The sequence below is a fragment of the Balaenoptera musculus genome, chromosome 11 (assembly GCF_009873245.2).
Source record: "Balaenoptera musculus isolate JJ_BM4_2016_0621 chromosome 11, mBalMus1.pri.v3, whole genome shotgun sequence".
Lineage (NCBI taxonomy): Eukaryota > Metazoa > Chordata > Mammalia > Artiodactyla > Balaenopteridae > Balaenoptera > Balaenoptera musculus.
The window spans coordinates 65,083,503-65,367,473 of NC_045795.1; the positions used below are offsets into that span (position 1 = coordinate 65,083,503).

General features: G+C 45.6%; 9 protein-coding genes, 1 long non-coding RNA gene, 1 other non-coding gene and 3 pseudogenes across 33 annotated transcripts; 7 read left to right on the plus strand and 7 right to left on the minus strand.

Annotated features, from left to right (window-relative positions):
* Positions 1-593: 593 nt before the first annotated feature.
* Positions 594-26,326, plus strand: IHO1 (interactor of HORMAD1 1). Its single transcript, XM_036868106.1, has 7 exons — positions 594-649; positions 3,523-3,697; positions 4,737-4,900; positions 17,800-17,848; positions 18,040-18,127; positions 24,700-24,803; positions 25,148-26,326. Exons 1-7 carry the CDS (start codon positions 594-596, stop codon positions 26,291-26,293), a joined length of 1,782 nt encoding a protein of 593 aa, XP_036724001.1. The 3' UTR covers positions 26,294-26,326.
* LOC118903256 lies at positions 21,496-22,163 on the plus strand (annotated as a pseudogene).
* Positions 26,327-30,548: 4,222 nt separating the features above from the next.
* Positions 30,549-38,030, minus strand: C11H3orf62 (chromosome 11 C3orf62 homolog). 2 transcript variants are annotated; one of them, XM_036868107.1, is made up of 4 exons: positions 36,700-38,030; positions 35,756-35,847; positions 34,503-34,764; positions 30,549-31,069 (listed from the first exon to the last, which is right to left on the minus strand). In XM_036868107.1, the coding sequence occupies exons 1-4, from the start codon at positions 37,386-37,388 to the stop codon at positions 30,988-30,990; spliced, it is 1,125 nt and encodes a 374-aa protein (XP_036724002.1). In that variant the 5' UTR covers positions 37,389-38,030; the 3' UTR covers positions 30,549-30,987. The 2 variants fall into 2 exon arrangements, with proteins under 2 accessions (XP_036724002.1, XP_036724003.1); XM_036868108.1 differs by lacking the exon at positions 30,549-31,069 and having other exon boundaries at positions 32,425-34,764.
* A 138-nt stretch (positions 38,031-38,168) lies between these two features.
* Positions 38,169-83,984, minus strand: USP4 (ubiquitin specific peptidase 4). Of its 5 annotated transcripts, XM_036868101.1 has the most exons (22): positions 83,740-83,984; positions 81,753-81,880; positions 78,236-78,366; positions 76,693-76,819; positions 75,920-76,065; positions 75,728-75,789; positions 61,642-61,782; positions 60,695-60,812; positions 58,662-58,835; positions 56,598-56,756; positions 55,503-55,727; positions 54,654-54,737; positions 53,117-53,211; positions 50,516-50,707; positions 49,797-49,885; positions 45,514-45,741; positions 43,770-43,840; positions 43,398-43,516; positions 42,919-43,068; positions 41,796-41,899; positions 39,162-39,250; positions 38,169-38,757 (listed from the first exon to the last, which is right to left on the minus strand). In XM_036868101.1, exons 1-22 carry the CDS (start codon positions 83,925-83,927, stop codon positions 38,599-38,601), a joined length of 2,979 nt encoding a protein of 992 aa, XP_036723996.1. In that variant the 5' UTR covers positions 83,928-83,984; the 3' UTR covers positions 38,169-38,598. The 5 variants fall into 5 exon arrangements, 4 of the variants coding, with proteins under 4 accessions (XP_036723996.1, XP_036723997.1, XP_036723999.1 ...); XM_036868102.1 differs by lacking the exon at positions 61,642-61,782 and having other exon boundaries at positions 38,455-38,757; positions 83,740-83,892; XM_036868104.1 differs by lacking the exon at positions 50,516-50,707 and having other exon boundaries at positions 38,455-38,757; positions 83,740-83,892.
* Positions 83,260-84,227, plus strand: LOC118903257. The gene is made up of 3 exons (XR_005021758.1): positions 83,260-83,365; positions 83,492-83,571; positions 84,100-84,227. It is a non-coding gene; the product is annotated as an uncharacterized LOC118903257 (long non-coding RNA).
* A 9,122-nt stretch (positions 84,228-93,349) lies between these two features.
* Positions 93,350-94,587, minus strand: GPX1 (glutathione peroxidase 1). Its single transcript, XM_036870517.1, has 2 exons — positions 94,192-94,587; positions 93,350-93,914 (listed from the first exon to the last, which is right to left on the minus strand). The coding sequence occupies exons 1-2, from the start codon at positions 94,546-94,548 to the stop codon at positions 93,555-93,557; spliced, it is 717 nt and encodes a 238-aa protein (XP_036726412.1). The 5' UTR covers positions 94,549-94,587; the 3' UTR covers positions 93,350-93,554.
* A 1,039-nt stretch (positions 94,588-95,626) lies between these two features.
* On the minus strand, positions 95,627-153,564 carry RHOA (ras homolog family member A). Of its 3 annotated transcripts, XM_036867839.1 has the most exons (8): positions 153,297-153,497; positions 148,760-148,838; positions 147,789-147,839; positions 108,232-108,316; positions 106,534-106,691; positions 102,162-102,282; positions 98,126-98,256; positions 95,627-96,889 (listed from the first exon to the last, which is right to left on the minus strand). In XM_036867839.1, exons 5-8 carry the CDS (start codon positions 106,687-106,689, stop codon positions 96,716-96,718), a joined length of 582 nt encoding a protein of 193 aa, XP_036723734.1. In that variant the 5' UTR covers positions 106,690-106,691; positions 108,232-108,316; positions 147,789-147,839; positions 148,760-148,838; positions 153,297-153,497; the 3' UTR covers positions 95,627-96,715. The 3 variants fall into 3 exon arrangements, with proteins under 3 accessions (XP_036723734.1, XP_036723733.1, XP_036723732.1); XM_036867838.1 differs by lacking the exon at positions 147,789-147,839; XM_036867837.1 differs by lacking the exons at positions 108,232-108,316; positions 147,789-147,839 and having other exon boundaries at positions 95,629-96,889; positions 153,297-153,564.
* LOC118903119 lies at positions 107,364-108,179 on the plus strand (annotated as a pseudogene).
* A 131-nt stretch (positions 153,565-153,695) lies between the features above and the next one.
* TCTA (T cell leukemia translocation altered) lies at positions 153,696-161,731 on the plus strand. 8 transcript variants are annotated; one of them, XR_005021864.1, is made up of 5 exons: positions 153,702-154,120; positions 154,425-154,527; positions 155,975-156,054; positions 157,632-157,685; positions 161,610-161,731. XR_005021864.1 is itself a non-coding variant. In XM_036869225.1 (4 exons), the coding sequence occupies exons 1-3, from the start codon at positions 153,898-153,900 to the stop codon at positions 156,015-156,017; spliced, it is 321 nt and encodes a 106-aa protein (XP_036725120.1). In that variant the 5' UTR covers positions 153,696-153,897; the 3' UTR covers positions 156,018-156,054; positions 156,488-157,293. The 8 variants fall into 8 exon arrangements, 7 of the variants coding, with proteins under 7 accessions (XP_036725120.1, XP_036725116.1, XP_036725115.1 ...); XM_036869225.1 differs by lacking the exons at positions 157,632-157,685; positions 161,610-161,731 and adding an exon at positions 156,488-157,293 and having other exon boundaries at positions 153,696-154,120; positions 154,473-154,527; XM_036869221.1 differs by lacking the exon at positions 157,632-157,685.
* Positions 157,587-163,411, minus strand: AMT (aminomethyltransferase). Of its 3 annotated transcripts, none has more exons than XM_036869214.1 (9): positions 162,909-163,411; positions 162,639-162,806; positions 162,013-162,093; positions 160,373-160,504; positions 159,880-159,958; positions 159,440-159,585; positions 159,175-159,355; positions 158,630-158,785; positions 157,587-158,527 (listed from the first exon to the last, which is right to left on the minus strand). In XM_036869214.1, exons 1-9 carry the CDS (start codon positions 163,203-163,205, stop codon positions 158,349-158,351), a joined length of 1,419 nt encoding a protein of 472 aa, XP_036725109.1. In that variant the 5' UTR covers positions 163,206-163,411; the 3' UTR covers positions 157,587-158,348. The 3 variants fall into 3 exon arrangements, with proteins under 3 accessions (XP_036725109.1, XP_036725107.1, XP_036725108.1); XM_036869212.1 differs by lacking the exon at positions 159,880-159,958 and adding an exon at positions 159,790-159,835 and having other exon boundaries at positions 158,321-158,527; XM_036869213.1 differs by lacking the exon at positions 160,373-160,504 and having other exon boundaries at positions 158,321-158,527.
* Positions 163,412-163,504: 93 nt separating this feature from the next.
* Positions 163,505-167,898, minus strand: NICN1 (nicolin 1). Of its 2 annotated transcripts, none has more exons than XM_036869216.1 (6): positions 167,711-167,898; positions 166,213-166,389; positions 165,851-165,964; positions 165,331-165,402; positions 164,911-165,015; positions 163,505-164,836 (listed from the first exon to the last, which is right to left on the minus strand). In XM_036869216.1, exons 1-6 carry the CDS (start codon positions 167,840-167,842, stop codon positions 164,795-164,797), a joined length of 642 nt encoding a protein of 213 aa, XP_036725111.1. In that variant the 5' UTR covers positions 167,843-167,898; the 3' UTR covers positions 163,505-164,794. The 2 variants fall into 2 exon arrangements, with proteins under 2 accessions (XP_036725111.1, XP_036725112.1); XM_036869217.1 differs by having other exon boundaries at positions 166,213-166,329; positions 167,711-167,894.
* Positions 167,899-175,116: 7,218 nt separating this feature from the next.
* Positions 175,117-176,079, plus strand: LOC118904367 (annotated as a pseudogene).
* Positions 176,080-186,223: 10,144 nt separating this feature from the next.
* TRNAG-CCC lies at positions 186,224-186,296 on the minus strand. Its single transcript has one exon. It is a non-coding gene; the product is annotated as a tRNA-Gly (tRNA).
* A 6,035-nt stretch (positions 186,297-192,331) lies between these two features.
* DAG1 (dystroglycan 1) lies at positions 192,332-254,799 on the plus strand. Of its 6 annotated transcripts, none has more exons than XM_036868247.1 (4): positions 192,332-192,498; positions 198,715-198,911; positions 236,755-237,151; positions 249,972-254,799. In XM_036868247.1, the coding sequence occupies exons 3-4, from the start codon at positions 236,867-236,869 to the stop codon at positions 252,372-252,374; spliced, it is 2,688 nt and encodes an 895-aa protein (XP_036724142.1). In that variant the 5' UTR covers positions 192,332-192,498; positions 198,715-198,911; positions 236,755-236,866; the 3' UTR covers positions 252,375-254,799. The 6 variants fall into 6 exon arrangements, with proteins under 6 accessions (XP_036724142.1, XP_036724138.1, XP_036724143.1 ...); XM_036868248.1 differs by lacking the exon at positions 192,332-192,498 and adding an exon at positions 192,508-192,672; XM_036868243.1 differs by lacking the exon at positions 198,715-198,911 and having other exon boundaries at positions 192,333-192,498.
* The last annotated feature ends 29,172 nt before the right edge of the window (positions 254,800-283,971 follow it).

The following is a 283,971-nucleotide window of genomic DNA, read 5'->3' on the forward strand; positions in this document are numbered from 1 at the left end:
ATCATAATGAACTGTATTACACAGTATGTTGGATTGGCAGTGAGCAGAGTAGGACACTGCTTGTAAGAGGTGTGGGAAGGCACTTTTGCCCAAAGCACTCACTCTTCAACTAGCTTCTTACTGCCCAAATTCCACAGCTCTCTTGGCATTCCAATATCCTATGGACTGAGAAGAATAAGTCTTCTTGGGAAATGTTATAGATTAAGTCATTCATTGTATAGGCAATGAAAGAGGTGTTTATTGGTCTTTTGCTAAAAGCAGATTATTAGTAGGGTGGCAGAACAAGAAACAAGAGAGCAAAGGACGGAAGGCAAATTTACTGTTTCACAGGTGGCTGGGCTCTTTCTGGTATTAAGGAGGGGAATTTGTATGCAATTTAACTGCAAAAAAACTCCAAAACAAACAAACCACAAAACCTATTTCTGGCACATAGGTTATGGGAATTTTCACCAGTTGGATGCGAATATAACTGCTGAGATGTCCTCGTCTACATATAATAGTCACCAGTAAAGTAATCTTTGGAAAAAATTATAGTATATTAACCTTTTAAATTAATGTTCCTCTCTTCTTTTTAAAAGGAATAATTGTAAGACATGAATTTTAATATCTGGAATATCAAAGAGATGCTCAGTATTCCCTCAGGCTCTGGGTAAGTTTTCTGGTTATATACTCTGATACTTAAGAGGATCTTATAGTTGCATTGATTTCATAGAAACAGGCTCCCCTTCCTATTAGTTTATAGTAATAGGGTTACCCGATATAGCTTCTTCCCTTTCTCTTCCCCTCTCTTGTCACCACTGCACCCTCCCATATTTGTCTTTTTCCTTTTGCCTATTTTCTGATTATAAAAGCAGTATCAATGGCTATGTGTGTTAACTGAGTAATGACTGTCCAGCACTGGACCTAGGGACTATGAGAGTTAGACATGGTCCAGCATCTGGAAACTCTCACCTCATTTGGAGCAATTGCTATTGAAACAGCAAGGATCAAACTCAAGACAATGTTCAGATAAGTGTTCAATTGTGTAGTACAATTTGTAGGCACCATGAAATCAAGAACCACTCCATCTGTTGACAGGGCTCATTGAGATACTGCCTGCTCTACTACTCCACTGAGGTACTTAGATTGGTGTCCACTAGCCATATAGTAGGCCTGCCATTGCTAACTTGGTGGGCGTACCCCAGAAGTAGTATATATTAAGGGATTTCCAATTGTTTTGGTATGCTTTTATCATTGGATAGTTTCTTTTCTTCCTAACACCTTCCTAAAGACAGCAAAAAACCTAAAACGTTGTTGTTGTTATTTTTCTTAAAAAGAAAAAAAGAGCTTACAGTTGATACAGAGTAGGGGAAAAAAAACCTATGCTTAATTCCAGATCATAGCTTTAAGATGTAAATCCTACAGGACTTCTGTAGGCTTACAGAGCTGTTTCTTTTCCAGCCCAGCTAATTATTCTCTTTGACCTAAGAGGGGAGTCACAGAGAGCTATTTAGCTATTTTGAGCAGTGATTATGCAAACCATATTATATGTGTGCAGCCTATTACCTTAGCTAATCTTAGAAAATGATTCTATGAGTCAAAATAATTTCTCTGTTCTGAACAAGTAGGGTTTCTTTTTGCCTTGTATTAATAAATAATGATAGCTTTAGCTTAGAATATGTACTTATAGGCTATCTATTTTAAATCTAACATTTGGAAAAGGAATGATCTGCATGTGTGTGTTTTAATGAAAAGCACGTTTTCTTGGGTTACACAACAGCATTAAGTAACACAAATTGTTACTGAGTTGTCTTTCAAGTAAAAACTTGAAGACTCTATGTTTTACTTGTCTGTCCACTTCTGTGCTGTCTCTGTAGCAGGCTTAGTACACTGTGTTCAAGTGTGATTGTATCATTATCAATATCATTATCCCCTTCATATGTGAGATTTAGACTGGCATAGGTATCCATGGGAAGCAAGTTGGAAGTCCACAGCTGGAAGTATTTAGAACAAGCAAGGATAAGACACTAAAAGTATGAAAGGGAATAACACAATGTTTAATGGATCTTTCTGTGTGCAAACCTGAGTTGATCATATTCTTCAGTCTGGATGAGGCCTATTTTAGTCTGCTTGGGCTGCCATAACAGAGTCCAATAAACTGGATGGCTTAAACAACAGAAATTTATTTTCTCACGGTTCTGAAGATTGAAAGTCCTAGAACCCTATGCCAGCATGATTGGTTTTGGGTGAGGACTCCCTTCTTGGCTTGCAGACAGCTGCCTTTTTCTGTGTCCTCACATGGTGGAGAGAGAAGGAATGAGGGCAAGCTCTTTGGTCCTTTCTTAAAAGGACACTAGGGGCTTCCCTGGTGGTGCAGTGGTTGAGAGTCCGCCTGCCAATGCAGGGGACACGGGTTCGGGCCCTGGTCTGGGAGGATCCCACGTGCCGCGGAGCAACTGGGCCTGTGAGCCACAGCTACTGAGCCTGCGCGTCTGGAGCCTGTGCTCTGCAACAAGAGAGGCTGCGATGGTGAGAGGCCTGCGCACCGCGATGAGGAGTGGCCCCCGCTTGCCGCAACTAGGGAAAGCCCTCGTGCAGAGACGAAGACCCAACACAGCCAAAGATAAATAAATAAATAAATAAGTAAATAAATTTTAAAAACTAACCTCCCCATTCCCCCTCCCCACCCCCACCCTCTTTTTTTTTTTTTTTAAAAAGGGCACTAATCGCATCATGAGGGTCCCACTCTCCTCACCTCATCAAACCCTAATTACCTTCTAAAGGCCCCATTTCCAAAAACCGTCAAAATAGAGCTTAGGGCTTCAACACACGAACTTTGGGAGGACACAAACATTCAGTCCATATCTAGGTCTATCTTGTGTTTGTTGTATTATAGCTCCTTCTCTCCCTCCAATCCTGCTCCTTTCCTTCCCTATAGACAACAAAGTCTAGGAGAGTTAATATGTATCCTTCCAATTAACCTTCTACATACTCAGTTACATACTTGTTTGGTGTGTGTGATGTAGCCTTATAAATTACATTAATGTATGAGAGAGTTCATTAAATTTTTACTTTTTCTACACTCAAAAATTATATTTTTGAGACTTATCCATATGGTTATATGTAAATCTAGCTTATTGCTTCTGACTACTGCATGTTATATGCATAAGCCATATTTTATTTTTAATCTATTCCCTTAGTGATGAACAAATTCAACCTTTTAAAAGATAATGTTCTCTTAATCCCTAAAGATTTTGTGAACTTTGATCTCCAAAATGGTGTTATAGTCCATAATGTTATAGTACAAGGAATAATGGTGTTAGTCCTTAATGTGTGAAATTCCATCTGATGGTTCCCAGGTTGTTGTAATCGAAATGTCTGGCATTCAAAATTTCCTTGTTTCTTTACAGGTAGTACTGGCAGTGTGCAGGGAACTAGGAGGTCAAAAAAAGCTAGCATTCTGCCCAGAATATTCTAAAATAGTTTTGAATTATGGTTTCATTTGCCCACTTGATATACTTGTATTTTCTTGCTTAATTTCAGGGCCACTAAGTCATCTAACTGGAATAATAATCAGACTGATTACTCTAGTCTCAGTGATTCCCAGTTCCTTTTTGGATCCCAGTTCTGTCCAGAAAGTTCAGAGACCCCGTCAACACCCTTGGACTTTGGTGTCCACCTGAGACATCCAAAACAGTCACAACAGAATTCTCTGGATGTAAGTCTGAATTCCAGAATTTCTCTGCACATGTTTCACAGTCATTATGGACATAAACTGTAAAGAAGACTTATTCTGCTGGGTTATATTTTAGAGTTGTACATCTCTAAGGATTACTGTCCTAAATAGATTTGTGCTTGGCTGGTGACTCATTTGACTTGGTAGTGTGAAATGGAAAACATGTTTATATTTGCATTTTCTTCCATTACTAAAACAATATATTAGAATAGTGCCAGTACTTTGACTACTGCTAGGGAGTGCCAAATATTGCATGACATTTAACTCCTTGAAGAAGGAGATGAGGATATTGAGGCCTAAGTTGATGAATAAGGGCCAGAATGAGGAACAGAATCTCTTGATTTTTTGAGACCAGCCTATCTTCTTTTGTGAGTCAGAAATATTTTTATATATTTACTTATTTTGATGTAGAACCAGATTTAACTTTATACACAGACTTAACTGCATCATATAGGGACTTAATGAATAAGATTAGGTCGATACTTTAAGTTAGTAAGGTATGATCTGAGATAAATATTTTAGTACAAAAATTGGTACCCAGTGATATGAAGGAGTAAATGTACTGCCTGAATGTTCCAGAGTAAGTTTTGCCTCAGAATGCAGGAAATGGCTCACCGTATGCCTGCATCACATGTCAAATTTATCAACAAGTCTAGTTCATCATCAACTGAGCAACAGCAATTTGAGTTAAACTTATTAATATAAAAACTTTAACACATCATCTCAAGACAGCATAATTTTCTGTTGCTGCCTTTAAATTTATGCAATTGATTTTAAGCCATTTTAGCTGACATTTTAAATACCTCTGGTCTGGTAAGGCAGAAATTATATTAGTAAAAAGAGTTGCTTTGTTTTAATATAATTTTCTGGTACATATGAAATAAAAAGGAAATACTACATGCTATATTGTATTTTATGGTTTGCACTTAAGTGTGACTCTGCTTTGTATAGATAATAGTGCATGTTATAAATATTTTTATGTGTGAAATGCTATGATTTTTTTTTTTTTTCCACTGAACAGAGTGAACCTAGTATTTTCACAAAGTACCAAACAAAACCCCAGCTGTTTGGAAGAGATACAAAAGATGGAAGCTTATTTCCTCTTCCTTTGTCAGTTGGAAAATCAAAAGGCCTCTTGGAACAGTTTGAGGAGAAAAAGAAAAGTGCAAAAGACAAATGTGACAGGTACACAAACCTTTCAAGTGGATGAGACAGCTCCTCTCTTCTGAGCGAAACAGAAGATGGAATGTCAGTAGTCGAAAAATTCAGTTTCAGCATGAGAGCATTCTTGCCTTTATAGCTCATCTAATAATTACTCTTTATTTGCTTTCTTGTCAGTGTGACTTATGGCTGCCACAGTTTTGGTCTCTCTGAATATTAAGCTAAAGAACTTCTCAGAGAAATGCAATATTCAAGTAATGTTATATTTATTCTGCCTAAAATTCTGCCCTTTAATTTTTTTTTTTCCAGATCATCAGAATTAGGAAATTAGTTAACATTTGTTTTAGGGTCAAGAATATAGCACATGAATTCTTAAGTCATAGTTCAGGCTGATTTTCTCACTTTGAAATGGTATTTTTAAAGATATACCCTAAATTTTATACATATTCTTATTCACTACATATATATGTGTGTGTATATATATAAGCAAATATTAGGGCTACTATATTAATTTGCAAATGAATAAGTGGCAGTCACTGAGGAAATTAACTTGTTCATTTCTTGGTAGTAAGTTATTAACAGGACATCTTTAGGTATCATAGAAATCATAACACCCAAGCAGAAATATACTTTATTATTTCTGTAACAGTAAAGATGTATCACTTAGCATCACCACTAGTACTTTCATGTCGAAAGAGCCAGAATTTCTTTAAAAATTCTAGATTAGGAATTCTTTAAAATTAGGAATTCTTTAAAAGATTAAGTATCTTTTCCACTGTATATTTACATTCCTTTAGTGAGCAAAGCAAAATGCTCTATACGAAGTGTTTGATTCTGCTGATAAATAAACATTTCCCAGATGCTGACAGACTTCTTTCCCCTAGGAATCTAGGCTCTAGGACTCATAACGATTGTAGAGTACTGCAGATGAGCAGGCTCCTCTCATCTTACTGCTTCAGATAAATTAGTCTTAATTTTTTTGTTCTCTGGGCTTTTGGATTACATTTTGTTTGATCAAGATTTCTGTAGCTAAGGCACTTCCCTGGTGGTCCAGTGGCTAAGACTCCATGCTCCCAATGCAGGGGGCCCGGGTTTGATCCCTGGTAGGGGAACTAGATCCCACATGCCGCAACTTAAAAAAAAAGATCCGGCATACTGCAACTAAGACCCAGTGCAGCCAAACAAATAAACAAACAAACAAATAAGATTTCTGTAGCTAAAAAAAACTTTTTTTGAAACATTAAGTCCTTCTTGATATTTCCTTCCTCCCTCCCTCCCTCCCTCCCTTCCTTTCTTTATTTCATTTTTCATTTCCTTCTTTTTTTTGTAGTGACATGAGTTTCCTTTTTTTTTGGCCATGTGGCTTGTGGGATCTTAGTTCCCAGACCAGGGATTGAACCCAGGCCCTCGGCAGTGAGAGCATGGAGTCCTAACCACTGGACCGCCAGGGAATTCTCAGAAATGAGTTTCTGTTAATGTTTATTTACAAGATGGCTGGCAAAAAATAAATAGTATTTATATAGAGAGAACAGATGATAAGGACACTGAAGAATCACTTCTCTATTTAAAAAATTTCAAGCTTACGATATTGATTTAAATGCTAAGCAAAAAATCATAATTTTAATAAATTCTGGCAAAAACAAACCCCAAGATTTTAGATTCCTTGTTTTCTGTCAATAAGTGCTTATCAGAAATGTGGTGAGGAATGAGAAATTTTTAAATGAGAAAGAGAAAGCATACCACTGTAAATTTGGAAGGAGGAAAATGATAAGGCATGGTACAGAGTTCAAACATAAAGAGATGCTACAAATCAATAAGACATGGATTTACATATTGTGTTTTGAAAGTACATGTTTTCCCAAATGTATAGAAAGGGCATATGAGGTTAAGATATCTCAAAAGAAGCCTTAATCATTCAGATTGCATTTGTTATGACTCAAATAAAAACCCACCTCAAACTAGCCTGGACAAAAAGGAGGATATATTAGCTCTCTTAACCAATCTGGGAAGGACAGGGAATGAAATGAAATCAGAATCTGTCTCTTTTCTGTGCTTCTCTCTCCATCTATACTTCATTCTCTCCTACTAGAGACCAGCTTCCTGTTAACACAGAAAAAGAGACTCTCACCCCTTAGTTACAATTTGAAAATCCTAGTGAAAGCTTCTGATGGGCTTGTTTATTAGGTTGTGGGGGGGTGAGGGGAGGGGGCTGTGACTGGAAGTCCTCACCAGAATCACTTTGTGGATGCAGAAAGAAGCAATTCCCCATTAGAGCTGGATGCTGGGCACACCAGACAATGGATATCCATTACCCAGATTCTTATTTTTTAATCAGTCATATTTGAGAAAACAGATCAGTCTCATAACCAATGAATAACCTAAGGACCACAAATAGATTATAAAACGAACCATGGGGACTTCCCTGGTGGCGCAGTGGTTAAGAATCCACCTGCCAATGCAGGGGACACGGATTCGAGCCCTGGTCCGGGAAGATCCCACATGCCACGGAGCAACTAAGCCCGTGCGCTGCAACTACTGAGCCTGTGCTCTAGAGCCCATGAGTCACAACTACTGAGCCTGTGTGCCACAACTACTGAAGCCCACATGCCTAGAGCCTGTGCTCCGCAACAAGAGAAGCCACTGCAATGAGAAACCCACGCACCGCAGGGAAGAGTAGCCCCCACTCACTGCAACTAGAGAAAGCCTGCACGCAGCAACAAACACCCAACACAACCAAAAATAAATAAATAAAATAAATAAATTTTTTTTAAAAAAAGAAAACATATGGATGGCAAATAAATACATGAAAAGTTTCTCAACACCATTAGCCATTTTGGAAATAAAAATTGAAATCATAATGAGATATTACTGCTTATCTGTTAGCGTGGCTAAAATTAAAACAAACAAAAACTGACAATACCAAGTGCCGAGCAAGGATATAGACCAAATGGAAATCTTGCTGGTGGAAATGCAAAATGATACAGCCCCTTTGGAAAAGTTGGACAGTTTCTTATAAAATTAAACATAATTTACTATATGCCTCTGTAGTTCTACTCCTAGGTATTTATCCTAGATAAATGAAAATTTATGTTTACACAGAAGCCTATGCAATAACGTTTATAGTAGCCTTGCTCATAATCACCAAAAACTGGGCACAACCCAAATGTCCTTCGATGTATGAATGGATAAACAAACCATGGTATGTCCATACAATGGAACACTACTCAGCAATGAAAAGGAATAAACTATTGCTATACAACAACATGGTTGAATCTCAAGAGCACTATGCTAAGCGAAAGAAATCACAAAGGTTACATACTCTATGATTCCAGTTAAATGACATTCTGAGAAAAGCAAAACTATAGGGATGGGTATCAGATCAGTGATTACCAAGGGTTATGGGTGTGGGCTGGACTTTACCACAAAGAGACAGCATGAAGGATTTTTTTTGGATACTGTCTTATATCCTGGTTGTGATGGTGGTTACATGAATCCTAATTTTGTGTTAAAACTCATAGAACTGTGTACACACACACACACACACATACAAATTAATTTCATATGTTAATTTAAATTTTTTAAAGTGTTAAAAGTTATTAAAAGATATTGGGTGGTTCATTTTATTAGTTAAGATTATGTTCAGCTGCATTGATGTATATACACTCATTCTCATTATAATAATAGAAGTTTTTTAAAGATGTTTATTTTTCTTTAATGCAAGAATCATCCTGAAGTGTGTGGTCCAGGGCTAGAATGATGGCTCCATGGACCTCAAGGATCTGGCTCCTTCCAGCAGTGTTGTCTGCCATCCCTAAAGTATGACTGCCCCCTGCCCCTGCCATCCTCACAGTGCTTGGAGGCTGCTGGAATTCCAGCTGTTACATCAGAGTTCCAGACAGCTGATGGATGAGCGAAGGAAGAAGGGTATCTTCCCGTCCCTTTAGGATTCTTTTTTTTTTTCTTGGCCACGCCATGTAGCTTGCAGGATCTCAGTTCCCCGACCAGGGATTGAACCCAGGCCCACGGCAGTGAAAGCACAGAGTCCTAACCACTGGACTGACAGGGAATTCCCTAGGATTCTTCTTAGAAGTTGCATGCAACACTTTTGCTTATATCTCACAGTGGCTAAAATTTACTCACATGGCCACACCTAGATGCAAGGGAGTCAGGGAATGTCATCTATCTGGGTGGCAGTGCATGGCGGGTGAGGATCAGGAATCTAATTTCCAAGGAAGAAAATGAGGCCAATTTAAGTTTCTGCCACAGTCGTACAATTGCCAACAACTACCTGCCATGGACAACTTCCCAAACAAAGTCTCAAAATTAGTCCGGGGCAGATTCTGCTGCCCACTAACCCCTGCCCAGAGTGCACTAGACCCTTCCCTGCATTGTAGTCAGTGTAGTCCTGGACACTTTTCTTTCTTTCTTTTTTTTTTTATGTGGTCCCTTTTTAAGATCTTTATTGAATTTGTTACAAAATTGCTTCTGTTTTATGTTTTTGGGGTTTTTTTTGGTGATTGTTTTATTGTTTTTTGGCTGCGAGGCATGTGGGATCTTAGCTCCCTGACCAGGGATCGAACCTGCACCCCCTGCACTGGAAGGCGAAGTCTTAACCACTGGATCACCAGGGAAGTCCCGAGTCCTGGACACTTTTATCAGTCCCATGGCGCTCCATCTTTCTACTACTATTGCCACAGCAACCAGAAAAGAGAGCTCACAGTCTTTTTCTCCTGACTCCCAGTCTGGCAAGGCATGTGTGAGGGGAGAGCCCAGGGTTCAGGAAAAGCTCAGAAAGCAAGCCTCTGGCACCCTCAGCCTCAAGAGAAGGAAAGAGACTCTGCTCCTCCCCAAGATCCCTAACCTGAGGAACTCCTCAAACAGGAAAGAGGGTCAGATGCAGAACAAACTAAAATAAAGAATCTAGACTTTTCACTCTAAGTATAAATTTGTAGATTCTGTAGTAGAGGTTTCATCGAATGCTTTGGGAGTCCTGAGGACAGGCTTCCAGCTCTGACTGGGGGCGTCAGGAAAGACTCCATCCAAGGGAGCACATCTAAACTGAGTGGGAGTTTTGGGCAGAGATCTTGGGTCTGTCAGATTTTCAAGTCTGCCTCTGAATCAGCTTACTCTGTGAACCACCACTAACACTGTTTTATGTAACTCTGCTCTATTTCTGAGTATTTTCTTTCTTTCTTTTTAAATTTATTTATTTTATTCATTTATTATTTTTGGCTGCGTTGGGTCTTTGTTGCTGCGTGCGGGCTTTCTCTAGTTGCGGCGAGCAGGGGCTACTCTTCGTTGCGGTGCACGGGCTTCTCATTGCAGTGGCTTCTCTTGTTGTGCAGCATGGGCTCTAGGCGCACGGGCTTCAGTAGTTGTGGCTCGCGGGCTCTAGAGTGCAGGCTCAATAGTTGTGGCGCACGAGCTTAGTTGCTCTGCTGCATGTGGGATCTTCCCGGACCAGGGTTTGAACCCATGTCCCCTGCATTGGCCTGCGGATTCTTAACCACTGCACCACCAGGGAAGCCCTATTTTTGTGTATTTTCAAAAATAAAAATGGGATTGTTTCCTATGGACTATTTTGCAATCTGTTTTTTAAATTTAATAATATTAAATGATTATATTTCTGTTTCATCTACAAAATCATTTCTGTGGTTGCACTGTATTCTATTATATGGACCATTTGGGGGTTATGTTTTAAATGTTTAATACAGCATGAGACATGCCAAGAACACACAATGAGATAATGATAATCTTTTCAACAAATGATGTTGGGAAAACTGGGTCCTTATGCAAAAGAATGAAAAAGGACCCTTATCTTATACCATACACAAAAGTCAACTCAAAATGGATTAAAGACTTAAACATGAGACTTGAAACCGTAGAACACCTAGAAGAAAACATAGGGAAAAAGCTTCTTGATGTTGGTCCTGGCAATGATGTCTTGGATGTGACACCAAAAGCACAGGCAACAAAAGGAAAAATAGACAAGTGGGATTACATCAAACTACAGGCGTCCCTCAGTATCCAAAGGAGATTGGTTCCAGGAGACCCTACACATACCAAAATCCACTGATGCTCAAGTCCCATAGTCAGCCCTCTATATCTTCAGGTTTTGAATCCACAAACTCAACCAACTGCAGATGGAAATTTCTGTCCATGGTTGCATGAATCTGCACATGCAAAACCCTCGAACACAGAGGGCCAACTATATTTATTGAAAAAAATCTGCATGTAAGTGGACCCATGAATATCAAACCTATGTTGTTTAAGGGTCAACTGTAAAAAGTTTCTGCACAGCAAACGAAACAAAGAAAATGAAAAGGCAGACTTTCCTGGTGGCACAGTGATTAAGAATCTGCCTGCCAATGCAGGGGACTCGGGTTTGATCCCTGGTCTGGGAAGATCCCACATGCTGCAGAGCAACTAAGCCCGTGTGCCACAACTACTGAGCCCGCACTCTAGAGCACACAAGCCACAACTACTGAGCCCACGTGCCACAACTACTGAAGCCCACACACCTAGAGCCCGTGCTCTGCAACAAGAGAAGCCACCACAATGAGAAGCCCATGCACCTCAACGAAGAGTAGCCCTGGCTCACCGCAACTAGAGAAAGCCCACGTGCAGCAATGAAGACCCGATGCAGCCAAAAGAAAAAAACAAAATGAAAAGGCAACCCATGGGATAGAAAATATTTGCAAACCATATATCTGATAAAGGGTTAATATAAAACATATAAGGAACACCTACAACCCAATAGCAAAAACAAACAAACAAACAAAAACAAACAAAATATCCTGATTAAAAGACAAGCAAAAGAATTGAATAGATAGTTCTCCAAAGAAGACATACTAATGGCCATCAGGTATATGAAAAGTGCTCAACTTTGCTAATTATCAGGGAAATGCTTATCAAAACCACAATTAGATATCATCTCACACCTGTCAGAATAGCTATCATTAAAAAAATTAATAACAAATGCTGGCAAGTATATGGAGAAAAGGAACTCTTGTACACTGTTGGTGGGAGTGGAAATTGGTACAGCCACTTTATTTTTTCTAATTTAAAAGAAAAAAAATTTTTTTGGCCATACTGCGTGGCTTACAGGACCTCAGTTCCCTGACCAGGGATCAAACCTGCGTCCTCGGCAGTGAAAGCGCAGAGTCCTAACCACTGGACTGCCAGGGAATTCCCTGGTGCCGCCACTTTAGAAAACAGTATGGAGGTTCCACAAAAAATTATAAATAGAACTACCATATGATCCAGCAATTCCACTTCTAAGTATATACTCAAAGGAATTGAAATCAGGATCTTGAAGAGATATCTGCACTCTCATGTTCATTGCAGCATTATTTACAATAGCCAAGACATGGAAATAACCTAAATATCTATCAATGGATGAATGGAAAAGAAAATGTGGTATGTACATACAATGAAATATTCTTCAGCCTTAAAAAAGAAGGAAATCCTTCCAGTTGTGACAACATGAATGAACCTGGAGGACATTATGCTAAATGAAATAAGCCAGACATAGAAGGACAAATACTAACTATATGCTACCACTTATATGAGGAGTGTAAAATAATCAAACTCATAGGAGCAGAGAGTAGAATGGTGGTTTTTGGTTGGGGAGTTGTGGGGGAAACAGGCAGAATTAGTCAAAGGGTACAAAGTTTCAGTTTATACAAGATGAATAAATCCTAGAGACCTGTACAGCATAGTGCCTATACTTGACAATGCTCTGTTGTATACTTTAAAATTTGGTAAGAGGGTAGATCTTTTTAAAGTGTTCTTATCCCTACTACTAATAAATAAAGAGGGTGGAAGGAAACTTTTGGAGGTGATGGATATATTTATGGCATAGATTGTGGAGATGGTTTCACAGTTGTATACTTATCTCCAAACTTGTATACATTAAATATGTACAGCTTTTTGTGTGTTAATCCATACCTCAATAAAGTAATTAAAAAAAAAAAACCCAGCTTGAGTACTGACCACTCAGAACAGATGATGACTACAAGCAACTGGCAAAGCTATATCCTTGTACAAGACTGGAAGTTCTTTTTGTTCAAAATTTCTAAAGCATTGCTCCATTGCCTTATAGCTTTCTGTGTGCTTTTAAGAGGTCTGCTGCCATTCTGATTCCTGATCCTGTGTATGTCACTTGCTTTTTTATTTCTGGAAATTTTTAGGATCTTCTCACTATCCTTAGAGTTTGGAAATTTTACAGCAATGTGGTTTGATATGGCTCGTCATAGCCCTGGGCATTGGGGAATTACTTTTGACCTATAACTTGTGTCTTTCGGTTTTGGGAATTTTTCTTTTATTATATCTTTGAAAACCTCCTTTTCACTCTTCTTTTTTCCTGGATCTCCAATTTTGGGCATGCATTGAATCTCCTGCATTGATCCTCTAATTTTTTTTTTTTTCTACCTACTTATTTTTCATCTCTTTATCTTTTGTTCTATTTTCCATCATATTTCCATACTGTATCTTCTAGTTATTCAATTTGTTTAATTTCTGCTATTTTTAATTTATAAGTTCCCTTTCTTAGTCTCTGCTTTTATACTTTAATAGCATTCTGTTCTCATCCTTAATTCATTAATTTTATTTCATTTTAATATTTTTATTGTTTTCAGGTAATGTCTTAATCTTATTCATAAAACCATAAGGTTTGTAGATTTCCAAATGATTCTATCAAATTCTTCTTTTAAAGTCAGTCTTTTGGACAATCCTGCAGCCTGTGGAATGAAAGCCACATTCACAGAAAGACAGACAAAATGAAAAGGCAGAGGACTATGTACCAGATGAAGGAACAAGATAAAACTCCAGAAAAACAACGAAATGAAGTGGAGATAGGCAACCTTCCAGAAAAAGAATTCAGAATAATGATAGTGAAGATGATCCAGGACCTCAGGAAAAGAATGGAGGCAAGGATCGAGAAGATGCAAGAAACGTTTAACAAAGATCTAGAAGAATTAAAGAACAAACACCTAGAAGAATTAAAGAACAAACAAACAGAGATGAACAATACAATAACTGAAATGAAAAATACACTAGAAGGAATCAATAGCAGAATAACTGAGGCAGAAGAATGGATAAGTGACCTGGAAGACAGAATGGGTGGAATTCACTGCCATGAAACAGAATAAAGAAAAAAGAATGAAAAGAAATGAAGACAGCCTAAAAGACCTCTGGGACAACATTAAGTGCACCAACATTCGCATTATAGGGGTCCCAGCAGGAGAAAAGAGAGAGAAAGGACCCGAGAAAATATTTGAAGAGATTATGGTCAAAAACTTCCCTAACATGGGAAAGGAAATAGCCACCCAAGTCCAGGAAGCGCAGAGAGTCCCAGGCAGGATAAACCCAAGGAGAAACATGCTAAGACACATAGTAATCAAACTGACAAAAATTAAAGACAAAGAAAAATTATTAAAAGCAGCAAGGGAAAAAATGACAAATAACATACAAGGGAACTTCCATAAGGTTAACAGCTGATTTCTCAGCAGAAACTCTACAAGCCGGAAGGGAGTGGCATGATATATTTAAAATGATGAAAGGGAAGAAACTACAACCAAGATTACTCTACCTGGCAAGGATCTCATTCAGATTCGATGGAGAAATCAAAAGCTTTACAGACGAGCAAAAGCTAAGAGAATTCAGCACCACCAAACCAGCTCTACAACAAATACTAAAGGAATTTCTCTAAGTGGGAAACACAAGAGAATAAAAGGACCTACAAAAACAAACCCAAAACAATTAAGAAAATGGTAATAGGAACATACATATCGATAATTACCCTAAACGTGAATGGATTAAATGCTCCAACCAAAAGACACAGGCTTGCTGAATGGATACAAAAACAAGACCCATATATATGCTGTCTACAAGAGACCCACTTCAGACCTAGGGACACATTCAGACTGAAAGCGAGGGGATGGAAAAAGATATTCCATGCAAATGGAAATCAAAAGAAAGCTGGAGTAGCAATACTCATATCAGATAAAATAGACTTTAAAATAAAGAATGTTACAAGAGACAAGGAAGGACACTACATAATGATCTAGGGATCAATCCAAGAAGAAGATATGACAATTATAAATATATATGCACCCAACATAGGAGCACCTCAATACATAAGGCAACTGCTAACAGCTATAAAAGAGGAAATTGACAGTAACACAATAATAGTGGGGCACTTTAACACCTCACTTACACCAATGGACAGGTCATCCAGACAGAAAATTAATAAGGAAACACAAGCTTTAAATGACACAATACCAGATAGATTTAATTGATATTTATAGGACATTCCATCCCAAAACAGCAGATTACACTTTCCTCTCAAGTGCACATGGAACATTCTCCAGAATAGATCACATCTTGGGTCACAAATCAAGCCTCAGTAAATTTAAGAAAATTGAAATCATATCAAGCATCTTTTCTGACCACAACGCTATGAGCTTAGAAATAAATTACAGGGAAAAAAACGTAAAAAACACAAACACATGGAGGCTAAACAATACATTACTAAATAACCAAGAGATCACTGAAAAAAATCAAAGAGGAAATCAAAAAATACCTAGAGACAAATGACAACGAAAACACGACGATCCAAAACCTATGGGATGCAGCAAAAGCAGTTCTAAGAGGGAAGTTTACAGCAATACAATCCTACCTCAAGAAACAAGAGGGACTTCCCTGGTAGCACAGTGGTTAAGAATCCACCTGCCAATGCAGGGGACACGGGTTCCAGCCCTGGTCCAGGAAGATCCCACATGCCGTGGAGCAACTAAGCCTGTGCACCACAATTACTGAGCCTGCGCTCTAGAGCCTGCAAGCCACAACTACTGAGCCTGCGTGCCACAGCTACTGAAGCCCGTGCACCTAGAGCCCATGCTCAACAACAAGAGAAGCCACTGCAATGAGAAGCCCGTGTACCACAACGAAGAGTAGCCCCCGTCTGCCACAACTAGAGAAAGCCTGCGCACAGCAACGAAGACCGAACACAGCCTAAAATAAATAAATAAATAAATAAATTTTTAAAAGGAAACAAGAAAAATCTCAAATAAACAATCTAACCTTATACCTAAAGGAACTAGAGAAAGAAGAACAAACAAAACCCAAAGTTAGCAGAAGGAAAGAAATTATAAAGATCAGAGCAGAAATAAATGAAATAGAAACAAAGAAAACAATAACAAAGACTCAATAAAACTAAAAGCTGGTTCTTTGAGAAGATAAACAAAATTGATAAACGTTTAGCCAGACTCATCAAAAAAAAGAGGGAGAGGACTCAAATCAATAAAATCAGAAATAAAAAAAGGAGAAGTTACAATGGACACCACAGAAATACAAAGCATCATAAGAGACTACTACAAGCAACTCTCTGCCAATAAAATGGACAACCTGGAAGAAATGGACAAATTCTTAGAAAGGTATAACCTTCCAAGACTGAACCAGGAAGAAGCAGAAAATATGAACAGACCAATCACAAGTAATGAAATTGAAACTGTGATTAAAAATCTTCCAACAAACAAAAGTTCAGGACCAGATGGCTTCACGGGTGAATTCTATCAAACATTTAGAAAAGAGCTAACACCCATCCTCCTCAAACTCTTCCAAAACATTGCAGAGGAAGGAACACTCCCAAACTCATTCTATGAGGCCACCTTCACCCTGATACCAAAACCAGACAAAGACACTACAAAAAAAGAAAATTACAGACGAATATCACTGATGAATATAGATGCAAAAATCCTCAACAAAATACTAGCAAACAGAATCCAACAACACATTAAAAGGATCATACACCATGATCAAGTGGGATTTATCCCAGGGATGCAAGGATTCTTCAATATATGCAAATCAATCAATGTAATATGCCATATTAACAAATTGAAGAATAAAAACCATATGATCATCTCAATAGATGCAGAAAAAGCTTTTGACAAAATTCAACACCCATTTATGACAAAAACTCTCCAGAAAGTGGGCATAGAGGGAACCTACCTCAACATAATAAAGGCCATATATGACAAACCCACAGCAAACATCATTCTCAATGGTGAAAAACTGAAAGCATTTCCTCTAAGATCAGGAACAAGACAAGGATGTCCACTCTCACCACTACTATTCAACATAGTTTTGGAAGTCCTAGCCACGGCAATCAGAGAACAAAAAGAAATAACAAGAATACAAATTGGAAAAGAAGTAAAACTGTCACTCTTTGCAGATGACATGATACTATACATAGATAAAAAAAAATTAAAAAAATAAAGTCAGTCTTTTGGAGCATCCATAAGACTTTGGTATGAAGAGTTGTCCTATTGGGGTTCAAAAATTGATATTTGCATTTGTATAGATTAAAGAAACAAAAATCTGTAAAAATTTTTAATGACGACCCTTGTCTGATTTTTTTCAAAAGAGGGATATTTATTTGAGGAATAATTGTGAAAATTTCTTTTTCATTAGAAATTAATATTGTTCCCAGAACTGTCTCTATATTATCTCATTCTTACTGTCAAAATAATAGTCATTAGACTAAGATGTATCCAGGAATTTTGGGCTATCAGAAAGAAGTCACTATCCTCTGAAGCCATGTTGGCCATAAAAATGAAAGCTGGTCTGTTCTACTGTAGTAACCACTTGAATTGCTAAAATGCAACCTCATTTAAGATCCATGTAGAGTAAATTTTAAAAAACAAAAATGTGTTTTGCTTTGGAAATGATCAGGAAAAGTCAGTGTTCTCCTTTTTTCCACCTGGGCACTAAGGTTTCTCAGAGTTGAGTCTTCAACTCTGATCAAGCACCGTTTTGATGCTGCACTAGGTAGAGTCCAGCCATGTTCATGGAATCAATTCTGTTACATACTGTTTCAATATTTCACAAAGATTTACTTTCTTTTTTCTCTCCTATTTTAGTGAGACTCTATACAATTTCATTTCCCATATCAAAGAAAGCATTAACAGGGTAAGTATGCCACATTTCAAGGCATTAGAACATCTTGCATTTTAAGAATTTAATAATTATATTGTATTGACTTCTGTTCGTGTAGAATAGCAATATTTTAACTACCCTTTTTTATCATTAAATGACAGCTCACCAAGTTAATAAAATAAGGCAACAGTCTGTGAATTATTTCCTAATTTTGGGTTTCTTAGTTACAGACATCTGTGGAAAAATCTGAGGAACATCTCAGTTCCAGAAGCCAATCTATTTGGGATTCTTTGGAAACTGTGGCCAAGACATGTGAGTGTCTAGAGTTTGAGGTTATCAGCAGGGGGCACTGGTGAGCAGTGAATGTGAACTTTCTGACCCTAGCCAGATTTCTGCCAGTGGTGAGGTTCCATACAGTGTTTCAGATGAGAGAATGGGCACATAAGATTAGCCCTGAAGAGGTGTGGAGCTGAACTATGTAGTGGGTTCCACCTCTATATGGGAATGCCCTGGTCCCTCTATGCCTTTTCTGAAGCACCAATCCTCCACCCAGTAACCCTGCTGCCTCAGGGCAGACAGTTCTACCAGGTTTCTCATCTCACTGCCTGAAGTGAATCAAGGGCATCCCTGGTTCTCAAATGAATTGCTGGCTGTGTTGTCTATAAAGGCTCCCTTGCTCCCTTAGGACTTAGAAATAAAGACAGTGCTCCTTTAGGAGTTAGAAATACTCTAGTCACCTACTGTTCTTCTTGCTGCCTTCATTTCAATGAGAGCTGTTTTGTAGTGAATCACAGCATCTTTCTCAATTTCAGTTACAGTCTGTGGTTTGTAAAGTCCTCTGCTCTGCCAATTAGTGATTTACATTTAGGTGAAACCATGGTTCAGGCCCTTATTTAACCATTACACAGGTCTCCTTAGGTGAACACTTCCCTGGAACCAACAGCTTCTCAGCTAAACAGCAAGATGATGACTGCATCTGCACTTGTTTGCATTTGTCTGTGTGTTTATTTTTTATTTTAAACAAATTGAAGTCAACTTATTCAAATGCCATGGGATGGATTGCTCATGATTTACAAAAATTAATGCCTTTGTGTAACTTAGAAATTAATCCCCATCTGTCTACAAAGAAGCACTGTACTGTCTGCTGGCTTCCAACCTGAATATCCCACACACAGGGCAACTGTGCATCTGCTTGGAAACCAGTTCTGGAAGCGTAGGACTGTTACCCTCACAAGAAGAAGCAAGACAAAGAGCAGAAGGAAAAGGGATGCTTTCTTTGTTTCACATGATAAAATAACTCGTTTTAAGTGTGCAAGGAAAGCACTCTCTTTACTTGTTATGTTTAAAACTGGGTGAAGTACAAAAAGGAGAATTGCAGCAAATGTGTGGCATTTAAGGCCCAGAATAGGGAATGGAAGTGCTCAAGGCCCCAACACAGGATGAAGGCAGAGAGAGGAGTAGAACTGAGTCTGGCTTATAGTAGGCATGGAGATCCTGATCCTTCACCCCTGACGGTTTCTTAACTTTCAGAGCTTAAGACTCAAGAGAGCCACATTGATAAGGCAAACAGTAACAAACACTGTGGCACTACATTAATTAAAAGCCAGGTTGTTCTTAAAAATAGGCACAAGGAGCCTGTCCAGAATCATTCCCTTTCTTGGTAGGTAGTGATCAGGAGCAGGAAGTTAGTCATTGAGAGAGGAACCAGGCAAATCCCCTGTCATATAGCTAGGCCCAGTCCAGCTAGCCTAGAGCACTGAACTTGCCAGTCAGTGCATTCTGCAGGCTTTCAGTATGCACTCACTGTGCTTGTAAGGGAAGGGGGAAGATACTATGTGAAAGCACTGTCTTGGGTTATTATGTAATTTATACCTTCACAGAATGAGGTCATGAAATCTTTCCCCAGTCACATTCTGCCTGTACAACGAGAAGGATCACTCAAGGCCATCTAATCTAACTCCTCTTCTTCTTCAGCTGAGGACACCAAGGACCAGAGTAATAGAATAAATTACCAAGGGCATCCACATCTCACTTTATCTTGGGTTTAGGTGGGGTAATTAGTAGAAAGCAGTACTTTCACCTAATACGTATAAGTTCTATTGAAAAATATGGTCATTAGGAGAATAAAAAGGAGGGGCCACTATCAAAATCAGAGAATGACTCTTTTGGAAAATAGATAACTCCATACGTCAAAATTAATTCCATATGAATCAATATATTGTGTGGTGATTAAATCATTAAAAGAACTGTAAGAAGCATGAGCAACATTTTTATAATTTTAGAGTGAGAAATGCCTTTCTGAGCAAGGCACATATAATTGTTGAGAAGAATGAGGTCCATCTATATGAACCATGTTGGAATGGAAATATTTATTAATTGTTAAATGAAAACAGCAAGGTGCTGCTTATGTGCACATAGTTTGCTCCAGGACACATCTTGTGGAGGAGTGAGATCAGTCAGTGAAAATTGGGAAGGGTATCCTGAGAAAAAGGGGGACTGAGCAAACTCCTCTTGTACATAGAGGCTTCCAGACCCTTTCTCAGGCGGCTTTCATTAGCACAGCAGGGAGAGCAAAACTAGAGTTAAAGGAAAATCACTGGCCATCAGTGGAAAAGCATCAGAATATGACCTCATCTCAATGGAGCCCTTGTCAAATCACTAAAATAGAAATAAACAAAATCATCTTCAAGGACAGAGACAAGGTGGCGGCGAGTAGGAGGACCTTGAGCTCACCTCCTCTCACGAGCACACCAGAATCACAACTAACTGCTGAACAACCATCGATAAAAAAAGACTGGAATCTACCAAAAAAAGATATTCTACATCCAAAGACATAAAGAAGAAACCACGAGACGGTAGGAGTGGCGCACTCACAATATAATCAAATCCCATACCACCCGGGTGGGCGACCCACAAACTGGAGAGTAATTATATCACAGAAGTTCTCTCACAGGAGTGAGAGCTCCGAGCCCCGCGCCAGGCTCCCCAGCCTAGGGATCTGGCATGGGGAGGAAGAGCCCCCAGAGCATTTGGCTTCGAAGGGCAGCAGGGCTTGATTGCAGGAGCGCCACACGACTGGGGAAAACAGAGACTCCACGCTTGGAGGGTGTGCACAAGGTCCTGCACGCACCGGGTCCCCAGGCAAAAGCAGTGACTCCACAGAAGTCGGGGCCAGACCTACCTGCTGGTCTTGTAGGGTCTCCTGGGGAGGCGGGGGGCGGGGGTGGCTATGGCTTTCTCTGGGGTCATAAAAGCTGGTGGTGGACATAGCAGCGACGTGAACTCTGTCTGGAGGCAGACATTTTGCGGCCATGGCACCGAGACCTGGCCCCACCCAACAGCCTGTAAGCTCCAGTGCTGGGACGCCTCAGGCCAAACAAAATCATCTTTTTTCTAAAAAATATTAATTAATTAATTTATTTCGGCTGCACCAGGTCTTAGCTGTGGCAGGCCGCATCTTTAGTTGTGGCACGCAGGCTCTTAGTTGTGGCATGCATGCGGGAACTAGTTCCCTGTCCAGGGATCGAAACTGGGCCCCCTGCATTGGGAGTGCAGAGTCCTACCCACTGGACCACCAGGGAAGTCCCTAAACAAAATCATCTTCACAAGAAAATAGAGATATTGGCAGTGCGCTCGGCGGTCCCTCAGATCTGTCTCTTACTTCAACAGTGTTCGGATGGAACAGATGCAGGGATGCCCCTTGCTCCAAACTCTGACCACCCCCCATCCTTTTTTCCAGTCACAACCTTCACAATCAGCCACTCAGCTATCCTCGGCCACCGGGACCAGCCAACACCATTTTTTGAGCTTAACTCCTTATTACCGATCAACCATGAGCTCCCGGATTCGTCAGAATTATTCCACCAAGGTGGAGGCTACCGTCAACTGCCTGGTCAACATGCATCTGCAGGCCTCTTACACCTACCTCTCTCTGGTAGTGATGATGTGGCTCTGGAGGGCATGGGTCACTTTTTCTGTGAATTGGCTGAGGAGAATCGTGAGGGCGCCGAGTGTCTCTTGAAAATGCAAAACCAGCACAGCGGCCGAAGCTATCTCAAGATGAGTGGGGTAAAACCCAGGACGCTATGGAAGCCGCCGTGCTCAGGGAGAAGAACCTGAACCAGGTCCTTGTGGACCTGCACGCCCTGGGTTCTGCCCGCACAGACCCCCACCTCTGTGACTTCCGGGAGAGCTGCTTCCTGGAGGAGCAGGTGAAGCTCATCAAGAAGATGGCGACCACCTGACTAATCTCCCCAGGCTGGCTGGTCCCCAGGCTGGGCTGGGCCAATATCTCTTCGAAAGGCTTACCCTCAAGCACGACTAGGAGCCTCTGAAGCCCAGTGGCCTTTGAGGAGCCCTTCCGGTGTCAGAGCTTCTGCCTGAAGCCCCTCTCTGCAGCCACTACGCAGCTTTTTAACCACCCTGGACCCCTCCCAAGCCTTGGACCAAATGGAAACAATAAAGCTTTTTGCAGAAAAAAAAAAAAGAAAGGAAGGGAGGGAGGGAGAAAAAACTAGAGATATTGTCCAGAATATGGAAGTGGATTTTAAAAGGCATTTTTACTAAAAAGCTAAAAATCTGTTTATAGACAAAGCAGAAATGAAATAAGTCTCCTTCTAGAGAAGACACACACACACACACACACACACACACACGCACACGCGCACACACACACACAGGATCTATAACCTAAACGTGGATATGCACATGTATTGATACAAAATTCCAGAAACTGCTCATAACGTTAAATCCAGGAAGCGGGACCAAGGTCTGCATGGGAGAGATTCGATCATTTTTCATTGTATGCCTGTTTATACTGTTATAGTTTTGTTTTGTTTTTGGCTGCGCCATGCAGCATGCAGGATCTTAGATCCCCCACCAGGAATCAAATCTGTGCCCCCTGCATTGAGAGCGCAGAGTCTTAACCACTGGACTGCCAGGGAAGTCCCTATACTGTTATAGTTGTTTTTTTTTTTAATTAATTAATTTATTTATTTATTTATTTTGGCTGTGTTGGGTCTTCGTTTCTGTGCGAGGGCTTTCTCCAGTTGTGGCAAGTGGGGGCCACTCTTCATTGCGGTGCGCGGGCCTCTCACTGTCGCGGCCTCTCCCGTTGCGGAGCACAGGCTCCAGACGCGCAGGCTCAGTTGTGGCTCACGGGCCTAGCCGCTGCGCGGCATGTGGGATCTTCCCGGACCGGGGCACGAACCCGTGTCCCCTGCATTGGCAGGCAGATTCCTAACCACTGCGCCACCAGGGAAGCCCTGTTATAGTTTTTAAAAGAAAAAAATTCAATAGACTTTGGAAGTAATAGCTCAATACAAAAGCTCTTTAAAGGAGAAGACCCTGAACATATGTTTCCCAAGGACAAAGAAAGAATATGTGGGACCACAGACTGATGCTTACTGAGTACTGAATCTAGAATTGAAAACTTTGCTTGCCTTCCTCATTTTCTGTTCCTAAGAAACATTGATATTTAGGAACTCAACTAGGGTAGGATAATTACATTTGCTTTCTACTACAAATATCAACATGGATGTCTGGAAAAATATTTCACTAATTGAGTTTAGGGGCAGAAATCCAGTATTTGAAATATAAGTAAACAGCCTTTTTCTAATTGGTTGACACATGGAATTTAACTTGTGTTGAGTAATAGAAAATTCGCTTTCTAAAAAAATTCTTACATTTTTTATTGTGGTAAAATACACATAACATAAAATTTACCAGTTTTTACTTTTTTTCCCCCAAGACCACACTGGCTTGTCTATTCCTAGTCATCACAGGCTCTTTCTTGCCTCAGAAATTTTGCACTTGCTGTTTCCTCTAGCTGAATAACCTTTCCCTAATCTTTGCAGGGCTAGCTGCTCCTTATCTTTCTGGTTTCACCTTACATGACTCTATCTCTGATGACCTTATCTAAAGTAGGTGCCCCCACCCTCTTATTTTTATTATATTTCCTATCAGAGCACTTATCACCATTTTCATTTATTAATGTGCATGTTTGTTTACTTGTTATTTTTTTCTTCTTCAAGACTGCAAAGTTCATGTAAGTAGTTTTGTTCAAGATTGTTTCCATACACCTAGCACAGTGTCTGATAATAAACTTTCAGATAAAACTGTAAATCTCCAATTAATATGTTCAAACACATTGGGGAGTCTTTCTGTTTCACTTTTTCATTAGAGATGTCCTGCCTGGAGCTCAGCCTCCAGCTCCAGATTGGGCAGGCTATGCTTTATGTCCTCTTCTTAGGACTTCACCATCATTCTGAGGATCCTTTTTTTTTTTTTTTCTCCCATTCCTGAGGGATGGAAGCAGGAGTACTGTGAACCAAGGGAACAGCATGTACAAAAGCCAATGGTGGAAGAGAGATTGCTTAGGCAGAGCTCAGAGATGCAGAGGATAGTAAGTTAAAGGGAAGTGAGCCTGGGTCTTGTTAGCCAATTTATTGAAAGATTTGGACTTCATCCAGTGGCCTGTGGGGTACCATTGAAAGTTCCAGTGACCGTTTCAGAGGAGGCATGATCATATCTACATTCTAGAAAGATCACTCTGATGACAGGGCCAAGAAGGCTGGCCAAAGAGGACGTTGGTGCCATGATCTGGGCAGCAGGTTTCAGAGTCCCCAGCAGGTGCTAAGGTTGAGTCTGCTTTGGCCAGGATGTTCTCAGGGAGGGAGGGAAGAAGAGACAGTGGAGGAACCACCCTGTTCTTGCTTTCTCTCCTCACCAGGGCTGATCTGGATGGTTAGAGTTCTGGGTGTTGGCAGAGCAGGCTCTGGTAGCCCGTGCCGGGTTCCAGCTTCTCCCTCTCCACGACTGTGGCCTGGGCAGGGTGGGGCATACCATAGTCTTCATGTGGTAAATTGTCATTGTTTTGTATTTAGTGCAAGAGACCACGAAGGCCCAGAGTGATCTGGTGTTGGAAACAGTGCGGGACAAATGCAACATGGAACAGGCCATCCTTGAGTTGCAAAAGAGATTTGAAGGTGTAAGTGTAGACCCTGACCCCTTTCCTCAAGTGTGTTTCTGGCTTTGTTACTAAGACCTAGAGAGACACCTTTAAAATTGCAAATTTCAGCCAAGAACAGAGGCCACCACAGGCCCCTTGGTAACAGGCCAGGGTAGAGGCCAGCTTCCTTTCCCAAGGTTCTCTGGCATGATGTGGACCCTAGGGACCCTGCTCCAGAGCGTAGCCATGTATCCCCTGTATAGTACCCAGCAAGGGACAAGGTTTTGATCTGCTGGCCCATCCTTTGTTTTGTTCACACGTTATATTGTGCATTCTGAGTTGCACTGTCCGTAACTCCCTTCTTTCTCACTGCCTTTCTTTAGAGACAAGCAGAGTTTATAGAAATGAAGTCCAACCTGAAGCACCTTGAAGTTTTAGTTGCTCAGCAGAGTAAGGACTTGCAGCAGCTGTGTGAGCAGCTAGGCCAGCTGAATATGCCCAGTGTCCTAGCAGAGCTAAATCAATTGATCTCTGTCCCTCGGATACCCAGACATGTGAAGGACAGTGCTTCTCAGACTTCACCACCTCTGGCCCAGAGCCTCAGTTTCACCATGCAGGAGAAATATGCCTCTGAGGAACCAGTTATGTGGCAGGCCCAGGCCCTCCCTACTGCATGCAATCTTAGTGTGGGCTCCTTGAGGCCTGGGGAGTCTGGCGTCTGGGGTGAGGGAGCAAAGAGTAGTGCTCTCCAAGAAGAGGCTGTGCCGCTGGCAGTTGGAACTGGCAAAAGAAACAGGCAAATCAAGGACAAGGCAGTGCAGACTAACTGCCAGAATTGTGCTATTACTAAAACAGGCTCTGAGAACCATGGCTCTGGCGTCCTGGGCCACAAGATTCCTGAAGACAGGGACCTGGTTTCCCAAGGAGCTTCGCGGCTTATATCCCTGGATTTAAACAACTTTGCAACCAGCATTAAGAACAACTGCCAAAAATGTCAAGCCAAAGGCATGTTTTCGTGTAACCCTTGTGAACAAAGGTTGGTGACTAAACAGAAAGGCAGAACTGTAGAAAGAGGGGGGAAAGACAAGAAGCAGCATCCCAGGAAAGCCCCCAGAAGGAGGCTTCTAGCCAGGAAGCAAGAACAAACCCCAAGCAAAACCTGTGCTTCCAATTCTAAATATCCTCACCCTCCAGTTTCCATCCCACAAAGGCCCCTGCTGGGGCGGCAGGAACCCCTTGCTCAGCCCCTGCATCTTCAGGGTCCCAGGAGCCCCACAAAACCAGTCTGCTCTGCTCTGAGAGGAACAGTCATGCCTAGTAAGACAGCAAGGGCAGTGCAAGGGAATCTCTTGCAGTACAGTGGGCATGCTTCCCAAGACAACAGCCTGCTTTCTCACAGTTCCCAGGGGGACCAACAGATGAGCTGGTTCAGTGACCTCAACGTCGGAAAAGAGCCCCCTCAGTGCAAGGAGCCAGGGAAGAATATGCTCTATGACCTGGGTTTTGATAGCAGTGATGATGGCTTCTGACCAGCCCATAGTGACTTCAGCTGATGGCTTATTGGTCTCTTTGGGCTGGCTAACAGCAGAAAGTTCCCAAAGGCCTGCCTGGAACCCTCAGGGTCAGAGGCTATGCTTTGGAGTGGGTGGTGGTCAGTGCAGGGCTGGGGAGCAGATCCAGCATTCTGGGTACCAGGTGCTGCCCATGACAGAGCACAGGGAGGAATACACCCTTATTTATGGGAATGAAATGTGTGCAGAGGTGGTGATGAGAGCTGGGGCAGCAGCCTGGGTGTGGGGCATAAAGAGGAGGGTGTTGTGTTTGGTAGAAGGAGGGCTGCCTTCCATATGGAATATCCAGTAGCAGAAGGGCTCTCACAAAACTGCTGGTGTGGCAGCATGTCTCTCAAACACAACATTTTTGGTCTTCAAACATTTCCTTCACATGACCAATATCTTTCTGGGCCTCAGGATTTTTGTTTAAAAATTATTATTTGTATCCAGTTCTGCTGCAAGAGCATCTGCATTTTTTGGTCAGTGGACGTATTATAGGGCACACACTAAGTCAGACTTCCTGTGAACAGAGAAATATAAAGCCACCAAGGAAAGAGAGGTGACATGCGCCAAACAAATGCTGGGAACCACACTCTTCACAGGCACACAGTTCCATTTTTCTTTCTAGCTGTTTTCCCCTGTCCTGTTTTCAACCTCTTTTTTTTTTTTTTTTCTTTTTCTTTTTTTTTTTTTATTTATTTTTTTTTTATAGATCACATTATATGTTTTTTTTTTTTTTTTTTTTTTTTTTTAGTGTGTTAGCTTCTGCTTTATAACAAAGTTAATCAGTTATACATATACAATATGTTCCCATATCTCTTCCCTCTTGCATCTCCCTCCCTCCCACCCTCCCCATCCCACCCCTCTAGGTGGTCACAAAGCACCGAGCTGATCTCCCTGTGCTATGCGGCTGCTTCCCACTAGCTATCTATTTTACATTTGGTAGTGTATATATGTCCATGACACTCTCTCACCCTGTCACATCTCACCCCACCCCCTCCCCATATCCTCAAGTCCATTCTCTAGTAGGTCTGTGTCTTTATTCCCGTCTTGCCACTAGGTTCTTCATGGCTTTTTTTTTTCCCTTAGATTCCGTATATATGTGTTAGCATACTGTATTTGTTTTTCTCTTTCTGACTTATTTCACTCTGTATGACAGACTCTATCAACCACTCTTTTAAAGCTAATGAGAGCGGCTGTGGGCCCTGTATCATTTCTGGAGAGCAGTGCGCTTATATGAGACTTTGGCTTTCCAATTATATCTTGTTGAAGTTTTTGAATTTTTGCAATATATATGTATTTCTTTTGTAATACAAAAAAATCAAAAAATAAAGATAAAACTTTTAAGGTGCGTACCATCTTTTTATTCCTTACGCTTCTCATAAGATGATTTTGAATAAACCACACCCTACTCAAACTGATTTTTTTTTTATGATAGTAAAAATCCTCATGGATGGACAGCTTCCAGAATTTGCCTATTATCAAGCCAGTACAGGGTTGAAAATGGGGCTTTTTTTTTTTGGCCATGCCACGCAGCTTGCAGGGGATCTTAGTTCCCTGGCCAGGGATTGAAACTGGGCCACGGCAGTGAAAGTGCTGAGTCCTACCCACTGGACCGCCAGGGAATTCCTGAAAATGGGGCTTCTGAGTGGGCCGTTATAGAAAGTAATGGTTCCTGATGTCTCATTTTTATATTCTTTATTTTCAGGGTTATGTATCTCACAAAAATCTGGAAGAGCTTAATTTGCCTGTGACACCTTCGGCAGGGCTACCAGGAACCAGCCTAAGGTGCTTTCACTCTCATTTCCAGACCAAGGGCGTCCTGCAGTCTACAGCCACAGGCAATGGCAGCAGCCCTCTCTCTTCAAGGCCTAGGAAGTATAGACTTGGGCTCTGCCTTAGGGTGCCCTGGCCTCTACTCTCCCTGTGGGTCTCACTGGATATCTGTTCACCCTGCCCTCTGCCAGCCTCCACTGCCTTCCCTGCTGGTTTTCTCCGCCTGTGCAAGGACAGCACGGGAGGAAGCAGCCCAGCCCTTCCCAAACTGACTACAGGTGGCTGTGGAGCAGTTAGCATGAGGCTTGTAGATCAGAGGGGTCTGTATTTGGAAATGTTTTATTACTCTAAGTTGAAAGGTTTAGTCATTTTACTTCACAGTTGAGACCCTGTTGAGAGAACTCCACCAGTATTTATCACTGTGGCCTTCTCATTGAAGGGTCTTGTCCAACTTTGAAATGCCAAAGCAGGACCCTCTGTTCTTTGATTCTGCTCTGAGTTATGAAATCCTGTATTTCTTCAAAAGTATTTCATTTTGTTTAAAGTCAAAGATCAGAGTGACTCAGTGTTACAGGAGCTGGGTGTTTTTGTAGAATGAGCAGTAAATTTATCACCTAACAAGGCTGGGTTAATTAAAATTATGCTGCCTGTCTCTGGCAATCATTGGAAAGGATATTCTGTTTCTTATTTTATTCCTAAGGCTTTTTTTTTTTTTTTTTTTTAAACTATTGTGTTCCTGCCAAATTTGGTGAGCACAACACAGCCCAGGCACGTCCCTGGAGCATGCAACATTTTTGGCTCTTTGGATGCTGATAGAGATGTATGTAGCCACACAGGGGTGGATGTGGTGGGAGGTCTACCGGCCTAGGGCCCACCTAGGGGCTCCTCCCTCTATACAACTCCAGCTACAGTCTGAGGATGGAAGTGAAGCCACTTGCAGCACCTAACTGTCTTGACATTTAAGTATCAATTTAAATGTCACCTACAGAGAAGCCTTTTCCTGACCTCTCCTCTTCTGAAGGGGCTCACCCTACTCACTGCCCATTCCCTTACCCTGTTTTAATTTCTCTCATACAGTTCCCTCTGAAATGATATATTAAATCAGTATTTTTGTGTTTTGCCCACCTTGAACAGTAGAATATAAACTCCAGAAGCAAGAGCATCTGCCTTGTCCCTACTGTATACTCAGCATCCAGGAGAGTGTCTGGCACTAGTAGACACTTGATAAATACTTACTGAGAACAGGGGTTTCTTACTTATCTTTCAAACAGCTCCTGGCAGCCTGTCCTGAAAGTTGGGTCTCTCTGGTATCCCTTTGCAACTTCCCTTCTTTGTCTCAGACGTTTCAAAGGGGTCCTGATGACGGATCTCCTATAAGATGCCCATTCCTGTCTCCCAGGCCAGCTCCCACCCAAAGTGCCCAGAAAACAACAGACTTTTTGCCCTCAAAAAAGACAGTGGTTTCCTACAAGAGCTGAACGTAGTTCTGAAATTGTTTTTCATGCCAGGCCTTAGGCCAAAACTCTTCATCAAATCAGGCATTTTCCAGCTGGCCTAGCACGGAAAGTCTTCCCCACTAGGGCTGGAATCCACTGTCAAGCAGATTTCCTGAGTAAAACTTTGTTCCCTCTATAAATATTTAGTTGGAACCTAAAATATTAATGTTCTCCCACATACTCCAAGGAGAAAGCAAATTACCAGAGCCTCAGATTGTCTCTAGATGACAGCCTTTCCAATAACTACCCATAATCAGGTGCAGTGGCCTCCCTGGTTTGCTTGCCTAGTTCTCTGGCCTTCACTGCCATGTTAAACGTCTTGTGCCTCAGTTAGAGGGAGGAGGGAGATTGGCCTCTTTTGCAAATCCTTTTCATCAATTTCTTTGATCATTAATAGCTCACAACTCCTCCAGTGGCAGGATGGTGTTGCTGCCCTATCAGCACATTCCTGGGTGCAAAGGTGAGGGGCAAATGTCCCCCAGGTTATCTGTCTCCCTCCTCCTTGTCTCCTGACCCCCTTGGAGTCTTCCCTGGGATTGGAAGTGCAGGGTCCAGGAGAATGCCAAGGAGCCAGGGCAGGTGGGCCAGGAGGTGGCTCCCCCATTCCCCTGGTGTGGGGAGCAGGAGGGAGGGGGAGGGAACCCTGAGACTCAGAGATGAGAAGGTAGGCTTGAGTGCCTGATTGTGCTGGCTGGAGCTACACAGAGGCAGGCGCTTACTGACCACAAGTGCCCCCAGAGCTTACCTGGCAAGAATTCAGACTCCATTCTAGACCTGTGTTGCTAGACAGCCATGCCCAGGAATGTGGGGAACATTGCAATCCAGATGGGGCTGAGGATAGGGTCACTGTTTCCAGCCCTTGGCCACCCTTGAACTATCTTTTTTTTTTTTTTTTTTTTTGCCACACTGTGTGGCATGTGGGATCTTAGTTCCCTGACCAGGGATCAAACCCGCGCCCCCTGCAGTAGAAGCTCGGAGTCCCAACCACCGGACCACTGGGGAAGTCCCTTGAATTGTCCTCTTGAAAGAACTGTTGCTGTACTCTCAGGCCTCAGCTGTGGCCTCTGCTCCTTGCTGGAACTTCACTCGGCATTCACTCATCTCTCCTTTTTCCTGTCCCTTCTTCCCCGCCCTTTCCCTCCAGACCCCCAGCCTCTCCTAGCTTCTACAGACCAGCTCCTACCTTAAGTATTGTTACAAGTCTACCAGTATGCAGACAGAGCTGGTTTCTAGTGACGTTGGCATTGACTCGGCAGCATGTAGTCAGGGGACCTGGAAACCCCTCCTTATAGAACTGGATGGGCCCAGCTTCTCACATGCCTTGTGCTGTAGCTTGAACTTGCAGTTGGTGACTAGCAGGTTCCAAAGCTCCTATTTATTCTTGAAGCTGCCTTGTTTCTATTTTGATTCTGCTAATCCAAATTGCAGTTTGGTGTTTCCACGGAAACAATTCAGGGATTGTTTGGCTTTCCAAGATGAACTGTGGGGGAGAGAACCGAATGATGTAAAACATTTTTAGTTTCTCAAATATCAATGTCTCCCCAGTAAATCTTTGGTCCCAAGTTTATTAAAATAAATGTTCTAGGCAAAAAATGTTCTAGGCTCCTTTTATTCCTCCAGCTAAACCCCTAGAGACTAACTCCCCAAACCCCTGCTCCGTGCAGAGGAGCACACATCTGCCCGCCACCCTGAAGCAGATGACAAAGGCAGGAAAGTGTCCTTTGGGCACCTTGGGGAGCCAGGGATGCAGAGACAAGAGTAGGTGTCACCAGGGAAATGACCACATGGCCACCCCAGCTACTCTGGGACTGGCATGCCAGAGGCTCAGGGCTCACCTGCTTTACTAAATAGCTGTGTTTCTACAGTGAGGGAAAGCTCCTCATTTAAGGATTCCGGGATGAATTAGCCCTTTTGGTAAATCTGAATTTTCACATAAAGGCTTTGCTAAAACAGAGGTATATTTGTCTATCCAGCCAGGGAAAACCTGACCCCTCCCTCCTACCCCACCCCTACCCCAGGCTCCGCCCTCATTCCCAAGGGCCACAGTCTCTGCCGCAGGCAGAAAAAAAATCCTCTCATTTCAGTCTTGCAGGGTTAGGGCTAGATCCCCATTCCCAGCACTGAGTGCTGAGAAACAGCTCTGTGAGACCCAGAGCTTCTGGCCCTGAGGGTCCAGCACCCGCAGGGAAGGGTGAGCCCCTTGTCAGGGTCCTGCTCAGCACCCCGTTGCAGGCCCTGGACCTGCCCCAGTTCCTGGAAACTGTGAAGGTCACCTCTGGGCAGGTTTCTGGTGAGGGATACCCATGGCTGGTTGGTGAAGATGAGGGTTTTAAAGAACAACTCTAATTTCTTTTTTCTACAGAAGTGATACATGTCCACCGCAGATAAACTTAAAAATACAGACAAGAGGACTTCCCTGGTGGCGCAGTGGTTGAGAATCTGCCTGCCAATGCAGGGGACACGGGTTCGAGCCCTGGTCTGGGAAGATCCCACATGCCGCGGAGCAACTAGGCCTGTGAGCCACAATTACTGAGCCTGCGCATCTAGAGCCTGTGCTCCGCAACAAGAGAGGCTGCGATAATGAGAGGCCCGCGCACCGTGATGAAGAGTGGCCCCCACTTGCCGCAACTAGAGAAAGCCCTCGCACAGAAACAAAGCCCCAACACAGCCATAAATAAATAAATAAATAAATAAATAAATAACAAAAGTGATTGTTTAAAAAAAAAAAAAATACAGATAAGAAAAAGACCTAAAACCTCCTTGTTCCTCTGTAACAGTTTTCTGCATGTGTGCTCATACACACATTTCACAAACTTGGGATCAACTGCATTTAAAAAAAAATAAATACATCTTAAATTTCGCAATAAATTCAGATTTACAGGAAAGTTGCAAAGACAATAAGTTCAAATATATCCTTCACCCAGCTTCTCTTAATGTAACATCTTGCATAACTGTGGCATACTTGTCAAAACTAAGAAACTAACATAAACATATTAATAACTAAACTTGAGCCTGTATTTAGATTTGATCCGTTTTTCCATTAATGTCCTCTCTCTGTTCCAGGACACAATCCAGGACACCGCACTGCATTTAGTCATTGTGTCTCCTCAGTGTCCGCTGCTCTGTGACAGATTTTGAGTCTTTCCTTGTTTTTCATGACCTTGACAGTCTTGAGTACTGGCCAGGTATCCTGTAGAATATCCCCCAATCTGGGTTCATCTGATGTTTGTCTCACGATTAGACTAGGGCTGGGCGGTTTTGGTAGGAATACCATGGAAATTAAGCACCCTTCTCATCGTATCCTATCAGGGGTGGGTGACGTGCACAAGACAGCACGGGTGGTGCTCACCTCCATCACTTGGTTAAGTGGTGTCTGCCAGGCTTCTCCATGTAATCTACTATCTTTCCCTTTCCCAGCTCTATTCCTTGGAAGCGAGTCACTAAGTTCAGCTCACCCTCAAGGGGTGGTGACAGGCAGGGGTTGGGGGAGATGAGGATTAAGCCCCACATCCTCTGTAGGAGAGTATCCACATCAAGGCATATTATTTGGAACTCACTGTTGGGAGAGCTGGTTTTTTGAATATCAAGTAGCCTGACAACTCTCCCTCCAGATGGCCCCATTCCCCCTGGAGTGGGGCAGGCAAGAAGCTGTGAGCATTTCTTCTTATTTGCTCCTGTCTCTCCTATTCAGGGAATAGAAAGTGAACCCCCATTCCATAATCTGTGATGTTTATTATCTGCAGGGAGTGAGTGTGCGGTGGCTTGGAAGGAGCCTCTGGTTAGCCCGTCCTGCCCTCTACCCCCCAGCGGAGGCCTGTCCCATGAAGTGGCCGGAGGCTAGTTCTCAGGGTCAGGCAAGTGCCCAGTCTCACACAGCTACGGAGTAGATGCAAGGTCTCTACCTGGGGGCCCAGAGGAATCTCCAGACCTGTAGTAAAGGGGTGTTGCCAGCTCTGCAGCCTGCCCTATGCTGGGTCACTAGCCTAAAATATGGACTGGTCGGGGGGGGTCCTCGGCCCCTTGGACTTCCTCCCAGCTCCTTGGTTTGAGTTTTGGGTCTTACAACAGCTTTGCACCAGACTCCTTACCCCCATACTCCCCTATGCCTAGGAGGCGGGCACTTCCCTGAGACTTAGCTTCTGGGAGGCATGATACCTTGCCCAACAGCTTATTAGGTTTCCTGAAAGAACATCATGGTTTTGAGAGATCTGTCCAAATAATTTCTGATGATGTCCTTTCTCTCAAGCCGTGGTGGAGGGTTGGCTCCAGCCCAGGAAACCTAATAAGGGATGCTACCAGCCCCTCTGACACAAGTAGGAGGCCTTTGCAGAGGACTTTGAGCTGGGCAGGGGCAAGGATGGAGGGATTGAGGGTCTGGACATGAAGAGGGCATGAGGCCCGTGCAGGGGACAGGCAGCCTTGTGTGCAAAGTGCGCAAATGTGGCAGAGGGCCTGGGGCCAAGGTCCATCTTGATGCCAGTTCCTCCATACAGGCTGAGCTGGCCTGGGATGGGCTGGTCCCAGGGGTACAGAAAGCCCATGCTGGTTGTGGCCCCCGTACTTTTTCAGGGGTCCATGGAAAAGAACATGAAGACACACAGCAGAGGCCCAAGACCTGCACCTGCCTTGGGTACTGGGTATATTGAACATCAATCAAAAAAACAGTCAAGATGTTAAAAAAAAAAGGTGAAAAAAAAAGAAAAACTTCAAAGCAACAGAATTAAAAAAACAAACAAACTAGGCTCTCAGCTCAAAAAGGGACACAACTGGAAGTTAAAAAGGTTGGGGTAATTCAGATTCTGCCAAGCCTCTGAAGAATGTGGCCCCTGATGGTAACTGTGACTGCCCTGCACAGACGCCCTAACATCAGACTCCTGCTGTAAAGAATCAAAGCTGAAGTCAACTGTCCTTACTCAATTTGGTATTTAAAAGAGGTCATCAAATTGTAGTCCTCTTCCAAGTCCAGAACAGTCTCCACGATATTGTGATCATAGAAAGCCTGCTTGAGGCCGCCAGCGTCTGCATTCGAGGCCTCCTGAGGGCTCTCATCCACCAGCAGGGCCCAGGCTTCCTCCTTGAAGGGCCAATCTTCACAGCAACCACATACACGGTTCAACTCGTTTTCAAATTCTAGTTTTCCAGCCAATTCTTCAATAGTTCGGATGCCTGTATGGTCTTAAAAATAAAAACATTCAGCATTACAATTCCAGTGAGAGATTTCTTAAGACATTTCAGGCACAAGTTAAAAACCACAAATGGGCGGCCATCTCCGGGGACTCTGCAGAGCTGGTGTTCCTGCCCCCGGGGCTGGCAGGCTGCCACATTCTAACATGGGCTTAGTGTCCCCCTTCCTAGCTCAGGTATTTATTGAGCCCCAACCATCTCCTTGGTTTCCAAGGAGGGTTTAAGTGGGAGGATACAGAGATGCATGTGTTCGTTCCGGCCCTCAAGAAACTACTCCCTGACCTGCGGGCACAAGACACAGTGAGAGAAAAATAGGATCTTTTGGGTAATCATAATCCTGCCTGCTGGGACTTCCCTGGCGGTCCAGTGGTTAAGACTCTGAGCTTCCAGTGCAGGGCGCACGGGTTCGATCCCTGATCGCGGAACTAAGATCCCACATGCTGTGCGGCGTGGCCAAAAAATGAGAAAAAGCTAAAAATAAAACACTTTAAAAAAAAAACAGTCCACACACAGAATATACAGATGTGTGTGTAGAAAAAGTATCTATGACAGGATATACAGCACTGTGTTAACAGTGGCTGCCTTTGTGGTGGATGGTGGAATTATAGGGGAGTTTTTGGCTTCTAACTTTTCTTCTAATCTTGTATTAATGCCTCTCCAGCTGGACTACTCCCCTCTACCCCTACCCCCATCTCTGCCTACGTCCTGTTTCCTTCACATCTAAGCTCATCCACCAACAGGGGTTGCTGTCCCTGGCCTCCAAGGATTCACTCTAACTGTACATTTATGAAATGACTTGACTGATGTGTAACTCCCCCAGGTTATCAGCTCCATGAAGGCTCTCTGCTGTGAGCAAAACAAATCTACCAAGCCAGTGGAAGAGAAATAAGAATTTTTTTTTTATAAGACACTTGCTGACTCAGGATCCTGTGTGAAGAACCTATCCTTCCAGGGAGAGGATGGACCAGCCCTCTGTACTCACCGATCATGTCAAGCAAATCCTTTGTGACCTCTTGGCTAGAACTGCTGAGTGGCATGTTTGACTCAACCTTCAAATCTTTCTCCATATCTTTCCTGCAGCCCCCAGGTGAAAAGAAAAAGGTGGGGGATTAGATCCTCTTTCAAGAAAATATTGGAGGGGAACTCAGTGTTAGATAATCTTAAAGACAAACACTGGTACTTTAAATTGTCATTTATGCTGTGATTAGAGGATGACTGGGAACCACTGAATCAGTGAAGTTGACTAAAAGCATCATAATGCCCATTAATGTTTGTGAATATGAGCACAAATATTTGTAGAACTGAAATGATTAAATGGCTTCTTCAGTCTCTGACTACAGAGCAACCAAGATGGCAGGACCTTGAAGTTTCAGCCCATATGGTCCTCCTTGCTTCAAATCAAGGTGCCTAGGATGAGGCAGTTTGCAGCTACCTGGGAGAAGAAAAGGTCTAGGGAAGACCTTATCCCAGGGAAAGCCTAAAAAGCTCTGGGGTGAGGAAGGGGAGCAGAAGCAAGGATAAAGTCAGGGCCCAGCCATCGATCCGCCTCTCCGCAGTGTGGGGAAAAAAACACTGGAATTAAGATGTGTGTTTCTGCAGCACAAAAAATAAGATGACTTTTAAAACTAGGTTCTTTAACATTCACTACCCCTTTTAGTACTGCAGAGTGGTTTCCATGACTGGTTAGACATCCAAGACCCTTCACCCCCTCAAACCAAACACACACACACACACACACACACACACACACACACACACACACACACACGCTTTCTGAAGAACGTTTACAAACTTCCCAAATAAAGTCTTAGAGCTTCAGAGGGGAGGCAAGAGTAGTGTTATGGACTCAATTTAAGATTTTCAACAATTTTTTCAGATATGAGATACCCTTAATTGTAGCTATTAAACTATTCAGATTGGAATCACCTTAGACTGTCTTTTCTCCAGTTCTCCCCATCTCCTGCCGCTCTCCAAAACTGCCTTTCAGGTGCCAAAATGGAGGAATGCATCGATATGTTTTCCTTGCTGGTCAGAGGTTTTCTTTTGGGGCATAGAGCGCGTGTCTTTGCATTCACGGGTTCGTGGTTTGGTGCAAAGGCAAGGCTCTCATTCCCAGGAGCACACGGGACAGGAGAGAAAGGAGCCGCAGAGGAGCAGGCTGCCAGCGGGTGCCTCCTGCAGAGGAGCCTGTGCGTGGGGAAGGGGAAGGAAAGCGGCGCGGCGTCCAGCTCCAGCCTCTGCATGCCTGAGCACTCCTGGGAATGACTGACTCCTTCAAAGGCCCGGTCAATGGCTGCAGTCAGCTCCTTTCTGCATCTTCTCAGTTTTTCAGACATCTCCCCTAAAAGCGACCATGTCTTTATTATACAATACACTGGAAATGCACACAGCAATGTGAAAATAATGTTACAGATGAGGTTGTAAACCACCCCCAAATGGGGTATGTGCCACAATTTCCTTAAGTTTGATCCACGCCATGGGTCGGAGAGCAGGGAAACCCACACTCCCGGCGCTTTTTTCCCCGTGGGGTCAGGGGCGGCCCGCGGTTCTCCGGGAGGGAGGAACCGGCGATGGAGCCGGAACCACCCCCCCTCCCCCGGCTCCGGGCCCCTCATCCCAGCCCGCAGCCCCTTCGGTCGCAGGCTCCGGCCCGGCCCGGCCCCACCCAGCGGCCAGCCCCCGAGCGGAGACCCACAGCCGGGTCCTCACCGAGCAGCCGGCGATACCGCAACGCAGCCCCTGCCAACGGTCGTCGCGCGCGCCCTTATCGATCCTTCGCGTGTGCCCGCGACTGACAGGCCCAACCCCCATGGCTCAGGTTAAAGGTCAGACAAGAAAAGCCCGGATGACCTTATTCTTTGAAACAACGCAAGGGGAAGCAAGGGCCCCACGCACGGAGGGGACAGGGGGCTCAGGCCTCACCGCGACAAAGACAAGGGCCATGGGAGTGCGGCCCGGGCAGGGGTCCGGAGGCCAGACCGCCGAAAGAAAATCGGCTGGAGGGGCGGGGATCTCATTTCTAACCAAAATCAGCAGCCAGAATGGGAGCCCTTTCCAAGCCCAGGAAGGTTCCCATTCTTGAGCCAACAGGGAGAGAAACGACTGGACGCGACCCAGTACCCAAGGGTTTAGTGTACCAACTTCCAAGTGATATCTAATAAAAGTGCCAGAGGGGTATCCAACTGTCTCAATTCATCAAGGATGCTGGGGTACATAACAGAACTGCTAGGTTCCACAGGAGACTGAGGGGCAGGAAACCCCAACACCAAGCATCTTCATTTCATTAGGGAGAATAAAGCTGGATATTCCAAGATGACACAAAGGGAAACGGAAATGGGCTTCGGTGGCTGATTTTTAGGGTTTTATAAACCCATCTCAGTGCACAGCAAGGGAGAAGGGGACGACATCATTTACTCAAGGCTTCATTTACTGTGGGCAGACTACTGGGGGGAACAGTAATCATCACCAGAATCAAAAATCCAGGAACTCAGGGCAGCCTGTGGCAGGTCTTCATGGCCACACCAAACTCAATGACAGTGTGTCCCTCCCTGTTCTCTAGAATCCATCAGACATACTCCATTATGTGCCCCCCTCCCGACCCCTACTTTGCAGCTCCACAGGTTTTACAGAAATTTCTCACCACCTGTATAAAAAGGAAAATAATTCAGCCTCCTGACATAATCCTTTTTTTTTTTCTTTTTTTCCTCATAAAAGAAACAATTTCCTCATCCAGTTTTTAGACAGAACACTAGCAAGTCTTCAGTGTCAAAGGTATTCTCCTGAGGGATTGCACTGGTGCTGTAGTGCAGGGTCACTGAGGCAGCATCAGTTGGTGTCCATGCTGCAAGTCTCATCATCCCCCATGCCCTGCTGTAAGCTGCCTGGTCTCGTCCCTCCATCAAAGGATCCAGGAAAGCTGAGTGAAGTCGTCTTATACAACTCATCATCTCGACGCTGGTAAAACAGCACATAAGCTGCTTTCGTCTAAAACATAAGAGGGGCAACGTCCATTCACTGGTTGGAAAAATCACCCACTTCCCCCCCCAAGCTTTTCGCTCTGTTCAAAACACACCACTCTCAGGGATCCGCCGTCTTGCCCTGTGCAGCCACATACTGAAGTGACTGTGAAAACCCTTCTACCTGAGGTTGGCTCATGCTGACCCTCCCCAGGGAGTGGGGAAAGGCAGGGGCCTTGTGACAGACCCCGAGGAGAGTTGAGCATCTCATTTAGGAAGGGTCCCAGAAGGAATGGCAGCCAACTCTTTCTCCACCACACCTTGCTTCCACCGTCCCAGCAGAATGACTAAATAACCAACTAGCCCGGGAGACTCTTCCCAGCTCTAATCCCTAAAGGTAAGAGTAGGAACCAGGTATTAGGGCCTACTCACCACTATTTGATCCTCGGAGGCCAGGGACACACTGCTATCGTCAAAGTAATACCATTTCCCGTTCAGTTTGTTCTTCGCGTACGCAGTGTCTGCCAAAGCAAGAGAATACTCTAGCCGGTCACCAAGAGAGCTAATCTGGCTAGCTCATTAGGGTGGCACTCAACAGCAATACAATTCCAAAACATGAAACAAACAGAGTCTGAAATTAAAAGTAATTTATAGGTTGTGTCCTAACAACCAAAAGATAACTCATCCTTTAAAAAAAAACCTGTTCCTAAGGAGGGCGGGAGGGAGGGAGGCGTAAGAGGGAAGAGATATGGGGATATGTGTATATGTATAGCTGATTCACTTTGTTATAAAGCAGAAACTAACACACCACTGTAAAGCAATTATACTCCAATAAAGATGTTAAAAAAAAAAAAAATCTGTTCCTTCTCAAAAAGGCACTAAAAGGGTAAAATTGGAGCTGCCGGGGACCAAGGCTTTAAACTGTAATTTTGGAAAACTAATCCAAAAACTAGAGGAATCCAGTGTCAATCTTGAGGATGGCTATGAGCAATAACCCAGAGTCAGGGGACCCTTAAAAGGAGCTGATACTTTAAGATTTAAACAAAACAACAGTTCTCAAAAACATGCCAAGTCAAACTCCCCCACTTCATCCAGGCAGATGGTTGGCTACTACTGCCTCTCACTGCCTCTGAAGCCTGTGGGGTAATCCCAGAGAGGGACACACTGGGTGTTTGGGTTTGCAAAGCTGGGATGTGAACAAGAAAACTTAAATATATCTGCCTTTGAAACTGTGAGTCAAGAATCTGTGGCTGGGTAACAATTCCTCACATCGGGCCAAGCATTTCCCCATACCGGGCCAAGCATTTCCCACATCCAACACTTCCGGTTTTGATTTTACACTATTTCCAAGCAGGATGTGTTTACAACAGGAATCCCAGCAGCAATACCCAATTCCTGCTCCACCCAGACTCTCAGAAACAACAGAATCTGATGGAGATCTGGTTTCCAGTCTCAACCTGCTGTGTGGCTTTGGCAAGCTGGTTTTTTTTTTTTTTTCTTAAGCTGTTTAACCATTACTCACTGCAGTGCCTACTGCACCAAGTGGTGGTGGAGGACATGGGACAAAGTGACAGAGAAGGTGCCAATGGCCTATCCCCGCTGTCCATGCTTGGCATAACAACAGCAATGGTGGCTCTCAATCTTGGCGTTCCAACTGTGGACCCTATGTGGACCTGCACATAACCAGCCTAACCTGGATGAGGAAACTGAAGCCTAACCTGGATGAGGAAACTGAAGCATACAGAGGCTAAGTAACCTGCCCTAGCAGTGTTTATATGCTAAAATAGAAGTTAAAAATGAATACATGTGTCCAGTATGCATGAATATAGATAGTGAAATTAATTTTGGGAGAAAAAAGTTAGAGAAGAGTAAGTGCTGCAGGATATGATATGATCAGAGATTGCTAATAGCCACTCCAGTAGAGCCCCAATTTTCAAACAGGCACAATTTTTATTTCCCATCCTCTCCTACAGCTAGATGGTAGCCCTGTGACCAAGTGATAGCCAATGAGATGTATGTAGAGGAGTTGAGGGGGACTTCTGGGAGATCTGCTTAAAAGGGAAGGTCATGCCCTTTTTTCCTCTTCTTCTAATGGCCTGGAATGTAGGCCTGAGGGCTGGAGACTGAGCAGCCATCTAAAGGCAAGAGGTGATATGGTAAGAATGGAGAGGCAGGAGAACAGACTGCTGGGCCAACAGAAAAAGCTTACCAGTATAGAAGAGAAGACTGGGGTTTAGGGCAGTTTCATAATCCACTGTGAGTGTAAATGGAACTGACACCTCCCATGGTGTCATCTCTTGGGGTCCTGACACTGGGTGTAGTGGCAGTTATCATGGTGCGGATGCAATAGAAGAGATATGAGGAAACCCAGCTCCTCACTTCAACATCACTAACACCTTTCCATAAACAAGTAACAAAATAAACTAGCAAAACTATAAAAGTGAAGGTAAACCTACACATTATAGAAATTTTGGAAAATAAAGTAGAAGAAAGAAAAAATAGTAAAATTAACATTTTGGTCTCTCTCCTCCTAGGCTTTCCCCCCTCCTATCATAGTTTCTCTGTCTTTTGTTTCAATGTAGTTGTGATACTACTTTCTGTAATGATGCAATTTTGTGTAGCTGTTTTCCCTTAACATACCATGGGTATTTCCCCATGTTATTATTAACTTTATTTTGCAATGACTGTGTACTCTTCCATGAAATCGATGGACAGAAGTGCCAACGGTTGATCACCAATGCTATTATTAATTTTCCACTATTATAAATAATACTTATTTTTGACTATTGTAAGTAGGTGACTATCTTTGCACATGAAGCTTTTCCCCAAAGTCAAGTAATTTCCTTAGGTTTCCCAGAGGTGGATTATTGGATTAAAGAATATGAACCACCACCCGACCAAAAAACTTGAGGGGCAGCAATATGGAAAAAGCCCGCAACCTGAGGCCCGTGGAGCTGTGTAAGTTAAGTGCTTAGAGCAATGCCTGGCACACTGGGAGAGGCTGGTGAAAGATGACTGGCCATGGGCATTTCAACATCTCAGAAGGAAGCAGATGCCAGTACTTACAGTGGCCAACCCCCATGGCTCCATAATGATTGGACACGGCAATGAGGTCGTACACATAAGGCCTTGCTGACAGGTCACAGACAAACTCAGACATGTTCAGAGCTCTGAGCACAGAAAACAAAAATAACCCTTCAATACATTAAACTCAGAGAAAGAAGTCGGAGCAACCCAGCAACCCCTTTCATGCAACAAGCTATAACACAGGGAGGCCCTCAGAAACTAACTGCAGAAGGAACGAATGAACAGTCCAGACAGAAGGGGCCCTGGGGTCTTGTTCTGACCACTGACATGTTCAGACTGGAAAAGAGAAGCCTCCTACCCGAGACCAAATGTCAAGGAAGGGCTCTGGGCACAGACACGAGGGCTGCAGCAACTTTGTAAAAATGGCTGTTACTATCAGAATTACAATTAGTGCCATAAAAATTTAAGCTAAATACCAAAATAGGCCCCCAAAAGCTTTTTTCCCTAATGTTTTAGTTTGAAAATTTCAAACATACAGAAAAAAAGAATTTTACAACAAACATGTATATACCCACCACCTAGGTCTTCCCGTTGACATGTCTATACTTCATGTATCTATCTACCCATCCCCCATCCCCCAAAAAGCATTTTTAAATCTGCATATTGTGGAGGGACTCCTACCTTGTTGACTGACTTGCCTGTGTCACTTACACTCTGTAACCTGGGACCCAAGAGGACACTAGTAGACAGCCAGTCCCAGTCCCTGCCCCAGGGACAGGACTGTGGTGGATCTGCACCCCCAAAAATCCAACTCTCCCTAGCATATCACTCTCTGGTTCCTTGTGCCCCTGCATTAACGAGGCACAGCATGTCCTTGTGCTGCCCTACTGAGCCTGGGCTCCCTGGGACCAATGACGGATGGGAAGACCAATTCAGTTAGGCTGCGTAAGGGTTCTCGAGAGAGGAAGTGCTTCTACTGGAGAGTCCTTTCCTTACAGACACGGAGGGGAAGTGAGCCAAAGTCTAACTTCTCAGAGCCTAGCAACACACACACCTTCACGCAGAAAAGTCTTTGGCAGCAAAACACTCTGCCAATCAGTGCCCAGATTATCTGCCTGTTTTTTAATTTTCCCAAAAATAACACTGCAGCCGAGGGACCCACCTGACTGGGAATTCCACAACTGTATCAAGCTTGTCCCTCCAGTATCTATTGTAGGAGAAACGTTTGAGGTGGACCACCAGAATCTTCGGCAAGGACCACAGGTCAAACTTCTTTGTGGCCTGCTGATGCTTCTTACAGTTAGGACAGTACCTGAAAAGAGAAACCTCCACTTAGTGGGGAGGCAGGGGGCCAGTGCCGCCTGGGCTCTCAAGCATGGAGGCAATCCCATAACATCCTTTCTTGTACTCAGCATGACTGCTTCAGGGCAGGGAGGTCTCTAAGCCACCTTCCAAAAGAGGGTGATGGCTTTCCTAGTCTGGAAAACACAATTCACACAGAAAAACCTGTGTTGTAGGGTCAGCCATGTAAAACAGTGACACGTCCAAATACAAAGGGTTTTAGTGTACACAGATGGCCCCAGCAGATCTCAGAGTCCCAGGGTACCTGGGTGCCCCTGCCCAGAGGTGGGAGCTGCATACCAGGGGTCATGCTCCCCAAGGGTCTCCATGGTAGTGAAGAGCTCGATGCAGTCTCTCAGGGCCACTGCTGTCTTCTTTTTCTTCTGAGGCTGCAACATGCTGACGTGCTTCTCGTAGGTCTGTGAGGAACAAAGTGCTGAGGTCTGCTGAGGAAACAAAGTCTTACCAGGCTCAGCCACAACCTCACGAGCTCTCACGCCTGGAATATAATGTACTTTCTGGAGCCTCTGAACATGTAATGACAAAATCTTTAAGTGCTTTTCATTCTCGGTCTAAAACATACCTTGCTAAACTGCTGGGGAACTGGTGAGAGAGACCCACCCGAAGCAGAAACCAGCACATACCCCTGACCAAGAATGCCGAGTGACCTACCTCAGATTCCTGCTCGTCATAATAACGGCTCCGGGTCTCACTATCCCAATCGATGGCTAGCGTGGATCGAGCTGTGGAGGAGGACCAAAGTATCACTCACTACTGAATGGCCAGCAACAGTAGAGGCTCCTCAGGTGACAACAGTGAGAAGGACCACACTCAGGCTACGCCATCAACACCTGCTCAACCATCAACAGCCACTGCCAAGAGTGATGCTCTGCCTTGAGCCAGCCAACTCTGAATCCCTGGGCCCCCAAATCCTTTGGCAAAGATTTCCTCAACGCTACAGACACACTTTAAAGGCACTAACTACATAGAATTCTGAAAGGGCACAGGTCAAGATGGAGTAACAGTGGCCAGATTTCTCCTCTTGCCTTATACCACAAGAAAACCTGACAAAACAGAGGAAACAACTGTTTTCAGACACTGAATATTAGGCAGAGCAAGAGTGAGATCCCTGAGAGAAGGCAAAAAATAAGGTGATGCCTACATGGCCCCAGCTTATTGCCTGGAGGCATTTTCCAGGCCATAGCATGGGGGGGCGGGGGAGGAGAACAAAAGACTGAGTTGAGGAGTCAAAGACCAGTGTTCAAGAAGGGGGCTAGGGACTTCCCTTGGTGTCGCAGTGGTTAAGAATCTGCCTGCCAATGCAGGGGACACGGGTTCGAGCCCTGGTCCGGGAAGATCCCACATGCTGTGGAGCTACTAAGCCCATGCGCCACAACTACTGAGCCTGCGCTCTAGGGCCTGTGAGCCACAACTACTGAGCCCTCGTGCCACAACTACTGGAGCCCGTGCTCCGCAAAAAGAGAAGGCACCGCAATGAGAAGCCCACGCACCACAACGAAGAGTAGCCCGTTTGCCGCAACTAGAGAAAGCCCGCGCACGTCAACGAAGACCCAAAGCAGCCAAAAATAAATAAATTCAAATAAATAAATTTAAAAAAAAAAAAAGAAGGGGGCTAGAATTTGCAAGGCATTACACTAAAGACAAGAAGCCGCACGGAGGGAATGGAGCTGCAAAAAGACAAGAGAGACCCAAAACCATCTCAATAGAGCTGTTTAAAAAACTCTTTTTAGGTAATTATTTAAAAAGGGAAGAAAGCAAGCTAGCAAACTAGAGGACATCTAGCAAATCTCTTCTCCAATGAAGGAAGCAAAAAGACACAAGAGATGCTTTTGCAGCTCCCCTCCCGACCCAGGGCAGGCATCTTCACTGTCCACATGTTGCTTTTCAGGCACAACACACGTCCCGTGTGGATGCCCCTTCCCATCTGTACAGCAGTCCCCATTACAGGCTCCAGGTAACAGCCTGTGAAATCTATGACCATCCTCTAGATGGGTCACACTTCATGAGTATTCTCATGGAACAAAAGAAATATGCATTTATTCTCATAAGTTTGGGGAAATACTGCCACCTAGGAGGGCCACAAGAAGTGTTATCAACCAGAGCAGAAGTCCTGAAGGATGTTGGGAGTGGAGGGAGAGCTCGTTTCCTTCTGAAGTCATCAAGGACGGAAGAGAAAAGCCTGACAAGAAGGCCAAGGGAAAGTGCGGAGGGGTGTCATGTCTCTGAAACAGTCTTTAGAGAGCTTTAACCCAAGGATCACACAAGTGTCTGTTCCTGGAGCCACACTATGAGATGATGAAAGCTCAGTGCAGTCAGTGAGTGCTGAGTGCAAGTATTTTCCAATAGATCCTAAGTCCCCAAAAGCCCAGTTTGAAAGGTCAGAGAAAGTGCTTACAGTTGAGTTTAAGCAGTTTCCCATCAGCTGCAAGGGAATTTAGGTCGGCTGTGCCATAGGAGTTCACAAGGCAGAAGGTAAAAAGCCTTTTTGGGCAGGGCCGGCTTTTGAGCTTCTTTTGGGTGGTCTCGCCATGGTCACTTCCCAGCTCATCCTTCCCACTGTCCTCTGTTTCTGAAAGCTGCTCTCTGCCTTCTTCCTGATGCTCCATTTCTTCTTCGTCTTCTCCTAGCATACAAATGAAAAATAACATGTATGTAATTTGCCACCATTTCAATGCTGCAATTTTTATTTCATACCTAACTGTGGTGTTTCCTTCCAGATTCAGTCCTGTGTGTGAACTACATCCACCCCTTTGCATTTACAAGGCACTTAAATTCACATGTGACACCCCCACAACCTGGTAAGCAGGCAAGTGGGCACAGCTATTCCATGATGAGGACGCAGAGTCCCAGAGAAGTTCAAGGAGTCACCAGAAGGTACAAAAGTGAGTCAGCAGTCCTGCCAGTCCTAAATTTGGGGCCCTCACCACTTGGTACTTTACTGGGCTTCATCCCACATAGTCTCTTTCAACTTGATCATTAATCACACAGAGAGAAAAGGACCAAAATTAAACCCATACTCAATACTCAAGAAAACCGGCTGGTAAGAAACAATTTAAAAGTAAAACTTTAAATATGATAATGAACACAAATACTAAGTAAAGGTCTTCAGTTCCTCCACAAGAAACATGATGACCGTTCCTTCAACAAGTATTTACTGCATGTCTCTCAGGTGCAGGCGCCATGATGGGCCCCAAGGAACACAGCACACAGGATCCTCCTCTCCTTTTTTCTCCTTATTCATTTGAGATTGCTGAGTTTCAAGAGTTTGAAGAGGGGGAGTTCCCTGGAGGTCCAGTGGTTAGGACTCAGCGCTTTCACTGCCAGGGACCCGGCTTCAATCCCTGGTTGGGGAACTAAGATCCTGCAAGCCGCGCAGCCAGGGAAAAAAAAAGTTTTAAGAGGCATTCTAGGGACTTTCCTGGTGGCACAGTGGTTAAGAATCCGTCTGCCAATGCAGGGGATACGGGTTCGATCCCTGGTCCGGGAAGATCCCACATGCCGTGGAGCAACTAAGCCCGTGCACCACAACTACTGAGCCTGTGTGCCACAATTACTGAAGCCCGCGTGCTTAGAGCCCATGCTCCGCGACAAGAGAAGCCACTGCAATGAGAAGCCTGTGCACCGCAACAAAGAGTAGCCCCCACGAGCCACAACTAGAGAAAGCCTGCATGCAGCAGCAAAGAACCAATGCAGCCAAAAATAAATAAATAAAATAAATAAATATATATTAAAAAAAGAAATTTAAAGAGGTATTCTAGAGACATGGTGATAAGTAAATTTCCCAGGTGTTTCCAGAGAACTGGTTGGTATATATGGCTGCAATAAAAAAATCCATGATCAGGCTCATCATAATTTTTGTTGTTGGGCAGTCAAAGGGGAAAGTTAAGGTATCAAATAAGTAATTTCAACAAAGATGGGGACAACTCCAAAAGGTGATGTAAAAGTAACAGGGGAAGGGAATTCCCTGGCAGTCCAGTGGTCAGGACTTGGTGCTTCCACTGCCGGGGACCCAGGTTCAATATCTGGTCGGGGAACTAAGATCGCACAAGGTGCATGGCGTAGCCAAAAAAAAAAAAAAAAAAAAAAAGTAACGGGGGAAGAAAAGATTCAAAATATGAAGTTTATATATTTGGGGAAATAGCAATAGAAACAGAAACTGAGGAAAGGAAGACGTATATTCTACATAAGAATCCTCTTTCAGGGACTTCCCTGGTGGCACAGTGGTTAAGAATCCACCTGCCAATGCAAGGGACACAGGTTTGATCCCTGGTCCGGGAAGATCCCACATGTCATGGAGCAACTAAGCTCGTGCGCCACAACTACTAAGCCTGTGCTCTAGAGCCCGTGCTCCACAACAAGAGAAGCCATCGCACACAGTGGTTAAGAATCCTTCTGCCGGGGCTTCCCTGGTGGCGCAGTGGTTGAGAGTCTGCCTGCCAATGCAGGGGACACGGGTTCGAGCCCTGGTCTGGGAAGATCCCATATGCCACGGAGCAACTAAGCCCGTGTGCCACAACTACTGAGCCTGCGCTCTAGAGTCCGCGAGCCACAACTAGTGAAGCTTGCGCGCCTAGAGCCCGCGCTCCGCAACAAGAGAAGCCACCGCAGTGAGAAGCCCACGCACCGCAATGCAGAGTAGCCCCCGCTCGCTGTAACTAGAGAAAGCCCACGCACAGCAACGAAGACCCAACACAGCCAAAAAAAATAAATTAATTTAAATTAATTAATTAATTAAAAAAAAAAAAAAAGAGGGAAGCCACCGCAATGAAAAGCATGCACACTGCAACGAAGAGTAGCACCCACTCACTGCAACTAGAGAAAGCCTGTGCGCAGCAACGAAGACCCAATGCAGCCAAAAAATAAATTAAAAAAAAAAAAAAAAAGAATCCTCTTTCAAAGACTGTGTCTCGGGAGTTCTCATGAGGAAGGACAAGTTGGGCCCAGGACAATGCAGCAGTTTCCTGTCAGGCCACAGGAACATCACAGCCATGGATGACAGTGTGACCTGAGTCCCCATAAGCAGGACTCTGAAACAGCCAGTGTGCATGAGACTGCCAGCCTCAGCTCTCACAGAGGTTCCTTTCTCAATTAGCTCACTTCACTCCTGAAGCAGTGGCACTGCCCCTTTTACGCCCAGATAAGCCTGCTCTGCTCTCAGACTGGCAAGTGAAACACTGCCCTGCCCAAGACACTCAGAGATTCAGCAGGAGACAGCCACCACAGGCCTAACAAGGAGCCATGGCAGTAAAGAGGTTAGAATTATTTCAACATTAAACAGGATCTGAAGTCTACGCACCAAGGCTCACTTATGGAATTCAAAAGAAGACAGTGAGAACAAGAGACTGAACAAGAGACTGACAGATGGAATGTCTAAGAAACTAGGCTAATTGTAACAACAGCAAATACTGACACGATGCTGTTATTAACTGAGCATCTATTATGTGCCAGATACTCTAACCACACTATCTCATTAAACAGTAACCTCAACTCTGTGAAGCCGTTATCATCATCCCATTTTGCAGATGGGTAAACCAAGGTTAAGAGAGCTGAAGTGACTTTTTGAGGTCTGTCCCACACCTCAAGCTGGGAATCACAGTGCCTCAACTTCCAGAGCACTAAGAACCCACAGGTCACCCAAGGTCTGCTCAGAGACTACCACTACAGCTCCAACATGTCTGCTTGTGGGACCTGTGCACAAAATACACTCCTGTTCATCCCTCGTGGGAGGAGAACATGATATTCTGGGCAAGAACAGGAGTACGACTATAATAAATACTCAACCTATAATACCAACAATTTGGAATATCCCTTCAGGACAGAGCCTTCTGGTCATTATTTTTAATGTCAATTCTCACTTTCCAGGACCAGGCGTGTCTTGCAGAAATCCGGGCATTTGAATTTTCAACTGAGAATATATATTCAGCTATTCACAAAGCACAGGAACTGGAGGACATTTCTGGTTTTATAGGAATAAAGCCACCTAGTCAGTCACGCAGGCCCCCAAAAGAAGGATGACAGCCACAGTGCAGGTCAGACACAGCTCCCTGGTCACAGATGAGCTTGTGAGCACTAGGCCACAGAAGGATGTTGAGGGCTCTGGGTTTCTTGCAACAAGTCTATCCTACTGCTTTTCCAACTGTGGCTCGTCACTCCCACATCAGGAGCTGTCCAGAGCCAGCTACCACCTGTGGCTTCCTGGGTAGAAAGAAAGAAAGGCCCAAGAGAACCTGTCTCTGCCTTCTGACTGGCTGGGCAGGACATCTGTCCTCCCCAGGGGCGGCTGCTGGACCATGGTGATGGGTAAGGGCCAAGACAAAAGCTCTACAGACACAAGCCAGGTTGTGAAGGCAGCCAAGTGTACTCAGCAATCCCAACAGGTCAGAATCAAATCCTGACTCTGCTACATGACCCTTGGGCAAGTCACTCAGTCCTATTATGCTTAGTCTCCCTGCGGTGAAACCCAGCCTCCACGCCTAAGATTACACGAGGTGTCAAAGTTGGACAATGGGCTCTGGCAGAGTGAAGTGGTGCAGACAGGGCTTCCAGGTCTGCTCTCTAGGCAGAGCCCCCAACCCCGCCTCAGAGCCTCCCTCACCCATGTATACAACACCTTTGGAAGAAGAGGGAGGTCGGGAGGGATTTGGTCAGTCACAGCCCCACAGCGTGGCGTGCGCTCACCTTCACAGCTGCCCCTGGAGCCATTGCAGGCCCCCAGCTCCAAGGGCGAGCTGCCAGACTCATCAGGCAAAGGTTGTTTTATATAGCGGCTTGAAAAGAAGAAAGAAAGAAATTGTTCATTAGTTGTAACCTTTACCTATTTTTCTCCACTACTCAGCCTGAAGTAGTTCCTAATTTATATATTCAGCTATTCACAAAGCAATTTATGTAAATAAAAGGGCCTTAAAATTCGTGTGATGGCTTAACACTTCAAGAAATTGAGAGGAACCTAAGAGATAAGTTTAACTACCAGGGCACTGAAGACTCTGAGAAAGCCTGTTTCAAATCTTTGATAAACGTTGCGTGGCACCATCATTTAAAAAAATATTTCCCAGTAATGTTAATTATCAGGTTCAGAATGATAGTGGAGTAGTTCAGAAATTACATTCAAATACAAAATGCCATCAAAGCACTATACTCCCTCAAGCAGGTGACTGACAGGTGTGAAGACATGATTCCAGGGACTAGAAGAGGCTTAGGTGTTCACTGTCATGGTGCTTCAGATGTGCCAGATGTTCTGTCCCAACAGCACCTGTCCTGGCCCTCCCAGGGGCCAAGACAACTACATTTCTAACAGAAGTGAGCACACGGGGTCAACACTGGCACTCTGCAGGGGGCAGTCACTCTTACTGGGCCTATCTTATTTTAGATAACAAGCAAATCACATTCCTACCACCAACCTGATGCGCTCACAAACAGCCTGGTACAAAGACTCGAGGGTGAGCTTGTGCTTGGGGACAGAAACCAGCAGTGGCTGCCCATATAGCACTGCCCCAGCGGAAGTGCTCGACGGCCTGGATTTCCTTTCCCTGAAGTACACTGGAAGCGTGACACATTCAGAGCCGTCTGTGGAGGTGCTGCAGACCTCGTACCTGTGTCAATCACACAAGAGAGCACCTTCAGCGGCAGGTCCCTGTGAGAGACGGAGATCTGAGCTGCAGCTACATGGTGGCCAGGACTACGGTTACTAGGACAGAGTGCACTTCAGTACAAAAGGTGGATAAACCATTTCCAAGACGATGCTAGAGGATGGGTCAGGAATGCCAAAGAGGGTCAACTGTTAACACAAGGTGAACCTACACAACCCAGGACCTGGGACTAATGTGATCCTCCTTCCCCCAACCATGGCCTCAAACTCTGTGGTCCTTCAACTGGGACTCAACACAGATGACACCTGTCATCCAGACCATCACTTCAGACACAAAGGCACACGGGGGGGCCCAGCCCCCAAGTTCACCTTTTGTCACCCATCAAGGAGCTTAACTTTTAGAAAAAGGCATTCTCAATGCCCTGCGCTTTAATAAAACCAAACACTGTACAGCGACGTATACCTAGAATATAAGCCAAAGACTCTTTATTTCAAATGAGGAAGCAAATTTATAAAACTGTTTGCCATCTTTCTTCAAAAACATTGAAGTAAAAGAATCATATTTAATTTTTTTAAAAAATCAGAGATAACCAAAGAAACTGCTAAATACAAATCAATGATTTTGAAAAATGTGTCTTACTTAGTGAATACATGGGATTGAGGAGATTTATAGATGTTTTATCCTGGAACAGATGTTACCAAAGTTGCTGGCAACCAACTGTAGTCTTTCCCTCTTCCTATAGGGGGAGACACAAACTTACTGATTCAACTTTTGAAAACTATAAACACAAACACACACACACACACACACACACACACACACACACACACACACACACACACACACACACACACACACACACACACACAACTCTCCCCACATGTCTGGCAAACAGTCCTGACTATAGTATATGCAGGAGGAGTTCAAAGAAAAACTCACAAAAACATCCAAGGTATGCTCTAGGGTAAGGACCCTGGGGTCCAGCATAATGGTCAAGAACCACGCCTTGGAGTGAGGCTGGCCCAGGTTCCAGATCCATCATTGCCACTTTCTGGCTGCTGTAACCAGGCCAAGTGCCTTAATTTCTAAGTCTGTTTATCCAGTGGACAATGGGATCACCCACCTTCCAGTGTAGTGGTGAAGATTAAGTAACTCAGTAGCACAGTACATCACATGCTCAAAAAAGTATTAGATGCTACAATTGTGTTTTCGTAAGACAATTATCAATTCATCATAAAGCAATTTGCTTTCCAATTGGCTGGCACTCAAGCTCTCTGAAAAATCCTCCATTGGTGGTTTGCCAACCTCCCCACAAGGTCATGTCCCAGGTCTTCTCAGCACAGGTATGTGCGAACACTAGTTTCCAGAACTGAGGGAGACTGTGTTAAGGTCTTGGGGTAAGAAGTGGACAGTCCCAGTCCTGTGGCCCAGCATGAGCCTTGGCACCCTCCATTAGTAAAGTAAGGGAACACGGCTGTGAGTGGGGAGGCAGCCTATGCAAGTGTGAACAGAACTAGGATCTTGGGTGTGGTTAAGAATTCTTCCTTTTAGAGTGACCTAGAAGTCATTGGCCCCAAAAATGTAAAGGGAAGGAAATGCCTCCTTTGTGTACTGCATTCCTCAGCCAAAACCAAAAACCGTAACAAAATCCTAAAAACCGTTCTCGGCAGAGGCAAGTTTCTGGCTGAGAGGGAATGAGGGAGAGACAACATGGGTGTGCTCCACATGCAAGCCTCCCTGAGCAAGCGGCTGCTGGGAGCTCAGACAAGCTCACACTCCACCCCCCCACCCCACCCCCACCTGAAGAGGGACACACACACAATCACACAAAGCAGCCTTGAAGCAAGAGGACTTGGGAGGGGCTGAGGAGACAAGCTGCAGTTGGAGTGTCCTGTCCCCACAGGGATGAGAAAACCGAGTCTCAAGGCTTGCAGATGTTAGCGCTGGAAAAGGCTGCTTAAATCAACCTTCCCTGTCATCTGGGATGGCACCTGCCTGAGAAGCCACTACCTGTGGCTGGGAGAAAGGACGAGACCCTCCCTGTACTGCGTCCCTTCTCCTGTCTTCCCGTGGCCCCTTACAAAGCTGTGATTCTTCTTGAGAAAAGCACTTCTGACAGCAGGACCATCTGCAGAACCACTGAACAGGCCTTAACAGGTAGCAACTGTTGACAAAAGCCTTGTTCATGCTGAGGAGAATTATCTGGAATGTCTAGCTCTGAAGTGCCAGTAGGCGCTTAGCATTGATGGCTGCCCCAAATTCCCTGAACATCCATCTCTTGCACCCAGGGGTTGGGGCAAATCCACATGAGCACCAACTGCCAGATCTTCTGCTCTGGAGACACTGACAGACACTGGCAAAGCCTCTAGAATGTTTCCTTTGACCCTGCAGCAGAAACCACTGAGTACTCACACGAAAATGTCATCCCGAGGCATGATGTGGTTTAAACCTTCATCCATTTGGAAAATTTTGTGGAACCGGTGATTATACACATCTGTGACCACCATCTAAGAACCAACAGTAACAGAAAGATTACAGGATGGATAAGAGTACACCCACCACATGCTGCAACTAAAGATCCCACATGCCGCAACTAAAGATCCCACATGCCGCAACTAAAAGGATGCTGCATGCTGCAATGAAGATCCCACGTGCTGCAACTAAGACCCGGCACAGCCAAATAAATAAATAAATATTTTTTAAAAAAGAGTACACCTACTTAATAACCCAGGCACAAATGAAAAAATATGTGCTGCCCCCAGAGAGATCACGATGCAACCAGCCCCAGAGCTCAGGGGCCAAGGGCCAAGGGGGAGCAGCATGGCTGTCACCACCAGAAAACATGCTACATCTGTCCCAAGGTTTACGACGGGATTTGCCCTCCAGTGGCAGGAATGGTGGAGAGTGAGTGCTGACCAGAGACCAGCAGTCATCCAGAATCCTCTGGGGTGTTTCCTGGGGCTGGAATTCCCCAAGCCATCCTCAGCACATAGCAGAAAAGACCAAACCCCAACCACCAAGACCTACCACCTGAAACCAGCAGGGGTGCAAGGGGAGTGGGGAGCAGGAGGGCACTGACCAGGTCTGGGACAAGGGAGGGGCTGGGGGCATCCAGGAGGATGGATCCTCGTGCAGCAAGAGGCCTTCACTTTCCCCACCTTCACACAGGGCCAGGCTCAGCAGAAAGGCCAGTGTGAGCAATTGTTTTTATTTTTCTATTTTATTTTTACTTTTTAATAAATTTATTTATTTATTTATTGGCTGCGTTGGGTCTTCGTTGCTGCGTGTGGGCTTTCTCTAGTTGCGGCGAGCGGGGGCTACTCTTCGTTGCGGTGCGCGTGCTTCTCTTGTTGCGGAGCACCGGCTCTAGTGCGGGCTTCAGGAGTGGCACGCAGGCTCTGCAGTTGTGGCTCGCTGGCTCTGAGCGCAGGCTCAGTAGTTGTGGCACACGGGCTTAGTTGCTCCGCGGCATGTGGGATCTTCCTGGACCAGGGATTGAATCCGTGTCCCCTGCATTGGCAGGTGGATTCTTAACCACTGTGCCACCAGGGAAGTCCCAGCAATTGTTTTTAAATAAAGATTTCTATCAAGTCACTCCACAGACTTACAGAGTTTGGGACAGGAAAGAACTTCCAGCTTCTCACATTACAGATGAGGTCAGGTAGGAAGGGGAGGCAAGGTGAGAGCAAATCCCCAGTCCTGGCCCTCTGACCATAGCTAGTGTGTCCTCAATGGAGGAAAGACAGTGTTCCCAGGGCTGGAAGGGACAGACTCAGGCACAGTGTGCACAATGAACAAGGGCCAGGAGGTCTGAGGCATCCAGATATAATCACATGTGTGCTGGCCGATAAGACCTACCCCACAAAAGTGGCCACAAGGTTGAAACTTAACTCCAAAGGACTATGAACTGCCCCCAATAGGCTGAGTGCCACTGAACACCTCGCCTTACGTTTTCCGCAGCAATGCCAGACAGCCTGGAGAGAGCCTCACACAGGTCAGACACGGCCCCCATCAGCGGCACAATCACACGGTACTGCAAAGGAGAGATGGGAGGGGTGACAAGGGTGCTCTGGAAAGGGTGGGATGAGTCAGGAGGAGCAGGCATCATGGAGGGCAGAGGTGCTCCTCCAGAAACAGTGTGTGGTGAGGTCAGGGCCCAGATGAGTGGCCAGCAGAGCAAATAGGCAAGTCTTCTGCATCAACACCCGCCTCTCTATTCAGGTAGCACCACAGAAGCTGGACCATCTCTTTCCCTCCTACACATTGCTTTATTTTTTTCTTAACCTTTTAGAGCCATTCACTACTTCCTTTAAAGAAATGTTACAATTATACAAACTGCCAACCAGTCCTTGTCATAAAGCCAGAAGAAGCATGCAGTGAGCCATCAGCAGGGCTGGACACTAAGACCGGCCTGTTACACCTTTCATTTGGCCTTTTGTTCTGGCCAGGCTCTCCTAGCTGATTTAGGGGTGAACATAACCAAAGGAAGTACTGTTTCTAGTCCCCTAACATTCAGATTCAAGGATCTCTTAGCAGATCAGCCAGGTTCCTTTAGTCAAATGAATGGAACATAGGGGAAAAGGTGACAGAGAAGCCCAGAGAACCTTCACAATATGCCTGAATGACATGGGATTACACAAAGGTCTGAGGGAGGACAAGGGCACACACTCAAGCCAAGTGCCAAGGGGTTTCAGAGGCAGCTGATGGAGCTGCTGCTGCAACAGATGGAAGCAGCCCCACTCTGGGTCTGGAGGCCACTCACAACAAGGGGTACCATGAGGGTGACGATTTCTCTTACCTGGGTCGGTCTGCAGCGAGGGTCAGCGGGAACCAGGAAGATCTCCATAACTCGATCTTTCTTCAAGGGCAGTGGGAGAGTTAAATAGCAAAATGGGTCAAAGGTCACAGAAACCTTAGCACATTCTGGGCAAACCAAGGTAGATTTGAAGAGGCCATGGAACGTGTCCACAATCACAGAGTCATTCCTCAACCTATGATTCTCCCAGGCTTCCTTTGCCACCACCTGGAAGAAAGCAAAGGGGATAAGTAAGACATTCTCAACACCCCCCAGTTCTTAGCCTCTGCATCCAGAATGATTCACAGCAAAATCTGAAACAGACTGTGAGGCAGTCTGTGCAGCCAAGAACTTGGTCCAGGCCAGTGAAGGCCAGGACTGCTCTTAGCATACCAAACTCATTCCACATGCCAGCTCCATGCCCAATCCTACATTTAACCAAGTGCTGATGCAGGATCTACGGGACAGAGACGAACTGAGAGCACTGTGGACACATGGACCTGACCGGGGAAGGACTGCCTCCTATAGGGCTTCCAATGATCCAAAGTCCCTTCAGTGAGCTTTTAATTTATGCTATAGTTCAGCTAGCTCATGGTTTTTCCTTTAAGATGTGAATGCTACTTTGAAGTATTCATATTGATCATCCCAATGTGATAGGTGGCTTAAATACTAAATTCCTTCTTCATAGATCTGAAAATCAAGGCAAAAAAATTTAAGTGCCCTAATAATATTAATAACAAACTATTTTAATCATCATAGATGGATTTTAATGGATTTTAATAATCCCAAGGGCCCACACTACAGGCACTTTACAGTTTTCAGGGTACCCTAGTCTCTGGTTCACCAATGTAATTATACTAAACAAACTGACTCTAACTTGAAGAAGCCCAAGAGGGAGCATCAGGGGTAACTAGAGTTAGCCCCTTTGTAACGTGCAATACATTTCCATATTAGACCTCACGTCCACGTCACAAACAACAGTGAGAGGCAACCAGAGCCCTGGCACCAATACTCCAAGACCAGAAGAATGCCCTTGCACCTCCCAGTAGGAGGCAGCTTCTTTGGAATACTTTTCTTCAAAAGTCTTCAATATCATACCGCATCTGGCCGCCCATTGGCATCCTTCAGCTCCAGGTACGGTTTTTTCTTCACTCGGTTCAGATCTTCGTGCAATCCGTCTAGAAGAAAGGCTAACAGCTCCTGAGAGTCTTGTTGTTGGTAGCCAGAAAACTGAGGGGCAAAACGTCCCACCTGAGTCTACAACAAAAGCAACCACATCAGAAGGCATAAGTTATAAAGAACCAGTGAAGTCAGATAGGAAATTGTCATCAAAAATAACTTTGGGCTTCCCTGGTGGCACAGTGGTTAAGAATCCGCCTGCCAATGCAGGAGACAGGGGTTTGAGCCCTGGTCCGGGAAGATCCCACATGCCGCGGAGCAACTAAGCCTGTGCGCCACAACTACTGAGCCTGCGCTCTGGAGCCCGCGAGCCACAACTACTGAGCCCATGTGCCACAACTACTGAAGCCCATGCGCCTAGAGCCCATGCTCTGCAACAAGAGAAGCCACAGCAATAAGCCCGCGCACCACAACGAAGAGTAGCTCCCGCTCGCCACAACTAGAGAAAGCCCGCATGCAGCAACGAAGACCTGACACAGCCAAAAATAAATAAAATAAATAAATAAATTTATTTTTAAAATAAATAAATAAATAACTTTGCAGTCTGCTGGTACCGTAAGGGAGAACACCCTTGCTCCAGTAGCCTGATTAACTCCTCAAGGGCCTAAAGGTCAGCAGTTCCTACCAGAGAGAAGAGGGCTAAGATCTGAAATCCAGGACAACTACAGACTTGGAACTTGGGCCACTACCCTAAGAGAGGAGTAAAGAGTGACTCCCTCAGTAGCCACATCTCCTAAGTACAGACACGAATCCCTCTCCAACCACCTTCTTTGGTTCAGAGTCTCCCTAAAAAGTTTACAAATGGTACCTGCATCAGCCAGAGGAATCCTCTTAGCCCTAAATAAGCGCACTGTACATAAGAGCCCTCCTAGCCCTAAATAAGTGTCTGCCTTGTATTGCTCTACACTACTGATCCTCAGAGTGCAGTGCCCAACTAGTGGCATTAGCATCATCTGAGAGCTTGACAGAAATGCACCTTCTCAGGCCCCACCCCAGACCTTCAGAAACAGAAACTCTGGGAATAGTAATTTGCATATATTTCCCAGGGATTAATGTGACCATGGGAATGAAAAGAATTTGTTTTCAATTTCAGTAAACAATCTAACATTTTAATTTTCTCATTGAGCTTAGGTGCTATATTTTTTTTCCTCTGTGAATCAGATGCTTCATGAAGGTTCCTTGAACCAAACAGGATTTCCAGATTTCAACACATGGAGGCAAGGCACTTCCCCCTCAGCAGCGAAAAACATTCAGGGCAATGGAAGGTTGAGGTGCTCCAAGTGCCCAATGCAGATCACCCATCTTCCCATCTTCCTAGCTGAGGGACCCAAGTGAGAACTTCCCCTCATACCAACATCCGACAATGTCAGCCCAATTCCTAACTTAGGGGACCCAACTCAAACCACAGTTGGTATACGTTCCAGTCTCAGAGAACCTGGGAGCACCCTTCAGATGATACTGGAAATTAGATTGAATTTTTATGGTCTGCTTAGGGTGTCAACCATTTAAAGAATGCCACTGTAGGGACTTCCCTGATGGTCCAGTGGTTAAGACTTCACCTTCCAATGTGGGGGTGTGGGTTCGATCCTGGTCAGGGAGCTAAGATCCCGCATGCCTCGCAGCCAAAAAACCAAAACATAAAACAGAAGCAATATTGTAACAAATTCAGTAGACTTTAAACATGGTCCACATCAAAAAAACTTAAAAAAAGAAAGAAAAAAAAAGAATGCCGCTGTAGAATACAGCATTCTGAACAAGCAGCTTACAATACAAATGATTATCTGAAGTATCCTCGGCCCAGAGGTGGGGGCTGAGTCACTTAAGTGTGTGCTAAATGACTGAACAGAAAAGAAGGATCTGATCATGTAGTGCTTTTAGCCTCAGAGCCCATCTTAATCCCAAAATGCAGTAAAGGAATGCTTCATTACAACACGAAACCACTCTCCCTAAAATAGGAAAAAGGAAGTATATACGTCAACCTACTTTGAACATGCGAGGTGCCACATGAGCATCCCTTCCAGACCACATCTGCTTAATGAGCTCTGCATAGGCCTCTGCAATTTCCCCTTTCATTCCCAGAGGGTTGTCCCTGTTGATTTCAGCCTCATACTCATCTTTGAGAAAGTAGTCGGTCAGTGGTGCAGTGTTGCTTAAGCACTGAAAGAGAACACGATCACAGCTTACACCGCTTCTGGAGAGCACACAGAGACACAAGATAAACCCAGTTCTAAACGACCAGTGAAGGTCATGCCAACAAAATGAAGCGCTCAGCAGATTCTCTGAAGGGCTCATAACAGTAAGGCACAGCTTCCCAGAGGCTGGTGGCCACACTGTGACTAGCCTCCCAGGGACACTGTTTTGGAAGGAGCTCACACTTACTGCCTAAGAACTGTTTCTGAGACAAGCTCTCTGAGGGCAAAAGCTGTATATCCCAAATGCCTGACACACAGTAATTTTCTGTTCAGTGGAAGATAATAATTTTAAGATGATATTTTTTTTTTTATTGGAAGTGACTGAGACATTCCACTATTTCATGAGAAGGCAAAATATAAGTAAGCCGAAGGCAAAATGTTTTACTAGAGCCAAAACACTATGGGTGGGAAAATCAGGATAATTAGAGAAAACAATAAATAATACCGTACCTGTGTATATTAATTTTAACTCCTTAAATTAAAAAATGAAGGTGGGTATTGGATTTTACCAAATGAGTTATCCTACATCTATAGAGATGATCACATGGTTTTCTCCTTCATTCTGTTACTATGTTAAAAGACTGATTAATTTTTCAAGTGTTAAACCAACCTGGTTTTCCTAGCACAAACCACATCTACTTGTTATGTGTTACCACTTTTATTTAGATATCATTGATTTTGATTTGCTAAAATTTTATCTACATTATTTGTGTCTACGGTTATGAGATACAATAGTCTAAAATTTTTCTTTTTAGAAATTCCTTGTCATATTTTGGTATCAGAGTATCCTGCCTTGTAAAATGATTTGGGGTGCTGAAAGAAGATAGGCATGACTGGTATTTCTGCCTTAAATCTTTGAATACATTCACCAATTCACAAGAATTTTCTCTTTAACCACTGGGCAACCAATCAGTCATGCCATATAATAAAGCCCCAATAAAAATTCTGGACACCAAAACTCAAGTGAGTTTTCACACCTGGCAATGTTCCATGCCTACTGTTACACATCAATGCCAGGAAAGTAAAGCATCCTGACTCCACAGGAAGAGGGCAACAGAAGCTTTGCACTGAGAACCCTCCTAGACTCTGCCCTACTCCCTTCTTAACCTTGCCTAATTTTAAATCTGTATCCTTTCCCTATAACATACCATAACTGTGAGTATAATTACTTTTAAGTGAGTCTACAAGTCTTTCTAGCAAATTAACAAAACTGAGGGTGGTCTTAGGGAGCCCCAAACTTGCAGCTGGCGTCAGAAGTGAAGGCAGTATTAAGGACTGTGCCCTCCTAACTTTGTAGTTGGACCCTAACTCCAGCCCATGCCCAAAACAGTACCATCACATAGTATGTGCCCAAAAAATATTTGATGGATGAATAAATGAGGTTTCAAAGGGAGGATTTTAGGATTTTCTCCAAGCAGGGGCATGAGGTGAGACAGCTCGCTGGTGAAAAGATGGTCAACTTCAAGCAGGAATAATTTGGCTTAGTACCAGCTACTGTGAGTTCTCATCCCATTAGAGACCAACCAGGCAAGTATTCCAGTACTTTCTGAGATCATTCCCTAATGGTCAACAAAATTCAACATACTTTTACTGTAAAACCAAACCTAGAACTGATTAAGAAGACATTTTGAGGCCAGGAACACTGAGGAGGCCATTCTGTACTACCCAGTGGGACATGCCTTGGCAGGGATCCCTGAAGTACTAACAAAGGGTCGTTAGGGACCCCTGGGAGAGGATCCTCCCAACACCTTAGAGGCCGCTCCCACCTGAGCCTCAAGTACTGTGAAGACACAGTGTTACTGAGATGGCAGCTCTGCCCCCTACCTGCAAGGCGGAGTTCATGAAGCAGGTGTTCCCCAGGTTTCCAAGTCCACAGAGCCCAGGTTGTACATGAGTTGATGGGGACTCCTGACAATTATACGAAGCAGAAAAGCCAGATCCACTGGAAAACATAACCCACATCAGCAATAAAAGTGAGTGCTGCTCACATGCCCTCAGGATGCCTTTTAGGGCTCCGCCGGGGCCTCTAGAATTCTCACTTGATAATAACCCCGTGATACAAGGTCTCTTTACTCCCCTCCCCAGCCCTCCAGCTCCCCCAACCCCCTGCCTTGATTTGACATGATAACGGGTGGTGAGCACATCCTTAAGGGGAGAAATGCTGTTTGAATCCTTTGCTCTCAGGCTTTGGCAAATGCTAATTTTGTATCCCTCCAGAAGGCTAACTGCCAGGTGACTTCGGGGAAGAACACTGGTTACCAAGATCAAAGCTTGCACCTGCCACCACCCACCAGGCCACACTCAGTCTTGACTGTGCCTGAGTGTGCATGCACTCTCTCTCTCACCTGACCTTCCTCTTCCACCCTGTCCGTGCTATATGGCAGGTGCTCCTGAAACACTCGGAGAAAGGATCACAGCCATGCAGAGGGGAAACAGGCAGGGTCCTCCCACAGCCAACAATCATCCCCGCATAGCTATTCTGCCAGACAGCCAGCCCATTCCTTCACAGACAAATGCAGTGACCCCCATGACCACCAACTGACTTAGGCTGTAGGGAAAACACCAGCTCGCAGGAAGAAAAGCAATGTACATCAGAACTAGGAGGCACAATTTACTGTGGGTATGAAATGGAGCAAGAAACCACATGCAGCATGTTCCCATGGGGAGCCCTAATCCCACTATGCTTAGTGTAGCAGCAGAGGAGCTGTCCAGGTACGGCCTGGGAAAGGACTCAGAGGGAAGGGAAGCAAAGTGAAAGGACCTGCTCTTACCCCCTGCTGATACCGGAACTGTGCATCCCAGAGGTGTTAGTGCTATCACCATTTGAAATGGGAGAGGCAGATACTGAGGAATAGGGACTTGCTGATGATGTTGGAGAGGTAGTAAAATTTCTGCTAGGCGCAGTGCTTGATCTGGGAGAGAGAAGCAGAAACAATGCTACTGACATTTTGCAAAAAGCAAGCCCTATTTAATGCCTTAGGTCTCTTCTCAAGAAATAAATGTTCTCCATACTCAGTTATTTAAAATTAATTGCAAAAAGCCCATTTTCATGCTAATTCAAGACAAATTTTATTTAAGTGAGAGTAAAGAAATTAATTGATCTTCCTGTCTCATTCATCCACATGGTCATATACTGAATCTTTCAGTATATGAAATGTTTTATATATGTTTTAGTATATGTTTTATCTTTCAGGATAAAACACAAGGTTGATCTTCAGGGCATCCTAGTTTGATTTACAAATGATAAGTTTCCCTAAATTTTAAGAGCTACCAGTGAAAGACAAAGAAAAATGGTAATAAGAGATGAATTTCCCCCAAAGTACCTGACCCAGATTAAACAGGTGGCTATTAAGTATAACAATAGGAAAATGGCAATTTAGTTTCACTGTGCTATTTGAGGAAATTCCTTTTGTTTCCTTAAATTTACCAAATGTGAATAACCTCTGTTTCAAACTCATGTTTCAATATTTTTCATAGCATCTTATTTTAGATTTATTCCTACTTTCAGATTAATTAATTCAAGGGCTAATTGCCCCAAATCTTAAATTGATATCAAACGGGACTTCCCTGTCGGTCCAGTGGTTAAGATCCCGCGCTTCCACTGCAGGGGGCAAGGGTTTGATCCCTGGTTGGGGAACTAAGATCCCACATGCCGCATGGTGCGGCTCCCCTCCAAAAAAAACTTATATCAATTTTATCGTATTTTCTACTAAAATTCATATAGGAGCTGTCTGCATTGTTTCAAGTATGTACAACTGTGATTTTCCTTCTAGATTTGGGGTTATTTTTAGAAAAGAGAAAATAATTAAGATGCATTGTCCCTGCAGAGTGCCCAACCTCATGTGATCCGATGTTAACCAGGGTTCCCCTTGAGAAGACAGTGGGACGTGGCAACAAACATGAGTGATCCTGTACCCACACTGTAGGCAGATGTCAGGGAACTATCCAGGGGCCTAAATGGGCGTCAGGAACTGAGTTCTCCTTCACATTCTGCGGTCACAGCAAGGGAGGGGGAAAGAGGGCTCCCCAGCCTCTCACCCACCCATAAGGAAACGCACCTTCTCTAATCTTGAAGAGCATCTGCTTCACTGAGCCTCATCTCAGCTGCAAAGGAGTCCAAGAACTCAGGCAGCTCCTTAAGTAAGGCTTGTCAGAGCCAAGGGCACTCTCTTCTGCCACACAGGTGACTTAAGCATACACTTGAGGCCTGTCTACTGTGATGCCGGTATGCCCAGCCTCCTATGCAGGCAGGAAAGTCACTACCCAAGACTGGTCTGATATGGCAGACTCAGTTATCTCAGGTCTGGAGATACCACAAGATAGCGAAATTCAATTTCTGACATACAGTACCTCAAGGCACATGGCTTAACACTCCCTTTTTTAGTAACTGTTCACTGGTAACTTATTTTATTCCCTGAACTTAAAAGGGCAAAAATCCATATAAAGCCACTACACATATCCAAGACCTATCAACTTAAACAGACAACATTCTGGTTGAAATGAAAGAAAACAGGGAATTCCCTGTGGTCCAGTGGTTAGGACTCTGCACCTTCACTGCCAAGGGCGTGGGTTTGATCCCTGGTCAGCAAATTGGGATCCTGCAGGCCACACGGAGTGGCCAAAAAAATAAATTTAAAAAAACAAAAAAAAGAAAAAAGAAAAATTTTATTTGACATTCGTTTAAAATGTTCTAGAAAATACTGCCAGTAGTTTTCAGAGTAAATTCGGTCAAAAAGAAATCCAACAGTGATTACATAAGGATATTTTTTATATGCTTGAAAACTTATATAATACAAAGTTTTTGTTTGTTTTTTTACTCTACCTTTGACAGACAAATCAAAAAGCAAGACCTCTGTACAGAAGTGACTTGTAACTGAGAAACGCTTGGGCACTTGTCACTTGTCACCAGGCAACTTCACAGCACACCCTAGGGCACTGCAAGCCGGGAAGTAGGCAACGGTAGGAAACGCCTGACGTGAAGCAAGACCTCACTCTCAAATGTGACCGAGTCTCATGCAACAAACTTTCTGAAAACAGAGGTTACATCTCCAAATAAGGATCCCTCTGCTCCTAAAAGATACTCTGGTTAAGCCTCTGGTCTCCTGGCACCTTTCTACTGAGATATTTCCTGATCCTAGGCATGTCCAGTCATTATCATCACAACGAAAACATGCCCTGACCTATGGCTGAGTCTCTGTAACATATTCATGCCTGCCCTCCTTGCTCCATTGCTCTCTGCTTGCCTCTCAGATGTTCTCCAGGCCAAATGCCACTCTGAGGATGAGTCCATTCTTTAAGCCCACCCTCTGACTTCAGGTATTCAGAGGCCAGCATCTGGCATTATCATTAGGACAACAATCAACTCTTAGCCAGAATTCTCACTGCCTTCACAACATCCTAAGCTGTGATCGCCCCGTCCACCAACAATGTTAACCCTCACATGCATGTAACTCAAATCTCTATTTCAGGAACACTGGCTTCTTCCAGCTCTGGGCAAGCAGCCTTTAAAGGGGACCGTGGTGCAGAGCTAACCAGGCCTTATAGACATAAGGCAAGTAAAGTTAGAGAGAATTAAAGAGTTAGAGAGGGGCTTCCCTGGTGGCTCAGTGGTTGAGAATCTGCCTGCCAATGCAGGGGACACGGGTTTGACCCCTGGTCCAGGAAGATCTCACATGCCGTGGAGCAACTAAGCCTGTGCGCCACAACTACTGAGCCTGCACTCTAGAGCTCACGTGCCACAACTACTGAAGCCCGCATGCCTAGAGCCCGTGCTCCACAACAAGAGAAGCCACTGCAATGAGAAGCCGGTGCACTACAACAAAGAGTAGCCCCTGCACCGCAACAAAGAGTAGCCCCCGCTCACCGCAACTAGAGAAAGCCCGTGAGCAACAACGAAGACCCGACGAAGCCAAAATTAAATAAATAAAGTTATAAAAAAAAAAAAATAAAGAGTTCGAGAAACAGAAAAAATGAGGCCAGATCTATAGAGAACCTTGGAAGCACTAACACAGAGGCTGGAGCAATCCACAGGAAGGAAAAAACCATCTGAAAATGCTCAGAGTTTACCAGGTGGCTCTCACTAGTGAATAAAGGAGCTGAATGAAAACAATTTCATTATGTTGTCCTCCTGCCAGGATATATGTAAAATTGATTCTACAAGTGGGTTAAAAAAAAAAAGGATTAAGCCAATCATTGTCTTTCCCTGGATGACATACTCACTTGATGTACTTTCCCATTCCCTCAATTTTATCGTGTGTCGTCTTTGACAGACAACGTACTACTGAACAGGGCTGGTTTAAAAAACAGAAAGTCGGATTTGAGAGCTTGTCTTTTTAATGAGTTGAACCCATCTACAGTTATTCTAATTACTGTTATAGCTGGACTTAATTCAATCTCCCTTATTTTCTAATAACCATACTTTTCAGTTGTTTTTTCCCTTCTTTCTTGCCTTCCACCTGAGTTTCCCTTTTTTATTTTATTTATTTATTTTATTTTTAATTTTTTTATTTATTTGCTTTTATTTTTGGCTGTGTTGGGTCTTTGTTGCAGCGCGGAAGGAAAACCACATTCACAGATAGACAAAATGAAAAGCCAGAGGACTTTGTACCAGATGAAGGAACAAGATAAAACCATAGAAAAACAACTAAATGAAGTGGAGATAGGCAACCTTCCAGAAAAAGAATTCAGAATACTGATAGTGAAGATGATCCAGAACCTCGGAAAAAGAACAGAAGCAAAGATCAAGAAGATGCAAGAAATGTTTATCAAAGACCTAGAAGGATTAAAGAACAAACAAACAGAAATGAATATTACAATAACTGAAATGAAAAATACACTAGAAGGAATCAACAGCGGAATAACTAAGGCAGAAGAACGGATAAGTGACCTGGAAGACAGAATGGTGGAATTCACTGCCACGTAACAGAATAAAGAAAAAAGAATGAAAAGAAATGAAGACAGCCTAAGAGACCTCTAGGAAAACATTAAATGCAACAACATTTGCATTACAGGGGTCCCAGAAGGAGAAGAGAGAGAGAAAGGACCAGAGAAAATATTTGAAGAGATTATAGTTGAAAACTTCCCTAACATGGGAAAGGAAATAGCCACCCAAGTCCAGGAAGTGCAGAGAGTCCCAGGCAGGATAAACCCAAGGAGAAACACGCCAAGACACATAGTAATCAAACTGACAAAAATTAAAGACAAAGAAAAATTACTGAAAGCAACAAGGGAAAAATGACAAATAACATACAAGGGAACTCCCATAAGGTTAACAGCTGATTTCTCAGCAGAAACTCTACAAGCCAGAAGGGAATGGCATGATATATTTAAAGCTATGAAAGGGAAGAACCTACAGCCAAGATTAATCTAACTGGCAAGGATCTCATTCAGATTCGACGGAGAAATCAAAAGCTTTACAGACAAGCAAAAGCTAAGAGAATTCAGCACCACCAAACCAGCTCTACAACAAATGTTAAAGGAACTTCTCTAAGTGGGAAACACAAGAGAAGAAAAGGACCTACAAAAACAAGCCGATAACAATTAAGAAAATGGTAAGGGGCTTCCCTGGTGGCACAGTGGTTAAGAATCCACCTGCCAATGCAGGGGACACGGGTTTGAGCCCTGGTCCAGGAAGATCTCTCATGCTGTGGAGCACCTGGGCCCGTGTGCCACAACTACTGAGCCTGTGCTCTAGAGCCCGCGAGCCACAACTACTGAGCCCGTGAGCCACAACTACTGAGCCTGCAAGCCACAACTATTGCGCCCACACACCTAGAGCCCATGCTTTGCAACGAAGAGTAGCCCCTGCTCGCTGCAACTAGAGAAAGCCCGTGCACTGCAACGAAGACCCAAAGTAGCCAAAAATAAATTAAATAAATAAATAAAATATCATTTAAAAAACAAAAGAAAGAAAATGGTAATAGGAACATACATATCGATAATTACCTTAAATGTGAATGGATTAAATGTTCCAGCCAAAAGACACAGGCTTGCTGAATGGATACAAAAACAAGACCCATATATATGCTGTCTGCAAGAGACCCACTTCAGACCTAGGGACACATACAGACTGAAAGCGAGGGGATGGAAAAAGATATTCCATGCAAATGGAAATCAAAAGAGAGCTGGAGTAGCAATACTCATATCAGATAAAACAGACTTTAAAATAAAGAATGTTACAAGAGACAAGGAAGGACACTACATAATGATCAAGGGATCAATCCAAGAAAAAGATATAACAATTATAAATATATATGCTCCCAACATAGGAGCATTTCAATACATAAGGGAACTGCTAACAGCTATGAAAGACGAAATCGACAGTAACACAATAATAGTGGGGGACTTTAACACCTCACTTACACCAATGGACAGATCATCCAGACATAGAATTAATAAGGAAACACAAGCTTTAAATGACACAATAGAGCAGATAGATTTAATTGATATTTATAGGACATTCCATCCCAAAACAGCAGATTACACTTTTTTTAAAAAATTTCTTGGGGCTTCCCTGGTGGTGCAGTGGTTGAGAATCTGCCTGCCAATACAGGGGACACGGGTTTGAGCCCTGGTCTAGGAAGATCCCACATGCCACGGAGCAACTGGGCCCGTGAGCCACAACTACTGAGCCTGCGCTTCTGGAGCTTGTGCTCCGCAACAAGAGAGGCCGCGATAGTGAGAAGCCCGCGCACTGCAATGAAGAGTGGCCCCCACTTGCCGCAACTAGAGAAAGCCCTCACACAGAAACGAAGACCCAACACAGCCAAAAATAAATAAATAAAAAAAAATAAACTCCAATCTCTTTAAAAAAAAAAAAATTTCTTTAAGGCTAAGTTTTGGGGTTTTTAAAATAAATTTATTTATTTATTTATTTATTTATTTAGCTGTGTTGGGTCTTCATTGCTCTGCATGGGCTGTCTCTAGTTGTGGCGAGCGGGGGCTTCTCATGTTGCAGAGCACGGGCTCCAGGCACACAGGCTTCAGTAGTTGTGGCACACGGGCTCAGTAGCTGTGGCTCGCAAGCTCTAGAGCGCAGGCTCAATAGCTGTGGTACACAGGTTTAGTTTCTCCGCAGCATGTGGGATCTACCCAGACCAGAGCTCGAACCTGTGTCCCCTGCATTGGCAGGCGGATTCTTAACCACTGCACCACCAGGGAAGTCCTACACTTTCTTCTCAAGTGTGCATAGAACATTCTCCAGGATATATCATATATTGGGTCACAAATCAAGCCTCGGTAAATTTAAGAAAATTGAAATCATATCTTTTCCGACCACACCGCTATGAGCTTAGAAACAAATTACGGGGAAAAAAACGTAAAAAACGCAAAGACATGGAGGCTAAACAATACATTACTAAATAACCAAGAGATCACTGAAGAAATCAAAGAGGAAATCAAAAAATACCTAGAGACAAATGACAACAAAAACACGACGATCCAAAACCTATGGGATGCAGCAAAAGCAGTTCTAAGAGGGAAGTTTATAGCAATACAAGCCTACCTCAAGAAACAAGAAAAATCTCAAATAAACAATCTAACCTTACACCTAAAGGAACAAGAGAAAGAAGAACAAACAAAACCCAAAGTTAGTAGAAGGAAAGAAATCATAAAGATCAGAGCAGAAATAAATGAAACAGAAACAAAGAAAACAATAGCAAAGATCAATAAAACTAAAAGCTGGTTCTTTGAGAACATAAACAAAACTGATAAACCTTTAGCCAGACTCATTAAGAAAAAGAGGGAGAGGACTCAAATCAATAAAATTAAAAATGAAAAAGGAGAAGTTACAACGGACACTGCAGAAATACAAAGCATCCTAAGAGACTACTACAAGCAACTCTATGCCAATAAAATGGACAACCTGAAAGAAATGGACAAATTCTTAGAAAGGTATAACCTTCCAAGACTGAACCAGGAAGAAATAGAAAATATGAACAGACCAATCACAAGTAATGATACTGAAAATGAAATTCCAAGACTGAACCAGGAAGAAATAGAAAATATGAACAGACCAATCACAAGTAATGAAATTGAAACTGTGATTAAAAATCTTCCAACAAACAAAAGTCCAGGACCAGATGGCTTCACAGGTGAATTCTATCAAACATTTAAAGAAGAGCTAACACCCATCCTTCTCAAACTTCCAAAAAATTGCAGAGGAAGCAACACTCTCAAACCCATTCTATGAGGTCACCAAAACCAGACAAAGACACTACAAAAAAAGAAAATTACAGACCAATATCACTGATGAATATAGATGCAAAAATCCTCAACAAAACATTAGCAACCAGAATCCAACAACACAATAAAAGGATCATACACCATGATCAAGTAGGATTTATCCCAGGGACGCAAGGATTCTTCAATATACGCAAATCAATCAATGTGATACACCATATTAACAAATTGATGAATAAAAACCATATAGTCATCTCAATAGATGCAGAAAAAGCTTTTGACAAAATTCAACAACTATTTATGATAAAAACTCTCCAGAAAGTGGGCACAGAGGGAACCTACCTCAACATCATAAAGCCCATATATGACAAACCCACAGCAAACATCATTCTCAATGGTGAAAAACTGAAAGCATTTCCTCTAAGATCAGGAACAAGACAAGGATGTCCACTCTCGCCACTATTATTCAACACAGTTTTGGAAGTCCTAGCCATGGCAATCAGAGAAAACAAAGAAATAAAAGGAATACAAACTGGAAAAGAAGAAGTAAAACTGTCACTGTTTGCAGATGACATGATACTATACACAGAGAATTCTAAAGATGCCACCAGAAAACTACTAGATCTAATCAATGAATTTGGTAAAGTTGCAGGATACAAAATTAATGCACAGAAATCTCTTGCATTCCTATACACTAACAACGAAAGGTCAGAAAGAGAAATTAAGGAAACAATCCCATTCACCATTGCAACAAAAAGAATAAAATACCTAGGAATAAACCTACCTAAGGAGGTAAAAGACCTGTACTCAGAAAACTAGAAGACACTGATGAAAGAAGTCAGAGATGACACAAACAGATGGAGAGATATACCATGTTCTTGGATTGGAAGAATCAATATTGTGAAAATGACTATACTACCCAAAGCAATTTACAGATTCAATGTGATCCCTATCAAATTACCAGTGGCATTTTTTACAGAACTAGAACAAAAAAATCTTAAAATTTGTATGGAGACACAATAGACCCCGAATAGCCAAAGCAGTCTTGAGGGAAAAAAAAGGAGCTGAAGGATCAGACTTCCTGACTTCAGACGATACTACAAAGCTACAGTAATCAAGACAATATGGTACTGGTCCAAAAACAGAAATATAGATCAATGGAACAGCATACAAAGCCCAGAGATAAACCCATGCACCTATGGTCAACTAATCTATGACAAAGTAGGCAAGGACATACAATGGAGAAAAGACAGTCTCTTCAATAAGTGGTGCTGGGAAAACTGGACAGCTACATGTAAAAGAATGAAATTAGAACACTCCCTAACACCATATGCAAAAATAAACTCAAAATGTATTAGAGACCTAAATGTAAGACCGGACACTATAAAACTCTTAGAGGAAAACATAGGAAGAACATTCTTTGACATAAATCACAGCAAGATCTTTTTTGATCCACCTCCTAGAGTAATGGAAATAAAAACAAAAATAAACAAATGGGACCTAATGAAACTTCAAAGCTTTTGCAAAGCAAAGGAAACTACAAACAAGACGAAAAGACAACCCTCAGAATGGGAGAAAATATTTGCAAATGAATAGACCGACAAAGGATTAATCTCCAAAATATATAAGTTCATGCAGCTCAATATTAAAAAAACAAAGAACCCAATCCAAAAATGGTCAGAAGACCTAAACAGACATTTCTCCAAAGAAGACTTATAGATGGCCAAGAAGCACATGAAAAGCTGCTCAACATCACTAATTATTAGAGAAATGCAAATCAAAACTACAATGAGGTATCACCTCACACAAGTCAGAATGGGCATCATCAGAAAATCTACAAACAACAAATGCTGGAGAGGGTGTGGAGAAAATGGGACCCTCTTGCTCTGTTGGTGGGAATGTAAATTGATACAGCCACTATGGAGAACAGTATGGAGGTTCTTTAAAAAACTAAAAATAGAATTACCATATGACCCAGCAATCCCACTACTGGGCATATACCCAGAGAAAACCGTAATTTAAAAAGACAGATGCATGGGCTTCCCTGGTGGCGCAGTGGTTAAGAATCCACCTGCCAATGCAGGGGACACAGGTTCGAGCCCTGGTCCGGGAAGATTCCACATGCCGCGGAGCAACTAAGCCCATGCACCACAGCTACTGAGCCTGCGTTCTAGAGCCCGCAAGACACAACTACTGAGCCTGAGTGCCACAACTACTGAAGCCCGTGCGCCTAGAGCCTGTGCTCTGCAACAAGAGCAGCCACCCAATGAGAAGCCCACACACCACAAGGAAGAGTAGCCTCTGCTCGCCACAACTAGAGAAAAGCCCGCGCGCAGCAACAAACACCCAATGCAGCCAAAAATAAAAATAAAAATAAAAATAAATAAATAAGTAAGTAAGTAAGACACATGCACCCCAATGTTCACTGCAGCACTATTTACAATACCCAGGTCATGGAAGCAACCTAAATGCCCATCGACAGACGAATGGATAAAGACAACATGGTACATATATACAATGGAATATTACTCAGCCATAAAAAGGAACGAAATTGGGTCATTTATAGAGACGTGCATGGATCTAGAGACTGTCATACAGAGTGAAGTAAGTCAGAAAGAGAAAAACAAATATCATATATTAACACACATATATGGAAACTAGAAAAATGGTATAGATGAACTGGTATGCAGGGCAGAAATAGACACACAGATGTAGAGAACAAACGTATGAACACCAAGGAGGGAAAGTGGCGGGGGTAGTGGTGGTGGTGGTGGGATGAATTGGGAGATTGGGATTGACATGTATACACTAATATGTATAAAATAGATAAACTAATAAGAACCTGCTATATAAAAAAATAAATTAAATTTAAAAATTTTTTTAAAAAAAGGAAAGGTTTTTTTTTTTTCCCTTTCACCTCCCAATGGTTATTCTTCCGTTCTTCTTTAGTTTACAAATCCCAAGTTTTAGTTAGAGCCCTTCCAACTGCTAAAAGACATTTCCCAGCCTCCTTTGAAGCCAGGTGTGGTCATATAATTGGCCAAAGAGATGTAAAGGCAGATTTTCTATGTGATTTCTGGGAAATCTCTTTAAAAGGAAGGGGCATGTCCTTCTTCCTGATTCCTCCTCAGCTACTTGAATGCAGGTATGATTGGTTCAGCTCCAGCGGTCATCATGGACCCTGAGTTGACCACCTTTAAAGTTGAAGCCTCGCACAGTAGAGCAACATGACAAAACAGCTGGATTTCTAATAACAGCAGCATTGAACTGCCCACCTCAGAAATTCTTTTTGGAAAGATATAACCATGTACGTTGCTCGACATGCTAATTTTCAGGTCTTTCTTCATTGCCACCAAAGCTTTCCTAATCAATACAACATGTTACATAAAAGATGTAAATTCTACTTTTGTATTTCTGGTAGTTACTCCACTAACTTACTAGGATCTATAACTGTTTTTATTTTTCCCCATCAATTACTTCAACTTATTAACTACATTTCCCTGCAAAAGTAGTTCAGGACATTCTCATCTCTCTGTACTGCTTCCTGTCTCCTCACCTGTCTTCCATGTTGGAATTACCCAGTATTTACTTCTGGATTGTGTTATTGATAAAGGCTGCTTTCTTAAACTTTTCTTCTTACTATTACTAAACTTTTTTTAAACTTTTTATTGAAGTATATTACATAGAGAAATATATACATTATGACAGTACAAAAATCAAGACATTCCTGGGAATTGCCTGGTGGTCCAGTGGTTAGGACTTGGCGATTTCATAGCCATGGCCTGGGTTCAATCCCTGGTTGGGGAAATAAAATCCCAAAAGAGGCATGGCACAGCCAAAAAAAAGAATCAAGACATTCTCACCAAGCGAATACCCCTATATAACCAGTACCCTCAGACCAAAAAACAGGACAGCACCACCCCCCAGGTGTCTTCCTCATGCTCCCTTCAGTCATGATTCTTCCCTAAGCTAACCTCTATCATGACCTTGACACCCATAGATCAGTTTTGCCTGTTCTTAAGCTTTATATCAAGGGACTCAAACAGTATGCCACGTTTTGTGTCTGGCTTCTCTCATTCACATGGTTTATGAGACTCAATGTTGCTGTGGCTGGAGAGAATTCTATTGCGTGCATACACCACAATTTATCTATCCATTCTATTTTTGGTGGACATTTGGGTTAGCTCCAGTTTGTGACTATGACAATCTGTGCTGTTGTGAACATCTTTGAATGTATCTTTAAGTGAATGTGAGATGTATTTCTGTATGCCTAAGAGTGGATTGCTGGGTTGTAGAATATGCACACAATTCGTCATTTAGTACTTTTTGCTAAACCTTCTAAAGTCACTATACCAGTTTATATGCCCCATCAGCAGGGTCCAACACCTCTACAACACTTGACACTGTCTTTTTCATATAACCATTCTGGGGGATGTGCAGAAGCACTGCATTATGGTTTTAATTTGCCATTTCTGGATGACTGCTGAGGTTGAGCACCTCCCCATATGCTCACTAGCCACACGGTAGCCTCTTTTTTTTTTTAATTTATTTTAATTTATTTATTTTTGGCTGTGTTGGGTCTTCGTTGCTGCATGTGGGCTTTCTCTAGTTGCAGAGAGTGGGGCTACTCTTTGTTGCAGTGTGCAGCCTTCTCATTGCGGTGGCTTCTCTTTTTGCAGAGCATGGGCTCTAGGTGCACGGGCTTCAGTAGTTATGGCATGAGGGCTCAGTAGTTGTGGCTTGCCAGCTCTAGAGTGCAGGCTCAGTAGTTGTGGCGCACAGGCTCAGCTGCTCCGCGGCATGTGGGATCTTCCCGGACCAGGGCTCGAACCCGTGTCCCCTGCATTGGCTGGCAGATTCTTAACCACTGTGCCACCAGGGAAGTCCGGTAGCCTCTTTCTTAAAGTGACTGTTATAGGTTTTCTTGCCCTTTTTTCTAGAAGGGGTGTCTGACTTTTTCTTACTGACATTAAGGGGTTTCTTTGAAATTCTGGATATAAACAATCTGTCAGACATACATATTGCAAATACCTTTCTCACTCTGTGGCTTGCCTTTCCACTCTTTTAGAACAGTCCTGAATTTAAAAGTCATCCACTCGGGCTTCCCTGGTGGCGCAGTGGTTGAGAATCCACCTGCCAATGCAGGGGACACGGGGTGGAGCCCTGGTCCAGGAAGATCCCACATGCCGCGGAGCAACTAAGCCCGTGCGCCACAACTGCTGAGCCTGCACTCTAGAGCCCACGAGCCACAACTACTGAGCCCACGCGCCACAACTACTGAAGCCTGTGCGCCTAGAGCGCGTGCTCCGCAACAAAAGAAGCCACCGCAATGAGAAGCCTGCGCACCACAACGAAGAGTAGCCCCCGCTCGCCACAACTAGAGAAAGCCCGCGCGCAGCAAGGAAGACCCGACGCAGCCAATACATACATACATATATACATAAAATAAATAAAAATTTAAAAAAAAAAAAAAAAAAAAAAGGTGTGGGCAGAGCTGTGTTCCTTGGTGGGGGCTCTAGGGACTTCTAGAGGCTGCCCACCTTCCCTGGCTCATGGCCAGTCAAGTCTTTCTCACACTTCACCACTCTGACTCTGCTTCTGCCCTCACATCTGACTCTCCTGTCTCCCTCTTTCATTTATAAGGACCCTCATGATTATACTGGGCCTACCCAGATAATCCAGGATAATCTCCCCATCTCAAGATCCTTAATCACATCAGCAAAGTCCCTTTTGCCATGTAACCTAACATATTTACAGGTTCTGGGGATTAGGACATGGACTCTGGGGAGGGACATGATCATTATTCTGCCTACCATAGCTATTTTGTCATCTTCTCAGGAACTGGTGACCAGAGTTTCTTAAACTGAAGTCCATGGCTAGGCTTCAGGGTGCCTGTAAAACCCTTGAGATTATTGGCAAAATGTTGCGTCTTCCTGCATGTTTCTTGAGAGAGAGCTCAGAGCTTTCATAATTTTCAAAAGAGCTAAGAGCCCATTACTACAAAACAGTCACGGTTCAGGGTCTGACTGAGGGAAGAAAGCAAAGACCAACACTGTCCCCATTAACTACTGGAACACAGACATGATTCCCCCATCTTATACCATAAGAAAAATTCAACACTTCTGTCTCCTTCGCAGAACATGCATTAACTTCACACCACACATGAACATCTCCTGAGACACAGGTGCCTGGAGCCCCAGTTAAGGAGCAGAGTAATTCCCCCAGCGAATGACAAGGACAACAATGAGAAACAGGCCCCTGGGTAAAGAGTGGGATGGCATCAAACTATTACCTTTAAGTCATGCAAGACCCCATGCCTGAGCCCTCTTCTCTTCCATCAAAGCCTCTAACTATAGGTGGAGAAAATAAATGCCCTTGACAGAGACAAAGCCACCTCTTGGCAGAGCAGATTCTGGCCCAGATCCTGGCCCCTTCTCTTCTCCTTTCATTCTCAACAAGCAGAGGCTCACTGCCTTGTTCACACACCTGACAGCTTCCCCTGAGATGGGTGCCCAGCATGCTGCTTACCAAAAGCCAGGATTATAGACTCCGGATACATAATCGAATATGTTTTCATCTGATTTAGAATTTTATTTTCTTAGCACAAGTAACTGCCTTAGGAAATAGTGTCTCTCTTACACCTGTGTGCCCAGCTGCAGGGAGAAAAAGTCCACTTACTTTGACTGCAGGGTCTGCCTTGGCCACGTGCCATCTTCATTTTGGGGCTCAATTACTAGCACCTGAGTGAAAGGGGAAACCATATTAGGAATGTGCAAACCATCTCACTGTTGACATGCTCAGAACCAAAAGATACCTGTTCACACACCCTGGGCAGAGCTGTCTGCTGGGGCATGCCTTGGGCCCTCCTACCTGACCCTGGTACAGCCCAGCATCCTGCACAGTGTTGTCTAGCTTGCTCAACTGGTCGTAGGTGTTGCTCATGTATTTGTTCCACAGCCGTGTCTCACGGTCCGCAGGGATGTTGAACAGCTTCCGCATTTCCTTCTCAATGGTTGCTGGGGACAGGCAGAAACATCACTCAGGGCTTTCTCCAGAAGCAAGGCCAGCAACAGCCATGGCAAGCTAATGCTCATCCTCCGTCCTTTTCAGATGGTCACTGGATGCTCTGGATCAAAACTTCTGACCGACCTCAGCCCCTTGGTGACTCCTAAGGCAAACATCTTCCATGGGCATCCTCTTGCACTCATACAACCAAAAATTGTCCCTATGCTTCCCATTCTTTAATGATGTGGGTCCCCATTTTTAGCACAGAAGCAACATGGAAAAGTCAGAAAACTTATCTTTGGAGTTAAAGACAGATTTGGTTTCAAATGCTAGCTTTGCTGTTTTCTCACTGAGATTTCTGAATAAGTGACATTAATCTCTCTGAATCTGCATTTTTTCGCCCTTATTACCATATGTTAAGTGGGCAGAGATCATGCCCAGTGTTTTATACAATATGATTCCCAGGCTTAGCTGTCCACAAGAATACCCTGGGGAGCAGGCTCCCAGGTCAGGACTGGTAACCACAACCCGAGATTATCTGGGTAACAAGTCTGAAGAGGGTGCCCCAGCTTCCCTCTCATTAGTCACAATGCCCTGCACTCTCACTGGATACCTGGAACTCCAGCCCAGCTACTCACCGATGGTGTCTGCCTTGCTGAAATGGCAACTCAGCACATTGGTGGGGTCACTGTTCTCACAAAGCTTCAATTCCAGCAAATACACCTCTACCTTGCAGTGCTTGACAAACAGGCCATGCTCTACAACCTGTGAACAAGAGGCACGGGTGAAGGAGCAGCGGTTCCACACCAGGGCAGTCTTGGAAGCAACATGTCTCATCAGTGGCAAAAGGCAGAATTCACATGATAATCAGTTTCCCTAAGTGATCGGGGGGTCAGAAGTACAGATTTTTAAAGCCACTGGCATCTGTCCTAGTTTAAAAACCTTACTTCCACTCATTAGGGCCAACCAAGAGCACCTGGATGGAACCAGAGCTGGCAACAACAGTGCACAACAGGAAAGTCATTGTTCATCTCTTAGTAGGGATCATGATGCCTCCCTTGCAGGGTCTGCAGAATTAGAGGCCTAGAGAATACAGTTAAAGCCCTTGGCAGCACGCTCGCCACATGGCAGGACTGTGGGCAGGAGCGGACATCTGCGGGAGGCCGGCATGCCCCTAACCATTTGATACCTAACCCCTCTTGGAGTCCCAGGTTTCAAGCTGGAGAAAGAAGGTAGTTCTGGCCCTGAAGAGCAACTCTTAGGAGCTTGGCCTCAGGACTGCAGCCCTTTCCTACTCTGCTAAGAAGGGAAACTAAACACCAGGCAGAGTAAGAAATTTACCCAATGCCTACATATCAACAGTCATGTGGACTCCTGTAATGTCCCCATCCAGTGGGATAAGCAAACAACTGTGGGAATCAGGCTGGTGGTATTCTCACCAGTCCTGTCTACCAGAGGGGCTAACAATCTGAGTTTCTCCCAGGGCCTGCCTTCCCTCAAGAGACTGTTCTCTCGGATATAAACACCTGTTTTCCGAGGTACTCAACAGTGTGACCAGAGATTCTTAAGCACAGGGGGAGGGACTTCGTGGGTGGGGCAGTGGTTAAGAATCTGCCTGCCAATGCAGGGGACACGGGTTCGATCCCTGGTCCAGGAAGATTCCCACATGCCACGGAGCAACTAAGCCTGTACACCACAACTACTGAGCCCGCGAGCCACAACTACTGAAGCCCACACGCCTAGAGCCTGTGCTCCACAACAAGAGAAGCCACCACAATGAGAAGCCCGCGCACCTCAATGAAGAGTAGCCCCCGCTCACCGCAACTAGAGAAAAGCCCACGCGCGGCAATGAAGACCCAACATAGCCAAAAATAAACAAAAAACAAACAAACAAACAAAAACGCACAGGGGGAAAAGCAATATCAGAAAGGTTAAGTTAAACAAGAAGCAGTACATTACTGTATATCCATATGACTCCAAGTGAACTTTCTCTCATAGAACCTTCCAGAATGTGCTCTCACTGCACCGCTGGACATATCCCAAGCCACTGGGCAGCTGTGATGTCTGGAGGCCTCCACTCAACTTCTTAGGTATGGCCAGTACCCCAGGAAACCAATACCAGTCAGTGTCAGGGAGCACTCACAGACACTGACCAGCAGGTGTAACAATTCATGTACTCACTTTTCTGACAATGGGCCGCTGGCCTTCTACACAGCCATACCAGTTTAGTAACTTATTCCAGGCCTCGGCTGGGACCAATACATAGTCCAATTCGTCAATTAAATGTTCTTTCAAGGTCTGACTCTCAGGATCTGAAAAAGGAAAACAGCACATAGCTCACTGCTCTTCTCCCCAGAAATGTCTGTTTTACATGATTCTTATGTACTTTTCAGAAACACGAAAAGCATTTATAGGAACAAGTACAAAATTCCAAAATTCTGTCACTGGCCATAACACAGAGCAGACCTGGAGTCTTTAGTCATGCTTTCTGAACATCTTATGAGGAACTTGTATTTCTTCCATAGTTGGAGGGAGAATGAAAGAGAAAAGAGAAAAACTCCAATTTACACTTTCAAAGTGCTTCCAGATTCCACAATTAAAATTGTTTACTATGAATATTTAACGTAATATTCTGCTTAGTGAAACTGCATTTTAAGGTCAGATATCATCTTCCTTTGAAAGATTTACTAAGAAAGCAAACAAACAAACCATTGAAGTTAAATTTATTTTACCAAGAGTCATTCAGCATTCTTAGTTTTCAACACTCCAAGTGAAAACTCAGCTGGACACCAGCCATGTGGAGGGAGAACACCTTTAACATGCTAAGCATCCATCTTACACCCCACACGGAGGCAACATGACTGTGAGTCAGAAAAGGACATCCATGGTCTGAAACATACTCTCTCAATGGAGGACCAAGGGACTGGATCAAGGGAAGACTAATCATCTCCCATCAAGGAAGCCTCCCTGCTAAGCCTGTGCCCATCTACACCCACTCCCGCAGTAGTGGAAGCCACTATTCTCCGCCAGACAAATGAAACCATGAAGCCGGGGAAGCAAAAAGTACCCACAATGGTGCAACTCATCTGTAATTCAAGGCAGACAATGTTAAAAACAAAAAACAAAAACAGCATGCACAAGGTGACCAGGGCTTCCTATCACCTCTCCCACCAGTTTACACCCTACCCCATGAGGTCTTCTGCCCTTCCTCAGGGCGAGTTTCAGATCTGATCCACCTCTGCCTTTTTCATTTCCAAGGAAAAAGGAAAGGAACTAAACAGCCTTGGAGAACAGGAATACCAAGGTGAGAAGGATGAATGGAAATACAAAATGTGGTATATACACACAGTGGGATATCATTCAGCCTTTAAAAAAAAGGAATTCTGACATGCCGTTAACATGGATGATAAACCTTGAGGACATTATGCTAAATGAAATAAGCCAGTCACAGAAAAACAAATACTGTATGATTCCACTTACATTAGGTACCTAGAATAGTCAGACACAGAGACAGAAAGTAGAATGGTGGTTGCCAGGGGCTTGGGGGGGAAGGAGACTGGAAATACTGTTTAATGAGTATGGAGTTTCAGTTTTGTAAGATAAAAAAGTTCTGGAGATGGGTTGTGCAACAATGTGAATATACTTTACACTACTGAACACTTAAAAATATGCAGATGGTAAATTTTATGTGTATTTCACCATAATTTAAAAGAAAAAAAAAAAAAGTGGCTCCTTCTCACTGATAAGCCAACCACCTTCCACACCAGCTCTGGCATGATTAATACTGATCGACCACCCCTTTTCTATTCAGCAACAGAAGGATGGCACAGGGGTAGTACTTATCAGTCTACTTGAAACAAGAGCTTCTGAAAAAAACTGACACCTAAACTCCAAGGTTTTCTCTGATCTGCAAATTAAAACTCATAAAGGTTATTCACGTGTCTTACTTGGAGACATACACCTTCATTTCTAACACTAAGCACTATGCAGACCTGGCCACGCATACTGTGCCAAACGGCAGCCAGAAACCTTAAAATGTGGGAAAGGAACCGAGAGCTTTTAGCATCATCAACCCCAAGTACATCAATTCTTACAAGGCTTTCTCCTCTGGGGCTCAGTGACAATTTTCTCAAAATGTCATTCTTATGACACTATAGGGCAAACACAGGAACTTAACTGGAATTTTCAATGCAGTTCACTATTTTCACTTAAAACTGGATCAGTCTAAGGGCAGTGTGCTAAAAATCACACATGAGTTTTACAAAAAGGATTTAGGCTCTGCAAATTTCTCCAACAGAGGCAAATAAAGACAAAAAAGGAGAGCACAGTTTGGTCTAAGCATTGGGATTCCAAATATACAGCAGGGGCACAGGTGGAAATAAGAGAGGGGTGCTCTGCAGACAACATTAGCAAGTTGCCCTACCCCCTCCTCCCTACATGTTCAAGAGCCCCTTCTAGGTCATTCCCCATTCTAGGGTCATTCCATGACCCTAGGAGGAAGGCAGCCAGACTGGGCCAGAGATAGACCATTCCCACACTGTCAGTGTTCCAGGGTCTGAACGGAATGTACTTCTCACTTCCCAAGCACACAACAAATGTTTTGAGCCTAAGCCAGGTGACATCAAATTGGAAGACCGCAGAAGGAATGCTTGTCCTTAGCTGAAGGTCAGGCAAAATTACTTCAGAGGGTCCCTCCAGCTCTAGCGTTCTCATCACCAATACTATTAAAAGCCTTAAGAATTCTCCTTCTCAAAAAAAAAGAGGGAAAACGACAAAGTGCAAACACAATGCAATTATCCTTTGGAGTAACTTCATGGTATACTGCCACCATCTGACTTACATCAGTAAACAAAGCCTATGACATTATTGTCATTCAGACCTCCCCTAAAACACGGTGTATGCTGAAGCACTGCTTTTTTTTTTTTTTTTTTTTTTCACTGCTCATTTTTAAAAACACCCAGGTAGTGTTATGTACTTGAATCAAGCCTCAAAAGCCTCATGCACTGTCTGCCTTCCTGCTGCCCTGATTGTGGGCCCAGGCAACAGATCACCTCTGTCCTGGTTGCAAGGGAGTCTAAAGCCAGGCAGAACAAAGCCTAGGAAAGGCCAATTGCCATTTCTGTGCATCTAAAGGTGCAAGCCAAGCTCAGGTGTGTCATACATCACTTTTTCAGTCATTTCTTCCATTGGGAGCTGACTGTGATCATAACTCTACTAACCTTCCACCTCCCCTTACACTACTTCTATGACAAACACGGCCATCACAGGAATGCTTGATGAATGTTGACAGGTCTACAATTTGTTTCACTGCAAAGGCAACACAGAAAATTCTGGTTCCCAAATTTCAGATTCCAGATGCCATTTCAAAATGATATCCTATTTCTTTCCATTCAATACACTAATCTAAAATCTGAAATCTCTAGCAGAACTAATTTGAAAAAGAGAGACAGGCAGACAGAAATTTAAAATGCTAGAAGCACACTCTTACCAAGAGCAGTTAATTTAGGGAAAAAAAAGCAGCTTAACTTCTCCATGAGGGTCTGCATAGACTTCTGCTATAGACACAAGTCAAGGACACTTGTTTCTATCCCCTCACAGTAGGAAAGTCAGGTTCACAATATCCATGTTACAGATAAACATGACCTCAGGTCACGACCCAGGTGGACATTTCAGTTAGATAAGCAACAGGATACTGCACCTGAAAAGAGTCCGGAGTTATCTATCGGGCCAGGAAACAGATTATGTTCACCCACACTGTACATATCCCAGCTGTCGAAGCCCACATACTTCTTCCACTGCTTGAACCACCGGCTGTCAATAAGATACCTAGAGACAGACAAAAATTTACTGTACCAGACAAGTTGAGCTTGTAAGTTTCTGCAGCTGCTCCCTCAATTTTTTTATGGTCCTCCCACTTGGGGAGCAAGCAACCCCCACTAAAAAACACACTTTCAAGAGCAGGAGCAGGACCAGGCCCTGCATGGCACAGTGAGCCTGGCCCAAGGCAGGCATCCATTAAGTGAAATGATTGTTGAAAGAATCCATAAATGAAAGGAAGGAAATGACTGGCTTCAAAATGCTTGTTTAAAGAAATTCTTTCTATGGGGAAAACCTTGTTTGCTAATGACCATGTCATTAATTTCATAATGATCTTTGTAGAGGTCCTTGTCCAGGCAGACAGTTTGGTTACACTGCTTTGCTTGATGTGAACAGCAGTAAAACAATTTTCTTTCTAAAAATGAGATAATAACATCACACACTTCAGTTTTCCTTTGAGGACCAAACAAGATATCAAAAAATGTGTTTGTGTGTGTATATATATATGTGTGTGTGTGTATATATATATATATATACACACACACATACATGTACACATGTATACATATAGACACACACATATATACATATAATATTGTCTTGGCGTGTTTATCTTGTCAAAAAAGCATTAAGTTGATCTGGTTATATTTTAGAAGTATCACCATGCTGTTTTACAATTAAGACAGAAGGAGGGGAAAACCTCTGTAGGGGAACAAAGCACAACAATTATATTGGTGAGTCCTTCAAATTTTACAACCAACACACTTCAGAGGAGATCAGGCAGCTTCCCCAAGGCCACAAGGATCCATAAGTATAACCAAATCTCTAAAATGCTCTTTCCCCTCCAAACACTTTTAGTGTGTGATTTTAGTCTATGTGAAACTTCCTCTGCTTCTGCTGAGTATTTTTCATGTGCCACCACTACTCAGGATATCATCTAAAAGTACTTCTGCCTGCCCTGCCTTTCACAGACAGCCTGGCTAGCTCAAGAACACTGTAAAGACTGAATTCTTCCTAATCTCAGTGCTTCCCTTCCCTGCTCAATTCCTCTGTCACTATAAGGGGCATTATCACCACTACCATAGTTTCTTAAAGAGGGTTGATCAATCATATTCAATGCAAAGACAAGCCCCAGTTTTCTGCTCCCACACAATAATACCACCCAGGAATCTCTTCACTAGTGGAAGTTCTGTCCCTTCTACTAGACAATTTATTAAGAAAAACTTCCTGACTCAGACTTGCTCTTCTAAATCCTGGTCTTTTAATCCTCTTTTTAGTTAGGCTCTACGCTACCCGCCTCTCCCACTCCGAAATGCTGCCGCCACAATTATTTTTGACATCTGCTACCAAAATAACCTGGGGCTCTCAGACATTTGTTCAGCCTCTGACCTTCACGTCTGTTCGGCAGTTTACAAGTTACAAGTATCTACTTCGGATCTACGCCTCAACCAACTGAAGGAAGGAGCGCCAAATATCGCTACCCTGGTTTTAATGGTAAGGAATCAGGGTCTGTGAGGTGTGGACACCTTCGCCCAAAGTAACAAAGCGAGTCCTCAAAGGTAAAGGACTCTCCTCAACCTGAAGGTCCCCGTGAGCGTTCCGCTTCTGTCCACCCCGTAGCCCTAGCCTCCGCCGGATCCGCCCCCTGGGGCTCCGAATGGACCGGGACGACCCTCAGCTCCACCCACGCTTTCCCAGAGGTAATCTAGGGCTCCCTCCCCTAAAGGGTGGGGGTGAAGCCACTCTCTCAAGATCACTAACATCGCCCCCACCTGGCCCCTGCCCAAGCCGGGAAAGAGGGGCCGGACCTGAGAGTCCGAGCGCCGGCCCCTGGCCCTGTGGGGCGGAAAGGCGGGCCCGGCGCTCACCACTGCGCCCCTCGTTGGAGCGTGGTCCTCATCAAGGCCCCGAGCTCGGATTTCTGGGTCTCCGCATCCGGTCGCTCACGGCAGCCCCCGCCTTCCGCCATCTCGTCCGTGTCCCCGGCCCTGCCGGCCCGGACATCCGCCTCGCGCACAGCGTGCTGCGGTCCGCGCCCACGCACGCACGCACGCATGTGCGCACGCCCAAGCCCCTCCCTTCGTCGCGGCCCGCAGCGCCTGCCAGCCTCTGCCTTTCCAACACCCACGACGCGCCGCCCCTCTCCAGCCCGTGCGCGGTGGAGCGGGGAGGGGGGCCGGAAGAGGAGGCGGCGCGGAGATGAAGCCGCTGCTTCCTCCGCCCGGTAGGTCTCGCCGCCTGGTGGCCGTCTGGCACCCCTTTTCCTGTCCAGCCCGGCGATCTCAAGGAGTCAGACCGCAGGCCCTACGACCCTTCCGGCACCCCCTTCCGGCCAGCGGTGTTATCCTGGTCTTAAATAAACGCAGCGCCAGGTGCGAGGAGCCCTGGAACTAGATTTTCTTGTTTTCACTCCGGCCAGTCCACTTTCAGCAGAGACCTTAAGCAAGTCTTTAGCTGCCCAAACGTGGGCTCCAGGTCCCTGTCCGGGACACCCTACAGGGATTTTGGAGAGTGCCAGGTGCACCAGCGCTTTGGGACCGGGACTCGACGGTGTGGCCTAGTCATTAGCAATCGTGTCCGTCTGGAAGCCAGAATCACCTGGCCCAGGCTGAATTCCACAAGCCCTCCACTGAGCTAGCTGCTTACTTTGTCAGGGAGGCAGGCAGCCACAGAGGGGCGATAGCAATGGGGGTGGGAGGAGAGGACTAGGTGTATTCTCCACATTAGATGTCCAGGCTGCTGATTCGTTTTGCAGCAAGATACAGTGCCCTGGAACACCGTATGTTTCCCACTCGACCCTGCATACAAAAAACACAGCCCTCCTCCTGGAGGGGGAAGTACGCCCAGAGCAAGGAAGAGACCAGGCAGCTGGCCTATGTGAGTCTAGCAGTTCCCGCCCTCAGAGAAAAATAAATAAGACCCAGTACCTGCCCTTGTACGATCTAACAGAGGAGAGGGGATCTTCCACAAATAGCCCCAGCGCCAAGAAGTGCGTGATAAGCACCGTTACAGGGTATGAACCAAAGACTAGACCCCAAGCTGTGAAAGGGAGCCTTTGACTTAAGTACCTTTTGAGTGTGATTTTTTTTTTTTGGCTGCGTTGGGTTTTCATTGCTGTGTGCAGGCGTTCTCTAGTTGCGGAGAGCAGGGGCTACACTTCGTTGAGGTGCATGGGCTTCTCATTGCGTTGGCTTCTATTGTTGCAGAACACAGGCTCTAGACACATGGGCTTCAGTAGTTGTGGCATGCAGGCTCAGTAGTTGTGGCCCACGGACTTAGTTGCTCCGTGGCATGTGGGATCTTCCCGGACCAGGGAGCGAACCCATGTCCCCTGCATTGGCAGGCTGATTCTTAACCACTGCGCCACCAGGGAAGTCCCGAGTGTGATTGTGAAGAAAGCATAGAAATGATGGTGCATGTTAAAGGAGAGGAGACTAGAGGGGTCAAAGAGAATTTCTGGAGCAAGCAAGGAAGGATCAAAGAGTGAAGATTAGGCCAGTTGAGCTGGGCACAGACTGAAAGGACCTGAGAGCTAAAACTAGAAGGGAGGCCGGAGGGACATATGTCCTGCCTTAAATGGCCCACAGATATTGTAGGAGGTTGAAGAGCAGAGAGAAATAGCTGAGGGTGCTTTATGCCTACAGTGGTGCAGCCCAGAGACCTACTAGGAACCTTTGGAAAGGTGCCTATGAAGGAGGAGAGGAGAAACAGATGAGCCATGTTCAGTGTTGGGGGTGGAAGAGAGAGCTGGCCTGGTGAAGCTGTGGTAGGACATTTGAACAGATTTACTATTTTTATGTTGGGTTTTGGCTAATTGAAATTAATTTGCACTCCTGGGACATCTATCACACCATCTGGTAACAGAGGCCTTTTGGCAGCTGGGTAGATAGCAGGGGAAAGTAATTTGGAATTAAAACTGCCTTGAATAACCACATAGCAGTTAATCCCCTGCAGGTAAGAGTTACCATCACGTGATAATTCTAAATCTGGGGAGCCAACCCTGGCACCCCAAGTGCCCTTCTGTGAAAGTTCTTTGAAATTGTTAAAAATGTTATCAAATGAGAAACACTGCCTTTAGTCCTATTTATGGAAGAAGAAAGTTGGGTTACTGACATGACTTCAGAACCTACATTACAATGTCTGCTTCCCTCTTCTTTTTTTAGCAGTTTCTCCTATACCATTTATGGCATGGGTCAGAGTCTTAAGGAAGTAGGACAAGTCGTCAGCACCACTAGAAAGGGGGACAAAACCTAATTATAAAAATGAAAACTTTGGAAAATCTTTTTAAGCCTGGATCTCTTCAGTGCTATTAAATAGCTGTAAAATTAGTACACTAATTATGGGTAGTCCCTAAAAATTTATATTAAAATTATCAAGTGCCAGTAGTTAAAATGCAAGGAATAAAGTGAAACTTCATAACCAGAAGATCACCATTATTTCTAGTTTTAAAACTTTCTTAGTGAGTTTGATTATATGTTAAAAACTGAGAACTAGAAACAATGAACATCTGCCTGTGTGTTCCTGCTGTTGTGAGAGTGACCCGCGGATTTGGGAGGAAAGGAGTTGAGTGATTCAACTCAGGAGACACCCTGGCCCCAGGACTGTGTTCTCTGTTGGGCCATTTCCCCTAGGGAGAGGTATGGGCCTAGTAGACCCCTCTCTTTGCCCCACAACCAAACCCCAGAACTGAACAACTCACCCATTGCCAAGGGAGCTTGGAGCACAACAACAGGAAGGAAAGCAGGAAGAGAGCTGGAGGCAACAGGTCTGGCTGATTGGTTACATACTACGATCTTGGACTGTGATGATCTATCTAATTGAGTGTTCGTAATGTCTGGGTGTGTGAACTTTAAGTTTTATTTGGTTCCAAATCATGAAGTTCTTGCCTTGGCTGGTACTATGGCTTGCTCTAAACCTACCTGGAGTTGGCCCTCCCCAGTCACCCTTGGTCCACACTTGGCCGGCAATCACAGAGCACGTGTGGCTGTATTCACAAATACTGGGCACCTTTTTTTTTTTTTTTGGCTGCATTGAGTCTTCGTTGCTGCGTGCGGGCTTTCTCTAGTTGTGGTGAGCGGGGACTACTCTTCATTGCGGGGCGTGGGCTTCTCATTGCAGTGGCTTCTCTTGTTGTGGAACGTGGGCACTAGGCACGTGGGCTTCAGTAGTTGCAGCACGTGGGCTCAGTAGTTGTGGCACGTGGACCCTAGAAAGTGTGGGCTTCAGTAGTTGTGGCACGCGGGCTCAGTAGTTTTGGCCCACAGGCTTAGTTGCTCTGCGGCATGTGGGATCTTCCCGGACCAGGGATCGAACCTGTGTCCCCTGCATTGGCAGGGGGATTCTTAACCACTGCACCACCAGGGAAGTCCCTTGGGCACCTTTTGATTAGAGGTGGCATCAGGAGAGAAATACTTTTTTTTCCTTTTTGCCTGTGCTTCCTTACCTTGCCCAGGGGACTGTGAAAAAGTGAAAGGCGCTAGAGGTACATTTTAGAAGAATTAAATGTCTTATCAGTGACACTTTCACCTCTGTTACATAAGGGTTAGGTTACTGGGGAAGGTGACAGAGGCAAAAAACTGAATGAATCTCACAGAAAGGACGTGGGATCATTTTTTCCCACGTTGGAGATTCCATTCTGGTTATGCCACTGTCGGTAGCTAGCCCTGATTGGGTGGGGAAGGTGTTGTGTCCTGGGCCCATGTGTGGTCGTGTCTCCTCTTCCTGCTCTAATTCTGTTACCATCAATGTCTTAACCTTAAATAAGCATTTAGATATTAATTGTTAGATATTAATTGTATGTGTCGTTTTCCCTTTGCACAGAGCAAATTCTCCATAAGCATTTCTTGGGTGAATGAATGAAAGAATTATCCAGATAGTAGTCATTTTTTTCATTTGACTGATAATCTGTTATGTCCTCACAGTCCCTACCGTCCAGGGGTTCCCAGCCAGTGAGGTTGGGGAAGATGTTTTCACATGTAATTATAGTGTGTTGTGTGATAAAAGTGCTAGAGGAACATGGAGGGTGATGCTGTAGACACTTCGCTAGGAAGGAAACATAAGCAACTGGTGTAGGAAGCAGAGGTATGCTTAACATTAAGGATGAAAAAAAAATTAAAGATAAGAAAAAGGGAGGGACTTCCCTGGTGGTCCAGTAGTTAAGACTCCGCACTTCCAGTGCAGGGGGTGCGGGTTCAATCCCTAGTCAGGGAACTAAGATCCCACATGCTGTGCAGCGGTGAGGCCCAGAAGAAAAAAAAACAGTATGCTTAACATCCCCCCGACCTTTGAGGATGCATGATGAGTCTTCCAAGGAATCCTGAGGGGACCAGGGCTTCTTTAGATTCACACACATGTACACAGATATAGCCACGTGCTGGGGACAGAGGAGGCTGGGGTAATAGGTGCTTCTTCTGCAGGGAGGCTCAGATTCCCTCCAGTCGCCTCCCTGTGGAGTCAGGTAGCCTGCAGGACTGTAGGACACCACCCAAGGTGGGCTGCACCTGCCCCTGGATACTGCCCCGACTCTGGGCATTTGGATTAAGTGAGCCTGTCTGTGGTCTCCTACCTTGGCCTTGCTGGCCATGGCTACACTGGACCTGGGAGGGGTGCTGGGAGTGGGGTTTCTGTCTGCAGGATGAATGATAGAAGAGCTACTGGGCCTCTGCCCAGCACATCATTGTCATGTCCTGTCAGTTTCAATGCTTCTGGATGCAACTAACAGAATACCCACCAGCAAGTGGCCCACCTAGTTAGTGATTTTATTTTTGTTTTTTCACGTGACAAGTCTGGATTTGAGTTCTTGGGTAGGTCAAAGCTGAAGGATGTCAGATCTCAAGTTGGCTTCTCTGTTACCCCCAGGGCCAGTGCCCATAAGCCCTCACTCCTTGGGCAAGAACTTCTCTCATCTGAGCTCCTGCTTCCCAATCCAGCAGTGCCTGATGCCCAGTAACTTACTGACCAGCTCCAGCTGGGCTTTATTTTAGTGCCATCCCAGGTGTGTCACACCTCTATGAAAGCATGCTTATCTAGCCTATTTGGTGATTGTAATAACAAAAACCTGCCAAATTCAGAGTACTCTGACAGGGATCCCTGCCCATTCTTTAAAAATCCATGCTGTGGATGGATTTATTTCTCTTGTGGAAAGCTTTAGCAAGTATTTTTTACTCAATATTACCCCAAAGTTAAAACTTATGAGAAAAGGCTGGTCAGGCCAGGAATGCCTCACTGAAAATAAGCTTATTTTAAATGTTGTTTGTGGAACTACATCAAGACAGAATGAGGAAGTCATCTGATAAAGAACTAATTGTGCAAGAAGTGCCTGACCAAATGAATTTTATCAGATTTTTTTTCAGCTTTGTTGAGGTATAGTTGACAAATAAATTTTAGTGTGTACATTGTGATTTAATATACATATACATATTTTATCAGATTTAATGTTTAAAAAAAATATTTAAAACCAGCATTTCTGGAAGAACTGCTAAAATGGAGGCTTCTGAACCTACTGAGTAACAGCACAACCCATCCCCTTCTCAGAAGACCTGTGGCCTAAATACTGCTGCCTGCTCCCAGATCAGGCAGTGTCCCGGGAGGCACTGCTACCAAAGGCCAGGACCGCAGGCAGGTTCACTGGGATTCCTTCACTTTTACTTGTTAATTTGAGCTGCTGATTCACAATGGGGTGGAGTGGGTGCAGGTCAGAGCCAGTAGCAGTTGCATGGTTGAATGAGAAAGAATGTGTGTGTGTTTTGGGGGAAGATGAAGTGTTAACCGGCTTTAGTCTTAGGGTTCCCAGAAAAAGAGAGAGTTGAAAAGGACAGTTAAAGGAGGCATGCAGCTTCAAGTCTGAGGAGGATTATTCACCAGCCAGTGTCAGCCACATGGGGATCTCAGAATTTCCTTTCTCTTGCAGCCCAAGGCATAAACTGAAGAAAAAAAAAAAAACAAAAAGTGGGCAAGGAGGGGTGAGTCACCAGGTACCCAGAGGGGAAGAAGTTGGAGTCAGTTTGGAAAGCCCTGGATTCCCATCCCAGAGCCTAACCAGAGAGTGTGGCCCGGGCCACACTGACCCTTTACAGGAAAGGGGAGAGTTGGAGCAGGAAGTCTCTCCTCATGGGTTCAGCTGTAGGACATTGAATAGGACCCTAAATCCCCAGGCTATCCACATCAGCATCTCTGGAGGGGGGCCGTGGACATAGCTTTTAACAAGCACCCAGGTGATTTTTCGGCACTGTGTATTAGCTCCCAGAATAGGACCTGGTAGATCTCGGGCACTGGCTGTCTGGTTACAGCTCTAGCTCCCCCTGACACTGCACTTGCTGAGGAACCCTCAGTTCACAAGCACTCATCCCAGATAACTATTCTTTTTATTTTTTAAATTTTGGCCACTCCGTGAGGCATGCGGGATCTTAGTTCCCTGACCAGGGATTGAACCCGTGCCCTCTGCAATGGAAGCGCAGAATCCTAACCACTGGACCACCAGGGAAGTGCCCCCAGCTAACAATTCTTTATGAAATGTCCCTTGCCTCGGCTCTTTGACTCCATCCATCACTGTTCCAGCTGTGCCTCTCTGCCATCTGACCCAGAAGCACTGTGAATTCATAGGCCTCAAGTTTAGGCCCCCTGATCTTCTTGCCACTCTCCCCAGGTGAGACCGTATCCTCTCCAATGGCTACTTACTGGCCCCTTGACTAGACCTTTGTCTCCAACCCAAATTCCTTTTCTGAGCCTCTTGTAAGCACCTGCTCCAGATATCTCCATCTGGATGTCTCATGTGCCAAATCTGAATCTAAACACTTTTCTTCTCCCCACACCTGCTCCTCCTTGTGTTACCTGATTGTCAGTGATGCCACCTTTCCATCTCAGACCTTCACACACTGAACTCCCTGCCTGTCCACCCTCCATCAGCTTGTTCCTCAGCTAACTGCTCCTTAACCTCTCTTCAGCTTCACTGTCACTCCCTCCAAGAGACAAAAGCGTGATCCTCCCCACTGGGCCAGGCCCTCTAATTTATTCTCAAAGTACGCCATACTACTCTCATAGAACTAAACATGCATTTAGTAATTATAGAGTCTTTCTGCTTTCCTGAGGACTGTATCCTGGCACCCAGCAGAGTATATGGCACAGGGCTGAATGATGAGTGTTGCAATAAAGGAGCAAAGGGCTTTTACAGAAGAGATGTGGGGTTTAAGGAGGTCAAAGAGGGCCTAGGTATACCCAGATATACCCAGGTGTATAGGTTGTTAGTTTCCATTCCAGCAGTCAGATTTGGAGTCTACAAATAATCCTCAAAAATCCCTGACCCTGTTTTTTTGTTTGTTTGTTTTTAATTTTATTATTTTTTTACTTTTGGCTGTGTTGGGTTTTCGTTGCTGCACGCGGGCTTTCTCTAGTTGCGGAGAGTGGGGGCTCCTCTTCATTGTGGTGCGTGGGCTTCTCATTGTGGTGGCTTCTCCTGTTGCGGAGCACGGGCTCTAGTCGCGCGGGCTTCAGTAGTTGCAGTGCGTGGGCTCAGTAGTTGTGGCACACGGGCCTAGTTGCTCCATGGCATGTGGGATCTTCCCAGACCAGGGATCAAACCTGCGTCCCCTGCCTTGACAGGCGGATTCTTAACCACTGTGCCACCAGGGAAGTCCCCCTGACCCTGTTTTGAGTGGAATGTTTTTCTCTTTATATTAATTGACGAACAGTGGCTGATTCATGCTATACACCAGGCTCTATGGACCCTGAGGAGATGACCAGCCCCTTTCCACCTCCCAGACTTTCACCCTCTGGGGAAGCAGACCAGTCACTCACAGATGTAATCAAGACTTTTGGTTCTGAGAGGAGCACAGATAGAGTGGGGTCTCAATGGGGAACAGAGCTCTGCCTTGTTACCTCAGAGGGGACTCAAAAGCGAGGTGGAGAGGCCTTGCAGCCAGAGGGAGGTGGGCGTTTTGATGATGGAGACAGAGGGAGCCAGAACAGAAATAGCCCTTAATGACCTAAGGGCAGGCAGAGGGGGAGGGCAGCAGCAAAGATGCCTGCTTAGGGTTGGAAGAAAAGTTCTTGAGAGTTGGTTAAGACACAGAAGGGACTTGAGCCACCAATTTGAGCATAAACATTGGGACCCCAGAACCTCTGGACCGTGTTCTGGACTGATAACACATATCTGGGTGCTTGTCTGTCCAAACAGAAGCCTCATTGCATACAAGCCCGGCAGAGTCCCTTGTATTGTGATAGGAAGTGGCTCTAGGTCTGTCTCAAGACTACTGACAACAGGAACAACAGATGGAGAAGTTGGACCTGAGCCATACCTGAGAAGCAGTGCTGGCCTCCAAGATACGCACCTACCCTAAGCCTGACCATGCAATTGCAACTGCAGGGCATGGTCAGAACAACCAGTTGTATACTCTTCTGAGTACCTGAGAGGCAGCAGCCGGTAAGCACAGCATCAGAGCAGATAGAAGCGCTGGGTAGCCCTATGCAAAGAAGATCTAGCAAAGTAATGGGGAAAGAAAGTTATGTTGCATAAGCTGTCAACTGTGTAAAGTGGGCTTGTATGGCCCTAACACTTGAGGAGGCTGTTACCAAGTAAGGACTTGCTGCCCAACACACTTAGAAGCCAATACTATGGCACCCACTTTTGAGCAAAGAGCTTTATTGCGAGGTTGACCGGCAAGGAGACAGGAGGCAAGGCTCTCAAATCTCCCTAATCTGGGGTTTGGTCAAACTTTTTTGAGTTAGGGGAGGATGGGTTCATATGTGGAAGTACTGGTGGGGCAGGTTTTGACTGGAGGGCTTTGGAACTTGGCCATTTATGGTAAGGTATGGTAAAGGGGACTTCAGCACTGGGTCTTCCTGGACAATGGATCTTTCACTTCTGAAAGGGTTCCAGCATTCAGGTTCTGGTCATGTCCGGGTTCTTTTGGTTGTGTGTGGGGGAGGAGGGGTGGAGGTGGAAAAACTTGGTTCCAGGCATTATTAGAATTCAAAATTTCTCCTCTGCTGCATGACTTGCAGTTTTGTTCTGCTATCTCTGAAGAACAACTCAGTATCTTGTTATCAACAGAGCGGGGCCAGTTTGGGCTGGTTCTGCAGTTACAAAGCCACGGACTCTAAACGTTGAGTGGGAGCCCATGGTGTTATTTTTTGTGAAGGTCATTTTGAGCAGAGCAAATACTCAGAAAGGAGAGGCCTAACTACTGAGGATAGGCAGTCAGCCTTTGAAATTTCTTCCTCTTTTTGAAATAAAGACTTTCTCTTGTAACAGGGCCTCAGGATGGCCCTGCTGCATGTCCTGGCAGAGGGAGAAACGCTGAGACAGGAGCTAGGATTCCCACATAGGAAAGAGTGAATTCCATTGCAGACAAAATTTTGGGATGTTCAGGCTTGGCTAGGTAATGCCAGCCAAGGAATGGGGGCTTAAGCTCCCAGCCCTATGACAGTGAGGTTAGTAGGAAAGGTGTCCCCATCTGACAATGACACAGGACATACACACAGTTCTGCTCACACTCAGCACTTTATTAATGAGAAAGCTGTGGTCTGGGAAAGGGGAGGCTGGGATGGACAGGACCAGTGCCCATCTCCGGGGATTTTCCTGGACATCTGGCATTCCTCCATGCAGGTTTAGAGGAAACACCTTCATGGATAAAATCCCCAGAGGGCAACACTGTGACTGCCAAGCAGCAGGGGTAGGAGGGGCACCCTAGGCACAGCTGGGCCCCTGGGACAGCAGGGCTTCGATATCAGGCTCGATGTCGATGGTCAGAAAGCGGCGGCTGTACCTGCGTACGGGAACACCGTCTGGGCCCACCAGGAACTTCTCGAAGTTCCAGGCAACGTCGTTGCGGCACACCGGAGACCAGGTGATGAACTTGGGGTCTGTCATGAGGGCAGTGGCGTCGTCACTGGGCGTGGGCAGAGCCTCCCGAAGGAAGGCGAAGAGCGGATGGGCCTTCTCGCCATTCACCTCGCACTTCTCGAAGAGCATGAAGTTGGGCTCGAACCCGCCGCCTGGTCGTACGTACTTGAGGCAATTCAGGATCTCCTCGTTCTTGGCATTTTCCTGCGGGAGGGGAGAGCAGCTGGGACCCGGGGCTGCGAGGGGAAGGGAAGCCTTCTAACTGCAAACATTAAGTTTCTCCATGAGTCACTAGACTGTGCCTTTCTTGCACAACCCCAGGGTGGACCTCAACCCCAGCCGGGATGAGCGCCGGAGGGAAGCGAGCCGGTGGGCCGCCTCTCCGCCCCCAGGCCGCGCGGCTGCTGGGCCCGGCGGGTCGTCCGCCGGCGCTCCTAACCCCGGTCGCACGCCCACCCCCGCTCCGCCCGGCCCGGCGCACCTGATGCCCAAACTGGTTGCACGGGAAGCCGAGCACGACCAGGCCCCGGGGCCCGAGGCGCCGCTGCAGGTCATTCATCTGGGTGTAGTCCCGGACAGTTGTGCCTCAGAGCGACGCCACGTTCTCAATGAGCAGCACCTTGCCCCTCAGGGACCCCAAGTTCACGGGCTCCCCGCCGGCCAGTGGGCGCGCAGAGAAGGCGTACACCGAGCGCGGGGCCGCTGCCGCCAGGGCGGCCGCCGAGCGCTGAGCGGCGCACATGGTGTGGGTGCCCAAAAAGACAGGAGAGAGCCGCGGACTAGACGAACAGGGGGTCCGGGAAGCGCCTCTTTTTAACAGGCGGGCGACCGGGGTCATGTGGCTCGGGCACTTTTCCGGCCGCTCCTACCCGCCCCTCCCCCGCTCGGTCCCGCCTCATCCGGCCTCTGTCCTACGGCTGTGGTCCCGCGAGGCTGGAGGGTGCGGTCGGGCCGGATGCGGACACCGCCCAGACCGTGCCGAGGCGCGGATGCATTTGGTCCCGCCCAGGGAGCGCAGCGCCGGCACTGTGGCAATAGCCCGGATTATCCAGCCCAGAGCCCAGGCCGAAGAGGGCTCCGGATTCTTTCTCAATGGTTCTTCAGGGATTGGGGCCCGGCACGGGGAGACTCGCCAGCAACAGAATCGTTCGCTGCCTGTGGCCACACAGCCCTCCCAGCCTATGCCATATTACTACTCCCCGGGAACGTGCCCTATTGTCAGGCGCAGAGGGAGTTATGACTTGTGATGATGGTGCAGTTAGCAGCAGCTGCTAAGGCAAGTCCTCTGTGTTGACACTTCCTGGTTCTAGGAAGGTTAAGTTGGAGGAGGGTGGGCAATGCTGGGGAGAAAGGGGGTGGGCAGCCAGCTCTTTCTAACCCATTTCCTTGCATTCTGGGGCTGCCCTAGACTGTGTTCTCCTCCTGGCCTCTGGTTTCCCTCCTACTTTTACACCCCCAGTGTGGCACGACCCTTACACAGGTTTTCTGGGGTCACTGCTCAGGCCCTGCTCCAGACCCCTGGAGGGGAGACCAAAAGCATGCAGGGCCAAGGGGACTCAGTCGATTTCAGACCATCCTCAACTTCATCTGGAGCTCAGGCGAGGAAGTAAAAGACACTGAAAATGGACAGGTAGTAAGAAGAGGAAAATATCACACTAAGATTTGTCCAGAAGAACGACTGCTTGGAGTACCCCTCAGTCGGCTGCATTCCCTACCCCACCCCACTCTGAACTTGAATGTGACACAAGATAATCATTTCCACCTCTTTGGGAGGAGCCAGGTTAGTGCCAGCTTTGGGGTAGGGGTGGGCAAGCCGGTACTTTGCCCCCTGAAGGAACCCTTCCAAGGTGAGCTAGGCAGAATTCATCCTCCATTCCCAGCCCTGGAGAGAGCCAACACAAACACCAGGATACAGGAAGTTTAGAAAACTGCCTTTATTCTATTAGTAGTTGGAAAAATTAACTGGTACAGAAAAAAAGTTTAGTCAGCTGGAGAGGACAGAGAAACTGTGGGCCATCCAAGAGAACTGGTGGCTCCTCTGGGAGGGAACCTGGATACAGTGAGAAAAAAGAGCACTGTGAACTAGAGCCAGATCCTGCCGTCCAGGTGAGACAGGTTATGCCACCTTCTGAAGTATCTAAGTGCCTCAGGCATAAAACCAAATTCCTATTTACTTAGCCCAGCTCTGGGGAAGGGGGTACTGGAATAAGTGGGGCCGAAAAGGGGAGACATGGCCATCTTTTTTCAGAGAAACTGACAAAACGGGAATTTAAAAAATGAATTTTCCATCTGACTTTATTTTCAAATACACTTTCTTTTTTTTAAAAAAACCAATACACTTTCTGTGAGGATGACAAATATCAGTATTAGGAAATCCAATTATACAAAAAATACTACATCTAGTCTGGGGTAGATATATTTATTTTTGGTAACATACATTAAGCGGCACTAATTACACAGTAACTATAAGGTAACTAACATGAAACCACAGAACTGTAACTTTGCCACAGCTGCGTGAACTTGGGCCTTTCTGGCTGAGCACATTTTCAAAAAACTGGATTGCCACCCAGAGCTATGCCAATGAAATCTGTTAAAATGAGTAAAGCTCTGAAGTGGTGACTCACCAGAGTACCTTGGCAGCTGAAAGATGAGAGGCGGACATGTTAGTTATAAAGTAGTTACAGCCTAATTCACAAAAGTTACCAACTGTTTCTCTTTCTAGAAAGAAGCAAGAAGTTAGGAAATTCCTTGAATTAGCGCCTAGTGTGTCAGGTGGGAGTGCAGAGGAGGGCTGTTAGAGCAGTGTCAGAAGGACCCTGGTGGGTCAGGTGGGTTGGACATCATTAATAATCATGGTTGGCTTCTAAATACTGGTAGCAAGATGACTTCTGATTTGTAATCTTAGGTAAATTATAGATAAATGAAAAAGGCCAGTAATCATACACTAAGATTAATAAACAGCACTTCAAAATTAACCGCATGAGGGCCGTGCTTGCAGCAGGGTTTCACAAGACAAGGCACCCAGATTTTTTCTTCCCACGTCTGGCTTGCAGAGCAGCTCTCGTGGCCATTTCAAAAACCTCCCTCACTCCATCTTTGGTCTTTGCTGAACACTCCATGTACCCAAAAGCGCCAATCCTGTTTGCCATATCTCTGCCTTCTTCCGGTTTTACTGGCTCCTAGCAAAGAGAAGAGAGCACTTTTAGTTAACAGCGTTACATACATATAGTAAGTAGGTGTAGAATATTCAAATTCAGCTAAAAGACTGCTTTTAAAAAGCTGCCGAACTCCCAGATTTGAGTTCTGTCTTATGACACTCATATGGGGTGACCCCCACCTCCAATATATAAAAAATCCCTGTCAAACACGCTCTTCTCTGGGAAGTAGAGAGAAAAGGAGAGGCCAGAGAAGCCCTAGAGGGTTGAGGGAATCAAGGGCAAATTACTCAAGCTGTTGATCCAGGGTAAGCCCTTGGGTCTTCCTGTAGTTAGCTTCACAGAGGATTGAATGCTCAGGGAAGGAAATAGATCCTGACCTTCACATTCAGACAGAGAAACCTCAGGAGGAGAACCCGTGCAAAAGACCTCAAGACACTCCTGCAGTGGGGAAGTCCTATCATTGGGCCATCTGGCTTCTCAGAAGCCAAGATGTCACCTCCACCATCACTTTTAAACTTTTTTTTTTAAAATTTTATTATTATTTATTTATTTTTGGCTGTGTTGGGTCTTCGTTTCTGTGCGAGGGCTTTCTCTAGTTGTGGCAAGTGGGGGCCACTCTTCATCGCGGTGCGCGGGCCTCTCACTATCGTGGCCTCTCTTGTTGTGGAGCACAGGCTCCAGACGCGCAGGCTCAGTAGTTGTGGCTCACGGGCCTAGTTGCTCCGCGGCATGTGGGATCTTCCCGGACCAGGGCTCGAACCCGTGTCCCCTGCACTGGCAGGCAGATTCTCAACCACTGCGCCACCAGGGAAGCCCCCACCATCACTTTTATAAAGGCATTAGGGCTCTCTGTTTGGACTCCCTGCCATCAGGATTTCCTGATCCTTCAGTTGCCACCAATTTATCTTTAGCCTCACATATACGAAAGTAATAACTGGAGAGGGCAATCAAGAGCCTGATAAAGTTCCTGAATCTGAAGCACTGACTACTGCTGTGATGGTCCTTTCTCAGGCAGGCAATCTTCGGGGCACAGCACTACCTCACAAGAGAGGTTCCATCTTACAGGACTAGGGAGTTTTAGGGACCCCCTCTGTGCAGGCCCGAGTCAGTGAGGGCCGGATGGACAGAGAGAGGCTTCTGGGACTTTCTCTGAAACAGCCTGGCCTTTGAGGGTTTCTGCTGGGTTCCCTGAACCTCGAACCCAGGCCCCGAGTTTAAGAATGCTACAGGAAGACAGAGCCCTGCCCTAGACCATACCTGCTTCATCTTGGCTAGCTCCCGCCTTGTGTGCTCATCATTTCGAAGATCCTTCTTGTTCCCAACCAGGATGATGGGCACGTTGGGACAGAAATGCTTGACTTCTGGAGTCCATTTTTCTGGGATGTTTTCTGAAAGAAGCAAAATGCACATAATTTGGGGATACATACAATTCTATCTTGAAGAATCTCCAAAAACCCTAGTTAAATTGCAAAAAAACTTCTTGAGAAATATGCCGGACATTTAATGGAATTTCACTAGTTTCAAAACCATGAAAAAGGTAAAATCTAACCCCCCTTCTCTTAAGCACAGAATCACCAGCTTTTCTCAGTCCCACCAAGGAGCTCAGCTCCTCTGGAGGTGGCACCAGGTAAAGGCTCTAGAGGAGCAAAGGATGACTCCACAATGGTGCCACCTGCCCCAAGAAGGAAGGCTCCCCACCAGCCATCCATGTCACTGCTGGCAGATGATTCTGACCACAGCTTACAGAAGGAGTCCCCATTCTGGGGCTATAGCTGGCTCAGGGTTCACATGTTTTCTCTACACCTTACTCATGGGCCCTCAGCATGACCTACCCTTGGGTTACTGGTATTTCAAATGGCTTGAGTGGCTTTTGAAAATGAGTAATAACCAGCTGTAGCTTCTTGCCAATACTGTAGTAATTTAGAAAGGTTCTACGTACACCATGGTGGACAAGTGCCCTGGGTTCAACCTCACACACCCACCACCTTGAGCATCTCAGTGTCAGGGATGACACTATAAAATGGGGATAACAGTAATACCTTACATGAGGCTATTTTGAGTCAATGCGTACAGAATACTTAGTATGATGATCATTCAAATGGTACTGATTGTAATATAACACTATATTTTAGGAGTAAACTGTTCACTCTCTGACTTCAAGACCAAAAGGCAGGAGTTAGAATATAAAAGATGCTCTGCCTTCTGGCTAGAAGGTACAGAAGCTACATGAATAAGGTCAGGAAAACTCATAATTCAACGCTCCACTCTTCAGCACATAAGACAGACACTTGTCTGCTTCCTTCCTCCTTTGCTATAGCGGCTAGAGTCAATCACTAATGTGACAACTTAAAACTCAAAGCCTTATTCTAGAACAAAGGGGTTCCCAGAGAAGTGCAGAGCAATAAAGAGACAAGGGCCAGCATATCTAACAGTGAAGCCAAACAGCCTCAGTACTGAATCTTGCTCTTATCTCTGCACCCTGTGGTCAGTTTTCAGTTCAGGTGCAACAGTGATCACTTTAAAGAGAAGGTGAGATCACATCACTCCTTTGTTCAAACCATCCAAGAGCTCCCATCTCACTCATGATGAAAGGAGAGGTCCACACCATTAACCACATGGCTCTGCAACCCTCGCTCCACTCCCTCTGCTACAGCTACACTGGACTCCTTCCTTCTGCCTGGGAAACTCTTTTGTTGGCTATTTGTGTTGGCCTCCCTCACCTACTTCAGGTCTCTGCTCAGAGGTTTCCTTTTCAGTGAGGTTGCTGACCGTCCTATGGTCATCTTCTAAAACAGCATACTACCATGGCCTATTCCATATCCACCTCTATGAATGTTATTTGTAACATTTCTTGCTATCAGATTTACTGTGGTTTTTGCTCTTCTGTCTCCCTTCATCTAGAATATAGGTTCCATAAGCAGGCGCTCAATAATTATTTGCTGAATATATAAAATTATTACTCCAAAAGTCCCCCCCACCCCCTGGAATTCAGGACATATAAACTGAAATGAATTGCCTCTGTCTTATCTTCACTTTTCATAAATGATTTTAAAACTTAATTTTTTACTTTTTAATTCAGTGATGGCAATCGCCTATGACTGCTCCCACCTCCAAAGTAATCTGATATCAGGACACATCACTTTACATGGATTTACACTGGGATGCTTTAGGGGCCATTGGGAATTCCATAAAGCCAGAGAAAAGGAATCCTTATCTAGATCAAGCCAATGAAATTTTGCCCAGAGTCTACTTTTATACGTGAAGTTTTACTGCAACAGAGCCAAGCTCTGTTGTGCTACAACAGCAGAGTTGAGTAGTTGTGGCAAAGTTCAGGAGGTGCAACAGAGAACACATGGCCAACAAAGCCTAAAATATTTACTATTTGGCCTTTTACATAAGTTTGTTGACCCCAGGCCTCAACTAGAATCTAGACTCTAGACCAACTGCCAGTGAGACAGCAGAGGTTCCAAAAAGTAAACTACTGTCACAGGGTTGGCCAGCAACAGGGCTGAAACCTGCACACCAACATTCTGATTGCTGATCAAACTTGTTATCCTACACCTAGACTCAGGGCCATGGTCTAACATCCAACCAGGTAAAAACGAAGTCCAGCATTAGGTTCACATTAGCTTTTCAGTTTCTTGATATAGACGTTTGAGTTCCCAAGACACATCTTACTGGGGCAAACTACCGGTGGACTTCTCTCCTACTCCCTAGCCAAGATAAGAGAACTTTTAAAAGGCCCTTGGCAAAACCAAGCTAATTCAGTCAGCTCAGCAAAGGGGCGCTACCTACCTATCATACTACTGTGGTGACCAGCAGTCTCTCTAGGTATGTTTGTATTTCAGAGAGGAAGATCAATCTCTCTTTGCCTCTTTACTTTCTACCTCTGCTCTCCTCCCTAGGACCTGCCCTCTGGGGGAGAGGATAGCAAGAAACAAGTCATAGTAAACAAACAGAGGTCAAAAGCTGCAGACTTCCTTCGAGACCAGCAGACACAGTCTTAAAAGAAAATGTGAGACTGAAGAAGAGTAACTTTTTTGCTCTGAAGGTACTTTTGTCCCTAAAGGATTATACCTTGGATGAGGCGGCAAAGGGCACACAATCCTCCTCATTCCTATAGGATTTAGGCTAAGTCCATGATGTGTGTGTCTGAGGGGAAGGTGTCACATGGCTCCATTTTCTCTCTAAAGCTCAGCCTCTAGGGGCTTCTAACAGTCCCTCCAAAGGAAGGCAGATTAATTTGAAAACCAAAACTAGAACACAACTGTTAAAAACGAACCAAAGTGAAACAATAGCAGAGAGCACCCACTCTGTCTCAGTTTTGGGAGATATTGCACAGGGGGCTCAATCTCAGCTTGGCTCCTTGGGCTGCATGACCTTGAGCAAGTGGTTCAAAGTCTCAGAGCACCTCCCCCAGTACTGTCATTAAAGTGAGTACAAGCATGACACAGAAAGGGTCACTCTAACCCTAACTCCCCAGCAACAGCCCAGGCCACCAGCAGGTCCTCAACAGTCATCTGTGTTAATGATAATCTCCTTGGCCCACATGCTGCCCTGTAAAAACAGCACTGCAGCACCAAGCAAGACATTTAGTCATCTTCAGTACAAACCGAAAGCACGTTCTGTTTCAGGCCTTGCTGCCTTGTTTTGCAAAGTGTGAGGTCAGCATCATTCCCTCTTTTTTTGAAGGAAAGCACATGTGGCCAATGGAGCTAGTGGAATGGTCAGGTTCAAGTCTCTATTAGCTAAGACGCTTTATAAAACGGCTAAAATAGGGCTTAAAAACATTACCAGGAATCACCAAGTCATCAGTCGGTCTAGATTTTGGGAAGCAGCAGGCTCAATATCAAGTACTGAAAAAAGGTGTGGACACCCAAAAAAAACCTTCCCCAAATCTTAGTCCAAAAAATAGCTTTGGGGAATGCCCTGGTGGTCCAGTGGTTAGGACTCCACGCTTTCACTGCTGAGGGCGCGGGTTCAATGCCCTGGTTGGGGCAAGCTGTGCAGTGCAGCACCCCCCCCCCAACCAAAAAAAGACAAAAAATAGCTTTGTATTCGGAACCCACCTACTTTACAAGGTGGACATGGCAGTTATGGGAGACCTAGGCTGAAAAGGGACTCAGGGCTCAGGCTCTACAGTCCCAAAGCTCTAGGACTCTGGCCACTGATGATTCTTTCTCTGAAACTCATGTCTGCTTTTCAGTCACTTGATGCCCAGAAAGGACCTGAGAAACCAAAGGTCGGCCAGGCACACAGGCAGTGACAAACATCAGGCTGCAGGGCTACTCACCTAAACTATCAGGGCTGTCAATGGAGAAACACATCAGTATAACATCAGTATCCGGGTAGGAGAGAGGCCTCAAGCGATCATAATCTTCCTGCCCAGCTGTGTCCCACAAAGCCAACTCTACCTATGATAGGAAAAATAAACATAAGAGTGCAGGTTAATCCCACCACTTACTTTCAGAAGAAGTGACACTTAACACAGTACCTTCAAATGACAGACTGTCCAAAATAGTAAAATACAGGAGTGTTCACTTTTATTAGAATCAAGCCTGAAGATGGGAAGGGGTATTTAAATTATTTTAGGTTGAAATTTCTCAAAACTGCAAATTTTATAAACAGATGCTAGAACTGAATAAAGTACCTAATTCAAAATGTCAAGTCAAAAATAACTTTGTAGGGACTTCTCTGGTGGCACAGTGGTTAAGAATCCACCTGCCAATGCAGGGGGACACAGGTTCGATCCCTGGTCTGGGAAGATCCCACATGCCGTGGAGCAGCTGAGCCCATGTGCTGCAACTACTGAGCCTGCGCACTAGAGCCCGTGAGCCACAACTACTGAAGCCTGTGTGCCTAGAGCCCGTGCTCTGCAACGAGAAGCCCGCGCACCGCAACGAAGAGTAGCGCCCGCTCGACACAACTAGAGAAAGCCCGTGCACAGCAACGAAGACCCAATGCAACCAAATAAATAAACAAACAAACAAAAAACTCTGTAGCTTATAAGTACTTAATTACAAATAGCATTCTACATAGGAAAGAAAGTGAATGAACAAGAGGGGAAATCAACTGTAAACAACATTCTACTAGGTATACAAGGCAAGAGAGGGAAAAACCAGAACAAGTAACTTTTCCTAATACACTCTCAACTCAACCATTTCCTTACTTTGTCTCATCATTCTGCTCCAATGTGGAAACGTGGAAACAAGACTGTATTTGAGTTGATTGGTAAGAAAAGACACCATCCTGGGTGTTAGGCAAGGTCTGAGCTGACAAGAAAGGCCTATGGCTCTGCCTTTACTGCTCAAAAAAATGTCTGAATGGCTGAATGAAAGCATCACATAGGTAGGAGGGTACTCCTTTCACAGCTGGGAACCTACTCACTTTCCAGTGGCAGGAGGGCAAACTGATGTCTGGGCTCTGGACATAGCCCCGCTTCCACATTGTCCAGCACTGCAGTCAGCCCTGTCACTTCTTCTTACAGTCACAGTGGATTTTTAACACCCTTTGCTCAGGAGCCCTTTGGGGCCCAAGGAGTTCTCCCTCCAATGCCTAGGACAGCCTTCTATTCCTAACATCTTCAGAGCCCATATTTCAGAGTTTCTAAATATTATTCCTACCTTAAAGTTGATGGCTAATTATCTCTTCCACCTTGAACCTCTGCCCCAGGATGTGTCACTCACAACTTCCACATGTCCCATTGCGCCTCTGTCACGCACACATACCATCAGCTTGGTATAGGAATCTGTGACATACTGATGCCCAATCCTCACAGCTGGTCTGATCTCAGGATGGTACAGTGCATTCAATCTCTGCCAAATCCCACTCCTCTGGCTCCTCCACACCTCATGGGTATTCAGTCAGACACAACAGCCAACTCTGATTGTCTCCTGATAAATGATTTCAGGGTGTCAGGACTGTCTCATGTCAGAATGGGCCTTTCTATTTTTGGTAGGCCTATTTCTTGGACCATGATCACCTAGAATTTTGGATGGTTCCCTAGGCTCTGTTAGTGCATACTTTTATGAGAACATTTGCAGGAGGCGCCCTCTCCCATCCTGGGGCTACCGACTTGCTCTAAGGTAGGTAGCTAGACTGTGATACCCTCTTCCAGATCAAGTACCTTTCTTTCAGGGTTTCTCTCCCTGGGTGAAGGGCTCCTCTATTTTGCCAGCATCAGGCATGTTCAAGGTTGGCAGAGCAAGAAAGATATTCATAGACCATTCCTCAAGGTTTATAAGTCAAAGTTCCTAATTTTCCTTTTCTTTTTTTAAATTAATTAATTTATTTATTTATGGCTGTGTTGGGTCTTCGTTTCTGTGCGAGGGCTTTCTCTAGTTGTGGCAAGCGGGGGCCACTCTTCATCACGGTGTGCGGGCCTCTCACTATCGCGGCCTCTCTTGTTGCGGAGCACAGGCTCCAGACGCGCAGGCTCAGTAATTGTGGCTCACGGGCCCAGTTGCTCCGCGGCATGTGGGATCTTCCCAGACCAGGGCTCGAGCCCGTGTCTCCTGCACTGGCAGGCAGATTCTCAACCACTGCGCCACCAGGGAAGCCCCTAAATTTCCTCTTTAAAATATATTTATTTATTTATTTATTTGGCTGCACCAGGTCTCAAGGTTTATAAATCCCTAAATTTCTTTTTATTTCTTAAAAAGTTATTTATTCGTTTGTTTATTTGGCTGTGCTGGGTCTTAGTCGTGGCACGCGGAATCTTTGTTGCCACGTGCAAGATCTTCGTTGGGGCACGTAGGATCTTTTAGTTGCGGCACGTAGGATCTTTTAGTTGTGGCATGCAGGATCTAGTTCCCTGACTAGGGATCGAACCTGGGCCCCCTGCACTGGGAGCGTGGAGTCTTAACCACTGGACCACCAAGGAAGTCCCAAAGTCCCTAAATTTCTTAAAGGTAAGATCCTGGTCATTCCAAGACACCAAGGCACAGATGATGTTTCAAAGACGACAGAAGAGTCATTACTACCCCCAAAACATATATACTGCCACAGGTGGAAAAGACTCTCCCAACTGATGGTCACAGACACATAGCAACCAACAGCTGTCATTCTCTGAATGAGAAGATAAAACCAGCAATATACATTCAAGTAGACTTTTGAGAAATGTGCTATGAAAATACCAACCTAATCCTGTTTTCCTCAAGCCACTGGGTCTTTCTGTGTATGATGCATGGCAATCTAAATTAGATGAGAGGGCTGTTATGTGACAGCAGGCCCAAAGATCTCAACACATTTTCACCCAGCTTGTCACAATTGGGCCCTGTCTCTACACAAAACCAATCTTCCTATCAGGCCCACAGAAACCCTGTATCATCATGCAGAGAACTGACTGAAAGTTGAATTGGCAACACTGTACTGATGGGCCACCTGCAGGGAAGGACCCAGACAAAGTTCTGTTACGCTGGAATTCATGTGTTTTTTTCATCCATTCTTGACAAGAAGGGTGCCTTGGGGTTCCTAATGGCATGAGAGCAATCATTGTGGCCCACACGGTAACTGGATAAACTATAAAAGACGGTTCTGAGTACGCTCTTGTTCAGCCCAACTTGTCAAGTGCTTTGGTGCTTCCAAATGCCTTCAGTCACTTCATAGACCCCCGATGTCAGCCGTAAAATAGCTTAAACCACTTTACAAATGAAAGTGGCTCAAAGATTAGGCAGCTTACTCATGGTAATAGAAGTATCAAGATACCCTATGAGGGACCCTAGAATTCTAAGCAGCTGGCCTAATGTGCTTTCCATGCACAGTCCCACAAAATGAGGCTAGGTAATACTGGGACAGAAAGGGATAGCAGGTAAAGCAAGAATATGAGAAGGAAGAAAGGAGACAGAATTGTGGAAGCCAATAAATTAGGTGCTAGCAGCATGAGACATGTGACTGAATGCCTTAAGAGGACTGAGTGTGTTGGAAAAGAGCCCCTTGTTCTAGTTTTCTTTTCAGCTAACCCATCTGCAATGAGAATTTCATTCCTCTTCAAAAGATGTATAGGAATCTGGATAAAATATTATTTTGACAACAAAAGGGAGCAGAAGAGGAAAAAAAAATCTAATTCCAGAAGAGCTTTGCTCCAGTCTTGCTGGTGGGCTTTCAGGGCAGACAGGAGGAAACACTGTCCTCACCACCAGTGACAGGTAATTGAAGCAAATGTAGCAGCCTGTTTATGTTAAAGTAAAAAAAACATTAAAAAAATTAAATGTGCCGATGTTGTTTAAATGTCACACTGCTGGTGGTATAGATCAGTACAACCCTTTAGAAGCATAATCAATAAGGACCCGTTGACCTAGTAATCTCAAACTTCAGCACTTAATGAAATACTATGACAGAAAAAAAAGTCCATCCATACAAAGAGGTTCATTTTAGTATGATCCATTTGGCAACAAACTAAATTTCAAATATAAATAAAGCTGGAAAGAACACATGTTCTAAGGCTTCCCCATGTGAAATACATATGAATGTGGACAAAGTCTAGATGGTAAGTTAAAAATGAACAAAATTGAGCTAAAAGGCAGGATGAGAATGGATTTCTCATTCTAACATTTTTGTTATTGTTATATTGCGTACTGAAGAGACAAAAAGGCCTAATTCTCTCCAGGCTCTATGAATAGCCTAACATGCAAAACAGTACCAGTTGTTATGAAAAGTATACTCACCTGCTTTCCGTCCACTTCAATATCTGCCACATAGTTCTCAAACACCGTAGGTACATACACCTCTGGGAACTGGTCCTTGCTAAAGACAATGAGCAAGCAAGTCTTGCCACAGGCTCCATCTCCAACAATCACCAGTTTCTTCCGGATGGCAGCCATTGCTGAAACACAAAAGTGTTGTCTAGAATGCACAAGAAGCTGTAATAGCTTCAGTCTATAGCACACACTTTTCTGACCATGGAGCACATGCTTCTAGTAGCACACCAAAATATAAAATGCTAGTACACCTTTCCATTTGGCACCAAAAAGTCATACCAAAAACCCATAACCAACATTATACTTAATGGTGAACATATTGAAAGCTTTCCCCCAAGATCAGGAACAAGACAAGAAAACCCACTCTTGCCACTTCTAAGGAGGTTCTAGAAATTAGTCAAAAGACAACATAAAAGACATCCAGATTGGAAAAGAAGAAGTAAAATTATCTTAATTTGCAGATGACATAATCTTATATATGGGAAATCCTAAGGAATCCACTAAAAAACTATTAGAACTAATAAATTCAGCAAGGTTGCAGGGTACAAGATCAACATACAAAAATCAATTGTATTTCTATTCCCTAGCAATGAACAAACTGAAAATGAAATTAAGAAAACAATTTCACTTGCAATAGCATCAAAAAGAACAAGTAAGAATAAATTTAACAAAAGAAGTACAAAACATACTCTTGAAAACTTAAAAAAACAATGTTGAGAGAAATTAAAGATCTAAATAAATGGAAAGACATTCATGTTTATGGACTAAAAGACAATATTGTTAAATGGCAATATCCTCCAAATTAATCTACAGATTCAACACAATCCCTATCAAAATCCCAGCTGGCTTCTTTGCAGAAATTGAACTGATCAGAAAATGCACATGGAAATTCAATGGACCCAGAATGGCCAAAACAATCATAAAAATGAAGCGCAAAGTTGCAGGACTTACACTTCCTGATTTCAAAACTTACTATAAAGGTACAGTAATCAAGACAGTGTTGCACTGTCATAAAGACAGACATATAGGTCTTTGTGCATGTGCGGGGTGAAACAGGAAGGTGAAGATGGCAGCAGCCAGGGCGGGGGTCCTGGGAGTCCGATGGCTGCAAAGGGCAGCCCAAAACGTGGTGCCGATGGGTGCACGGACAGGTATGGTTACTACCTGAAGCTCCCTGACCACTCACAGCAGGAGAGGGATCCATGGTATGACTGGGACCACCCAGACCTGCGGTTGAACTGGGGTGAACCGATGCACTGGGACCTAGACATGTATATCAGGAACCGTGTAGACATGTCCCCCACTCCTGTTTCTTGGAATCTTATGTGTAAGCACCTCTTCGGCTTCGTGGCCTTCATGCTGTTCATGTTTTGGGTAAGGGAGACTTACCCTACCTACCAGCCTGTGGGGCCAAAGCAGTATCCTTACAACAATCTGTATCTGGAACGAGGTGGCAATCCCAACAAAGAACCTAAGTTGGTGTTTCACTATGAGATCTGAGGAGGCTTCATGGGCTTTGTGCCCCCTAGCTGACTCCTTTAATCCTAGAGATTTTACCTTAATGAAATCCCTAATAAAACTTAGTGCTGTGGTAAAAAAAAAAAAAAAAAAAAGACATGTATAGATCAATAGAGTAGAAGTGAGAATCCAGAAATAATCCCTCACCTTAGGGTCAAACAATTTTCAACGAGGATGCCAAGACAATCCAACAGAGGAAAAACAGCCTTTTCAACAAATGGTGCTGAGACAACTGAATAGATATATACAAAAGAAGAAAATTAGAACTCTACCTCACATCATATACAGAATTAACTCAAGATGGATTACAGACCCAACTCTAAGAGCTAAAACCACAAGAGACATTTTTTAATTAACCAGCAACAACAACAAAAAACACATTAGGGCTTCCCTGGTGGTGCAGTGGTTAAGAACCTGCCTGCCAATGCAGGGTACATGGGTTCAAGCCCTGGTCCGGGAAGATCCCACATGCTGCAGAGCAAGTAAGCCCATGTGCCACAACTACTGAGCCTGCACTCTAGAGCCCGCGAGCCACAACTACTGAGCCGGCGTGCCACAACTACTGAAGCCCGCGCGCCTAGAGCCCACCTGTGCTCTGCAGCAAAGGGAAGCCACCACAATGAGAAGCCCAGGCACCGCAACGAAGAGTAGCCCCGCTCACCTCAACTAGAGAAAACCCGCGTGCAGCAAGACCCAACGCAGACAAAAAAAAAGAAAGAAAAAAAACACAGTAAAATATACATAAAATCTACCACTTAAACAAATCTTAATAACTTTGGTGGCATTACTTACATTCAACACTGTTGTGCAACCATCACCACCATCCATTTCCAGAACTTTTTTCACCTTCCAAAACCTAAGTTCTATATTCATTAAACAATAACTCCCCATTTCCCCTACCTCCCCTCTGGCAACCACCATTCTACTTTCTGCCTCTATGAATTTTACTACTCTAGCTACCTCTTGTAAGTGGAATCATACAGTATTTGTCCTCTTGTGACTGGCTTATTTCACTAAGCATAATGTCTTCGAGGTTTCTTCACTTTGTAGCATGTGTAAGAATTTCCTTTAAGACTGAATAATATTCCATTGTATCAATACGTATATACCACATCTTATTTATTCATTCATCTGCTGACACTTGGGTTGCTTCCACCTTTTGGTTATTGTGAATAATATATTTATCACAATATCCTGTGGATAGTATATTCACAAATATATCCATCACCAGGAACCAAAGAAAAAAGATAAATTGGACTTCATAAAAATTTTTTAAACTTTTGTGGTTAAAGAGATAGCACCAATAAAATGAGAAGACAACCCACGGAATAGGAGCAATGTTTGCAAATAACGTATCTGATAAGGGACTTGTATCTAGAATACATAAAAAACTCTTACAACTGAACAACAAAAAAAGCAGCTTATTAGGTTGGTAGTCTGGCTCTCAGGGTCTCTCGTTGCAGTCAAGGTTGATTTGGACCCAGAATATATAAAGAACTCCTACAACTCAATAATAACTAGACAAACAATCCAATTTAAAAATGGGCAAAGGGGACTTTCCTGGTGGCACACTGGTTACGAATCTGCCTGCCAATGCAAGGGACATGGGTTCAAGCCCTGGTCCAGGAAGATCCCACGTGCCTCAGAGCAACTAAGCCCGTACGTCACAACTACTGAAGCCCGCGTGCCTAGAGCCCATGCTTCGGAACAAGAGAAGCCACTGCAATGAGAAGCCCACGCACCACAATGAAGAGCAGCTTGATGCAACTAGAGAAAGCCTGCACGCAGCAACGAAGACCCAATGCAGAAATAAATTAATTAATTAATTTTTAAAAATGAGCAAAGGATCCGACTAGATCTATGACCCAGCAATTCTACTCCAAGAGAAATGGAAACATGTGTCCACACAAAAACTTTCCATGAATGTTCACAGCAGCATTATTCATCATCATCAAAAAGTAGAAACAAACCAAATGTCTAACAACTGATGAATGGATAAAATGTGGTTTATCTACACAATGGAATATTATTCAGCAATAAAGTGTGTGTGGGGGGAATACTAATACATGCTACAACATGGATGAACCTTGAAAACATTACAATTTGTGAAAGAAGCTAGCTACAAAGAATCACATATTGTGTAATTCCATTTATATGAAATGTCCAGAATGGGCAAATGCAGAGATAGAAAGTAGACTGGTGATTGCCAGGGGAAGGGAGTTGGAGGAGGGAGGAATAGGGAATGACTACCAAGGGAATAGAGGAGTTTCTTTATAGGGTGATGAAATTTTTCCAAAATCATTCTCAGATGATTGCACAACTCCATGAATATTCTATATACAACTGAACTGTACACTTTAAATGGGTGAATTGTAAGGTATGTGGATATTTAATAAAGCTGTTAATAAAAAAGCAAAGCAAAGCAAAGCAAAGCATGAAGACTCCCTCCATTTGGCACAGACTAGTGGTCAACCCCAATTCCCACCATTACCTCTTAGAACAGCACTCCAATTTTTAGTTGTGTACTTTGTTGCTCAGCTAAAAGACTACATTTCTTAGCTTCCCTTATATTAGGTATGGCCATGTACAAAGTTCTAGACCCTGAAATGTAATCAGTATTTTGTGGGACTTCCAGGAAGTCTTCCTTAAAGTTGAAGTCTCATGCCCTTCTCACCCCCTTCCTCCTTCCTGCTGCTTAAATCTGGAGTCAGGGCTGTTTAGAAAAAGTCGTCCTAGAATATGAAGATGAGTGCCACACCCTGGAGTTGGAGGAATAAAGGGTAGAAGGAGCCTAGGTCCCAGATATCTTGAGAGCCACCATCTCAGCCCAACTGCCTACTTCCACACTTCTTTTATGTGAAGGAAAAATAACTGTCTTGTTTAAGGTAGTATTTTTCAGGTCCCCATTACCTATAGTCAAACTAATCCTCAACAATACATACTCACTGACAAAATCATGTTGTCTGAAGGGAATGTTTCTCAAACTGGAGTGGGTGAGACAATCCATTGGGGTACATGAAGGAAGCATTAGAAACTAAATTTTTTAGTCTAGAAAACATAAGAAATTTAGCTTTAAAATTAAATACACACACACACACAAAAATTAAATACACATAAACTCATAAGCATAAGGTTCCATAATGGGAAGGGCTGACGTTGCCATCATTTGTGAGTTCTCAGAACATCTGCAGTATACTGCAGTCAATATGTGCCTGGCTAAGAATATACACAGATATTATGAAATTTTAACCAACCCACAATATTATCTAGTAATTTTTAAAGACTTTTTATTTTCTGCAAAAAAGCAAATTGAGGATTATGGATAATACTAATAATGAAAGCACAATAATTAGCATATACATAAAGGGAAAATGTGCTCAATACAATTCTTTAAACAACAGGACCACGCAATCAGACAGTACTGTATAGAGACCAGCCCTTTAAGTTATAGCTCAGCACTCTGGCCATCCATTCAGCTTCTGTATCCCTCCCTCAATTTTTGCTTTGGATTCCTAATAAATATGGGACCCACTTCAAGGCCCTATACTTGGTTCACTTGTGTTTTGTCTTCCAACCAGACTGCAAGTCACCTCAGAGCAAATGACGTATCTTAAATTTCTTTGCAGCCCTATGTGGTTCAGTACCTTAGTGGACATGTAGTAGGTATTAAGTAAATCCAAAAACAAAACAAAAAAAATTTTTTTAATGAGAAAGGAGAGATAGATTACCTCATTTTCAGTCTCCTATGAAATAATCCAGGGCATAGACACTAATGAATTTACCTCTTTAAAAGTCCTTCCTCTATGTTCAGTCTGACTGCTAACATCTTGAAAGGATTCACAAACCATTTTCTACTTTTTCTCATGCTCTCAAATTCATGCCAAGACTTTATATACTTTACCCATCTCCTCAGGCCTAACTTGGTACTGGTTTATGCCCAAAGTCAAGGAACCAGGACCTTCCAGGATGCAAACAAAATGCATCAGGAACTTCCCTGGTTCAAAAAAGGCTGCTATCTTTGAATAGCATCCTTCCTAGAAAGCACTCAATTCTCAAGAAATAATTCCTCTAAATCTAACGTGGTTAAGGACACACAAAATGAAAATGCCAGGGAGCAACCAAAAAGGCTCTTGAAAATTTTCCCTGGGGAACATTTTGCCCAGGAAAAGTACAAAACCATTCAGCTCCTACTGATGACAAAGACAGAAATCACAAGTGATTATGGGACAAAATGAAAATGAAAGCCTACAATTACAAGGTAATTTCTGGGATGCTAGGAGTCTGGCAATACAACCAGAGTTGTTGACGAGATGTGAAAAGTACAAACATCAGAAAATGAAACTCTTGTTTATGGTTTCCTTTGCTGTGCAAAAGCTTTGAAGTTTCATTAGGTCCCACTTGTTTATTTTTGTTTTTATTTCCATTACTCTAGGAGGTGGATCAAAAAAGATCTTGCTGTGATTTATGTCAAAGAGTGTTCTTCCTATGTTTTCCTCTAAGAGTTTTATAGTGTCCAGTCTTATATTTAGGTCTCTAATCCATTTTGAGTTTATTTTTGTGTATGGTGTTAGGGAGTATTCTAATTTCATTCTTTTACATGTAGCTGTCCAGTTTTCCCAGCACCACTTATTGAAGAGACTGTCTTTTCTCCATTGTATATCTTTGCCTCCTTTGTCATAGATTAGTTGACCATAGGTGCGTGGGTTAATCTCTGGGCTTTCTATCTTGTTCCATTGATCTATGTTTCTGTTTTTGTGCCAGTACCATATTGTCTTGATTACTGTAGCTTTGTAGTATAGTCTGAAGTCAGGGAGTCTGATTCCTCCAGCTCCATTTTTGCCTCAAGACTGCTTTGGCTATTCGGGGTCTTTGTGTCTCCATACAAATTTTAAGATGATTTGTTCTAGCTCCGTAAAAAATGCCATTGGTAATTTGATAGGGATTGCATTGAATCTGTAGATTGCTTTGGGTAGTATACTCATTTTCACAATGTTGATTCTTCCAATCCAAGAACATGGTATATCTCTCCATCTGTTGGTATCATCTTTAATTTCTTTCATCAGTGTCTTATAGTTTTCTGCATACAGGTCTCCCTAGGTAGGTTTATTCCTAGGTATTTTATTCTTTTTGTTGCAATGGTAAATGGGAGTGTTTCCATAATTTCTCTTTCAGATTTTTCATCATTAGTGTATAGGAATGCAAGAGATTTCTGTGCATTAATTTTGTATCCTGCAACTTTACCATATTCATTAATTAGCTCTAGCAGTTTTCTGGTGGCAGTTTTAGGATTCTCTATGTATAGTATCATGTCATCCGCAAACAGTGACAGTTTTACTTCTTCTTTTCCAATTTGTATTCCTTTTATTTCTTTTTCTTCTCTGATTGCCGTGGCTAGGACTTCCAGAACTATGTTGAATAATAGTGGTGAGAGTGGACATCCTTGTCTCGTTCCTGATCTTAGAGGAAATGCTTTCAGTTTTTCACCATTGAGAATGACGTTTGCTGTGGGTTTGCACAGCAAAGGAAACCATAAACAAGACGAAAAGACAACCCTCAGAATGGGAGAAAATATTTGCAAATAAATCAACGGACAAAGGATTAATCTCCAAAATATATAAACAGCTCATTCAGCTCAATATTAAAGAAACAAACACCCCAATCCAAAAATGGGCAGAAGACCTAAATAGACATTTCTCCAAAGAAGACATACAGACGGCCACGAAGCACATGAAAAGATGCTCAACATCACTAATTATTAGAGAAATGCAAATCAAAACTACAATGAGGTATCACCTCACTCCTGTTAGAATGGGCATCATCAGAAAATCTACAAACAACAAATGCTGGAGAGGGTGTGGAGAAAAGGGAACCCTCTTGCACTGTTGGTGGGAATGTAAATTGATACAGCCACTATGGAGAACAATATGGAGGTTCTTTAAAAAACTAAAAATAGAATTACCATATGACCCAGCAATCCCACTACTGGGCATATTACCCAGAGAAAACCGTAATTCAAAAAGACACATGCACCCGAATGTTCATTGCAGCACTATTTACAATAGCCAGGTCATGGAAGCAACCTAAATGCCCATCAACAGACGAATGGATAAAGAAGATTTGGTACATATATACAATGGAATATTACTCAGCCATAAAAAGGAACGAAATTGAGTCATTTGTTGAGACGTGGATGGATCTAGAGACTGTCATACAGAGTGAAGTAAGTCAGAAAGAGAAAAACAAATATCGTATATTAATGCATGTATGTGGAACCTAGAAAAATGGTACAGATGAGCCAGTTTGCAGGGCAGAAGTTGAGACACAGATGTAGAGAATGGACATATGGACACCAAGGGGGGAAAACTGTGGTGGGGTGGGGATGGTGGTGTGCTGAATTGGGCGATTGGGATTGACATGTATACACTGATGTGTATAAAATTGATGCCTAATAAGAACCTGCAGTATAAAAAAACAAACAAAACAACTAATACTAAACTTTCATTGGGTTATTTGTATGGAAATATGTTATTATAAATGTTTCAGACATTACATGAAATTTCTAAAAATCTTATATTTGTATTTGTATGGAAATATGTATGGAAATATGTTAATATAAATGTTTCAGACATTACATGAAATTTCTAAAAATCTTGTATGTTCTGGTATAATGTTATAAGTAATAATCCTAGTTATTACTTTAAAATGTATATCTCAGAAATAACTAATTTTCTTGTCAACTGCATTATTATGAACTTTCATCAAATCTTTAACCGTGGTCATTTTTAAGTCTTTTGTCATTTACAGACAGTTCTGGGTATACTCTGAAGATTCTGCAAATATGTTCCTATAAAAGGGTTTCATCTTCAAGAAATTCATGGAAAAGACTCTGACAAGTACAGGTTTCTGGTAACTGACTGTACTGCTGAACTGAATGAATAAGCATTTTCAGAACTCTAATGAAAAACTGATGAACTCATAAAAGTGCTAACAAAAGATCAAGATGAAAAAAAAAATTAATTACATGGGACTGAGTGAACTGATGAGGATGAGTACAATTTTTGTGACTTTCTGTCTGAATTAAAAAAAAAAAAATCCCACAAGGACTCAGAGGCAAAGAATATACAAATCAATTTTCACTGCAAAGTAAAGGAGCTGTTACAGTGGAGGATTACTGGACTAAATGTCAATATTATGACATAGTATGAGTGTGTTTCATGTTTGGTAATTGCAATCATTGTTGCTTTTGTTGTGGTCATCCATGTACAATGCTTGGTGTCAGTCTATTTATCTCTTGTAAAAATAAAATACAGTGTGTGTGTGTGTGTGAAAAAAAAAAAAAAAGATTGGAAAAAAAAAAAAATGAAACTCGCTAATTTTTCCTGAAATGACCCAGGAATTTTTTCTTTCACTCTAGTATCTTTCCTTTCCACTTTGTTATAATCCAGTATCTTTTAAAGTACATGGCTTGCCAGCTTGAGAAAGGAAATCACACTGAGCTCTCTGCAGTCTATCTGCCAGATGTATCATTTTCTATTTCTAGACTCTGAATTGTTTCAGATATAATTCTTAAGAGCTTTGAGTAGAGGTTTATTTTTCCAGTAACAGTCAGTTATATCTATTTAAGTTACCTGTAATAGTATGCAAGTGACTGTATATTTCTTTTAAAAGTTCTTTATTATTATCCTCAGTCCAAAACCTTCAGCATAAGTTACTGTGCTACCCTCACTCAAGTCGAAAGGAGCTCTCTCATGGTGCTAAAAGGGCACAGAAAGTACCCACTCCGAGTTTATGTTCTCTGCATCACAAAACCAGCCTTTCCTCAAATCTCAAAAAACAATGTGTTCTGGCTGTGAACCAAATATCAGCAAATTACATTAAGCAGTTACTGTTAACAAAGAAAACAAGACAGTCAAGACTGCAATATATTTCCCATCCATATGTAAATAGAAATGTGTGCCCAAGAAAAGCAACTGAGAGGCTACATGCAGTGTCCCATGTAATCCCACACTTGGTACTCAACAGTCACAAGGGCAGATAGCTCAGTGACTCTCAGGAGCCCACACCATAGCCCTCCAGTGCAGCACCCCTTTACAGGAGGTATGTGGAATCTCTGCCATCTCTTACAGGGTCTGGCATTATGAGAGGCACTCAGTGAAGAGCAGTTACTACTACTAGGGTCTCTCTCCTGCCCAGGCCTTACCTTAGGTCCTCTAGCACCTTTCAATTCATACACTATTGCCACCTGTGGTATCCCACATCCCTTTCATCTCTCCTGTCTACTGGCTCCTTCTTTCAGTCTACAATAAAGTGCAGGGTGCCCTATTCTAAAACAAGAAATCTCCACATCCGTGCTTTCCTCTACTAACCTTCCTCTCTCTGGTCTGTTTCAAAGAAAAGGTACAAATTCCTGCTTGCTTCATACCCACTCACTTGCTTAAATTCTTCCAATCTGCATTCTGCCCAAATTTCTACTGAAACTTTCTCAAAAGTCACTAATGACCTACCTTCACAAAATCCAGTCCTCATTCTCCTTGATATTTTTTTACCACCTTACCTTCCTATCCTTGGACCTCCTTGACAAAATATGCTGATGTGCTGATCTCTTAAGTCTTCCATCTCCCTAGCTACAGCCTCCACACCTAACGACTCCCTTCAAGATTGTTTTTTTCCCTCACTCTCCTAGTACTCTACCTATCTCTGGGAGTTTCAGTTCTTCAAATATTACTTTTTTGTTTGTTTGTTTTGTTTTGTTTTGTTTTGTTTTGTTTTTAAAGATTTATTGATTGATTGATTGATTGCTGTGTTGGGTCTTCGTTTCTGTGCGAGGGCTTTCTCTAGTTGCGGCGAGCGGGGGCCACTCTTCATCGCGGTGCGCGGGCCTCTCACTATCGCGGCCTCTCTTGTTGCGGAGCACAGGCTCCAGACGCGCAGGCTCAGTAGCTGTGGCTCACGGGCCTAGTTGCTCCATGGCATGTGGGATCTTCCCAGACCAGGGCTCGAACCCGTGTCCCCTGCATTGGCAGGCAGATTCTCAACCACTGCGCCACCAGGGAAGCCCTCGAATATTACTTTTATGCACATGATTCTCAAATCTCTATCTCTGACCCAGTCCCTGTTCTCAAACTCCTGACACACCTGAACTCTGTGCTCTGCTTGCATATCAAATTCAACGTCTCCAAGACATCATCCCAACTTCTGTCAAGTCTCTTCCCAGTTCCCCCAATCTTGGTGACAAAAACAAAATTACACTCCTAACACACTCAACTCACTGTAGAAACCCTGAGGTTAAAAGACTCTTTTACTTCCTTTGTTCTTCACAGTATGACTACTGTCAAGTTCTGGAGAATTCTACCCCTTCACGGGTCTCACTTCCACCACTAACACTTCCCCTTGCATTCCTACATTGTTTTCAGTTCAAGTCCTCAGTACTCCCTACCTGGAAAAAAGCAAAAATCCAACTGGTTTCCTCACTTCCCTTCTATCCTGCCTGTTGCAGCCAAATCGTCCATTCCTATGCCTGGGCTTCAGCCCATCAGTCTTTGCTCAAAGGCCTTTAGAAGGTCAATGCCAAAATCAGGTCAAGACACATCAGCCTTAACCTCTACGACCCTCTGAAATTCTAACAGCAACCTATTTTATCTTCACAACTTCTCTCCATTCCTTATACACCTGGTTCTGTTAACTGGCCTTGTAAAATTCCTCCACCTCAACTCAAAGCAATGCCTTCTTTGAAAAATGTTTTCCTTTCCCCAGAAAAGAACAACTCACCTGTCCATCTCAACTACCACCTTCTGTTTCAAAGCCTATTTCTGGTCCTACAGCTTCCACTCCCAAAAATGAGATGCTGCCTAAAAGTGGGGCTTTGGACTGCTCTTGGTTCTTATACGTATCAGTTCAACCACTTTTACCAGGCATTCTACTCTATGTGAGAGATGTGGCAGTTTATTTCTCTGTGCTTGACTCATATCCATTCCTGGGGTTTAAGTTCCTCCAGGACAGGGACTATGCTTCTGGCTTGGCCTATCCCTTGGAACTGTACTCCCAGCTGCATTAATGTGGCAAGGATACACTGAATGGGATCCATGTACAGAGGAATAAAAGTCTAAAGAAGGGGTATGTTTCCCCAAAATACTGATGAAAAACCTATAGTCTCAGAAAACTGAAATTCCACTCAAACTACCACAGGTCAAGCACTAAAATACTGAAAAAGACTTAGTGTGTAATACTAACTGGACCTGGACATGTGCTGTACTCAGTAGAGAATTTCAATGACATTCCTTTGAAAAACAGACTACCAAAGTATATCAACTGAAGCTACTTCTGCCTGACTTACCACGGATGTTTTTAGAGTCTCAACATTGCAGCTTCCCCTCTGGTCTGATATACCATATATAATGTTTGCTATCTGCCTTTCAAAAGCCCCCAATTTTAAGTACATACTTCCTATCATCACTGTACTGCAATTGGATCCTTCACATCTGAAAACATCCCTGTAAAATGCTGTTAGAAAGCCAGGTAGCACCACAGCAAAGATACATGCTCTTAGTGACTACTCTTCACAGGCGGACAGTGTGCCAAGTATATACTGGGCCCAGCCCTGCCCCCTGATTTTCAAGGCCAAGAAAATTCCCAGGATGGGAACAATGGCCTTATCAGTGGCTGCTACAACCTCTCAAAATCAATCACAACGATGACAAATTAAGGTGCCCTGACTTAGATGTGGATGGAACCTACCTTGCCCCTGTTGCTTTGCTTTTGGGGTTTTTTGGTCGCGCCGCACAGCTTGCGGGATCTTAGTTCCCCGACCAGGGATCGAACCTGGGGCCCTGGCAGTGAGAGCGCTGAGTCCTAACCACGGGACTGCCAGGGAACTCCCCTGTTGCTTTGCTCTGATGTCAGTTACTATTCTATAGGCAACATGAAAGCCCCACAGTCTTCCTGGTATAGTCTCATTCACAAAGTTACTGATGACCACACCAAAAAAGTCAGAAAGACCTTCTAACTCTGTGTCCAGAATGCTTTAAGCTATAGCAATAGGGTGAACTCAACAAGGCCACATGGGTGGCTGTCTGTGGCTGGCATTCAATGATCTAGTGGTTAAAGCATAAAATACAATAAAGAATTACTAATTGTTATTTAAAGGTTTCTATTAGAAAGCAGGAACTTTTGTTTTATTTGTTCAAAGACTCGAAACTTATCAAAGGTTGGAGCTCAGTACAGGACTGGCCCTGCTGCTAAGCAGCAGTGCTGGGAGTGAATGGCCAAGAGGTCACCCTTCTGGAAAACACCACCTTCCTTCCATAAGAGGAAATAAGGGCTGCCTGGACATAAACATCCTCCCTGAACAGCACTGAGGACAGAAGGCAAGAACATCTTTTTTGTGATGCGCAAATCCTGGATGACATAGTCATAAGTACTTGGAGCAATGCCCCTTTCAAGGGTGATTCTTCTGCTGGCATTGATGATGAAGCACTTTCCGAGGCAGATACCTCACCGGCCCCATCAGAGGCTTGGGTTTTTGGAGGACAACCACTGATACACTTCACTGCCACATCTGATAGTGATGCCTACTGCTAATCACAGGCTACCTGTGGCTCTCAACTCCATTTCTGCCTAACCCTATTACCTGACATACAACTCCTTCAAAAAACACACTATGCTAATCATTCTTCTGGTTCTCTCTTTAATGATACAAATGGTGTCATAAGTTTCAAAATATGCTATACTATAACAGATCTTAAACTGCGTGGACCTTGATCAGCCACCATGACAACTTACACTGGTATATCACAATGTACCTGTTACACATTTGATAGGAAATGATTTGATCCTGAACTTCTCCAAAGGCAGGTTTAATTATCATTCATTTTACTAATGAGAAAAGAAGCTTAGAGTTACTATATTTTACTGAGTATAAGGCCAGTATGTTATTAAAATACATTTTCAAACTGAAAAACTGTTCTAGCATGTAAGGTACACAGTTCTAAAACTTCCATTATTTAGAGGGGATGCTGAAATGTAACTTGTGCAATTGGGATAGACAACAAAGGATTTACTCATTGCCAAAGAGCCCTACAAATCAACCAAACTCCATTAGCCTAAATTTCTGCCAGTAAACAGATAAAATAGGCCAGGTCTACTAAGCAAACATGTCATGGAAGCCCTGTGCCCACTGACACACAATGAAAGGCATGTGATGTCCAACTGGTCAGGGGGCAAGGGGATGGGGGAACATGACACATATGAAAAGACGTTATTCTACAGTGTGTTATATGTATATTATACAGCGGATGTATACACACATATAGAATCTTTCTTAAAAAATACTTCAATTGAAGTATAATTCACAGGACTTCCCTGGTGGCCCAGTGGTTAAAATCCACCTGCCAATGCAGGGGACACAGGTTCGAGCCCTGGTCCTGAAGATCCCACATGCTGTGGAGCAACTAAGCCCGTGTGCCACAACTACTGAGCCTGCGCTCTAGAGCCCGCGAGCCACAACTACTGAGCCCGCGAGCCACAGCTACTGAAGCCCACGTGCCTAGAGCCTGTGCTCTGCAACAAGAGAAGCTACCACAATGAGAAGCCCATGTACGGAAACGAAGAGTAGCCCCCGCTTGCAGCAACTAGAGAAAGCCCACGCACAGCAACGAAGACCCAACGCAGCCAAAAATTTTTTTAATAAATAAATTAATTAAAAAAAGAATCTGCCTTCCAATGTAGGGGATGTGTGTTTGAGCCCTGGTTGGGGAACTAAGATCCCACATGCTGCAGGGCAACTAAGCCTGCGTGCTCTAGAGCCCACACACCACAACGGAAGATCCCACAGGCCACAACTAAAGACCTGATGCAGCCAAATAAATAAATAAATATTAAAAAAAAAAAGAAATATAATTCACATACGATACAATTTATCCATTTAAAGTATACAATTCTGGGGATCTCAGTACATAATGATTATAGTTAATGATACTGTATCATATACTTGAAAGTTGCTAAGGAAGTAAATCTTAAATGTTCTCACCACAAAAAAAAGAAATGGTAATTATGTGACGTGATGCAGGTGTTAGCTAATGCTTTGGTGGTAATCACTTTGCAATATAAGTGTATCTAACACTTTGTACATACTTGCACAATACTATATGTCAATTATATCTCAATAAAGCTGGGAAAAGAGGTATACAATTCAATGGTTTTTGGCATTCTGCATTATTTTTAGAAGTTGTGATACTATATAACAAAATTTGCCATTTTAACCATTTTTGTGTATAACTGTGATATTATGATATATATTTATAACAAGAAATATATATATATATTTCTTATTTGGTCTTCATCCCAGCTCCTGGCACACAGCTCCTAAAACCTTAGTAATTTCCTAAGCGATATGTGCAATGGAGAGTTATTTGTTCTAATATTTGGTCTTTTGGCCTCAAATAGCTCCAGTGTAATCAGGGTGAAGAGTGTCTTGTTATTCATAACAAGCTCTTTTCAACCATACCTGAGTTTAAGTTAATGAGGTGACTTTTGGAAAATCCCCAAGGATGGGGACTGGTTGCCAGGGGAACCAACCATGTGATTAGAGGGTTGGAACTTTCAGTGTACCCCCCACCCCCAAACAGGAAAGAGGGGCTGGAGGTTGAATTAATCACCATTGGCTGGTGATTTAATCAATCATACCTGCATAATGAAGCCCCTCCCAAACCCAAAAGGGTTCAGACAGCTTCCAGGTTGGTGTTGTGAGAGTGACACACCCGAAGAGGGTAGGGAAGCTCTGTGCCCCTTCCCACATACCTTGCCCTATGCATCTGGTTGTTTCTTTTATAAGAAACCGGTAATCTAGTAAGTTAAATATTTTCCTGAGTTCTGTGAGTCACTCTAGCAAATTAACTGAACTCCAGGAGGGGGCTGTGGGAACCTGGGGATTATAAAGCAATAAAAGCAGAGCTCTTTGGGTCTTAAATGACAGATTCACAAAATTAAAAGTTGACTTGATTCAGATATAAAATTTGAAACTTTATTTAACCCAAACTCTGCTTGCTTTGATAACTAAGCCAAATTTCTTTCAAATGAAATTACTCACCTAACAAAATTCTGTTACTGTATCTTTAACCTCAAAACATTAGGGACCCAAGTCTAACTAAGGAGCTTCACCTCCATGTGTTTTACAGAGTGATTTACATTGCTCTAAAGAGGTGAGACCTATACTTGGCCCAGGTTAAGGTCTCTGGAAGAATCTACTTATAAAGAGAAAACATGCAACTTAAACCATCTCCATCTACACAAGCCAAGAGCTACTGAAGGGTACTGGGAGACTAATTTGGCAACAATCATTTAATATTATTAGTAGCCTTTAAGCAGAAAAAAGGCTTTCTTGAAATTCATTTCAGGACACAATCTATATGAGTTCTCCCAAAATAAAGTAGCATAAGGTCTTACTGCAAAGGACATCTAGCCCAGGATCTAGCATTCCAACTTTTTTTCTAAAAAATTCCTTAGGCAGTCATCAAAGTACCAGCAAGATAATCAGCTTACTCAAGCCACAAGCTAGAATTTTTCAAGCTCCCAATGAGAGCCCAGATATGGTAGCAGCAGATCTGAAGTGATGCCCAGTACTATCTCTGGCAGATGCATTCTGCTCAAGCCCTCGCAGTAAGTCAAAGAACTCTGATCTCAACACAGGCAAAGCAGTTCTGAGATATGGAGAGCTTTAGTTTGTGGCTCACGTTCCTATCTAGTCTCAAAGTTATGTTCTCCCAACCCTGTCTGTCCCAGAATTATTAATGGTGGAGGCTGTGTTCCAAAATGATTATTTCCAGCCACTATGGGCTGATCTGTAAGCTTTTGAGTGCAGCCCCCAATTCTTATACTGTTCTGCTAAAACTTTATTTAACCTAGGTTTACCCAGACAATTTAGGCTATTCCAGAGTTCTTTTGCCTTACCAAATCATCTATGTAAGGACATTTCCTTATGATGACACAAATGGAGTAATGCTGAACCCTGAATATAAAACACTGCCTTATTCTTTTTTTTCTTTAATAAATTTATTTATTTATTTATATTTATTTTTGGCTGTGTTGGGTCTTTATCTCTGCGCGAGGGCTCTCTCCAGTTGCGGTGAGCGGGGGCCACTACTCATCACGGTGCGCGGGCCTCTCACTGTCGTGGCCCCTCCCGTTGCCGAGCACAGGCTCCAGACGCGCAGGCTCAGTAGTCGTGGCTCACGGGCTCAGCTGCTCCGCGGCACGTGGGATCCTCCCAGACCAGGGCTCGAACCCGTGTCTCCTGCATTGGCAGGCAGATTCTCAACCACTGCGCCACCAGGGAAGCCCCACTGCCTTATTCTTAATTCTAAAAATTTTATTTTCTAATAATGAAGTGAGAACCCATTTGCAAAAGGGAAAAGGCATTTTCTTAGATGGAATGAAAGCAAACAACAAGCCAGCACCTATTCTGGCTTTTCTAAAAGTGCACCTTCTTCCCCAAATCAATTCTTCTAATACAAATTTCAATCCCTTGAGTCATGCTCTCAGGTAGGTGTGAGGAAAACCAATAGAGTACAGTAATAATATAAAAAGTGTAAATGATAGGCTCAACTCTTTCAGCTACATTTGCATTTTATAAGAGCCTATAAAACCCAAATAAACACCTAGTAGATGATTACTTCATGAGAGATGAACCTTCCTTGATTATTCCTCAATCACTCTCAACTTACACTGGATATGTAAAAAAAAAAAGGTGGGGGAGGTTTTACAAAAAAAGAGAACAAAGACTAAATCTCAAAAGTCTTAAGATGTCAGAGGGAAGCAATAAAGAAAACCATGATACAAAGCACAAGGAAAGAAGTGTTAAAAAGAACTGATTAATACCCCAGGAGTTAATCTTTTGGGGTAAACAAAAAAAAAAAAATTTTTTTTAAAGGTATTTCACGAAGTGAGCACATCCATGTAACTACCACCAAGATCAAGAAACAACACCATCAGCATCCCAGAAGGTCCTATGTCCCCTTCCTCCTAAGTCATTCCTGGACTAGTCTGATTTCTTTCACTGTGGATTGGTTTTGCCTGGGTTTAAATTTCTTTGCTGATCTTGAACTTTGTTTGGGGCTACTTTATTTTAACAATCTTTCAGAGATTCACCCAGCTTGCTTCAAATAGCACTTGGTTTACTTTCATAGCTGTGTCGTATTCTGTTCTTGACTGATTATTTGGGCCTTTTAGGAATACTGTTATGACAAATCTTGCACGTGTTTGGTATACTTATTTACTAAACAATTTTGTGGGTTTATACCTAAGAGAATGTTTTGCTTTAGTACATACTACTAAACAGTTTTGCAAGGTAGTTATATACTCCCACAAGCAGTAAATGCTTCCCATTCAACGATACTTTTTAAATTTTAGCCAAGTTGGTGGCTGTGTAGTGATATCTCATTATGGCTTTAATTTGCATGTCTCTGTTGACTAGTGGTGTTGAACACCTTTTCCTGTGTTTACTGGCCATTTTGGAAAGCTGCTTTTGTGAAAAAGGATTACTTTGAACTAAGAAATTCAACCCTACTGGGGAAATAAGATACCTATGAAACATACTAAGATGTAGATTGAGATTTTTTTAACAGAAGCCAAAAGAGTAACAGAATAGGTTAGACTATCAATCACTGAGAAGCAGATAAACAGATTTCAGAGAAATTGTAAGACTCACTGAAAATTATTCTGGGGTACCTGGTAGGTGGTGGGTGCTTCATTTTACCCCTATAGTGCATACACTGATTAAGAGGTTTTCAAAGTTTAACATGCATCAGAATCACCTGGAGAGAGGGCTTGTTTAAGCCCAGATTAATGGACCCACCCCCAGAGGTTCTGATTCAGTAGTTCTGTGGTGGGGGCTGAGAATCTGCATTTCTATCAAGTTCTCATGTGATGCTAACACCACTAACCTAGGGACCACTTTGAGAACCACTGAAGTGTCCTAGATAGTCACCTTAATAGGACTATTTCGTTAACTGAAAACTAAAGACTAAAGGATTAAAAATACAGGGAATTAAGTCAATTATTAGTGCCTTACAATATTTGCTTTTGGTTCAGTGAGTTATTTTTAATTTCCAATCCAATTTAATCTAGTAAGACTCTAGAATGTTGTACACTAAACTCTAGGTGTTAAACAGCTCCAGAAAGCCTTCAGGAAGCTATTCAGACAAATGTTGAGTCAACATCATGGTTACACAAACATGAGGAAATCACCAGACTGCTGTGTGAAATGGAGAGAACTGAATGTTAATGCCTCATTGTAGTTTACCTACCCAAGTGCAGGAAGCAGCCACTCTTAACAGTTGAAAAGTGTCTGAAGGACAGACCACTCCCACACTGTGCAACCAGGTAAGCAAGACAGGCAGCAGTGCAAATAGGCAGTAGTCACCAGAGGGAATCGTTAAGACTTGTAAAAAGAAGTGTGAAAAGAGCTGGCCACCACTTATAAGTCTTACTGTAGCAGAGCTTCCTGAAACTCAGAAAGCTACTACCCTTGCTTGACAGATAATCATCTGTCCCCCTCCATGAGAGTAAACAGACTTAAGACACACTAGAACCAAATCGATGACTTCACAGCAACTCAAACATACTCGACAAATTTGGCAGCTCTCTTCCCCTGGTATGCAAATGACATTCTGAAAAGAATGTGTACAAAAAAATCATAAAAGGATAGAAAGCTAAGGAAAACGTGAAATATAATTTTTACAACCACAGGACTTTTGATCAAATATATGGAAAACTCGTTAAGGAGAAATAATTCAGAGTAATCAATCACCATAAGTTACATATTAACTGAATCCATCCTTCCTTCCCTTCCTTTCTTTCTTTCTAAAATATCTATCTGAAAAAAAAAAAAGAAAGAAAAAAAAATCTATCTGGCTGCGCCGGTGTGTTTGCGGCATGAGGGATCTTCATTGTGGCATGCAGGATCTTTTTAGTTGCGGCATGCGGGATCTAGTTCTCTGACCAGGGTTTGAACCCGGGCCCCCTGCATTGGGGGTGCAGTCTTAACCATTGGACCACCAGGAAAGACCCTTAACTGAATGTTTCACAATGTCACCAAGATTTGCCTGGATAGGCAAAACAGAAAAGGACACTAAAACCTGCAGGATTGCTTCTTGATGTTTGCGGTGGAGAGAAGGGTGAGAGTAGAGTGTTTAGGGATATGGACTCTGGAACAAATTGTTTATTAGTTCAGGGCCTTGTTCTGCCCCTTACTAGTTAGCTGCGTGACCTTGGACAAGTTAGCCTTTCTGTGCTTCAATTTCTTTATCTGTAAAATGAGAATACTAGGCGATCCCATAGGGCAGTTATGAGAATTAGACATGTTCATATAAAGGAAAAAGTCTATAACGGCAGTATTCAAGTGTTTGCTATTTCTGGCAATTTCCCTTTTATTTTCTACAAAGTGGTGGGAGACAAGGCTTCTTCACCTTTAAATGCCTAAGGTTCTAGGTACAAGTAAGGAGAAAAAGTAAGTTGGGGAGGGGTGGTTGCAAAAAAAGAAAGATGATCTAAATAAACGGAAAGACATCTGTGTTCATGGATCGGAAGATTTAACATTGTAAAGGTGGCAATACTCCTCAAATTGATCTATATATTCAATGCATTCCTTACCAAAATCCTAGCTAGCTTCTTTGCCAGAAATTAAGAAGCTGCTCCTAAAATTCATATGGAAATCCAAGGGACCCAGAATAGCCAAAACAATCTTGGAAAAGAAAAATTAAGTTGGAGGACTTCCTAATTTCAAAACTCACTACAAAGCTAGTAGTAAACCAAAAAGCAATGTGATACTAATATAAACACAGACATACAGACAAATGGAATAGGACAGAGAACAGAAATAAACCTTCACATGTATGGTCAACTGATTTTTGACAAGGGGCCAAGACCATTCTATGAGGAAATGACAGTCTTTCCAATAAACAGTGCTGGGGAAACTGGATATTCACATGCAAAAGTTCAGACTCCGACCTTATACAACAAACAAAGTTAACTCAAAATAGATACAAGAGGAAAACTATAAAAACCTTAAAATACTGGGGAAAAATCTTCCTGTCATTGGGTTTAGCAATGACTTCTTGGATATGCCACCACAAGCAAAGTCAATGAAAGAAAACTTAAATTGAACCTCATCAAAATTAAAAAGTTTTGTGTCTCAAAGGGCACCATCAAGAAAGTGAAAAGACAACCCACTTTTGAGGAGAAAAGATTTGCAAATCACCTGATACGGGATTAATATCCAGAATATATAGAGAACTCCTAAAACTCAACAGCAAAAAAAGTAACAACCCAATTCAAAACTGGGCAACGGAAAATATACAAACAGCCAATACGCACATGAAAAAGATAGTCAACATCATAAATTATGATGGAAATGCAAATCAAAATCACAATTAAATACCACCTCACACCTATTCGGATGGCTAAGATTAAAAAAAAAAAAAAAAAAGACCTCAGAAAACAGCAAGTGTTGACAGGAATGTAAAATGGTACAGCCACTATGGAAAACAGTATAGAGGCTCCTCAAAAAATTAAAAATAGAATTACCATATAACCCAGCATTCCACTTCTGGGCATATACTCCAAAGCAGCAGTCCCCAACCTTTTTGGCATGAGGAAGTTTTGTGGAAGACAATTTTCCCAAGGAGCAGGGGTGGGAGTGGGGTGGGGAATAATTCAGGTGGTAATGCGAGTGATGGGGAGCAACAGATGAAGCTTTGGTCGCTCACCCGCCACTCACCTCCTGCTGTTCCTAACAGGCTGCGGCGTGTTCCTAATGGTCCATGGCCCAGGGTTTGGGGACCCCTGCTCCAAAGAATTGAAAGCAAGATCTTGAAGAGATATTTGTACATCCATGTTCATAGCAGCATTATTCACAATAGCTAAAACATGAAAGCAACCCAAGTGTCCATCAACCAAGGAGTGGATAAGCAGAATGTGTTATATACATACAAAAAATTATTCAGCTTTAAAAAGGAAGGAAATTCTGCAATGTGTTACAACATGGATGAATCTTGAGGACATTATGCCAACTGAAATAAGCAAGTCACGAAAAGGCAAATACTGTATGATTCCACTTATGTTTTAGAGTAGTCAAATCATAAAAATAGAAAGGGGAATGGTGTTTGCCAGGGGCTGGGACAAGGGAACAATGGGGGATTAATGTTCAATGGGTACAGAGTTTCAGATTTACAAGATGAAAAGAATTATGGGAATAGATGGTGGTGACGGTTGCACAACAATGTGATTTTTTTTTTTTTTTTTTTTTTTTGGCTGTGCCATGTGTGGCTTGCAAGATCCCAGTTCTCCGACTGGAGACGGAACCTGGGCAACAGCAGTGAAAGCCCGGAACCCTAACCACTAAGCCACCAGGGAAATCCTGATGTGAATGTATTTAATAACCCTGAACTGTACACACTTAAAAATGGCTAAGATGGTAAATTTTACATTATGTGTATTTTAACTAAAAAAAAAAAAAAAAAAAAAGTGATTAGTAGGCCCAAGTCTTCACAATGATTTAGAAGACAGAACAAATCAGTTTTACAAAAGAAAAGGAGGCTTCCCTTCTTTTGCTGGCTGGTGCCTGTATTCTGCCTATAGTGGCCACAGGCTGGCTGTCAAAGGCAATCAGCCTGACAGCCCATGTCAGGATTTAGGAAACGGTATCTGTTTCACTTTGGAAAAGGCAACATGTAACGAAAAATATAGATCAAACAAAATTTATGGCCTGTCCTAGGCCCAGGATTCCAAGGAAAATTTACAAATTTTAATGGTGGCATTAGAGAAACTAAATAAAACTCTTTCAGGAATAAGTAAAAGAAGTCATGGTTATTAATGTGAAAGAAGAGATAATCAAAGGGAAAAATGGGGAATCAAAGTGAAAATTTTACTTAATGAAGAACAGTGAAAAAGTCACCTAACAGTTCTTCAAAGAGCCCAGAGTGACAAGTGCAGCTAGCAAGTTGTTGCAAATACCGTTGTGATCTGGGGTTTTAAGAAACATAGCTTAATTACAGTTTATCTGGAAGGCAAGTAGAAAGATGCTTAAACTAAGGTACCTGCAGGATTCATGAGACATTTCAATGACAATATAGCAAGCACCTAGTACACGTTTATATACCAACCATTAATAACTACATAACTGCCTACAAAGTTGGCTTTACTAAGCAATTAAGTTAATATAACAAACTTCACCTAGAATTAGGTAAGAAGGGTGGTAGGATAGAAAAATCAGCTCAAGGATCGAAGTTCAGAAATTTAAGCCTGGATCATGAGGCCACCCACAAGCAGACACCTAGGTTTTAAGGACTGCACTGCAGAAGCAATGTTTTCCAACAATCTTCTCTGAAATTAAGGGTTGTCTCCAGGTAAAGGGTCCATTTCACTCTAGATCTATTCCATTAACATCTGTACCACAATACAATTTTGTAAAAAGTAAAAGCATATTTTGGTCCTATATACACTTTCCTTCTGCCCAAGAAGCCTCCCCACCTCTCCTCTATCTACCAAATATTTACCTTTCAAGATGACGAAGTTGCTTCTTTCCTGATCTTCTCTTCCATTTCCTTTTCCTTCCCCACACAACCTCCTTTATAAATATCCTTATACTTATTTAACATTCCTATTTAAACAAGACTCCCTCTACCGACTGAAAGCTAACTTAAGGCAGGGACAGTTTTATTCATTTTTATACCACCAATGCCAAGCATGTAGTGCCAGACACCAGTAGGCTCTCCACATGTGTTTGCTGAATGAACGAACGAAAGCCACTGTGTAATTTACCACTGGCTGCTACATACAGAAGTAAAAATTTGACTTCAATCCACCTTTGAAAGGAAGCACTTGTGAAGCTCTCCTCAACTCGCTTAAGATGTCACTCACACCTAAATTATGCATAAGCAGGAAGGAAGCCAAAGACTTCAACAATAGTTATCAATTGGAATATAAAAATAATGAAAAAATATATTCAGGGAAGCAGAGTCATTGCTTGAAGCATGAACACAAGAGATAGGATGTCTGGGTTGTTTTTACTCCCAAAGCTGGTACTGTTACAGTTTCAATGCCCAACATGGTAGCCACAAATCACATGTGACTAATTTTTTAATATTTTAATTAATTCAAATTCAAAAATTCACTTCTTTGATCACACTAGCCACATTTCAAATGCTCAACAGCCACATATGACCATTGTATTGGATAGGCAGATACAGAACATGTCCACCATCACAGAAAGTCTACCAGACAGGACTATATTCTAAACAATTCTCCCACGGCTATTTGGTAGACACAGGATTCTTATTCAATGTCCTGGTTTTTTGCATGCTACAAGGATCTGCCAAAGAAGACATATCCATAATTACACAGTATAGATTTTTCTGGAAAACATTACAGCAAATATCAGGTCATTTAAAGATAAATTCTAGAAGGCACTCTCATCCATTACCCAGTCAGTCACTCTTACACCCTTTAGTACCTACACTCTTAATACTTAAGTACAATGGTGATCACCACCTTGCCAGGTCCAGTGGCCTTGTCTCAATTCTTCTCTCCCTTACCCCTGATCAGTCTAACCCAAACCAACAGTTTTCTATGGGCCATTCTCTGTTCTAGGTGCTAGAGAGCAGCCTTATATGAAAGACACCTATTGTTTTCTGTATAGAAAACAACGCAATGTAATTAAGTGCTGTAAGAGAAGCTTATGCTCTCTGGTTTGAATGGAGAGAAAAGCAAGCAATTCTGCCAGAGGGCTTCACAGAAGATAACATCTGACCTGGACCTGGAAGAATGAGGATTAGTCGAGGAGTTGAAAAGAGTGGTGGTGGCTCAGGAATACTTTCTAACATGAGGGAACAGCTTTAGCAAATGACCTTAAAAACAAGAATTCAGAGAGGAGACAATGAAGCTGGAAAGATGAGTGATAGTTAGGCTGGAGGATCTAGAATGTCATGCATAGCAACCTGTATTCTATTCTGTAAACAAGAGAAAACCAATGGAACAGCACCATCAGATCTGTGATTAACAAAGAGAGCCGGGACTTCCCTGGTGGCGCAGTGGTTAAGAATCCACCTGCCAATGCAGGGGACATGGGTTCGATCCGTGGTCCGGGAAGATCCCACATGCCACGGAGCAACTAAGCCCATGCACCACAACTACTGAGCCTGCACTCTAGAGCCCGTGAGCCACAACTACTGAGCCCATGTGCCACAACTACTGAAGCCCGCGTGCCTAGAGCCCGTGCTCTGCAACAAGAGAAGCCACCGCAATGAGAAGCCCGCGCACCGCAACGAAGAGCAGCCCCTACTCGCCACAACTAAGGAAAGCCCACACGCAGCAACAAAGACCCAACGCAGCCCAAAATAAATAAATATAAATAAATTTTTAAAAAAACCAAAACAAAAAACAAAGAGAGCCTTGGCAGCAGCATGAGAGATGGCTGGGAGGTGAACCGGACAGAAATGAGAAGACCATGGTGAGAGTGCCCACGAAGAGAGAGAAGCCTAATGAGAGGCTGAGATGGAATGAGCACAATCTAAGAAGCTTTTTTCTAACCCTACACACATTTCCTCCAAATCAGGTGAAAAAGGCTAGTGCTGAGACTAAGTTCTTATTACAGGTAAAAAAAAGGATAGCCCTCAAGTGTGTGGAATATAGAGAGATTGTGATCTATCCACAGAGACCGCTAGTAACATGAAAGAGGTGGACATGAGGGAGCCAGAGATTTTTGAGCAGAACAGTCAGAAAGCTATGATGAGAATTAGCCCCAAGAGAAAGAGCATTTCAAGGAAAGGGTCCATATTATACGACTAGCAAAAAGGGCATAGACATAACAATCAGAAGGTCTCTAGCAGCACAGGGGAAAAAAACCTTTCAGTTGGCCACAGGGGAGGATTACACTGCAGTGGATGGAGATGAGGGCATGAGGAAGGTGGGATATAATGTTCTTTCAAGACGTTAGAAAATACATGTTACGGGCTTCCCTGGTGGTGCAGTGGTTGAGAATCTGCCTGCCAGTGCAGGGGACACGGGTTCGAGCCCTGGTCTGGGAAGATCCCACATGCCGTGGAGCGACTAGGCCCGTGAGCCACAATTGCTGAGCCTGCGCGTCTGGAGCCTGTGCTGCGCAACAAGAGAGGCCGCGATAGTCAGAGGCCCGCGCACCGCGATGAAGAGTGGCCCCCACTTGCCGCAACTAGAGAAAGCCCTCGCACAGAAACGAAGACCCAACACTGCCATAAATAAGTAAATAAATAAAATTAAAAAAAAAAAAAAAAGAAAAGAAAATACATGTTACAATATGGATAAACCTTGAAAATTTTATGCTAAGTAAAAGAAGCCAGTCACTAAAGACCAAATATTACATGGTTCCATTTATATGAAATGTCCAGAACAGGCAAATCTACAGAGATGTGGTTGCCTAAGGCTGGGGGGTAGTGGTGGGAGAGACTGGAGGATGACAGCTGGAGAATACAGGAGTTTTTTTTCAGGGTGATGAAAGTGTTCTAAAAAAATTTTTTTTTTTTTTTTTTTGGCTGCACTGGGTCTTCATTGCATCGCGTGGGCCTCTCTAGTTGTGGCACGCAGGCTCTAGAGCGCATGGGCTCAGTAGTTGTGGCACGCAGGCTTACTTGCGGTATGTGGGATCTTATTTCCCTGACCAGGGATGAATCCAGGCCCCGTGCATTGGGAGCGTGGAGTCTTAACCAATGGACCACCAGGGAAGCCCCTGAAAGTGTTCTCAAGTTGACTGCACAAATGAGTGAATATACTAAAACGGAGTGAATTATACACTTTTTAAAAAATATTTATTTATTTATTTGGCTGCGCCAGGTCTCAGTTGTGGAACTCGGGATCTTCGTTGCAGTATGCAGGATCTTTCGCTGCGGTGCGTGGGCTTCTCTCTAGTTGTGGTGCACGGGCTTAGTTGTCCCACAGCATGTGGGATCTTAGTTCCCCAACAAGGGATCGAACCCGCGTCCCCTGCATTGGAAGGCAGATTCTTAACCACTGGACCACCACGGAAGTCCCAAGTTATACACTTTTAATGAGTGGACTGTATGGTATGTGAATTATATCTCAATAAAACTGTTACCAGAAAGTTTTTTTTAATTAAAAAAAAGTCTGGAAAGTGTGGCAGAGACTCCTCACTGCCTGCCTCAGATCAATCATTCCCCTTCCTGGTCAAATGGCTGCCAATAATAAAGACTACATCCCCCACCTCTGTGGCAGCTAGGGGTATTAAGGTCTAGCCAATGGACTGAATGTAGAATTGATGCAGCGGAGGGGAAAACTGCTAGAGTAGAGTTCTGAGGAGATTAGAGGGGACTAGCATCTAGCACACAAGTGGAGGGGCTAACCCTGGATATGAACTATGGACTCCCAACGGACCACTCCATGATAATAGAGGAGGAAGCAGACCGTAACAGCCAAATGTAGGTGAGTAAGCAAATGTAGTGGTGGACTCTTCTAATGGCTTCCATTTTCTCAGTTAATTAAGAAGAGAGATCATCAGTTGACAGGGAAGCTGGGGAAGGGAAACAGAAGGTTTGATCGAAGGAGGTACTTCCATATTGTCCTAAAAACAGAATAAATAGACTAAGGAATCTTAGTGGGACTGCTGGACAGTGCTTAACTTAGGAAAGAGCCACCTTTCAGGTTAGGGGTCATGAGTTCCAAGTGAGACCAATCAGCATACTTTTTTCCTTCTCCAGACAATCAGTTACAGGGTAGAATAAGTAAAAAGTTGGATTTAACCAGGGCCGACCTTTTGCCAGATAAGATGAAGTGAGAAAAGAGTTAAGAATATATAAAAGGGGGTGATTACAGTGATGAACTATGAACACTGAGGAGGAAAGTGGGAACTGAAGAAGATTGAGGGGCAGTAAAAGGGTAATAAGATCAATGGATTGTAAGCGCCAGCGTGACTGAAGAATTTCAGTGTCTGAGTATTAAAGGGATTAAGTCATAAAAAAAGCACGCTATTAATGTAGGGAGCAACTTCTCTGAAGGGCTATTGACAACGTTAGAAGTTAAACTGCATATATTGGGAATTCCCTGGCAGTCCAGTGGTTAGGACTCTGTGCTTCCACTGCAGGGGGCACAGGTTCGATCCCTGGTCAAGGAACTAAGATCCTGCATGCCTCGGGGCGCAGCATACATACATACATACATACATACATACATAAATGCGTACATCGTTTGAACCACCAATTCTACTTACAATCATTTATCCTATAAATATATTCATATGGATGTAAATATTTATGTTCAAGAATACTCACTTCAGCAATAGTTTTATTATTATAGTAACAAACGATTAGAAACAACCTAGGTGTCCCTTTTGAGGACTGGTTAAGTATCCATACAATGGCACATTATGCAACCATTAAAAGAAAAAAGATCTGTGTTAATGAATGATCTCCAAGATAGATTAAATTTAAAAAAATAAGGTGCTGGTACTTCCCTTGTCGTCCAGTGGTTAAGAATCCACCTTCCAATGCAGAGGACGCAGGTTCGATCCCTGGTTGGGGAACTAAGATCCAACATGCCGCAGGGCAACTAAGCCTGCATGCTACAACTAGAGAGAAGCCCGTGCACCTCAACGAATGATCCCGCAGTGCCTCAACTAAGACCAAAAATAAATAAATTAAAAGAAAAAAAAATAATAAGGTGCTGAGTATTTACACTCTCATACCATTGTGTAACGGTGGAATGTACAGATATATAGAACAGGGCCTGGCAGAGGTACACAATTAACATTCACTGAAGAACAATGAACACTGGTATATACAGACTCTCTCTCAAAAAATTCACAAGAAACTCTTTAACAATGGTTGCTTGTAGGAGCCACATATCCTTTTGCATTCTCTCAATCTATAAGATGTACGTACTATGTTTTTGAAAATGATTAATAAATTTTATTTATTTACTTATTTTTGGCTGTGTTGGATCTTCGTTGCTGTGCGCAGGCTTTCTCTAGTTGCGGGGAGCGGCAGTGCACGGGCTTCTCATTGTGGTGGCTTCTCTTGTTGCGGAGCTCAGGCTCTAGGCGTGGGCTTCAGTAGTTGTGGCACGCAGGCTCAGTAGCTGTGGCGCACGGGCTTAGTTGCTCCGCGGCATGTAGGATCTTCCCGGACCAGGGATCGAACCCGTGTCCCCTGCATTGGCAGGCGGATTCTTAACCACTGCACCACCAGGGAAGTCCCTTAATATGACTGACTTGGAAAGGTCTACATAGTATATTAAGCAAAAAAAAAAGGGAAGAAACAAAGCAGTACATATGCAAGACTCCATCCTGGACTCTGATCTCCTGTTTATTGAATCTGACAGATGCCTATTGCCCCCTCTCCCACATAACTTCCCTAGGCTAACCAACACTGTCCACCCTCTCTTCCCTATAAGGAGGTAAAACAAGATTATCTGTGTTCAAGCAGTTTAACACTGCAAAGGGCTGATTCGCACCACTCATAACACTCCTCTTTATCTCCTTTTAGGCCAAGAGTTACGCCCTCCCCAGAGACAGACGACTCCCTGACTACCCCAGCACAAATTCTTCTTTATCCCTGAACTCTTATAGCTGTTTCCCAAATGACTGTATAAGCTTGCCATCACTTGGTACTCTGCACTGGTAGAGAGAAGGCTCTTGAAATCAGGTGCTAGGGTTCAAAGCAGCTGTGAATCTTTGGATAAGTTACTCAACTCCTCTGTGCTTCTACTTCCTCATCTGTACCAGTGGGGAAAATAATGGTTCCTACTCTCACTGGATAGTGGTAATTACTGAGTTAACACAAGAAGGCACTTAGAATAAACAATACCTAGCACATAACAGCTAATGTTTTACTGCTGGATACTACTGTCTGTAAGCTCCAGTAAAAAAGACTATACAGCAGTCCCCTGAATCTACAGGTTCTGCATCTACAGATCAAAAATATTCGGAAAAAAAAAAATTCCAGAAAGTTCCAAAAAGCAAAACTTGAATTTGTCACATGCCTACAACTATTTACATATAATTTACATTGAGTTTACAACTACAGCTTACCCTTGAACAACACAGGTTTGAACTCCACAAACCCACTTATACCCAGTTCTTCAATAAGTACTATAGAGCTTCCCTGGTGGCACAGTGGTTAAGAATCTGCCTGCCAATCCAGGGGACTTGGGTTCGAGCCCCGGTCCGGGAAGATCCCACATGCCGCAGAGTAACTAAGCCCGTGCACCACAACTACTAAGCCTGCGCTCTAGAGCCCGTGAGCCACAACTACTGTAGCCCGTGCGCCTAGAGCCCGTGCTCCGCAACAAGAGAAGCCCGCGCACCGCAATGAAGAGTAGCCCTCGCTCGCCGCAACTAGAGAAAGCCTGCGCACAGCAACGAAGACCCAACGCAGCCAAAAATAAATTTTTAAAAAAAGTATCCTCGGGCTTCCCTGGTGGCGCAGTGGTTGGGAATCTGCCTGCCAGTGCAGGGGACACGGGTTCGAGCCCTGGTCTGGGAAGATCCCACATGCCGCGGAGCAAATGGGCCCATGAGCCACAATTACTAAGCCTGCCCGTCTGGAGCCTGTGCTCCGCAACAGGAGAGGCTGCAATAGTGAGAGGCCCGCGTACCGCGATGAAGAGTGGCCCCTGCTTGCCGCAACTGGAGAAAGCCCTTGCACAGAAACGAAGATCCAACACAGCCATAAATAAATAAATAAAATTAAAAAAAAAAAAAAAAAAGTATCCTCTAATAAATAAATAAATAAATAAACACTATACTATACTATCACACAATCCTGGTTGGCGGAATCCAACTGAATATGGGACTTGAGTATCCAGATTTTGGTATCCAGGACAGGTCCTGAAACTAATCCCTGTGTAAACCAAGGGACGACAGTGTTTATGTTGTATTAGGTATTATAAGTAATCTAGAGATGACTTAAAGTACATGGAAGGATGTGCACAAGTTATACGCAAATACTACACCATTTTATATAAGGGATGTAAGCAGCTACAGGTTTTGGTATCTGTGAGGATCCTGGAGCCAACCCCCTGAGGGATAACTATCTTCATTTCTATCCTCCCTACAATGCCTAGCAAGGTCAAAGGTATCACTGAACATAAGTATGTGTTTGCCAATTGAATTAATGATAAGAAACCTAGCTTTCCTAAGTTAATGCATAAAAACTTGTTGGTATAAGAAAGAGTTAATTTTCTAACTTTTGAAAGGAAACTTTCAAAAGCTCAAGTTACTAAAAATAGACATTAGCCTTCAAATTTACTTCCTCTTAGTTACTTCCCTTCTTTTCTGAATTGGCCTTAAGTCTCATTCTTCAAGTAGGAAGGTATTTCTTTTCAAACAAGACTTACAACTAACAAACCATTGTATATAAAACTCCCTAGCCCCAACATTCATGTATGAAACAACATCGAAAGGGGAGAAAAAAAAAAAGACTAAATGTCTATCTTGTCACCTTAGATATGGCAAAAAGCCTTGAGGAAAAGACCAGTACTCTGGGAATATTTTAGAGGGCAGCAGTTTTCAACCATGATGAAGAGATTCATTACAGGGGATCAAAAACAATTTGTTAATAATAGCTAAAGTACTGAAGATTGTAAGCAATTTACTTTTTCCATAAATTAGAACAGATTCAAAGTTACCCGAATACAGTGGTATTTTTTCCTAAAATGAAAACTTCCCCAATACAGTAAATATGTTTTAAGGCCAAGAGTTTGTAAGGCCTATAAGCATTCCTTTCTTGCATTCTATTAAGTCTTCCAAAGCAGAAGAGAAAAGGCCTGGAAATTGTGCAACACCACTGGTAACTTGTGAATAATCCTGATTATTCACTGTAGTTGGAGGAAGGTGTAATCACACGCACTCTAACCCCTGCACCATCCAGATTCAAGAAGGGGACAGCTGACACAAGCTCTCAGAGTTCCAGGTGATTCTTATCCACCAACCCTCCCAACCCAAAACACTACCACCAACCTTACTTGACCAAATGTTACTTTTGGGTTTCAAAATCTGAGTCCCATCCTGAGTGTGTTTCATGAGCATACAGCATCTACTATATGGATTACCCCATAAAATCAGAAATATTCATTACATGGATAGGTCCCACATAGACTAGCCAAAGAAAAGATTCTATGAGAAATTAATTTCAGTTATAGGTAGCAACAGAGTAGAAAGAAGGCAGTTTACAGTAGCAGTAAAGGAGCTATTGATACATTACCTGAAAGTTATCTTACTAGCTTTGTGCCCCTTTACAGTTTCCTTATCTGTCAGGGCTGGCATGAAGATTAAATAAGATATTACACAAAAAGAGCTTACCTATTCTGAAAATAGGTCAATGTTCAATAAATGTGTCATCATTATTTAGGTCTTATTTTGTACAAATGGCAACTCCTTCCTTCAAATTCCAACTGTCCAGAATTGAAGACCAGTTTATAATATGGCCTGACCTGAAAGGAATGTTTTTCCTAAAATGAAACTTTTACCAGTCCAGCAAATAATTATTTTTCCAAAGTGCATATGCCATCCATACCTCTTTCCACCCTCTTCTTTCCCATTAAAGAAAAAGACTTAGCTTTTCTCTCACTGCCTAGAAGTACAGGCCCACAATTCTTCATTCAAAAGCCTTGGGGTCAGATGTTTCTAAATTCAGAATTTTTCAGATTTAGAAAGGTAATATGGTGCAAATGCCAAATATTCTGTAACACACCCAATGGGTTAATAGTTCTTCAGTAAAATAAGTAAATATTCACACTAAGTAGGATAAAGACTACACAACTTCTCATCAGTTCAGGTTCTGCCATCAAATGAGTCTGTGGTTTTTAGAACTTTCTGAATGGCAATTATGAAATCCTTAGTCCAATGTCGATCTGTTTTAAACACACAATCATATTCCTCTCAATACTTTCTAAGCACCTTTTGTAATGCCCTCAAGTCTTATTTTTCCATGACCAATAACAATGCTGTTATCTCAGAGAAATGGATTGAGCCCCTCCTGACATTAAACCAAAATAGGCTTTAAATTAGGTGAGTTGGGGGTTGGGTGTGTTAATTTTGATAACTTGTTTAGGGACCACACATTTTACAATACTTATTTTCTTAGACTCACAGTTAATCTGCCCCTGAGCACAATTTTTAGCTTATTTTTGGCAGATAAAGAGCCACCAAAGACTTTTGAGATGGTGCTACCAGGTTATAATAAATGCATTATATATACGGACATTTATTAGCCAAACATTTATTTTAAGCAGGCACAAAAAAGTTCTCAAGCCAAGAAACAGAAGTAGAAATAATTCAACTGAATAACTGTACTGTTTCTGCTAGATCAAGATCTTTATAATATTTTGGAAAGATAATGAACAAATTTCCATGCAGAGAAAATAATCACAGCTTGAAAAATTACTAATTCAGCATACTTGAGATAATTATAATTCTACCTCATAATTCTTCAATGGGACTAGTTACACAAAAGAAATAGTGATGACTACGGCAAGCTTTCTACTGTTTCTCAACCACCCAAGAAATAAAAGCATTTAACACCAGCATAGCTTTGGACATGACTTACTTTTTACTTTTTTACTGCATTCATTATTTTAAACACAGTGGACACAACAGATTAGAAGTTGAGTTCATAAGACTTGTTAACATCCATATGCTTCAATTATGTAATACAGTTGAAATTTCATATGGTTTATTTCTCTCCCTAAAGAAGTTGTTACAAATCAGTATTGTACATATGACTATTACAAAAGCAAAAATTGTCTACTCTTTTGAAAACTAAACTTGACAATTTAAAAGGAAAATTTAAGATACATAAAAATCCTGTGAATTTCATTATGAAGAGTGATGATCCTAGTGTACATAATAACTTAACCCCAACCCTAGGTTTTGTCAATGTTAGTTTCTGTGGATGGGAGTAGTGTCAATGCAAGAGGTGCAAAAAATATTTTGGATGAAATGTGGGTACAAAATGTCACATTGCAGATAAGGAAATAACTATAAATCCCAAGCCACTAACTTATAAAATTATAAAACCCAAGGCATACAACCACCCTTGGCCAAATAAAATATCCTATAATATCCTATAGCTGAAGATATTAAGCCATCTTTCTTCGGTCTTTCCTCTGCCCTGAATGAACGTCACCCACCTTTCCCCCACTTAGATAACTCATACTTAAAAGGCTAAGTCACTTTCTCTCAAGGCCTTCCCTGAGCCAACTTAGATCAGGTCCCTTAAGTACTCTGAGCATGTAACATTTCTCTCGGGACTTCCCTGGTGGCGAAGTGGTTAAGAATCTACCTGCTAATGCAGGGGACACGGGTTCAATCCCTGGTCCGGGAAGATTCCACATGCCGCGGAGCAACTAAGCCCGTGTGTCACAGCTACTGAGCCTGCGCTCTAGATCCCGCGAGCTACAACTACTGAGCCCACGTGCCGCAACTACTGAAGCCCGCGCGCCTAGACCCAGTGCTCCGCAACGAGAAGCCACCACAATAAGAAGCCCGTGCACCGCAACGAAGTGTAGCCCCCACTCGCTGCAACTAGAGAAAGCCCGCGCACAGCAACGTAGACCCAACACAGCCAAAAATAAATACATAAAATAAATTTATTTACGTAGACCCAACACAGCCAAAAATAAATACATAAAATAAATAAATTTATTTTTTAAAAAATTAGCATTAAAAAAAAAATTTCTCTCTACTTCACTCGTCACACCCCCTCCAAACTTTCTTCCTGCCAAACTCCTATTAGTGTAAGAATCACCTCTTATTCACCATTGTTGGACAAGCACAGGCGCAAGCATGTAACAGTTAAGTGTTCAAATAACAAATTCCAAAAAATACATTTCCCAGAGCAAAGAAGCTTATATAACCAATTTGCTGCATGCAAATTTTTAAAAGAAAACAAGTTACAAGATTAGCTGTGTACACCAATGGTGAGCTACCTCCTAAGGCACAGTTGTAGTAGTTTAAGAATTCACCCTCATAAAAAAAAAAAGAATTCACCCTCATAGAATTACAGAAACCCCTCATATAATCAGGAACTTCAATCATCTGTAACAATGAGTGTTAAAACTCAGATCCTACGAACTTATTTGCTCTTATTTTAGACAACTCTGCAAGTCTAACTGGCCAGTAGCTCAGTTCACAGTAGTTTAGACAAATGCATGCTTGGGTGAGAAAGAGGTGTAGCCTATGACATGAAAGTAGAAAACCCTGTAAATCAGGCTTGGAAACGTAAAATGGGAAGGGAGGGAAGTGCCATTCAGTCCAGGCCAGAGTCCTAAAGCAGTGCAACATACTCCAAGGACAGACCTTAAAAATCCTCTAGGAGGGGACTTCCGTGGTGGTCCAGTGGGTAAGACTCCAAGCTCCCAATGCAGGGGGCCCGGGTTCCATCCCTGGTCAGGGAACTAGATCCCGCATGCATGACACAACTAAGAAGTCCGCATGCCGCAACTAAAGATCCCACATGGCGCAACTAGACCCGGCACAACCCAAATAAATATTTAAATAAATATTAAAAAAAAAAATCCTTTAGTTGGAAAGACCTCAGTCGTTATGCAGGGAAGCTTAAGGTCCAGATACTATAAGAGAAAAAGAAGACATTCACTACAGGAATAAAATAAGTTTTAAAGCTTAAAGATGCAAGCTTCAGTTATCCAGAACACAAAGATACTATTTCAGTGGTTTAGGATCTCAAATTTTCTACAGGAGCCATACTTCCTGTACTTAAATAACACATGAATGAAAGTTTACAGGATGCCCTGCAATGCACCCTCCTGAAGCAAAGCTATCAGGACTAAAAAACTGAAAATAAAAGTCAAAATACAGCCTTTTCTTCAGATAGTCCTAAAAGTAACAACCAAACCAGAATCAGATTTTTGTTCAAACAATAAACCTGGTTGAAAGGAAGTGTAGATTTTTCATAAGCACTCCCTTCTCCAGTACCCTCCTCCATTCCACTGCTTTGGTCCTTTGTTAAAATACACATACAAATGAACAGAATACATACTACTTCCTTAAGTCAGAGGAAGAAACTGTGTTTCAGCGCAATGGGCAGAAATCTGTCCTATCAACTCCAGGTTCACCCATACCTAGGACTGTGACTAGCACAATGGAAACACCATTAAACACTTCGGAAAGTAAGCTGAAAACATAAAGCCATTTATTTTGTTTATGGACTACATTGGAAACCTCTGGCAAGGAGGCGCAAACTACCATCTGTCCATTTGCTCATAATGAGCTTGAGCCTGGTACTATCAACATTATTTGGCCATCCTGAAAAAGCAGTTGCCAAGGGTCAATGTCAGTTCAAAGGCCCTTGGAGACCAAGAGCAGCAGGCCTAAGGTACATAATAAGGGCAAGTAGAGGAGAACAAGAAAGCCTCCAATATACTGCCAAGTGGGAATCATCCCAGACTGAAATTCTTCTTTGTGGGGCAGGGGAGAAAGAAACACTCCTGAGGGAACATACCTTCTGGCTTCCTAAATAGGAGCATCATATCACTGACTTCAAAATGTAAAAATTTCAGGGTGAAACTTAAATATTGGGTCGACAAAAAAGTTCGTTCGGGTTTTCCCGTAAGATGTTATGGAAAACCCGAAAGAACTTTTTAGCCAACCAATAGATGCACAGAATCAGGATTTGACCTTGTGCAACCTAATTCTCCACTTACACTGTCCCCAAGACAATGCTTGTCTGGAGAACTGACACATAGAGTAGAATGAACCAAAAGCCCCAAGCTGCCTAATGTCCTGTTGAGATGTTTCAGCAGTGACAGTGCACAGTCAGGCACTGTATTTTGGCATAAAAATCACTATTCCTCTCAAGGTTCCACAACTAACAGACTGAAAACTCTTTAGGGTGGGGCCTGAACATCCATTTAAAAAACTTTTTTTAAAAATTGAGGTGAAATTCACAGAGTATAAAGTTAACCTTTTTAAAGTGTATAATTCAGTGATATTTAGTACGTTCACAATGTTGTGCGACCACCAATTCTATCAAGTTCCAAAACATGTTCATCACCACCAAAGAAAACCCCACACCCATTAAGCAGTCAGTCCTCAGTTTCCCCTGCCCCCAACACCTGGCAACCACCAATTTGCTTTGTCTCTACAGATTTACCTATTCTACACACTTCATATAAAAGAAATCATACAATATGTGGCCTTTTGTGTCTGGCTTCTTTTACTTAGCATAATGCTGTCAAGGTTCATCCATACAGTAGCATGTATCAGTGCTTCATTTTTAAAAAATAGCTGAATAATATTCCGTTGTATGTATATACCGTATTTGTTTATCCATTCACCTGTTGATGGACATTTTGATTATTTCCACTTTTTGGGTATTTGAATAGTACTGCTATGAACATTTATGTGCAAGCATTTGTCTGAGTATCCGTTTTCAATTCTTTTAGGTATGTACCTAGGAATCGTAAGGTAATTCTGTATTTAGCTATTTGAGGAAAAGCCAAACTATTTTCCACAGTGTATACTTTTAACTATCTTGCCAAATAATCAACAAGACCTATTGTTAAGGGGAAAGAATAGATGTATAACAGTGTGATGTGCATTAGTTTGTATATAAAAAAGGGACACAGTATCTCTAGAAGGATACATATGAAACAGTTACTTGGTTTATACACAGGAAACAGGTACAAGGTTTTCTCTGAAGCAAGAACCTTGGGAGGCAGAGATGTGAGAAAGGCTTGTTTTCATGCTTTACCCCTTTTGCCTTGCACTGAATATACATGCTTTACCAACCCCTTGCTCTAAAATACCTTTAAAGCTCCAAAGGAAGCAATACTCTGAGAGAAGCACTGCACTCTAGGACAGGAAGAATATACAGTTTTTATTATAAACATTACTGTATGATTTTATTTTTACCTAGTGCATTTTCCCCCTTTTATTGTGGTAAAATATATATAACAAAATTTACTATCCTACCCATTTTTAAGCGTACAGTTCAGCGGTATTAAATACAGTCACACTGTTGTGCAACTATCACCACCATCTATTCCCATAACTCTTTTCATCTTGTAATCTGAAACTCTATACCCACTGTACATTAACACCCCACTCCCCAGTATTCTTCTTCCCCCGCCAGACCCTGGCAACCACCATTCCACTTTGTCTCTATGGTTTTGACTACTCTAAGTATCTCGTATAAGTGGAATCATATAGTATTTGCCGTTTTGTGACTGGCTTACTTCAGTTAGCACAATGTCCTCAAGATTCATCATGTTGTAGCACATTGCAGAATTTCCTTCCTTTTTAAAGCTAAATAACATTCCATTGTATGTATATACCATATTTTGCTTATCCATTCATTGGCTGGTAGACACTTGGGTTGCTTCCTTGTTATAGCTATTGCGAATAATGCTGCTATGAACATAGGTGTACAAATATCTCTTCAAGACCCTGCTTTTAATTATTTGGGATATAAACCCAGAAGTGAAATTTCTGGAATCAGATGTTAATTCTATTTTTAATTTCTTGAGGAGCCTCTATATTGTTTTCCATAGTGGCTGTACCATTTTACATTCCTGAGAACACTTGGTGTTTTCTGTTTTTTTGATACTTGCAGCCATCCTAATGGGCGTGAGGTGGCACCTCACTGTAGTTCTGACTTGTAATTCACAGTCCCAACAAGAATAAAGTACATATATTGTTTTAAATAAAAAACTAGTTAAAAACAGAAAATGTTTTTTTCATTTTTATCGGAGTATAGTTGCTTTACAATGTTGTGTTAGTTTCTACTGTACAGCAAAGTGAATCAGCTATACGTATACACATATCCCCTCTTTTTTGGATTTCCTTCCTATTTAGGTCACCACAGAGCACTGAGTAGAGTTCCCTGGGCTATACAGTAGGTTCTCATTAGTTATCTATTTTATACATAGTATCAGTAGTGTATATAAGTCAATCCCAATCTCCCAATTCATCCAACCCCCCCTAAAAACAGAAAATCTTAAAGCCTCCCAAGGAAATGTTCTGTATCTTGACTGGGTGGCAATTACACAGGTGTATACATTTACCAAAACTTACTAAACTGTTATTTAAATAAGTACATTTTATTTATGCAAATTACACCTCAACAAAGGTGATTTTTTAAAAAGCCTCCTAAAGTAATTCCAACTTTAGGAACTGGATCCCATGTTTAGGAATAGCCAGGTTTGCAAACCACTGTTCCTAAGCAACAGGGATCCAGTAAAGAGGCCTGTTTATTTCCCCCCAAATTAATTCTTAGGGTGCTATGCCCCCTCCAAAAAAATTACCTTACAAATTAGATTAAAGTGTGATTACTCGGTACTACAAACTGTAACTTGAATAGTGAAAGTTAAAGAACTGCACCTGCATGTCTGGCACCGGGGCTAAGTGCTTCTCTCTCACTGAACCCTCACAGCACTCTGTTATCCCCATTTTACAGAGGAGGAACTGAGTTACAAAGGGGTAATATTACTATCCAGAGTCATAAGCTGTCAAGTATAAGAGCTAGTACTTAACTGTCAGTTCTCTGCAGAGAACCCATGCTCTTACCTAAGATATTCTATTGCCTTCCTTTTCTGAACTTAAGACCTTCAAAAGATAAACAGTTTCCTTCGAATAACTTTAAAAGTTAAACAAAAGACTTCATCCAGAAAAGAACTTTCCCACAAAAAACTCTAAACGCCACAGTATTTCCAACAAAACTGCCAAATCATGTAATAAAATTATCTCGTGACAAAAAACTGTACTGTTACAACATTAAATATCCACCTTAAACGTACTTCCTTCCTTAGGCCTCAAAACCTAAATAACAAATAATAGGGTTACCTAAAGGTACACCAGAAGAGTGGCCAAACATTTGCTCTCTGGGCCCATGGAAGAGGCATCAGAGGACAACTCATCTGCACTATATCAACTGAGACACAATTGCCATGGGAATAAGGTAAAAATAGCAGTGTACATACAACAAAAGTAGAACTTTCAACCATATGCTTAAAATCAAAGCACAATTTTTTACAGTAATGGAATTGGATCTCTGTATTTTACAGCAGCTAGGAACTTCAGAAAATAAAAACCTATCTTCCTTTGTCCCTCTTCTTGCAAAAAACACATCAGTTTTTATGTGGGAACTGCTTTTGGGGGCCTACTATTAAACTGACGAAGTGGTTCAAAACATTTTCCTGTTATGTTTTAGGGACTTCTGTCTTAGGGACTATGGTAAGGATGCAAGCTTAGTAAAATTGGAAAACTTAATTAATGGAAAATATAATTTCTAAAGAATAAGCCTGAAAGATAAACGAAGTCTGCATATAGCTGGTACAGGATAAATGCATGCTTCTAACTTCATGATCGAAGATTCTTCAACTACAATTAGACACATGAATGTGCATGAGAGTTGCCATGTATTAGATATTGTTCAAAACCCCTTCAGTTATAAAAGGCAGTGGCAGCAAATAACAGTAGAAAAAAATCTCCACCTTACAGATCTACTTTTCTGTCCACTTGTTGGAGAGTGCCATCTCTGCTGCTACTACTTACTGATGCTTAGGGGTAGAACTAAATGATCCCAGTGTCAGATAAAGGCAGAATCACTACTACAACCCAAGAATGAATCTTTACAACTTGTGATTTACATGGTCTCATGTTACCGAACTATTATTCATGATGTCAGTAAACATTTATAAAAATGATGGTAAAATCGAAGCCCAACATACTAACTCCTACAGTTAAACAAACAAAAACAAGAAAAGAAAATGAAAACAACTAACACGTGTTTCTCCTATTCAGTCAGGCGGCAGTAAAGAAATTCATGTAACTTTAAGCTTCCTATTAAAATCTTCATCACTCTGAAAGCAAACGGTCACTATATAAATACAATGCACTGATATCCTGAAAGAAAAATATACTTGAAGAATCTACCAGAGTTAGAACAAGTATTTCCACCAAGGGAGAAAACTAATATGCATTGAGCATTGTGCTCTTCACATATTATTTCATCTAAAATTCCTATGAAATGGAAATCTTCATTTCACAGATGTAGGTGCTGAGGCTCAAAGAAAAAAAATAACCTGCTTAAAGACAGACAGACAGATAGACAGATAGATAGACAGACAGACAGACAGGCAGGCAGGCAGGCAGGCAGGCAGGAGGCAGGCAGGCAGGAGGCAGGCAGGCAGGCAGGCAGGCACACCGTCTAAGGCAGAATTCTTTTGTAATTACAGGGCCATCAGCCTTTCTGGTAAAAAAAATCTGATTTAAGCAAACTTAGAGAGCAAAAGCATAACCTTATTTTTGTTTTTAACTCAGTAATGTCAAAAATGAACTGAGAAAACAACTTTGAAACACAGTCTGTCCTCTTTTAAGAGACGCCATCAATCAAACCACCCTAATGCATCACTCGAATCTGCTGAAAAGGAGAATTTCAAGCCTCATGGAACTGCAATAGAGTATCACGCCCAGTGGCGCTAGCCTAGTTGCTGTCCTATGCCCAGCAGTTGCACTGGGCTAATCTTTTGCCATGGATCATCAGTATTCCCTACTAGAATAAAAATGAGCAGCGCTATTAATGATTTTGTGATTATTAACCCCTGATGTGCTTTCCACTTTCTCATCAGTGATATTGAGAAAAGCAGATGAAATGATTCAAAATGTTCATGTTTTTAGGAATAAAGACATTGTAAAACAAAGAAAAAACTACCTGAGGGCAGGGACCTTCTTTGTTTTCTTCAAATGTGTCCCGGAACAGCACCTGCATATAGTAACTATTTGTTCAATGAATGAATAACGACAAGCTAGCTTGGCCATTCCTTTTACCATGCCAACCATAAGTTCAAAGCCAACCGTAAGTTCAAAGCCAACCGTAAGTTCAAAGCCAACCGTAAGTTCAAAGCCAACCAAAACCACTACCATTATATGACTTCCCTGCCAGGTAGCCTATCTCATCAAATGAGAATATTCATCCTCTTAACAGCTCACTTCTTTATATACAGAGTTCCCTCCGACCCAAGGAGAACAAGAAAAAGTAGTCAAAATGGTACCAAACCAGGATACTTACATGGTATCAATTAAATTAAGATGATTCTATTTCCTTTATTTGTAATCCGTTTAAAATATCTGAATAGCCCCTGGATGGGCTATTACACCTGCTATTAACATTCCTCTTAATGCTGACTCCTCTGGCAAGAAGGATTGTCCTCCAATCCTCATTCTCTGGTTGAATTACTTTCTATTGATAATTAGACATACCCAAAGCACAGGTTGTGCACAAACTGTAAGATGACCAAACTACTCTACAGAAAAAACGAAAACTTAAAGAAATTTAAAAACAGAAGAATTAAGATGGGAGTGATCCAGAAGTGAGAGAAGTATGTGGATAATATGGTAAATACATCTCCTTAAAGATTAAGAAGTTAGGAAATATATCTTCATCTAAGAAGAAAAATATTGCTTAGAATAGAAATAGGAAGTTAGAGGAGTATCTTATAGAGAGAGGTTGGAAAATAAGACCAGAGAGAAAAGTTATGGAGTAAGATAAAGATCTCAAGATTGGTGGAGAAGAAAATCATTAATAGTATTGCACCCACATTTCCTTAGAACTTACGTTAATATATAATATAAAATAATTATTTCTCTTCCATGGAGAAAGGAGAATGAAAGCTATTTACATACCTTACAAATGTGCTGCAAGACCCACGGCCTGTGTGGCAGAAGTTCTACAAAGTGCCTTGAACTTCTCAGATGAAAGGTACTATAAACACATTAAAAACAAAAAAATCAGGAATTATGTCTATTCATTTCGCAAAGAAAAAAACAAAAGCACAGGATGTAAAATGGGCTTGCCCAAAGTTCTGTTAAGTAATTCAGAATCCAGAAGGGGGAAAAGCACAGAATTTAATTTTTACTGACATACCATAAAATTTACTTGTAAACGTTTTGGCCTCCTTCACTTAACAGAATGCACACTATCAACTTTATTTTCTGAGTATTACAAATTAATGTTGCCCTTTTAAAAGCAAAAATCAAAAGCAGATGAATCCTATGCAAATTAATTTCCCAACATTATAAACATTTAACACACAGCATTACAAACACACAGTAAAGTTAAAAGAATTTTACAGTGAACACCTATATGCCTACCACCCAGCCTACCACAAACATTTGAATGACCTGCTTTATCAAATTACATTTCCTTTTTTTTTTTAATTTTTATTTATTTATTTATTTATTTTTGGCTGTGTTGGGTCTTCGTTTCTGTGCAAGGGCTTTCTCCAGTTGCGGCAAGCGGGGGCCACTCTTCATCGCGGTGCGCGGGCCTCTCACTATCGTGGCCTCTCTTGTTGCGGAGCACAGGCTCCAGACGCGCAGGCTCAGTGATTGTGGCTCACAGGCCTAGTTGCTCCGCGGCATGTGGGATCTTCCCAGACCAGGGCTCGAACCCGTGTCCCCTGCATCGGCAGGCAGATTCTCAACCACTGCGCCACCAGGGAAGCCCTACAGTTCCTTTTTAATACAGGCATTACAGAGAAATTAAAGACAACTGTCAGAAAATCAATGGATTTAAAAAAACAGGTTGAAGTCATTAGGTTAAGGACATGAATAATATTAGGAAATCCTTCTGATACCTTTGTCAGAAATGGTCAGTATTAGTTTACTGTTTAAAGTCAAAATGGACTCAGATCTACCCCCTACTCTTGGTGAATGATTCTAATTGTTTAATATCAGATCGGATCATTATCCTGATCTTTTAAAAAAATCTGATGATTAAAAAAAAATCCAAAGAACTTCCCATGTCCTAAAAGGTTCTACATGATGTGGTCCCTGCCCACCTCTCTAATTTCATTTTACCTCCCACTTTTCCCTTCACTCCACTCCAAACTTATTTCATTGGCTGCTTATGTTCTCCTCTTTCCCTTTACTTGAATATTAAATAAGATGCTATCATAAATATGCTTAGGGGCTTCCCTGGTGGCGCAGTGGTTGAGAATCTGCCTGCCGAAGGAGGGGACACGGGTTCGAGCCCTGGTCTGGGAGGATCCCACATGCCGCGGAGCAACTAGGCCCGTGAGCCACAATTACTGAGCCTGAGCGTCTGGAGAGGCCGCGATAATGAGAGGCCCCGCGCATCGCGATGAAGAGTGGCCCCCACTTGCCACAACTAGAGAAAGCCCTCGCACAGAAACGAAGACCCAACACAGCCATAAATAAATAAAAAAATAAATAAAAATAAAATAGTGTAAAAAATAAATATGCTTAAGCACATTTACTTTACCCACCCTCTTAAAAAAAAAAAAATCAAGCTCAATCTGGTATCAACTGCAAACTGGCTCCACTTTAACAGAGTATCTCATATTTTGATGATTATTAGCTATAAAAATGTATTCATAATCATCTGGAGGAAGCACCAATAAACTCAGACCAACACCCAGAATAAGCAGCTTCAATGCCTAGCTGATTTTCAGTCACATGACTACCATAATTATGAGTATACAAGGACTTAATACTTCAGCACCACAGATTAAAAATGAGTCACTTGAAATAGAAACACTTGAAATAGGAATTTTACAGTAATCACTAACTTTAAACTGTCTTGAGAATTTTAATTTATTAATCTCACAAGTACTTAACAGTGAGCATGTCCCCAAAGAGCAGACTATAGTGAGACACATTAACACAAGTTTAAAATTTGGTTATGTTAATGTGAAGGTACAAGCAAACAGTTCTACAGGCCAGGTGCATAAAGGAATAAACTTAAGTCGTAAGGGAAGACGAAATACCTTTAGGGACCTTTTAAAACTACAAATATATGTGATTAAAATCCAGTGATTATATACCATTTATCATTATCACTAGTAGCCACAATGCAATTAAACCCGAGGTGCTGTCTATAGAAGCCCAGCAAGCCCAAATTAGTACTCTTAAAAGTTGAAATATCAGTCTTTCTTCTGACAAAGTTAACGTGACTCCCTCAGCTCCAGGACAATTAAGAAGGCCCAAAGTAGCAACCCACCTTCACCAGTCACAGCGTGGACTCCAAGCTATGGACAAGAAACACCTGAAGATCTACCTGTTTTTACTCTAATAACTTACACCCCCACATGACCAGGTTAAACTTTTAAAAGGAGTTAACTGACAAACAAGGAATTCGGACTGAAAATACTCCAGCAAAACCACCACCACATACATATACACAGGAAACTATATTCTCGATATGTACTGTTTCTCTCCATCCCACCTCAAATCAATAGTCAAAAGAGCCCACAGTTGCCTGATAACATCTTATCAGGGCCTAACTATGTTGGATTTGGAGCAGGGGAGTCTAGGCCTGCCTCTGGAAGAAGCTGGGTCCCTCAAGAAGACCAAAACACCTCACGCCAAGAACTAGACCAAACAGAGACCCTGTATATTCATTTACCTATTTCAATCAACTGCTGTAGGACCATCCAAATTACAGAAAGGAGAGTAAAAGCTCAAGAACTGAAATTTGCTTGGAAAAATTTTCAGATTCTCCCAATACATAAAAAATCAGCAATACATAAATGAAGAAACAGTTGGAATAAGTTGAAAATCCTGAATTTTAGCTGACTCTAATCAAGCTGTTTGGGAGTACATGGAGATCTTACAGTGAAAATAGTTCTGGCTGGCAACTGACTAGACATATGACCTTGGGAAATTTACTTAAGTCTCTGGGACTCAGTTTCTCATCTGCAAATGCGGTTGGACTACAAGTCCTGAAGATTCCTTTCAGGTCTAAAATTCTTGATCAGTGAAAAAGTCAGTGGATTCCTACTCTCTTCTTCCCTCTAGTACAGATATTTATGAGAACAGAGGCTGTAAGTCTAGGACTAGACTTTGACTAAAACCAAGTTCCATCTTATATTTTTTGTTTGTTTTCTTCATCTTATAAATTTTATGTCCCCAAGAGCCACCAGTGCTCTAAAAAAGTAGATAGAATTACTCAAGACAATTTATCAAAAGAGATCCTTCAAGTTATCCTTTACAATTAAGAATTAATCTTCTATTTCAGTCCAAACAATGTCACTTGTGCCAAACGCTCAAAACAGCATCTCTCCCAATTTAGCCATGTCTAAAAGTGACAATCAGGCAATGGTACATAAGCATTACACATCTGGGTGTGTGACACTAAGTGGCGGAAAAATTCTCACAACATACAACATTTAAAAGAATTTTTAAAGTATTTTTCCCCCTTCAGATCTGGCAGAAGTATAATCTGATCACACACCTGCATGAAACATTTACTTCAATAAACTGTCTTAAACACAAAAAGAATCAAACGAGTTACCAACAGAGATAAAAATTTTAAATCAGGATAATTAAGAAACACCAGTGAAACCAACTCTGGGAAAAAGAATGCCAATTTTCTATCATAAACTACTAAACATGGTTTTGACCAAATCAATTTGAGTGCAAATAGTACTATTTAATGAACGTGTAACTGGATCCAACACAGGTAACTAAGGACAGATGTCCAGGTGATTCCTAATCAAGACAGTAATTTAGACTAAGCAAAACTGCAAATTAATACTTTATTTTGATGACACATAGTTTAAATCATGAAAAAATGTTCCTTTCAACTGGAAAATTCCCTTCTTTTAAATACGGAAGAATCCTAACCCTTAAGATTTCAACACTATATTTTACTTACACAATCTCAAAGAATACTGCATTAAAAAAGAAAATACCCAAAACATAACTGGACTTCACGCAGTATAAAACGGTGATTCATGTTTCATATTAAACGTAAAAGCCAAAATGGAGTTGTAAAGAGTTTCCTTCCCATTTCAACTCCAACAGCCACGCGCGCTTCACAGGGGACGGCTGCCCAGCGGCTCGTGGGGCCCAGCTTAGAGCCCCCGCCCTGCCCGGCGCGGCCCTAGGAGAGGAAGCGACGGGGACCACGGGCTGGCGGGCCGCTTGGGCTCCAGCAGGCCTGGCCGGGCTGGGGGAAGGGGCGCGGGAGGCCGCGGGGCGCGCTTCCGGGGACTGCGCGGGCGGGGCCGCCGCTTCGGGAAGCGGGGCCTGGGTCCCCGGCCGGGGGTCAGGGTCAGGGGCCAGGGTCCTGATGCTGCCGGCCGAGAGCAGCAGGTGGGGCGCGGCCGCGGCGGGGCGGCGGCTGGCGGGCGGCCGGAAGAGTGCCGGGCGGGCGGGCCCGGGGCACCGCGGCGCCAGGAGGGAACCTCTCGCTCACCTCAGGCGACGACTCCGAGTCCGGCCTCTCCGCGCCGAGGACTCCTGTCCGCGAGTCGCAAGCTCGAAGACTACAGCGGGTGACTGAGAAGGCTACGGCGGACTAACGAGAGAACCGACGGAGAGCAACGGGCGGGCAGCGCGAGAAAGCAAGAGCGGGCGGCGACGGCGGCGGGAGGGCGGGGAGCGACGTGCGCGCCCCCGCGTGCCCAGCGGGCTCGAGCCGGCCCCAGTCGCGGCCCCGCGCACGCGCGCGCACTCCCTGCTCAGCCACGATTGCTTAGGAGCGTGTCCACACCCTAAAAGCAAGACTCTTAACCAATCATTGCAGCCGCGTGGGGCATCATGGGAACTCCTGGGCTATAAAAGACCTGGTTGCTATTTTATACTCCTCGAGTCACTCATCCTTTAAGCAGGGTGGGGGTAGGTGCGCGTGCGCGGTTTTAACACTCCTCCCCAAACTGCCAACTCTTCGCGCAAGCGGGGTAGACGCGCCTTGCCTGGGTTTACGCGTGCGCACTAGCGGGCCTGGACCCGGAAGACCAGACGCCTGCGCAGTGGGGACTACGGTGACAGTCCCCTGGCTGGGACGCCGGCCAGTCATGGCGGAGCCTTGGTCTGGGCAATCCTTGCAGGCTCTGCCGGCCACGGTGCTGGGCGCTCTGGGCGCCCTCGGCAGCGAGTTCCTGCTGGAGTGGGAGGCGCAGGACATGCGCGTGACCCTCTTCAAGCTGCTGCTGCTTTGGTTGGTGTTAAGTCTCCTGAGCATCCAGCTGGCGTGGGGGTTCTACGGGAGTACGGTGACCGGGCTGTATCACCGGCCAGGTGAGACGATCCACCAACTTCCGTAGGCCGGCCACCCCCTCCCCCACCGACTGTACCTTTGGGCTCCCCAGAATCCCCCCAGACTACCAGTGGGTCCCCTGAGAACCTCATCACAACTTAACGCTGTACCCTGACCCATGTCAACATACCATTTCACGCCAGAAACCCCACCAGTCCACCCGTCACATATAAATTCCTTTCAACCCCTGTCAGACAATGCCACTAGTCCCTTAGGGCCTCCACTACACTCTCTATCAAACAATACCACTGGCCTCTAACCTGACCTGGGCTGATGCCTGCTCAGATACCCACCCCCAGCTTGCTGCAGCTCTGGATGTGTTCCTGCCCCCAGGTCTGGGCGGCCAGAACGGATCCACACCTGATGGCTCCACGCATTTTCCTTCCTGGTGAGTAAATTTACTCCTATGTCTACCCCATGCTTAGCAGGCAGAGGCCACTCCTGAGCTGAGGACAGGGGAAGGGAGTTCTCAGGGTAGGAGGCCACCAGCTTTGCAGCAAACCCCAGGGTCTGCACTAGAGCTCAGGCTTCAAGTGACATCGATGTCTGAGCAGCCCATCTGTATGCCGTTCATACAGAAATGTGGGGTGGGTGGCGTTATTGTCACAATTTTAGAGATGTAGTGGCAACTGCACTGTGAGAGATGTAGAGATTCCACTGCACTGTAAGCCCGTCAGTTAGAAAGGCAGGAGCCTCTGTCCTTAGTGCACTGACTGAACTCATCAGGATCAGCCTTCTTATCTGTAAAACATGAACTCACTAATCAGAGCGTTCATTCAGTTGATCTCTGAGCTCCTACCACATGGCAGGGGCCACACTAGGTCCAGAGAACAAGAACAACCCAGGCCCTGCTCACAGGTGGAACCAGAGATTTAAAAAGGGAGGGCAGAACCTAGTGGCGTGGCAGGGCAGGAATAAAGACGCAGATGTAGAGAACGGACTTGAGGACACGGCGGGGAAGGGGAAGCAGGGACGAAGTGAGAGAGTAGCATTGACATATATACACTACCAAATGTAAAATGGATGGCTAGCGGGAAGCTGCTGCATAGCACAGGGAGATCAGCTCAATGCTTTGTGATGACCTAGAGGGGTGGGACACGTTGGGTGGGAGGGAGGCTCAAGAGGGAGGGGATATGGGGATATAAGTATACATACAGCTGATTCACTTTGTTGTACAGCAGAAACTAACACAACATTGTAAAGCAATTATACTCCAATAAGGATATTTTAAAAAAAAATTTTTTTAATAAAAGGGGAGGGCAGCAGTGCAGAGGCAAGGGTCATCAGAGCTGGTGTCTTCCAAGTCAGACACCTAAGCTGAGGGCAAAGGCTAGGGGTGTACCAAGCAAAGAGAATGGACAGAACAAGGCCTAGAGGCAAGAACAAGGGTGACATATTGGAAGGATAGACAAGGCTGTGACGCTGGAGCTCAAACATAAAGAAATGGAGGGACCCGGAATACCCTATCCCAAGTCTCAAGGAGCTATTGGACTCAGCAAAGCCATGGCCTGATCGAATTTGCTTTTATAACTGCCTGCTTCATGGCAAATAGGTAAAGGAGCCCAATAGAGAGGGCAAGAGGCCAATTAGGAGGCCTGCCACTGCACAGGTTTCTGTCCTTGGCAACTGGCGAAGGATGGGAGCACCATTCACAAAGTGGAGAAGCAGGAGGAAGAATAAGTCTGCAGGGGACAGTGGTGGACCCAGTGAGGGCTGTGGAAGCTCAGCAGAGAGGTCTAGGTTATAGTGTGGACTTACTGAGCCCAGCTCAGCCCCCACAAGGGGACTGTTGTGCTGTCCGTGGAATAACCCCTCTTCTCTTCTATCACTTTCAGGGAAACAGCAGCAAATGAACCTCTTAAAACCCACAGAGAATAAGGGAAGGCAGCAGAGGGGTCTCCAGGAACATCACCAGGTCTGCTGGCTCCCACACTGGGTTCTGCTGCTGCCCAGACCCCAGGGACGACTGCAGCGGGGGTAGAGGTTGGGGGTAGGGAGTATGCCAGTGCTTGCAGAGCTGGGCCTTCACTGCCCTTGGTCTTGCCTCCAGCAGCCCCAGGCATTGGGCCAGTAAAGAGTTTGCCTGTACCCTGATCTGGGTGGCTTAAGGAGAGAAGGCATGCTTCTCCTTTCAGGGGTCAGCTCAGAAGCCTCTGGGTTGGGGATGGCAACAGTCCATTTTCTGTCTTGGCTTTTTCCTGTTCCTCTTCCCATCCCCCTGGGATGTGACCCTGTAGAGATTTGTCCCTGGGAGGAAGCCTGAGGATGACCAGCTCTGACATTTGTAAGGCAGGTCTGTTTTCCCCTAAGCCTTGGGTTTCCTTTATTTGGTTTTGCTTTGTTGGCAGGGACCCAGGGAATCCTGGCCTGGACACAGCCTTATATTTTATGGTTACTTAGCTGGCCATTCAAGTGTAAGACAGTGGACACCAAACACCCACCTCCTTTGGCTCATCCTGAGCTCTCCAGATGTGAGTCAGGCTATATAAGTTCTCTTTTCATTGTACTCATATTCCTCTTAACCCCTCCCAGAATGAAGCTGGGTACCTAAAAGTGGCTGAGTCCCGGGGGTGACCTCCCATCCCCACTGCTTAAGTGCCTGTGGGGTTGTGGATCTGTACCCCGCCCCTCAAAGGGACATACTGAGCAGTTTAGTGCAAAGCGGCCCCATCGTGCCCTGCAGCCTCACCACTTCCCATCTTGACCTGGAACCAGAGGAGCTTCGTTCTAAGAGCCCACAAACTAGGCAGGCCTGCCACTTCCACAGTGAGCCAAGGGAACTTCCAAAGGTATAAGTGGCAAACACCAGTTCCTGAAAGCAGTGTGGCCCTAGACCTGCCTCCTTCCCTGATGGACATACTTCTGCCTGCTTCTGCTGGGCCAGCAGCTACCTCAGTGTCCCACTGCTTGCTTCCTCTCTGTTAAATGTCACATTTCCATCTGGCAGCCTTTGCCTAGGCTGTCTTTGCAGAGTGCACTGGAGTAGGACTATGCTGAGCTCATGCACAAGTACTCCGGAGTATCTTCTGGCTGGTGGGATGATGGTTCTGCAGCCCCAGGCCTACCCACTGACAACAAACACCACACTCAGAATTGGTCCCACCTTTCACCCCAGGCTCAACTGAGGATGTGGCTTATTAAACATGGAAGTGCATCAGCTGTGTGGTTATTGACAGGACAGTGTGCATGCACAGGGGAAACTGGAGAGGGAACACCCTGGGGGCTGTTGCCCCTGAGCACCCAGAATACAACTTGCAGAGCTGGAGAGACGATGCCAGCTCCCTGGAGGAGCAGTGGTGGTGCCCAATAGGGGCACTCTCCCCTTTAGTTCTTATAGACCTGCCCCTCTCAAGGGGAACCCACTCTGAGTCTGGGCCAGGAAGGCAGGCATTGGACTGACACCCCAGGAACCCTGTGGACAGAGAACAATGAAGCTAGAACTCTAGCAAGCAAGAAGGAAGGAAGCTCATTTAATGTTTTATTTTTTTTTAGGAGTCAGTGGAGTCCAGTAGTAAGTCCCAGGGACGAAGGTCAGCCCAGGATAAGGCAAGTCTGGGAGGAGGCCCAGCCTGCCCTACAACAGCCCTGGGGCTCAGAACAGGTGGTGAGCCTGGCATGGCTGGCTACTGGGCAGCAGGCTGGGCCAACTGGAGAATGTGGAAGAATGAGTCCATGCCCACCTCAGCCATCCCCAAGTTTACACACGGGCACCACAGCCCTACTAGGCCAACCCTCTGTGAGTCAGGAATCATCCCTGCCCAGGAAGAGGCAACAGTTTGAATTCATGGGAAGTGAACCAGAGGAGGTAGCCGGCACTGCCCAAGGTAATGACTCTTTGCAGTGTGAGAAACCGTGGTGAGGTAGGTTGGGCAGGCTTTCTCCTCCCCCTAAAGGTGAGCCTTTGCTCCACAGGCAGCACCTGGCAGAGTGGAAGGGCGAGGTGCCAGAACTGATGCTTCTCCAGCAGGCAAGAGTGGGGTCAATGGGACTGTGGGCTGGTCCGTCACTCAGAAATGGGGTCTTGAAGTTGCAAGTGGCACAGGATGAAGTGGGAATAGGTGGTGTGACCCTGTCACCCAGACAACCAGTACCAGCCTCCACCTAGCCACCTACCCCAAGTGTGTTCTGCCTCAGCTTCCTGACTAACCCCTTGTAGAATGCCCTCCAGGGTAAGGCTCCTGGAGGAGAGGGCCCTGCTCCAAGTCATCCTCACTTAAGGGTATAATAGTTTGTGGGCACAAAGGGCATCTTGCTGACCATGGCCATCTGCTGCTTTCGCCGCACCTCTACAAGCAGCAGGGTACCTGGCCGACTGTACTCATAGGGCACATAACCCATCGCCACATTCTTCCTCAGGCAGGGTGAGGGGCAGCCACTGGTCACAGCACCTGTCCGGGCAGACGCCACGTGTCCACACCACCCTGCCAGCCCAGAGTCCCCACCCTCCTAGGGAAGAGACAAGGGCTCTCCAACTTCCCTGGTCAACCTACCAAGCACAGTACCCTCTGTACTCAGGATGGGGTTGTGCGCCCGCACAGGAGCCCCCTCACACATTAACCCCACACGCCTCCGCTGCACCTTGCCCTTCAGCTGGGGAACAATGACCGAGGCTCCTGGGAAGTCCATAGCAGCTCGGCGGCGCTTCCCTGGAACATGACACATCAGATTTAAGCCACAGTCCGTAGGACCCCTGACCACAGGAGGTCCTAGTGACAAGGACCCCAAGTGACATCTATCCAGCATCAAGGCCCCTTCGCTCAAGCTGCCCCTGGACCCCATTCCTCCCCTGCAGTGCAGTCAGCCATCCACCTACTGACCCCTGGTCTTGGAGGCCATGTTCCCCACCTCAGTCTGCTGAGGGTCCTCAATATCTACTGGGCAAAGCCACTGTGGTACCTTCAGGAAATGAAGGCTCAGGGAGGCTGTGCCACTTGCTCCAGGCTACACAACCTTGGAAGCAGTCCGGGGTTGGCTGGTCTCATCAAGGGTCACTCCAGCCTTCAGGATCCCCTCCCTGAGCGCTAGCCCAGCTCACCCAATGTCCAACTGAGGCTGCCTTCCACAGGTGTGGTGTGTTCGTCAATGTCGTTCCCATACAGGCAGAGGCCTGCCTCCAGGCGCAGGCTGTCCCGGGCCGCCAGCCCTGCCAGCTTCACCTCTGGGTTTTCCAACAGAGCTGTTGCCAGGCGGACTGCCTCTGCTGCCAGCACTGAGATCTGCAAGGGACACCAGGGAGCAGATGGGCTGCTGGCCCCAGAGTCCTATGCCCTGCACTACCCTGTGCCCACTTCTTGACAAACCTCCACACCATCCTCTCCTGTGTAGCCACAGCGGGTCACACGGCAGCCAGACACACCAAACACCTCCATCACAGCACTGGTCATGAAGGGCAGTTTCCTCAGATCATCTGCCACGCCAGCCTGTAGCACCTGGGCCGCAGTGGGGCCTGGGCCCAGGGAGCCAATAACCAAGTGTCCAGGTCCTGGTGCCCCAGAAAGCTGGATCACAGCCCTTAGGGACCAGAACAAGCCCTGAGCAAGCCCCACTCTGTAGGTGGGAGAAGATGCTCTTGCCCACAGCCCATGGAGCCTTGTGGCAGGTAGAAGGAGGGCATGATACCAAACTTAGAATTATGGTGCACCATCCTCACCTTCCCCCGGCGCAGCGCGGCCTCTGTGCCAAGCAGTAGAGGAAACCTGGAAGGCAAAGGTCAGCTCCAAACCCAGCCTGGCCCACTTACCTTGCAGGGCTAGCAAGGCATTATCCATCACCTCCAGGCCCACATCGCTGCCCATGTTCTGAAGCTCCCTAACCTTGTCCTGAAAGGAAAGAAATACCACATTTGCTCTGGGACCCCTTACTGAGCACCTATCACGGGCCAGGTGCTGCAGAGCTCGGCAGAGTAGGCTGGTTTCCATCTTAACAAGGTCATATAACTACTAAGTGGTAGGGGTGACTCAAGCCCAGGTCTGCTAGCTCTAACACCAGGCTCCAGCCCTCCATCCTCACCAGAGGATGCTCACTTAGGGGCCAGGATCAGCTTCACCTCCCCACCTCCCCCACTTCCCCACCACTGAAACTTAGCATGCTCCAGGGAGGGCCCGCTCTGGCCCACTGTTCTTTCAAAGAGCCATTGTCTGAGCTCCTTATCCATTCCAGGTCTGTCCTGGAAAACAAGGATGCTGCTCTGTGAACAAGGAGGACAGGGTACCTGGGACGCAGAGGGGCTATACCTGCATGAGGGTCAGGTCCTTTTCCCAGCAGCCAGCATTGGACACCACATACAGGTGTCCCTCAGAGGTGTTGGTCACAATCAAGTCATCTAAGATGCCGCCAGCCTCATTGGTAAACAGCGACAGTGTTCCCTAGCATCAAAGTGGAGCATCATTGCCTCCAGGTCCAAGAGGCCAAGGTCAAGTGTGAGTCAAACACACCCCTGGGCCCAGTCAGCCACCACAAACTCATGAACCCTCGTGCATAGTGCTGAGGGGTGGCAGTGCAAGGAGCAAGGCTGGGTCAGCCCAGGCCCCTGCACAAGCCCAGGGTTTTTGATCCTCATACACTGAGAAAGGTTTCACCTCTTCCCCACCTTGGGGGACACCTCCCTGATCTGGTGGGGCCTCTGCACCCCTCCCCATTCAGTAGAGAGAGCCCCTCTCACACTTAACCCACCATACCTAGGACTTGCTGCTTCGTCCCACCCAGACCTAGGACAACTCAGTCTGTGCCCCAAACCCCAGGACAGAAGCTTCAAAGTCTATGGGAATTCCCTGGTGGTCCAGTGGTTAGGACTCGGTGCTTTCACTGCTGAGGGTGAGGGTTCAATCCCTGGTTGGGGAACTAAGATCCAGCATGGCCAAAAAAAAAAAAAGCAGCAGCAGCAGCTTCAAAGTCTATCTTGATGATCCCATGTGCTCCACAACAACCCTCCAAAACACTGAGGCTGGCTGGCCTCAGCCTCCCCACTGGATGGACAGTATAAGAGCCTGAGGTTAAGAGGTCACATGAATCACCTGGGGATCTTGTTAAAATGCAGGTTCTGATTCAGCAGGTCTGAAGAACTGGCCTGAGAGTGTATCCTAACAAGCTCCTATGTGACGATGAGGCTGCTGGTTTATGGACTACGCTTTCGTTTTTCTTTTTTTTTTGGCCGCGCAGCTTGTGGGATCTTAGTTCCCCAACCAGGGATTGAACCCAGGCCCTCGGCAGTGAGAGCACAGAGTCCTAATCCTAATCACTGGACCGCCAGGGAATTCCCAGGACTACACTTTAAATTGCAAGGGGTTTAGCAGCATGGAAGGTCACAGAACAGGACATGAACCTGGGTTTCTGGCCTCCCAGCTTGATGTGGTGGGGATGGGATAGGACCCTCCCTGCAGATGGCTGGGTGTCTGGACATGACTCAGGGACTCCGTCCCCCAAGAACGAAAGCCCTGAGAAACTGTGTCTGATCCATCTCTGTGCCCCTAGGCCCGAAGCAGGGACTCAGACTGGTTTGCTGGCTTATGACTAAGAACACTCATGGAGCAGAAATAAAAGAGAGGCCCGGGCTTCCCTGGTGGCGCAGTGGTTAAGAATCCGCCTGCCAATGCAGGGGACACGGGTTCAAGCCCTGGTCCGGGAAGATCCCACATGCCGCAGAGCAGCTAAGCCTGTGCGCCACAACTACTGAGCCCACGTGCTACAACTACTGAAGCCCACGCACCCTAGAGCCCATGCTCTGCAACAAGCCAAGCCACTGCAATGAGAAGCCCGCGCACTGCAACGAAGAGTAGACCATGCTCGATGCAACTAGAGAAAGCCCGCGCACAGCAACGAAGACCCAACGCAGCAAATAAATAAATAAAATTAAAAAAAAAAAAGAGAGGCCCACCTGGTTTGGCTTTAGCTCTGCAATATCTCCAACCACTAGACTTTCCATCAGCTTCACCCGGTCATGGCCAAATATCTTGGTCTGGGAAAGAGATCAAAAAGCCTCAGGTCACTGCAGTAGCTACAGTCTGGAAAGCCACGGGGCTAGGAGGCATCCTCCCTGCCACCCACAGCACAGTCCAATCCAGCCAAAGTGCCTGACTAGTCTTTTGGTTCTGCAAGTGGCAGAAGCCCTACTTTCTGACTCCCCCACACCCGCCAAATACAGAAGAGATGCACTCAGGGAGGTTAGGGAACTTGAAAGGGCCCAGCACCTTCCTGAAATACCACCTTTTCCAAACCAATACCTAGGACAGTGGATGACAATGAGTGGCAGCCCTGGAAAACCCAGGACGTTGAGGCACTCCACTAAGTGGGAGCAGGCTAGAGAGATGAGACACGAGATGATCAAGAGACCCTCTGAGTCAGTTTACTGAGGGCCATAGTACATTACACCCTTGAGACCTCCAACTCTTCTGAGAGGGCTGCCCTTGGAATCCAGCTCCCAGCAAAGAAAGCCGAGGGTTGCACCATTGTGGACGGGAGAGGAAGCCCTGGCCTAGCAATCAGCGCACTCCCCTGGCTCACCTGCAGCATGTGGGACACGTCAAAGAGCGAGCAGTGCCGGCGTGTATGCAGGTGTGAGTCAACGTGGCTGTCCCGGTACTGCACAGGCAGATTCCAGCCTGCGAATGCCACCATCTTCCCGCCATGGGCCAGGTGGAAGTCATAGAGTGGTGTCCTGCGGAGCACGTCCTGCGGGCGGCCGGGCTCAGTGCCACCAAGGCCCCAGACCCCAGCCCTCTTCCTCCCCCACCCTCCAAGATTGGCACCACAACCCAGCACCCTCTATCCCACCTGTGCACTACTGAGAGAACGGCGCAGGGCCGAGGGGAGCGCCTGGAGACACGAGCGCAGACGGGACATCATGCTCCCAGCCCACTGCATTGTTGCCCGCAACTGGTGCAGCCGACGCACAGAGGCCACCACTCTGCCAGGCACGCTGGGAGATGTAGTCCAGGCCCTGCTTAGATAGGTCTCTCCCCCGCCCAGGGGATCAGAAGAGGGAGTGGGCAGCCCCAAGGGCAGACGCAGCTTTAGAGCACACAGTGCATTGACTCCCAGCTGCAGGGAAATAGCCCCGGGCGCTTCCATCTGATCAGGGCAGATTGGGCGGTTGGAGCCAGTTAAGCCACTCAGAAATAGAGCTGGGGGCTAGACCTCCCCCTGCTGACTGCCCTGCCTCCAAAGGGCCAAAGTTCTGCAAAGGGCTGAAAGGCCTGAATCACCAGTTTAGGACAATAGGAGTGTAAGGTCACATGGGGGGAGGGGAAGGGGTGGAGAGGGCACAGGAGGGTGGAGTCAGCCCGGCAGGCAGAGTGCCACAGTAACCTGGCCTCATGTGAGGGTCTCCAGCTCTCTCACTGGGCAAACATAGGCAGCGAGCACAGTGATGCATTCCACAAGTATTTATTGGTCTTGCTGCACACTAGGCCCTGTGCTGGGGACACAGCTGTGCAGGAAGCAGGGTCCCTGCCATCCCAGGGACCTCCCCCCTCACTCACATACACACTGAGGACTGCTACTCCCTGAGCACAAGACTGATCATTACCCTCTTAGCAAAAGCTGAATGGGGCTAAGTAAATGACCCTGCAGGCAGATACCACCTGCAAGAACTCTGATAGGTGACATCAGAAGGTGGCCACCAAAAAGTGGCTGCCCTTCCCCTAGAAAGCTGTTGAGCCACACAAACATCCAATTTTCCAGGTCCAACACATGTTGCAGTACTGCCTCATAACAGCCCCCAGAAGAAAGCCAGGAAAAAACAGAGAGAAGCAGGATTTTCTCATAAGGAACAGCAGCCTGTCTTATTCAGCTGCTGGCCTGGAGTTGTAGAAAACCTCAGCCTCTTAAAAGACACCAATGAGAACTCTCACCTGGCCCCCACCACCACCACCGAGGTTGATCTCTCATCACACTGAGCATGGCTCTTAGATGGGGGCAACTGGAAGAGGGACAAGGATGTGCTTTGGGCTCTGTCAGATGGCAGACAGGTCCCAGGACTCATTTTCAGGCCCCAGCCTTGCCCAGGGCACCCGCCCAGACCCGATGGATGGGGGCAGACCCATTTGAACGCACATCCAGGAGCCAACTTAGGGACCAAGGGACTCAGGCTGCCCAAATTCCCAGCTTTGTGTGGCTCCCTAGGCAAGCAGCAGAAGAGTTTAGATACGAATTTTCTTTTTGTGGGCATAATACAAAGGGAAAGAAGACCATTAGGGGGCGCAGAAGGAAAAATGCGGCTCCTGTTTCTCCCTCAAGCTTCCAAACTACGACTGCCAAGCTATAACAGTCTTCCAAGGCTAGACAGAGCAGGTTCTAGCAGGTTACCCCAGCCCACTGCACTCAGGGTGAGGGAGCAGGCAGAAGACAGGAATGTGCATGTTGGCAGGGGAGACAGAGGGCACAGGAGGATTCTTAGCAATAGAACTGGAGTGTTTTTAGGGAGGGCGAAGGAGGAGTTTTGGGTTGCAGTCAGGTGAGGACAGAGTGTATCCCCTCCAGGAGTTCATGCTAAAGCAACACAGTGAGCCCCCAAGAATCTTGACTCTGTGAACATGGTCCCGACAGAATGCGCATGCAGGCAACACTCGGAATGCACAGGGACAGCACTTCGGCCTCTGATGGCCCAAACCGGGCCTGGATGGGCACGGAAGGCCAACGTCTTGGCTAAGGGCCACAGCTCAAGTGTAGGAGAGCAAGTTCAGGTCATAACAGCCATCCACCTGCAACACAAAAGACCATCAGCTCTGACCCATTTAGGCCAACGGGAGCCAAGCAGAGGGAAGCGATCACTCACATCAAAGCGGCCGATCCTTGTGGAGGTGTGACTGGCCCGGATCATCTCTGTCAGCGCCCACATCTGCTGTACCTCGGAGGATACCCTGCTGGGGTCTGGGAGACCCTGCTCCAGAAGGAGGGGTCAGTGGCCATGGGTCTCTCCCCAGCAGTGCCCTTAGAACTCCAGATAGGCCAAGTTGGGCTATGGGGCCCTCCAGCTGACATTCCCAGATGACTTGTGAAGCATGAGGATGGGGCCTGATGTGGAGTAGGTGGCCCGGCCCCACACAGAGATGCCTCAAATCCCAGGAGGAAGGTGCACAGAGTGAACCAAGGTCCCTGGGTCCAGCCCCAGATTCTTGCAGAAAGGGGTCCCCTTGGGCCTGTGCTGGACACCAGAGCTGTTCGCACATGGTTCTTAGCCAGGGTGAGGGCTTACCTCAAGAAGGGGAGCAGGCTGCTCACAAGGCACTGGGTGCGAGAGCCACTTGGGGAAGGTCATGGAAGGGCTCTGCAAAGCAAAGGCATACTGCCCTGAGGCGGGCAGAGTAGGAGAGACCTGGAACCAGATCCCAAGGTCCTGAAGGCAGAGAGAAGGGCCCCTGAGCCCCAGAAACTGGGAAAATCCTGTTTAGGTCCCAGGGGCAGAAGACTACCTAAGCTCTTCTGCTATGCACAAGGAAGCCCCACGAAGACAAGGAACAGAAGTATATCTGGGTACCTGAATGTTCCAGATCTGAAAAAGGCAGGTAGCCCCAAAGGTCAGGGGATATGGGGACATGGCCTCACCTCTCATCATGAGCTTCCAGCATTCCCACCTGGCTAATTTCCATGAAGGACTCCTTCTGAGTCTCCCCATCCTTACCCATCCACTCCCACCTGTACCCCCAGGCCTCCCAGCCATAGCTAGGAGCCTCCTGGAGAAAGGGCCAGCAAACAGCTCTGAGCTAGTCACTTACCTTTGGTCCCTGCTGGTAGATCTGCAGCTCCTCCACTGTGAAAGACAACCACAGTGGTGATGGCTGTCGCAGAATCAGGCGTAGTTCCAGTACTTTGCCCATGTCACACAGCATCTGACACATACACACAAGGACCCACCGAGGCCCCAGCTCACTGCCCAGGAGCCAACCAGCAATGAGCCAAGGTGCTTCCTCCCCAGGCCTTTGAGAAGGAAAAGTAGTTCCTCCACGGCACTTGCCCAAGAACCACAATTCAGGCCAACCTTGCCCACCCCTCTTCCCTCATGGTATCCTGGCCCAATCCCCAGGCCTCTTGTGAGCCCTCATCTGGGCTGCCCTGGCCATGCTGAGTCCCAGCTGACCTGGTGCTTGAACAGCGATACATACTCCTGAGCTCCCTCCTCACTGTGTGGGTCAGGCATCAGGCAGTAGTCCCGAAGGCAGGTCACCCACTTGGCTGGAGTGTGTGTTGAGGTGTGCTGGCGAACACGGATGGTCAGAAAGGCTGTGTAGTAATTCTTAAACATGATCTCCTGCAACTAGGGCACACACAACCCACCACAACAAATCAGACCTAGTCCCCGGGCCTGAGGGGTTCAAAAGCACCATCTCTTCCTCCACTTAGGAATGTACTCTTCTACCAATCTAACAATATCAACAAGAATCCACTGGGGCCCAAAGAGATTTTGCCTTCCTAGAACTCACAGTCTAAATGAGCACGTCATACAAACAAACCATGACCTCGGATCTTGCCGCATGTCCAAGATGCTGCAAGTGGTCAGAGCCCTAACTCTAGATGAGTCAGAAAATGTACAGATGAGTTCATCAAGTGGACCATGAAAGGTAGAAACTGTAAAGTAGCATAAACAAAGGAGCACCAAGGGGTGACAGGACCTGGCACACCCCTGGAACAGAGAGTGGTTCAGCCTAGCTAAAGCAGTTCTCATCACTGGATACTCATCAGAATTACTCAAGGAGTGAATTCCCTGGTGGTCCAGTGGTTAGGACTCGGTGCTTTCACTGCCAGGACCTGGGTTTCGATCCCTGGTCAGGGAACTAAGATCCCACCGTGGTGAGGCCAAAAAAACCAACAACAACAACAAAATACAACAAAACAGAATTACTCAAGGAAATTTTTTTTTTTTTTTTTTTTTTTTAAATATAAGTGTACAGGCTCCACCCCAGACCTACTGAATCAGATTTCCAAGGTTGGGCCCTGTAATGAAGTCTCCCAGCTTAGAGTAAGCAACAGCTTGGGGGAGAACCACACACTACAGGACAAAATGCCTGGGGCCGAGAAGCAAGTAGGGCAAAGACACAGAGTGGCTCTGAATGCCAGGCCATTAGAAAGTGGACTTTGCCCTCTGTGTTGAGGTCTTGCAGTGTCCAGTCACTCTGCCAGCAGATGTGGAAAGGCAACTGGAGACTGGAAACTGGAGCCCCTGGGAAGATCCTGATGAGGGATGATTTGAACCTGACCTCCAGCAGGGACTGTAGGAATGGGCAGGAGGCAGGTTTGGGGGTAACTCATTGTCTAATGATACCCAGCCAGTGGCCAGGGACAAAACGACCTCTCACCTCTATTAGGTTCAAAACTGTATTTCCAGCACCTAACCTACTATCTCGGCACTTCCGTGTCAGCGCCATTCTGGACATTGGGGAGAGACGTTGAAGAGAACAGAAGAGGAAGCTGCATTCTAGTAACTGTGTGTTAACTGAAGGAATAAATAAATGGTTAACTGTTTCGTATGGGCGAGGTACTGCAGAGGCTTTCGGTAAACGATTAAATGGCTGGGACACGCCCGAGTTCCCAGATAAGCCCCGCCCAGGAGCCCCGGTCGCGCCCACTTGCTTGCTCACCTCGAAGGGCGCGACGCTGGGGAAGGTGACATCGATAACCAGCACGCCAGGCCGGCCTTGGGAGGTCCGCACGTCGCCCACCTGCAGGGCCACAGTGCCTTTCACATGACAAGGGACCGACACGCGGGACATGGTGGCAGCGGCCGCGACAAAGTAAGACCAATGGTCCTTCCCGGCGTCCCCAGCCGGGCCGCAAGAACTACAACTCCCGAGAGGACTCGCGCTCGGCCAGCCCAGCCAATCACCGATGCTCGGGGCGGGCCCGGATTCGGAAGTGCCTGCGGAAGTGCTCCTTCAGCCAATCACCGAGCGTGCCTTAGAGAGCCACCAGGGACCATGCCCAGAAACGGCCTAGCCGTTCTGGATCCGGTTAGTGCTGAACCTTCTAGGTACCCTGAGGTCTCAGTCGGTTACTGCCTCTGTGCAGGGCGGGCGTCAATTAAAGCACATAAAGCCATGAGCATGAATGAGCATAGTGTCTGGACGACACTGGTTGCAAAAATAGATATTAACCCTTTTTTTACGTGCGCGAAGGATTTGAAGAAGAAGAAATAGCCAATAGCCAACAAGAAAAGATAAATAGCCAATATGCCCATGAAAAGATGCTTAACATTATTATTCATCAGGGAAATACAAATTAGAACCCCACACACCCACTAAACAGACTAAAATTAAAAACTGACAAAACTGGAACCCTCATGCATTGATAATTTCCTGACACTTTGAAAAGCAGTTTGGCCATTCTTTAAGAACTAAATTTATACTTAAAACATGATCCAGCCATTGCACTCCTAAGTATTTACCCAAGAGAAATGAAAGCATATGTCCATCCAAGGACTTTATTCATAATAGCCAAAATTTGGAAATAATCCAGGTGTCCAGCAGATGAACAAATGAACAGATTAGCTAATTGTGGTGTATCCACACAATGAAATACTACTCAACAATAAAAAGAAATGAATGAATCGACAGGCTATCAATAGATGAATGGGTAAACAAAGTATAATTACACAAAATGAAATTATTCAGCCTTAAAAAGGAATGAAATTCTGGCACATGCTTCAACAAGGATAAACACTGAAAATATTACACTTAGTGAAAAAAGCCAGACATAGAAGAACAAATATTATATGATTCCGCTGATGTGAGGTACCTAGAAGAGGCAAATTCATCTAGACAGAAAGTTTAATAGAGGTTGCCAGGGGCTGGGGAGGGGGAAGTAGAGAGTTATTGTTTGACAAGTACAGAGTTTCAGTTCAGGATGGATGGAAAAAAAAATCTGGAAATAGTGGTGATGATTACAAAGCACTATGAATGTACCTAAGGCCAATGAATGATATATGCACTTAGAATGAGTAAATGGTAAATTTTATGTCATGTATGTTTTACCACAATAAAAAACAAACAAACAAATGAACAACTGACATACACAATACCACCACTGGATTTCAAATGCACTATGTTAAGCAAAAGAAGTCAGACCAAAAAAAAAAAAAAAAAAAGAAGTCAGACCCAAGTGAGTTCATATGGTATGGTTCCACTTACATGAAATTCTAGAAAAGTCAAAACTAATATAGAGTAATATAAATCAGAACAGTTTTCCCTGGTGCCAAGGGTGACTGTGAAGAAGTACAGGGGAATATTTTGGGGTGACAGAAAGGTTCTATGACGTGATAGGCTGGTAGTTATATTTGTCTAGACATTTGTCAAAATTCATTAAACAATGCTTAAGATATGTGCATTTTATTGTATCTAAATTATACCTCAATTGGGAATTCCCTGGCAGTCCAGTGGTTAGGACTCTGTGCTTTCATTGCCGAGGGCACAGGTTCAATCCCTGGTCAGGGAATTAGGATCTCACAGGCCGCACAGAGTGGCCAAAATAAATAAATAAGTAAATAAAAATTGGTTAAAAAAAAATATATATATATATACACACACACACCCCAATAAAGAAATTAAAAAAAAAAAATTGGGCTTCCCTGGTGGCGCAGTGGTTGAGAATCTGCCTGCCAATGTAGGGGACGCGGGTTCGAGCCCTGGTCTGGGAGGATCCCACATGCCGCGGAGCGGCTAGGCCCGTGAGCCACAATTGCTGAGCCTGCGCGTCTGGAGCCTGTGCTCCACAACAAGAGAGGCCACGATAGTGAGAGGCCCGCGCACCGCGATGAAGAGTGGCCCCCGCTTGCCACAACTAGAGAAAGCCCTCGCACAGAAACGAAGACCCAACACAGCCATAAATAAAATTAAAAAAAAAAAAAATTCTAAAAAAAAATAAAATAAAATAAATTATACCTCAATAAACATGTTTTTAAAAGAAAAAAATTAAACATCATATTTATTATCATCATCATCCTTCCAGATACTTGTAGAAACAATGCCTCAGAAATTGTCACTTAAGCCTGTTTTATGGATAACAAAGCTGAGGCCAGATGTGGGCCAGTGACTTCCCAAGCCAAGAAAGCAATATGAAGTAGAGCTGGAAACAGAGCCTCTTTTGGACTCCTACCTCATAGGTCAGACCCTCCAGGCAACAGTCATCTTTGGTGACCTGTGTCTTCTCTGTGTGAGGGGCTCCAGAGACACAGGCCCAGTGTAGCTCATAGGATTCTCATAGTGGGGCATCAAACAGACACGAAACCAGGATTCCAAGCCAGCCCAAGGAACAGCCTGGAGGAGCTGAGCCTTCCCAGCCCAGACCTAGAGACCTCCAGTGACAGAAAACTTTCCCTGCCTCATCATAATTTGTAACATGTGGCTTCTGGACTGGTCATTGTTATCTCCATTTTGTTTTTTAATATATTTATTTATTTATTTATTTATTGGCTGCATTGGGTCTTCGTTACTGCACATGGGCTTTTCTCTAGTTGCGGCGAGTGGGGGCTACTCTTCGTTGCAGTGCGTGGGCTTCTCATTGCGGTGGCTTCTCTTGTTGCGGAGCATGGGTTCTAGGCACACAGGCTCCAGTAGTTGCGGCACACGGGCTCAGTAGTTGTGGCACATGGGCTTAGTTGCTCCGCGGCATGTGGGATCGTCCTGGACCAGGGCTCGAACCCGTGTCTCCTGCACTGGCAGGCAGATTCTTTTTTTTTTTTTCTGACATCTTTATTGGAGTATAATTGCTTTACAACGTTGTGTTAGTTTCTGATGTATAGCAAAGTGAATCAGCCATACATATACATATATCCCCATATCTCCTCCCTCTTGCTTCTCCCTCCCACCCTCCCTATCCCACCCCTCTTCGTGGTCACAAAGCACCGAGCTGATCTCCCTGTGCTATGTGGCTGCTTCCCACTAGCTATCTATTTTACATTTGGTAGTGTATATATGTCAATGCCACTCTCTCACTTCATCCCAGCTTACTTCCCCCTCACTGTGTTCTCAAGGGCAGGAGGATTCTTAACCACTCTGCCACCAGGGAAGCCCGCTATCTCCATTTTGACTCAGACTAATGATTCATTGCCTGGGTCCCTCCAGATTCCTGAGGGTTTCCCTTTTAGGGAGCCACCCCCCCCCCCATAATGGAGCAGAGGTTTCCCTAAATCCCAGAGGACTATAGCCCTCCTGAGAATCAGGAGGATACAGACAGGCTTTGGTCTTCAGGCCTCAGCTCTGAGAGCAGACACAGACCCATGTGGCCCCTCATTGCAGATGAGTCTCAATATTGAAACAAGAGGGAAGGGTGCAGGGCACAACCTTTGAAAGAATGACATAGCCTGAGGACATGACATAAACTGATTAGTACCAAATGGGTCCAAGATGGCAGACAAGTCGACTTCCACTAGACCTTGAGCCTCAGTATACAGCTCATTGTAACACATCAGTAAGCTGACTGACACACCCACAGAGCCGTGGCAGTTCCAAGGCCCACCATAAGTATCAAAAAGTGGGTGGTGGCCCAATTCCTGGAAATCCCCACCCTTTCTCAAAATAGCTGGAATACTCGTCCCACTCATTAGCCTATGCAATTACCCACCCCTATAAAAATTGATAACCCATACCCTGGTGCTCCTCTTGCCTTCTGAGATGGCCCACTGTCTGTCTGTGGAGTGTGTTTCTCTCTAAATAAATCCACTTCTTACCTATCACTTTGTCTCTCACTGAATTCTTTCTGCAATGAGACATCAAGAACCTGAGCTTCATTAAATCCTGAAACCAGGTGTGTGATCTCAGTTGGAAGACTGTGAGTTTTCGCCGGCTGCATGGGTTCGAGTCCCAGTCAGGCTTTTGGCTGGGTTTGAGTCCCAGCACTTGGGTTCCGAGTCCCAGTCTGAGGTGCACGGTTTCAATATCTCTCTGGTGAACAGCCACCTCCACTCCATATATATATGGAGAGAGAGAGAGATCAATTGAGAGATTGAGATTATAAACTTATAAACTCTTTGCCTATGTGATTATAGAGGCTGAGAACTCCCAAGATCTGCCATTGGCAAACTTGAAACCCAGGAGAGCTAATGTGTAGTTCTAGTTCAAGTCTGAAGGCATAAAAACCAAGAGAGCTGATGGTATAAATTCCAGTCCAAAATCTGGCAGTCTCAGAGACCCTAAAAGAGCTGATGTTTTGGTCGTACCCCAAAGGCTGGAAAAAGAACAATATTCCAGCTCAAGCAATCAGACAGGAGGGGTTTCCTTTTACTCAGCTTTTTTGTTCTATTCAGAACTTCAACTGATTGGATGAGGCCTACCCATATAAAGGAGGGTAATCTGCTTTACTCAGTCTATTCAAATATTAATCTCAAAAACGAAAAGAAAGAAAAAGAAAAAAACAAGTGTTAATCTGACACAGAAACACCCTCAGACACACACCCAGAATAATGTTTGGCTAAATGTCTAGATACTCCACGGTCATTTCAAGTTGACACATAAAATTAACCATCACACAGTGTGTTGTTAAATTTCCACATATTTGTGATTTTTGTTTTCAGTTTTCCTTATCTTATTCATGTCTAGTTTCATTCCATTGTGACCAGAAAGGAAAAGATACTCAGTACGATTTCAATCTTTTTAAATTTATTGAGACTTGTTTGTGGCCTAATATATGGCCTACTCTGGAGAATGTTCCATGTTCACTTGAGAAGAATGTGTATTCTGCTATTGTTGGGTGGAATGTTCTGTATATCTCTGTTAGGTTTAGTTGGTTTACAGTGTTGCTCAAGTCCTCCATTTCCTTACTGCTCTTGTCTGGTTGTTCTATCCATCATTGAACATGGAGTATTGAAATCTCCAAATATTATTGTAGAACTGTGTATTTCTTCTTTCCATTCTGTCAATTTTTGCTTCATATATTTTGGGGCTCTGTTGTAAGATGTATGTATGTTCATAACTGTTATATCTTCTTGCTATATTGTACCTTTTATCAATATTTTCCTTCTGTCTCTTGTAAACTGTTTTGATTTAGGTCTAATTTGTCTTACAATAATATAGCCACCCAACTCTCTTTTGGTTACTATTTTAATGGAATATATTTTTCCACCCCTTACTTTCAACCTCTTTGTGCCCTTATACCTAATGTGAGTCTCTTATAGATACACATAGATAGACCTTTTTTAAAAAAATCCAATTTGGGGAATTCCCTGGCAGTCCAGTGGTTAAGACTCCACACTTTCACTGCCGAGGGCCCGGGTTCAATCCCTGGCCAGGGAACTAAGATTCCACAAGCCACACAGCACAACCAATAAATAAATAAATAAATATTTAAAATAAAAATACTATATATATGTATATATGCCATCTGAATGACCAAAATATATATTTCTCATATATATTTGGTCTTCATCTACAGTTTCTGGTTCACAGCTCTTAAAACCCTTGGAATTTTCTGAGAGACAAGAGCAATGGGTTAATATCTGGTCTCTTGTCCTGTCCACAATTCCTGAAAACTCTTCAGGGAAAGTGACTTTTGGATCCTGGTCAAGGGTGGGGGCTGATTGCCAGGAGAACTTTTAGTCCCACTCCCCAGACCTCCATGGAGGGGAGAGGGGCTGGAGGTTAAATCAATCACCAAAGGCCAATGATTTAATCAATCATGCCAATGTAATGAAGCCTTCATAAAACCCCAAAAGGACAGGGTTCAGAGAGCTTCTGCATTGGTGAACATGTGGAGATATGGGGAGAGTGATGTACCTGGAGACGGCATGGAAGCTCCACACCACTTCCCCATGCCTTGCTCTTTGAATCTCTTCTTCTGGCTGTTGATTGGTATCCTTTAATAATTGTTTTATAATAAACCAGTAATCTAGTAAGTAAAATGTTTCTCTGAGTTCTGTGAACTGTTCTAGCAAATTAATTGAAATTGAGGAGCAGGTCTTGGGAACCTCTGATATACAGCCAGTGGGTCAGAAGTACAGGTGACAACCTGGAGTTGAGATTAGCATTGTAAGTTGGAGGGGGTCGTCATAAACTCAGTTTGTGGCCAGTTGGTTAGAAGCACAGGTAACAACTTGACCTGTGTCTGAAGTGGAGGGCAGTCTTGTGGGACTGAGCCCTTGACCCATGGAATCTGATTCTATCTCTGGATAGATAGTATCAGAATTGAGTTAAATTCTCAGACACCCTGTGGGGAAGCCTCCACACACTTGTTGGAATTGGGTTCAGGGAACCCTTATTTATTCCATTTCTGCCTTTTTAAAAAAATTTAGTTGATCTTTTGTAGTGTATCACTTTGATTCCTTTCTTTCCTTTTTTGTATATTTTTAAACTATTTTCTTAGTGGCTTACTTAGGGATCACAATTGATATCTTAAATTTATGACAAGCTAGTTTAAATAATACCAACTTAGTTTCAAGAGTTTACAAGTACTCTGCTCCTATACATCTCTGTTCCTCCCCCTTTATATTGTTATTGTTACAAATTATATCTTTATACATTTTATGACTACTAACATGGATTTATAATTGTTTTATGCATTTGCCTTTTAAATCATGTAGAAAAAAGAGAGAAATTACAAATCAAACCAAAAGTATCATGATCTTGGCTTTTATATTTACCTATGAAGTTACCTTTACTAGTATCCTTTATTTTAAATTATGGCCTCAAGTTACTATCTAGTGTCCTTTCATTTTAGCCTGAAAGATTCCCTTTAGCATTTCTCATAGGGCAGGTCTACTGCTATATCGTTGTTTATTTTAAATAAGCAAATAGGGACATCCCTGGCAGTACAGGGGTTAAGACTCCCAGCTTCCACTGCAGCGGGTGCAGGTTCGATCCTGGGTGGGGGAGCTAAGATCCCACATGCCTGGCAGCGAGGCCAAAAAAAAAAAAAGCAAATAGTTTAAATTTTCCTCAGTTTTACTTTCTAACACATAAACATCTATAAATATAACTCACATAAAATCTCTCTTGAGTCCTCAGTTATAAGAGCGTACGGCCTACCGCCCGGAGCCAGTGAGGCTGTGAGGGGGTGCATCTCGCCGCCCCTGGCCCGCCTGGCCGGGTGTTGGGCGCTGGGCGGCATCACCTGTCTCGGGGTGCCCAGGATAAAGGTAGCAGTAATGCTGATGCTGGCAAGCAAACTGAAGAGGGATGACGGTCTCAAAGGGTCCGGGGCGTGAGCCACAGCCTCTGACTCGATGGGTTTCTGTGAGAGCAGGCTGCTTGTTAAAGAGGTTGCAGAACTTGTCGCTAATTTACCTTGTACGTGTAAAGTGTATTTTCCTGATCCAAACAAGCTTCACTGTTTCAGCTGTCACCCCAGATGAGGGTTACTACCAGGGTGGAAAACTTCAGTTTGATACTGAAGTTCGGGGACTTCCCTGGTGGTCCAGTGGGTAAGACTCTGTGCTCCCAATGCAGGGGGCCCAGGTTCGATCCCTGGTCGGGGAACTAGATCACATGTGCATGCCGCAACTAAGAGTCCACATGCCGCAACCAAAGGATTCCGCGTGCGGCAGCCAAGACCTGGTGCGGCATCAATAAATGAATGAATGAATGAATGAAACTGAAGTTCCCGATGTGTACAACCTGGTGCCTCCCAAAGTGAAATGCTTGACCAGGATCTGGCACCCCAACACCAAAGAGACAGGCGAAATACATCTAAGTTTACTGAGAGACCATTCGACTGATGGCACTGGCTGGGCTCCCACAGGGACACTGAAGGATTTTTTTTTTTTTTTGGCCACACCACAGGCACACAGGATCTTAGTTTCCAACCAGGGATCGAACCTGTGCCCCCTGCGGTGGAAGCTTGGAGTCTTAACCACTGGACCACCAGGGAAGTACCACTGAAAAACAGTGTTTAGGTATTAAACTCTTTGTTTACTGATCTTTTGAATTTCGATGATCAACTGAATATTGAAGCTACAGAACATTTGCAGGACAAGGAAGACTTCAGCAATAAAGTTGAAGACTACATTAAGCATTATGCCAGATGACAGGAGGAGAAGACTGCAGGGCTGTGGACTGTGCATTAGAAGTTTGTCTCCAACTGAAACCAACAGGGAGCCTCCTCCCCAGTCCTCGTGCTCCCCTCAGTCACGCTGGGGCGTCGGAGTCCTGTGACCATGTTGTCCTGAGGAAGAACCTCTTCACAACCACCCACTGTAGATGGAGAGTTCCACATAAACACAACAAGGAAATGTGTGTGGGGTTCTAAAGCATTGTCTGCTTAACACGTTTACTTTTTTGGAACTGTACTGTATAGGCTGTTGATAAGATTCTCGAGAAGTTGTAATGAACTCAACATTGAGGCTAGAGCTTGCTTCTCCCCCTTTTCCCAAAGTCAGTTCCCTGCACAGGTGATGCTAATGATGTGCTCATTGTAGTTCACAGACTGGCGAGTAGAAACCTGCTACAAACTGTGACTGGATGCAAATTCTCTTAGCTCCTTCCATGGATGTTGGCCCTGCCTAGACATCGTGAAGCTTCCCAGAATGCATAGTCATTCACTGTAGATCTCTTACTGAAATGCATATTTTATTTAATGTAAGTATATTTTGGAACAGATTTGTAATTTGTATGATTTAATGCTTTAATTATTTTTTTCTATTCTCAGTTTGTATTTTCATTGTATAGAGTAGACAGGAAGATGTTGGGGCAAGCAACTATTGAAGAGAAATTTTTTAAAAATATGAAAGACAAAAAAAAAGAGTGTACGTGGTTTTGAGACTAAAAACTTTGAGACCCACTGTTCTAGAGTTTATTTCTGGGAGTCAAATTGTCAGATCATGGCTATGAGAGAATGCATATTCTTACATTTAATCAATAACATAAAACTTTGGGACTTCCCTGGTGGTCCAGTGGTTAAGACTCCACACTCTCAATGTAGGGGGCCTGGGTTCGATCCCTGGTCAGGGAACTAGCTCCCACATGCGTGCTGCAACTAAGAGTCCTCATGCTGCAACTAAAGACCTCCCGTGCCGCAACTAAGAAGTCCACATGCCGCAATGAAGATCCAGCGTGCCGCAATGAAGGCCTGGCTCAGCCAAATGAATGAATGAATGAATAACTAAATAAATAATCCCACATGGTGCGTGGTGTGGCCAAAAAAAAAAAAAAAAAAAAAAAATCAAACTTCTTCCCAAAATGGTTATATAGCAATAAGCAATAATATTTTAAAACTGCATCTCTGGCCCTGCTTTTATAACTCGTCTCTTACACTCCTCTCTCCCCTGCTCTGGCCACATTGGCCTCCACACTGTCCCAGGCTCACAGGTTTATTTCCACCTGTTTGCTCACTGTCTCATTTCTGTCACTTCTCAGCCCTAATATCTCCTCACCTGACATCATATTGCACATTTGTTTATATGTCTGATTGCCCTCCAGAACAGCACTGTCCAACAGAAATATAATGTAAGCCACAAATGTGGCCACACTATGTAATTTTAAAATTCTTGGTAATGTTAAAAAAAAGTCAAAAACAGGTTAAATTATTTTAATAAGGTATTTTATTTAACCCAAAATACTCTAAATATCATTTCAATATAAAATCAATATTTAAAATGTTAGATAGTTAACATTATTTTTTTACTAACTGTTTGACATCAGGTATGTATTTTACACTTACAGCACTTCTCAATTCAGACTACACATTTCAAGAGCTCAATAGCAGTGTGTGGCTAGGGGCTACAGTATTTGACAGCACTGCTCTAAAATGTAAGCCCTGTAAAAGCAGAGCTTGGTCTGTCTTGTTCCTGGCTAAATCCCCAGCACCTAGAACAGTGCCCGGCACATATTTTATATTCAATTAGTGTTTGTTGAATTCGTGAATGAATAGAATGGCTTTGTACTCCTTGGCAGCCTTCCGTAGGACAGGTCCCAGCCCTCTGAGAACACATCATCTGGCTGGCAACCATCAGGCATAGTCAGGACAGCAGCGCCACCTGCTGGGGAATGGGGAGTCACGCACCCATGAGAATCAGGCACCAGGACTCAAGGCTGGTGGAGGGGGCAAAGGCAGGAGGTGGGCTCTGGATGCCTGGAATGCTATTCCTTACCTGAGTCTTGGACCCTCAATTTTCCAAAAATCTTTCCCAGACCTTATCTCCTAGTATTACCAAGGTAACTATCATATTAAGAATTCCATCAATAATAAGACTTACCTGGTGGCACAGTGGTTAAGAATCCACCTGCCAATGCAGGGGACACTGGGTTCGAGCCCTGGTCCGCGAAGATCCCACATGCCGCAGAGCAACTAAGCCCGTGCGCCACAACTACTGGACCATGCCAGGCTCCCTTTTGCATGGTCTACACCGGAACTCTGGAAATGGCTGCCTGAAAGTCTCCTACAGGCCAGCCCTCTGCCCAGTCCTTTTATTTTTTATTTATTTATTTATTTATTTATTTTTGGCTGCATTGGGTCTTCGTTGCTGTGTGTGGGCTTTCTGTAGTGCGGCAAGCGGGGGCTACTCTTGGTTGCGGTGTGCGGGCTTCTCATTGCGGTGGCTTCTCTTGCTGTGGAGCGCAGGCTCTACAGTGCACAGGCTCAGTAGTTGTGGCCCACGGGCTTAGTTGCTCTGTGGCCTGTGGGATCTTCCTGGACCAGGGCTCAAACCCAGTGTCCCCTGCATTGGCAGGTGGATTCTTAACCACTGAGCCATCAGGGAAGCCCTGCCCAGTCCTTCTTAACTTCTGTTGGGTTTAGACCTTTTGAGAACCTGATGAAAGACAACCTCCTCCAAGATTACACTTGCACATTAGCGCACGCATGTGTGCGCGCACACACACACACACACACACAAGTTGCTCATTTGTAATGTTTGGGGATCCAGAAAGAGTCAGTATGTATAAAATTGTACTAAATGGGGATTTCCCTGGTAGCCCAGTGGGTGAGACTCTGCGCTCCCAGTGCAGGGGGCCAAGGTTCGATCCCTGGTTGGGGAACTAGATCCCGCATGCATGCCACAACTGAGAAGTCTGCATGCCGCAACTAAGAGCCTGCATGCCACAATGAAGAGCCGGCACAGACAAAATAAATAAATAAATATTTTTTTAAAGTTGTACTAAATAAACGGCACCTTTGTCTAATGGCATAGTGGGTCTACAATAACCATCAAGTTTCTGATCCAGGTGGAGAAATCTCCTAGCAGTGTTGAATGAACAAAGCAGAATAATAATAGTAACAATAATAATAACCACTAACACTTATTTAGCATTTACTATATGCCAGACACTGTTCTCTTTATGCTTGTGTTCTTTCCTTATTCCACTCCCCTTCAAGGTAGAAATCACAATTATTCTAATATTACAGGTAAGAAAATGAGTGGAAAGTTTGAGTAACTTGCCCAAGGCCATATATCTGATGAGCGGCCATACTGGGGTTCAATTCTGGCAGGACACCATGTTGTATATAGAATCTGGTCTGAACTCCATGATTTTTTAAATTTAATAAATATTAACTGAGCACTTTTTTTCACATGGGCATACAGCAGTGAACAAAAGTCTCTGCTCTCATTTTTTTTTTTTAATATTTATTTATTTATTTGGCTGTGCCAGGTCTTCGCCGCAGCACGTGGGATCTAGTTCCCTGACCAGGGTTCCAACCCAGGGCCCCTGCATTGGGAGCACAGAGTCTTAACCACTGGACCACCAGGGAAGTCCCTCTCATAGAGGATTCATTCTAGTGGAGGAGATAAGACAAATAAATCAGTTTACATATGTCTCCTAGTGATAAGCACTCTGAACAAAACAGCAAGTAATACATCCAGAATACTCTTGCCAGGATTCAGCCAGGTCCTTTGTTAAAAGCCTCCTGGGGAGTTCCCTGATGGTCTAGTGGTTAGGATTCGACACTTTCACTGCCATGGCTGGGGTTCAATCCCTGGTCAGGGAACTGAGATCCCACAAGCCATGCAGCAAGGCCAAAAAATAAAAATAAAAAAGCCTCCTGGATCCTAGGGCAGACAACAACAGTTCTTTCCTCATCTCCTACCCTGGGTTCAAAGTTGCTGGTTGGCAGCAGGAGGTGGCAAGAAAGTGACTAACAAGTCCAGGCTCTGCCTAGAGATGACCACACTAGGCAGCTTACCAAAAGCCCTAAATGAGTAGAAGAGGGATTCAGTTTCAAGGTGAACCAATTGGGAGGGCTGTGCTGGGTAGGCAGTGAAGGTTGGGAGGGCATGAGATTCAGGCAGGACACAGAAGTATGGGCATGATTTGGACTTGAGCTATGCTTACTTAGCTCAAGCCCTGGTATATAATAGGTGCTTAGTAAATGTGGTGAATGACTGATAGAGTTGATAAATGAAAAAAACAAAACAAAAACAAAACACACACCCTTGTATTGATGGGTGTGTGTGTGAATGAGAGCTCAGAACTTCAAAAGCTACCAGAGGCCCGCAAGTTGGCAGCCAGACCCATCTGGATGAGCAGAAGGCAGGGGGGCAGCAGATACTGTTGGGGTGTGCGTAGAACAGCCCAGCCCTGGTGAGTGCGGGTCTAGCTTCTCAGCTGGGTCTGAAGCCACCTTTTCTTTTTTTTTTTTTTTTTTAAGAAAGGGGTCAATTTTTTTTTTTTTTTTTTTTTTTTTTTTAGCACTTTTCTTTTTATAGCTACTTTATTTATTTATTTTATTTTATTTTTGGCTGTGTTGGGTCTTCGGTTCATGCGAGGGCTTTCTCTAGCTGAGGCAAGTGGGGGCCACTCTTCATCGCGGTGCGGGGACCGCTCTTCATCGCGGTGCGCGGGCCTCTCACTATCGCGGCCCCTCCCGCTGCGGGGCACAGGCTCCAGACGCGCAGGCTCAGCAGTTGTGGCTCACGGGCCCAGCCGCTCCGCGGCATGTGGGATCCTCCCAGACCAGGGCTCGAACCCGTGTCCCCTGCATTAGCAGGCAGATTCTCAACCACTGCGCCACCAGGGAAGCCCCGCCACCCTTTCTTTTATACTATCTCCAATAAGATGATATGAAGTAGCTCCCAGGAGGTGGCAGGGCAGATGGACCCCTTGAGGCTCCCTAGCCCAACCTCTCAGGCTCGAGAGGGCAGTGCAAGTCAAGATGGCCAGGAGCTGGCCCATGGTTCAGCCAGTTGGGGCAGAACCAGACTAGAATTTCTCTGACCTTAAGTGCACTTCAGGGGCTTCTAGCCTGGAATCCCTGCAAGCACTGCAGGATGTTTAGGGACTCTTTTAAATTATAGGCAAGACTGTGTGTGTAGGGAGTGTTTGTCTGGGAAAGTGTCAATAGCTTTTTCAGATGATGGAGGTAAGAAACGCTGGGGACCCTGCCACAGGGAATGAAATCCATGGTACCCCCTTCCTAGAGTTGGTCTCCAGACAGGCTCTATGCTGCCTTCCCAAACATTGGCTGGCAGGCCCACCATCTCCCTTGGGGCTTGCCATGGAGTACTCAGCCGCTTCCATTCCAGAACGTGTGTGCCCAATCAGGGGGTGGCAGGAAATAAGACTTTCTCCGGTCCTTGGGGGCTACTGGGTACAGCTGGGAGCTTGGAGCAGCTTCCTGCAGCTGCTGGGGACAGGGAGCCAAGGAATGCTTGCCTGTGTTTCCCTGGCTTTCCTGGGACCTGCTGTCCTGCCACTGAAGTCACTGGGCCTCACCAGGCCCCACTCCGGGCCTCACTGTTGGTACATTTTATCCCATTATGAAAGGAATCTGGAACGAGTTGACTCTAGTGTTGGGCAATGCAGGACCAGCAGGAGGCTGCCCAGCTGGCTTATCTTGTCAGTTCCCCTACCTCCTTCCCTGAGCTCCCCGTGCTTGGCCCCAACTCCAGACCATTCTGCTCAGAGTCAGGCAAGTTCCAGCAAAGTCTAGGATGCCTGGTCAGGGCCTGCTCAGGCAGTCACCTCTTCCCTGTTCTTGTCCATCTGTCCAGGCCTGGACAGGCTCTGCTACTGCTGAACCCTTCCTGGGAATTCCTCAAGCCAGCAGGAAACTAAGCTGCGCCCCTCCCATAAGACCCAGCTTCTGTGACCCCTACTCCATATACTTCCTCAGACCAGGCCAGGCTGCCTGACCCCCCTCCATATACCTCCTGGTTTCTTGTGTGCAGCTTTCCCTGAGGAGCTGGAACGCGTGCTTCTCTGTTGCCCTGGCCATGACTTCTAGTTCTCTGTCTTTGGCCTTCTTGCATGTCTGGGAACAGAGTAGGTACTCAGTAAAGGGCTTTGTTATTTATTTATTTATTTTTTTGGCCACACTGCGTGGCATGTGGGATCTTAGTTCCCCAACCAGGGATGGAACCTGCTCCCCCTGCAGTGGAAGCACAGAGTCTTAACCACTGGACCGCCAAGGAAGTCCAAGGGCTTTGTGATTTGATTTGCATACTTCCCTGTCCTCTACCCACTTCCTTACCCTTTTACAATTAAGGACTGAAGTGGGCTTAGATTAAATGCCAGAACTTCTAGAAGACCCTATAATCAGGCTACCCTGAGAACACCTGTGTTCAACCACTGCCCCCCCCACCCCGCCCCCACCCCCCATCCCAGGTCTTTTTGCTCTTTGAATGGGGCTGGCTGACCTGGAGCCCTCTGCCTTTTCCTCACTGAGGTTGCCCTGAAGCTTCTTCCCTCCCTCACTGGTCCCTGACTACTCATACAACTCAACAGTGTCAATACCCCCACCAAGGTTGAGCCCATGTGAACAAAGGGAGAAGGAGAGAGAGACCCGCCCTGTTTCTCCCAAGTCTGGAAGCCCCTCTCATGAATTCAAGGCCTCTGTGTCCTGGGCTCCAGAGGTGGATAGGTCCTGGTAGTTGAAGTTTTTTGGTTTTTTTTCTGGCTGCGTTGGGTCTTCGTTGCTGCACGCAGGTTTCTCATCGCAGTGGCTTCTCTTATTGCAGAGCACAGGCTCTAGGCACGCAGGCTTCAGTAGTTGCAGCACGCGGGCTCAGTAGTTGTGGCACATGGGCCCTAGAGCGCAGGCTCAGTAGTTGTGGTGCACGGGCTTAGTTGCTCTGCAGCATATGGGATCCTCCTGCACCAGGGCTCGAACCCGTGTCCCCTGCATTGGCAGGCTGATTCTTAACCACTGCGCCACGAGGGAAGTCCCAGTAGCTGAAGTTTTGATGCAGTTATATCCATCTGTTCACTCATTCAGCAAGCATCAGTGGAGTTCCTTACTCTGGGCCAGGGACAGTGAAGGCTAGGAAGATGAATAAAGATTCGCAGCTTGGCTATTTACTGGCTGTGTGACCTCTGGTGACTTTACCCTTGGGCCTCAGTTTCCTCATCTGTAACATGGGGCCAATAATAACAACTGTTGCAGAGGGTTGTTGGGAGGCAAAGTGAAATTTTGTGTGGCCAGGGTGCAGGACAGAGCTCAGTGATGGCAGCTGTTATTATCAAGGGAAATCTTTGTTCTCCAGGAGCTTGAGGTCTCCTAGAAACAATAGGGAGTCAGATGCTGAGAAGGCTTTTGGGTGTTGTTCTTGAGTGGAATAGGCAGGACTTGGGTAGGCGGAAGAAGAGGGGCCCACACAGGTGGCATTCTTCAGGGAGTTGAGGGGAGGGGATGAGACTGGTGAGTCTTGACCAGTCTGGGGCAGGCCCCTATTGCCCAGGGTGGTATAGGGTGGGGCTCAAATTTATTCTGCAGGAGGCTGGAAGTCTCTGAAGGTACGTTGGTTTGTAAGGTTTGGGCTCCAAAATGCCAATTGGACTCTCTGGGAAGTCTCTCCAGAAGTCTACAGGTCTCCAGCACAGACTTAAGGCTCCAAGAGGCCTCATTTTCAATCAAATGTTTGTTCACTCATTCCGATTTTACTGGGTACCTTCTAAGTGCCAGGCCCTGTCTCAGGTGCTAGAGGTTCCCAGGATGGAGGGAATAGCCAGACATAGATCCTCTAGTCTGTCCTAGGGATAAACTTTAAGTGAGACATAATAATATGGTGGGGTAAACCAGGGTCCACAGCAGAGACACCCTGCCCAGGCCAGAAACTGAGACAGGGGATGAGCAGGAATGAGGTCAACCAAGTGGCCAAAGAATGCTGTGGGCAGAAGTGTCACACCTGGGAAGGCTTGAAAGGCTTGAGGGGAGCTGGCAGATGCCTGGCATGTTTGTAGGAACTTAAAGAGGTTCCCTGTGGCTGGGGTCACGTGCAAAGAGAAACTGGAGTAAAGATGTGACGGTATGTGTTGAGAGAAGTGGAGGGTGGGGGCCAAGCTGGACAGGTCAGGATGAATGAGAGGTCCTCGCCCACCTGCCCCCCTCCCAGCAGCAGTGGGAAGTCGGGGGCAGAGCACTGAGCAGGGCGGGATCACAGGTAGATTTCAGTTTGGAAGTTAACTTTGGCTGCTGCCTCACAAAGACTGGGTCAGCAGAGGACAGGGCCCCACGGCCCCCTGCAGGCCACAGTGGTGTTATGGGAGAAGGTTCTCAGAAGACAAGGCCCCAAAAGACTAGGGGGATGTGCAGGGTAGGGGCTGGCACCTCACCCTCAGACTGACAGGAGGCAAGGGGACTTGGCCCTGGAGGAGCCTGGGAGCAGCAGCAGCTGTTGCTCCTCGTGAGGGTTCAGGCAGTCCACAGCTGTGGTGGGTCTCCAGGATTTGAGGTCAAAGACCTCTGAAAGGCAGGGCTGTGGTGGGCCAGCAGGGCCATCGGCCAGGGAAGGGGGGAGTCGTGGCAGTTCAGCGGGATGCAGTGTCCTACTCTGATCCAGCTGTCTGGGAACAGCTGCTGGCCCGGAAGAAGGAGGGAACCCAGGCAGCAGCAGGTGAGGAAGCTCCCTGGCTGCTGGGCTGTGGGAACGGAGGTTGAGAGCCAGTGGGGGGTGGGAGGGCATTGGGAGAGAGGCAGCATCTGCTGCCAATGGACCAGCCTGGCTCCAGTGCATTCTTTTTCTTTTTTTTTTTTTTTGGCTGTGCCCCGCAGCTTGTGCGATCTTAGTTCCCCCACCAGGGATCGAACTCGCACCCTCGGCAGTGAGAGCGCAGGGTCCTAACCACTGGACCGCCAGGGAAATCCCAGGCTCCAGTGCTTTCAGAGGCAACTGAAATTCCTCTGGGAAGGAAAGACTGGGGTGAGGATGGGGGTGGGGAGACTAGGGAGGGAGCCAAGTACTTTTCTCTGTGTTCCAGTGGTTTCCCCCAAAGACCATTCTCCGGGGCTGCACTGCCTCCTCAGGACCCCTCTAGAGACCTCCCCCACCCTAGTGGGGTTGTTGGTTTTTATCCCTCTCACCGACTCTTCAGCTCTCCTTATCTGCACCTGTGTCCTGGCCCTTCTAGGAAGGAAAGTAGACAACCCGACACCTTTTGGAAAGCTCTGGCCCATTGGGTCATAGAGGGAAAGGGGTTTTCCCAAGGTCCCAGTCAGTCAGAGGCAGGCACAGGGGCCCCTGCCTGTGTGCAGCTAGCCCTTGGGGCCTCAACCCTAGGTACCCACTATAAGAGCAACTAGGCCTGGTACGCCCCCAGGAACTGCCTCCTGAGAACTGGGAATTGATGGGACTTACTTAGTCCCAGTGGTTGTAGGTGCAGTAAAGAGGCCTGTGGGCTCCCGCTTCTCTGCCCACCTCAACACCAGGGCCTCAGCACCATCACCATTGACCCAATTGCTGAGGGTCCCAGGCAGCAGGGCGAGTACAAGGAAGTTTCAGGCAGAGGGAGGGTACGGGGTCAGCTGAGGCCAGTCTTCCTTCTTGGGGGCCCCAGCATGAGATGAGCAGCTGCTCAGCCCTGCTTTGAGGCCCGGACTATACCCTTCAGGAGCAGCCTTCCCTCCACCCTGATGTCCCCACCTTTGTATTGTTCCAGCTGCCACATCCCCACATGTGCTTAGGGGCACAGAGATGGGATGGGAATGAAGAGATGAAATGTTTCTTTTTACCTTTGCTGTAAAAATTCTCCAGGGATCATGAATGGGTCTTTGTATGGCTCTTAGGACATGTTAGTGCCTCTGCAAAGAGCCACGACCATGCTTGTAGCCAGTCGTGCCCACACCCAGAGGTCCAGAGCCCTGGCTTCAAGCTGGGGTCTCTCTTACCTCAAGAGCCCAGTCCCCAGTCTGTCCTGTTCCAGGCCTTCTATTTTTTTTTTTTTTAATATTTATTTATTTGGCTGCGCCGTGTCTTAGTTGTGGTGTGCAGGATCTTTTTAGTTGCATCATGTGGGATCTAGTTCCCTGACCAGGGATCGAACTTGGGCCCCCTGCATTGGGAGTGCAGAGTCTTAACCACTGGACCACCAGGGAAGTCCCCCGATCCAGGCCTTCCTGGTCCCTGGGGTCCCTTGTCAAGTTCAGCTGACTGAACCCATCTGATGAATATAGACCCTCTCCTGCCCTTCCCGGGTAACCCCAGCCAGGACCTCAGTCCATTCCATTCGGCTAAATGGCAGCTGCAGGGAGGGAGCTTTGAAGGTTACCGCCCCTGATCAGTGAGCAGAAGGGAGATGGATGCAACAGCTGGCTGAGGCCTCATGTGCCTGCCAGGTGACACCCCGCATGTCCTGAGGGCCTCCTGCAAGCCTGTGTCCGGCAGCAGCCCCAGGGGAGTTGGGTGGGGGGGTATCGCCCAGAACCTGTCTTGGGGCAGGACATTCCCACCCCTCAACACACACACTCCTCTGCTCTCTCCCGCCTTCACCTTGGTCCAGACCAAGTGCTTCCTTTCCTCAGAGGGTTGGTGCTAGACCTTCTCTGGTGGGCTCTGCATGGTCTGTCCTAAAGCCCTTACCTGCAGTGCATACCAGGAGCTGTCCAAGCCATTCCTCTCCCCACAGGCATGTTCCCTCCCCCTTGGTCCTTCCTCCTCTGGGGCTGAAAGGAGGGGTGCTGCCTCTCTGGCCTCTCTGTATTCCCGTGGAAGATGGAGGCAGGGAAAGTGAGAAATTTTCTCTCTAAATGCTTGTTCTGACTTGACTTCCATGGTGCCTGCTGTCCCTCCCCCTGAGGATCCCCATCTGTGCCCCTTCCCCTGCCTGCTCTCCCACCCCTTTCCCCGCCTCCAAGGGGAAGGAGGAGCTCCAGGGCTGGGGCCAAGCTGCTGCCCCCTCATTCCTCACCCCACTGCATTCCTTCCAGGAGGCCTGAGGGCAGTGTCCCACTCCCTTCCTCCTCCTCCTCCTCCTCCTCCTCCTCCTCCTCCTCCTCCTCCGCCTCCTCCTCGCTCCCACCCTTCAGCTTCCCTGCCCCTTGCTTCTGGGATCCTATACTTCTGGCAAACCCAAGCCTGGTTAAATCCAGCTCCAGTGCCCGCCCTCCCACCAGTCACTCTTTCTCCCTTGTTCAGGGTTCCATTCACTGCTCAGGCCATGGTGACCTCCCGGTTTCCTCAGACCCGTCTGGCCAATTTCTCCTCTGACTTCACTGTTGTCTGTTCCCTAGAAAACCCCAGGACTTCCTCCTTTACCTCCTGCGGGCTCTGCCTTCAAAGAGAGGACTTCCCTGATACCACACAGCAGATCCTGGCCCCTCCCGGCCCTCTCATCCCCTGATTATTACATTTTTATTTACTTATTTATTTACTGTATAGCTTGTTACACTAGAATTTGAGCTCCACAAGAGCAGCTTGTTCCTTTTATCCCTTGCTGTATTTCCAGCATACAGTAGACACAGTAAATATCTCTGGATTAATAATACACTGACAGATGTTTCACAGTGGTCCTGATTCAGTCATATAAAGTGATATTCTGTCACTCTCAGTGAGCAGGCAAATCTGAAGCCCACATATGAGATCACTTGATGATGAGGGACAGGCTCAGAGAAGGCAAGTAGCTTATTTCAGGTCACACAGTGAACTTAGCTCTGGTTCGCAGCAGGGGCTTATTCCTCATATGGACACACCTGGAGGTTTGGCTGATCTGCTAACATTCACTCTTTATCCTTTATTAGCTCCCCTCAAGATGCCTGGATGGATCCCTCTTACTCCTCCCCCAGATGCTGGGGATTTCCCAGACCACAGGTGAGGCTCCCAGGGACACTGCCTGTATCTGTCAGCACTCAGCCTAGAGCAAAGGGTGTCTGTCCACTCAGGTTCAACACTTTCCAGTGTTCTAACAGCATACCCATCAGCCATGAGAGCAGAGTCAGAACCAGTGGTTGTCAGGTAACCTGTTAATGTCTCTTGACTAAGGGGCCACTGAGAGGAGCCGAGGCTGATGAGAGGCACACTCTCAGATCTCAGGCCAGCTCTGAGAGGAAGAGGTCTTTCTGCCATGGAGGAGCCCTGGCCAAGCTCTGGGCCAGACATGGACATATGACTGAGTGTGGAGAAGGGACTCTTAATCTGGCTGAACAAGAAGAGTGTCGGTCTGAGGGCCTGGGTTCAATCCTGGTCAGGGAGCTAGAAATCCCATAAGCTGCATGGCGCGGCCAAAAAAATAAATACATAAATAAAATAAAACAAAATAAAAAAAAAAAGACTGTGGGTGGCCTCCGCCAAGTCTCTGTGTTTAGGGGCTAGCTGGTCAGTGACTAAAAAGAATTAACAAAGAGGCGCCTCAGCTTTGTTTGCCTCCACTGGCTCCTCAGCCAGACCAGACCTAATCTGGTGTTTAGTCCAGTGCTCAAGGCCACAGGCCCAGTGATTTGAGAATAATCACCCAAAGTTGGCCTTGGGGGACTGTCTTATCCCAGAGCCAAAAGGGAGTGGAATGTGACTGAGGGAGAGGGCAGTGGACATGTGTCCATCAAGGGGAGAGGCGATTTTATTCATTCGACCAACCCTCACCCTTGCTGTGGAGTTCCTGTCCCCACAGGACTGTATGTTCCTGGAGGGCCAGGTGCAGAAGCAGCTGCCTGGTTGACTAGAAAGGAAGGCCCTATGCCAGACATGTATGAAGGGGTCTGGTGGAAGTGCTGCAGTTGAGGTCCCTGCAAGGGAAGGAGAAGATTTCTGGGAAGACTGGTGTTGACCCGCAAACACGCCTACTAGCAGTTTCTCCCGGATGAACTTATCAGCCCTTTCTTTCTGCCAGAGCTGCTGGACAATCTGCCTTCTGTTAAATCCAGACAAAAGGGACCCCGCCCTTGCCCTGATTTGGCTGGCCTTGCTTGCCAGCCCACTGCCTCAGGCAGACCTGCAGGCCTGGCATTTGGACCAGGAGCCTCCACCCTCAGCCAGCACTGACCCCTGCCCCTCTCCATTGGGTCTTCGGGAGGATCAGTAGCAGGAGCCTCCCTCCCCATCGAAGTCTGAGGCTGGGCACTGGCCCTTGGCCCTTGGTTCCTTGGGAATATGCCAGAATGAAAAAGGCCTGGAAGCCTAGGACCAGAAGAAAGTTTGGCCCAAGTAGGTGTCTGCTGGATTTCACCTGAGCTAGAACCAAGGTCCTAGCCCATATCAGCACCAAGTAAGCACTGGGACATTTGCTTTGGGCCTTGTACAAGGCTTAGACCCTTGGGGATAACTGCCAACCGAGAAGGGAGGCAGGCAGCATCCCCTGATTCCTTCTTTTCCAAACAGAAATTGAGCCTCTATTATGTGCATGCTGTTAGGTGATCGTTGCAATGTGGGATCAAGCAGGTGCACATATCTGGCCTCAAGGGCTCATACTCTCGTGGGGAAGACAAACCTCAATCTGATAATCTTCCTGAAGCCTCTGGCTGGGGGTCTAATTGGAGGGTGGAGGAAGCACTGGAGGCTATATGGCCAGGAGACTTGAGGGCTGACTGTCATGCCTAAATAGCCTCATTCTTGGTCTCTTGATCAGTTCTCCCTGAGCCCATACCACATGGGCCCTTTGGGCAGCTGTTCTTGGGTGTGCCCTGGGCCTCACTCTTGGCTGTGCTCTCCAACTGGCAGTGAACACCAAGCCTGATCTAGGATGGCCTAGGCACTGCTGGGGTTCCAGAATAGCTCCCAAGGGTGAGTCACTGGGGACCTTGTGCTGAGCCCTAGGGTGAGCTGTGGGAGCCCCAGGAGAGGAAAGGTTTCAATTCTCAGGACTATAGGGAGTAACAGGGCCTTGACTTTACAGCCCCCACCCAACCTAGGGGCCCATGAAGACTGTCCACCTCTCTCTATGGGCTCCATGGGGGCTGGTTGGGCTCCACTGGGGGCTGGTTAGGCCCCAAGAGGCTGGCCATCCAGGCCTCTTGCCTTCTAGGGCCTGAAGGAACAGGGGGTTGGGGGAACCCCAACTCCAGACAAAAAAGAAGAAGCCAGCAATGAGACCCAGAGCTCACATCTGTTCTGGTCTTGTGGGGGGAGCTGCCAAGGCTGGAGGGCTGGGGAAGGGGGAGAGCATTGGGGCCAGCCTGGGACAACAGCATCTCCAAGTGAGTTCCAAACCTGGAGAGGCAGGGGCTGGAAGGATTTGGCTGTAAGGGCTTCAGGCAAACTCTGGTTGTTGCTCCCCTCCTCCTAGGACTAGGAAGGGCCTATCCCACCTTTTGGCACCAGCTGGTTGAGGTAGAGACCTTCCCATGGCCAGAGCTCTGGGGGAGCTTGGGCATGGGGTGCTGGGACCCTGGAGGCCAGAGTGAGGCCTGGTGCCTCATCTAGCAAGACCAGTGCCAAAAATGAAGAAGGGGAGTTACTCTAGTATCCATGGATGGTCATTGAGGACTAAAGAGCAGCTAGCAGTTTCTGTGTAGACGGTAGGAGGGATGAGGCCTGTACTCACTGCTGTCTTTTGTTTTGGGAAAACATATATATATATATATATATATATATATATATATATATATATATATATATATATATATATATATATAATTATACAGTCAGACACTAAAATACCCAGCAGAACCTAGGGCTGCAAAGCAGTGTCTGGTGTGCATTTGTGGGTGGCAGGGAAACTCTGCAAGCTGAAGGAGTGAATGGAAAGAATGTATTTTGTTTAGAAACCCAAATAATTTTCTACATTTTTAGCCTTTTTTTTTTGGACATCTTTATTGGAGTATAACTGTTTTACAATGGTGTGTTAGTTTCTGCTTTATAACAAAGTGAATCATCTATACATATACACATATCCCCATATCTCCTCCCTCTTGCGTCTCCCTCCCACCCTCCCTATCCCACCCCTCTAGGTGGTCACAGAGCAGCGAGCTGATCTCCCTGTGCTGCATTTTTAGCCTATTTGAAGCAGGAGAATTTTAGAACTGGATTTGAAAGACCATAAATTTTTTAGTTTTAACGTCCAAGGGATAATTTGGGGCTTTTTTCCTGGTTTTTACTTCTTTTTCTGGTCTGTGTGAATGAAGTTTGGAGCCTAAGCATTTAAGTATAACGCATCACAAACAAGTATGTGTGTTTGAGAGATGAGGCATTCCTTTTTGCTCTCTCTGAAATTTGCTTCTTCTAGTCCTTCCTAAGGAGGGGAGAAAGCAGGGGAGACCCAGGGCTGTCCGGATTCCGGGAGGAACCCCTGGCAGGCAGCAGCCCGTTCTGTGTTCAGAATGTACTCGTTGACAAGAGTGCGGGCCTGGAATTCCAGCCTGGCCACAGGCCCAGGAGGGAATGGACACATCCTGCACAGGGTTTGGGGAACAGAGCCCACCACGGGTCCCATCCCCATACCCGTCCAGTAACTGTCGGGGGTCTTTGATATAGTGGGCCTAGGTAAGCCTTGGGGAGTGAGAGCATTTTTAGGACCCTCCCCTTGAAGGGAGACAGACCTCAGCAGTAACTCCCTGCCCTTTACTCCCCCAACTCCCTGAAAGAATGCGGGCCTCGAGTGAGTGACCAGCGCCAGCGGGTCAGAGCTATTTCTGGCGGCTGAGGAGGCACCGGATTCCGGGTGTTCAGGGCAGGAGGAGGGGAGGAGGGTCAGGCCTGAGGCGCTTCCCGGACACCCCCGCCTGCTGGGGGCTAGGCCCCCGGAGAGGGGCAGCCTTCCTGCCCTTCCGGCCCTCGGCCCTCGCCTCAGTTCCTCATCAGTATAAGAGTCGGGCAACGGGGCCATCATCCTTCGCAATTTGGAGGACGCTTCCTGATTGTTTTCTTGTCTTAAAATTACCTGATTTGCGTTCGACAGAAGTCAGGAGGGCGGAAGGCAGTCTATGGGTGGCCAGTTGTGGCCGGGCCAGCTATCGGGCCTGACCACCCGGGTAGGTTGGATGCCTCTCAGGGGCCCACATGCCTGAGGTTGGGCGGGGCGGGGCGCCCCTCCCCCACTCCCACTCCTGAGCTCTCCGGGTAACCCGGACGGGCCGGGGCGTGTCGCGGGTACGGACCTGGCCCGCCGCGGGCGGGATTTCCAGGACGGGGCGTGTCTTTTCAGACGGGGGCGTGGCGGGCCAATAAGCAGAGCGGCGCGGGGGGCGGGGCCTGTGCGCGGGTGCGGCGCGCTGCGGGCGGCCGACGCAGGCAGAAGCGGGGGTCGCGGGGACTGCCGGTCGGCGCCGCGCGGAGCTGGCAGCGGGATTGGCTGCGGCTCTCGCGTGTCAGGGGGTTGCTAGGCTTCGGTCGCGCGCCCCGCCCTCGCGCTCCGCGCCCTCTCACTGCCCGGTACGTGCTCGCGCCGAGGCTGCGGTGCGGCGCTAGAGCTCTTCGGGCTTGGCGGCGGCGGCGGCGGCGGCGGCGGCGGCGGCGGGAGCTTCGCGCCGTGTCCCCGGGGAGCGGCGGCGGTGTCTCGCGGGCGGGAAGAGCGAGCACCTGCCGCGGCCCGCCCGTCGGCGCTCGGTGAGTGCGCCGCCCGTCCACTGCCGCCGAGCCTGGTAGCCCAGGCCCCCATTTCCGTCGCTGGCCCAGCCTTCCGAGGAGCACCTGCTGCTGCTCTCGCTGTTTGGCCCGGGGCGGGGACACGGTCGCGGACGTCCTTGCGGGTGAGGCGGCGACGCGGCCCGGGTAGAGCCGCCCCTTGCTCTCGGCCCCTCAGGCGAAGGCTGGGGGCGTCCGGGCCCGGGCTGCGCGCCGCGGCGGTGGGCCAGGCCTCAGCCCGGGCCGCGCTCCAGGGGACGCGCGGCGGTCGCGGGCGTGTGCGGCCTGCGGACTGTCTCCCGGGCTTCCTCAGAGGGTCGCGCGGCCCAGTTTGGCCGGAGCCCGAGGATGGGGCATTGAGCCCCTCAGGAGGCGCCGCAGCCGCTGGATCCTGAGCCGCTCAGAGCCTTGGGGTCACCCCTTCACACACATACACACTTGGCTTCTTTGGTGTTTGGAAAACCATATTCACCCGCGGGTATATTTGGAAAATGTCTCCAGAGAAAATGCTCTCTCGGTTTAGAATCCTTCTGCCGTAAATTCCGAGTTAATTTCATACGAACTCAACTACTAATTTAAAATGGATATTTTAATCTCTATGACTTGAGAAGCTCTTAAATTTGTAAACTTACTTCAGAATTAGTTTTAATGGTGATCATGAAGTTTTGTCTTGGTGAGAGCTACAGCCTGGGACAGCACGGTTATAGCCTAGAGTTGTCTTAAGAGCCCGGCCTGCTGTTTCCCTAAATAAGCGAGTAGACGTGATTCCTGGCATGGAAGCCAAACTCTGCAGGGAGGGTGGTGTTTATAGGACATAAGTCCAGATAAAGAGTTGGATGTGCTACCAGGTGTTTTGGAGTTTGGTGTAGGTGGGATGTTGTAACTTTATCAGGTTGTTCTATGCTCAAGCGTTCAGAGACATAATTTTGGGATGTCCTTTTTTAGAAAAAGAATTGAACATTGGAGGCATAGTTTGAATATGAAGAAGTTGAATTGAACTTTGTTTGCCTTGGAGCCAAGTAATAAGAGCTCCTGGCCTACATGCTTAAAGGAGGCTGAGGAGCCATTTCTTGGAGGAGTGAGATTTGAGGAGGGAGTTGGATGAATGATATGAGCCTGTTTAAGGCCTGTGGGATACTGTAAGAAAGTAGGAATAAGCATTACTATATAGGCAACAAACATCTGGTTGGAACATGAAAGCTTGTGTTGTTACGTGCCTCTGTTGAAAGAGGCAGAGAGCCAGTCTTTACTGCTCTGAAAAATTGATTTAGCAAAATACATTCATTTATTTAACAAATATTTGGCATCACTGCTTACCAAATTCTGTGGTAGGTCCAGGGGACCCATGTAAAAGAGACTGGTTCTGCCCTTAAGGAACTCAGTTTCGTGGACAGTGGGGGATGGGGAACCTATGATTGATAGTGTCTGCCCACTAAGTGTGGTCAGATGGTGCTTGGGAGCCTGAGGAGAAAGGGAATTCCTGAGCTGAGGCTTGCAGGGCCAGCAGAAATTAGCTGGGGGACAGCAAGGTCCGGACACAGGGAACCACATGTATATGAGTGCCTAAAGTAGCATATGTGAGTCCTCCAGCATGACAGGTGGGAGCCCCAGGCCTTTCTTGTTGTGCTTAGTAGTTCAAACTTCATACTCAAGGTGCAGGAGTCTGGGAAGGCTTTTCCTCAGTTGAGTGGCATGGTCCAGACCCATGTTTAGAAAGATCTTGTTGGTGGCCACATAGGTAGTGGCAGGGAGGGGATGGGAAAAGGACCTCTGGCTCTGAGGTTGGCCCTTAGAGGAGAGATGAGAGAGAAGGAGCCAGCTCAAGAGACTGGCTGAAAAGTTTGAGCAAAGGGAATACCAAGCTGTGATGGGGGAGGAGACTGCATTCAGGAATGTGTGGGCCAGAATATTTAGCATGACCAAGGCTTTAAACCAGGTCTTCTGCAAGTTTGCTGGTGCCTCTTAAACACTGAATATGGTGGGATTTGGAGGGACCCTGGGGCAACTTAGACTGGGATTATTTAGAAAAGGAAAAGCATGGCATTTGTTTGTTAAAAACCTTAAACAACCTTATTTCTCACTTGAACTGCATTGCATTTCTTCTTGGGCAGGGCTGGTATTTTTTTTTTTTTTTTTTTTAGGGCTGGTATATTAACCCCTGAGAGTAGATGTGTGTTCATCCCTGTTGAGGCAGATGGGAGCATGTTCAGTCCTTTACCTCACAGTTGTTCCACCCTTCCCTGTGCTCTGGGCCAGCGACACGATGGATCTACATCAGCCACAGTCGAGGGCCTTCTGTGTTTCTGCTCTGCATGCACCGTTGCTAATGCTTATGAGAATCCTTTATAGTGGCTTAGCAAACCGAGTCATAGATGAAGGAATGTTCCCAAGGTCACACAACTGTCATGTGGCAGAATTAGGATTTGAACCCAGGCTGAACATTTGGCTGTACCCATCTGTGTTTCTGTTATACCAGACTAATAATGGTGACCTCGGTTGGGTCCTTCTCTGGTACAGACCAAGCCCAGGTGTCTGGTGGTGGGCAGAATGCCGGGACGATATGGGAAGGTGATCAGTGATCCCACGTGGAACTCCAGGAACATGTTGTGCGGGACCATTTTTCAGAAACCTAGGGTTTGTCAGAGCCTTCTTGAGGCCTGTGCTGGTTGCTGTGGGTACCATGCTGAAGTAAGCCAAGGAACTTGGGTCCTAGGCTGGAGAGGGCAGACTTTAGGGAAGAACTGCATTGGGCTAGACCTTCAAGAACGGTTAGTGGTTTGATTGGTGAAGGAGTGGTGGCAAGAAGGTCACAATTCTGTGGAAGAAGAAATGAGCAGAGGAAAGGGGTGGGAGGGAGAAGACTGGGCACTTTTTTTGTATGTTCTGGAAGGTTGGGTTGCAGTCAGAATGCCACGTGGAGGAGTTTGGTGTTATGTAAGAACAGGAAACCTTGAAGATCTTGGAGCACAGCTGTGATTGGATCAGCTCTGGGTTTTAAGAAGTGAGCCCTCACTGTGAATGTTGAGGCTGGGCTGGACCAGAGGCAGGTTGGTTACTGCTGTGGTCCAGTGGGGGAGACACTGGATCTGAACAAGAACAGTGGTCAGCAGGGGAGTGGAGAGAGATAAAGAAGGTTCAAGATGAGCCAGTTCAGCAGATGTTAGGGACCTGAATGGTTCTGGTACCAGCAGGGCTCTACCACTGAGTGGAAGAGGCAGGAGGTTGACAGTGAAAAGATGAGGATGTAAGGCTGCATCAGCCAAGCAGTGGTGAGGACTTGAGAAACTCCAAATAAAGAGGGGCCCCTAGAGAATTCCCCAGTTGTCCAGTGGTTAGGACTCTGCGCTTTCATTGCCGAGGGCTGGGTTTAATCCCTGGTCGGGGAACTAAGATCCCACAAGTTGAGTGGTGTGGACAAAAAAAAAAAAAAAAAAGAGGGGCCCCCTAGACTGCAGGAATGGGAGAAGGCTTGAGTCTTTGTGGCAGGCAGGTAAGATGGCAAGGAAGAAGTGAACTTATGAAAGAGAAAGCATGATCCGTTGACCCACTTGGTAGGTAGAGGAATAGTTTGAATTAAAATGTCTATATAGTTTTGGATACTCAGAATCATGGTGGGTGTAATGTAGCTTTATTTTTTAATATTTATTTATTTATTTGGCTGCATTGGGTCTTAGTTGCGGCACGGGGGATCTTTGTTGCAGCATGTGGGATCTTTTCGTTGCGGTGCACGGGCTCTTTGTTGCGGTGCTCGGGCTTCTCTCTAGTTGTGGCACACGGACTCTAGAGTGCGGGCTTAGTTGCCCGACCTGGGATCGAACCTGTGTCCCTTGCATTGGTAGGCAGATTCTTAACCACTGGGCCACCAGGGAAGTCCCCTGTAATGTAGCTTTAGACTGGATTCAGTTAAAGAATTGCCACTGGCTCACAGATTTGACCTGTGCAAGGCAAACTAAAGGTGGCCCGTGATGGTGTGAAGTTAGAGCCCCTTTACCTGTGCTTGCTTTTTTAAATTGGGTTTTTTGGGTTTTTTTTTTTTGGTCATAGCCTTCTTGATAAGAGGCACATAACTAGCCTAGTGGAATTGCAAGTGTTGGCAGATACATTTTGTGGATGGGCAAGAATTAAGAGTGAAGTCTCATGAGTTTTTTTCCTAGCCAGTATAGGAAGTCAGCAATGAGAAGTTTGATTCAATATTCCAGGTTCCGGGGTACATTGTTTAGATTTGAGCCACTGCAGAGTATGACCGCTTGGAGGCTAGAGGCTTCCAGAGTATCAGAGGAGCAAGAAATGGTGGTGTGAACATCGAAGGGGACTCAGATGGGGTGTAGAGTATTGAACCTTAAGGGAACTCAAAGTGAGAATACAGGTAGTATGGTCTTCAATGTGTCCTGTATATTGGTCAAGGATTTCTTCCTCCTTTTCTGGAGTAAGTGTTCTCCCTTCTCCATGTTAAAGAGTGTTTCTGTGCCTTTGCCAGTGTTATTGTGCTGTTGCTTCTTTTTTTTTTTTTTTAAGTTGTTTTTTTTTTTTTGATAAATTTATTTTATTTATTTTATTTTTGGCTGCATTGGGTCTTCGTTGCTGCGCACGGGCTTTCTCTAGTTGTGGCGAGCGGGGGCTACTCTTCGTTGTGGTGCGCACGCTTCTCATTGCGGTGGCTTCTCATTGCGGACTAGACGCGCAGGCTTCAGTAGTTGTAGCACATGGGCTCAGTAGTTGTGGCTCGTGGGCTCTAGAGCATAGGCTCAGTAGTTGTGGCACACGGGCTTAGTTGCTCTGCAGCATGTGGGATCTTCCTGGACGAGGGCTTGAACCCGTGTCCCCTGCATTGGCAGGCGGATTCTTAACCACTGTGCCACCAGGGAAGCCCCTGTGCTGTTGCTTCTTAAGCCCCCATCTTTCTCTCCTTTTCCTGTGTTGACACTCCAGTTCTGGAGTAAGGTGATGGTGGTTTTGAATATACAACTGATTGATCTGGTCATTTCCCAGTAGGTCTTTGTGTGCACATGCCTCTGGGTATTGATTTAAAGCAGTCTTCCTGTGAGTTGCATAACCTGATTTGACTTTTGACAGTCCCTCTTCACTCTGATCATTAGTCAGTAATACTGCTCAGATAGCAATTTCTATAAATAGGATTTTAGAGTAGTTTACAAAATTACACCAGCCAGAGTGCTTAATTTAGCCTTAATGAATAGGGTTTCCTATTTTCCTGTTTCTTAGGTTTGATAGCTAAGCATTTTCTTAACCTTGCTCTGGGTCCAGGGTGGAAGGATGGATGGGATGCTGTGGTACAATATCATAAACAGAGCGTGTCTAAATTGGTGAAACTGTTGTGTGTTCTCTGTTGGAGTGAAGTAAATCTGAATGAAACTTTTGCAGTATGTTGACTTAATTTATATTTTAAAAATAGGATTCTAGTGGGAATAATCAACTGAATATAAAAAATCACTTTTTAAAAAAAATTTTGGCGGTGCCAGGTCTTAGTTGCAGCATGCGGACTTCTTAGTTGCGGCATGCGGGCTTCCTAGTTGCGACATGTGGACTCTTGGTTGCGGCACGTGTGCGGGATCTAGTTCCCTGACCAGGGATTGCACCCGGGCCCCCTGCATTGGGAGCACAGAGATTTACCCACTGCACCACCAGAGAAGTCCCTAAAAAATCACTTTTATGACAATGTCTTTATCCTGTACATCATGGGGTACATTTACTAGTGTTGAGGTTTTGCTTCTCAGTTATACCTTCTTGAGCTAATTGTTTTTGAAAATACCACTGTCTAAATTTTAGAGATTGGAATTAATTTTATATTTTTGAAGCTGTTTATAATTTTTGGTCCTGGATTGACTCTACAGAATACATTTCGTTTTCTTTATTACCCTTTGACAATAAATAAAGGGTGACTGATTGGTGGTGTGGGCGGGAGACTAAGTGGCATTCCCCACTTCCTTTGGAGGTGGTCATTGTGGTGTATGTAATTCTATTTCTGTTGTGAGCTTTCACCAATATTGGTTCCTTCTTTTCCTGTAGGGCCTCTGTTCTCCAGGAAGATAAGGCTGGTTTTTTTTTTTTTTGGCTGTGCTGCACAGCATGCAGGATCTTAGGTTCCCCAACCAGGGATCAAACCTGTGTCCCCTGCAGTAGAAGCACAGAGTCTAAACCACTGGATCGCCAGGGAAGTCCCGCCAAGATAAGGCTTTTAAAGCAGCCTCGCACTAGAAGGTGAGGTAAGGTACTTGAAAAGGGAGATTTCTGCGAAAGAAAGATGGTGGATAATCACGTACTTGGCAAAATGATCACGGAATTTTAAGACACTATAGTGGGGGAAAAGCTGTATTAAATAATACATATATTTAAAATAAGAAATGTGGAAGAAAAAAGTAGAAAGGAAGGGAAAAATCCCTGTCCCCCAACTGTATTCTTTCTTTAAGTAGGAAATGCTAACACATGGTTCAAACTCAAAAAGTTCAAAAGGATTGTACAGGGGAAAGAAATCTTTCTTCCACCCACCCCCTAAGTCCCTGCTTTCCCTCCCTAGGAGCAACCGTTATCCCCTGATTCCTGGGTGTCCTCCAGAGATGGCCCTTGGGCAACACTTTTACTGAGTTTAGGTTAGAGTATAAATTTAATTTTTAATCTTGTTTTTGCCCTCCCAGCATTATAGCATGATCATTGTTCTATAATTATAACATTTTTGATGGTTAACCTGTCCCCAGTTCTTACATGGTTGTTAATCTTACTTTGGTTATAATAGGTCATGTTGCAGTTAACATCTTTGTGCATAAAGTTTTTTTAGAATCTTTTTATTACCACAATATTAAATATAAAACTTTTGAAAAAAGTGCAGTGTGACTTACAGTTTTGGAGGAGCACATCTATAACATCAAGTAAGGCAGGTTTTTATTGATTTTCATTTTTAATCACTGTGTACATTTTCCCCAGTTCCTTTTCTGTGACTTGCATGGGTATGCAATTATTAATAGTCACGTAGAGGCCTAGACTCGATATTCCCTGCCATTGGGGGTATGTGTAGCCACAGATTCATTCTTCCTGAGGCAGTCACAGCCCTTGGATACCCTAAGTATAGGGGAGTGTGCCAGTTGACGGGAGCTTAAGGATGAGTGAAACATTTGGAAGGACGTGTCATACTCAGGGAAAGAGAGGACGGTGCCCAGCTTGGTCTGTTTTGGTATTTGCTCTTCATTTCTGTGAATGTTGAGTTTTTGTGTATGGAGTATGGGAATCGACAAACAAGAAACACTGCTTACAGAGTTCTTTCTAATATGTATTGAAACAGATTCGTGGAATTGGAAGATGCTTGTTTTGGCAAATGTTATGGTTGTCTGTGTTTTACCTCTCACTGTACTGGGAACATTTACTCTAGGAATTCCAGGGGTTGATATGGGATTACTTAAGAAGATTCCCAAGGCTGTCTATGACAGAAGTGAACCAGTTCTGCCTTGGTTTTCATAAATGCCTCTTTTAATTAGCTTAGTTGTTCTCCAGGGCTGGGTTGATTCTCTAACCAGTTTTTGCCAAGAAAATTTATAAAGTTAATAATGGAATTGCAAATACTGGTTCCTTTTTATTTGGCTGTTAATCAGCACCCAGTATACCATCCATTTTCTGGGCCCTTATTATACTATGAAATGCTTTCATAAAATATGCATCTCTCATCACTGTAAATGTCTTGTGTATACTCCTGCTTGGGCTGGTAGATTGTCTTTGCATCGGATCTGCCCTGACCTCTGGGAGCCTTGCTTACTGGATTTTTTTTTTTTTTGGCCTTGCCGCGCGGCACGTGGGATCTTAGTTCCCTGACCAGGGATCGAACCCATGCCCCCTGCATTGGAAGCATGGTGTCTTAACCACTGGACTGCCAGAGAAGTCTCTCACTTACTGGATTTTTTAATGGTGGAGACCAGCCTGATGAGTAGCCCTTGAACAGGGGTGGATTCTGGGTCTTGTGGAAAACGAGGAAGTGTAGCGAACTTTGCTTTACCTGTTATGTTAAGCATACCTGAATAAGCGTCTTATATTTTTAGACTTTTGAGCAATATTGGGAAGATTGAATTGCCTGAGGAGAGAAATTTGGTAAGAGGAGACTAGAAGAGAAGCTCTTTATTAAAGATCTAAAAATAGAATTCACTAAAGTCACAAATAGATAACAGTAGGATTCCTGTCTCCTTTCCTTCTCTGGATTGTGCTACCAGCTGTTGCTTCTGCTTACCTGGAAGGGATCACAATATTTTGTCAGAAGGGTCAATAGTATAGACTTTAAAAAAAAAATTTTTTTTTTTTTTTTTTGTTTATTTGGCTGCATTGGGTCTTCATTGTGGCATGTGGGGGTCTTTCGTTATGGTGAGCGGACTTCTCTCTAGTTATGGCACTCAGGCTCCAGAGTGCACAGGCTTAGTTGTCCCATAGCACGTGGGGTCTTAGTTCCCCGACCAGGGATCGAACCGCGTCCCCTGCATTAGAATGCGGTTTCTTAACCACCGGACCACCAGGGAAGTCCCAATAGTATAGACTTAACATACTGTGTTTGCCAGTCTGAACGTGTGCTTTTCCAGTTTTAAAAGTAGTTTAAAAGTGACCTGGATTCCTTGGCACTGGGAAGAAATCTTTAGCAGGAAAAGTTGATTGTTCTGCTTGTAGTACCAGCCCTGGGCTGACGGGGGCTGTGGGGTCCTCTGTCCCCTCAGCGCCCTGAGTGGTGGTGTTTTTTTTTTTCCTTCTGGTTGGGCACTGCTGCCCAGAGAGAGGACTCCTGTGTAGGTCATCTAATCCGCATGACTTAATCAGTTGGCACCTTAGGACTCCCTTCTGCTTTTTTAGGAGGGGCCCTTTTTGATTTGTGCAGCTGGATAGGAAAATGGCTGCTCAGGCTTTCTTCTTATGCAGGCCTCTGATGCCCTGGGCTGCCTGTGCCCTTTCCCTCCATGTGAGAGGGTGAAGGAATGTCCTGGCCTCCCCTCTGCCCTCCTGCCATGAGCTTCCAGGGAGAATGGGGCCCATTGTGGGCTGTGCACAGCCCTCCGCTTAAGTGTCAGGCCTGCCGTGGCCTCTCTGTTGGTCTGCTGTGGTTACAGGGTGCTGAGGGGCCAGAAGCCCAGCAAGCAGTCATTTCCTCACATGCTGCCCTGCTGTTCAGGAGTGTTCTGAGGGATGGTGCTTGTGCTTTGTTTGCTCCTGGGGCTGCCCTCTAAGTTTGTCAGTCTTGGTAAACATTCTTGTGGACCCCTTTGCAGGCCTGAGCTCACTCTTGGGGCAGATCTCAGGCCATATTTGGAGAGGCAGGCCTGCTGCTCCCAAGGGTGACTGAGTGCCAGGTCACAGGAGGCTGGGCAGTTCCTCCAGGCCACTGGGGAGGCCCAGTGTTCTGAATCTACTGGGAAGCATAGGATTAATCTATTTGTGAATGAAATTGGACTTCAAATTCTTGTTTTTCAAATTTATTTTGGCCTTCAATTATATCTCAGTAAAGCCGAGGAAAAACTTATTTTGGCCTTAATCAACTGTAGAACTTGTTGAAGATGTGAAATGCCAGAATATGGTGTAGGGGAAGCCAGAGAGACTCAACTTTTTAAAAAACAGGTTTGTTCTGGATATGGGAGCTCTCTCCTGATATCAGACTGGCTTACCCATCAGGCAGTTCTTCTCCTGACCCCAGGCAAGTGTGTCCCTGGAAAAAAATGTATGAGATATTTTTGGTTTTGATGAGTGAACAGATAGAGGTCACTGGCTGTTTCTCTTTCGGGGGTGTTGGCTTCAGATAAGGAGCCAGATTTGTGATCAGGTGTTGTTTAGCAGGTTCCATGAAGGGTAGGTGAGTGAGTTGGTGGTGGTGGTAGCGGGGATGGAGGAGGCCTAGTCAAGCCTTTCTGGAATTGGCGAAGGGCTTTTCTACTTGAGGGCTATATTGATTGCATGGGAGGCTGCTGAGAAATTTGCTCCTCTAAAACTCAGGTAGGTTGACTTTGGAATGGTCCTGGAAATTGTTCTTGATCATAGTAAAAAAATTCCATTCTTTCCATGATGGTTCAATATGTACAATTTCTTTGTCTTCTGTTGAAGTGTCTTGTGAAAGGAGCAGCTGGCACTGGCACTGCCCTGGATGTTTGCCTTCCTCCTACCTTTTTTTCTTTCTTTTATTACAGGAAAAAAAAATTCTAGCCTATTTTAACCTGCTATCTGAGCAGAGTGATACGTTTCCTTCTCTGTTTTAAGATTGGGAGTGGCACTTGTTTTTATCAAATAAAGGAATAAAACATATTTGCCATGCTGAGATCACACTGCAAATGCCAGCACTTGTTATAAAATGGTATTGATTTTTCTAAAGGAGAACTGTTCTTTCAGATAGTGCCTGGTCATGCTATGGTCTTTTGGGTCATGACTTCCCGAGAGGTGAGGTCTACCCACTGAAGGCCCTTGCTTTTTGGCAGGACAGGCACGATTTTTGGTACAAGTGTGACGAGGTTGGACAATGAAAACACTGACTACCCTCAGCAGTAGAAACTCGAGCCTGAGGAAGGAACCTGCCAGAGGTACTGAGTCCCCTGGAACCCTGCCATCCTGATGTGGCCTTAAGAAAGGCCCTTGACCTTTCTGCCTCAGCAAAATTGGGATAGAATATCCTCCCCATAGGCTGCTGAGGAGGAAATAAAAGCTTCCTAGTAATGTGCCCTACACCTCTCCATAATTGCTACTTATTATTATTACACTTGTCCTTTTTCTAGTGTAAACTGAGAGTCCGATATTTAATAAAGACTGGACATATTTCTTAGGTTATGTGATTGGTTCAGGGGTGTTTTTTATTGTGTTTTATAATTACATACATAATAGATTATATTTTATATGTACCAAGTAGTATCTTATTAAAAAAAAAAAAGCCTTAGACGTGAGCCCATTGATACCTCTCAGAAAGCGGCTCTAGCTTGACTGCTTGCTCACCTGTGGAGCTTTGAGTGCTGTGGTGTCTTATTGGGGTGCGTCGTCCTGGAGGTACTGGCCCCATCAAGATGAATAAAGGACAAAAATAGTTGGAGGACCAAGGATTCTGTTAACTAGACAGCATTGTTTATATTTTTGAGGAGTTTCTTTGGAAATTCTTTGATGTGCCCAGGTTTGTTTTCTTGAACCTCACCAGTGCAGTAGGAGCATGGACTGGCAAGGTTGCCGCGTGAGTTGAGTGCCTGGAAGTGCTTTGTTTCCTTTTTTTGTATACTGTTTATTTCTGTTTGAGGTATCAACAGCAGTGCATGTCTGGTGTGAAAAGCCCTTGGTTTTCAAAGAGCTACACCTCTACTTATTTTTTCCCCATGTGACCATATGACTTATTGACTAGGTAGTTTATAATAGGTAACTTTGACTTTTCAGTCAACAGATAGCATTTTAAGAGACTTGGAGCAAGTGAGTGCTCCTGGTTGAACGTTGGGCAGCAGCAGATTCTGTACCTGGGGCATGTAATTTAGCTGAGCTGTAGTGTTGGAACTCTTTAGAACAGAAATTTTAAGACTTTTTTGTTTATTGTATAGTAGGATGAGCTCAGTCTGGAATGTCAGAACCTTACTCTGTAAAGTCAGCATCCTCCCTGGAAACCTGAAGTATTTTGGGCTTCCTTGATTCCTTGAGGGACAAATTGAGCGTAGAGCTCTGGGGTGGGAGGAAGATGAGGGTACAGGCACCAGTGCCCAACTTCTGAGCAGAGGATAATTATCCTAAAGACAAAAGTTGGGTTCCAGCCTCCAGATGATGAAGGCACCGGCTTTTATGAATCTGTGTTCAGGGGGAGCTGCCTGTGGGTTCCCACTGGAGAAGGCTCCAGGTGATTTCCAGATAGTGAAGGCATTTGGTCTCTGATCTTTGTTTTAGAGGCAGGTGAGGGTAAAGCTATTGGCTGTTATCAGATAAGAAAATGACATGATACCACCAGCGGGGAGCTGAAAATCTCTAAATGCTCACTCTAAATCCTCTGATAGGGTAGAGGGGAAGCAGAGCCCACAGGGCTTCTCCCAGCCTGGGAGTAGTCCTGGGGCAGTGCAGGGCAGTGCAGAGGAGGCCACTGTGCCAGAGCTGATTCTCAGTACAAGAGAAGAAACCCTGCTGTGGAAGTAAGTCCATTTCTATTGCAGTCACTGCAGACTCCTTGTCATTGTGGGGGAATTATTGACCTTGGCAGTTTTATTTCAAATTTGGATCTGGGGTGGAGAAAGCAGGACGCCCAGTGGTATACATAGTGATGTCCATGTTCCTTAGCTAGTCTGCTCTTGTAGGTTGTCTGAAGCACAGAAATATTACACCCATCAGAGATTATGGGTGGCTGGATTAAGATTGTTTGTATTTTGTATCTATATTTAAAGTGGTGTATTTTGTGTCAGGTCCTTTACATGCATTAGCTTACCTAATGAATATATGTTTATAATTGGAAAAAGTTAAAGAAAAAAGGAATTTGATCTAGGAAGTGTTTAAGATGAAATATTGGCTGTTAAGCAGCCTTGCAAGACAGGCTAGCCCATGAACTATGGAGGGGACTGTCTTTTGGCACCCAGCAGTCAGGCCCTGTTGTCGCTGGGTTTCAGTTATTTGTTTATTCATTCAGCAGGTGGTTTTTGAGTCACTGTCATGCCCTGGGCACCGTGCTAGGCCCTGGGAATGGATTTGGCAATGGATGAGAGAGGTACGGGCCCTATCGTTGCCCTGACCAGAAAAAAAAGGGAGAAGTGATGAAGTTATTTCCCTTCAGTTGATATTTTTCAGAAAAAAATGTGATTTGGAGAGGCTGAGGGTCATGCCCCTGGCAAGTGACTGCAGTCAGTGTGCCTCTGATTCATCATAAAGGGGAGTGGGAGGGCTAGGCCCATCTTAGAGAGTGATGTGAAGGGATCAGGGAGAGGACCTTAGAGAGCTGGCGGGCAGTAATAGATTATTTTCAAAGCCAAGCTGACATTTGGGTATACAGTGATGTGTCTCTGACCTGTTGAGCCATTTCCTAACCCTGATGCCATGGGAACCAGTTGAGAGGGATAAAGGAGTCATGCAGGTAGCTACAATATCAGCTTAATAACCAGCAGAGCTATTGGAGAGTGTGGGACCTGGGTGAGCAGCCAGTGGTGGTTCCTAAGGCCAAACCCCTGAATTAGAGAGAGGTCTCCACCCAGTTGCCTGTGAGGCCACCCTCTCTGTTCCATGCTTCCTGGTGGGGTTCTCTTTCTGCATATGCCGCTTTGCAAAGTCCTCAAGCTCTTCCAGGACTGGTTTTTTGTTTACTTCATCTATTTATTTATTTATGTATTCATTCGTGCGTGCGTGCGTGCATGCATGCCGCGTGACGCAGCATGCAGGATTTTAGTTCCCCGACTAAAAATATCAGAAATTGAATCAGTTCAATCAGGGATTGAACCCATGCCCCTGCAGTGGAAGCACGGAGTTTTAACCATTGGACCGCTAGGGAAGTCCCAACTTAATCTTATCTTCTTAAATCTATTTTTTAACTTTTAAAAAGCTTTACTAGTGTAAAATTAAATAAAAATGGAGAAAAGAAGACCACCCTCCCCCCCAAAAAAGTAGAGCTTAGTGAATTATAAGGTCATGAAATAGAACTTTATTGGTTCCACCAGAGGCTTCTCTGTGGGCCCCAACCCTGCCACAGCCCCCTCACCCCTTCCTTCCCAAGGTGACCCCATCCTGTCTTTTTGTAGCCATTTTCTTACTTTTTTTTTTTAATGGTTTTGTCTCCCAAATGTATATCTTTAGGCACTGCAGTTTAATTTTGTCCATTTTTTTTTTTAAGTTGTCATATCTTGTAAGTTTCGTTATCTGCATTTTCTCCCCTCTGTCCCTTTTCCTTGCAATTATCTGCTGAAGAACCTGGGCCCTTAGACCTGTGGAATCTCTCACAGTCCAAATTTAGCAGATTGTGTCCCAAGGTGCAGTTGAGCATGCTCTTCTCTGTATTTCCTGTGAATCAGCAGCTGGATCCAAAGGCTTGATCAGCCTCAGGTTTGGTCCCTTTGGCAAGGCTGAGGTGGTTTGGGTATTTCCTCAGAGTGCTGCTTTCCTTTTGTTCCATATTTTGCTCATAGCAGGTACCCAGAGCACCACTTCTGTGGCAGGACAGTGGGGCCTGAGGAGAGGCTAGGCCCAGCTCAGCCTCTAAGTGGCTCTGTGGTCCTTGTCAAACCAGTTTCCCCAGCACGGTGTGACAGGTGTTGCAAGAGGAAAAGCCTGGATGTGTTCTCTGGCCTAATTCACTGAGATGGGTTCACAGTGCTGTCCCCCTCTCAGGCCCTCCCTTCTTCCTTCACAGTGCTCTTCTCCCCACATTCTCAGCTCCTCTGCCTTTTACTGTCTGTCCCTCATCTTGTCCCCTCTTTAGCTTTCCTCTCTTCCTTTCCCCCTTTGTTGATAGGGTATTGTGATGGGAAAAGGTTGTTTGAGACTTAGGAGAGGAATGCTCATTCTGCGTGATTGCTCACCATCTGGGGGACTGTGGAAGCCTTGGTTTACCCATCTGTAAAATGAAGGTGTAGCTCCTGATGACTTAAATGGTCACCTCAAACTCTGTCTTATGAGTATTGTGTTTTACAAATTTTCTCTGCGTTTGAAAGCTATTTTAGAGGATTTTCCTGCTTCTTCATGTAGGCCAGACAGCTCCAGTGGTAAGGTAATGGAGAAATGGATAGAGCTTAGAGAGCGGCCAGAATCTAGTCTTTCCCCATATCTGCACCATCAGACCAGGCAGGTTGGGTGGATAGTAGAAAGCTTTGTGGGCTGCGGTCATGGCCTCACCTGCTGGTCTCAGTCTCTGGGTACAGAGACTTGCCTTACAGAATGGGGAGGCATGTCAGCTACCAGTGTTGTCGCCTTGCTGGCTGGTAGCTGAAGATGGCATGTGGAGGTCCAAGAGTGAGTGCTGAGAGTAGGCTCAGGCTCCAGGCCCAGGAACTCATCAGCTAGTTCTGGCTTTCTTGTCTGGAGGCCCCACCCCAGCTTACCCCAGAATTTGATGGGCAGCGTAAGCCGGTATCTGGTGTGAGGGCAACTATGTGCTCATCCCAGAGAGCTGCTGCCTGGTCAACTATTGCCGTGAAGATCTGGAGGAAAAGGGCTCTTCTCATGGCTGGCCTATACCTTTGTATATAGCAAGCTCATTGCCCTTCAGATGGGAGCTGCCCCTGAGAAGAGATGTCATGTGATGTACCAGGATTTTTCTGGCCTTTCCCCAGTGCTGTGACACTTACCGTGTGCCTGTGGAGTTTTTGTTGTGCTATCATTTCACACATTTAAAATTCCATTTAGTTTTTTTTTTTTTAATATACTTATTTATTTATTTATTTATTTATTTTTGGCTGTGTTGGGTCTTCGTTTATGTGCGAGGGCTTTCTCTAGTTGTGGCGAGTGGGGGCCACTCTTCATCGCGATGCGCGGGCCTCTCACTATCGCAGCCTCTCTTGTTGCGGAGCACAGGCTCCAGACGCGCAGGCTCAGTACTTGTGGCTCACAGGCTTAGTCGCTCCGCGGCATGTGGGATCCTCCCAGACCAGGGCTCGAACCCATGTCCCCTGCATTGGCAGGCAGACTCCCAACCACTGCGCCACCAGGGAAGCCCTTCCATTTAGTTTTATACTTAAATAATTTTGAAGCCATGTAAATTCAGATTTTTGCATCGTGTATGTCCATCAAGGTTGCTTAGGCCTAAGGAAGTAGACCAGGTTTTGTTTTCTTGTTTTGAATCCAAGTTTTCTGAGGGTTGTCCTTTAGGGAGGAGAATGTAAGGAATTCCAGAGTTAGGGAGGTGTGGACTGTGCTAGTGGAAGGGCTGGAGAGGCTGCTGGGCACTGCTCAGGAGCTGCCTGAAGGAGTGGGTGTCAGCAGCGGGTGTGGCGGTGAGGAAAGCGCTGAATCTCCTGTGTGAGAGATCTGTATCACTACCTTTAAAAATTGCATTACTTGGGGCTTCCCTGGTGGCGCAGTGGTTAAGAGTTCGCCTGCCAATGCAGGGGACACGGGTTCGTGCCCCGGTCCGGGAAGATCCCACATGCCGCGGAGCGGCTAGGCCCGTGAGCCACAACCGCTGAGCCTGCGTGTCTGGAGCCTGTGCTCCGCAACAAGAGAGGCCGCGACAGTGAGAGGCCCGCGCACCGCGATGAAGAGTGGCCCCCGCTCTCCGCAACTGGAGAAAGCCCTCGCACAGAAACGAAGACCCACCACAGCCAAAATAAATAAATAAATAAATAAATAAATTTTAAAAAGGGGAAGGATTAAATATATGTGTACATTTAAAAAAAAAAAATTGCATTACTTGGAATTTGGTGAGGTCAAGACCACAACCAGAGCTAGTTGCTTAGGTGGTGAAGCAGGAGTTAAAGCTGTGTTTTCTGATGTTGGCTGCTCTGGTATTCTGTGGTGTTTGTGATCAGCTAAGAGTGAAGGTCCTTAGAGGGAGTCCTTGCTTTCACCTCAGGTGTTGGCAGGTGGCAGGCAGGTAGCAGGCCCCAACCAAAATTATCCCAGGCCAGAGCTGAATTATCTCATTCTTTAGGCTTTGAAAATCTATTCTGTTACAGATGAAGTTGTTTCACGGAATCTCCTGATAACTAGTAGTATTTGATTTTTTTTGGTCACTATTAAAAACAATTGAAGCAAAATTTACATGTAGCAAAATGCATAAATCATAAATGTACAGCTTGACAGTTTTAGATATTACATATATCACTCAGATCAAGATACAGAACATTTCCAGTAGGTTCTCTTGTGCCTTTACCCATTCAGCATCTCCCTAAAGGTAACCACTTTTCTGACCTCTGTTCTTGAGCTCAGTTTTGCTACTCTTGACCTTTATGTAAGTGGAATGATAGAGAGTATGATATGTACTTTCATGTGCCTGTCTTTTCTTGCTGAATGTTAGGTCTGTGACATCTTTGTGGTTCTGTACAGCAGTTTGTTCTCTTTTGTTGTATAGTATTTCACATATGAATATACCACAATTTACTGCTTTTCCTCTTGGTAGACATTTGAGTTGTTTTAATTTTTGACTGTCATGAATAATACTGATATGAACCATTCTTGTCCATGGCTTCTGAGTATATATCTAAGAGTGAATTGCTGGATATACTTGATGTTTTAATTACTGGGAATTTTGTCTGTATGCCTCTGTTGTATTTTATTTTTGATCCTCTCGTGGAGAATTTCAAGTACAGTCAAAGACAGAATAATACAACGAATCCCATGTACTTATCACCAGCCCCAACATCCATCAACTACTGGCCAGTCTTGCCCATTCACACTCCCAACTCTTGTCCCTACCCCACCCCTCCTTTATTTTGAAGCAAATCTCAGACATCCTGTCATTTCATCCATCAATAGTTTAGTGTGTATCTGTAGAAGGTAATGTAACCACAACAGCTGCTGAAGGGCTTCATGCTCCTATCTGGTCTTGGCGTTCTTCACTAGGGGTTTGTATCATGGTCCTCATGGTAGGATGTGGTTCCCAGTTCCTGTTACTCCTCATCTTGATGGAGTTGCCTATGTCCCTGGGTTTTCCAGGAAGTTTTTGAACCAGGAACCAGCATGGTATAGAGTTGGAGAGTCATCTTTGGACTTTGGAATGTCAGTCACTGTTGTGGGCACCACTTTCTGTTGGATTAATCGTTCATGTGTACAAGTTAGGCTGATCTGAGTGAAAGATGAGAGTGAACTGGTGAGTACTTTTGTGCTCAGACACACAACTGCCTGTCCCAGATGGCTGCACTGGCCTGGGACAGATGGTTCTTTCCTCAGTGCCCCAAGAGTCTGGAGGGTGTGACCTCCAGGATAGCCGGGCTCCAGCATTCCTCTCAGACCCTGCCCCTCAGTTGAAAAACAATAGGCCTCAAACTTAGATTTGGCAATATGATTTAGAAAAGGTTAATGTTTTTCAGAACAGTGAAGCTACAGTACGAAGATTAGACTTGGGAGCCTCAAAATACTCTCTAGCTTCCCTTTCCTGTTCTCCTTGGGCTCAGCACTTGTATTTGTGTTCCCACTGCCCTGAGCCCAGAGTTGTTTAGGGTGGGCCCAGAAGGTACCCTGATCCACAGGGCTGGTCCACAATAGGAGCAAAGAGCACCACAGATAACTTATTATTTGGAGTAATTAGCCCATAAATTTTCCATAGCAATTTTCCTCTTGAGGTAGTCAAGTTTGACTAGAAAAACAGTGCCATGTTTTGATTCATTAGTCATCTGGATGCTCACCCTCCCATATTTTCATGCTGGCTAACTATGAAGTACCATTACTCCCAGCTTGAATTTATGATACCTGCTGCCCACTATGCCCATTAATCCAACAGTATGAGAGGGACAAACTGTCTCATGCTCTTTCAACCTGTCCCACACTCCTTTCTCTTCCATCTCATGTTATTGAAGGAGTTTAACAGTAACTCAATTTTAGTGAAAGAGAAAAGTCACTCATATCTTTAGGTGGGAATGTAAATTGAAGGGTATTTTGCCAATATCTAGCAATTCTAATATACATAACCTTTGACCCAGCAATTCCACATCTAGGATTTTATCCTCAGATTTCTTACCAGAAGAATGCAGGGCTGAGAGGGAGAGAGCACCCTTCAGAGCAAAATATGCAGGATACTTAGACAGGTATGTGCCACAAGCAGCAGGGGGTAGTGAGGAAGTGGATCCACCCACTGGGGCTGAGGTCTTCCAGTTCTAGTAAATTTTAAAAAGTAACAGTTATGAAGTATGTGATACCATTTGAACTTCGAGTGAAATAAAAAGAGATGTACTAGTTTATGTATTTAGAGATACATTAAATGTGTCATTTGTGGAGAACTGAAGAAACCCAGCCTGCTTACCTGAAGGCCTGGGAGGGAAACCACCTTTTCACTTATGGCCTAGTGTATTATTGAAATTTGTTTTACCTCCATGTGAATTACTTTTATTGCATTAAGTTCAAAGGACCAGACAGCTGATGGCATCATTGTGAGGCTTACTGTGTATCTTCTGAATCGTGCCTGGGGATTGTTGATAGGGAATCTGATACTGGGAAACATTGATTTCAGCCTGCCCATATTTTGTGTTTAGCTCTGGGACCTCTGAACTTGGTGATGGTCTGGTTGGGGGTTTTTGCCTCCAGGAGGGAAGACTCCTGGGAAGGAAAGATGAAACTATTTTTAATCTTGAGCAAACATAGCCCAATGTAGTAATTTCAGGCCCCAGTGTCACATTTTCTTCCATTATAATCCGAGTCACTTTTAAAGCAAAGTCCTTTTTTGTACATTTTGTGCTTGTAGTGTTTCTAGAGGGAAATGCTTTTAAGTTACCCCCTCCTTATAAAGGAGGGCTTGGGGACCTGGTGGGCTATGTTTTGAATCATGAAGTCAGGGGCCTTGGTGCCTGGAATCTGGAACGCTAGTGGACAGAGTGCGAGGGTGTGAGGTAAGTGGTAGGATTAGGGTTACTTAGGCCATCACTGTTTACAGAACTCATCTGCTGACTTTGCCTCACAACTGTTGATGAATATTGCTGCTTCGTCAGGGAAGAACTGAGGTTCTGAGACGAGAGGCCGACCATGCCCCACATTCCTTTTTCTTAACACTTATTTTCTTTTCATTTCACACAGTTTATATATATATATATATTTTTTTCAGTTTATATTTTTGTAACTTAAAAATTTGTTATAACTTCAGACTTGCAGAAAAATTGCAAAAGTAGTACAAGAAACTCCTAAATACTCTTTACCTTGAGTTACCATTTGTTTACATTTTGCCTTGTTTTTGCTTTGTCATTCTGTTTCTTTTCACTCTGTACATTTTTTCCCTGAACCATCTATGAGTGATTGGCAAATATCGTGCTCCTTTACTCCTAAATACCTAATTGTGTATTTCCTAAGAATAAGAATATTCTCTTAACATAACGACAATACATCTGTCAATATGAGGGAAATTTAATATTGGTATAATATCTAATCTACATTCCATACTCAGATTCCTCAGTTGTCCTAATAACATCTTTGATAGCCCCGTGTGAGTAGGCACAAGTTGCTGGTTTGTCTTGATCATCAGTCCTGGTTGAGGAGGTACCTGACAGTTTTTTCCTCCTTAAAGGTGCTGTTTTTCCCTTCGGAATTAATAAGTAATTTATGGTAGGACACTATGTAAATATCCTGTTCCTTATCAAACTTTGACCCTCTACTTTCAGCATGCAGTGATGCTTCTAAGACCATCATTCCTTCTGAATTAGTTGTCATCTTACTCAAAGAAGAGCTTTCTCACCTCCTTCACTTGTTTATTCATTGTTTATATTAGTTCACATTGATAACTTATTCAGTGTGGTATAGCCCATTCTTGTCATTATTCATTTTGATGCCCAGATTGTCCCAGGTTTGGCCAGTGGGATCCCCTTTAGGCTGGCTCCTGTGTTCTTTTTGACATGTCTCCATCATTGTTTGAGCACTTTCTTACTTTCTAGTGCAACAAGATGTTCCAGGTTCCTTTCCCCAGCCTGGCATCAGCCCTTTCCACAAGGAGCCTTGGTTTCTTTTAGTTGAAGTGGCATTTAGAAACCAGGATGTGGATGCATGGTACACATTTTTATTTACTAAAGTCTTTTAAAATAAATCTAATTTTGTATTCAGTTACTTAATCATGTTGCAGTTGAATAAAGGAGTTTCATGATTTGAATGAAGGAGATCCAGTTCTTGACTTTTGTTATAAGTAGAACAAGGGAACACATGATATTAGCAGACTAAGATGGACTTTAGCAACAAAATAAAAGAAGGTCTTGCCTGCTCAAAAACAATTTATTTCTGCTTAACTGTTACAGAAATTACCAAAACCACTGAGCTAATTTCTAAAGAGGAAGGATATGCCTGAATATTGATGCCAGGGACCCTTATTCCAGGCTGTGGACTGCCTGAAGTCCAGCTCCATGAGGCAGTGCCCTTGACTCTGTTGTCAGAGCTTTGGAGTAATGGCAGTGTCTTTCGAGGCGATGAAGCAGAGCTGCCCTGGTGTTTCAGGTGGTCTTTGACATAGTTCTTCCCTAGGTGGGTTCCAGTGTCATGGGAAGACCTGGGTCTGACCTGTGTTCTCCCGGTGCCATCGTTAGACTATGTGAGCAAATCAGATATGGCCCCTGCTGTCACTATTCTGAGAATTTAATGAAGAAGGAAAGGTATAGTGGGGGGTTAATTGGATAATGGGGGACTGAGTTGGGCGGGTTTCCCAAGGAAGCAGCATTTAGCGGGCTGGGAGCTGAAGGGCGAGAGGGAGTTGGAAAAAACTCTACTTAACAAATGCTCATGAGTACTTTTTTTGTGTGTGCCAGGCAGAGAGGGTGGACCTGATTCATGGGCAGCTGTCATGAGCTGCCTAGAACACAAGAGCCATGTGATGACAGTTGTGGCTCAGGCAAGTTAATCTAGTGAACCAGGCTTCAAGTCCTGGCTCTGCCCCTTACTTGGTATGGACTTCAGTTTTTGCATGTCATAAAGGGGACATTAGCTATTCAGCAGGGTTACTGTGACGTAGGGTCACTTGCCATCCTTAAGGTGTTGCAGCATCCAGAACATGATTACTCCTTGTTATGGCAGTTGAGTGTAGGGTAAACCATAATAATTGAAAGGCAGTCTTTGTGGAATGCTTAGTCTGTGCATACATTGGGCTGAGTGGCTGATGCATCACTTTCAGTTCATCCTGACAGTAGCCCTTTGAGGTCAGTGACACATGGTCCCCATTTCACTGATGAGAAAACAAGCTTAGGCAGCACCTGGAGGCCAACTTGAGCTCATGTCACAGAATCAGAGTGGAGCCAGCAACTGCCACAGCCACTACGACTCTGAGAAGGACTGGGGCTTGGAAGGCAGGAGGGAGAACAACTCCAATATCACTCCTGGGTATTTCATGTGGTGCCAGTGCTGCTGAGTAGCATTGATGTGTTTTGTGAGGGGAGCAGGACATGTGGGAGAAACTTTCTAGAGGATCCAGAATTGTGGGTCTGGGGCTCTGATGAGAATTTCAATACAGGAGTCCTTGCCCTGGTGAAGATTGATCAGATATACTGGGTTGAGGGTAAGTTTCTGCATTTCCAAGCCCTTTTTCTCAGCTGTGCACCAGTTTTTTAATTCCTTCAGTACCTGCTGTCCGTGTGGTCTGGGCCCCAAACTATACTGTCTACCTCCTGTTCTGTTTCAGAGCTGCTGTATCTTTAGAGCAGGGTTTACTGTTGGTTGAAATCTGCACCCCGGTCAATGACATCAGAATTTTGGGGGTGGGATTCAGGCATCAGCTACGTTCCCTGCCCAGGTGATTCTAATGTGCAGCCAGGGTCTAGAGCCAACGCTCCAGAGCTTAGGAGAGCTTGTATCCTTGGTTGAAGTAAGAAACTTAGCCTGCTCACGAAGACAGAACTGGGTATTCAAAAGGTGTTGATGTCAAAAAGAGTCATGTACCACAATGTTCATTGCAGCTCTATTTACAATAGCCAGGGCATGGAAGCAACCTAAGTGTCCATCGACAGATGAATGGATAAAGAAGATGTGGCACATATATACAATGGAATATTACTCAGCCATAGAAAGAAACGAAATTGAGTTCTTTATAGTGAGGTGGATGGACCTAGAGACTGTCATACAGAGTGAAGTAAGTCAGAAAGAGAAAAATACCATATGCTAACACATATATATGGAATCTAAAAAGAAAATGGTTCTGAAGAACCTAGGGGCAGGACAGGAATGAAGACGCAGACCTACTAGAGAATGGACTTGAGGACATGGGGAGGGGGAAGGGTAAGCTGGGACGAAGTGAGAGAGTGGCATGGACATATATATACTACCAAATGTGAAATAGATAGCTAGTGGGAAGCAGCCACATAGCACAGGGAAATCAGCTCGGTGCTTTGTGACCACCTAGAGGGGTGGGATAGGGAGGGTGGGAGGGAGACGCAAGAGGGAGGAGATATGGGGATATATGTATATGTATAGCTGATTCACTTTGTTATAAAGCAGAAACTAACACACCATTGTAAAGCAATTATACTCCAATAAAGATGTTTAAAAAAAACAACAAACAAAAGGTGCTGATGAACCTGCCCATTAGATCAAAGCTCATCTGAGGAGGATGGTCACAAGCTTTAGGAAACAAGCTTTAGGTGGCCTTGATAGCCAGTGCATCAGAAAGGGGGTGCCTTCTGTTTCCCTCTTCCTGGGAATTCTCATGCCTGATGCTGTAAATGTCTAGCTGTTTTTGAAGTGGAAAGGAATGGACTTTGGTATGGTGCCATATTGCGGAAAAACAGTGATTTGTGTTTAACTCCCCAACTAAATGTTTGTTGAGCACCTGTTCTATTGAGGGGCTGGGCCGGATGTGGGAGTAAGCATTCCAAGTTAAGTGGAGCATGATCGCGCTGTAGGAACACCTGCGGCTCTGTGTTGAGGAGAACGTGCTGTGCGCATAACTCGTTAAATGAGTGGCAGGTATTGGGCATGCTTGGATAGAAGGGAAAGCACTCTTGGAGTGGTAAAGGAAGGGCAGTCTCTCAGGAGAGGAGGACTTGGAGCCTAGTTCTGAAGATAAGCAGAGAACCTGAGGGTTCAGTAGACATCTCTGCTCTGGGCAGTGATACAATGTCCTAGCTTATGGAGGAGTAGAGCCCTCCTATCCCTTCCTATCCCAGTGGTCTTGGATGAACAGACCGGTCTGGAAAGTAGAGGTAACACTCTGAGGACTCAGCTTTCCCGGATGGTGCTTCACTCTTCTCCACCCTGGCCAAGCCCTGCTGTCTAGCCCCCACTGCATTAGCCTGAGCTCAGGACTTAGGTGAATTAGACCCTATTCCACCTCTCAGGGGACACCCAGTCTAGTGGGGAAAGTTTTTATTGAGAAACAAGAGAAGCTCCTATTATTATTATTTTTGGCTACGCTGCAAGGCATGTGGGATCTTAGTTCCCCGACCAGGATTGAACCTGGGCCACAGCAGTGAAAGCGCCAATTCCTAACCACTGGACTGCCAGGGAATTCCCACATATTATTTTTCTTGAGACTAGTCCTCTAAATAAGAGGAAGCATTTTCATTTTTATGGTGTTCTTCATTTGTGAAGAGATTGAAACACAAATGGAATGGAGTTGGAGTTAAAGAGCAGATGGTGGAAGGTAGGATGATATGTGATATTGAGTAGATGGCCAAAATTTTTTTTTTTAATTTTTATTTATTTTTGGCTGCGTTGGGTCTTCGTTGTCGCGCGCAGGCTTTCTCTAGTTGCGGCGAGCGGGGGCTACTCTTTGCTGTGGTGCGCAGGCTTCTCATTGCAGTGGCTTCTCTTGTTGTGGAGCACGGGCTCTAGGCTCACGGGCTTCAGTAGTTGTGGCTCTTGGGCTGTAGAGCGCAGGCTCAGTAGTTGTGGTGCACGGGCTTAGTTGCTCCATCGCATGTGGGATCTTCCCGGCCCAGGGCTCGAACCCTTGTCCCCTGCATTGGCAGGCAGATTCTTAACCGCTGCACCACCAGGGAAGCCCTAGATGGTCAAAATTTGTTGAATACAAATCATCAAGGAAATATAATTCCTATTGTGTGTTTCCTTGTTAGAGCAAGGTGCTTATGGAAAAAGAAAAGGAATTGCAGAAGTATTATTTAATTTGCCATTTGCCTAAGTTATCTCTGTTCATGCTGTTGATTATAATTGTAGCTGGTGTTGTTTCATTCCATGTTTGCCTAGAAAACAAGGTTTCTAAGAACAGACATAGATTTATAAAATTATTTTTTAAAAATCCTGTCGGCCAAAAAATTGCTGTTGGTCCATTGCACCCGGTGTTGCTCTGGTCTCTCGAGTGCTGTGACCTCTGATAGTAACTGACCTCTTTCCTGTTCCATCCCCAGAGGACAGCCACACCTGAAGTTCTGTTGGGCAGGACCACTGCTTTCCTATTGAGGTGTAGATGAAGTTAGAACACGTTCATTCTTGAGAATGTTTTGGACGTGGGACTTCCCTGATGGTCCAATGGTTAAGAATCTGCACTCCCAATGCAGGGGGCCTGCGGTTCGATCCCTGGTCAGGGAACTAGATCCTGCATTGTGCAACTAAGAGCCTGCATGCCGCAACTAAAAGAGCCCGCGTGCCACAACTAAAGGTCCTGCATGCCGTAATGAAGATCCCGTGTGCCACAACTAAGACCCGGCGCAGCCAAATAAATAAATAAATAAATATTTTTTTAAAAAAGAGAATGTTTTGGACATGATTCCTTTAAAGCCTGTTGTGTCACGGCCCATAATAAGTGCTGTGCACTAACCATGTACAGGCCTTGGTGCCCAGGTGCTACACTCGTTGCTGTGGCTCATCCAGCAGGATATGAGCTACAAAGAAGTAACCAGTACCAGACAGGTGCACACCGGTCCTGTTTGAGGTGCTCACTGAAGCTTAGATTCCTGTTGAGGTTGAGGCCTTGTCACTTTCTTGCTCCGTGGTCAGTGTCAAATTCAAGTACTTAATAGTCTGTAAAAGCAAAAGATAGCTGAGATCCCTGGATGCATTGCAAGTAATCAAAAAAACATATGCAAGCTTTAAATTAGTCTTCTTTGAACTAACTGCAGTTGTTTACAGGGTGGACTCTCTCAGAAACTGCTGCTCAAGTTTGCAGCTGCACTAATGCTTGGGGTACGAGAGGTGGAAACTCTGGTGTCAAGAGCCTGCTGGGTGACTTCCTGCTTCTTAGCCTTTCTGCAAGTAGAGAGCTGGAGTGACTTTTTGAGGCGTCCGTAGATTATGAGTTTATAAAGAGAGCTTGACTTGAAAACAAAACAAGAAACTCCAGCTCTCTAGATAAATGCTACTGGTAATTTACTTATTTTTAGTTCTTTGTCACAGAGAATTCTGGATTTTCTTCTAATCATTTGCTGAATATAGCAGGTAATGATCTAAGGCTGGCAAAGGACTGGAGGGCTGCTCTCTCCCTTGGGATGAGAAGCATCTCCGAGGAGCTCATGTCTCCATTTGCTCCCCCTCCAGTTCTGAGTCAGGTTGATGGGTGAGACATCTACTTGGGTAGTAATAGTCAGCGAAATCCCTAAAAGGATCTGACTGCTGTTTTTGTGGCCATTTCCTTAATCCAGTAAGAAATGTCTCCAGCCTAGCATGTCTTGCTGCCTTAGGATGAACAGCTTGACAAGAGTGTGGAGAGTACTCTCTCCAGTCCCTGTTGGTTGTTGCCCTGACTGTCTTGTCTCTGCGTCTCCCACTCCCCCATACAGAAATCTATGTAGGGACAGAGACCAAATCCTGTTTTATCAGTCAGGCTTTACAGGGCAGCTTGGTCTGAGAAGATAGAATCAGAGCTCCATCTAGTTTACTCAGACCTTCTCTTTTGCCTGTGACCTTTCTGCCTTCCTGTCCCTTTACTGACCAAGGAAGCTCTGAGGGGTAAGCAGCGGCTATCCCTATGGTTCTGTGAGGGGCCAGCCTGTTAGGAGGACTGTTGCCATGCATCCCTCACAGTGTCATCTTTATCCCTGTGTGAGATAAATGCAGAGGTTCCTGACTCTTGATTAGATCTGTTCTTAAGACCACAGAACTTAACAAGATTCATTGGATTGGTATACAATGAGAAGACATAAAATAAACTTGTCATTTACAAAAGAGGTCTTTTAAGTAGTTAGCTCCCAGCACAAATGATTTACATAGAGCCTGGGAAGGGCAGGGTGCCTCTGTGCTCGCATTAGAAGCCAGTTGAAGATTCCTGGGAAAAGAAGATAGAGTATCTGAAGAATTAAGCTGTGGGCTGGTGGGAATCTTTGTTCATTTGGGCTATGGGAGTCTATTTGTGCCTGACAGTGGCCCAGCTTGGAAATTTAGACGATCTTGGCTCTGTTTGGAAGAAGAAAACAACACCTTCGTGCATCAGGAGATGCTGGCCACTACTGAAAAGTACTTGGTAGCTGTTACTTTCTCCCCAGTACTTGGGAGTATGTAAATTGTAGCTGTACCCATTTGATAAGACAGACGATCCTCTGCATTTGTCCTTCCCTTATCTGTATTTGCTTTTAATTTTTAATCCTTGGGTTCTAAAAGTCAGGAACTAATTTCCAAATAATTACTACTGAGTGGAAACCCACTTTTTCCTTTGTGCTAAGGGAGTGATCAAAGCCTGCAGGAAGAGGAGGTAGAAGCAGGGGGAGGTGAGGACAAGGGCATCTTCAAGGATTTCTTCAGTTGTGTTATACCTGGGTGTAAATCTGTTGTGGCAGACAGTGACTGGGGATCTCCTGGAGCTTTGAGGAGGGGGAAAGCACTTGGGAGTAATACATTTCCTCCATCTTACTTGGTGTAGAGGTACCTGAACTGGATATATTGTATTTCTCTGAATCAGTGCTGTGATCCTTGAAGAGCAGCCCCATATCCTCTACTGGGGATATCCTTGTACCGGTGTGCAGTCAGCCAGAAGTTGCTGGGATTGGCCCAGGAGCTTTGCCTTCACCAGTTCACTGGGAGGTGGTACTTTCAGGTGCCACTCTAGGCCTGATTCCGAGGTCACGCTTGGCATGACCTTCTTCTGCTCAGCATTGGCCTTGTTCACTGCTTCACTGCCTGGTCATAGAGTGGCTGTGGCTTTGCAGAGCAGGGGTTCCAAGAGTCTTCAAGGCCATCTTTTGGCTCTTTTGCTCCAGCCTTTGGAAACACAGCCCTAAAACCTACCAGAGAAGTTTGTGATTATTTAGATTTTGCAGCTGTAGCAAGGCTGAGGTAGGTAGAAGGACGAATCAGAGCCATATGTGGGAGGGAAGGAATTCTTCTAGCAAGGAAGTCTGAGCAAAGGGAGTGGGTGCTAGTTGTGTCTTGTCCTTCTATAAACAAGGTTTGTTGATCTGGCAATTTCTGGCGTGGTTGAAATGTTCTTGATGGTCGAGCCTTAAGAATGTGGCCCCAAAAAAGAATGTGGCCAAAAGCAGGTCACAGCTTTAAACACTGAAAGCTGAGTATTTGCCTAGATAAACACTCAGAACAATGACACCTTACAGTGAAAGTGCAAGAGCTCCCAGTCACCGTGGGCCAGGATACCCCTGTCTGGCTCCTGAGGCCTGTATTGTGAGGTTGCTGGCAGGATCAAGGGCTGCAGTAATGGGGGACATGAGTAGGGAGCTGGGAGTGGCTGTGGCCACCCCAATATTTCTCATCTCATTCCTCTATTCTGGAGTCTGATTAGCCAGTTAGGTCAGGAAGGCCAGCAGTCAACAATCTTTTTCTAACCTTAATTCATTGAAGTCAGATTAGCATATTAGTTTTGAGCTGTGGTACTTATTTTTAGTCTTTTGTAGTATAATGGAAAAAATATCAGAAAGCTCAGCTTTTAACTTCAAAGTGTGAAATCAGATGATGCTTTGTGCTTGGTGAATCATTTTGGGGATTTAGGGGAAACCCTGTTGCTATTCCCTGATATCTGAGTGCCTGCTTGGTGCTAGGCATCAGTTGGGGAAGAGGGCAGCAGAGCATATGTGGCGTCAGACCCCTGCAGTGGACCTCTTCTCTCTCCTTCCTCTCTGGGCAACCTTTGGCATTCAGCCTTGACCCGACAGATAATTGACCATTCTGCCCTCACAGTGTAATCCCAACTCTACCTTTGTACTGAGACGAGGAAGGGGTTGGATAGCCAGAGGAAGTTTGGGGAGTCAGAACGCAACTTTTATTTTCTAGTAAGCACCTACTTGGAAAACACTTATAATATATAAGTAGTTAGTTTATTACCTCTTGTGTTTTATGATTTAGTAATGTATGTAAATCTTAATTGACTATTTTTGTATGAAATTTGGGAAGACTACATGCATAGCAAATGAAGCTTCACACCTAGTACAGGGTAGGTAGTCGGTAAATATACACTGAAGTGTTAACTATTGTTGGGCTCTCTTGAGATAATTGTAATTTACTTTAATTGGGTTCTTGGATGCCACAAGGGTATGCAAATGTAGTAACTCATTCCCACTTGTATTCTGCTGAGTCTGGCCACCCACCTCTCACACTTGCTCCCCTACTTCCACCCCACCTCCAAGTCCAGCTGCTGCAGCCAAATGGACAGTTAGGCCTGGTCCTTATCTTTGAGCTCAGTTTATCCTTTTCCAGCCTCAGTGCCCTACCTGGGCATCGATGATTAGAAGACTGGACCTAAGCCTTATAAGTTTTTTCCGAAGTCTAATTGGTGTGACACTTGAGTAATGTGGGTTTTTTAAAAATATTTATAATTGTAGTAAAATATACATAACGTAAAATTTGCCTCCTTAACCATTAAATTTTTAAAACATTGTGGTAAACAAAACAACATAAAACGTAACCATCTTAACTGTTTTAAGTGTGCAGTTGAGTACTGAGTAATGTTTAACAGCAGCGTATGGAGTTCAGTGGAGTGTAGAAGGAACTGTTTTTCAGTGATCTTTATCACATAAGATGTTACAAATCTACTCAGGCTAAAAACCACGGTCCAGTGGAGAATGGCCTTTCAGCCCTGGCTTCTGAACCTTGTCTTTCTTCACTTCCTCTAGGATGTGTTTGCACCTGAGTGAGTTTGTACCCAGGTAGAAAGCCTTTACTTCCTTCCTGCCTTTGTTGAGAAAACCAAACCACCGTCAGCAGAAATCAGTGCCCTTCCGGGACCTCTGCTTTTCGTATCTGTGATAACTGAGAGTTTCCAAGAGTTTTCCAAGTGAGAAAAGCATTCAAATAGCTTTTGTGTTTGATAGACTGTTGAGCAGTGCTTGTTTCTCACAGGTGGTAATTTTTTTCTTCCACATATTTTTACTTTTAAATCTCTTGCTGTGTATGTGGCCCTGAACTCTTGGTGGGTTCCCAAGCTCCCTGATGGTGTCTTCGCCAGGCTGCCCCCACACCTCTGATGATACTCCCACGGGACACAGGCCAGGCAGGAACTTGCTTTGTGTCAGAGAAACCTCATCTGCCTCCTGAGCAGCGAACGATTTTAGGGTGACACCTTGCATCTTCACCAGTGACTTGGCTCAAACCTTCCTCATCTGACCCCAAGGTGTGAAAAAGTCCTGTTTTAAACTCAAAGCAGAGCAGTCTGCCTGTCTTTTTGGTGTTTGAAGCCCAAGTAAACAATGACTTCACACTATTGTTTTCCATTGTGTTGAGTACATCCTGTTGGCCATCAGATTGAGCAGTTTTAAACTGGTTAACCCTCTAGAATTTTTAGATTAATATTAGACTGACATTTAACATTTACTTTTAACTTCTGAGTGTCTGGACAAAAGCCTTTTTGCTAGATGGAACCTGAAGTGGTTGTTTCAGTTAAGATTATTCCTTTTGACCATTTAAAACAAGGTCATGGAATTTTATTATTTTAGTTTTGTTTTAAGAAGAAAATCCCATTTTCCTTAAGTGTTTTAATTACATCGTGAATGGTAGCAATTTGACAGTTTAAATACTATTTTTAGGTAATATAGCTATTAGAGATTTAGGGGTTCCTGCGAGTGGTGGGCTGGGCTGCCTCTGCTTCGTTTTGTGTGGTTAATAATGGGTTGAATCCCACAACTTTTCCTTCATTCTTAGAAAATAAAAACTAGTAGGGAGCCATTCTTTCAGAGTTTTTAGTTAAGATACTTTGAAGTTTCAGTCTCTGTAGGTTTTTCTGCACGTGAGGAAGCGTTAAGTTTACTATAAATTGAGTTAATGTCATGTATGCATTTGTTCCACGCGTTTTTTGAGTGGAAAGTTTTTATTGACTGAGCCTCCTCCATGCATGCGGCACTCATTAGCTCTGGGAGGTAGCCAGTGCTGGAACAGAGCTGCTTTTCTCCTGGGGCTGGAATTCCAGAGGGAATCTTCTAGTTCCCAGGGATCCAAGTCTGTCTGGACAGGGTCGAGTCACAAGGCGCTCGCACACGCTCGATCTCCTCTCCCCCCCACCAACCCCAAACGTGCTTCATTTGCATATAGATAGGGATTAGTGACAGGAAGGAGCCCAGAAGGATTCTTTCCTCAGATGTCTGGGGTCCTCACCTACCCCTGTATAATGCTTTTGAGTCTCTGGTTGTGTCCCTGCCGATTGATCTGGTAAACTTTATTTATTTATTTTTTATAAATTTATTTATTTTATTTGTTTATTTTTGGCTGCGTTGGGTCTTCGTTCAAGGGGGGGCTACTCTTTGTTGCGGTGCGTGGGCTTTTCATTGTGGTGGCTTCTCTTGTTGCGGAGCACGGGTTCCAGGTGCTCGGGCTTCAGTAGTTGTGGCTCGTGGGCTCTGGAACGCAGGCTCAGTAGTTGTGACGCATGGGCTTAGGTGCTCTGCGGCATGTGGGATCTTCCTGGACCAGGGCTCGAACCCAAGTCCCCTGCATTGGCAGGCGGCTTCTCAACCACTGCGCCACCAGGGAAGCCCTGATCTGGTAAACTTTAAATACACCTGCCTCCAGGGCAGATTTTATGTGTTTTGTTTTACAAAGAGCACCACCTTTTAGGCACTGCTGAAAACTTGGCTTTTTATTTCTGCCCATCACTGGAGAGTCCCCAGTGTCACAGTTGGAGAAAGGAAGTATGCCCATTTTTCACATTGTATGCCATGGCTTGTTGAGCAGGTGTTCAGAACGCCAGGGGCTTCACCAAGGCTCTGGGAAGGTCCCTCTTACCCCCCCAGAGTTGGATTTTGCTGGGGTCTAGAGCAGTGCCGAGCTCAGACTTAGTGGCAGACATTGCACTGGGGACTGGCACAGAGGAGTGAGTTACCCATTCCCACTACCCGTTTCTCAGCAGGAGAGCTTCAGCAGTGTCAATCAGCCAAACAGTGGTGAGTTCAGCTGAGACATATTCTTGGGCTACCCTTAGCACTTGCTGGTATTCCAGAGGGTATAATGTGAGTGTGCATGTGCAGTGTTGAAATGAATGGCTGTGTCAGGAAGACTGGGTGACTGACGTAGTCTTTTCTCTGGTTCCTCAGCACCTTCTCCTCCCACCGTCTTCTGGCCACAGGCTCTGTATGACCATGGTTGAGTGTTACCTCTCTTTAGGCCTTGGTTCTGAAAACTGAGGAGGAGGATCTCTGTAGTGCCTCCATCTCTGGATGACCAAGTGTGTGAGTATGAGACTATGTGGAAAGCCTTCCAGAGGGATGTCCTAATAGTGGTGTTTGGATGCAGCCTGACAAGTTCCTAGCACAGGGAGACGTGACCGTTGTTTATAGGAAGCCAGTATCAGAAAGACACAAGGCTGCTTTTTGCCAGTTTGCAAAAAGATCTTTTCTTCCCAGAACATGGAAAACCAACACATAGCAGCAGTTGGAGTTGTGCCCTGGACAATGCCTGCTTGCTAAATGCAGAGCACTTAGTCATGCCCATGAAACAGATACCCCGTGTCATCATATGTCCACAGATAGCATACTGGGCTTATGTTCCTGGTAGGACAGGGTGTGTCTCATACTGTTGCTGTTTTCAAATAAGCTGAGAATTTTTAAATGGAGAATCAGATTAGAAAAGCAAAAGATCAACTGGATCTAATAAGCAGAAAAATAAGTACACAAAAGAATAAAGGCATCAGAAGAAGATTAAAAAAAAAAATGTCCTGTATCCTCTCCATTCATTTATTACCTGTATGCTTGGCATACATCAGTGATTGCAACAGGTGCATTCCTGCCCTTCCCTTCTACAACTTACAGTCTTGTGGAGTGTTGTTTGAGCTGAGACATTTACTAAATAATAGTTAATATGTATAAGAAAGGAAAAGTTATAGAAAGCACTATGCAACAGTAAAGAAAACACTAAAGTTACAATTTAAGATAGTATAAAACAAAAGACTTAGAGAATTTAAAAAATTAAGTGATAAAATAAACTATAAAAGGGGTACAAAAGCACAGACAATTAAAAAACTGGGAGATATTAAAAAAACAAAACAAAACAGAAAAGAGCTTGAAGAAAAGCCTTAAATTTGGGGGCAGTTTATAAGGATCTGAGGAGAAGACCTCCACCCAGGATACGGAGAACACCAGGTGTTGAAGAGCTGGGTGTTTCCTTCCTTGCCTTTCCTGGTAGAGGACCTCACAAAGGTCACTGGGAGTTAAGTGGTTCTTGGAACTGATGCCTGCAGGACCCCAGCTTCTAAGTCCGTGATCATTTGGTGTCCCCCTCGAGAAGTGTGGCACTTAACACTGCTGGCAAGTCTGGTGGACAAAAGTGTTTTTCATGTTGCTTTAATTTTCTTTTCCTTGATTACTAGTGAGGTTGAGCATCTTTTTGTATGTTTATTGCTTTCAGGTTTTCTTTTCTGTGAATTACTTGTTTGTTATCTCTTCAACCCATTTTTATTGTTTTAGGGCACTTGATATATTTTGATAGGGATCCTTCAGCTATCACATGCACTGAAAAAGCTCTCTCCCAGGCTGTGGTTGGTCCTTTTTATTTTCTTTATGGTATCCTTTATTGTACAGAAATTTAAAATTCTAATTCAAATTTATCTTTTTTTTTTAGGTTAAAACATTTTTTTGGAAATAATTGTGGATTCACATGCAGTTGTTAAAAATAATACTGAGAGATCTTGTATGCCCTTTACCCAGTTTCCCCCCATGATAACATCTTAAATAATAGTACAATATCACAACCAGGATATTGACATTGATACTATCAAAATACAGAACATTTTCATCACCACAAGGATCTGTCACGTTGCCCTTTCATAGCCACATCTTTCCCTCATGTCCTAACTCCCTCTTTAATTCCTGGCAACCACTAATCTGTTCTGTTTCTATAATTTTGTCACTTCAAGAGTGTTATATAAATGGGGACTTCCCTGGTGTTCCAGTGGTTAAGGATCCCAGCTTCCACTGCAGGGGACATGAGTTCAGTCCCTGGTCAGGGAAGTAAGATCCTGCATGCTGCAGTGTGGCCAAAAAAAATTTTTTTTTTAATAAATTTATTTATTTATTTATTTTTGGCTGTGTTAGGTCTTTGTTGCTGTGTGCGGGCTTTCTCTAGTTGAGGAGAGCGGGGGCTACTCTTTGTTGCGGTGCGTGGGCTTCTCATTGCGGTGGCTTCTTGTTGCGGAGCGCGGGCTCTAGGCGTGTGGGCTTCAGTAATTGTGGCGCGTGGGCTCAGCAGTTGTGGCTTGCAGGCTCTAGAGTGCAGGCTCAGTAGTTGCAGCACACAGGCTTAGTTGCTCCGTGGCATGTGGGATCTTCCTGGACCAGGGCTCGAACCCGAGACCCCTGCATTGGCAGGCGGATTCTTAACCACTGTGCCACCAGGGAAGCCCTGCGGCCAAAATTTTTTAAAAATTAATTAATTAATTTAAAAATTAATGTTACATAAATGAAATCATATACTGTGTAACCATTTGGGATTAACATTTTTCACACCACATAATTCCCTTGAGGTTCGTCCAAATCGTTGAGTGTGTCAATTCAAAAGTTCATTCCTTTTTATTGCTCACTAGTATTCCATGGTATGGATGTACCACAGTTTAACCATTCATCTGTTGAAGGGACGTCTGGGTTGTACCATTTGTTGAAAATGGTTGTACCATTTGTTGTACCATTTGTTTCTCCCCCATTTAATTGCTTTGTACCTTTGTCAAAAATCAGTTGAGCGTTCTTGTTTAGGTCTATTTCTGTAGTCTGTATTCTGTGCCATTGATTTATGTGTTTGCCCCTCAACCAATACAGTCTCTTTTTAAAAAATATTTATTTATTTTCCTTATTTTTTTTTTGGCTGCATCGGGTCTTAGTTGCAGCACACGGGATCTTTGTTGAGGCATACAGGATCTTTTTGTTACAGCACATGGTCTGCTCAGGTTTCTCTAGTTGTGGCACTTGGGCTTCTCTCTAGTTGTGGCACAGGGGCTCCAGGGCGCATGGGCTCCAGAGCGCTTGGGCTCTGTAGTTTGCGGCACGTGGGCTCTCCTGTTGAGGTGCGAGAGCTCAATAGTGGCACGTGGGCTTAGTTGCCCCACGGCATGTGGGATCTTAGTTCCCAAACCAGGGACTGAACGAATGAACGAATATCCCCTGAATTGGAAGGTGGATTCTTTAGCACTGGACCACCAGGGAAGTCCCCACCAATACAGTCTTGATTCCTTAGCTCTCTAAGTCGATATTAGGTAGAATAATTCCTCTTTAGTCTTCTTTTATTTTTTAAAATTTATTTATTTGGTTGTGCTGGGTCTTACTTGCGGCAGGTGGGCTCCTTAGTTGTGGCTCGTGGGCTCCTTAGTTGCAGCTCATGGGCTCCTTAGTTGCGGCTTGCCAGCTCCTTAGTTGTGGCATGCAAACTCTTAGTTGCGGCATGCACGTGGGATCTAGTTCCCTGACCAGGGCTCGAACCCAGGCCCCCTGCACTGGGAGCATGGAGTCTTAACCACCGCGCCACCAGGGAAGTCCCTAATTCCTCTTTATTCTTCTTGTTCAAAATTGTTATTGTGTTGAGAAGCTGGAGCTGGTGTATTAAATTTAAGAATATGCAGATTATGACCTGCTGAATGAGGGGGCACAAGCCATCCACATGATGTCAGCAGGTAGCTCCCTCAGCATCTGAGCTCCCAGTTTGGGGAAGTGAAAACCATAGGGTCGTTTTGATTGAAGGTGCAGTTCCAATCCGCCCACACAAAGGAAGTGAAGTCACAAGGTCTATTACTTACAGATCCCAGAAATAAGGGGGTGGGCAATGAGCCAGGGTAAGGGCAGTCATCCGTCTCAGGTCACAAGCGAGCAGGAGATAGAGAGCACCTATTACTTACATGGTGGTTGGGACAGAGGTCCCTTATTTTTCAGGGGCTCAACTCTAAGTGGATATTTTAAAAGATGCCCCAGGAAAAGCAAAGCGGGAATTTATGGTGGGAATCTTAAGCTCAGATCCTTATTGGAATGTCCAGACTCTGGGAAATGCCTAGGCAGCAAATCAAAATAATTGTTTTTCTCATCACAGCTATTTTATTTTATTTTATTTTTAACATCTTTATTGGAGCATAATTGCTTCACAGTGCTGCGTTAGCTTCTGCAGCACAACAAAGTGAATCAGTTACATGCATACACACATCCCCATATCCCCTCCCTCTTGCACCTCCCTCCCACCCTCTCTATCCCACCCCTCTAGGTGGTCACAAAGTACTGAGCTGATCTCCCTGTGCTATGCAGCTGCTTCCCACTAGCTATCTGTTTTACATTTGGTAGTCATCACAGCTATTTTAGTTCCTTTGCCTTTCCATATAAATTTTTCTAAATTAATTAATTAATTTTTTGGGTTACATTGGGTCTTCATTGCTGCACGCGGGCTTTCTTTAGTTGCGGCGAGTGGGGGCTACTCTTCGTTGTGGTGTGCGGGCTTCTCATTGTGGTGGCTTCTCTTGTTGCAGAGCATGGGCTCTAGGTGCACGGGCTTCAGTAGTTGTGGCATGCGGGCTCAGTAGTTGTGGCTCACGGGCTTAGCTGCTCCGCGGCATGTGGGATCTTCCTGGACCAGGGATCAAACCTGTGTCCCCTGCATTGGCAGGCAGATTCTTAACCACTGTGCCACCAGGGAAGTCCTAATATAAATTTTAGAATAATCTTGTCTCTATATACAAAAATTCTTACTGGGATTTTGATAGGAATTACATTAAACCTTGAATTAGTTTTCTAGGGCTGCTGTAAAAAATTACTACAACTTTAGTGGCTTAGAATAACACACACAATTATTCTCTCATAGTTCTGGAGACCAGAAGTCTAAAATTAAGGTGTTGGCAAGGGCTGTGCTCCTTTTGTGGACTCTGGGGAAGAATCTATTCCTTGTCTCCTCTAGCTTCTGGTGGCTGCCACTATTCTTTGGCATTCCTTGGCTTATGGCCACATCACTCCAATCTGTGCCTCAGCCTTCACATCCCCTTCTCCATCTGTGTGTGTGTATAATCTCTCTCTGCGTCTCTCTTATAATGAAAATTGTGATTGGATTTATAATCATCTCCCCAGGTCAAGATTCGTAATTTAATCACACCTGCAAAGACTTCCCTTGTAAAGTACATTTGCACATTTTAGGGATTAGGACCTGGTATCTTTGGGCGACCATTATTTAGCCTATTACAAACCTGTATATCAGTTTGGGGAGAATTGACATCTTTACCGTGTTGAGCTTTCCAGTCCATTAACACAGTATATCTTTCCATTTGTTTAGATCTTTGATTTCTTTCACCAGTGTTGTATGGTTTTCAGCATACAAATTCTGTACATGTTTTGTTAGATTTACACCTAGATATTTCATTTTTTAAGCAACTTAAATGGTATTATCTTTTAAATTTGGTGTCTGCATGTTCATTTCTAGCATACAGAAATACAACTGATTTTTTAAAAAAATAAATTTATTTATTTATTGGCTGAGTTTGGTCCTTCTTGCTGCGTGTGGGCTTTCTCTAGTTGTGGCGAGTGGGGGCTGCTCTTCGTTGTGGTGCATGGGCTTCTCATTGTGGTGGCTTCTCTTGTTGCTGAGCACGGGCTCTAGGCATGCGGGCTTCAGCAGTTGTGGCTTGTGAGTTCTAGAGCGCAGGCTCAGTAGTTGTGGTGCACGGGCTTAGTTGTTCCGCAACATGTGGGATCTTCCTGGACCAGGGCTTGAACCCGTGTCCCCTGCATTGGCAGGCGGATTCTTTTTTTTTTTTTTTTTTAGCTTTTTTTTAAAAAATTTTATTTATTTTTATTTATTTATTTTTGGCTGTGTTGGGTCTTCGTTTCTGTGCGAGGACTTTCTCTAGTTGCGGCAAGTGGGGGCCACTCTTCATCGCGGTGCGCGGGCCTCTCACTATCGTGGCCTCTCTTGTTGCAGAGCACAGGCTCCAGACGCGCAGGCTCAGTAACTGCGGCTCACGGGCTTAGTTACTCCGTGGCATGTGGGATCTTCCCAAACCAGGGCTTGAACCCGTGTCCCCTGCATTGGCAGGCAGATTCTCAACCACTGCACCACCAGGGAAGCCCCGGCAGGCGGATTCTTAACCACTGCGCCACCAGGGAAGTCCTACAACTGATTTTTGTATGTTTGTTTTATATCCTGTGGCCTTGCCAAACTTACTTGTTAGTTCTAGGAGTTTGTTTTGTGGATTCCTTGGGATTTTCTACATAGACAATTATGTTATCTGCAAGTAGGGAGAGTTTTATTTTTTTAACTTTATTTATTTTTGGCTGTGTTGGGTCTTCGTTGCTGTGTGCAGGCTTTTCCTAGTTGCAGAGAGCAGGGGCTACTCTTTGTTGCGGTACATGGGCTTCTCATTGCGGTGGCTTCTCTTGTCATGGAGCATGGACTCTAGGCGCATGGGCTTTAGTAGTTGCAGCACACAGGCTCAGTAGTTGTGTCATGAGGGCCCCAGAGCACATGGGCTTCAGTAGTTGCGGCACGTGGGCCCAGTAGTTGCGGCTTGTGGGCTTTAGAGCGTGGGCTCAGTAGTTGTGGCACACAGTTTTATTTTTAAGTCCCTACAGTTTTATTTTTTCCTTTACCATCTACATGCCTTTTGTTTCCTTTTTTTGCCTTATTATGCTGGCTAGAACTTCTAGCACTATGTCAAATAAGAGTGGTAGGGGACTTCCCTGGTGGTGCACTGGTTGAGAATCCGCCTGCCAATGCAGGGGACACGGGTTAGATCCCTGGTCCAGGAAGATCCCACATGCTGCGGAGCAGCTAAGCCTGTGTGTCACAACTGCTGAGCCCGCTCTCTAGAGCCCACGAGCCACAACTGTGCTGCAGTTACTGAGCTTGCATGCTGCAATTACTGAAGCCTATAGCCAGCGCTCCACAGCAAGAGAAGCCACCGCAATGAGAAGCCTGTGCACCGCAACAAAGAGTAGCCCCCCCTCGCCGCAACTAGAGAAAGCCCATGGACAGCAACGAAGACCCAACGCAGCCAAAAAAAAAAACAGTGGTGAGAGCAGACATCCTTGCCTTGTTTCTGATCTTAAGGAGAAAGCATTCAGTCTATCACCATTAGATGCTCTTTATCAAATTGAGAAAGTTGTCCTCTGTTCCTATGTTTCTGAGATTGTTTATCATGACTGGGTGTTGAATTTTGTTAGGTACTTTTTCTGCATTAATTAATATGATCATGTGATTTTTGTTCTTTAGTTTGTTAATATGGCAGATTACGTTGATTGATTTTCAGATATTGAACTGACCTTGTACCCTGAAACAAGTGCTACTTGGTTACGGTATATAATTCTTTTTATATATTGCTAAATTCTATTTCTTAATGTTTTGTTAAAAACTTTGTGTCTGTTCATCTGCATTTTCTTCTCTTTTTTTTTTTTTTTGGTATTGTCTTTGATGTTGGTGTCAGGGTAATGTTAGCGTCATAAAATGAATAGGCAAGTGTTTCTTCCTTCTACTTTCTGGAAAAGACTGTGTAGAATTGGTGTTAATTCTTTAAATATTTAGTAGAATTTATTAGTGAAGCTGTCTGGGCCTAGAGATTTCTTTTTGTGGGAGTTTTTAAATTATAAATTTTTTAAAATTACAGATTTTGAGGAATTGGTCTGTTTCATTTGAATTATCAAAATCTGTGAGTTATTTGGTAGTATTTCCTTATTATCCTTTTTGACGTCTGCAGGATCTGTAGTGATATCCCCTGTCTCAGTCCTGATATTGGTAATTTGTTTATAGAAATTTGTCAATTTTATTAATCTTTTCAAAGAACCAGTTTTTTGTTTATTGATTTTTTTCTGTTGTTTTCAATTTTATTGATTTCTGTGCTTTACTGTTTCCTTCCTTCTGCTTGCTTTTGGTTTATTCTGCTCTTTTTTTTTGAGATTCTTGATGTGGGAGCATAGATTATTGATTTGAGACTTTTCCTTCTTTTTCTAACGGTTTCAGTGCTATAAATTCACCCCTAAGAGCTGCTTTAGCTGTGTTCCACAAATTTTACTATAACCCCACAAATGTATATTTAGTTCAGTGTAACATTTTATTTCCCTTGAGACTTCCTCTCTGACACAGGAATTATTTAGAAGTACATTGTATAGTTTTCAAGTTTTGAAGATTTTCTTACTATCCTTGTGTTACTTGATTTCTAATTTGACTCCATTGGGGTTGGAGAACATTTCAGTATTATTTCAGTTCCTTTAAATTTGTTGAGATTTTTTTCATGGCCCTAGATGTGATCTCTCAGGGTATATGTTCTGTGGACATTTGAAAAGAATATATGTTCTGTTGTCAGAACATAAATGTTGATTAAATCATATTGATTGATAGCATGTTTTAGTTCTTTTGTACCCTTGGTGATTTTCTTTCTAGTTGTTCTATCATTCGTTGAGAGAGTGATATTGACATTTCCAACTAGAATTGTTGATTTGTTTATTTTTCCTTTCAGTTCTATCAGTTTTTGCTTCTCATGGTTCTGCAACTCTGTTTGGTGCATATACATTGAGGATTAGTATTCTTCTTGATGGATTGACCCTTTTATCATTATATAATGTACCTCTCTGTCTTTGATAATTTTCTTTGTTCTGAAGTCTACTTTATCTGATATAAATACAGCTCCTCTTGCTTTCTTTTAATTATTGTTTGCATGATATATCTTTTCCCATCCTTTTACTTTCTACCTATCTTTTTCATCTTGGTGTTGTCATCTGTTGATTGTCTTTTTTCCATTCAGTTTGGGATCTTCTTGGTTCTTGGCATGATGAGTGATTTTTCAGCTTTTTTTTTTTTTTTGGTGGGGGGCTGTACCGCATGGCTTGCAGGATCTTAATTCCCTGACCAGGGATTGAACCCGGGCCTACGGCAGTGAAAGCACCAAGTCCTAACCACTGGACTGCCAGGGAATTCCCATGATGAGTGATTTTTGATTGAAACTTGAACAATTTTGTATTTTGTTCTGAAACTCTAGATTCTGTTTTAGCTGGCTTTTGTTTGACACTTGTCCGGCAGAGGAAGGGTAGAGGAGGCACTGCCTGATTACTGGGAAGTTTAGATAGAAGCCCAGGTTCCCCACTCAGCCTTTGTTGACACCTGAAGGCAGGTGAAGTCCTTGTTACTGCTGGTTGAGGGTGGGAGTTCTAGTTCCCTAGGCCTCACGACTGCTGAGCAATGGTTAAAGTTCTGACTCTCCACCAGTCTTCCTCTGACACCATCCCAGCAGGGATGGGGAGAGGCTCCTTCTTATTGCTTGGGTGGGAATATAGAAATCCAGGTTCCCCTTGTGGTTTCCACTGACACCAAGGGGCTGAAGGTAGAGGGTGGTGCATTGTTACTAGCCAGTGAGGATGAAAGTCCCAGCTCCCTCCCCAGTGGAGATATCAGGGTGCCTTGTTACAGCCTCATGAGGGTGGAAGTCTTGGCTCCCCACTTGGCCTTTGTAGGCATGGGTGGGAGTGGGGCCACAGTTTTTTCTGTGGTGTTTTGCTAGAATAGGGCTGTTACTGTCTAAATGTTTTATGTCTTGCTAGGTTACCCCCTTCTTGCTCCTTTGGATAAAGAGAGCAGACTTTTGTTAGGACGTTTTTTGTTTCATCTGTTGGCATTTCTGGGTTGCCAGCTTCTTCAGCTCCCAATTCTGGTATACATGAGGCAAAAGAAAACCCAAGGAACCTCACTGCTGTGTCATTGCTTGAATCCTGGGGTCCCTAGCTGGTCTGCCTTCTTCTCTTGACTGTTTAAGAGTCTCATGTTTATTTTATATATATAATATCTAGGATTTTCCCTTGTATTTAGTGGGAAACTAAGGAGAAGTACATCTATTTCATCTTCCTAGAAGTGAAAGTCCAATGGTCTTTTTCTTTTATGTTTTGTGTTTTTTGATATCTTTTAAAAATGAAATCCTTCCTTATTCTGACATTCTGCTATATTCTAAACATTTTAAAGTTCTGCTTTTTACATTTATGTATCTAATCCACCTGGGATTTATCTTGTTTTTGATGGAGAAGTGACAGAAGAACCTAATTGTGTTTTTTTTCTACATAGATAGCCACTTGTCCTGGCGCCTTTGAACAGCTTCTTTGCAAGCAGGTTTTGGGCTCTCCCTCTGGTTCCACAGTCCAGTGTCTACTCTGCCCCATGTGACACTGCCTTAAATACAGTAGCTTTGTGATAAGTCTTGGTTTGGTAGGATAGGACTCCCAGCCCTCAAAATTGTTTTACTTTCTAGGGTTTTGTCTTTGTCTCATGACTTTTAGTCCAGAAACAAAATAAGAACAGGAATAACGAAGTCAATAGCAAAAAAACCTTTTGGCATTGGCTTGGATTTGCATTGACTTTAGAGTACGCTGCCTGTTTCAGTGGCCTTGTTTTCTTCAGCAATTTTATTTACTTTGCATTACCCAGGTCAAAAAATATCATGTGGCTCCTCAACAGCTTGGCTCAGGGCAGGGCTTCATCGTTTTCCAGAATGGGAAATTGCTTGTGATGGCTGTGGCCACCTGTGGGCACCCAGAAAGTCCCACAGTGCATCTGTGTGGCTGCCAGCCTTAGAGCAGGGTCATGAGCTGCTTGAAGCTGGTGTGGGGGAGAGGGGACAATGTGCAGGGTTTTAGTCACTGTTGGGGGTGGGGGGCAAGAGAGTTCAAATAAGTTTCGTTCACTAGCACTGAGTTAGCAAGTATATGCAATATGTGGGGTGTAAGCAGTGGGTGGTTGCTACACTTCTCTGTGCAAATACTTGGCTTTTCAATTTTTTTCAAAAGTATTTTTTTAAGACTTAATAATTGTAATATTTGCCACATTGTTTTATCTCTATATATGCATGCACATGGGTTTTTTTTTCCCCTTGGACCATTTCAAAGTGAGTTGCAGAGATTTTTGATACTTCATCCCTAAATACTTCAAAATTGAGGACAATCTGTTATCGAGCCACACCACCATCATCTCACCTAAGAAAATTAACAATAAATCTAATCTCCAGCCCACATGCACAATTCCTCAGTTATCCCTTTGGGAGCTGATCTTGTGTGTTTTTTGTTTTTTTTTAAAGTAAATCCAACACAAATGAACCTATCTATGAAACAAATGGAATCAGGGCCATAGAGAATAGACTGGTGGTTACCAAGGGGGTGGGGGGTAAGAGAGGGTTGGATTAGGAGTTTGCAATTAGCAGATGCAAACTGGTATATATAGAATGGATAAACACGGCCCTACTGTATAGCACAGGTAACTATATTCAATATCCTATGATAAACCATAATGGAAAAGAATATGAAAAAGAATGTACATATACGTATAACTGAGTCACTTTGCTGTACAACAGTAATTAGCACAACATTGTAATTCAACTATACTTCAATACAAAATAAATTTAAAAAGTAAATCCAGGGTCCAGTCAAGATGTACACACTGCATCTGGTTGCAGTCTTTAAATCTAGAATAGTCCCCTTGTATTTCGAGGCATCAGATTTGGAAAGACCAAGTTATCTTGTAGAAGGTCCCACATTCTAGATTTGTCTGATTGTGTCTTCATGGCCCTGTGTTTCCTATGAACTGGAAGTTAGTTCTAGAGCGGCACTACCCAACAGAAATACAATGTGATCCACATATGTCATTTAATATTTTCCGGTAGTCACATGAAAAAAAAATAAAAATAAGCAGGTGGAATTAATTTTAATAATATATTTAATATCTTTATTATGTACTATTTATTAATATTTATTTACTTAACTATACTTAATATTTTATATCCAAAATATTATTTCAATATGTAATCAATATTTTTAAAGTATTAGAGATTTTACATTCTTTTTTTTTTAGATTAATTAATTAAGTTATTTAGGCTGTGCCAGGTCTTAGTTGCAGCATACAGACTTCTTAGTTGTGGCATGCATGCAGGATCTATTGCCCCGACCAGGGATCGAACCCTGGCCCCCCTGCATTGGGAGTGCAGAGTCTTACCCACTGGACCACTAGGGAAGTCCCTAACGTTCCTTTTTTATACTTAGTTTTCAGAATCCACGGTGTGCTTTATACTTAACGGGCCAGCCACATTTCCAGTGTTCAGTAGCCACATGTAGCTGGTGGCTCTGTACTGGACAGTGCAGGGTGAGACTTGATCCAACTCAGAGTAGATATTTTTGGCAGGAACACCTAGGGGGTAGTAACTGCCTGTGCTCAACTTTGAAACCATGGAAGTTGCTGAAGTCTGAGTCTACTCTTCTTCTTTTTCAGGCTTTGGGTGCTCTGGGATGGAGCAGGTGTGCAGAGGCTGAGGACCCAGTTCTGGGACCACGTCACTTGCTTCCTTTCTTAGACTATCTGCTTGAGCAGACTTGAGCCCGGGATGAGGATGTCTGTGGCCCTCTCGCTGCTGCTCCCCCTCTGGGGGAGGACCTTTCTCCTTCTGCTATCTGTGGCTGTGACTCAGTCCCACTGGCCCAGTGAGCCTTCGGAGGCCGTCAGGGACTGGGAGAACCAGCTCGAGGCGTCCATGCACTCAGTACTCTCAGACCTCCATGAGGCTGTTCCCACGGTGGTTGGCATTCCTGATGGCACCGCTGTCGTCGGACGCTCATTTCGAGTGACCATTCCAACAGATTTAATTGCCTCCAATGGAGAAGTCATCAAGGTGAGACTGGATATAAACTGTAAATGAGGAATAATTCTCATCTTCCATTTTAGTTTTGATTTTAGTGTTAATTTTAGGTTTTTTTAGTTTTTTAGTTTAGGTTTAGTTTTTCAGTTTTCGAGGAATTCTGAGCTCAGTTCTTCCAGGACCTGCTAAGTGTTCCTTAAGAGAGGGACAGCCGCTGTCGTTCACTAGAGGGTCCCCATATATCTCAGAATAGCATCCTAAACCTTTATTTTTGCCCCATTTTGAGGGTGTCACCATTAAAAAGCTTTTACATATGTACTCTGGAAGATCTTTTGGTCATCAAGTTAGGGATTTGATGGAAGGGCCTGTGTATAGGAAATGGTCTGCTTTCATTAACCATGGGATTAAACCCAAGAAATATGGAACTTTTAAATGCTTTGAACCTTTTTTTTTTTCTTTTAATATTTATTTATTTATGGCTGTGTTGGGTCTTCGTTTCTGTGTGAGGGCTTTCTCCAGTTGCGGCAAGCGGGGGCCACTTTTCATCGCGGTGCGCAGGCCTCTCACTATCGCGGCCTCTCCTGTTGGGGAGCACAGGCTCCAGACGCGCAGGCTCAGTAGTTGTGGCTCACGGGCCCAGCCACTCCGCGGCATGTGGGATCTTTCCAGACCAGGGCTCGAACCCGTGTCCCCTGCATTGGCAGGCGGATTCTCAACCACTGCGCCACCAGGGAAGCCCTGAACCTATTTTTTAAAAATAAGGTATAAGTAAATATTGGAGTTTTGCTTTGCTTTGGTGTTCTATGTTTACTAATGTATTTGGTCACTTAAGAACAAAAATTAGTACTTAAATTTCAGCCTCGCCTCATCTCCTTTTGGGGAGGCAACCCAGAAAACAAGGGGATCTGAGATCTTTGTAACTGAAGAGTGTCTTGTCCAACCCAGGGTGGAAATTAGTTGAAACAGGAAGCTTTTGTGTGAAGAAGTAACATCCCTTTGGGGTTGTGGGACCTTGGAATTTCCCCTACTTTCTGATTGAGTTTGCATGGGAGCCGTGTGGGTGGGTGGGGTGTACTCCTCAAGCTATGAACATCTCCTAGAGCAGATGTCAGCACACTTTTTCTTAAAAAAAGCCAGATAGTAAGTATTTTTTTGGCTTTGCTGGCCATATGGTTTCTGTTGCAACTCCTCAACTTTGCCAGTGTAGTATGAAAGTAGCCATAGACAATATGCAAGCGAATGGACATGGCTCTGTTCCAATAAAACTTTTTTTTTTAAATAAATTTATTTATTTATTTAATTTATTTTTGACTGCATTGGGTCTTTGTTGCTGTACACGGGCTTTTCTCTAGTTGCGGCGAGCTGGGCTACTCTTCGTTATGGTGCGTGGGCTTATTGCTGTGGCTTCTCTTGTTGCGGAGCATGAGCTCTAGGTGCATGGGCTTCAGTAGTTGTGGCACTCGGGCTCAGTAGTTGTGGCTTGTGGGCTGTAGAGCGCAGTAGCACGGGCTTAGTTGTTCCATAGCATGTGGGGTCTTCCCGGGCCGGGGCTGGAACCTGTGTCTCCTGCATTGGCAGGCGGATTCTTAACTACTGTGCCACCAGGGAAGCCCCCAATAAAACTTTACTTTTAAAAACTTTACTGAAACTGAAATTTTAATTTCATGTGATTTTTCACGTGTCAAGAAATACTATATCTTCTTTTGATTTTTTTCCCCCTCACTCGTTTAAAAATTGCAAAAAACATGTTTAGCTCATGGGCTGTACAAAGACAGGTGGCAGCCCAGATTGAACTTGCGTCCCCTGCATTGGAAGACAAGATTCTTTACCACTGGACCACTGGGGAAGTCCCATGGCCACAGTTTTCTTTTTTTTAAATAAATTTATTTATTTAATTTAATTTATTTATTTTTGGCTGCATTGGGTCTTTGTTGCTGAGCGCAGGCTTTCTCTCGTTGCGGCGAGCGGGGGCTACTCGTCGTTGTGGTGCGCGGGCTTCTTGTTGCAGAGCATGGGCTCTAGGTGTGCGGGCTTCAGTAGTTGTGGCTTGTGGGCTCTAGAGCACAGGCTCAGTAGTTGTGGTGCACGGGCTTAGTTGCTCCACAGCATGTGGGATCTTCCCAGACCAGGGCTCGAACCCGTGTCCCCTGCATTGGCAGGCGGATTCTTAACCACTGTGCCACCAGGGAATTCCTCATGGCCATAGTTTTCTAACCCTTGGCCTACAGCATTCTTTCCCCAGAGGTGTGGCTTGAATATGAATTAAAAGTATTCCAAGGTCTATACTTTGTTATGGTAGTTTTTAATATCTGTTTTGCACTTAGATTTCTACATACACATAGTGTTCTGGCTATTTATTGGTATGTTTAAAGCATAAGAACATAGTGGTTTGAAACAGCCAATTTGTTTTGCTCACAGTTTTGTGGCCAAGAATTCAGGGATTTAGAGCTAATCTGGGAATCTCATCTCTGCTGCACATGGCACTAGCTAGAGTGGCTTACCTGGGCCTGGAGGATCTACTTCCAAGATGGCTCATTCATGGCTGGCAAGTTGGTTCTGCCTGTTGACAGGGAGCTTACCTGGGGCTGCTGATCAAGGTCCTTGGTTTCTCTCCATGTAGACCTTTACACAGATACTTGGATTTCCTCACAGTACAATAGCTGGGTTCCAAGATTGAGTATTCCAAGATACAGGAAGTGGAAGCTGCCAGTCTCTTAAGGCCTGGGCTTGGAAACTTGCACAGTGACACTTCCTTTGTACTCCATTGGTCAAAGCACACCCAGGCTCTAATGAGTCTTTACCAACTTGCCTCTCTGACCCACAAGCCCCAGGCATCTAGATTAGAAATGGTCACAAATTCCATGCCACTCTTCTCATTGAGAGGTGTGTCTTTGCCCCTTTCCCTTGAATCTGGGCAGACCCACTCCTCACCTGACCCTCCTTGTGTTCTCTTCCTTTTCCTTTTTGACCCCCTCTCCTTAGCTCATGGCTTGTTCTTAGGGTGGCCTTGTGTTCTCAGAGGTGGTCATACTTCCGAAGATCCTGGCTCAGTTCCATGGAGCTCTTTCTAGTTTGTGGAGTCTTTGAGAAAGATTTCCATGTAATCTTCATAACACCCCAGTAAGCCAGTTTCTAGTTTATTAGATGAAAAATGGCGTTTTTGGAGGTACATTTCTTACCCAGCATCAAATTTCATCTTCTGAATATCCAAGCCCTGTAGTGATTACCCTTGTTCCAGTGGCCACTGGAATGTTGTACATGGATTAGTCTTGACCAAAGGTGCCTTGAGTCGATACAGTGAGCTGAGTATTTGCTGTATCTGGCAGAGGGACATTTAACAGGCTTATTCACTGGGGGAGCAAAGAGATTTTACTAGGAAAACAGGATTTTATCTGAGTATATCTATCTGTGGAAAGCAGACCATTTAGTAGATGATTAACCTGTAGAAAAACAGGTGAAAATGTGTGACTCTTCATCCCGAACAGTCTTGACATCAGGGTTGTGTGGGGTGGGAATCAGATCAGAAAGCCTGACTTCCTTCCTGGAGCTTTGGTTTCCCTATGTATAAAACAGGATTGAAAAGTCTTTACATTAAAGGAGTTGTTTTTTTTTCCCCCCCATTATAATAATGATGTATAAATGTACATTGTAGAAAAAGGGAGAAAGAAAATCTCCTGTGGTTCCTACCACTAGCATACTCCTCCATCATTTTCTGCGTTCATCAAGAGGTGTCCGTGTCACATACACACACAGACATTTTAGACAGACCTGAAATCATGCTGAATCTATTTTTTAACCTTTTTTTCATTCACTGTAGTTTGAGTTTTTTTCCTTGGTTATTAAGTATTCTTTGGGAATGTAACTTTTAATGGCTGCCCAATATTCTTGTGTATGTGAGGAATATTTCAGATCTTGGTCCCAAGGAGCCTTGTTGGGGTGACCTGCAAATCATATCCATCACTATTACTGTCATCCAAACTACCACTCGCTCACCTCTTCCCAGGCGTCCTGCCTCTGTTCTTAACCCCTTAGTCTGTTCTCCATACTGAGGCAAGAGACATCTTTATCTTTGTAAAGCTTACATCTGCTAAAAACAGGCCTCCCCTACCCCCCTGCCCTTAGGATTAAGCCCTGTTTGATCTGGCCTCTGGCCTCTTCTCTCTCCCCTTTCCCTTTGCATACCTTGTCCCAGCCACACCAGCCTCTTTCTGCCCCACAGATATGCCAAGCTCAGGGCCCACCCCAGGCTGCTGGCTCTTTTTTTCTTCTGTCAGCATGGGTACAGCCACCTCTTTCAGGCTTAATTTCAGCATTGGAGCCCTTTCCCTCCACCCTGATGAAGGCAGATTTCTCACAAAACCTTGTGTTATCTTCTTAGCACATTTTTGTACTTGAAATTCTTGTTAGTCTGCATGTTTGATTCCAGTCCCATAGTAGGCCTTCAAATGTTTTTGGGCTGGCAGAGGGAAGGAGAACCCCCTCAGTACCTGCAAACCTGCTTTGGATTGTCAAAGCCTACCTGCCAGGGACTTATCTGGTGGTGCAGTGGTTAAGAATCCACCTGCCAGTGCAGGGGACACGGGTTCGATCCCTGGTCCAGGAAGATCCCACATGCTGTGGAGCAACTAAGCCCGTGTGCCACAACTACTGAGCCTGTGCTCTAGAGCCCACGAGCCACAACTACTGAGCCCTCATGCCACAACTACTGAAGCCTGTGCGCCTAGAGCCTAAGCTCTGCAACAAGAGAAGCCGCCTCAATGAGAAGCCCACACGCCACAACGAAGAGTAGCCCCCACTCCCCACAACTACAGAAGGCCCGCGCACAGCAACGAAGACCCAACACAGCCAAAAATAAATAAATAAAATAAATTTATTTAAAAAAAAAAAAAAAGCCTACCTGCCTGTTTGTAGGAAGAAATGCCAGCCTATGTCAGGGCAGTAAGAGACTAAGCTTGCCTAAGCCTCATGTGGGGTTCCCAGGTAAGGGTTGGCCTTCCAATCAATTAGCCGAATTGCCTAATGAGGACTCATAGGCAGAGCATGGTCTGTCCTGAGACCTGATGAGATTAGATGGGGTGGTTGTCATACTTGCTGACTGGTCAGGAGATGTGCATGGGGGTTGGTGATAGAATAATTCAGTGTTTGTAACAGACCATGTAACAGTCTATAGAAGGGGTAGAAAATTAAGTCTCATGCTAAGTGAGCTGCACTGGCTACCTGCCAAGCCTTGTTGGACCTGTGTGGGCTGATGGTTGTGGTATTTCAGGAGATCGTGGCAACTTTGGGAATCACAGTGACAGAGGAAGTGCTGCTTGGCATCAGCCAGGTATGCCCATCGGGTAACATCAACTCCTAAAACAAGCACTTCCCTATATTTTATACACCAGGCTTCAAGGAAGCAGGTCAGGAGAAAGAAGAACGGGACATGCCTGCCTGGAGGATTAGCCCTGAGGTCCTGGATCTTTTGCTCTCCCCCACATCTGAGACTCTTTCATGTCCAAACAGTCCTTGTCCAGTCTCATCCCAGCCAGCACCTATTACTTCCCTGCTGTTCTCTAGCTCTACCTCAAGAATCAATTTGCTATTACTGACCCCATTTTAACTCCCAAATGGACTCCATTGATCTGATGATGTAAGAAGGGGCTACGGGCTACCTCCAGACCTTTGTGGCCAGCATGACCTTACTGAAAGACCTGTGCCTTGGGTCTCTTCTTTTCTCCTGTGGCCTCAGGACACCCTAAAGGAGATGGTCCTGGCATGTGCTCCCTTGGACCAGACTAGATGCCTGTATGCAAAGCTCATCCCAGGTCTTGACTGTTCTTTGCTCTCACAGGAGTCTTAGGTCTTAGAACACCCTCTCTCTTCATCAGGGTCTGTGGGTATAGGTCCCGCGGAAGCCAGCTTTGCCTTTGCTGGGCAGATCCTAAGCTGTCCCAAGTTGGCCATAGTATAAGTTACCCCCCTGACTTCCCTCAGGATTGGCGCCGGCTCCCTAAGGGTGCCTCTCCTCTGACTTGAGTGTAGGACTGGCTGAGGAAGGTGATTATATGGCTGGAGATGTTCTAACTCCTCCTCTCTGGGGTGGTCAGGAGAGAAGTCTTTGCATCTCATGAAATGATTGGGCTACCCCTCTAGAGCCCCCTCAGATGTCTCATTTTGGTAGTGCCCATGAGGATGGCTTTTCATCCCTGCTTCCCTTTAGCCTCCTTGTCTGGAGACAATGTGGAATTTCTCTCAGCCCAAGATGTCGGCAGACTGGGAGCAGCCCTTCCTGGGACTGTGCTCTCATCTGCTGGCATAGGCCCCCAATTGTTCCCATGAGAACAATGGGTACTCTTTTTGGCCAGGAAGGGGAGCTCATGAAAGGAGTATTTCTTTGGATGCTTGAGAGCTTTGTGGCAACCCCGCCTGCGTGAGATGAACTGCAGTTTCTTCCTGCCTCAAGTGGGTGTTCCCTGGCTCTGAATTGATCCCTTGTGAACAGAGCACACTGGGAAATGCGGGTTGGCGAAGGAAGGCATCCTTGGGGGTGGGTTGTCAGAATGGCATTTGCCCAGACACATCAGCTCAAATACTTATTATTGAATATATAGGCTTCTATGTTTTAGGAAAAAAATTACTGACAAGGACTGAAAACATGACAAAGTAAAAATAGTTGATGTCAGGGCTTGGGATTGAGGGACTGATTCTGAGAATTTTATTAGTGGCTATAACTATGCTAAGCTGTCCCTTACTTTGGGGGGAAAATGATTAATTTTTGTTTTCAGATGAGAACAGTTAACATCAGATAAAATGCTTCATAATTCAGACCAGAGGGGCACTGATGGGGCTGGACAGGTTGTGTTCAACATGTGATCCTGTGGCCTTGGCCTTTGTGGCAACAGCCATATTCTGGTTTGAGGTTTGAATGTCAAGCAACAGAACCAATGATTGTCTCTCATGGGTGTGGCTCTGCTCTACTCGGTAAAGCAAAGTATGTCTACCCTGGTTCTACCCTGGTTCCTCACCTTCTGTGGGGGCAAAGTCTTGGCCTTTGACCTCAAGCCAGAGGCTCTTCCTGTTGACATGTGCCATCTCCCCACAACCCAGCCATGTGACTGCCCATGTGCATCATTTGCAGAAGCTGAGCTTGGCCACAGAGCAGATTAGTCTCACTGTCATAGTCCGTGGCACAGACACAGGATCACCCTGAACGTGAGTCAGCACCATGGGGGCCTCTGAAACGTGACTGGAAGCTGACTCCATCAGAGGGACTATTTCCTGCCCCCCTGAGCAAAGGAGCCCACCACAGAGTCGGCCTGCCCCAAGGAGGCCTTGATCACCTCATGTGTGAGTGCCTCCAGGGTGTTGCCTATGGTACCCAGCCATAGACGGCTGCGGGTTGGCTCAGCTCTGCAGCTTGGGTGAGGGGTGAGGGGCTGAAGAGTCCAGGAACCAGTGACCAGGTCTGAGGGAAGGCAGGGACTTTGCCAGGGCAGGCTGCTAAGAGGCCCAAGCAGTGGGGTGTCACAGGGCAGCAGTTTGTGCCACTGTGAAATGGACCACTGAGAAGACCCTCTGGCACATCTATTGGGGATTCAGGGAAGGGCCCAGCCTGAACCCCTGGGGCTGTCGTGTCTTGAGGTGTTGGTTGGAAGGTGCCACCACTGAGGCTCAAAGGACCCTCCGAAAGGTTTGTAGTGTGGGGGAATTCTCACCAAATGCAGTTTCTTGATTATACTTTATTCCTAAGATCGCTCTTTGCTGGCCAGCATCAACTCACCCAAGTGACAAGTATATGAAAGTGCTCATCCATCTTTCTGGAACTTTTGCTTGCCATTTCTAAGTCCCGTAACTCCTGCATGGGTAAGATACCACCTTGTGGGTTCTGAATGATAAAGCTTAGGTTTTCTTGGTTTTAGAAACCAGTGGTCATATAGTTAATTAAGCCCTAGTGAGAGTCCAGCTCCTCAGTTTTGATGGGCAGAAATCTGCTCTTTGATGAGGGACTAAGTAATATAAGCTCCTCTGCCGATTTGTTCTTTCTCCAGGTATGTTATGGTGATTTGGAGTGAGAGACTCTACTTGCGTTGCATGGTGTTTTAGCACAGGTGCTGTATCTTTATCAGACCAAGCGTTTGACAGTCTACTGTGCAAGAGAAGGCTCCAGCGAAGAAGTTGAAGAGAATGTCTGAGAACTGAATAGGAAGTCAGTTACTAGTCATCTGCTAGTATAGACTGAGGAGTGACCAAAACCTTCACGTTTGGCAGTTCCCCAATCATTGGTCATGGTGATTAATTGTGGGCATCGCTGGGCAGGTAGTCTTCAGAACTCCTTATGTGTCTGCCCAGGTTTTGTGGTTTTGATTCTTAATGTTTTTGGATGTACTTTATGGATCAAGATTTCTAAAATTGGGTGTGTGGCTGTTCAAGATCTTGTTTTCCTCAGTGCTGGGCTTGCCTTCCATCTCAGAAGCATGTTCTCTCCGAGGGTTGCTGAAACTGGAAAGATTTCTGGCTCTTTCTGAGTGGCCTGTGATCTAGAGCCCATGACCTCACATCAGGCTTCCTCCTGCAGTTTCTGCCTCCTGCAGGTGTTCCCATTGCCTGAAGTCTCCTTTCCAAGATGGCTGCTTTATAAGGTCAGCAAGGGAGTGTTGGTATTTAATGATGGAGGGTGACTTGAAAACCTGGGGGTGACTTGAAACCCTGGGGGAGTTCCATGGCCGGGGACAGCCTGTCACCCCAAATACATGTGCTGGTGTTATGAGCACTTCACACAGAGCTCTGATTCCTGCTTCTTGCCTGCCATTTCTAGCCTGGCAGTCCTTAGAGGGTCAGTTGTGGGTGGTTACAGTACAGCTAGGACAGAAATTTCTATATGAGTAAACTAAAGATTCCAAGGATAGTCGGAATCTCATGTGCAAATATGCCAGGATCAAGCACATCTCTTTTAGACTTAGAGGATGTGAGTGCTGGCTTTGGGCTGTCACCTGCAGCAAGTTCTCCCTGCCCTCTATGCCCCTCAACGTTTTCATCCACTCTTAGCAAACAGGTCTTAACAGGTAAGCAAGTCCCTGAGGGTCCCCAGCCTTGGCCGTGTTCCCCTATAGGGTCCTGGCTTCCTCTTCCTGTGGCCTCTCCACTTCCCTTTGATGCTTTGAGTTTCTGCTTTGGGATATGAACAGGGAGACAAAGCCTCAGTGTGTGCTGGGTCCAAGGCCATTTGGGAAAGAGGATGGGGGAGTGGAGCCTGGACACGCCCTGGATCCATTCCTGCAGGAGCCTCACAATGTGTACTGTGTCCTCTTTCAGCCCATAGGGGCGGGTGAGGAACCAGCACTGACAGAGTCCAGCGTGTGCCTGGCCCTGTGATCATACAAGGCTGGCATCTTTTCCCCCTTCTTACATATGAGAAAACTGAGGCTGAGGTTGGATGAAGCCTCAGACTGCCTGGAGATGGGGCTTCCCTTCGGGTATGGTGTTTTTATAGAGATGAGTCCTGGCTTGTCATGGGGGCTGTGTCTCTGAGAAGGAACTTTCATATCCCACTTCACCCTTAGGCCCTGAGAGGAAAAGTGGTCTAGAGCCTGGAAGTTTTGCAAGCTGGGGAGGATGTCCAGAGTTCCCATGGACCGAGGGGCTCCTGCTTTGTCACAGTAGAGCAGGTGTTGCATCCCAGAGCGTTCCCTCAACTGAGTGCCCTTGAGAGGGAGGGGGGCCGCTAGTGGAATCCTTTGGGGACTGTGGACACTGCCAGACCTTCAGGCATGTTCAGACTTCCCAGTTCAGGGGCTTTCCCTAAATGGCCTTGAAAATGCAGAGATGTCAGCTTCCCTGTGACTTGGGTAGGTTCCTTGTGGAACTCAGATTTGTTTTGCTTCCTGTGGCCTTTCTATTAAAATGAATCATTGCCAACCAAAGTGCTGCCTGGACCTGATGTTTGCAGTACCAAGATGCTCAGAGATGCATGGATTTTAGAACGTTCAGGTTAGAATCTCTCCTTGTCTGAGGAGTACCCAACACGCCGGGGACTGTTTGCTTCCGGTTGTAGATCCAGGTTGAACACCTATCCTGTGGCCAGGGCTCCAGTACCCTGAGGAGCCAGAATTTGCAGAAGGGAGGGCAGGTGCAGGGTGGAGTGGCTTGGCTCTGTTTTTCTGACATGGCTTATCCCAAATGTTGTCTCTAAAGCTGTGGGTAGACCATAGTGAAAGAATTTGTTTCAGTAACCAAAATGAAGCTACACAGTTCTGCTCTTCCGTCGCCCAGTTTGAGATTGAGCATTATAACTTGCTTTGGTGAAAGCTGGGGTTTTCTTTAATGTTTGTTATTTATGTTACACGTTATTAACATGCTAAAATGTTACTTGGCGTAGTTCAAATAAGTGTATATTTTCTAAGTCTGGCTGTGTGGGAGCCTTGACCAACCTGGGTTTATGCCTTAGGGCATGTCTGACAACAGAACTGTGGCTGTTGGGGGTCAGCAGAAAGGGAAGCCGAGCCAGCCAGGGAAGCTTGAGGAGGCGAGGGCCCTTCTCTGTTCTCTCTGTTATAAAGTGCCCTTACGTAATTGAGACAGACTTGAAAAAGCACTGACGCTGCTTACTCATCTGTGCTGATGGAACACACGGCGTTGGGCACAGGGCTAACTGCCTGGCCACTGAGGCATATCCCATGGGCCTGGCCAGCCACTTGGCACCCATCTGGAGCCTCTCCTGGTCTCTCTTGGCCCTGTTCAGTCTTCTCTACAAGTGGCTTCTCCTTGGCTGACTTCATCCAGAGCTCCATTCTTGGCCCTCCCTTTCTCCTTTCTCTGCCCGATCTCTTGCAGGTGTCCTCTCATTCCAGTGGTAGTCATTGGGATGGAGTGGGCTTAGGAGAGATACCCTTGGGTGGCCGGAAACCTGGGTCCACGCCCTGGCTCACCTACTCTCTTCCTCTCAGGAAGTTCTTACTCCACCCCTGTAAAACATCTCATGGTTCCCTTGACTACTCCATTTGGCCTTAACATCTTTGCTTCACATTTTTTGCAAAACTGGATCATTCAACCTTTGCTTTATATGTTTATATGTGGATGTGGCAGTTTTTGTATTTAACATAATTGAACTGAAAAAATTTAAAGCATAGGTTTTTCAGTCAAAGCAGTTGTAATAAGTATTTTTGTAGCTAAAAAAGATTGTAAAGGAAGACTATATTTAGTGTTTTTCATGGATTTGAAGACACCCATGTTTACAGTTATTTTACCATTTCTGATGTTGGCTCTGTTTGCAGTGGATGGTGAGTGATGGGATGGGGGATTCTTAGTGGTTCATTAATTAGATGATTGTGCACCCTAGGGTTGATGGAATGTGGTGTCACAAAAGAAACTCTGTGAACTCAGTGGTTCAGAGAGCAGTCAATAAAGGACAACTCCTGATAATGTTATATGTCTTCCCATGGCTTTTTGCTGGAGGTAGGAAATCTCTTTACAGGCAGGGTAAATATCTGGTCTCTGATAAGGTTGATGGAATGGCATGCGCGTGGACACCTGGGTCCTGGCTGGGAAGAGCAGGTATGAGTTCAGGGTCTCTTCCCCAATCACTCAGGCACCTGGCTCTTGGAAGGAGGAAGCCTGACGAACCAGAGCCCCTGGGGAACCCAGCAGCCATAGCTGTGGCCTTCCTGCCACAGGGAGGGAAGCATTTTAGTTTCCCTCTCCTGACAAGCAATGACCAGGAAGGGCAATTCCTGGGCCGAGGCTGGCAGTAAGACATGCCATCTGTTGGCCATTGTGTTTCTGGACTTGATGGACAGGGCAGTGGAGCTGACTGAGAGTGCATTTAGGCAGACCAGAGAGTGGATCCCACCTTTCTTGCATTGGGGGCAGGAATAGGTGTTTCCCGAAGGTGAGAGAAGTCATAGATGGGGCCTGGGCAAGAGGTGAGTCTTGTTTCCCTCTTGTCAGCTTATGGTGGCATTCCCTTGGGGGCTTTACGTATTACCAGTCATGTCGCTGTGGAGGACTTCCACCCTGAAATAAGTCTGGGAGGTGCTGTTGGGTGGAAAAGGGGATGAGCTCCTGAGGCCTGCTCTGTGCTTCGGCTTTCCAAGGACACAGGTAAGCTCTGTCCATTTCCCAAACTTAGTTGACTACAGAATTCTCTTTTAGAGAGACTGGAGGTCCTTGGAATGCCTTTGATAAACACTCTTCTTAGAATAATTGTTTACATTCCCCTACCCTGGGCATTGCAGTTTTTCTTGAGATTTGAAAAGCAGTGTTAAGACATTAGATACAGCTAACCAAATGTACCCCACTACACTTGAATGTAACATGGTGGTTGTAAAATGAGGCATCTGGGGGCATTGAGTTGTCCCTGCACCCAGACCGGCGTGCATTTCCACTTCTGGGCAGGAGAAGCACTCTAGGCCAGGCATATACCTTGAGCAAAGTTGTGGTGTCTGTGGAGGGTAGGGTAGAAGTCTGAGGCAAGGTTGGAAAGTAGTGCTGAGGGATGAGACACTCGGGCTTGATTCTGCAGGCAGAGTGGACGAGTAGGTGGCAGGGCACTTCACTGGTATAAAAACCTGCAACATTCTTGAGCTCCATGTCATCAGTTCTCTGGGATGAGACATGTGTTTTGAGTGCCAGAACTGCTGTCTCCCCACCGTGTGGCCTTGGGCGAATCATTTGCCTTCCATGCTAGCCCATCTGGCAGCCCCAGTCTTTCGTGACAGGTAAATGAGCTCCAGGAGAGAAGCGTTGGTTCCTCCACCAGGAATTCTGAATTGTACCTCAGGCCTGTCACACAGGTTAGGCCAGTGGTTAACTGTTGTGATCATTTTCGGGTTATGCAGTGATGGTGGCAATTAACTCATGCTGACATCTCTTCTAGGTATCAGCAGCAGGGAAGGAGGCCTTACCGTCCTGGCTGCAGTGGGACCCACAGAGCCACACCCTGGAGGGTCTCCCCCTTGACACTGATAAGGGCGTGCATTACATTTCAGTGAGTGCTGCACGGCTGGGGGCCAACGGAAGCCACGTCCCGCAGACTTCCAGTGTGTTCTCTATCGAGGTCTACCCTGAAGACCACAGTGAGCCACAGTCTGTGCGGGCAGCGTCACCAGACCCTGGTGAGGTGGTATCATCTGTCTGTGCTGCCGATGAGCCTGTGACTGTCCTGACAGTAATTCTGGATGCTGACCTCACCAAGATGACCCCAAAGCAAAGGATTGACCTTCTGCACAGGATGCGGAGCTTCTCAGAAGTGGAGCTTCACAACATGAAGTTGGTGCCAGTGGTGAATAACAGACTGTTTGACATGTCGGCTTTCATGGCTGGCCCAGGAAATGCAAAAAAGGTGGTAGAGAATGGGGCCCTGCTCTCCTGGAAGCTGGGCTGCTCCCTGAACCAGAACAGTGTGCCTGACATTCGTGGTGTGGAGGTCCCCGCCAGGGAAGGTGCTATGTCTGCCCAGCTTGGCTACCCTGTGGTGGGTTGGCACATCGCCAACAAGAAACCCCCTCTCCCCAAACGCATCCGGAGGCAGATCCATGCCACACCCACACCTGTCACTGCCATTGGGCCCCCAACCACGGCCATCCAGGAGCCACCATCCAGAATTGTGCCCACCCCCACATCTCCAGCCATTGCTCCTCCAACCGAGACCATGATTCCTCCAGTCAGGGATCCTGTGCCTGGGAAGCCCACAGTCACCATTCGGACTCGAGGTGCCATTATTCAGACCCCAACCCTCGGCCCCATCCAGCCCACTCGGGTGTCAGAAGCTGGCACCACAGTTCCTGGCCAGATCCGCCCAACAATGACCATTCCTGGCTATGTGGAGCCCACGGCAGTTGCTACCCCTCCCACAATTACCACCAAGAAGCCACGAGTATCCACGCCAAAACCAGCCACACCTTCTACTGATTCCTCAACCACCACGACTAGAAGGCCGACCAAGAAACCACGGACACCCCGACCGGTGCCCCGGGTCACCACCAAAGCTCCCGTCACCAGATTGGAAACCGCCTCCCCGCCTACTCGCATCCGCACCACCACCAGTGGGATGCCCCGCGGAGGAGAACCCAACCAGCGCCCAGAGCTCAAGAACCATATCGACAGGGTGGATGCCTGGGTTGGCACCTATTTTGAGGTGAAGATCCCGTCGGACACCTTCTATGACAACGAGGACACCACCACTGATAAGCTGAAGCTGACCCTGAAGCTTCGGGAGCAGCAGTTGATAGGCGAGAAGTCTTGGGTGCAGTTCAACAGCAACAGCCAGCTCATGTATGGCCTGCCTGACAGCAGCCACGTGGGCAAGCACGAATATTTCATGCACGCCACAGACAAAGGGGGCCTATCAGCTGTGGATGCCTTCGAGATCCATGTCCACAGGCGCCCTCAAGGGGATAGGGCTCCTGCTAGGTTCAAGGCCAAGTTTGTGGGTGACCCAGCAGCTGTGGTGAATGACATTCACAAGAAGATTGCCCTGGTGAAGAAGCTGGCCTTCGCCTTTGGGGACCGCAACTGCAGCACCATCACTCTGCAGAATATCACCCGGGGCTCCATTGTGGTGGAATGGACCAACAATACACTGCCCCTGGAGCCCTGCCCCAAGGAGCAGATCATGGGGCTGAGCCAGAGGATCGCTGAGGATGATGGCAAACCTCGAGCTGCCTTCGCCAACGCCTTGGAGCCCGACTTTAAGGCCTTGAGCATTTCTGTGACAGGCTCTGGCAGCTGTCGGCATCTACAGTTTGTCCCAGCGGCGCCACCCAGGAGGGTGCCCTCAGAGGCACCACCTACGGAGGTGCCAGATAGGGACCCTGAGAAGAGCAGCGAGGATGATGTCTACCTGCACACGGTCATTCCGGCCGTGGTGGTTGCAGCCATCCTGCTTATCGCTGGCATCATTGCCATGATCTGCTATCGCAAGAAGAGGAAGGGCAAGCTCACCCTCGAGGACCAGGCCACCTTCATCAAGAAGGGGGTGCCTATCATCTTTGCAGACGAGCTGGACGACTCCAAGCCCCCACCCTCCTCCAGCATGCCGCTTATCCTGCAGGAGGAAAAAGCCCCCCTCCCCCCTCCTGAGTACCCCAACCAGAATGTGCCCGAGACCACTCCTCTGAACCAGGACACCGTGGGAGAGTACACACCCCTGCGGGATGAGGATCCCAATGCGCCTCCCTACCAGCCCCCGCCGCCCTTCACAGCCCCCATGGAGGGCAAGGGCTCCCGTCCCAAGAACATGACCCCATACCGGTCGCCCCCTCCCTATGTCCCCCCTTAACCCACAAGCGCCTGGGTGGAGGCAGGGGTAGGGCAGGGCCCTGGAGACAACACGGTGTTGTCTGTGGAGACCAGTGGCCTGCAGACCATCGCCCACTGGGAGCCGACACCTGACCTAGCACACGCTGACACACACGGGGCCTGGACAAGCCCGCCCACTTGGTCCTCCTAAACCCCAAAGCAGCTGGAGAGACTTTGGGGACATTTTTACTTTTAATTTTTGCCTAACAGCTTTTTGTTTGTTCATAGAAAATTCTTCGCTGCGTTTTTGAAGGCTGGCTCTGAAAGCACCGTTTGGAGTAGAGGTAGATGGAGGGAGCGAGGAACCGTGAATGAACTCGCAGGCAGTGCTGGGCGGCCTCCCGGCTCTCTGCGTTTTGCCTTTAACACTAACTGTACTGTTTTTTCTATTCACGTGTGTCTAGCTGCAGGATGTAACATGGAAAACAGTAGCTAAAGATTAAATTCAAAGGACTTTCAGAACTTAAGGTTAAGTTTTTACATTTAATCTGCTGTTTACCTAAACTTGTATGTGTAATTTTGGGGTGGGTATGGGAAATTGCTTTGCTAAAAATAAGCTCCCAGGGTGTTTCAAACTTAGAGAAGACCAAGGGACAGTATTTTTTATCAAAGGAATCCTATTTTTTCACACTACGTAAACTTCGTTGCTCTGATACCCCAGAGAGCCTGACTGGGGGCCTCCTGGCCCTGGCTCAGGGGCCAGGGCCCTGGTGCTGGGTTTGCTGTCCCACTGTTGCCAGGGGCTGGAAGCTGGAGGGGCCTCTTAGGCCATGGACAGCCACACCCCCACCCCATGCACGCTAGCGGCCCACAACCAAGGGGTCTTCATTTCCATGGAAAGGGGACTCCAAGAGGCAGTGGTGGCCGTGGCCCCCAACCTAGGTGCTCCAGGTGGGCCAGCTGCTCGTGGGGATGCCTGGGGAGGTCGAGAGACTCGACTACATCAACCTGTTTTCTTTTACCCTTTTTCTGTGCGTTTTTTTTCCCCCTCCTAAAAGGAATATCATGGATTTTTGAAACACTCAGTGGGGGACATTTTGGTGAAGATGCAATATTTTTATGTCATGTGATGCTCTTTCCTCACTTGACCTTGGCCACTTTGTCCCAACAGTCCACAGCCCAACCCTGACCCACCCCACCCCTTTTCTCTGGCGCTCCAGTCCCAGGCCTTGGGCTTGAACAGCTGGGAAAGGTCTGGTGGCTGGGGAGGAGTGCCAGCAATAGTTCATAGTAAAAATTTGGGGGCTCTCAAAGCTAATTTTTTACTAAAGTTTTTATACAGCCTCAAATTGTTTTATTAAAAAAAAAGATTAAAAATGGTGATGCTTACAGCAGTTTGTACAAGCTCTTAGTGTTGATTCCATGGGACTGACGGCTTTGCTCATTTTGATTTTTTTTCCCCCCTTCTTTTCCTAATGGTTTAAATTCTGGAATTACACTGGGGCTTCTTTTGCCTTTTTTAGCAGAACATCCGTCCATCCATCTGCATCTCTGTCCCGTGACTCAGGGGCACCCACTCAGCTTTGATTCTCCTCCTTTGGAAGAAACCATTTTGAGCATGACTTCTTGATGTCTGAGAGTTATTTTGGGTACCTTTTAGGGAGGAATGCCTTTTGCAATAATGTATCCCTTCCATGATCGAGGGCGGGTGGGTGGACCCAGGCTCCCTTTGCACACCACGCAGCCACTTCTAAGCCATATTGACCATTTTGCAGAGGATTCATGTGTGCTGCCTCAGGAGGGGAGGGACGGTCAGAGTGGAGGGGTCTCCACCCTGCCCTTCTCTGGAGGGTATTCCCGCTTGCACCTTCTCCCACAGGGCCTAGCCTCTCTCTCCTGCCTGGTCCCCTGGTGGGGTGAGCAGTGCCACTGTGGGGGAAGCCTGTAGATGAGGGCTCAGTGGACCTGTGATGACTGGGCCTTGTGCCTCCAAGCCCTGATCCAAGCTGGAGTTTCCCCAGTGCCCCAGAGTCAGGAGCACAAGCTGAGTCTGACCTGGTGAGATTATTTTTGATAACCTTGCCAAAAGATAAACAGTTTCCAGTGTTCCAGGTGAGGGCTTTGAAAGGCCTTCCAAATAGCTCCGTTGCCCCTAGCAACCCCACCATCGGGCATTGCCACGCAGAGACGTGGCTGGCCCAGAATGGCCTGTTACCATAGCAACAGGAGGCGATGGGGCAGTGAACAGAATAACAACAGCAACAATGCCCTTGCAGGCTGCCTCCTCCCCTGAGTGCCCGGCTGGCAGTGGTCTTTGGACTCTGTGAGACAGAGAGCCAATCTCACATTCAAGTGTTCACCAACCACTGACGTGTTTTTATTTCCTTCTATATGATTTTAAGATGTGTTTTCTGCATTCTGTATAGAAACATATCAAACTAAATAAAACAGTGTCTTTATTACAACGCCATTGCCTCCAAGCATCTCTTTCCCTGGCCCCTACACAACATGAGTGTAGGGTGGAACTGGAGTCCATGTGACAGAGGGAAGAGGGGACCCAGCTAGGCCCACTCGGAGGTGGCCTTTGAGCAGCTGACCAAATAGCCTTCACATCCTTACCATTTCTGTGCCTCTGGGAGGGGTGGGTGTGTGCACCGGAAGCTCTGCCAACCAATGAGCCCTCCTTAGCACCTCTTCTGCCTGAGCCAGCTGAGATAAATCTCCTTGAGCCTCAATTTCCTCATCTGTAGTGTGGGGTGGGGAGAGGAACGGGCAGAAAACCCAATGAGACTGGGCGGGAGGGGAGGATGGTGGGAGAGGTCTTGCTACAGGCTGTCTGCCCCAGAGTGGGTCAGCTTCTGCAGGTCCCAGACAGGGGTCCCTCATGCTGGACCCCCTGCCCACTACCTTGTGGGGTTGAGGCTGGCCAATCTCCCAGGTAGTCTCAAGGCAGGTTTGGCCTTGGCCTTGGCCTTGGAGTGGGGAGAAGGGGAGAATGGTTTCTGGCCAGGCTGTTCTGCCCTCATTGGGCCTATAGTTTCTGGGGGCCTGCCCCTAAGTGCCCTGCCTGGGATGGACAGGCCAGCTGGGTAGCCTTAGCATGACTTAGTGCCCAGGAAGGGGCAGGTTGTCCTGGGACACTGCCAGGGCGTGGGAGGCAGGGGATGCAGCAGCTGTGTCTTCAGAGGCAGGATCAGGGCCATTGGTCACAGAACAACTGGTGCCTCTTTTGGGCTCACTCCCACCACCACAGGGTCCTCACCATCTCCACCTACAGCCCCCAGGCTGCTGGTCTGCTCACAAACTTCAAGACCCAGAGCTGAGACTGGTCCTGTATTGCAGATAGAACTGAGTCCCAGAGTTGGGAGTTGAGTGTCAGACAATTACTTGTAGGATACCACACTGATAAATACCAGGAAAAGCTGTCCCCAGTGCAGAGTTCAGGGACACATACCTCACCCCAAGACCTAGCTGCAGGAGCCCAGGAAATGACCCTGCCCTTGCTCTCTTGGCCTCAGGAAGTTCTGCTTAATGTCTAACCTGAAGCCACTGGGTTGAGTGGACTCACTGTCCTGAACTCGAGTAAAGGGATCCCTGCTTTCAGCAGAGAATAGTAAGGTCAGCAGGGTAGGAAGACGAGAAGCCACCAGGTTCTCTGGCCTCTGCTCTGCCCTCTCCTTTAGGAATATCTGATGTTTGGCCTGGCGGGCCTCTGCCCCACAGCACTCCTGGCAGGTCTCCTTGGTGGGGATAGGGACTGTCTACTCACTTTTTTCAAGCTAGAGAGGGTGATGTAGGAAAGGGGCAGGAAAAAAGGGCTACAGTGGGGGAGGGGAGGGGGAGCTGTCAGACCCACAGAAATCTGCCTTCCCCCTCTGTCTCTGACCCAGGGCAAGCTCCCAGGATCCCTTTGGCCTGGCTTCCCCATCTGTGAGATAGGACAGTGCTGTTCTCCAAGGGATTCTGAGAAACCCTGGGAACTGGGGGAGTGGAATTGGGATAACAAGTCACCCCCAATGCATCTGCCTGTAAAAGGGTCAGAGAATCCAAGCAAGGCTAGAAGACTCTTCATTCTTTCCTGGTATAAAGGTACTGCCTTGGGCCAGGGCATTGGCTGCAGAATATTGGGGTGTCTAAGAGCTCCTGGCCAGCCTAGTTCTCTAGAACATCACCAGTTTGGTGGGGACTGGAGGCTCCAAATGACTCACCCACCTCCATTTGTTCCCAACAAGCAGAAGAATCTCCTACAAGAGGCCCTTCCCTGGCTGCTCTAAAGCATGGAAGGCCCCACTCAAGCATCAGTCTTTCAAGGGTGAGCTTCACTCCTCTCTCTCTATTACTATATCTTAAAAATACAAATGAGCTAATGCTTTTAAGCTAAAGCTTCCTGCTTCGCTACCTTCTCAATCACCATGTTGAGGCAAGGTGACTGAGGCCCAGAGAGGGCAAGGGTCCAGGTACTGTGGCTAAGGCAAAGCAGGTTCAATTCTAAGTGTGACCTAAACACTTCAGGTTTTTTCAGATTGTAAAATTCTGTTCATTTTGTAGAGCAGCAAAAAATTATTTGAAGCCCCCCTGGGAGATGGCACCATTTCCCTTATGAGGACCCTAGCAGACCCAGAGAAGATATGGCAAGAGATTCAAAGTGAGGGTTCCCATCTGCTGGGAATGGGTTGTTCCTACACCTGAGGGCAGCATGGAGCAAGGGCAGCCTGGAGACCTGGCCACTGGGGCCCTCACTGGCCCCTCTGCCCTCAGTGTTGATGGGCTCACTCCCACCACCACAGGGTCCTCACCATCTCCACCGACAGCCCCCAGGCTGCTGCTCTACTCACAACTTTCAAGACCCAGAGCTGAGACTGGTCCTGTATTGCAGATAGGACTGAGTCCCAGAGTGGGGAGTTGGGGGTCAATTACTTGTAGGATACCACACTGATAAATACCAGGAAAAGCTGTCCCCAGTGCAGAGTTCAGGGACACATACCTCACCCCAAGACCTAGCTGCAGGAGCCCAGGAAATGACCCTGCCCTTGCTCCCTTGGCCTCAGGAAGTTCTGCTTAATGTCTAACCTGAAGCCACTGATGGAGGTGACCCTAGAGTCTCAGCTGGGGTGGGGCTAAGTTGGTCTGTTTGTGTCCCTGTGAAGGCTCCGTGTGTCCAGGAGGTGCCCCTGGGTGGTTTCCGGGCGGTAGCAGGGGCAGCTCTCAACCTTGGTAGTGGTTCAGGGGTGCCCCATGTCAGCCCGGCGGAGAGCCAGTTGCCTGGGGCTCTGGGCCAAAGAGGGGGGACAGTGTCCATGGGCTCCCAGGAGGTGGCGCCACAGGCTGGAGTAAGCCTGACAGCAATGGGCAAGTCAGGCTGTGGGCGGGGTTAAGTAACAGAGGAGGCTGGCTGTGGGAGGGTGGAACCCGGCCTAGAGCAGAGCTGAGACGGCCGGGCACTGGACCAAGCCTAGAGCGGGGCGGGGCCGAGCGGGGCTGTAGGCAGGGCTAAGGCGGTAGGGCCTGCTGCCGAGAGCCGCTCCGAGTTAGGCCGCGGACTGGCGCTTTAACTGGGCGGGTCTTTTCTCGCTCAGCCACGGAGGCACAGACCCTGAGGGCATTAGGGTGCGAGTTGCTGGCGTTTGGAGCCTGCCTTTCGCCGCGGCCGTTCTCCTTCAGAAAGGGAAGCTAGAAGAGAATAAATGGGAGGGGCGAGTCTGGGGCCCAGGCTTCCAGATGGCTTCTGTTACTGGGGCCATGCTGGCAAACCTTGAATTCGGATGTACTTAGGCAGGAAGGAATAAGGACCTTTCCTTTGCACCTTAGCTTTTGTAAACCTCCAGGATTCCTGCGGTGGAGGCCAGCATGGGGCCTGCACACAGTAGGGCTCAGCGCTTGTTGGATGCTCCCTGAGTCTCCTGTTCCTCCAGCCTGAGAGCTCCTGAGGACACGGCCTAAAGTGCTGCAGATCTGGGAGGGTCCTGGATGGAAGCCAGGCGGCTCCAGTTGCTGTGCCCCTAGGGGAAGACACTTGGCAGTAGAAACAGACAGGGATGGGGTAGCAGATGACACTTTCTCTGAGTCGACCCTGGAGTGGGGGCACCCTGAAGGCCCAGGGAACACCCTGCCCAAAGCTGTCTCCACAGCCCTGGGCACTCACTAGGACAGCAGAGACCATCCATTTGGCAGTTGGCTAGAGCTCCCAAAGGCAGGGCTGAGTGTACTCTTGCCTTGTGTCCTCATGGTGTTGCAGCCTCAGGCTGTAGAGGGCAAAGCCCAGGTTTGGGACTTGCTAAAATGGCTGGGAGTTCAGGTTAGGCCAGCTCCTTTCCCAGGGATCATGCCCCATTTCCCTCAGCATCTCTGTTGCAAAAGGTCTTGGGAGAGAAAGGTGAAGAAAGGGGCTGGCTCCAGCCCACGATGGCAGGGGATGGGGAGGTCCTGATGGGAGGTGGCAGCAGCTTGCCTCCGGGTGTGCCTGTGGGAGAGGACCAGCTTTGTCCTGGATGAACTCGCCCTCAGGGAACATGTGCCTAGTTGGGCTGGACAAGGAGCTGGGCTCGGGGGATGCTGAAGGGGATGGAGTCCTCCTCTTGTTTGAGGAGCACATGGTGCATATGTGTGTAGGGGGGAGGCCAGCGTTCCTGTGTCCAGTACAGTGATTAGAGGGCAAATGAGAGGCTAAGGAGGCATCCAGTGTGACCCCAATGGCTCTGACTCAGCAGCCACTGTGCCTCCCAAGGCCCACCCTGGGTCCCAGGCAGTACAATCAGCTTACTCCTCTCCTCAGAGAGGCCCTAGGCCAGGCAGGGCTAGGAGAGGGACACAACCACCCTCTGAGACCCAAGAAGATCCCTGGAGCAGATCCGGGGATGAGGGAGGGCTTGGTTGAAATGAGCAAAGACTGGGGGAGGGAGGGCTCAGCGGAACACATGACCTTTCTGTTCTCTGAAAGCAAGAGGAAGATGTACTTTGTTCAGCCTTACTAGGAATTCCTCAGTCTGTACTGTTAGCTTATGGTCAGAAAGGCCACCTTCTCGGAAAGCTGATGCCCATGCCAGGCCTGCCAGCTGGGGGAGTTATTAATACATAACTAGCAGTGCTAACCCAGATGCTGCTGTGCGACTGATCCCTGCTGCTACCCACCCCAGAACCCCGGGGAAACCTGAGTGTGACTTCAGCCTTTATAGCCTGGTCTGGCCTGGTGGTGCTTTGGCCACACCCACGGCTGCAGGGGATGGTAGTGGTCCTGCACGGAGGGCCAGCAGTCAAGCCCTACAGATTCAGGGCCTGGTTTGAGCAGCAGGCAGACAAAGGCCAGACTTGGAGATTGCAAGTTCAGTGAGGGTGGAGTAAGCTCAACAGTCTTGATTTCTGCTGCATCCTTGGGGCCTAGCATGATGCTGTCTTTATTCTAGGGCTCAAAAGTGCCAAATTGAACTGAAATTTAAATTTAACTAAATTGAATTTAACTGAATTGAAATCATCCATCCTAGAAGAGGCCTAAGGGACTGTGGACCTTTCTACTTGCCATAAGGGTTTTGTTTCACTGACCTGCCCTATTCTGTCCATCTTTCCTGGAAGGCAGGAATTCTTCCAGTGGCTCCTAGAAGCTCCCTGGACAAACAAACCTTATCATAATCCACTCTGATCAGGGCAAAGATACAGCTCAGTGCAGAGAGTAGCTATGTCCCATGGCCTGAAATCCCTGGTGGTAAAGGGTAATTCTCAGTAATGGGCTTGGGTTTGCAGTAGTGGAGCCACAGAGGGTCAGGAGGTAGGGTTCCCTTTAATAGACTTCCCTGAAGACATGTGGAACTGAGTCTGATGAAGGGGTTGAACTAGCTTCCCCTTCCCGTGAACTGTCCAAGTCATGTCTGATCCTCTGTTGCCTGGAGTAGGATACATGGGCTGGTTAGGAGAGGGCATAGGGGCATGACTTGCCACCTGACCTGTTCCCCCCGCTCCCCATCCATGGAACAGAGGTAGGTGGAAGCAACTCCATGGAAACTGGGATCCTAGTGGGAAGGACTGCAATAGTAACTGAGGTAGCATTTTCTTTTTTTTTTTTTCATTATTTATTTATTTTATTTTTGGCTGTGTTGGGTCTTCGTTGCAGCACGTGGGATTTTTGTTGTGGTGTGCAGGCTTTTCATTGCGGCAGGCAGGTTTTCTCTCTCTATTTGTGGCGCGCGGGCTCAGTAGTTGTGGCGTGCGGGCTTAGTTGCCCCGCGGCATGTGGGATCTTAGTTCCCTGACCAGGGATCCAACCCGCGTCCCCTGCATTGGAAGGCAGATTCTTTACCACTGGACCACCAGGGCAGTCCCGAGGTAGCATTTTCTATAGTTTACAGGAAACCATTTGTGTGCTTGTCTCTCCCCTTCTGCAAACTGAACTCCTTGAGGGAAGTTCCCACAGTCTTCACTGGGCCTGGCACCGAGTAAGAGTTAGGGATGCACTGGCTGAAGGAGGATGAGTGTGCGTGCACGCATGAATGAGATCTGCAAAGCCAGCCTGGAGGCCTGTTTGGGGGAAGGCAGAGGGGCAAGGAAAGCAGCATGTTTTGACTTGGACACTTACAACTTGGAGAAACCATGTCTTCATTATGTCACAACAAGCCTTTGGAAGCACATAACTCTAATAGCAATGGGGCTTAATTAGCTTTCTTGGGAGCAATGCATGGGCGGTGGGGCTAGGTTGGTGATAAACATTTCTGATAATTTTTTTACTGGTTTTTTTCACATAATTCAAGTAAAGATTTGCACATTGCAACAGTAAAGGAAGTATGCAGACAAGGCATCAAGCAAATTCTATACCTTTCAGTTTTGCTCCCTTTTCCTACTCTACAAAGGGCATGGGTCATCTGAAGACCCTAGTACACAAGCAAAATTGTCCTAGCCAGCCCAGATGCGCTGCTGAGCAGGACAAAGATTGATCAGGTTTCTTGTTTGTAGCCTCATACCAGCCTTCGGCTTGCTTGAGAGCTGCCTTATTCCCCATGTTAGTGGGTAGTGCCGACAAACCTCAGCCAGGAGGGAAACCTGTTTCTTTGGGCTTCCTTCCTTCCTCTTCAGTCCTGTTTTTCCATCCCAGAGGAGGAATGCACACAGGGATCCAATTTCCCGAGTTGCTTCTCACTGGGAGGTGAGATAGGCCTCAGCATCACTACAACAAAAAGAAGAGTGCAGAGGTCAGGGGGCCCTGTAGATGGGAGCCAGCTCTCCCAGCATCTCTGGAATAGTCCAAAGCCCGTAGCAACACGTCATCCAGAACTGTCCTCAGCCATCCTTCGTCATTCTCTCCCATCTCTACGTTCTCTACCTCCTCTTCTTGCCTGCAAAATTTGTCATTCCTCTTCACCACCATAGGCATCTTCACCTTTGGCTCCTGACCCTCTCTGTGGAGGTCACCATGCAGAAAGTAGCAGCCCAGGGTAAACTGGATTGTGTGGGGAAGCAGGACAGCCTCAGAGTCTGCACTCTGACCCCCTGTGCATGGGCTTGCCTGCCTGTTGCCTTGCCCATGGCCCAGCTGGCATCCAGGTGCAGCTCCTGAGGCCCTGCATCTCTTCATTCTTCCAAGATTTGCCTTCCAATGACTAATCATTTCTACAAATCCCAGCAGCAAGCTGGCTCTGACTAGGCCTTTTCCTACCTGGATAGATTTTTTTCCCCTGATTTCATTTTCCCTCTGGTCTTCTATAAGTGATTGAGAGCACAGACTGGAGAAGTAAGTGGACATGTGTCCATCCATCAGTTCTGTTTTGGCATGTGGACTGATTCTCCTCCCATCTGGTCTTTCTCCAAAATGACTGCTATGTGTCATATGTCACACTGAAGTGGGAAGAAAATGCCTTTGGCAAGTGAAGTTTAGGGGGCTGGGAAGCTTCCGTAGGGTCTCCAGGTCCATCCTGTCCCTGGCCAGGCAGCAGCTGGACGAAGGAGGGAGTGGTACCAGACATACCACACAGCTGGTTTGCACAAACCGAGAGATTTGTGCATTCACTTGTCATGAAGTCAAGCCTAGTAAATTCTCCTAGGTCAGTATAGGCAGCTTGTCTATGACCCCTCCACCAGGAGACACTCTGGACACAACCTCAGCACCCTCCTTTTACTCATTAAGTCAACAACCCAAATGCAGTGTTGCAGGAGCTACAGCCAAAGGCCCCTCTGATGTGCTTTTAGACTGGTGGTTGGTGAAGCCCTTGGAAGTGCAAGTGAGGGAAATGCTCAGAGCTGCAAAGAGAACTCAGCCCGATCATTAGCCCCTGAGGTCCTGCTGAAAGCCAGCCCAGGGGATAGGACAAGCCAGACAATGTCCTTCTCTTGAGGAACGCCCACTGTAGGTCAAGAGGAAGGAAACAACCCCTGGAACAATGAATAAAAACTGGAGACTGAATCAGAGCCCCAGACAACCAGAGGCCAGCACCATCCCATGGTTGGCAGGAGTCCCTGGGCTGAATGCCAGGGGTGGATGTGGACAGGGCAGGCATGTTCCTGGCGATGTTTCTCAGAGGAAGTGGGACTGAGAGTTTGAAAGGAAGGTAGGGGAACCACTACCCCACACTTCCAGGTCTCTACTGTGTCCTTTGTCACCAAGGCAGCAAAGACCCTGGAGTTCTGCTAACAGCCAGCAATCCACTCTGAGGCAGGCAACTCCCCAGGCCCGCTGCCTGGGTAGGGCTAATTACCCCCATTGGTACCAGGGACATGTTGATTTAAATCTGTGGAAAGCCACAGCTCCTATGGCTTCTACAAAAACAGAAAACAAACATCCTTCTCTCCCCCGCTATCAAGTGGCCCAGCCCACACTGACTGGTGTCTGTGAAGCCAGAAGGGCCTGGGTCGGGCCAAGGTCAGGTCATTGGCCTGCCCATAGTGCCTTTGTACACGTTCTTCCGCAGGAGAAAAGGTGTGGCACAAAACCCCCAAATCCCAGACCACCCACCAGAGGGACAACTAATAATAAAGTTGGTCATGTGTATGCTGGGCACTTGTTGTTTTATTTGTTATCAGCCACTCCACTCTCATAATCCCCCATGTTAGAAGGGCTAGTATTATTATAACTTTGCAGGCTAGGAAATGGAAGCTTTGTGAGCCTAAGTCAGTTGCCAAGGCCCCATTTGGAAAGTGGCAGGACTGAGGTGTGGATCCTTGTGGAGCCTAGATGTGCACACGTAGTCACCAGACACAAAGATGATTGAAACACAGGAGGAAACACAGTGAAGACCATCATAACATAGGCAGAGAGGCTCTCATCATCCCAGGCAGTCAAAGTCAGATAGTCAAGTCAGCGATCCAGGCTTCATGGAAACTCCATCCCAGAGGTTGGGGGGAAGCAGATCAGAGTGTATGGGAAGGCCCAGCCAAGGTCTGTCCATCAGCCTGGTTATCAGTGTTCATTGGGATCCCTGGATTAGTCCAGGTCAGGTTAGAACTGCTGACATCCCTTTTGATATATTCATCATCAGGAGAATTAAATGGGTTTGTAAAATGGGTCCAAATTTACTCAAGTTCTTCTACACAGCCATGATTTATGAAGCCAGGAATAGTTTGGAAGATAGTCTGGATCTTCTAAGAAATATTCTCCCTCAGGAAAGCACAGGTTTGTGTGAGAAGCCAGGAGGCAGAGTAGTATGCAAACACTGAAGTCTGTAAAAGTGAGGTAATGGTTAATGCAGAGGCAGCCTGCAGCCCCTCATCTGGGAACAGTCCCTAGGAACCGCAGCTCAAAGCCTCTAAGAAATATCAATTCCTCTTCCCAATCTCCAAGGTCACTGTCCCAGGGCCTGCTGAGGCATCCCTTCCATCTGGCTTCAGGCCAGCCCTGACACACCCTCTACCTTTCCCAGGGACACTTCCTGAGACTCCTGTCCCGTGGGACCAGGCCTCAGCGTGAATCCCAGATGGTTCTCACTGCACCATCTGGATAAAGTCTTCACCCCCCAGCTAGCCTTTGAGACCCTCATAACCAGCCCCGTCACCCAGCATCCTTTATCTCCTTCCTTCCATGACATTGTGCCTCTTAACACTCTTTTGTTTATTTGCGTTTCCAACTCCTAAACATCCTTTAATGCCACACTCGGTGTCCCCTCTCTGAGGCCTGTTCCCACAAAGTCTGCCAGGTGGCACACTTATGTTACCCAAATGAGAGCTCCCACTCCCAAGTTCTCCGAGTCAGAAAGCGCCACTGACTCCAGGGCAGGGCACGGCGCGACGCCCCCACAGCCCCTTCTCGTGATCCGTGTCCCTCCAATCCTGGTTAGGTGGGACGCTCCCACCAACCGCCGCTGGGCTCCTGATAGAGCCCTCGCCGTTCGCGTCGGCCTCAGACGGCGCATGCGCTGGCGCCGACGGCTGTTTCCCTGCGACCCCGCTTCTGGCTCGTGTACTAGAGTCCTCACGGGCTGGCGGGAGCGCGCGCACGCGTGGGGGGGCGTCGTGTGCTGGGAAGGGGCACCCGGGCCGCGCATGCGCAGCGGCAGGCAGCGGCGCGAGCAGGGCTGGGAGATGATGGCGGCGGCGGCGGCGGCACGGAGTGTGTGAGCAGCAGCCCGGGAACCGCCGGCCCGGGCCCAGTGCGACCCCGACCCCGCCCGGCCGCCCGCCATGGGCAACGAGGCCAGCCTGGAGGGCGGCGCTGGCGACGGGCCGCTGCCGCCCGGGGGCTCCGGCCCCGGCCACGGCGCGGGGAAGCCGCCTTCAGCACCGGCTGGTGGAGGACAGCTCCCGGCGTCAGGCGGGGCGCGGGCAACCGCCGGACCACCCGGTCCAGGCCCCGGGCCCGGTGCCGGCCCGGGCACGTAAGTGCGGGACACGGCGGCGCCCGGGGGGCGGGGATCTGTAGCCTGAGGCCGAGGCCGAGGCCGGGGCCCACGACCCTGCGGTCTAGTCTGGACAGCGAGGTCGGACGTCCGGCCACACTTAGAACCCAGCTGGTTTGGCATGAGCGGGTGGTCGCGGGAAGCGGCCCTCCCTTTACAGCCGCCCTGCCTTAGTAAAGCAGAATGGTGAGCGCAGGGTCAGTCCGGGCCTGCAGACCGTGACTCCGTCACGAACCCCAAATTAGCTTCCTCCCCAGTGCCGGGCTAAGGAGGGGCTTATGTAACCTCTGCCGGGTCCCTCTGCACTGGGGAGCAATGGGATGGAAAGCGTCCTCCTGTCTGCTGGAGTCTGCATGTGTCCATTGTGTTGGGCCGAGGAAAGAGCACAATGGGAGTGGCTGTCAGGGAAGATAAGTGTCACTGCGAGGAACAGAAAGATGTGGAAATAGTTGAACCATGAACTTGGTCATGCGCTTTCCTCAGGCATTTAGTGGCTAAAATCATCTTTGGAGGAAGGGAAAATGCCACTGGACACCAAAAGGTACTTATTTAGGCTCATAAATACTAACAGGATCGTGTGCTTTCACAATGGTTTAGTGAAACACTTTGGGGTGAAGCAAAAATGCAGTTGAATCATCTAGAACCAAATATGTTCTCTTGTCTTATGATTTAGATTACCACCTCAAATCAGTGGACTGTTTTAAACAGAACATATCTGATCAAATACCGTGAAACCAGCTTGTTTAAAATGCATCCCGAGGTCCTATAAACAATCAAGTGGCAGTAAATGCAGTGGAAGGAAATGCCAATATATAATGAGTCAGTAGACTGAAAACTCAGGAAAGCTACCAAGAGACAAGATAAAATGGAAGGCGTTATCTTTACACCAAATAGTCCTGGAGAGTAGCAAAACTGGGGAGTGCTTCTGGATCCGTGTGAGTCTGCTGATAATGTTGCCTTGGCTTCTCTGTGTGGGAGCACATAAACTGTGAGGGAGCATAATTTTTGATTCTTTAGCTGCCCAACTGTGCCTTTCATGTGCTTATTTTCTCAGAAGTTGTTTCTTGGACAATTAACAGTAATGAAAGGCTCTTGGTAGCCTGAAACCTGCCACAGACAGGCCAGCCTGTGACCATCCCTTTTAGAGGGGGGATTTGCCCGTTTTACATTAGCTATTATGGTAATGCAGTTGGATAGCACACAGTTCTTAGCACTGCAAATACTGTCCATTTTGCTGCGTGTTGAGCTGCTGTTTGAGTTTTAGCTTGGGGGAGGCTCACTCAGGCTTTAGAGCTCTCCTTCCAAAGGAGAGCATCTACGGCTGAGTGGAAAAACACATTGTTGTTAGGAGTTCTCTATATGGGAAATTTGACATTTCTCTTCTGATAACCAAACAGGCTACTCTGCTTGTAGTTTATCTAATGTTGCAGAGCCAAGCATATGAAAATTTGCAAAGACTTGGGCAGCTCAAAGACACAGGAAGAGGCTAGTGTCTATTCATATTCCTTTTCAGTATTTCATTTCTACCCTGTCTGTGTGTTCTGCTACAGGGCAGACCCATGAACTACTGTGGGTTAGGGAACCATGGGCTCCTGCTGGATTTAGCAGTCACATAATCTCACTCCTGGCTGTGGGCAAGGCACACATATGGACCTGTGGAGCTAAGGTCCTACAGCTGTCAGGCTCAGGGGGTGAGCTGGCTATTTGTCACCAAAGCTCTGAATTGGGGGTCCTTAGGAGATGGGATTTACTCTTCCAGCTGATATTTGCTTGTCAGAGCATCTCAGCTGAGCTGCACCTCCATGATACGTCTCTCCTTCAGCATCAGAATGGCTTCTACTTCCTCTCACCAGAGCGTCTCAGGTACCTGATGCCAAATTTAGCATGTTCTGTTCTGAGATGCTGCTGAACAGATTGGCCCATTGATGGAGAAAAAGCCCTGTGGCATGTGCTTCTGGGCATTCGGGAAAGGCATTGGCATAGTTTCAAGCCAGCTTGTGAATTTGGGGGAATTATACTGTGAATAGAGGTAGGTGGAGGGTCAGCTAAGGGGGAGATCATTTTACTAACCCCAAAGGGGAATGGAACTGAGGTCCTGGGGGAGTTGATTCCTGTCTCTTTCCTGTTGCTGTATTACCCCTTGTCACCCCAGGTTGAATTAGTCTTTTCATCCTCATACTGAGCTGACTTGGGTTCTGCGAGGGGGCGGCTCCAGCATCTGTGACTGAAGAGCTTGACTAGAATCCTGTGAGTAGCAGTGCCACCACACCCATAGTGCTGCCTCTAACCTGTTTGGATGATATGGCACTTTGGGCATCAGAGAGTCTCTCAAGGCAGGGCTCTCTGCTTCTGGTCTCAGGGTCACATGTGCAGTTATATACGTTGTGCCTTTCCCAAGGAGTGCCAGGTCAGGGAAGGCTGAACTCTATCTCAGGCTCCAAGCTATATGCCTTGGTATGGGCTGCATCTTCCTACAGGAAGGGGCACCTTTCACTTATTCATTCATTCACTTATTTTTATGGCGGAATGCCTGATGTACAGTGAAGGTCCCAAGTTGATGGGATTTTACTTGTACACACATCACCAGTTCAAGAGAAATTTTATGAGTACTCCAGAAAGCACCTTTTAAAAAAATTGCACAAAGAAGCCACGTAGACCAGTGGCGGCCTGTTTAATCTACACCAGCTCTGCGAACTTGCAGAACTTTGACATTTGCAAATTGATCTTTAGTCAATCAACCAAGGTATATTTACTGGTATCAAGAGCAAGCACTGTGCTGGGCTTTGTGGAGGGTCTGGAAGAATATATGATGCTCCCCTGTCCTCTAGCACCTCACAGTCTGGTTGGTCAGATAGCTCTTGAAGAGCTCTCAAAGAACAAAGTCATGGAAGGTTCCTAGGAGTGACACTGTAGGCAGCTCAGTGTCTGAGAAGTGTCAAATAGGTAGTGCTTATAGAAGGGTTGTCAAGTGAGAAGAGTGGAGAAGCAGAGCCAGGCTTCAAAAGAAGGAGAATCCCAAGGCTCCTTGGGAGAATGATGGGGATCTGAGAGGTGGAGAGAGATAGAAATGACATGAGGAGCGTGGTTTACACAGGCAGGGACAGTGAGCAGAGACTGGGGCCGAGTGCAGGGGTGTGGAAAGCTGGGGCAAACCAGGTAAGGCGCCTCCCGCTTGTTACCCCATTGAAATTGGTGATCAGTGCTGAGCTCTCACTCACTTCCAGTCCAGGGAGACATCTTGAGCCAAAGGCAGCTGGGCACAGAGAGCCTGGGCATTTGCTGGAAGGTGGTTGAAGCTGCTCTGAGAACCATACCCAGAGTTCCTTTCTCAAAATGGGTTTGCCATAATTATATCTCAAAAATAAATGAATGAATGAATGAATGGATTTGTCAGGCATAGTATCTCTGGTTTGGGATTAGCCAGACTTGTTATACTATGTCAGCTATCAGTCAGGCTCTAAAAAAATCTGGGATTAATTTGTAAGGCTAAAATGAAAGGATACAATTGTTAGGTTTGGAAATAATGATCCTTTATCATTTAGAGATCATGTGAGGCCATTGGATTCTCATGGAGGGCATGTCATGGAGTTTGCGCTTAAGTGACCTAACATCTGAATGGTGATGATGTCAAAAGCTCACCCAAAGGGGGCAACCATTTTTGCATTTCTTGCCAGGGAGAGAGGGACAGTTTTGATAATATAGCTGTTCCTAGCATTAGTAAGACTGATAAGATGCTGCAGATACAAAAAAAAAAAAAAAAGTTATGGATGCATTAAGGGGAGGAATTCTATTTTATTTAAAAAAAAACTTTTTATTATGGAAAATTTCAAACATACATACATAAAAGTAGAGAGGATAAGTTAATGAGCTCCCATGTTCCCATTGCCCAGCCACCACCATCATCAGCTCATGGCTGATTAAGTTTATCTATCTCCCTCACTTCCCACCCCCATCTTTGAGATATCCCAACATTTCATCATCAATATTTTAGTGTCTGTTTCTAAGAAATAAGGGATTTGTAAAAACATTACCACAGCACCATGATCACATCTAAACAGCTAACAGTCTCTTCTTAATCTTAGCAAATATCCTGTCAGGGTTCAATTTTTTTGATTATCTTATTAATTTATTTTTACAATTGGTTTGTTTGAACTGTGAACTAAACAGGGTCTACACATTGCATTTGTCTGATACATCTCTTCAGTTTCTTTAAATCTATATGTTCCTTCTCCTTTTTTCCCCATTGTGGTTTATGATTGGCTGTGTTATTTGTCCTGTGGTTTCTCATATTCTGGATTATGCTGATTGTATCCTTGTGGTGTCATTTAAGATGTTCTTCTGTCCCGTATTTTTCCTGAAAACTGGGAATTACATCTAGAAGCCATTCAGAATCACATTTCTCTTTTTGGCCAAGAAATTCTAGCTTTTTAAGAAAGAGTTCGTTGAGGGCTTCAGATGTGAAGGGACTGAGAGTTTGTTGAAAGTAGATCTAGACTTTGGACTAGTTTGGGAACCAAAGAACAACACAGTGGGCCACTTTTCTGTTCTTTTTCTAAAGTTCTCCTTCCACTGAGTAGGTTTGGTTCTGAGTTTAAGAAGTCAAAGCTTTCAGAGCCCCTGGATCACACCTTTTCACTCCAGCATAACAGGGGGAGCCTTCCCTGTATATGTAAGTAGCAGGCTGCTAGGAGAGAGGATTTGGGGCTTCAGTAAATCCTCCCCCTTTTCATAGGTCCTGCACATTTGAATGGGGCCCTTTCCCCTAGTCTGTGATGGATGTGGGGAGGGACAGACCTTGCTATGTGTGGGCTACTTGGGGAGAATCTGTACCTGGAGCCTGTGGCCCATACGCAATCATTTGGTGCTGACTGTGGAGACAGGTTGGCAAAGCTGTCGTAATAGTTATAACTACCATTGCTGGGTGCCTGTTCCACCACAGTCATTCCTCTAGGTGTTTTACACACACTTATTCCTTACTCCACCTGCCTGGCCATACAGCTCCTGCAGGCCCCATCTATCCTGGCCTTATTCGTCCTTCCTTCCCAGGGACTCACTTTTTAAAATGGTGAAATGGTGGCTGAGACCTACCTGCCAGCAGCAAGGGCCAAGTGTCACTTTAGGACTTGAGGCCCTCCTAGTAAGCTGGGACTTAGTGGACAATCCAGCTGTGGGGACTCCTATCTCAATTGGTGCCAGGGGCATGTCATGCTGGTCTTGGTACTGCATTCGTAGGACCTGCGCAGGTTCCTTTCCTGCAGGGCCTTCTGCCATCTCCGTTCACCAGTGTAGTGGTGGAAGCTGATTGTAGCTGGGGAATGAATTAGGACCCTGGCCTATGGTAAGAGAGATGAATTCTGGTGTCCCACCCCCCCGTGGATTGGGCCTCTGGTGGGGGTCTGTCCCTTTCTGGCATTCTCTCAGTGCACGTGTCTTATACTTTAGGTTCTGGTCAGCTGTGCCCGTAGGATGGAGAAGAGGAGCATGCTCCCTGATTGATCTGTGCTAAACCTTGGCTGCCCACGCTGGTCTCAGGGCTGCTTTGATCTCTCCTTCCTGTACTTTGCTCTTAGGGGCATCTAGGGTTAAGAGAGCCTTGCTCTAGCAGAGACCTCTTACGTGGTATCTCCACTTCCTTCTAACAGGAGGGACACATGGAGGCATATTGGGAGCCTCCAGAGAACTTTAGGTCACCCTTGAGATCAAATCCAGATTTCTTTGGAGAGGCCTGGCTGCTTCTGAAGTGGTGGGACTGCTGTCAGGGCCAAAGGTGAGGAAGAGATTTTCCCTAAGGAGTAGTGGAAGGACTTGGTCCCAACCACTGAGGAGATCAAAGAGCCTCAGCAGCTTGTCTAGGAACTCACACAAGGATCACACAACCTGGTCCCATCTGGGACTGCCCCTATACACAGAGGAGCCCAAGCTCTCCAGTGCCCCAGGCTCAGGGAGGGGGATGTGCCCGCCCCCACCCCCAGGGATGCTGGAAGAACCAGTAAGACACTTGGGTGCTTAGGAGGAAAGGAGAGATAAGGAAATTTCCTGGTAGTCGCATCCATACATTGGATACGTTTGTGTGTGCTGGTAGGTGATAAGGATCGTCTGCACTTTTTGTATACGGGAGCAGTTATGAGGGATTTCTACAGATAAATTCTACTTAGAAGTAGGAGGACTTTAAAGTGATGTTCAGCCACGTATTCAGGAAACCCTTTGCTGAGCACCTACTGGATGCCTATCCCTGGGTGAAATGTGAGGAACAAAGGAAGGCGCAGGATATGGGCTCTGCCCTCAAAACGGCTCACAGCGTGATGGGAGAGAAAGAGAGACTTCAGTTCAGATCTTTACCCTCAACTTCCTTAAATTAGAGTTTGCTCCTGCCTTCTCTTTTTCTCACGAAGGTAAGAGAAATGAGCACACGATTAAAAGGGTTTGTATTATTTCATCTTCTAAAATAGTAGAGCACATATTTGTATGGTGTTCAACAGCTTACAAAACACATTCACAGCACTAACTTACTCTGTTGGGAGCTCCAAAGGTCTAACATGAGAGATTCAGAAGAACAGCCAGCTAGCTGACTTTAGCAAACCCAAATGCCATACACTGAGCACAGCTGGAGAACCACGTCACTTCCCTGCCTCCTGCTCTCAGAAGATGGAAAATTTAGCAAGAGGATGGGAGGGCCTTGAGGACAGGAAAAGGATCTGGAAGTAGGACATTTGAGCAAAGGACAGGGTAGGGTGGGGTGGGGGATGAAGAATGGTGGAAGCATCCTCGGTAGGGGTCAGAAACTCAGGTTTTAATCAGTCCTGATGTTGCCTGAAACTGGCTGTACGTGTTGGGTAGGTCCTCAGTTTTTTTCCATCTGTAAAATGAGAAATTTAACTAAATAATCTCCAAAGTCCCCTCCACCTCTGACAGCTTATTTCTGTGAGATGATTGAAAAGGAAGGGCGATGCTTCCCACTGTTCAGCTTCACAGAGGAGAGAAAACAAGTACAACGTGCAGCCTTTAGGTTAATTAGAAGAGCTTTAAATGAAGAGGATTGCTCTTCCATTGTGCCCCAGAGATCTTCCGGAGTGGACAAAATGACCTCACAATCAAGCCTGGAGCCAGGAGAGGGACTGGCTGCTGCCTTGCCACTTGGTTGCTCCTGGTAAACACGGGCTCTTGAAAAGCTCTTGGCATCCTTCTACTGGCTTGGCTGGCCAGCCAGCAAGGCTCCCACCTGGACCTGCAGAGCCTGCTGCAGGATTCCTTTTCCCAGCCGTGCTCGACTGCTTATCTCCTGAGTGTTGTCCCATCCGTATCCCACAGGTGCTCTGGCAGCAGCCAGTGTGCTCACGATTTCCAGGGGAGCCAGAGTTGGCAAACACTTCGTGGTGGGGGAGGTGGGGCATGGAAAGGGCTGGCCTGAAAGAGACTTTAGTTCTGCCCCCTTCAGTTGGCAGTTGTACAGCTTCCTTCACTTGTAGAGTGAGGAGATGGATATGGTACTCGCTGCAGTTTCTCCAGTAGCTCCGTGGGTTCTGTGGGCTCAGGCCAGGTCTCCTCCAATGTCAAGGTCTGGCATGTGAGACCACGTCCTTCAGGAGCATGGTTTAGCTTCAGCATGTGCTATGTTTGCTCTGTCCTTTTATTTTGAGCATCTAATCCAACACCTAATGGATACCAGCATGGCTGCTTCCATATTCCCTGAAGGCAGGAGCTCTGCCTTGGTGTGAATACCCCAGTGGTCCGTGGCCTCTGGTCCCTCCCAGGCAGATGATTCCACTGTTGGAAAGTTCTTCTTTCCCTTTGTGGGTCTCCTTATACCTCCTGTCTCTGGGTCCTGGCTCTGCCCTCTGGGCCGGCTGACTTATCCGCTCACAGTTTTGGCAGGAGCTCACTGTGCTCTCACCTCCTCAACCCCAGTCTTCTCTCTAGGCTTCTCCAGCTCCTGTGGCTGGAATGTGACTCTGGGACCCTTGCTGACCTGGGCTGTCCTGCCCAAGACTGTCAGATCCTGAGGACAGGAAGGCTCAGAGAACAGGGCTCAGGGCTCAGCACGTCACATGGACTGTGAGTGACACAGTCTGAAGGATGAGGGGCCTTGGCTCATGTAGCCTGAGAACACCATCCTAAACCTTTGTGAGCACTCTCTGGCACTGCACCCCACAGTTGTCCAGCCTCATGCTGGGCATCTCAGCATGAAGGCTGGGTTCCCTCCATCCTGGGCTTGTGCGACCTGAGTGTGAATCTTTGGGGGTTCTGCATGGGTCCCTGCCATGACATCTCTGGTTGTACTTAGAGATCCCTTCCAACCTAGTGAGACCCTTTTGGATCCTGACTCTGTCCTCTGAACTGGGGTAAAAACTAAGGCAGCATGATTGTTTCAGTAATCATGCTATGTGAACTTCTCCCTTTCCTATGGCCCTGTGAGCCCACTTTCCAAACCCCTTTATCTGATCTTGAGTGGCCAGTGTTGGGTTGTAGAGGCCACAGCCTTGCTAGCTTGGGTTTGGAGTGGTGCCAGCTGAGGACAGTGGCAGAGACAGGGCTGGATTGGAGAGGCAGCCACCGCTTGCATCTTAGCCGTGGCAGCCCCTGTGCAGGCTTGTCCTTCCCTGGTTGGCCAGGTCATGCTGGCCTCCCTTTGGGGTGCGTTGGCCTTTGGCTGTGTAGGTTAGATGTCCCCAGGGGCAGCAAATGCTCTGCAGATGAAAGTTTCAAACACACATAAAAGGAGAGAAGATGGTATGGTGAACTCCCTGCTGTGACCCCATCACCCAGCTTCAACAACGATCAGTGTTTTGCCAACTTGTTTCATCTATATTCCTCCAATTTTTTTTTTTTGGCTGGAATATTTTCAGTCAAAATCCTAACATATCATTTCACTCATAAATACTTTAGGATGTACCTCTCATAGTTAAAAGATATTTTAATTTTAATCCAATGACATTATCACAGCCAACAAAGTTAACTGTAATTTTTTTTCAAACTTTATTTACGTATGTATGTATTTATTTATTTATTTATGGCTGTGTTGGGTCTTTGTTGCTGCGTGCGGGCTTTCTCAGGTTGCAGCGAGCGGGGGCTACTCGTTGTTGCAGTGCATGGGCTTCTCATTGTGGTGGCTTCTCTTGTTGTGGAGCACAGGCTCTAGGCGTGTGGGCTTCAGTAGTTGTGACTTGTGGGCTCTAGAGCGCAGGCTCAGTAGCTGTGGCGCACGGGCTTAGTTGCTCCACGGCATGTGGGATCTTCCCTGTAATTTCTTAATATAACCTAATACCTAGTCCATGTTCAATTTTCCTTGATTATCTCAAAAATGGCTTTTTATTTAAACATTTTTTTAATTAAAAAAAATTTTTTTTAGCAAGAGAAAACACAGATTTTTATTTATGTATGTATGGGGGAGTTCAGAGAAAAATGTGATTTCCGAAAATGACTTTTGAGAGTTTGTTTGTTCAAATCAGAATCCAAACAAACCTTGCATATATATAGACTATTATATATATGTAATGTATATATGTGTACTTATTTCAAAATAATGATAGATATTTTTACTAACAATACTAATGAATATAGTTTAAAATTCGCTTGCAGTTTCTTTTGTCCTTAGTTTATATATTTTCAGGAATGTGTAGTCAAAGTTCTGTGTTTTATTTATTTATTTTAAAATATTTATTTATTTATTTATTTGGCTGCACCAGGTCTTAGTTGCAGCACGCGGGATCTTCGTTTCTGAGTGTGGGATCTTTTAGTTGCAGCATGAGGGATCTAGTTCCCTGACCAGGGATTGAACCTGGACCCCCTGCATTGGGAGTGTGGAGTCTTAACCACTGGACCACCAGGGAAGTCCCAAAGTTCTGTGTTTTAGAGTTATTAGAAATGATTCTTCTCTGTGTGGTTATGCTACTAAGAGGCTATACAATTAAGGTTTTTTTTTTTTTTTTCCAGTTTGTGTTCAGTTTGTAAGGATTGCTTTTTGATCACTTACCTGTTGCCACTGTCATACTGCACAGTAAATCAACCAAAACTCAGTGGCTTCAAATAGCAATTTTTAATTCTCACTCATGCATCTACATGCTGGCTAGAATTCATTGATCTAGGCTGGGCTCCAGGCTGTAGGTGAGTCCAGGTCTGCTCCACGTGTCTCTCATCCTCCTCAGACAGCAGGCTAGCCAGGGCATGTTCTTCCCATGGTGATGACAGATGCACAAGAGGGCATACCTAACCACATACACACATTTCAAGCCTCTGCTTGAAATGACACAACTGCTAACATTTCTTTAGTCAAAGCAATTTTTAGTTAAGCCCAAAATCAAGGTGTGGTACTGTAGTTACTATGGCTACGTAACAAATTACCCCAAAACTCAGTGGTATAAAACATCCATTACTTTGCTTATTAGATTCTGTAGGTCAAGAATTCAGGCAGGGCACAGTGGGATGGCTTATTTTTGCTTCACAATGTCTGGAGCTTCAGCTGGAAGACTTGAAGGCTGGGGACTGGAATCATTTGACATGTCTTCATCATATTCATGTCTTACAGCTGATGCTGGCTATTAGCTGAGAGGGCCTCAGTGCTTCTCCATGTGGACTAGATTGAGCTTCCTCACAACATGGTTACTGGGTTCCAAGGGTGTCCTGAGAAAGGAAGTCAGATGGAGACTGTGCTGCCTTTATTACCTAATCTCAAAAGATGTGCATTGTTACTTCTGCCATACTACATTCATTGGGGCAGTCACAAAGTCCTGCCCAGATTTGAGAGGAGGAGACAGACTCCATCTCTTGATTGGGAGTGTCCAGGTTCTATAAGAGCATTTGAGGGCTTCCCTGGTGGCGCAGTGGTTAAGAATCCGCCTGCCAATGCAGGGGACGTGGGTTTGAGCCCTGGTCCGGGAAGATTCCATATGCTGTGGAGCAACTAAGCCCGTGTGCCACAACTACTGAGCCTGCACTCTAGAGCCTGCAAGCCACAGTTACTGAGCCCACATGCCGCAACTACTGAAGCCCATGCGCCTAGAGCCCACGCTCCACAACAAGAGAAGCCACTGCAATGAGAAGTCTGCGCACCGCAACGAAGAGGAGAACCCCCTTGGCGCAACTAGAGGAAGCCCGCGCGCAGCAATGAAGACCCAACACAGCAAAAAAATAAAAATAAATAATTTTTTAAAAAAGATCATACGAGGGAATTCGCTGGTGGTCCAGTGGTTAGAACTGCAGGGGGCGCGGGTTCAATCCCTGGTTGGGGAACTAAGATCCCGCATGCCATGTAGCTTGGCCAAAATAAAAAGAGCATATGAGACTGGAAATTTCGCTGAGATTATTTTCAAAAATAGAGTCTGCTTCAGCTGGGAAAATGTACTGCACTTCTAGTGGGAGGAATTGCAAAGTCACATGGTAAAGGGCAGAAATCCACGGAAGGTAAAGAATGGAGAACAATGCCATCTACCATATTTTTTCTTTACCATTTAATTTTCTTAAAATTATGTAAAACTTTCATGTGATTCCAAATAAAACAAGGTGTATTGAGAGAAGTCTAGTTCCATCTTGTTGCCTTCCACTTTGTTCTCTGCCTTCCCTGATAAGAAACCATTTTTATCAGATTTTTCCATTGTTTCTTTTTGAAAATATGAGGAAAAATATACATTTATTTACCTTTCTTTTTTATATAAAAGGTAACAGATTCTAAACACTATACTTTGCCTTTTTTTCACTTAATATATCCTGAAGATCTCCTCATAGCAGAATATAGAAATTCTCCTGATTCCTTTTTGCATCTGGGCACTGCTCTATCATGTGCACATGCTATGGTTTTCCCTTGGGTATCAACCTGTGTCCAGTCTTTTGCTCTTACAAATAGCACCACAGTGAGGAACCTGGTATCTGTGTCACTTTGTATTTTTACCAGTGTATCTATGGGATATTTTGTGTTTTTTCCGCTGTATCTGTAGGATAGTTTCCTGTTGGATGCGGAAACAAAATGGTGAATGCACATTTTGCTATGTGTTGCCAAGCCTGAGGGGCAAGGGCAGAAGCTGGGAGCTAGTGAGGGGCTTGAACAGTATTCAGGTGTGAGAGGATGGTCACTGGACGAGAATGAGGAGGGGGCGATGGGGAGTGGGGAGGTGGGTGAGAGTGCTGAAAAGTGCTCAACTTCTGAATATATTCTGGCTGTAGAGTCAGCAGGATGGCTGAAGGGTTGGCTGTGAAGGGTTAGAAAAAGAAAGGAGTCAGGAGGACCCCTGAGTTTTGACCTGAGCATCTGGTGAACACTGGGGGCAACAAGGATGGGGTCTAAGATCAGGAGTTTTTTCCTGGACAGCTTGTGTTTTAGAGGCATCCAAGTGAGATGTTAGGTAGGCAGCTGGGTATTCTAGTCCCGGCTAAAAACATAAAGTAGCACTTCACCTGCAAATGCTTTAATGTTGATGCCACCTGGTTCCTACAAGCACTCTGAGAAAGAAATAAGGAAGAGGAATAAATTGAGGCCATACTGGAGTTCCAAGAGGGCAAGTCAAGTATGTTCAACTCAACAAGCATTTATTTTATCAAATGAAGTGCCAGAAATGAAAACATTCACAAGAGGCCTGGCATTAAATGCCAACTGGTGCCTGGTTCCTGCCCAGGGCTGAGGATATAAAGGTGAACAGGTAGATTAGCATCCCTGTTTCCTACTACAGAGAATCTTTGAGTTAAACTTGATTGAAGGTATGGTCTCTGCCCTCTGGGAGCTCTGACTCACTCATTGGGAGATGCTCAGAAAGCCCACTGTGGTCCATCCTTCTCATCTTCACACACAGCTGCTAAAATAGATACAGAATTTGAGCCTCAGACCAGAGAGTTTACTTGAAAGTTCCGGCCCATCCCACAGGCTCTCAGAATTCATTGCTGGTTGGGTCTGAAGCCCAGACCACCAGAGCCACAGAGAACACCCTCCCACTGTAGGAAGAGTATCACTGTTCCTTCTTAACCCTCACTTATGTTCATGAAACTCCAGGAAGGCTGGACTGTGGTGTGGGAGAGGGTTCCCTTGGCAGATTTTGGGGATTGGGAAGAGGGCAGGAGGGAGGGAGCTCCAGGTCTGGGGTTGCTGCTCTGGGGTGGTGATCTGTTCATGGGCATCTGGGGTAGAGATAACATAATTTGACTCTGTGATGTACATTTCTCTGGGCCCTGGGGCCTGGGTGCAGGCTGTGGCACACGGAGCTGGCTCCAAAGCCAGTGGACTGGAGTAGGTCTTTCCCAGTGGCCAAGCATTCTTCTCTGCTCCCCTCCTGTACTGAAGCACTTTTGCAAATGATAGTGCTTAGTGCTAACTGCCAGAGTGAGAGGGGCTTCCTGCCAGGGTGCTTTCAGGGAGCTGTGATGGAGGCTGAACCTGTGGAAGAAAGGAAGGAAGGGAAGAGACAGAACAGGGCAGCTTGCTGTAGATTCTCCCAACAGACCAGGTCTGCCCCCACCCTACCCTTTACTCCCCAGCTTTGTCAGGGTGTATGGTGGAGCCCCTCCAAGGATCCCTGCTCTCATTGGTACTTGGCACCTCCCTGGCCAGCATGGTGTACCCCTTAGATTGCCTGAGCTGAAACACAGACTGAGGGGCAGCAGGTACATGGCCTCTGTGCTGTCCCTACCCAGGTACCCAGTCAGGTATGAGGAACCCTGGGAAACACATCCAGGGCTCCAGGGACAGTTGTCACACTACCAGCTCCTTTTATTTTTTAAAAATATTTAAAAAATATATTCTTTTTTCATATTCTTTTCCATTATGGTTTGTCACAGAATATTGAATATAGTTCCCTGGGCTATACAGTAGGACCTTGTTGTTTATCCATCCTATATAATAATTTGCCTCTGCTAATCCCAAACTCCAAATCCTTCCCTCCCTTACCCTCCCTCCCCCTTGACCAGGTCCTTTTCTAAATGGTAAGAACCTCCACACCCCTGAGTGTGGTGTGAGAAAGAAAAATGTCCTCCCTGTCCTCAATTCATAGAGCCTGGCAGGGACCCTTGGGGGCAACACTGCCCCTTTCAGTTGCCAAGACCTTGACTCCTGCTCAAGGAGTACCACTCCTGGTGGTGCTGAAAACCTGTTTTAAGTGGCATGAAAAAAGAGGAAACTAGAAGCTTTGCCTTTTTGGAAACCATCCTGTGTTCCCTGTACTCCCATATGAGCCCTTATTCTGGGACTCTCAGGCTGGTGTGATGCAGGGGCAGTGACCCCAGGAGTAATTAAGGCTGAGTCTCCTGGCAAGGTTTTCAGGGAACATGGGCCTTGGTCAGGCTCCCTCAGCTTCCTTTTCCTTAGTCCCTACTGGTGGCTCAGGAGAAACAAGACATTCAGATAAAGATGTACATAGCTTTTGGAAAGATAGTAACAATACTTAGTAATAATTGAGTGATTTTGCTTATACAGTATTTTTTCCTCTGTGTAGCTCTGGCCAATAGAGGGTCAGAATCACTGTTGAAGGATGGAAAGACTGAAGCCAGAGAGGTAATGGGCGTTTCCAAGAACCCCATAGCAAGGTGGGGCAGGACCAGGAGGAGGAGCCTGGACTGCCCACCCTGGCCTCCGTTCAGTGAATCTCCCTCGCTACTTTGGGATGAGGAAACTTCCATGTGTCCAGTAAAGGGATCAGACGTCTGGTGTGCAGCACTGGCCTGCTTGGTACACTCTCTGCCCTTGGGTAGAGTGGGCTAGGGGTGGGGAGCAGGTGACAATCTCAGGGTGGCCTTGGGGGTATAAAGCTCCAGGGCCAGAAGAGAAGAGCCCAGCCCCCACTAGATGGAGTTTAGGGGCAAGGCCTCTGCTGCAGTCTCTTCCAAACAACTCACTCTTGTAGAGCACTCACTCTGTGTCAGGCCCCAGAGGCCTCAGGGTTCAGTTGGGAACGAGGACAGAAATCATTCATTCTTTTTTTATGTGCTGGCATGGATGCAGGGAGTACCTTCTGAACAAGCCCACAAGCTCCAGGACCTTGTGGAGTGTACAGCCTTCAGGAATAAGACCCATGGCCACTTTTCAGAATCGGTATAAACGATTCTGATAAAGGGTGCTGGTTGTTACTCCATGACCTGCCTTGGGGGGTGGGTTTAGACACCTAGGATCTATACAGCACCACCGACACCCTCCCCCGAAAAATTAATTTCTCCAGAAGCCCTGCTTTATCCCCAGGAAAGGCTTTGCTCCCAAACGGTTCTCATTCTGAGAATGCTGTTTCTTTGTCCAACATTTTTGTTCATTATTTATTTTTGTTCAGTGTTTGTTCATTCAACAAGCATTTATTAATCCTGCTGTGTATCTGGGTCTGTGCAGGCTCTGAGTTCACAGAGGAAATGCAATAGTCAGCCTACTTGGATCCCACAGTCTGGGTCAGCATGAGGGACTCAGCCAAAGCCACACAGTTCAGAGAAGGGAGCAGCAAAACTTCTTAGGTGCCCCCATGTGGGTCTCAGTGTACTGGTGTCCTACCAGACTTTTTGTAGCTGGACAGGCCTGAGCCTCAGATGATGGCTGCTCGTACACACATGCACACACACACACACCCTCTGGCCCTGTTACCTCCACACACACACACACACACACACACACACCCTGACCCTGTTACCTCCCGGTGCTCCAGGGACAGCCTAATGGCCAGGTTCCTGTCCTTAGCTGCTTAGACCTCCCTGTGGGCTCAGACCCTCCTGACCATGGTCTCCTTCTCGAAACTCCCTTCTTGGTTTTGTAGCATGTCCTTGTTTACTTGTCGGTCTTCTTTGTGGCACTGCTTGCCCTGTCTGATGAGGTCCCCAAGACTCAGCCCTCAGCCAAATCTCTTCTTCTCACTAGGCCTGCCCAAGGCTTCTATGCAAAAGGTGCTGCGTGCTGACGGCTCCCCAAACTCTCCAGCTCTGGTCCTCCCACTACCAGTGGACATCTCCATATGGGCCATCACTATGCCATCACTTGCCCTCTCACCTCTCCCCTTTGGCTGAAATAGTGTTTAATGTTGGGTTAGCAGGACCCCTTTTCTTGGGAAAACTTGAGTCTGTACCACAATGGACTTAATCTGACATAAAGACTTTTTTGAGGACAGGAATGTCGATGATTTTGTTTGGTATCCGTAAGAGATCTTAAACAGTCTTTTTTTTTTTAATATTTATTTATTTGACTGCGCCGGGTCTTAGTTGCGGCATGCGGGATCTTTAGTTGTGGCAATGTGGGATCTTTTTTTAGTTGCAGCATGCCAACTCTTAGTTGTGGCTTGTAGGATCTAGTTCCCTGACCAGGGATCAAACCCGGGCCCCCTGCATTGTGAGCGTGGAGTCTTAGCCACTGGACCACCAGGGAAGTCCCTTAAACAGTCTTTTGTTTGGGAATGGAACCTCTTCTCAGGCCCAGGCCTGGGCTCCCCAGGTCATTAGGAGCAGGTGAGCAGAGTGCGGATGGTCAAAGAACACTTCTGGTGGGAAATATCATAATCCAACTTGGACAGCCTTAAGTCAAAATGAGGGGACCATATTATAAGATCAGAGTTGTATCTTTCAGAACTCAAAAGTAGTTTATAGTCAGCTCTCAGATAAGGATGAGGACCAGGGAGATCATCATCTCCTCCCAAATCTGCTTCTCTTCTTCTCCTCTCTGCTGCTTCTTTCTGCAGCCTGGTGAGTCTGGCTTCTCACCAAACAGGCTGGTGGGAATCTTGGCAACTCACAGCTCACCCATCCCTCTCCCTGTTTTCCTTTCCCTCCCCCATTTCAGTTCTCCAGGGGAGAGACTCTGAGAGGCTCAGTGTGGGCCAGGGGCCAGCATCAGCTCTGATCCACAGTGCAGGTGGAGCCACATTGTACAATCTGCACAGGACGTCATTCCACCAGATTCCCCCAGTAAGTGGAAAGCTTATGGTCCACCCACAAGGGTCATCTGTAGGATCCCTGCTGCTGGCCAGTGTGTCAGAGTGCCCCTTTAAAACCTCTTCCATGTGCAGCCCTTTTGACTCTATCTTACACCCTGGAGAACCTGGTATCCAGGTGAGACAGAAGGCCAGGTGGACCAGAGTGATTGCCAGGGCATGTGCCCCAAAGAGTGGTGGATGGCTCCTGGACCTGATTCTTTGCTTGTCCAGGAAGAGGAGAACATATTCCAGCAGCCTTGGGCTGACTCCACCCCATCCCCTCAGACTCCAATGGGCAGCTGCCTTTCACAGCAGCAGGCTTTCCTCCCAGAAGCCTGCTTCTGGGGTCCCCTTTTTTGCTTTGGGACCATAAGTGTGCTTCCTCTTTTCTACCCAACTGCTTTTGCTCTCCAGCCAGGTCCTGGCCTCTGGTCCCATTCTCTCTTCCATGAGCATACCATCACCATGGCATTGGAGCCTTTCCTGTGACTGTTGCCTTAGTCTAAAGGCTTGGTACTGGGGGTAGGAGCAGAAAGGGGCTTGCTCCCTCCTTTTCTCATGGTATAACAGTGCTGAGCAGCTGTGAACAGCTACTGGGGCTCACCCACCAGGCTTCCAAGGGCAGGAACTCTGTCTAACCCTTTGAGAAACATTAGGGAGGGATGGGGCTCAGGGTCAGCCATGGTGAATTGCGGCCTCTCTGTGGAGAAGCCTTGCTTCTGGGTGGGCCCAGGTCGGTGGGCCCAGGTGTTTCTCCTGGAGTTGGAAGTTTGGTCTATCCTGTTGGGATCTCCTGTAAGGATGCAGCCAATTTCCCTTTTCTAAGCAGGTGTACAGCAAGGGCACCCTGGAGCAAGACCAGTAGCTCTCATCAGCATATCAGCTTGTGACCGGGCTCATAGGGAGTTCTTCCTTGCAACTTTGGCTTCAAGGTGAGCCTCTTAAAACCCTAGCCGCACAAGCCACACCTTTGGAAGCCAAGGCCAGGCCTCCAGACAGATGTAACAGAGACCCTGCTTCCCCCTCGCCCCCCACCCCTCCCCAGGACTGACCCCACTGTCCCGCTGATCTGGCTACGTTCCCTAAGGGAGGAGAGACGTGGAGAGGAGTGGGCGGGGGCAGGAAAGCCTGCATGGGGTGGCTTCCCTCCGTTGACCGTGATACCACTGATCAGGGTGCTAACTGTGTGGTTGCTTAGCATGACTGGGACAGGGGGAGCAAGTTTACTATATTTTCATCCCTGACTAGTGCACAGGTGGGCCCTGGGCTTGTGAGTACTCAGTAGGGTGGGGCATAGTGGGGGCTCCAAGAATAGGATGGACACTCAGCAGGGATTTCAGGAAGGGATCTTGCTGAGAGGTAGCTCTCAGCCCTCTCTGGGTCCTGCTACCCCCATGCTTCTCAGAGATCTTGCCTGAGCAGCAGTCTTGTTGCCAGTGAGGCTTGTTCTTTGTATTTGTTCCCATGCTCTTTTCTTGGCTTCCCTTTTTTATGTTACTCTCCCGACTCCTGATATATCCAGGTAATTTTGAGTTTTAACTTTGTTGATGAGACTCTTCTGGAATTATAAAAATTATATAAGTAAGACATGAATATATTCTTGATGTAAATATTCAAACAATTCAATCATATATTGAGTAAAACTTCTATTTTCCTTTCCTTTTCTAGCATTATTACTTTTCTGTGTATATTTCTAAGATCTTTCTCCAAGCATTTATATTCATGAATCTGTTGTGTACATATACACACACTTTTTAAAAATAGATCAGTTTCATTTTCTGTAGTAGCAAACATTTAATCACCAAACAAAACTTGTGGACCTTGAGCACCCAAGGGCCATCACAGGCAAAATGTTAGGCTGCAATAATAAAGTAGCACCTACTCCAGAAATCAATGCCCTAGGGAAGGATGCACTACCTAGGAGGGGGCACAGAGTTAGACTTAGCCCCCTTTTCCTTGCTAAGGGTTAACAAAAAATGGG

What these genes read in the sequence shown, in the direction of transcription:
- TCTA (XM_036869221.1), top strand. Translation starts at nt 153,898, where the DNA reads ATGGCGGAGCCTTGGTCTGGGCAATCCTTGCAGGCTCTGCCGGCCACG. An exon ending in CGGGCTGTATCACCGGCCAG is followed by an intron (nt 154,121 to 154,424) that starts GTGAGACGATCC and finishes ATGCCTGCTCAG; the next exon opens with ATACCCACCCCCAGCTTGCT. An exon ending in TCCACGCATTTTCCTTCCTG is followed by an intron (nt 154,528 to 155,974) that starts GTGAGTAAATTT and finishes TATCACTTTCAG; the next exon opens with GGAAACAGCAGCAAATGAAC.
- USP4 (XM_036868101.1), bottom strand. Translation starts at nt 83,927, where the DNA reads ATGCGTGCGTGCGTGCGTGGGCGCGGACCGCAGCACGCTGTGCGCGAG. An exon ending in AGGCAGACCCTGCAGTCAAA is followed by an intron (nt 61,783 to 75,727) that starts GTAAGTGGACTT and finishes TCTCTCTCCCAG; the next exon opens with ATCAAGCACTGCGCCTAGCA. An exon ending in GCTGTTTGTGAGCGCATCAG is followed by an intron (nt 49,886 to 50,515) that starts GTTGGTGGTAGG and finishes CTTCTTTTCAAG; the next exon opens with CCGCTATATAAAACAACCTT.
- IHO1 (XM_036868106.1), top strand. Translation starts at nt 594, where the DNA reads ATGAATTTTAATATCTGGAATATCAAAGAGATGCTCAGTATTCCCTCA. An exon ending in CACAACAGAATTCTCTGGAT is followed by an intron (nt 3,698 to 4,736) that starts GTAAGTCTGAAT and finishes TCCACTGAACAG; the next exon opens with AGTGAACCTAGTATTTTCAC. An exon ending in TCAAAGAAAGCATTAACAGG is followed by an intron (nt 17,849 to 18,039) that starts GTAAGTATGCCA and finishes TGGGTTTCTTAG; the next exon opens with TTACAGACATCTGTGGAAAA.
- C11H3orf62 (XM_036868107.1), bottom strand. Translation starts at nt 37,388, where the DNA reads ATGAGGGGCCCGGAGCCGGGGGAGGGGGGGTGGTTCCGGCTCCATCGC. An exon ending in TGGAGAAAAGACAGTCTAAG is followed by an intron (nt 35,848 to 36,699) that starts GTGATTCCAATC and finishes TGGGGGCTGCAG; the next exon opens with GAAAGATATGGAGAAAGATT. An exon ending in GGATTTGCTTGACATGATCG is followed by an intron (nt 34,765 to 35,755) that starts GTGAGTACAGAG and finishes TTTATTTTTAAG; the next exon opens with ACCATACAGGCATCCGAACT.
- AMT (XM_036869214.1), bottom strand. Translation starts at nt 163,205, where the DNA reads ATGGAAGCGCCCGGGGCTATTTCCCTGCAGCTGGGAGTCAATGCACTG. An exon ending in GTTCTCTCAGTAGTGCACAG is followed by an intron (nt 162,807 to 162,908) that starts GTGGGATAGAGG and finishes GGCCGCCCGCAG; the next exon opens with GACGTGCTCCGCAGGACACC. An exon ending in CAGGAGAGGATGGTGTGGAG is followed by an intron (nt 159,356 to 159,439) that starts GTTTGTCAAGAA and finishes TGTCCCTTGCAG; the next exon opens with ATCTCAGTGCTGGCAGCAGA.
- NICN1 (XM_036869216.1), bottom strand. Translation starts at nt 167,842, where the DNA reads ATGTCCCGCGTGTCGGTCCCTTGTCATGTGAAAGGCACTGTGGCCCTG. An exon ending in TATCGCTGTTCAAGCACCAG is followed by an intron (nt 165,965 to 166,212) that starts GTCAGCTGGGAC and finishes TGTATGTGTCAG; the next exon opens with ATGCTGTGTGACATGGGCAA. An exon ending in TCTACCAGCAGGGACCAAAG is followed by an intron (nt 165,403 to 165,850) that starts GTAAGTGACTAG and finishes TTTGCTTTGCAG; the next exon opens with AGCCCTTCCATGACCTTCCC.
- DAG1 (XM_036868247.1), top strand. Translation starts at nt 236,867, where the DNA reads ATGAGGATGTCTGTGGCCCTCTCGCTGCTGCTCCCCCTCTGGGGGAGG. An exon ending in CCAATGGAGAAGTCATCAAG is followed by an intron (nt 237,152 to 249,971) that starts GTGAGACTGGAT and finishes CATCTCTTCTAG; the next exon opens with GTATCAGCAGCAGGGAAGGA.
- RHOA (XM_036867838.1), bottom strand. Translation starts at nt 106,689, where the DNA reads ATGGCTGCCATCCGGAAGAAACTGGTGATTGTTGGAGATGGAGCCTGT. An exon ending in TTGAAGTGGACGGAAAGCAG is followed by an intron (nt 102,283 to 106,533) that starts GTGAGTATACTT and finishes TTCCTATCATAG; the next exon opens with GTAGAGTTGGCTTTGTGGGA. An exon ending in AGCTAGCCAAGATGAAGCAG is followed by an intron (nt 96,890 to 98,125) that starts GTATGGTCTAGG and finishes TCTCTTTGCTAG; the next exon opens with GAGCCAGTAAAACCGGAAGA.